We start from the raw sequence: 253,512 nt of genomic DNA, 5'->3' as shown, positions 1-253,512 counted from the left end.
TGCAATTAAATTGGGCAAAATCTAACACCGAATGTACTGTATTGCATCTAAATGCCCTATCTTCTCGGTGGGATTATCAGAGAGAAATTTTTAATTGTTTAACAAAAGTCGCGTCGCCTCTGTTGTTTTTAACAAGCACACATTTTGTCTTTTCCTGCCCCTCCTTTCATTTCTTGCACCCTTGCTTCTCAAGACTGTTCATAATATGTTCATACAGTACCCGGGGACAAGTCCGCAGTCGACATTTGAAGGAGTAAAGACTGCTCAATACTAAAACCGCCCAGGTGTGAACAGCTGTGGACCTCATTGTGCTGTATATCGTGAGGGGTGAAAGCAAACGTTATCTCAGCGCAAAACAAAATGAAAATAAAAGCATCTGAAGTCATCTAACTAGAAACGTTCCGAGCAGGCCTGTCGATGAAAGCCAAGGAATTTGAATTGATTCAGTAGTTGTTTTTTAAGTTAAAACAGCACGTCATACCATCTGTTAACCGTGTTCAGCAGAAAAATGATATCTTCTCTGTGGAATTATTTGCAAAATATGTTTTATTCAAAATTTCCATCGCTGCAATTGCTTATATGGAAATCGCACCAGTTACTAGACATTTGAATGTTTTTTCCCTCTCTTCTTAGGGTCTCGCTAAAACTAAAAGGCGCCTGTTGTGAGTGAACCGGCTTTGATCCCACTACATACTCTTTAATATCATGGGTAAAGCCAAAATTAATCTTAGGGTAAAACAAACTCTCAGTTCCGTGTTTTTGGTTCTCAAACACGCAAGGCTTCCTGTACATCATGAATTTTACCGTTCATGATAAACTGTGCGTGGGATGAAATGCGGCACCCGGATTATCGATCGGAGAAGCAGATATACACATGTACATCCAACTTGGCCCTGTCCGTGGCAAGGTTGAAAGTTTCCATCCGATCATTGAGTAGTAACGAAGCTGGCGTGGCTCCGTGGTAACTTTGCTGTCTCGTGATCAGACAGAAACCGGTACGCTAGTTCGAAACTCAGGAAATGTAGTAATTTTTTTTCTCCAGAATTAAATCTAAAAAATTCCGATTGGTTACTATAAGAGGAAACTCGTACGTAGGGAGGGTGGGCGGGTCTGTCACGGCGCAGTCGGTAGCGTGCTTGGATGCAAATGAGGTACCCAAAGCGCCATCAACCATGGCAACGCAAAGTCACGAGTTCGAATCCCGGATGAGGCACGTCAGTCAATCACGACAACGACCGGGCCCCTGAATCGGGATGTCACGAGAACCAATCTGGGCTCTCGTGGGTCCTAGCAAATTACCTTTTGCATAAAAACACGGTATACTTTAGAAAGTTTACATTAAGTGATCGATTTAAAACGAACATATTGCTGGTCATTAGAATAAAGTATCCGTCGTCAATAACATTTCCTTTCTCTTCAGTTAAAAGTACTTAGATTGGTGCCACAGATATTGCAATTAAATTGGGCAAAATCTAACACCGAATGTACTGTATTGCATCTAAATGCCCTATCTTCTCGGTGGGATTATCAGAGAGAAACTACTGAATCAATTCAAATTCCTTGGCTTTCATCGACAGGCCTGCTCGGAACGTTTCTAGTTAGATGACTTCAGATGCTTTTATTTTCATTTTGTTTTGCGCTGAGATAACGTTTGCTTTCACCCCTGACGATATACAGCACAATGAGGTCCACAGCTGTTCACACCTGGGCGGTTTTAGTATTGAGCAGTCTTTACTCCTTCAAATGTCGACTGTGGACTTGCCCCCGGGTACTGTATGAACATATTATGAACAGTCTTGAGAAGCAAGGGTGCAAGAAATGAAAGGAGGGGCAGGAAAAGACAAAATGTGTGCTTGTTAAAAACAACAGAGGCGACGCGACTTTTGTCAAACAATAAAAAATTTCTCTCTGATAATCCCACCGAGAACTCATGGGCATTTAGATGCAATACAGTACATTCGGTGTTAGATTTTGCCCAATTTAATTGCAATATCTGTGGCACCAATCTAAGTACTTTTAACTGAAGAGAAAGGAAATGTTATTGACGACGGATACTTTATTCTAATGACCAGCAATATGTTCGTTTTAAATCGATCACTTAATGTAAACTTTCTAAAGTATACCGTGTTTTTATGCAAAAGGTAATTTGCTAGGACCCACGAGAGCCCAGATTGGTTCTCGTGACATCCCGATTCAGGGGCCCGGTCGTTGTCGTGATTGACTGACGTGCCTCATCCGGGATTCGAACTCGTGACTTTGCGTTGCCATGGTTGATGGCGCTTTGGGTACCTCATTTGCATCCAAGCACGCTACCGACTGCGCCGTGACAGACCCGCCCACCCTCCCTACGTACGAGTTTCCTCTTATAGTAACCAATCGGAATTTTTTAGATTTAATTCTGGAGAAAAAAAATTACTACATTTCCTGAGTCTCGAACTAGCGTACCGGTTTCTGTCTGATCACGAGACAGCAAAGTTACCACGGAGCCACGCCAGCTTCGTTACTACTCAATGATCGGACGGAAACTTTCAACCTTGCCACGGACAGGGCCAAGTTGAATGTACATGTGTATATCTGCTTCTCCGATCGATAATCCGGGTGCCGCATTTCATCCCACGCACAGTTTATCATGAACGGTAAAGTTCATGATGTACAGGAAGCCTTGCGTGTTTGAGAACCAAAAACACGGAACTGAGAGTTTGTTTTACCCTAAGATTAATTTTGGCTTTACCCATGATATTAAAGAGTATGTAGTGGGATCAAAGCCGGTTCACTCACAACAGGCGTCTTTTAGTTTTAGCGAGACCCTAAGAAGAGAGGGAAAAAACATTCAAATGTCTAGTAACTGGTGCGATTTCCATATAAGCAATTGCAGCGATGGAAATTTTGAATAAAACATATTTTGCAAATAATTCCACAGAGAAGATATCATTTTTCTGCTGAACACGGTTAACAGATGGTATGTCGTGCTGTTTTAACTTAAAAAAAAACTACTGAATCAATTCAAATTCCTTGGCTTTCATCGACAGGCCTGCTCGGAACGTTTCTAGTTAGATGACTTCAGATGCTTTTATTTTCATTTTGTTTTGCGCTGAGATAACGTTTGCTTTCACCCCTGACGATATACAGCACAATGAGGTCCACAGCTGTTCACACCTGGGCGGTTTTAGTATTGAGCAGTCTTTACTCCTTCAAATGTCGACTGCGGACTTGTCCCCGGGTACTGTATGAACATATTATGAACAGTCTTGAGAAGCAAGGGTGCAAGAAATGAAAGGAGGGGCAGGAAAAGACAAAATGTGTGCTTGTTAAAAACAACAGAGGCGACGCGACTTTTGTCAAACAATAAAAAATTTCTCTCTGATAATCCCACCGAGAAGATAGGGCATTTAGATGCAATACAGTACATTCGGTGTTAGATTTTGCCCAATTTAATTGCAATATCTGTGGCACCAATCTAAGTACTTTTAACTGAAGAGAAAGGAAATGTTATTGACGACGGATACTTTATTCTAATGACCAGCAATATGTTCGTTTTAAATCGATCACTTAATGTAAACTTTCTAAAGTATACCGTGTTTTTATGCAAAAGGTAATTTGCTAGGACCCACGAGAGCCCAGATTGGTTCTCGTGACATCCCGATTCAGGGGCCCGGTCGTTGTCGTGATTGACTGACGTGCCTCATCCGGGATTCGAACTCGTGACTTTGCGTTGCCATGGTTGAGGGCGCTTTGGGTACCTCATTTGCATCCAAGCACGCTACCGACTGTGCCGTGACAGACCCGCCCACCCTCTCTACGTACGAGTTTCCTCTTATAGTAACCAATCGGAATTTTTTAGATTTAATTCTGGAGAAAAAAAATTACTACATTTCCTGAGTCTCGAACCAGCGTACCGGTTTCTGTCTTATCACGAGACAGCAAAGTTACCACGGAGCCACGCCAGCTTCGTTACTACTCAATGATCGGACGGAAACTTTCAAACTTGCCACGGACAGGGCCAAGTTGGATGTACATGTGTATATCTGCTTCTCCGATCGATAATCCGGGTGTCGCATTTCATCCCACGCACAGTGACTGTTCATGAACGGTAAAATTCATGATGTACAGGAAGCCATGCGTGTTTGAGAACCAAAAACACGGAACTGAGAGTTTGTTTTACCCTAAGATTAATTTTGGCTTTACCCATGATATTAAAGAGTATGTAGTGGGATCAAAGCCGGTTCACTCACAACAGGCGTCTTTTAGTTTTAGCGAGACCCTAAGAAGAGAGGGAAAAAACATTCAAATGTCTAGTAACTGGTGCGATTTCCATATAAGCAATTGCAGCGATGGAAATTTTGAATAAAACACATTTTGCAAATAATTCCACAGAGAAGATATCATTTTTCTGCTGAACACGGTTAACAGATGGTATGACGTGCTGTTTTAACTTTAAAAAAAACTACTGAATCAATTCAAATTCCTTGGCTTTCATCGACAGGCCTGCTCGGAACGTTTCTAGTTAGATGACTTCAGATGCTTTTATTTTCATTTTGTTTTGCGCTGAGATAACGTTTGCTTTCACCCCTGACGATATACAGCACAATGAGGTCCACAGCTGTTCACACCTGGGCGGTTTTAGTATTGAGCAGTCTTTACTCCTTCAAATGTCGACTGCGGACTTGCCCCCGGGTACTGTATGAACATATTATGAACAGTCTTGAGAAGCAAGGGTGCAAGAAATGAAAGGAGGGGCAGGAAAAGACAAAATGTGTGCTTGTTAAAAACAACAGAGGCGACGCGACTTTTGTTAAACAATTAAAAATTTCTCTCTGATAATCCCACCGAGAAGATAGGGCATTTAGATGCAATACAGTACATTCGGTGTTAGATTTTGCCCAATTTAATTGCAATATCTGTGGCACCAATCTAAGTACTTTTAACTGAAGAGAAAGGAAATGTTATTGACGACGGATACTTTATTCTAATGACCAGCAATATGTTCGTTTTAAATCGATCACTTAATGTAAACTTTCTAAAGTATACCGTGTTTTTATGCAAAAGGTAATTTGCTAGGACCCACGAGAGCCCAGATTGGTTCTCGTGACATCCCGATTCAGGGGCCCGGTCGTTGTCGTGATTGACTGACGTGCCTCATCCGGGATTCGAACTCGTGACTTTGCGTTGCCATGGTTGATGGCGCTTTGGGTACCTCATTTGCATCCAAGCACGCTACCGTCTGGCTAAAACGTATATTGTTAACTTATACTATTGTTTTCATATTGGAACTGTTCGAAATTTATTTCCTCAATGCCTACACCAAGTTTTTTAATAGAAAATGAGAATATTTTTCGTGTAGTTATCCCGTATTTATGGCGTAACGCCCTTTGGTAGTGAAATGTACATCGTCGCTGTCAAGACGCGCCCTCACTTTGTGACGTCACAGTAGCTACGGTACCATAATGCACTTTTCTCGCACAGCGGAAAAGTATTCACTGACTTAGCGCTGCAAAGTTGTTTTAATTTAGAGGAATACGATGGGATGCACTCAATCTAGTAAGTATGAAATTGTGGTTTCCTTGAACGTTTTGAAAGTGTTTAAATTTTGTTGGCGTTTTTCATCCGTAATTTTATTTGATTTTTATTTTGACTTGTAAAAGAAATCACGGTAACTGGATCAAAAGCGCCAAGTAATTTTTGGTACATGTATTCGGCATTTCCCCCGAATATAGGATGTGTTGTAATAAACATCATTATTTTAATTACAGCTGTTGTCTCTAACAGCCATCTTGGAGCATGGGAGGAGCCGAACAATGGTAAAAATGAAAAAGAAACTATGATTTTGATCACGACTGCTTAATTAACGACTTTTCAATGGTCGAAATGGCAGTAACATTAGTTTGCAATTAGGCTCTACCGAATAATATCTTGTAATAATGTATTTTCTTTTGATTTATTTATGCGCAATTCGTAAAGATTCATTTCAGAGAAAAAACAGAAGTTTGGACTCCGTCAAAGGATAACAAATTTGTTCAGAGGAGGAGGGAATAAAGGTTACCGTTAACTGTCTTTATAAATAAAACCTTTTCGTCAGTATCTCAGTATTCTTGTCAACCTAATGTGAAGTAAACATTTATCTCAACCCAACTTTAAGAAAGTGATATATTATAAAATACAAAATCAGATTTTATGTCAACATTTATGTCATATTACGGATCATTCAGGCTCTAAACTTTTCACTGTAATTTCAGTTGTCCCCAGTCTATCTGAGGGACGCGTGGAGGACCGGGACGATCTATTGGTCATTGGTGTGTCCTTGCAGGTCCAGAGAAGCCCTCGGACTTCTGGCGATATCTTCACTGCTATCGGTGGTCATCAGACAGAGAGGTCATTTTTGCCACTTGTTAGGTCCAGCGAATAAAAACGATGTCGTTTAATTTAACCATGGAAGTTTATCTTTAATAGGCCCTATCAATGGTTTGAACGCCATTTGCTGTAGGCTAATACTAAAGCTAAATAAAGCTTCTGATCACATATACGTAAATAATCATCATTTTTAAGGCTCATCTGCTATCTATTTTTTCTTCTTTTTTTTAAGAAATCTGACAGACCCACGTGATGACTCTGACGAATTGGACATGTCCAAACTGTCTCGTAAAGACCTGAATGACGTAGTGGAGGATTTGATGGAGGAGATCGATGAAGCATAATTAGCCGAAGGTGAGGTAAAAGGGAAAAGATGCGAATTACTAGTGTCAGAACAAAGCGAGTTTTATGCTATATATATTAACACTAGACCTACAGGATGTGAGAATATTTAAAGAGCACAAGTCCTAATGCCCCTATTTCACACAGACCACGAATCGCCAGGAACTGACAAATTTTAGGATTCGTGGTTGAATCGTAATCAGTTCGTGAAGTTCTTAAAGGGATAATAACTCTTCGTATGAGATCTATATTTCACAATAAAAACATTGTGAACAACTCATAGAAATATAATATATTCTGTTGTACAAGAAAAACGGCAGTTATAGCTATTATTCTGATATCTGAGCCTGTCTTCAAACCGCGTGACCTCCATTGATGGCTATACTCTGTTATAATCTCTTAAGATATTTTAACAAAAAAACAAACTTTTTAGAAAAAAAACAGGGACTAACTTTGAATGTAAAAATGGATTCATTAATCATTGGTAAGTATGGGAAAATTGTGGTTTACTCCAGGAAAATTCATTTTTTGGCCAAAACGAAGAGTTATTATCCCTTTAACAGATTCGTATATAATCGTAGTCAGTTCTTGCAATTCTTGATCAATCGGGAATTCGTGGCATAAATTTTGAACTGTTCAAAATTTTGGCCACGAACTCCCGATTCCAAAAAAAAAAAAATGGTAGTGAATTCTTGACAATATTCGTGCGATTCCAGCTGAATCCGACGAATATTCGTAACACTATTGCACCTGTATCTTAACTGAATCGTAGAGCGTGTCGAATTAGGCCGTAATGGAACACCAATATAACTCGAGTACACCCACGGACACCCCAAGCGTGCAGTATGTGCTATATTCAAAAACTGACAGATTAAAAGTTAAAGATGCATTTATTAGGTTAATTCGAATGAGGTTTGGATGGAGCATTATTTACTATTTAATCTGTAATCTTTAACAAACGTTTTGTGTAATTAATTTTGGAATAAAACGACTAATAAAAATATTGCTTCCTAAATAAATATTGATTTGTCTCAATGAAAGTAAATAATCTAAATAATTTGGGTGGTGTAAAATGATTTACTGAACAGTGTCAGTAGACAAAGAAGTTAACGGAATTATAATGTTCTTCTAAAGTCCTGTCAACTTTTATATAGCGGGTCATTTCTTCTGTATTTCAGGATGGGCCAGCTATATTCTCTGCGTTGGCGCATACCAAAAACAGCAGCAGAGAACAAGACAAAATCTCTAACGGATGAGATAGAACTTTGGATGAAAGGGGTAAATTAGGTGATAAAAGAAGCAGAAAGAGCCTCACATGTAGGCCCTACCAGGGGCATAGCGGGTAGAGACAGAAAGGCTGTTCGGATTTCCAAGACTTGACAACCACTTGGTACTCGAGTCTAAGAATGATATAACACAATCAAAAAAAAAAAAAAAAAAAAAAAAAAAAAAAAAACGGTTCGTGTTACGGTGGCCTTCTTGTGCTGAACCTGAAGTGCCTGTATGTGTCCTAATGATATGGAATTGAACTGGGGCTTATCCGATGGGCGGCTGGATGGACAGGCCTGTTGCAAAAAAGCAATAGGCCAATGGCAAGAGGACTGGTCGCCTCTTTTTTAAACACACATGTAAAATTGTTGTAATTACTATTATATTTCATCTTTTCCTTTGAGTCTAAAATATTTCAATGTTAATTTAAAATGAAATATGAAGAAATAGGTTTGAGACTCATCAAGTGTATCAAATCACCCTGGCTCATCTTTGTTTTCAAGTAATGTAGGCCAACCGGGGTGGTGTTAAATCGTATCCCGACCGTGAAATTGCTACATAAGCGTTGTATACATGTACATGTACGTGTGAAATCATTAGGTAGGCCTACTAGTAGGCCTACTTCAAAAATTAATTTTCCTAAACATCATCAGTCACAAGTCACAGTAAATAAAACTTTGTTCATATCTCACTGATAATGCGAATCAAAAATCCTTAAAAATTATCGGGCATAATGATTGCGTTTCACGAAGGGTGAATTTTACACGGTAAGAGGCCGCTGTCACAAGTCACTGGAAGGGGTGCTTTACGAATCACGCTAAATAATATGAACGTGTCTCGGGAAATGTATAAAAAGGTAACGAAAATATACCTAATGGGTCCCTCGTACGTGTGTGTAGCTTATGCTCCCCCCCCCCCCCCAGGGACAAGGGCTCTAAATAAGGGGGTGGGGTGGGTGGTGAGCGCAGTTACAATTTTTTTTTAGATGGACATAGATTGACTTGAGATCTAGGCCTTCCCGCGACATAATGCACCAATAATCTACTGATGGACAGAAGTATAGGCCTGCATTTGGCTCTTTGATAGCCCCCTCCCCTAAGGTTCTTGCGCTTATTTTATTTAAAGTAGGTCAGAAGTGCTTGAAAACGAGGGAAGGGGTCATAAGTGCCCACCTTCCGACGCCTGTATTTGCAAACTTCTGTAACTATTCAATCCAGTGTAAAACGGGTTTTTAACTGATCGATAGGCTCATCTTGTAAGCGCGCCACCTACAGTCTTGTTAATTGCCTATTGAGCCGACTGCTGAAAGGCTGTAAAATGTGAGGTAAAGTTTTTCGTTGAAATATTTGTTCGTGAAAGGATTTACCTGTTATGAGTCTTCTTCACTGTGTGATATTGAGTTGTCATATTCTGGAAAGCTCAATTTCTGTTGACATAAATTTCTTTTGCGTTACTAGCTGTTCACAATAACTTGGGTGTGTGTGTGTGTGTGGAGGGGGGGGGGGGGGGTCTAAAATCTTACAGGCAAGTTATCCAATACCAAGTGACTTGCATTTGGCTTAAATTCATGTTGGAATACCACAAAAATTACTGGCGCTGCGGTCCTGTACAAGGTAGAAATGGATAAAAATCGACCGATATAGCCCTCTAGGTACCCATTGCAAACCTATCTGAGATCGCATTTGGGCTCTTTGTCGTAAAAATAAACTTACTTTTACACCAGATAATGTTCATGAGTGTGACAAATGATGTAGAATAAGAAACACATTCATGAGTCACTAGAATGGGGTTCTTCCTGGATCATGCTAAATGATAAGAACATTTCACACATTTGAGGAGACAGAAAGTGGCTTTTTCTTTCCGGTTAATGAAGATGCGCTTTGAATGGGACCCTCTACTTCTTCTACTACTACTACTGCTACTGGTGCTACTACTACCGTATGTCTGAAAAGTAACACTTAATAGCAGGACATGCCATAAAGTTTCTACTATAACCAATTTTTTCATGTTCGACAAAAACTGGTTCAACAATATTTTGGGTACCACCAGTCATTGCCTGTATCCAGCAATTTCAAAATTTCACTTTTTCTGAAAAAGTACACCTACCGTGAAACCTTGGTGTACTAAAATAAAATTTAACCCAGGCGACCCCCCCTGCTACCCCCCTGCTACCCCCCCCACCCCCACCCCCGGCTACAGGCCTGACTAGTGCATATATATTTCCTAAGGTATCATTGCATTAATTGTAGTACTTTTACATGTATGTGCTGTAACCTATGATCCTATCCTTACAGCAATGACAGATGGTTCAGACCAAGAAGAAGAAACCATAGAAGCAAGTTTGAGACCTTTGAGAGGCAGAACTTTATATAGTATTACAGGCTTAATTGTGAGAGGTGGAATCCATCACCACATGTCCCAGCCACTGCTGTCGAGGATGAGTGAGAGTGGCACCACGACAGGGACACCAAATCAACACGTGTCCATAGGTGACAGAGCAGGAACATCTGGAGGGACGTCTAGACTCTCTTCTGCATTGGTTATGGCAGGGGGGTTAGGTCAGACCCGTAGAGGTGGTGGCGACACCCAGAGCCCCCTATTGGGGGATGATAGAACTAATAATGAAGGTGGATTCCATGGTTCAGTTGCTAGAATCTCAGAGAGACAGGCAGAGTTTTTTCGCTGTATGAACGGGATGAGGCAAAGAGAAGAGATGACAGATGTTATTCTGATAGTGGAGGGACATGAGTTTAAAGCACACAGGGTAGTGCTGGCAGCTTGCAGCAGCTTTTTTCATGCCATGTTCACGTCCAATATGACAGAGGCCCAAACATCGAGGGTCGAGCTGCAGGATATTTATCATGGAACAGTTGAGGCGATAATAGATTTTGCATACACTGCAGATATTCAGTTGAATGATTCCAATGTTCAAGAGCTCCTCTCAGCTGGAAATCGTTACCAGATTCAGCCAATCAAAGACGCATGTTGCCATTACCTAACACAGCAGCTGAGTGCAGCAAACTGCCTTGGGATTAAAGACTTTGCAGATTTTCATAACTGCCCTGAGCTGTGTGAAGCTGCCAGTAACTTTGCATATCTGCATTTTAGGTAAATGTTGTATATGTGTATATGCTGTTTAGATAAAACTGTCAGTCTCTTACTTTCAATACAGTGATTAAGTTAAATGTTTTAATACTATTTTTGTGAATCATTATTTTGGCCCAAACTTTAACTTGGTCTTCATTGATTAACAAAAAGTCTTCATAGTTTAAATTCTAGTTCAAATGTATGTAAGTATAGTGAAGAAAAAAATGTAAAAAAATGTCCCAATTTTATTATTTAGGGTTTTTGGTTTTTGTAACAGGCTAGGGCAGTGGTCAGGAAAATGGAATTTGGTATTGTAGCTCATTGCATTATTCACACATTGTGAAATGTCAGTCAGATTTCAATTCCAAATTTTTATTTCAGTTTGAGTAAGTGTTGCTATGATTTTACCTATTTTAAAGTTCCTTGATTATATGCTTTATCTTTATCAAGATTTGTGATGTCTGTACACGTACCAGCCTTGTTGTCTAATTTAGAGCCTCATTTTCAGAGAGGTATGCCAGGGAGAGGAGTTTCTGAAACAGAGGCCAGAATCTGTGACTGACTTGTTGTCTAAGGATGAATTGACTGTGAAATGCGAAGATGAGGTAAGCTTTTATATTGGACCTGAGGCCAATTTCACCAAAGCCTGCTAAAAGGTGAAAGCCATCAATAAGTCTGTTATGACCTTGGTAAATAAACTGTTTTAAGATTAATTTCATTGGAATTCATTTCATTCAGTGGAAAGATATTAAAGGCCTTATGAAATAAATGCCATAGCCAAATGCAGAAGAAAAGTCATATTAGTCACATGGGCTTAGAAAATCTTGCGAGAATGGCAATGAGTATTGACATGCAATTGAAAATTTTGAATTTTTACAAAGATTGTAGGTAAGAGATCACTTGGGTATTAGCTTGTTCTTATGTAAAAGATGTCTGGTTATTGTACCTTATATCAGACTATATTTTTCTGATTATTCTTTTTCTTCTTCCTACAGGTGTATGATGCTGCCATACGCTGGTTAAAGCATGATTTGCCAGCAAGGTTCGAGCATAAGGAGAGCATTCTGGGAAGGATTCGTTTCCCGCTGATAACACGTCACTACTTGACTACTCATGTCCAGCATGAGGACCTGTTACAAGATAACTGTGACTGCTTGAAGATGATCATTGGTAGGTTGTGTGGAACAGATCTGGCCAAAATATGTATAAACATTATCCAGTAACTTCATAAATGAAAAAAAAAACAAAAAACTCTCAGCTTCAGTTTGACTGACATTATGCAAGAGACCAATGTTAATACTGTAGACTAAAATAGGGACTAATCCATGAGCAATATAAGTACCCTCTTTATATCGTTAAAGTTATTAATTATAATTTTATAAATATTGTATTTTTATTAAATAATGTTTAGATTTATTATTTTATAGGTTAAAAGGCATACAGTGGGAATTGGCCCTTTATACCCCAGTATAGCCCCCCCCCCAAAAAAAAAAAAAGTATTTTGGCAATTTCCTCTTTTCACCAACATATCCAAAACCACTCACAAAATTTTTTATCATCACTACATGAGTTTAAACCTGCCTGTGGACCCCTTATCTCTGTGTGTTTCAGGAGGAATGCAGTATCACTTACTTGGGGAGGAGGAGAGACGTGCAGCAGAGACGGTCTCCACTGTGACACCACGCAGGAAGAAGTACGACTTCCAGATCGCTTGTTTTGGAGGCTCAGAAACTGGTACTTGTCAGTACTTTAATCCCAAGGGTAAGATATATACAAATTTGAAAATGTTTCCAAAAGAAAGATTCTCTGCTTGAAAGGATTTCCCGCATTGACTTATTGCAAACTGCAATTACTGATAAAACATAGTCACTTTTTTCCATCAACAAACTATGTGAAATGTTACTGTAAGTAACTGTATCTTTGCTAGGCTTTTAAAAATTGCATGGAGTATTTCTTTGAAACTCTTAATCATATTACTACATTTATTTTCTTTCTTTTCAATTCCCTCACACTTTATATATGGTGATGGCTCAAGTTTCAATATGTGCTCACATAACACTGTCCAGCATGTTTCATATTCACAGGACAGTGTTGGTCCAACTTTCCACCCATGCCCGAAAAAAGGAACGGTCACTCAGCGGTCAACGTGGGCAGTTGTGTGTACATCATTGGTGGATCGTACCATTTCCCCATGACAAGGATACACAGGTACAGCATTGCTACTCAGAGATGGGATTCTGTTAATGCCAGGTAAGAATGGCTTTACTTACTGTGTTTTTTTGTATATGATTTTGTGTGCCTCTGCATGTTAATACGAGTAAGATGAGCTTTTGCACAGATAAAGTTTTTCACTCAGAAATTTAATTTTATAAATTATAAGTCCACGTATTTTTATCTTTAATTCATCGTATATTTTAAGAAAAAAATGTCTTTACTGAGGAGGGTTCATACTTAAATATGTCATAGAAGAGTTTCGACAGGCAGATATTTTATGTGGTCTTATATAAATGTTTTATTCTGTATTACAACCTTATTTAGATTGCTTTAGAACCCTGTTTCATCATCCCTATAGTTTGTTAACAGTGACATATCCTGAGCTTTTTCTGTCTATTTATTTTCTCTGTGTTTCTCCTCAGACTTGAGGACGGCCGGGAGAACCTTGCAGCCTGTGAGCTGGATGGGAAAGTGTACATCTGTGGAGGGACATCAACACATGGTAGGCTTTTTACTGGTTCTTCAGTTGTGTTGTGTTCATATCTAGCTTCTTCTCTATAGGATTTCATTATTATTATTATTAATATTATTATTATAGAATATGATTTATACTACCTAAAATTGATTTATTATAAAGGAGTAGGAGATCAGTTGCAATTTGGAAAGGAAGTGATTCAAGGAAAATGTATGTCATAACATCACAGTAACACAGAGCTCTGTCAGTTGCATTTTTTACTTGCTAACGCAGGTACCTGTCAGCATTGGAGTGAGATATTTTCCTATGCGATAATACTAATCATTGTTATAAATCAGAGGATTGGGAGAGAAGTCTCCCATCTGGGAGATTCCCTAAGGAATTAAGAATGTTGACAGGTCTGGCCTAGTAGCCCTTACGAAAAAGTCCTATAGGATCCTATAAGATCTTACAGGATCCTATAGGACTTTTTCGTTAGGGAGGTTAGTATGAAATACTACTCCTTAAACTTTCACTGAAAGAATGATTGATTAATTAATTGATTATTGATTGATTGGTTTATGTAAAATCACCAGGAAGCACTTCTCATAGGACGACAGAGCTATTTGACCCATTCAGAGATCACCTGTCTTTCCTGAAACCTCTGATCCACCCGCGCTTTGAGCACGGCCTGGTGGTCTGTAAAGGCTTCCTCTACGCCTGTGGGGGCGCCATGAGCAACAACAGGCCCCTTAAACTGTGCGAGAGATTTTCTACTACTTTGAACAAGTAAGTTTGTGTGCATGTTTTTATTTTTTATTTATTTTTTGAGAAACGCATTCTTTAATTTAATCAGTATCTGTCTCAAATATTGCACACCTTTTCATTATTATGAATTCATTACAACAAAAACTAGTAAGTTAGATGAAAGGGTAATTACTGTTTTCCTACTTCAAAAAAGATAATGGTTTTGCCGAATAGACAATTTCTTTGGTGTTTAGCTTTATGTCCGTTTTTCCATTCATATTTCAACAACAAGTGCATGTGTGTGAACAGTACCAATACATGTCCCCCAAGTTTTTTTTAACCTTCCAGCTTACGTAGTTAAGTTAGCTTTCTAAATAATGTTGATTTCTATGACCCAGGTGGATAGAGATTCCTCCCATGCACTTTGCCAGGAAAGGTTTGGGGCTGGCAGCAGTGGATGGAAAAATATACGCATTTGGCGGCCAAGATGAATTGAGTAAGTAGCTCTGATTGGTCAGGGTGCAGGGTCACGTTGTGATATGGAGGCTGTTGCGTTCTTGTAGCGCTGTTTGAGATGGACACTTTTAGACGCTTTAATCAAAAATTTTGCAAAATTCTCACTGTCTCTTTCACTCTCTCTCTGTCACGCACACACACACTAAAATTGTTTTGAATTTATAACAATTTGCTCTCTACTCAAATGTCATCACTGTCTTCATTTGAATCTGTGGGGTTTTGTTTTTATATCAAATGAATACCCTAACGTTTATCAATTATTCATTAAAAATATTCAATCCTTTTCAGCTGTGCTTGACACCGTGGAATGCTACGACCCTGTTTACAACTTGTGGACATTCTGTGCCAAGATGCCCTACCGTCTTTGCCAAGTGAAGTCCGTTGTCATTGGTGGATCCATCTGGATCCTTTCAGGAATGAGAGACTCCAGCCGATTGGGCAATGCGCTGGAATACAAACCAGCCGAGGATCGCTGGGTGTTTCATTACAATACCAGATCTACCATCATGAATTCTGTTGCTACAGTGACTGTGGACACGTGTGTTGTATAATTATTATTTTTTCTTTTATGTTGACTTTGGAAATTATGAAAATATATAGTTATCAATAACACTTAGATCTCAGATGAAATAATATTGAAGTTGCAGGTTCAAAAGTCAAAACATTGGTTGAAAAACTAGGGACTGGTTTTCCCAAAGTTAGGTTCTTTATGTTTGTAGCATTTCAGTTGCAGCTTCAGTTGTAAATTCTTAACAACAGGAGTGACAGGAATGGTAGGAACCGTAGCCCATTCCCCATTACTTTGTACAGGTGACATGCCTCCCATATACATATACTAACCCCAATACTCCGACTAAACCTAACCTGTACTAAGCACATGGGACCCCGGACTTCCATTCCTAGAACTACCATTCCTGGCAAACCGGCCTGAACTAACCGATCATTATTGCCACCAATCAGCATGTGTCACATCAGTGGGCTAGATATATATATGTACACAGGCACGGTAATAGATCAATTAACTTTAAGTTGAAAATATTTTAAGTAGAAAATGAAAAAAAGTATGTGCAAACTTCTCATCAACGATATTTATTTATTTTTTATTTTGGAGGTAAACGAATCCTGTTTGATGTAAATATAAATTTGCTAAAGCTGCCTCTGAGTCTGTCTGCTGCGAAACGTTGCCTTTATTATGGTTTTGGAATAAATATTGTAAAGCAAATGTTTTGTCAGAGTTTCACATCAGCTTCATCAACGCACCTACATTTATTACCCGAGCTATTGTTTTAATTTGAATGCCAACATTTGGTCTTTTTCAATCCAAAATTTATTTGCAGTTGTCCTCTAGGACAAATTCTCTTATTAAACAATTGCATCATAATGCCTGTTTAGGGACAAAAGAAAATCGAGAAAAACATGGTAAAAAAAACGTGTCAGTAAGCACCTTTTAAAGTTTCTGAAAAGTTTTAACTGTATTATAAGTATACCATGTGAAATTAACTTGGATGAATAAACATTTCCATTTTGGATTCCTAGAAGTTAGTTTTTAATTTTCCATAGAATGTATTTTTTTTTCTTTTGTCCTTCCCAAGCTTTTTGTATGATATTACTCTTAACCATAGGTCACCCGGCGATGAGCTCAAGTGTGTGCAAAAAATCTCAAACGAGAAAGTGTATGTAATAAACCAGACAAATATCTGTGAATAGTTTATCTAGTGAAAAATCAATATGTGGCCCCGGTAGAGGGTAGACTAATATCAGTGTGTGGTTTTACGCCTCAAAAATGGACATACACTGATTGAAACAAGTCCTACTGCTTTGCGTCCTTTGTTCCCTTAATAAGAATAATATTGATGAAAACAAGAGTTTTTGACTCCACTGATTTTGGTTGAATTTCTGAAATCTCTTCATCCATATGTATTTGCAAATCAAGATTTGTCGAACTTGTACAGTACATTGCTATGGCATTTTTTTTTTTTTTTTGACATTTGATACAGATGATACTTCATGGCACAGCGTCGGAAATATTGGTTGCTGAGGTTGTTCTTGATTTATTTTGATAGTATCTATCTCTCTCTCTCTCTCTCTCTCTCAAAATTATACATACATCACAGTCCACTCACTCAATATTTATAACGATCGCGTCAATAACATTCGGTATTCTTAAATAATTGATTGTTCGCCTTTAAATGTCACTTATGGGTGTTTGATTCTGGGAATCGATGTCACCAGTAGCGCAAAGAATAGCGCAACTGCCGCGTTAAATATGACTGAAGTGATGCGGAAAAAATATTATATAACCGCAGTGCTACTCGAGCCCAGGCTATCATACAGAACAATCAAAGACCTCAATCCTGGGAAAACAACACATATTCCACTTCCGAAAGGTCCAATCAGGTGTGAGATAACAATTAGTTAATTACCTTAATTGATGTCTAAAAGCTACGTAACATTTTAAATTCACAGTATTGGCACCGTGAGTCATCCGCGGTTGAATCGTTCGTCCATGAATATTTCATATTCTGTCGTATAGTACCATCAGTCAGCAAAGGGGCGCGCTATTGTTCCTGCTCACGTAACTGGCCGAGTGACATATCCAGCGAGTTCGTTACTTTGACAGATCTTGCGGGAGAGGACTTGCAGCGACACTGTGCCTTGAAGGACCGTCATTGAAACTGTTACAGTTAGTAAGTGAGCACCTGTTTTTATTTTAATCTTCTTCGTTTTTTATTTCTTCGGTTAACGTATTTTAGCATGTTCTTAATATTTTTTCAAAGCCACATTATTCGGTGAATACTCTTGTCAGCTTTTTTTCTGTAATGTTAAAAACATTTTTCTTACGTTTTTCTTCTTATTGGTTTTTTCATCGGCATATCTTTTTATTGAAATTGTGACTTGTTTGCTATCCGTGCATGTGTGTTTGCTGGTCCATTAATAGGCGAGAACTATATTTTATATTCCCCGTACTGGCATAGTTGTAGGCTTTCCTCAAGTACTTACCTGTACTTATATCTGTTCTCCATGATCTCCGCAAAACGTTCTCGTTTTCACAAACATTCCATCCTTCCGGATCTCAATCTAAGCAACAATCACCATACAAACAATTCTCTTAAATTTCAGATCATAAACCATGAGTTGCTGCTGTGCGCCAAAGGCGTCAGAAAGCGACGACCGCGAGGACGATGATGCAACGTTCGGCCACTTCGCCTCGTCCACATCCGCTCACGGATTCGCACGGGTGGTCAGCAGCCGTTACCTGATTTTCAAGATTTTCTGGGTGTTGTTAATCCTTGCTGGGTTTTCTATAGCCAGCATCAATATTCGAGACCGCTTTTTGTCTTTTCTCAGACACGACACGACCACCAAGATGAGCACGATTTTCCCGAAAAAGCTGCAATTTCCAGCGGTTACTATTTGTAATGCGAACAAGTGAGTACATTTAAATAACGTAACCCATCAGATAATATTTGAAGATTAAAATCATCTAGATCTCGCTAGACCTTTTAAAAGCATTTGTATCGATTTTTCTTTTGATGTAAAGAATCCCCCCTTAATCAGCAATGCAATTTAAACGGAAATCTCACCCAAAACTAATGAGACAATTACAATCTACCAGTTTTTAAACCGTCTTCGAGGGAAATGGGAATATAAGAGCTTGAAAGAAATCCGAAATAATTATATTTTATATCTCAATTTCTATAGTTTTAAAATATTCATTTCTCCAATAGTGATATATGGAACATTCAAACAAAATTGACATAAGGAGATATATGACTGAATATAGGGGGGCCGCAAACCTCTCAATTATATTAAAAAAGAGAGTCAATGCGTTTCAGCCGAAAGGTGCAATGGGCTAGATATGAGCTCCATTGTAATTCAGCCAACGAACCAGTGGTGCGTAAACTGGGTGGGTAAAGATGGCGTCGTGGTGAATATCACAGGCGCGCATGCGACCTTGTACAATATAAACACTGACTGTGACATTTAGACGAACTTTGTCTGAAACAACTAAGCAACGGCCTCGTTCCACACAAATTAAGCCTTATACTATTTTGCCACAGGTACAAAAAAGAGCTGCTAACCGAAAACGACGAAAAATTCCTGAATTCTACAGCAAACATTCTATTCAGTCTTGAATACGGAGATGACTATGGCTATGAATATGACTATGCAGAATACGGCGACGAAGACTATAGTGGCGCCAGTTACCCGTACAGTGATCAGATATATGCAGACGGCGCCAGAACCCTGGAACAGGACCTGAATGCCTTGATACACGACCTAAACCAGTGGTACCCTGAAGGTTTCGACCTGGAGAAGTTTACAAAAGATAAAGGATGGACTTTAAATGATGAAAACTTGATGTGTTCCTTCAGAGGATTTCCGTGTAATGCGTCAAAGGTCAGTAGAATTAGTTACCATATTCACAAGGGGCAGTGTATACCTTTTCATCTTATTTTTGACGTGAAAAAAGTGTTGAGCAACGTTGCTGCAAACTCACAAACGTTGTCATTCGGGGTGTTTTGATTCACTTGTTTCTAATTTATGTCATGATTCATTTTCTGCATATTAGAGACTGACGAATTTCACTTCTTACGACAGAAATAAAATTTTAGAACTGGGAGCAGACTTAGCACACACATACCTGGTACATTGTGCGATATACGCAGCTACTCAGCCACTGACATTTGCATCAAGGGTCACTTTACTCGTATTTACGATTGGGTCTTTATTTAATTCGCACGCGGTTTTCGTCGAAATGAAACAGTTGTTTAAATAAAAGTGACTCTGCTTTTTTATGTTCACAAAGATCTCTGTGACATTTTGACAGTACTTGGGATCGCTCGTTGGATCACATCGTTTTGTAGGGCCTACTCCCGCGCTTTTGGATGGCCTTCACTAAAGGACACGTAATGACCAGTTTAACGGTTTATTTGATGACGCTCGCTAACTATATGATCTACGTGAGGCATGTGGCATCATGTCAAATAATAGTAATAATAATAATGATAATAATAATACTCACAAATTTAACGCACAATGTGGGCGTCATTGACGTGACTTAAATGACAACATTTTCTATAATTGACGGTCAATGAGCGGATTGAGGCCGTCTTCTGGGTCTTCTGGAAGACGGTCAGATTTTCAAGTTTACATTAACGGGTATCTAATTTTTTCTGTCAGAAGACGGTCAAAAATAGAGGATGGATCAACAAAGAAAATTTGGAAGACGGTCAGAAAATATTCTGGATCCGCGATCCGTGCATTACACATGGGTCCCTTTGGGAGGAGGAAGTTTTCACGGTACAAGGGAAATAAAATGACAAATCGCAGTAATATATCTTTATCGAATCACTTAGTATAATGACCACAGCTCACAAAGGACGAGGAATAAAATGCCGCATTCACGAATCATTGGAAAGGGGTGCTTTACGGATCATCGGGGAAAAAAGGTGGCCTTCACGGAAACGAAAACAAATACCTAAGGGGACTCTTATACTAAGAGAACACTTGAAAATCAGCTCATTTTTTACTTGTTTTTTTTTTCTTTCTCTATTAAGGATTTCACCCACGTGTTCACCCAGTTTGGCAACTGTTACACCTTCAACGGTAACGGTGCACTGCACAGATATCAGGACCAGGCTGGCGCCGGCCGCGGTCTCACCTTGCATATAGACATCGAACAGGTAAGGGACAAAGCTTGTGTTTTTTAAAATTTATTTATTTATTTATTCATCATTTTGCCTTTCAGGCCTTTAAACCTCAACCTCTAGATTATGAATATTTTCCAGTGCCTTGGACCCAGCTGTGACAATCTTTCATCTTTTGAACTCGGGACGGAAATCAATTTCTCATGTATATTTTATGTGTGCAATAGCTGAATAGACTACCATTAATTTATTTAGTCGGTATTAACCTCAGTTCCATCATTAGCGTGTTTGGGCTACTTCAGGTAGGACGAGCTCTAGGCAGCAGTTACAGCGGGTACCCTCTACCAGGGTCACAGATTGATTATTCACTATATATTCACGGGTGTTTCTGGAAAACTCAGCACAGAAGAGAATCGTGGGATTAATTAACCAGAGACATATCCGCGAATATCTAATGAAAAATTAATCTGTGGCCATGGTAGAGGGTGTGCAAAGGGAGACTTTTCAAAATATGGGCGTTGAATGTTTAGACAAGAGTGTAGTTTTAGTCAATGCCACTGCCGCTATTTTCCGCAGATATGCTTTTAAAACCGGGTTTGTCTGTTTGCTAACGAACTGGCAGCCATCTTGAAATATACTCTCAGCCAAATTAATATCGCTGCGCTTGCCACAAGAAAGGCATTTATGTAAAAAAAAAGTTAGCATGTAAAGACATTCCAGGGTTAGCATATTGGCAATTCGATTAGTACTTTAAGCATGCCCCGATGTCTAGATAGCAATAAAACGACTTCATGAAAGTGAAAGTGAAATTAATGCCAGTCAGTGTGCATGTAACGGGTTTCTTCGAATTCTCGTCAATTGTACAATGCATCCCTTCATATAACATGGGCACTTACCAACCGGTATCTCTCGTGAAAAGGGGAAAGTTTACTACTTCATAGTACTGATTTTGGTTAAAAGTACCAAGAATCAAAGGATCTGTGGGGCATAATAAATATGTATTTGGAAATTTGAAGGCGAAGAAAGAATCTGAATCTTATGCTAGCGAAAGCTAAACTCTGCAGTTTTTTCGATGGCGTTCAATGAAACGGGTTCATGGTTTCACACCCATACAGCTGTAAGAAATAAATATACAGCTAATCTAATATTTCCCAACCCTGCACGGATTGCCAAATGGCATAATTTGCATCGTGGCCATATCAGATTAAATTACTAATAATTAACTATAAGGATATCGATGGATATTAAGTAACAAGATAATGTTCCATTATACAAATAAGAACAATTTTTAAGAAAAAAAAAGTAAAATCACCCATTTGGTATTGGTTTAAGGTCTTTTAAAAGACTCAGTTTTCCATGGTGAATGTTTGCTAGTTTGTCTATAGATTCTAGAAGGTAGTATAGTCTGTGATCAGAGTCATCAGTTATGTGAACATTTTTGCATGTATTGAACAGTCTTTCACTCAGTAATTCAAGTTCACTTTGTTTACAAACGGTTTTCAAGTTCCAGATAAATTATCTAAAGCGCTCTTTCCTGAGATTGCTTTATTAAATCAGACAATTCGTTAGTTACATCAAAGTGCCAAACAGATGAAGCATATTAAAGGACTGACCTTATGACTGTCTATTATAAATATAACTGAAATCCGTACATTTAATTAACATTGTGTTACCTTTTGTCTCTTCTCATCCAGGATTCCTACTCTAACAAGTTGTCCCGTGGCGACCGCATGGATGCCGGGATATTCTTCCAAGTTCACAGCCAGTTTGAACCGCCATCAGTGGAGGCGTATGGACGCGCCGTACCCCCGGGATTCCACGCCTATGCCGGCCTTATCAGGAAAGATGTGGGTAGCCTCTTCAGTCTTATTACACAGTATTCCGTTTCAACTGATGTTCACGAATAGAAATTGCGAAAGCTGTTCCAGTTAAACCATGTTTTGATATTACAAAGTAGGTTTAGATATTAAGTGCGCTTTGCTGAAATTCAACTAGGTAAAAAAATGTTTTAACTGCTTCAGTGGTTTTACTTTGGTTTTGCTTTGTGATGAAATTTTGTACATCGCAACGGCTTAGGTACTTCTGTATAAATTGATTCGCCTGTTATCCTAATTCCAACTAGCCCTCGTCTCCCCTACACTCATGTGGGCAAAGAAAAATGTTCAAAAAAGCGTGTATATGTTATCTAAATTGTATGTTGATAACCTTCAAAAGGCTGTTTCTTTTTTTTTTCGCACTGACTCCCAAATTGCCAAGGTCGCGTGAATAAACCGCAAGCTTAGCTATCTTTTCAGACTTATCATATGTGAACCAATTTCGTAAATGATAAGTTCTTTTTTAATTGAATGCGGTGCAGAAATACGCAGACAACATACAATATTGTACACCAGAGACCACATACTTGGATTGAATTAAAAAAAAATGATAAGAATTTTAGACAAATAAATTAGATATACAATATACAGTAACCTTGTAAAAGGGACGCTGTGTTAAAAGCTTTTAAAAGTACAATTTAAAAATAGGTTAAAGACTAGGGGAGAGCGGGGTTGGTTGGAACAGTTTTCACCTTTTTTGCGATATCTCAGCAGTCAAAGCTTTGGGGACAAAAAATAAAAAATCTGATAGGGGAAAATTATATGCCGCACTTATCTATGAAATAAAACATCAAGTAGGTCTTTTTATTTTAGAGTAATAAATGCTCAAAGTTGGCTCCTAAAACGTTCCATCTCACCCCACCCGCGGGGTCAGTTGGAACAGGCAGTGGGGTGAGTTGGAACAAGAGGGCGAGTTGGAACGCTTGCATATAAATTCAAAGTATAATTGTACCACCAGCGTTAGCGCTGGCGGTACACATGGTTTCGGTCCCGTCCGGATCGTTCCGCCGGCTCCGCGGGCTCCGTTGGCTCCGCCGGCTCCGCCGGACGGCTACCGTTACCGCTTCTCCTCCTAGACGGTAAGGGCCCCCGTACCCATCTCATGGATTTAGGTCACCTATAATCTCAACTCGTTCCACGTAAAATTTGGGCTTTGTCGGTATTGGGGTCTGGGTGTGGCACTCATTGCAATGCACCCTTGTCTAAAAATGGCAAAATTAAATGCTAATTATCTACCCTACAGAAGGAGTTATGGGAAAAATTTCTATAGACGGCTTTCCAAAAGTCATATGTGTAGATTTCAAATATACCCTTGGATTTGACCTTTGACCTTTACTTCAAGGTCAAATGGGCCAAAATTTTCAAAAAAATGAAATTTTTTACGAAAAAAATTTTTTTTGCCCTGTTATTCAGACACCACACAGACTTAACCAATAATATTATTGGAAGGTGTTACCCTTCAGGTCATCTTTCATCTCCATGAATTTGGGGTCAATCGGTGCATTTTCACGGGAGTAACGGCCATAAGATACCGAAACTGAAAACTGTCTCTAATTCGGGAACCGTTAATGCTAGAGACCCATTCTTTTTTGCATTTTGTAGAGCATGTAAAGCCCAACACTGGAGGTGGTCTCGGTTTTTTTGTATTCCATACGGTTTTCGAGTTACGCTGTATCAAAAAGTACATATTGGTGGTAAAAGCAAAATGTGCAGTACGGTAATGGATAATAAATTTTGAACTCTGGAAAAATAAAACATAAGGCTTGGCAAAGCAGACAACTTGTGTTCAAAAATGACATTATTTCATCAAATTTGAACTTCTGAAACTTCAGAGCACCTCCTATTTCAAGAATTTTGACCAAAATGACATTTTTTTTATTTTAATTAATTTTTTCTGTACGAAATTTAAGGCACATTATGGTAACTCCAAAATTATAACATTTAGTCCCTTATATCTCCAAAACTGGCAGAGATAGGTCCATAGTTACTATTGAACTTGAATAGGAAGTCATATACTGGCAATCTTACTATGACCTTGAAAGTGACCTTTGACCTACTTTTCACCATGAACTGAACTTTGCAAATTTTGCTTCCCTTTTATCTCCAAAACTGGCAGAGATAGGTCCATAGTTACTATTGAACTTGAATAGGAAGTCATATACTGGCAATCTTACTATGACCTTGAAAGTGACCTTTGACCTACTTTTCACCATGAACTGAACTTTGCAAATTTTTCTTCCCTTTTATCTCCAAAACTGGCAGAGATAGGTCCATAGTTACTATTGAACTTGAATAGGAAGTCATATACTGGCAATCTAAATGTGACCTTAAAATTGACCTTTGACCTACTTTTCACCATAAACTGAACTTTGCAAAATTTGCTTCCCTTTTATCTCCAAAACTGGCAGAGATAGGTCCATAGTTACTATTGAAGTTGAATAGGAAGTCATATACTGGCAATCTAAATGTGACCTTAAAATTGACCTTTGACCTACTTTACACCATGAACTGAATTTTGCAAATTTTGCTTTCCTTTTATCTCCAAAACTGGCTGAGATAGGTCCATAGTTACTATTGAACTTGAATAGGAAGTCATATACTGGCAATCTAAATGTGACCTTAAAATTGACCTTTGACCTACTTTACACCATGAACTGAATTTTGCAAATTTTGCTTTCCTTTTATCTCCAAAACTGGCTGAGATAGGTCCGTAGTTACTATTGAACTTGAATAGGAAGTCATATACTGGCAATCTAAATGTGACCTCAAAATTGACCTTTGACCTACTTTTCACCATAAACTGAACTTTGCAAATTTTGCTTCCCTTTTATCTCCAAAACTGGCAGAGATAGGTCCATAGTTACTATTGAACTTGAATAGGAAGTCATATACTGGCAATCTAAATGTGACCTTGAAATTGACCTTTGACCTACTTTTCACCATGAACTGAATTTTGCAAATTTTGCTTCCCTTTTATCTCCAAAACTGGCTGAGATAGGTCCATAGTTACTATTGAACTTGAATAGGAAGTCATATACTGGCAATCTAAATGTGACCTTGAAATTGACCTTTGACCTACTTTTCACCATGAACTGAACTTTGCAAATTTTGCTTTCCTTTTATCTCCAAAACTGGCTGAGATAGGTCCATAGTTACTATTGAAGTTGAATAGGAAGTCATATACTGGCAATCTAAATGTGACCTTAAAATTGACCTTTGACCTACTTTACACCATGAACTGAATTTTGCAAATTTTGCTTTCCTTTTATCTCCAAAACTGGCTGAGATAGGTCCATAGTTACTATTGAATTTGAATAGAAAGTCATATACTGGCAATCTAAATGTGACCTTGAAATTGACCTTTGACCTACTTTTTATCATGAACTGAACTCTGCTAATTTCTTTCTCTTTTAACTTCAAACTTGACAGAGATAGGTCCATAGTTACTCTTGAACTTGAATAGGAAGTCATATACTGGCAATTTACTGTGACCTTGAAATTGACCCTTGACCTACCTTACGAAGAACTTAAATTTGATTGTACCATATATATTTTTTGCAATAGTTTAAAAATTCTTGTTGATTGCATTTTTACAGCTTGTCAAGCACAAAACTGGTGGCTATGTCCCTTATTTTGTGTATGTGGGGGTCTATACGAATGCGCTTGCTCCAGCTGGTGGTACAATATTCGGAGGCGGTATCGCCTCTCTGATCCTCTAGTTCATTTTAAGAGTAGGTTTATCTATATTAATTTCCCAACAAGTACGTGTTACTTTGTATTCGTATCTCCATAGTTTGTAAGCATTTTTTACTTTTACAATTTGCTTTCAAATAGTCTTTTCGATGTATAAACCATATCCAGTTACACTTCATTTCATAATGATAACAAAAGTGGTGTAGTTTAAGAGAAAAGAAATTGAACTCATATAACTCAACCTATTAACAACAGTATGTTAGACCTACAAATGAAAACTGTATCTCTTTCAACTCAACAACTCAGAATCAAAATCGCAGTTCTGACATATGTAGGCCCTACACTTGGTCAACCTTTGTACAGTCTTCATGTGACCACTTTAGACAAACAATGCATTTAACCCATTGCTCTTTTGGTCGGCTGTTAATGAACGGCTCCCCACAAACCAGACATGGCCACTCTTCTTCTGACTCAGAATCGCTGGTCATCTTTAATTTCCCTTTTCTTGATTTTCTCTATCGACTAGAAATCTTAAACTGTTTTTTATTTTTGTTGCGCTTGTCCTTTTTAATTTTGTTGGGCTTGGCCTTTTCTTTTTCGAGTAGCTCATTTTCAGGTGTGTCAGTTAGTACTGCACTGCATCGTTTTCTTCTTTTAATCTTTGGAATGCGACGGTGAGCCTTTGGAAAGGGTCTAATTATTGCTGGACTTGAGCTGTTTGGGGTTTTTCTTAAGTGAGCTTTAGCGTGCTGTAGCACCTCTTCCGGTGAGGGCAACTGAGATTTCAACTGAATCTTTGTCTAAGTTACGAGGTGAATGTTTGTCTTTTCTGGCGGATTTTGTACCGTCGTTCACTAAACATTAACAGCAACCCCCAATCCATTACACAAAACATTTAAAAACTACATCGGCAGAATTGGTGTTGTATAGTTTATCCATAACATAGGCTCTCAGCTAGAATATTTTCATTTTGCCGCGAAAAGCAGAGTAATAATCAACATTTCCTTCCACATCTAAAAGCAATTTATCGCAAAAAGCAACAGTGGGCATGCAGACCCCTTTAGACCAAACAGCTAGGAACTGCATTTAACCAAGGAGTTATAACTCCTTGATTTAACAAGCAATGACCCCCCCCCCCCCCCCCTTGTATCTTCTACACGCATGTACATTCCGGCATCTTGGAGATGTTCTATCAGCTAGATTCCGTCTCCAGTTGGAGTTGTACTGGGTTACTACGTTACTACTCTCTTCAAAGTTGAAATTAAAACATTTAGAGAGGTTTAAAAAATGAAAAACACCGTGCGGGGTGGGTTGGAACACCCCTGACAGTGTTCCAACTGGCCCCATGTCAAATGTTCCGACCAGCCCCCATGACGTCATGGCCTACTTATGACACTGTATTTCTTTAACACGTGGGAAGTGATTAAAAAAACAACAGCCTTTTGAACATCAAGGTGGTCCTAAACGCTATGCACAATTTCAGTGATATAATCCTTATACTTTAGTTTACAGTACGATGAATGTCAAAAATATGAAAACTTACTTCGAGTAGCGAAAATAAGTTTTTTTCGCATAAAACTTTTACTGCATTTTCGAAACTTCCACAAGTTTACCGGATGAATGACCATGCCACGTGACATTTTTATGCTGAAGGAGCACATGATCGGTCTTGTGATTTAAGAAATAAAGCCAATGTTCCAACTTACCCGCGTTCCAACCCACCCCGCTCTCCCCTATGCAATAAGGAGTAAAGGAAAGGAATGCAGCTAACGGACGAAAGCTACAGAAATGTCGTTAACGATAGGCCTACCCTTAAAATCTAAAAACCTAGAGTTGCTTGCTAAAAAAATAAAATGATATATAGTGTTGCACATGACAGAAACTGTTTTATTTAACACCCTCTAAAGATAAAAACATGCATAGTGAGTAGAGGTTAAGCTGCCATTCAGTCTTCACAAACCTACTTCTGTTGCGTACTTCCAGTCGTCCACAATGGAGCCTCCATATGGAGACTGCAATGCCTCTTCCACGTTAGACTACCACTCTGTGTACACCATGTCTGGCTGCGTGGCCGAGTGTAAGCTGGGTCATATGATGAACAGATGTGGATGTAAACTGATGCATTTGCCAGGTATAGAAATAACCCGTGTGTGTGTGTGTGTGTGTGTGTGTGTGAGAGAGAGAGAGAGAGAGAGGTGGATCTTAACTGATGCATTTGCCAAGTAGAAATAGCTCATGTTTATGTGTGTGTGTGTGTGGGTGTGTGTGTGTGTGTGTGTGTGTGTGAGAGAGAGAGAGAGAGAGTGTGTGTGTGAGAGATAATACCTTGAATAACACTTTTAGTTATAATAGAAATTCCCTTGTTTTTTTTTTCGTAGGTCCAGGAGCCACGTGCTCTCCGGAGGTGATGTTGACATGCATCCGGCCACTCATGGGTAAGAACGCGTGATATCACAAATGTCAAGGTACAACATTTTTCAATATCTGTAGGGTCCTTAGCTTAAGCTTGGTATTAACAACAAGACCATATGTTAAGCATTTTTCTTTGAGATGAATGACCCAGTGTAAATAAAAACGAGAGCCATTTTTGTCAAGCTCATTTTCACGCCAATGATGTTATCTTATTGATTTTTCCAGGGGAAATCAAGCGATCCTTTTCCGAAATGTGCGAATGCGAGGTGCCGTGCTCCAGCGTTTTATTTGAAACCTCATTGTCCTACGCTGCCATTCCCAGTGAAAGCACAAGGGCAGAATTAGCATTAGAACTTGGCACAACAGTGGAAAATGCCAGGTAAGGGAAATGACTTGCGTGGGATTGTGCGACAAATATAGTGACGTGTACGGAAATGTGGTTGAAAGCTGATGACGTGTACGGAAATGTGGTTAAAAGCTGATGGCGTGTACGAAAATGTGGTTAAAAGCTGATGGCGTGTACGAAAATGTGGTTAAAAGTAGAAGCGTGCATCAGGTGAAGTGAATGTATTAAATGGCGGGTGTTTTGTAATGTTACAACTTTTAATAAGATAACAATTACTCCTTTAACCAAGGAGAAGCAAATTAATTTAGCAGTGAGTCTTTGAAAGGTTTTATTAGCTGCATGTTATTTTAATTAGAAACTTCTACCTGCGAAAGCAATAGTGCATTTCTGTTGTAGTATGGAGGATGGTAGATTTATATTAAAGAGATGTGATGGGGGGAGGGGGGGGGGGGGGGGGGGGGACAACTTACCCCGGGATCCAACTAGCCCCGGTCTCCCCTACATTCCAAAATCTTTAATTTTTACTTCTTAAACTTAAATTTCAGGAAGAACTACGTCATCATTGACGTGTATTTCGAAAGTTTGAACTACGTTGAAAGTGTTCAAATGCAGGCTGTAGAAGTAACAGGGATCATCAGTAAGTCCTTCACATTAATTGTTAAAATTAAAACGATATTAAGCATCACTTGGTAAATTTGACTCACCACTGTAAAGGTGAAAAGTTATATCGAACATTAAAACGGATTTACAGGTAGGCATTTTCCTGAACGTGCTTACCTCAAAATTCTGTACCTTTTTACGTTTATTTATTAAATTTTCTAGTTTATCTATTTATTCATTCATAGGATAATTGGTTGGTTTTACGTTTGTTCAGTTAATTTTCTAGTTCATCTATTTATTGTTCTAGTTTATTTATATATTTATTTATTGATTGATTGACTGAGGTGGTGTACAAGACCCCCTCCTCCCAATGCTGATTTCCCTGTCGTCTGGGATATTAGCCTACTTTCACCACTTTCAGGTGACATCGGTGGTCAGTTTGGGCTGTTTATGGGCTTCAGTCTTCTCACGATTGTGGAGTTCCTGGAGTTTGGAGTACTTCGCATTATCTCTCTTCTGTCAAAAAAACCGAACAAGAAGGTGAATGTCCTAAAAATCAACACGAACAAAAATCCGTGATCTCTAATGGGGCAGCAACAAATGAATGCCATTTAATACAAACTGTACAGTTTTATGTTTAATATAATAAATGTAAGAAGACTTAAGAAAATTTAATTCTTAGATAAGCTAAATTATACCTTTTAAAGGATCGCCAGTACATGCACTCCATTCATGGATTTTTATAAGTATGGACGCTTGTGTTTCATAGTCCTTTTTTGTGTTGAAATGAAATCGGGGACGTGATCGAGTCGGACCAAGAACTTCTGAGTCAGACATAACAGAGCCCGTTATAACTTAACGTAAGAATTACACCGCAGAATGTTTTTTTAAACCCAGTTTAAAACACGCATATCAATGCCAAAGTTTAATGAATCTCATAAGTCGGTACTTTTAATATAGAGGCACGTTATATCCGAGACAATAGTCAATAGATGCCCAACTTCAAGTATATTTGTCGTTATTTGTCGTGAGGCCTATTCCCCCACCTCGGTGGTGATCTGTTGATTTCGCTTTTTTAAAATCATACGCTTTGTCACTTAACTTGTATTTATAGCACAATGAATTGATATCTATTTTTATATACAGTGTTTCTTGTGAAGCACGTTAAGGTTCAAACTTGTATGTATATGTGATAAATCAATAAAGGTGTCCATTTAGATCAACACTCCTGTAGTTTAATACTTGTACCTACTGTTTGTGCATTATTGTGACGGATAAATCGATAAATATAATATAATGAATATTAATTTAGCTAATAACGTTTACAGCAGAAATTGGCTTCTGTTGGAGCTGTTAAAAGTGGAATATAAGAACATCAAACAGAAAGAGGTGAACCTATAGTCTACTATCAATTTCATTGCACTCGGTTTTTGTTTAAAGATGCCTACAAGTATATCAAAGGGATGGATTTACTGGACAATGATCTTGTTTTTATTTTCTACAGTAACAATACTTTTCTGCGGCTGTCCATTGTACAGTAACAGTTGCTGTCGTAGAAGACATATAACAGCGCATACTAGTGAGTTCTCTGGGGAGACAGAGGTCGGCCGACGTTTCACGTTTCGCTCTGTCTAAATAATAACATGACTAAATAAATGTCTAAATAAATGACTTGACGAGTTTTGGTAGAAATTATGTCAATGATTAATCTTTGAAATATACAGAACATCACACTCGGATGTCACATTGATGAAAATGACGTTTGTTCAGTGGCCGTTTGGGGGGTGGTGGTGTCAGGGGATCCCTGACCCCCCCTTCAATTTTTGGTTTCTTGAAATTAGAATTTTGACTAGCTGAATCATAGTTCTAAACCGTACCAAATGGCACCGTTTGCCCTCTAAAATACCAAAAGTTTTGGGGGCCCTTCACCGCTAAGAAGTGTGTCAAACAAATTATAAAAAGAAAGATTATCATTATATACTGCGCGGCTCTAAATGGTGGGATGATGTACTACAGCATAATAACTCATTAGGCCTATAGCATAATAACTCAAACGAATGGCGGAATTATCGCAATGCACAGTGTCTTCACCTTTGAGAGAATACACATTCTACTTAGTTCAATTCTGATATAACCCAGTGTCTCCTACTATAAAATGAATCATAGGGACTCGTAAAAATATTAAGTCAAGTTCTGCGATCACCAAGCACATTTTTATGTACAGACACATCACGTCAATAATTTTCATTTTGTAATTTTGCGTTTTGTTTTGTGATTTAATGTCACGTTCTTAAGCATTTTCCATATGTACATTTTCAACGGTACCTGCTGGTACATAAAATACAATTAATATTGTATTCTATATGAGGTGCCTATAATACAGCTGCGACATTCTCCACTGAATTATTTCTCTGAAGGCAATTCAATCAATCGAGACGGCGTGGATGTGACAATCTGACAAGCTTAGGTAAGTTATTTTTATTTTATTTTATTATTCTTTTTTGCAAAGGTGCTTCAATTGTTACAGTATGTTATGTGTAGGGAAGGTGTTAACAAGGGTAGGAGTGATTTCAAGTCTTACATAATTCAGTTGTCCACAATCAATACTACCGGGCACTGGAACCAGAAAACCAAGTTAAGGAGACTGAATTCCACGCTGACACCATTGCACGGCCTGAGTACCCGAAGTGGTACTGGGGGTAGGTAATTGTTGACATTGTGACCTCTACATGAAAAGAATAGGAAGACGCTCAAAATATTACGCTGAAAGAATCACTACATATCTTTTTTCGATTAAAATGAGCCCATCAAATATGGTACAGGTGCCAAGCTGTAAATGTTACATTAACTGCATTGGATAATATTTGTAACAGTGCTCTAGCCATCAAATAGTATTCCAGATGCGATCGATGGAAGAAATTTATAGGGTTTCTGTTATGCGAAACCAGACATATAATTTACCTTTGATAAGTCCGTTTCCATGTTGTGCTTCACAAAGATTATTATTTATACATATTTATATAAACTGAGACAACCCGCTGCACAAAGTATTGATGGACACATATAGTTCTTGAGTCAGGCCTTATTTTGTGTCAAAATTTTATTTTCTCTTCAATTGGAATTAAGGAGGTATCTCGAACCGAAATGGTCCATTCATCTTGTGAGACCGTATCCAGGAGTATAAGGATGCGATGTTTGCTACTAGTTTGTTTATATATTTATTTGCTTTATATTTGTAGGTTGTGATCCTAGGTTATTTGCAGCTGTGCGATATTTGGATATGAGGCGAACATTAGGAATACATCTGTTCTCACTCTTTGCAACCACTCTAATCATACTACTGCTGGTTGTGAACTACGACTTGAAGCAAAAATGCGCTGTATCAGTCAAGAAACACCTGGTAGGCCTACTTTATTCATAATGCTGACAACATGAAGTTAAATATTGTTTTATGACTATTTGAACTATGCATCTTATATTATAACAATATTCGATGAAAAAGATTTTGTGTAAAAGTAAAAATACGCTTATTGATCTTGCTAAAACAAACAATATCACTTATATTATTATTCAAAAGGACGTAACAGGTCGTACAGGCATTCAAAATAACATTATCATACAACTAACTTATAAAGAAGAATAGAACTGAGAAGAATTGTTTTGAGGATATGTCTTACGCTATACTTAAAATGTTATGTAACCGTGGGGATATACGCCTTATCCGGTTTTATTGATATTTTTCGGTGGATCTTTCGTACGTATGAATGTATGTATGTACAGGTATGTATGTCAAATAATACCCTGCCACACTCTCGCGAAAAATGCCTCGAACACCGGTAACCCTCGAGGTGCTATGGCACATATCTCGGGTGAAAGTGTATTATCTCACATGTAATACATGAGATACAACGATGTTTAGGTGGTTGTCACAATTAAATGGAACTATTATATAATTTATATGATAGCAAAAAATCGTAAATTTTGTTTTGTCCTTGGTTTTATGGTTTTACGAGTCACCCATCTCCATTCCTCCGCCAGTCTTAACTCTGACTGTGGCAGGCTGTGACTGGGAGTGATGAAGTAGTCTGTATACCCAGCACATCCCAGGCATGCTCAATGAGAGACATGACTGGTATTACTAAGAAGAGTCTAGATGGCCATCTTGACAGTATGGGGAACGGGCGTTGTCCTACTGGAGTTGGCATAGGGTTGGTGGTGATGCATGAATGGCATAATCACCACGATTCCTGTTTGGAAATTACCACTTATGCCCACCCAATCCATAGCCCTGTTTCAAAGGCAATGGCTAATGGCACGCCCCCTGTCCAGACCGGACAGCCGTGCCATGATGTCGGCATGGAATTCAGTCTCCTTAACTTGGTTTTCTGGTTCCAGTGCCCAATAGTATTGATTGTGGACAACTGAATCATGTAAGACTTTCGAGTCATGTGTTCAAAAAAACTCAGGCTAGCCCGGAATAACTCAAACGTATCAGTTCCCTTGGCCTACTGAAGGACTGAGACAGTGACAATACTAACGTGCTTATTTGGTCATTTTAAGGACTATGATGGAGACAAAAACTTGCTTTTCTTTCTTTATTTCTTTCTTTTTCTAGTATTATACAGTATAATTGTGGTTATTTTGTATTCTATTTCCTTCAGGTACCGCAAAACAGCCAAAGCAAACAGGCTCAATTAACCGAAGGTATGTCAGTTTTACTTTTGTAACAAATTGTAATCCCAGTCTGATTACAATAAGCATAGATTCGTGTCATGTCCATAATATAAACAGATACGTGGCAGAACACTCTCATAACATAATATCAATCAACTTACCCTGCTGCTAGAAAAAATAATATTTGCTTATTTTGATGTTTTAAGAGAAAATCCTCATTACAATATTAACTTTAAAGAAATGCAGACCTGACATTTAGTATAGAATCAAGTTTAAGAGATAAGGCTAGGTATTAAACTACTTCATTAAAATATCTCTCTTATGAGATATTTGAATAGAGTGATGTGTGCTCAGGTGAGTCAGTACCCATTAATTTCCTACCTTGTCTTTAGCTCTTTAAAAGTCGTTTCTAAAAGTTCTTTTCATAATTTTAAAAAAGATTCCCTTAAAGAGTCGGCATAATGTTGCAAATTTGCTGATAATACTTGTGGCCCCTTTAAAAAAAACATGGAGGCTTTCTTACCTAATAAAGTGTCCAAGATTTTTTTCTTTTGCAAGATAAGTGTTGACTCCACTTTCACCTATCTTGATACTGAGGCTTTCAGTCCATTTTGCTTTCGAATACCAATAGTTTGTTGCCTTACCGTCCAGATCCTGAAATTGGAAATACACCTTTTACATTTTCGTTAAGGAAATTTCAGGATTCATGATGATACAGGGAGAATACAGATGAGTATTGTTTAAGTCAATTCCAAGGAAGTATGTGAATTCATAAAGGCGAAGTGTATCGATACAAAACTGGAGAGGACACAGGGCACTTCCTCAGGGAACGCTACCAAATCTGCTTCAAATTGTCAAGAAGGAATTGTAGATTGCAGCAGGCCTGATATTTTGCTAAGGGTTTGCCTGTGGTCCCTTTGTTCTCCTCTAAAAATAAGAAACAGTTGATGGCTTACCGTATAAAAAGCTGCTGACATATCAAAAAGGTCAAGATCATTCTCGATTCGAATCAGTGCCGTTTCTGTGTTGTGGCCATTCTCATATGCTTATTGCATTTTCTACAGGAGATCGATATAATGGAGATGATCAGACAATCTTTCAGAGATGATATGATCGACCACCTTGAAAGAAAACACAGATTAAACACTGGTGTATAATATTGTGAGAGAGTGGAGTCAAAATTGACAGAATTATAGGGGAAATCGAAGAAAATGACTTGGAAAAATATAACGTAAAATGTTATGTCTGTATATAACTCTATGAATGTACAGTAAGTTACAAGATGCAGTAAGTCTTCCCAGCATAGAATATATAATATATATTAAGTAACGTATATTACCGTTTCAGGACAGAGCAAGATGGGTTATATACGGGATGATACAGACAGCACCCATTCATTCCCACTTTGTGGCCAAATTTGCAATTTTTCCTTGCATAAGAAAAAAGAAGACCTTTTCCTAAGAAAAGACTTCAACTGTAAGAATATATTTCTCAGAATAAAGAATCCGTCTGGGAAAGTTTTCAAACCGCCCCTGAGAGAGCCGCCACCAGAGCTGTATCTTGATTTCACACAGAATGGCAGTTTGAAGTTAACTCGTAGGTATATAGATGGCTCAAGAAAGGGTCGGAAGGGAACTTTCACATCGCAACATATCAAAAATCTCTTAGCTAATGATAAAGTGAAACACATCGCCAATTATGGGTCACAGGGCATTGGCTACAAGCAGGTTCTCTCCAAATACCAAGATCAACTGAAAGGCAAGTCCGGAATAGTTATCGGAAGTCAAAGTCCTTGGGTTGAGGTCATTTTATTAAATCTTGGTGTAAATCACGTGACAACTGTTGATTACAACCCTGTTTTCTTTGACCACCCACAGCTGTCTTTCGAGTTTATGTCAGATTTAGCGGATAAAATCACCAAGAACCAATCGCTCCTAATGGATTTTGCTGCTTCGTTTTCTTCTTTGGAACACTCTGGTCTTGGTCGCTACGGGGACCCCATCAATCCAAATGGCGACCTGGAGGCAGCAGCTCAAATATGGTGCATGCTTAAGCCTGGTGCGTTGTTTTATCTAGGTATACCAGTCAACTTTGGCACTCCGGAGGGCTGGTTGGTATTTAATGCGCATCGTATATATGGAGAAGCTAGGATTGAACAGATCACTGCAAATTATGAGATACTCGAACGCACGACGGTTGGCGAGCATGGTGTCTTAGTCTTAAGAAAAGCGCTCCGTTAAAAACGATCAATTTTCATTTATATAATGAACTTCCTAATCAAGAAATAAACCAAAGCGTTGGGGGCCCTTAGCAGTATCATTGGCAGTATTCTCTTGCAAAATAAACGGGAATAACGTAGGTAATATCTAAATGACTGTAAAATGTATGATAAGAAAAAGGATGTAGAACACAGCTCGTATGTGGTAATGCTGGTACTTTCGTTTATAATCAATGGTAAAACAATGAAGCATTTATAAACATATGGGAAAGGGAAACAAGGTTTCAAAGATAACAACTGTACAATCAAAAAACAGAAAATAAAGATGCACAAAATACCTGTAGATTATTTTGTCAATTTTGAAGTAATAACAAATAATCCTTAACAGCGCTGGCAATCAACACTAAATTTTAATCATGCACAATAAGTAACCTGCACTATAAGAATATAGATCCAGGCCCATGGGAGTTCAAATTCATACACAAAAAAAAACCCCAATATGTCAATAATGATGACAGTGCAGAGAATAATTTTATATTATGTTTAAAAGCATCTTCACCAATGCTATTGCTTAAGTGGAAATACAAAAATGTTACTGGCACAAGACGTTATATCTTGAAAATGACAGTGTATGAAAAATGAAAATTTAAAAAGGCAGAAAAATCCAGTAAAGCTGCCATTCAAACATTTGATTTAGCTGTAGTCACATACCATTAATCACCCTAGTGAGTTTGAGAATAATAAGGCGCAATGTTATTCATCAATAGCATTAATGTGTACAACACACAAACTTTTAGAAAATGTATCTGGAACATTGGTAAAACTAAGGGAGTTCAAAGTCACAGTTCGAAAATTCCAATGTGAGTGTTTTATGTTAAGTCATATAACGGCGGCTTGGGAGTAAATCTATATTATAAAAGCAGATCAGCCGAAGTCTCCTTTTCACGTTTTCCTCCCAAACTACAACGACCTGCTGACAACTGACAAGTGTTAGCAATACCTGAGGACAGACAGAAGATAGTGGCCATAGTTTGAATTTGATAATAACTTTTAAAATTATATTTTGAAGGCGTTTTCTACCCTTTGACGATTTCCGTAAAGCTTCGGCATGTGTGACAGGTATAAAATATTGCCAATAATACCACATCAGATAGCAGGATTTGCTGGCCCCTGGGCTGCCAAACACGGAAACCAGTCACTACAACTACCCATCTTAGTGACTATATACTAAAAGCCAGCTACGCGAGGACATTAGAGGAATAACAATTGTCCCTTGTAGCCAAAAATCGGATTTCCCTGGGGTAAAAGACCGATATTTCCATACTTACCAATAAAATCTGTTCCTGCATTCAAAGTTAGTCCATGTTTTTTCAGCAGTATTTCCGTATTATCCACTTAAATGTCAAAAAGGATGCATAGAGGAATTTTTAGACATACAATACATAATCAGAATTACGGCTGAGAACTAAGAAAAATTTTATTTTAAAAAAGTATATATTACTTCCTTCAGCTAATCTATAATTTCCCAGATTTACATAGGAGAGTATTGTATAGTTCTTAGCTTTGTGCATTATAATGGTTTTTAATTTACCAAAAAGCTTCTGTTGTATAAGAACACACAAAAAAATCGGTATTACATTGATATTGCCCCGGATGTGGTAATCGACCCCAGTAGGAATATGTTGCGAAATGTGCCGGATATGTTAAGGGATAGCTATAATAACTGTGGTTCTATGTTCTTTGTGGTTCTAGTCTCAATCTATTAATTTATTCTCATGCCCATGAATCTGGGCCAGGTGCCAATTACTTGATACAGAGAAAATATATGTCCATGTATCAGGATGAATATTTAACATTTTATATTACGCAGTGTAAACTTATTTTTTACGCTTCAGTTATCCCACTATCAAACTGAACCACTGCTGACAGTTGTAGTTTTTACAAACCAGCATGGTCACCACTCTCTTCGTTTACTCTCTGGCAATTCTAAAGTACAAAAATGACTTGTATGGCTTGCAATGTTGATAAGATCATCTTGGGTGGGAGGGTTGTGAGATTCTCTCTCATCCTGTGACCATTGTTTTTTTCTCTTTCGCCAACTTTTTGTATGTGTGATAACATTATTTGACGTCGTTTTGATACCGCCCTCCCCCACTGTTTTGTAACGTTTCCTCATATTAAAGAATTACAATTTTCAGATACCATTTACTTTGGAGAAAAAGCAGAGCTTCGTTGTGTTTGTGAAGATATGCCTACATAAAACGATTCAAACTAACACACCGGGCTGCACTATCCAGTACTTATTGAGACATCTACTGAAAGCGTTTGTATATGAAGTTAATTTTTTGCAACAGAAGCCGGCCAAATGCTACCGTATAGTTTCAAACAGTATATCTTACATATTTACCAAAGGATATCGTTTCACACTTCCCCAAATATTGTTATTTGAACGAATATTTTCTGCGTACAATATGTGTTTATGTACAGCCGGGGCAGATAACTACTTGAATTAACGACGAAAAAAATAAATTGAAGAATGTGCAGTTTTATAGTTTTTTCATGGTTTCTGAAGTGAGTAAATCGGTTTATCCCTGTCAACGTAATTTGAGTGGTTTATATGCGTTATTGTGAATCTCCGGTTACTTCGAGTGTATCTTTCAACTAGCACTGTTTATCATACAACAACTACTGTACATATACTTTACATTTAAGATATACAAATTTTATAGATTTAATTTTTTTTTTAATTTAAATACTATCAGTTTTATTAACTTATATTTACATGGTAGTTAGAAAGCATTTAAATGTAAAAAAACAAAACATGTCTGTGCTCTGTAAATTATTATTATTATTATTATTATTATTGTTGTTGTTGTTAATCCCGATGAATTACACCTTAACACAAGAAACGTCATTATAAATAAATGACTCATCACGGAATGTCCATCCTCGGGAAGACGACGCTTAAATTTCTGATTATCCATTGCCACGTTGATATTGATAATCTTCCAGACCAATATTCCCATAATCAGAGACAAAGTGTGTCTTATCCAACAGGTCTAGCTATATCTTATTCTATCTGAAAAACCAATTTGCATGGTTTGTTACATGAAAATGCTATATCATCCTTTCCGCCTTGCCGAATATGAACGGATAAACGAAAAAAGTGTGTGTGTGTGTGTGTGTGTGTGTGTGTGTGTGTGTGTGAATTTACTAAACATTTAATAGTAATTTAAAATAAAATACATTTTAAATTATACAGTTAAAATTATATCAGCCATCTGACACATAAAAACTGAACCAATTTTCTCAACATTAGTTTCAATTTATATACCTGTATCTGAATCAACGCCTTGATATTCTAAATCAACTTTCTAAAGATTAAATCATTCATATCAGTCTTTTAAGAATTTAAAAATCGTGTCCAATTCTCACGAACTCTATGATAGTAATGGCATCCACCACAAGAGGAGTCACTTAATTTTACTCCTAGGCTGGTAGTCCATGTCTGCCAACTTTACTTTCAGCCACTGATATCTGTCGTCTACATTTGAGCGGTGTAAAATGGGTAATATATGGCAGACTGGAGGGACGGTCATGGAACGGATCCAGTCTCTTCACAGTCGTGTTTGTACATGTTTGTCGGCTTCTATCAAGTATCTTGAATTTTACAGAAGCTTTTTTTTACTTTTTAAAAATAGAATATAAGGTCTGTATGTGTCAGAACGCAGCCATGCAGTCACAGACTATTTGATGTAGGCCTAACCCTAGCAGACATATGCTGGCGAAAGAAAAAAAAAAATCAGGTTAAAAATATTTACTGATAGAAAATGCAAGAAGAACTGTTACTACCCACACCGTCCTCAATTTGAGGCCGAAATACCTTTCAGTGACTGGTGTTAAAAATGAATTTTGATTAAAAAAAACACTTCCTGCTATATTACTTAACTTCGTCGGAGGGTAAATTACAGGTATAGAGCACACGCCTGAAAATGTCCGCAAATCATTTTGTCTGACTATCAACTTACTGCGGGCAAAATATTTTATGTACACAGCGGTCTATAACATACTGTAATCTTATTCTTCCTTAACCTTTTCATTCGCAATTTCACAGTTAGGCCAATATATATGACATGTATTGCATAACAAGGCCTTTTCTTGCTCTCTACAGTTATCTGTGGTGAATAGTCTCGTGAACTAGATTTTGCAGGCATGCACTTCTATAGGCGTTTCCTGATGGGGCAACATACCTAGGTTAACTGTGGCGTTTCAGGGCAACCGCCTGTTCTCAGGAAGTTGTTCACCCGTGAGTTGGTCAGGAGGCCTCGTTATAATTTTAAATTTATGCTCGGATGTCGGTTTATCCGACGCAAATTGCTTTGTAAAAGAATAATTGGAGGCATTAACATAACGGAATTCTAATAACACTTACATTACAAACTATCTGCAATTTTTGCGATTATAATCTCTTTTGACGCTCGACTGCCATATTGATTGGTTTATACGACTTTAGAATATTTCACTAGGTTACCATAATGCAATGAATACATAAAGATGGATAGATTTTATGTAAATGAACTGACCTCTGCCAAAGCATCTCAATTCTCATTATAATTGATAACCGCTTATTAAAACGATATTTAAATAATTAATTCGGATTTAATCACTATTACTTATGAATAAACTCATTAAACCGATTTAATAACAAACCAATTTATTTATTAATCACCAAGAGCCCATTTCTTTAACAATTATTTTATGATAAACAATTAGTCAATAATTAACCAATTGACTACTTAATCACCAAATTCTAACCCATTTCCTTCTTACACGGTATACTAAAAATTCAAGAAAATCCCTCCATAACTCGTTGTTGCTGACACTTTTTGCAAAATGTTGCTAACAGGCAAATAAAGACTAATAATAAACCACCGATAAAGTTCCTTATACAATAGTAAATTTTTAATTTTGTTCATTTTTATCAAAGCACTTTTCTTAAGACAAAGACACCATGCAATCTACCAACCGGCGAGCGTTCGAGTATCTCATAATTTGCAGTGATCTGTTCAATCCTAGCTTCCCCATATATACGATGTGCATTAAATACCAACCAGCCCTCCGGAGTGCCAAAGTTGACTGGTATACCTAGATAAAACAACGCACCAGGCTTAAGCATGCACCATATTTGAGCTGCTGCCTCCAGGTCGCCATTTGGATTGATGGGGTCCCCGTAGCGACCAAGACCAGAGTGTTCCAAAGAAGAAAACGAAGCAGCAAAGTCCATTAGGAGCGATTGGTTCTTGGTGATTTCATCCGCTAAATCTGACATAAACTCGAAAGACAGCTGTGGGTGGTCAAAGAAAACAGGGTTGTAATCAACAGTTGTCACGTGTTTCACACCAAGATTTAATAAAATGACTTCAACCCAAGGATTTATACTTCCAATAACCATTCCTGACTTGCCTTTCAATTGATCTTGGTATTTGGAGAGAACCTGCTTGTAGCCAACGCCCTGTAGGTCATATTTGGCGATATTTTTCACTTTATCATCAGCCAGGAGAGTTTTGATTTCTTCCAATTTACGGTGTACTTTCCGGTCCGTACGTGTGCCATCCTTGTACTTAGGACTCAACACCAAACTGCCATTCTGTGTGAAATCCAGAAGCAGCTCTGGTGGTGGCTGTCTCAAGGGCGGTATGTAAACTTTCCCGGGCGGATTCTTTAATCTGAGAAAAATATTCTTACAGTTGAATTCTTTTCTTAGGAAAAGGTCTTCTTTTTTCTTATGCATGGAAAAATTGCAAATTTGGCCACAAGGTGGGAAGGAATGGGTGCTGTCTGTATCATCCCATATATAACCAATCTTGCTCTGTCCTGAAACGGTAACACAATTACTAAATGTTTATCATATACTCTATGCTAGGATGATTTAATGCCTCTTGTAGTTTCCTGTATATTGAAAGAATTATCTACATAAATAAATATTGAATACTTTTTCAAATAATTTTTTCTTCGGTTCGCCCTTTTATTATGACTGATAAATGAAAGCAAGAATGAATTTAATTATCTCCGTAGTGTCACTGTGGTACCAGTTCTTAATTCGATCTACCTTAATTAAACAGACATAATACATGACTGATTTTTAGTCGAGCAACAACCATTTAAATCCAAAATATTTATTAAAATAGTAATTATTATTATTTTTTGGCTGCTACCAGGGCTCTTAAGCGTTTCCTGAAATTAAAGCAAGGATAACATTCCAGGCATCGGTCAGAGCTTTTTCAATTTGATTCAGTTTTGTTGTAGGACCAGATGCCTTTGTTTCAGGAAGTAACGGCTTCCCTCAAAATGTCAATTTGGTTCAAATCTGGGGTTTTGATGGACGCGGTAGCTACCCATTCTCTTGGTTCTGCAAGTAATTTGCGAATACAAGTGCTCTGTGTGGACAGACGTCAGCATCTTGAAAAATAAAATGGTTCATAAGGTACCCTCTTACAAATGGTAGTGTGTAGCACAGTCAGGTGTTTGTCGTGGCTCAGATTTTTTATCGTTAACTTAAACATTAGTGCTTTGGTCCCTATGTGAATGCCACTCCAAATACTGATGCTGTCACCGACCCCAGTCACTAGGAGAGACACACACTCGTCGTCTTAGGCCTATTCAGGATATCTGTGATTTCTTGTTTCACCACCTTGGCGAAACTTCTTCATCTTCATCGCAAAAACCACATGGCTCCAATGGACATGACTCCAATGGACTGGAACTGGAACCGTTGATGGTTCAAAACTCAATCAGAGATATAGACGACGATACTGTGCTGTTCACGGTGGCTTCCTCAGAAGTTGTCTGGTAAAGTCACCTGCTTTTACCGTGCTCTGTCGAAGATGTCTTTTCCGATTGAAGCTATTGGTCTTTGAAGATCAACCCTACTGAATGCAATCAGTTGCCAGATGAACACCCCCCTTCTGGTCGTCGAGTAGAATACAGAAAATTGGTTATTATAAGAGTACTTTGGAAACAATAGGAGGCGTGTTCCCCGACGGGGATGAGCCCGTGCAACCATAAACCAACCCAAGAGTAACATCCAATAAAATAACCGCATAGAACGTAATGCAGGAGTGCTAATGACAAGGTAGGCATTTAATTAGTACTGACAAATCTGAGTACACAATTCTCTATTCAAATATCTCATAAGAGAGAAAAGATCTTTTTATAAACAATATGTTTTATACACAGACTTACCTCTTAAACTGAATTCTATATTAAATGTCAAGTCTGTATTTCTTTAAAGTAAATTAATGCATGATCATTTTTTTTCGAAATAATCAAATATAAAACTTGATGTATGAATTTTGTTCTGACAGGAGGGTAAGTTGATTTTATAATATGAGAATGCTTTGATACCTGTTTGTATTATGGACATGACACGAATCTACATATTAAAGGGATAATAACTCTTCGTTTTGGTCAAAAAATGAATTTTCCTGGAGTAAACAACAATTTTCCCATATTTACCAATGGTTAATGAATCCATTTTTACATTCAAACTTAGTCCCTGTTTTTCTTTCTAAAAAGTTTGTTTTTGTGTTATAATCTCTTAAGAGATTACAACAAAGTACAGCCATCAATGGAGGTCACGTGGTCTAAAGACAAGCTCAGATATCAGAATAATAGCTATAACTGCCGTATTTGTGGTATATCATATTTCTAGGAGTTGTTTACAATTGTTTTTATTGTGAAATATTGATCTCATACGAAGAGTTATTATCCCTTTAATATGCTCATTGGAATCACATTGGAATTACAATTTTTGTACAAAATTAAAATTGACATACCTTCGGTCAATTGAACCTGCCCGCTGTTGCTGTTTTGAGGGACCTGAAAAAAATACAAATGTAAAATAATCCCAATTATATAATACTAGCAAAAAAGAAAATAAAATTCAAGTTTTTGTCTCCTCCACAGTGCTTCAAATGCTTAAATATGAACGTTAGTATTGTCATTGTATTCAGTGACAGAATAGCATCTCCGTCCTGCAGTAGGCCTACAGCACTGACACGTTTGGGTTGTTCTAGACAATGTCTAGCCCGAGAGTTTAATACTTCCTATCCGGACACAAATGAGTCAAAAGTCGTACGTACATCATTCAGTTGTCCACAGTCAATACTATTGGACACTGAAATCAGAAAAACAAGTTTAGGAAACTGAATCCATGCTGACATCATGGCACGGCTGTCGACTCTGGACAGGGGTCGTGCCATTGGCCATTGCCGTTCAGGGGCAGATCCAGAGATATTTTCTGACAGTCTTCTTATTATCTTTGTTGATCCATCTTCAATTTTTGACAAAAAAATAATAATAAAACCCGTCAATGTTAACTTGAAAATCTGACTGTCTTCCGGAAGACCCAGAAGATGGCCCCAATCCGCCCCTGCCGTTGACACAGTGTTATGGTTCGGGAAGGCATAATTGATAATTCCCATACAGAACTCGTACTTATTGCATCATTCATGCATCAGAATCAAACTCTATGCCAGCTCTAGCAGGACAAGGCCTCTGTCGCCATGCTGGCAGACTGGCACAGGCAGACTTGCAGTAAAAGCACATCGAGACTCTTCTTATTGAAACCGTTAATGTCTTTCATTGAGCATACCGACAGGTATAATGCATTGGGCAGACTACTGCATAACTGCCAGCACCTGCCTGCCACAGTCAGAGTTAAGAGCTGAACTGTTGAAAGAATCGAGAAGGGTGACTAGTTAAACCAAAAAACTTGAGTTTTATTTTATTATATTTTATTTTATTTATTAATTTTTTGCTAGTATATAAAAGCTCAATTTATTCTGACAACCACCTAAACATCATTGTACCTAATGTATTACGTGCAAGATAATACACGTGCTTTTACCTTGAAACAAAAGCAAGAATTTTAATCAAATATAGTTATTATATACATTGTTCAAATAGTCAAAGAAGAGTATTTAACTTCATGCTGTCAGCTTTATAAATAAAGTAGGCCTACCAGGTGTTTCTTGACTGATGCAGCGTATCTTTGCTTCCAGGTATAGTTCACAACCAGCAGTAACATGATTATACTGATTGTAAAGAGTGAGAACAGGTTTCGTCCTAATGTTCGTCTCATATTCAAATGTCGCACCACGGCAAATAACCTCGGATCACAACCTAAAATTTTAAAACAATAAATACGTAAACAACTAGAAGCAAGCAGCCATTTACTCCCGAGCACTGTTTCACAAGATGATTGGACCATTGGTCAATTTCGGTTCGGAATAAAAAAGAAATATTTGACTTAAGATAAGGCCAGCCTCAAGAACAATATATGTCCATCTATGCTTTGTGCAGCGGGTTGTCTCAGATTGTATAAATACACATGATGAATAATCTTTGTGAAGCACAATGTGAAAATGGCCCTCACCAACGATACATATTCTGTCTAATTTCGCGTAACAGAAACTGTTTCCCTACAAATTTCTTTAATTTCTTTCATCGATCGCATCTAGATTGCTACTTGATGACTGGAGTCCTGCTACACGACTAACAGAATGCAATTTATGTTATAATTACCCATAGCATACAATATATGCACACAGGTTGATATAGGTGGAGCAATTTTCACCGTATGACAGATTTCAATATTTCACTATGTCGAAGAAAGCATTTCGTTTAGAAGCAAAAATTGTATTCCCATTGAACAAGGACAAGGTGTGTAACTGCTTGTTGTGGTCTTGGTCTTCTTCGGCCCATTAAACAGGTCAGGAGCTCAGCTATTGACTCCCTGGTTTTAGAGACAGTTTGTATGCCTTCCGATGGACAATATAATTTAATACCGGTACATTTAGCTTGGCATCTGCACCACATTTGATGGGTTCAATTTAATCAAGGAAAATACATGGAGTCATTCTGTGTTCGTATTATTTTGTTCCTTGTCTTTATACAACATTGGTAAAAAAGGTTGTCCCACCCCCATTACCATGTACTTTTATTTACAAATGATCACTTCACAGCTGTAAATTGTTAGAAATAATGCTTTTTATTTCAGATACCGTGTCTAACATGATTAATGGGTAACAAAAATACAAAATAGTGGTGAAAATATACACATTTTATACCATTTAGTAAAATTTATAAGAGGTACCCCCTCAAATCCACTGTTTCACTGTGACTTCTACAGATTTAAAGAAATGTTTATTAAATTAAAAAGACGCCATCAAATGTCACCAAATTCACACACAATTAGCATTAGGTTGTGCTCGTTAAAGGTCAGCTGCCTAACAGCGTGTGCGTCTACCGTGTACCGCGATTATCTCCTGTAGACGGCGCGAAAAGTCTTCAACACGGGTAACAATTCTGTTATGTTCGATATTGTCCCATTCATCCTAAAGAGCGTGGCGGAATTGGTGAAGATTATTTAAGAATTGGTTCTCCTCTGCAATGCACATTCCAATTACTGCCACAGGTGCTCAGTAGGATTAATATCCACTGAGTAAGACGAAAACGTAATGTCCTATTTCGAGCCCACACTTGAATTAAGCGTACTAAAAAATTATATGTATACACGTTTAGGACATTCCTTCCATATGCATGAAAAATGTACATTTCAATACTGTTATTAACTTTAAACATCAACATATGAGATACATTTGCTCAAAACCTTACCTTAGCTAGTCAGATTGTTACAGCAAATCCACGTCGTCTCGATAGGTTGAATTAACATCAGAGAAATGATTCAATGAAACCTGCCGCATCTGTATTATAAGCACCCTCAGATACAGTAAAACACATGTACAAATTTATGTAGCCAAATGTTAACAAGCACAACGAAGCTCTGTTTTTGCTCCAAAGTAAATAAGAAAAGTACATATGATTGATAATTGTCATTTATTAATGACGAAGCAAATAAAATACGTAGTTACAAAACTGGGGAGATAATATAACATCTCCCCAACTATATAAGTGCCATAATATAAAATTAATAAAGTGTGTAATAAGTGTAACCAAATTAATGAAGAAAATTATAAGTAATAACAACAGGGTTTTCAAGTAACTAATGCCAACTAGGAAGATGCATTGCCCACTATGTAACTAATTTTGTTTCTTATTACACAAATAATATATTTGTGGTGAGTAACTAACCTTTATTCACAGGCAATTCGAGAAAAATCCAAGATGGCCCCCATATCAAAGGAATACTAGTATACACATAGGGCTTCTTCTGCCATGGAGATATAATATTAATTGATAAATTAGGTTTGTTTCTGAGTATTTTCCACATCTTTTTAATTCACATAATACATATGTGATGAGAATGTTATGTGAATCCTTTTTGAAAACAAAACCAAATGGCTGCCATTAGCCATATAAGGTGGGGTTCAGTTAATACCTGCGAGAGATAGGCTTACAAATAAAATGAAGCTGAATTCAGTTTTTTTTTTTTTTTTTTTTTTTTTTTTTTTTTTTTTGGTATTGTTATCCCATGATACATATCTGTTAGGTAATTAATGTCCATATTTTATCATTTTGGGGAAATCCTAGATTGCCTTCTTTTCCCCATAGGAAAACTGGTGCATTAGATTTTATAGGCACTTCTACGGCAAATGAGGGTAATCATGATATTTTTTCAAAATACTTAAGGGTATACACTTGTTACCCACCAGATAGATATCTTAAAGTCCAAAAAGAATGTGGGAAATACCGAGAAACAAAATTCATTTTATATTGAACCCAATGTCTCTCTGGCAGTAGTTGACTGTACTATTCCTATTGTGAATTGCAGCAATCTTGAATTTTCTCAAATACGCAAGATGCACACTTGCTACACACCAGATTTATAAAGAGTAAGGTTAATGAGGATGTCAACATGTTTAAACATCAAAGGCTTTATTTCATGTTGGAATTGATACATGTAGAAGTATTCCTATTACATGTGACGGCCATCTTGGATTTTTTCAAAATGCCCAAGAATACTGTTAGTTACTCACCACATACATATTGTGTGGGTAGAAAGGATGTGGAAAACACTCAGAAACCAGCTTAATTTGATAGTAAAAAACTAATCTTTCCAGTTGCCATTAGTTGAATCCCCCGTATACTAGAATTCCTGTGGCACATGGCAGCCATCTTGGATTTTCCAAAATGCCCAAGAACACTTCGTAGTTACTCACCACAAAAATATTATGTGGGTAACAAAGATCCGAGAAACAGACTTAATTTGATAGTGGACAACGTATCGTTCTAGCTGGTAATAGTTGTGCACTAGTATTCATATGGCTGTTTCTATGGCAAATGACAGCCATCTTGGATTTTTTCAAAAAATCCAAGGGAACTTGTTTGCTATCTGACATATATGAATAAAATGGGTAATAAGGGTGTGGAAAACTCTGAGAAAATAATTTATTTGATAAAAATCAACATAGGTATGTACATATTTCTAAATAATTCAATAAATTGGCGGCCATTTTGGAATTTTTTGGCCAAACGGTAATTTTTTTCCGTGGGCTACGGCTCTAATTGATTTAGAATGTCAAAAGGTACCCACATGCAAAATTTGGTGCTTTTATCCGCCGTGTCACGATTTTTTCCTTAAGCCACCGGACTACAAGTACTATTTCAATACACAGCATCTGTAAACCACACTATAAGGTTGCGAGCTCATCTTATACCCACAAATAGACCTGGGCTCCGTATCTCGAAAGGTTCGCTATGTTGCGCATGCGTGTTAGTGTCTCGATTCCATAACCGATTCTATTTCGAGATACGGGGCCATGAAATCGAGACACTTGCGTACGTGCAAGTGAGTCTCGATTTCATGGCCCCGTATCTCGAAATAGAATCGGTTATGGCATCGAGACACTAACACGCGTGCGCAACATAGCGAACCTTTCGAGATTCCGAGCCCAGTCCTGTTTGTTTGACTGATTGAATGACATTGGTTGAGTTGGTTATTGCGCTTGCAGCTGGGCCAAGGTACAGCTAACACATCTCATCCCAGTGATAGCACATGAACATGAGTAGAAGAAGGTTGCCTTACTAGTCGGTCTATTACCTGTACAGCATGAAAGACCCCATTTCCATAGATACTTTACAAAAATATAAGAGTAAGACTAAAGAAAAAAAGTGGAACTTTAGATAATTGGTTGTACGTCATATTGGTTAGTTAAAGTCGTATTGATGACAGTGAGAGTTGATGCTAAAGAAACAAATATTTGGCAAAATAAAAATCGCTTGGATGAAACACAGTCATTACAATGTGATCTAGAAAATGTGATCTAGAAGGTAAATTGAAAAGCGGTTCACTGAGTAAATCAATGTGTTAGAGAAAGGCCTAGTGTTTTTATACCTCACTTCATCAAAAATGTATTTTGTAAGTAACATACTTCCTGTCACCTACATTGTCGATAAGGCCTATAAGTCAAACTACGTGTAAAGATATCCGTATTTATACCCTTTATTCAAATTAAGAACATGGATCCCCTCATTCATGCATATGCTTCCCCACAGTGATTTCAATAAAAGTAAAAAACAAAAATGCCACATATTAAAAGAAACGACACGGCATGTCTTTTAATTTATAGAATCAGCATCAGAATTCGCTCTGTACAGTCACATGTCTGTTTTGTAGTTTTTGTTCATCTTTATTAAAGCACTTTTCTTAAGACAAAGACACCATGCAATCTACCAACCGGTGTGCGTTCGAGTATCTCATAATTTGCAGTGATCTGTTCAATCCGAGCTTCGCCATATATACGATGTGCATTAAATACCAACCAGCCCTCCGGAGTGCCAAAGTTGACTGGTATACCTAGATAAAACAAAGCACCAGGCTTAAGCATGCACCATATTTGAGCTGCTGCCTCCAGGTCGCCATATGGATTGATGGGGTCCCCGTAGCGACCAAGGCCAGAGTGTTCCAAAGAAGAAAACGAAGCAGCAAAATCCATTAGAAGCTTTTGGTTCTTGGTGATTTTATCCGCTAAATCTGACATAAACTCGAAAGACAGCTGTGGGTGGTCAAAGAGAACAGGGTTGTAATCTACAGTTGTCACGTGTTTTACACCAAGGTTTAATAAAATGACTTCAACCCAAGGACTTATACTTCCAATGACCATTCCTGACTTGCCTTTCAATTGATCTTGGTATTTGGAGAGAAGCTGCTTGTAGCCAACGCCCTGAATGTCATATTTGGCGATGCTCTTCACCTTATCATCAGCCAGGAGAGTTCTGATTTCGTCCGATTTACGGTGTACCTTTCGACCTTTACGTGTGCCATCCCTGTAATCAGAACTCCACATCAAACTACCATTCTGTGTGAAATCCAGAAGCAGCTCTGGTGGCGGCTCTCTCAGGGGCGGTATGAAAACTTTCCCGGGTGGATTCTTTAATCTGAGAAATATATTCTTACAGTTGAAGTCTTTTCTTAGGAAAAGGTCTTCTTTTTTCTTATGCATGGAAAAATTGCAGATTTGACCACAAGGTGGGAAGGAATGGGTGCTGTCTGTATCATCCCGTAAGTAACCCATTTTGCTGTTCCCTGAAACGATGACAAAATTACTTAATGTTTATCATGTATCTTATGCTGCGAAGATTTAATGCATCTTGTTATTTACTGTATATTCAAAGAGTTATATATATATATATATATATATATATATATATATATATATATAGTATTTAATATTGAATATTTTTCTAAATCATTTATCTTCGGTTTGTCCTTTAATTATGACTGATAAATGAAAACAAGGATTCAAATCCTGTTTTAATTTTTTTTAATCATCTCTCTAGTGTCAATGTGAAACTAGATCTTCAATTGAACAGCCTTAATTAAGCAAATATAATAAATAACTGATTTTCAGTCATGCAACAACCCTTTAAACCCACATATGTATTAAAATAGTAATTAATAGTATTTTCTGGCTGCTACCAGGGCTCTTAAACGGCACTCCTTTTTTAGGATTCCTGAAGTTAAAGCATTTAAGCATGGATAACACTCCAGGCATCGGTCACAGCTTGTTCAATTTGATTCAGTTTTGTTCAGAGGTCTTTGATTCAGCGAGTAATGACTACCTGAGTACATATTTCTCTTTTTAAATATGTCATAAGAGTTATTTATAAACAATAAGCTTTATACCTAGACTTACTTTTGAAAATTGAATTCTATATTAAATGTCAAGTCTGTATTTCTTTAAGTTAATTATTTCATGAGCCTTGTGTCTTAAAACATCAAAATAAGCAAATTTAAAACTTTGTATAAACTTTCTATTATGAGAATTGTCGGCTACCTGATTGTACATTGTAGTATAGACATTGCTCATTGTAATCGGACTTGGTTTAACAATTGTAACAAAAGTAAGATTGACATACCTTTGGCCAATTGAGCCTGTCTGTTTTTCCTGTTTTGTGCTACCTGAAAGAAATAAAAATGCGAAACAATCCCAGTTATATAATAATAGCAAAAACTAAAAGTAACCCAAGCTTTTGTCTCCACCACAGTGCTTCAAATTCCCAAATATGCACGTTAGTATTGTCACTGTATCCAGTGACAGAAGACCATGTCAGTCCTGCTGTAGGCCTAGAGCACTGACACGTTTGGGTTGTTCTAGACAATGGCTAGCCCGAGATTTGAATACTTCTTATCCGGACACAAATCAGTCAAAAGTCGTAGGTACATCAGTCAGTTGCCCACAGTCAATACTATTGGACGCTGGAATCAAACCAGAAAAACCAAGTTTAGGAAACTGAATGCCACGCTTACATCATGGCATTATTGCTCTGGGCAAGGGTCGTGTCATTGATTATTGCAGTTGACACAGTGTTATGGTTTGGGTGGGCATAAGTGGCAATTTCTAAGTACAGCGGAAGAAATATACCTAAAACAAATTTTCTCATGCAGTAGTATTCTTCGTTTTATGATAATCATATTTTGTATGCCTGTACGGCCTGTTACGTCCTTTTAAATAATATAATAACTGAAATTGCGTGTTTCAACTAGATCAATAAGCGTATTTTACCTTGAAACAAAAGCAAAGGTTCTCATCAAATATACTTATAAGAAGGAAATATAACTTCATGTTGTCAACATTATAAACAAAGTAGGCCTACCAGCTGTTTCTCCACTGATACCGTGCATCTTTGCTTCAAGCTATAGTTCACAACCAGCAGTAGTATGATTATACTTATTGCAAAGAGTGTGAACGGGTTTCTTCTTAATGTTCGTTTCATATTCAAATGTCGCACCACTGCAAATAACCTAGGATCACAACCTACAAATTTAAAACAAATAAATATGTAAACGAACGTAGCAAGTATGCATATACTCCTGGATACGGTTTCACAAGATAAATGGACCATTGGTCAATTTCGGTTCAAGATACCTCCTAAACTCCATTTGAATGAAAATAAATATTTAACTTCAGATAGAGACTGACTCAAGAACTGTATTTGTATGTCTATGCTTTTTGCAGCGCATTGTCTCATTTTATATAAATATATAAATACATTTTGTGAAGTACAATATGGAAACGGCACTGAGAGATGAATTTTCTGTCTACTTTTACATAACAGAAACGTTTTGTTCCCCTACACATTCTTCCATCTATATCGCATCTACATTGCTATTCGATGGATAAAGCAATTCTAAACATCTAATCAAATGCAGTTTAATGTTACATCGACCACAGCACAGTGTACGTAGGCTGAGATCGGAGATCGGCGAATAAGGCAATTGTCACCGAATGACAGAGGCCGAGGAAAGCAGTTTGGCAAGAAGGGAAATTGTATTCCCACTGGACAAGGACGCGGTCTGAGTCTGTTTGTTATGTCATCTTGATCCTACATGCACCCATAAATTATGGTCAGGATCTGAGCTATTGAAGCCCTGGTTTTAGAGACAGTTATTGAGCCTTCCGATTGCACAATAAATTTTAACACCGGTGCGTTTAACTAGGCACCTATGTCATTTTAATGGGCTCGTTTTAGTCGATATAGATATGCAGTTATTGCGTGTTAATATTATTTTGAGCGTCTTCCTTGTCTTTTCATTTTAAAAAGTTCACAATGTCTACACTCACCTACTCCCAGTACCACCTCCGTCCCCCCTCAAGTTGTTAAAGCCCTACCTGCACATATCATACTGTTATTAACTTAACATTGGAGATACATTAGCTCATAACATTACCTGGTTACAGCACATTCACGTCCTCTCAACTAATTGAAGTTGCATCAGAGAAATAATTCAATGGAGCTTGGCGCATCTGCATTATCATAGAATATGAGATCAAATGAATACCACGCACCAGTAGGTGCCGTTGAAAATGCACATATGGATGTGAATGTACAGACTTGACATTTAATATGTACTTTTTCTTGCAAGCCGTTTTTCATTTTTTTTTTATTTTTCTAACTGATGAATGAAATTAAAAGGATTAAAATCTTGTTTTGATGGTCACGGTAGCTGCCCATTCCCTTGGTTCTGTAAATTATCTGCAATTACATGTAGACTGTACGAACCGGCATTTGCATCATGCAACCAGAAATTGTTCCTAAATTGCCCTCTATGAAATGGTAGTAAATTATATTTGGAGTGGATATCACATTAGTGCCAAAACACAATTGGTGGTCATCGATGGAACCTGAACAAGAATAATCTGGGGACCAGAGCTAGAGAGGGCAAGTGATTATGATCAACATGAAGAACATCACGAACGGCACTGACATCCTGTAACCAAAAGGGGAGAACTTTGTCAGATATGACTAGTAAGTCACTGCAAGGAAGAGGCTGTTTGGTGGTGGTGGGGGGGGGGGGGGGGGGGGGGGGGGCAGAGGGCGTGGACAGGATATAATGAATTGCCTGAGTCGGTAAGTCACAATGTATCAAATGCAAGTCCAGGCCGATGATCCACTTACAGCTTAGAGCAACTAAATGGTAAATTTGTAGTTTGGAGTCAAGTCCACCAAGTACAGAGATGAAACCAACACAATATTTTCTGAGCCTTGCTGTCTGCTCCAACAGCCTCTCATCATCACTGAGCAACATTTTCGTCAGATTCTGCCATGATATGGTGCCATCTTTATGACTGCCTTTGAGACAAAAAGCCAGTCACTACAACTCCCCTCTGAGTGACTGCTATTTACTATAGGTCAGCCACGTGACAGCAATTGTTCGTTTTGACAAAAAAACGGATTGTCCCGAGGTAAACGACAATTTTCTTATACGGTACTAACCAATGGTTCATGAAACCATTCCTACATTTAGAGTTAGGCCCCTTTTTTTGCAATTAGTTTTTCATAATCTAATAAGAGATTATGGCGGAGGTATAGCCATCTATGAAGGTCCATGTTGTCTGATGTCAAGCACAAATTCCTGAATAATTGCGATAACAGCGGTTTTGGTGCAATTTATTATATATTTTTTAGCTGTTTATAATTTATTCATTTATGAAATATGAATTTCATACTAAGAGTTGCAATCCCTTTAATTTGGTACAAAACATTAACTCTTTCGACTCTCAACTCTCATTAGATTGGTTAATGAATTAGAAACAATACAACTTATAATGTCAATATATACGCAGTAGTAAAATTTAAAAAACAATGGAATTACTAAGTATAGGCCGTAATCTTACTATTATAAAATCGTTTTACTAGTTTTTGAAACAAATGTAGCTGGTGGTAAATGCAGTGCCAGGTGAACTGTCAATTTCATTGCACTCGGATTTTTTTAATGTCCGTTAGGGATGGCTTTTCTGCGCATTGGTTTTGTTGTCATTTTACAGTGACAATACTTATTCATACTATTGTCTTCGGTGCAGCAACAGTTGCTGTCGTAGAGACTGAGTCGTATGACTGGGGTGATAACAAAGTATGGGCTCTCTGTGGAGACAGAAGCCGTTGCCGTCGTTTCACGCACGGAAGCTTCAAATATTCCCCTCCCTGGTACTGTCTTAATAATTACACTATAAGTAAAACAGGGTCTCTTGTCAGATATCATGGCGATATAGATAATCTTTGAAATGTGTAGGAAGTCGCACTCAGATGTCGCATTGATGATGTCATTTATTCTGGTCAATACGGTGCTGGCAATTAAGTGTGCTTTCTGAGAATTGACATCTAGAAAAGTTGGTTCCAGTGGTGTACATAAAGTGCAGGTGTCTTCTGGTATACCTGCTGAGGCACACGTCCTTCTGCTGGGGAGATTTCGGAACAAACTTAATCCTTTCCCTGATCCGCCTTTATGTTTTTTGCCATCGGTACTCTCTGTGACAGTTGGTAAATGCGAGTGAAGGATATCCAACAACGTGGCGTGGATATCGTATGGAGTAACCAGTCGGTCTGCATTCGAGTTCACAGCTGTTGCTATGTGCGGATACTGCTGCCTGAGCCATGGTGGCAGAACCATTATTAGCATAGGGTTTCTGGCTTCTAGGTGACCAATAGGGGTTGAGCGTATCCTCCCAAACCTTGAATAACAAAAAAACTTGGAGTATTAATAGAGTGCAAAAAAGTGCCCTGTCTTAATTGGGACTCAAAACATGACTTTTTGCTAACAAATGCGTAAATGCGTGTGTGCAAGTGTGCGACTGTGTAGGTATGAGCGCGCGCACGCGTGTGTTTGAGAGAGAGAGAGAGAGAGAGAGAGAAAGTACCTTGAACCATGATCACTCATAAATAGCATTATCGTGTTGTTAAGATAGCCTCTTCCCTTTTGGTCTATTAAAAAGTGTCGATAATCCTCATCTCCCAACTGAATAACCGTGTCTGAATGATGACTTATTGCATTAAGAAAATAAAGAGCAAAATATGACTGGTATCGGTGTTTTTCCACGTAATTGGCCAAATATTGAATTGCAATGCGATGTATAGGCATATCACCAAGACAGAAAGTCTGCGAGTCCCAATACAAGGACGAATTTTCCATTGCCACCCAGAATGGATGTGTGTAGTAGTCTGCTGGTGGTTTAGCGAATCCGTCGCCTATATAACTGATCGTGGCTGTTATTGTGTCTTCCAAGTAAAACGTCTTGTAACCCTGCTCTGAGAAATGTTTCCATATGAACGGAGCATCGATACTGGCCTCAGAATGGGGTAATCCTGTCAGAACCGGAAATATATTAGGCAACGAATTCTCACCCAGTGCATGAAACCCGGTAAAGATGGTCCCGTTCATTTCATTGGACAGATATTGAAGCGTTTTTGGAATATATCGAGCGGCGCTAGATAACGACACTCCGTCGTTGACCATAATTAACACATTCAGCCTCGGTTGTTTTCCCGTTGTTTCAGAGTATTTTTTGGAAATAAGCTCATCTCTTTTTACCATGTGGAGATGGAAATTTTCATAGACTTTGTATCTGGCTCTGTTAATGCAAGAAACATACACGAAATCTTCCTGAAGTTTTACTCTGTTTTCTGGGGGTAAATAAATCCTTTTACTTAAAACAAATGCCTCGTCCTCTTTGTAAGGATTTGTCGGGTGTCGTATGTATTGAAAATAGCACTGCACGCTGTCGGTTAGCCTGGAATTGTGTTTGATGATAAGCGTCAAATATCCTTCTCTGTCAACTTTACTTTCAGCCACCGATGCCTGTCGTCTACATTTGAGCGGCGGAAAATGGGTAATATATGGCAGAACGGAGGGATGGAACGGATCTAGTCTCTTCACTGTCGTGTTTGTGCACGTTATTGACTGTATATCTTGTACATGGAACTTGGACTTCGTGTGATTTCTTCTCAACTTGAAATAGAATCTAAAGCTCGGTATGAGTCTCAGGAATCCGTTGTAGCGCAGCCATGTTATTCCAGACAGTAGCTGGTATAGTCCTAGAAGACATATACTGGTAGCAACCAGCGTCACCGTCACACTGCCTATTTTCATCTGAAAGAAAGCAAAAACTAATCCGACCAAAAACTGAAATATGCAAGTATAACTGTACCCCCCATTTTCAACGTGGCTTACCGCCCAGCAACTGCTAGATGAATATCATTTTTCACTACACAGGATATATGTGACCTAGTTGTTACGACCATTTCATACTACCGCTTTGGTTTGCCGATGGGTATGAGACAAGCGAACTTAACACCTCCTACATGTATAATGTCCCAAGGTCATTTTTGTGGTCTAATTAAATACCATACAAAACTACTAAATTGACCTATTTAGACGTAAAACACGTTTTCCAATATCCCCTCTAAAATGAAAATATCTCCTGAAATGTTAGGTATAAATGAATCAACTCATTCATAATTCAAAACAGTACAAAACACCAAACACCAAGTACATAGGCAAATCAAGCAATGATTCGTGGGTAGAGCAATTCAGAAAAAAATTAGGACCGAAATTATCTATAAGTGTACCATCAAGCAGACTTCAAGCACTGTAAAGTGAATGCTAAATAAAGGCACTGCGGTTCAAACTTAATTAGCCTACCTTCGTTTTTATTCAAGTCGATTGCCAAATGGAAGTATTCCCTTACATTATACACTGTAGAAATACGTCACGCTTTTACTTCGCTTCTACTTGATCAGGCCAGGAGACCTTGAGCCAATGGATATACATAAGGTTCAGACACTTAACAATTTCAGTGAATTCAAATGTAAACATTAGTCATTACAGCAGTTTTATCTATACTAATATGACATCTTCGTCACTTGAATACTTACTACATGTACAAGAGAGATTGAATGTTTATATAACCAACAGATTCAAAACACTACGTTAGTTTTATTTATATATAGGTTAGCAGATAAGCCAATTGAAGGATGGTTACTGAAAATTGCCTCAGTTGTTGACCTTACACACCGGTATATGTAATACTATTGGGTCCCTAGGCCGAAAACTGAGGCAAAGATTAATTCAACTTTTTCTCTCAGACACATTGGATTTAAATACTTTCATATAAAAGTGTTCATTGAAATAAATTTTTACTACGATGGACAAACCTTAGTGACTATCTGTGTTGGCCCAGAACAGCAATATAGACTTTCCGCTGCCAGCAATGGTTATAGGGGTCAAATTATCTATTACACAATTTACCTAGAGAATCATTGTCAACTTTTCTGCAGGTACATGTAACCAGCTCTATATTTACAAGTGAGGCCTGTCATACTATCCCTGTGCTTATTATGCGCCATTTCACAACTAGGTCACGTAGCCTTAACAGTATGTAATTTTACAAAGCCCCCTTTACATTGAACGGCATCCTGTCTGCGTCCCTTCTAAGATCAGAAATATGGTCAGGACGCTCAACTGTTGCAAAGCAATTAAATAGTGTCTCAGAGTCAAGGCTTCTGCGTCTCTTATGCCTCCTTTGAACGACCGACTTTAGATTTTAAGGTCCCTTTACAATGGACAGTGGCCTTTTTCGTCCTTTACGTCCTTTTTAAGATCAAAAATGTGGCCACGACGCTCAACGGTCGCTAAAGCAATTAAATCATGCCTCAGCGTAAAGGCGCCTGCGTCCGTTGTGCGCCCTTTGAACGAGCTAATCTTAATTTTACCTGTAAACAAACCTACGAGCGACCTGTGCGTCCGCTGAGGGACCTGCCTGCCTGCCGCCCCTGTGCGTCCCCTGTACAACCCACGGCGTCCATTGCGATGCACATGAGCGACCGTTGAACAGTCTCGTTGCGTTCTCTGTACCTTCATCGGCTATCAGTGGCGACCATTCTACTCCTCCTGCTAGACCGATGGGCATTGTTAGGGCGTCCCTCGATATATTTGGACTCTTTGATATTTTTCATCAATATATATATATATATAACCCGGTCGCCCTTTTCAGAGCATTTCCAGAAAAGTATAATTAGGAATAAACTTATTTTTAATGAACTGATAATATGCCCGATGACCATTATTGGATGTTGGAAAGGCGCCGAGGCAAGGCAAAAAAAAAAAAAAAAAAAAAAAAAAAAAAAAAAAAAAAAAAAAACGCCGACTGACAGAATATAGAATGTTTGAATCCGTCTTCAAAAGTCGCATTCTTCAAGAACTGTGACTAGAACTGCATCTTGAAAAAAGCAAAATAGAATGCGATGGATGATGGACGCTGCCAGATGTAACTCAAGGGACGCAGAGAGGATGCTCAAGCATCACTGAGGCCTAAAAAAAGAGGGACAAGCATCGCTTTGACTGCAGATTGAAGGCTTAGTGATCTGCCAGTTGTCGGCACGTAAAGTGTTAGTTTTTTTCTTTTAAACGGGGCCGTACTACGGGACGCAGAAAGTGGGGTTAAATTGCCGTGAACAAAAATAAGACGGGAGGCTTTGCTGCTGCCACAGTCTTATTTGGGCTTTACCTGATGGTGTTAATATATACAGGGTATAATTTTTCGTATTAAGGCCACCGTACCGCCACTTTCAAGGACTATTCCAATTCACAGCAACTGTAATTCACACTATAAGGCAGCGGGCTCATCTTATTCCCACAAATTCACCCATCCTTTTTGTTTGACTGATTGAATGACATTGGTTGAGTTGGTGATTGCGCATGCAGCTGGGCCAAGGTACAGCTAGCACATCTCATCCCAGTGATAGCACATGAACATCAGTAGAGTAAGGTTGCCTCACTTTTCGTTCTATTACGTGTACAGCATGCAGGACCCATTTCCAAGGACACCTTACATGATATAGTAGATTAAGATTAAAGAGAAAAATGAGGAAATGTAGATAATTGGTTGTACGTCATATTTGTCATTCAAAACGTAATAATGGCAGTGAGAGTTGATGCTAAAGAATAAAACCATATTTTGTAATATAAAAATTGCTTGCATGAAACACAGTCATTACAATGTGGGGTAAATTGAAAAGTAGCCCACTCAGGATTTTCTTTTTACTTCTATAGTAAACCAATGTTTCAATGTAAGACCTAATGTTTTTTATGTTCACTTCATCAATCTATTTTTAAGTAACATACTTCGTGTCACTTACCCTGTCGATAAGGGCTATAAGTCAAAATACCGGTGAAGATATCCATATTTATACCCTTTATTCAAATTAAGAACATGGATCCCCTCACATATGTATATGCTTCCCCACAGTGATTTCAGTAAAAGTAAAAATTGACACAGATAAAAACGAAATGTCTTTTAATTTATACACAATCAGAATCAAATTGCGCTCTTTGTAATCCATGTATCTGCCATGGGTGCGCAATTACGGTGTACTGCAGTCATCTCCTGTAGGTGGCGCGGCATGCCTACGACAAGGGATACAGGTCTGTTTTGTGGAGTATTGTCCCATTCTACCTGTAGAAGTTGAATTGTTGTCCATTCTTCTATGCATCGCGCCCTCAAAAAAAATTACTCAGGTGCTCTGTAGGGTTAGTAGCCAGGTTCAGAGATGGTTGATCCATTCTCAACTCTGTGTTTCTACAAAAAATGAATCAACAGACGAGAATTGTCAGCAAGTGCGTTGTCACCATTAATCCTGAAGTCATCAATGAAGACGCCTCCCAGTGGCCAATTCTGCTCCTATGACCAGGCGCATATCCACTCTTCCTTAATGGCCTATTGCCTCCCACAAACACCTTCCCCTCGTGTCCTGTTCCTAACTCACCTCAAATGTCAAAAATTTAATGTCCTTTATGTCTTCGTTACTCTTCTTTTCTTTGAACATTTATTATTATTATTATTATTATTATTATTATTTTAAATCTAATTTTATAACTTGATATTTTAAGGGTGAGCGTATAATGCTTCTTCGACCTGCCACCTTTAATTAAACTATAACTTATATTTAACCTTTTATGGGAATAAAGATGTTTTAAAATAACGCATCGGGCAAATGGAGAGGATACTGCACAATGATACTGTTCATGAACCAAAAGACGGTTGATTTCTGTAGTTGGAAGACCACTTAAAGGTTCATTGTACGAAAGCAAATTTGTTGTTTTTGTTAATCTTTATCAAAGCACTTTTCTTAAGACTAAGACACCATGCATTCCATCCGGCGTGCGTTCTAGTATCTCATAATTTGCAGTGATCTGTTCAATCCGAGCTTCGCCGTATATACGATGCGCGTTAAATAGCAACCAGCCCTCCGGAGTGCCAAAGTTGACTGGTATTCCTAGATAAAACAACGCACCAGGCTTGAGCATGCACCATATTTGAGCTGCTGCCTCCAGGTCGCCTTGTGGATTGATGGGGTCCCCGTAGCGACCAAGGCCAGAGTGTTCCAAAGAGGAAAAGGAAGCAGCAAAATCCATTCGGAGCGATTGGTTCTTGGTGATTCTATCCGCTAAATCTGACATAAACTCAAAAGACAGCTGTGGGTGGTCGAAGAAAACAGGGTTGTAATCAACAGTTGTCACGTGTTTTACACCAAGGTTTAATAAAATGACTTCAACCCAAGGACTTTTACTTCCAATAACCATTCCTGACTTGCCTTTCAGTTGACCTTGGTATTTGGAGAGGACCTCCTTGTAGCCAACGCCCTGTCGGCCATATTTGGCAATGCTTTTCACTTTATCATCAGCTAGGAGACCTTTAATTCGTTCCGATTTAAACTCTGCCGTTCGACCCTCGCGTGTGTCATCTATGTACCTTGGACTCAACACCAAACTGCCATTCTGTGTGAAATCCAGAAGCAGCTCTGGTGGCGGCTCTTTCAGGGGCGGTATGAAAACTTTCCCGGGTGGATTCTTTAATCTGAGAAATATATTCTTACAGTTGAAGTCTTTTCTTAGAAAGATGTCTTCTTTTTTCTTATGCATGGAGAAATTGCAAACTTGGCCACAGGGTGGGAGGGAATGGACGCTTGCTGTATCAGCTCTTATGTAACCCATCTTGTTCCCTGCTGAAAAACCAGTAACAAAGTTACAGTGTTTCACATATGTTCTATGCTTTGAAGAATTAATGCGCACTTTGATACACGATGCATATTCTTCGATTTACCTATATCTCTTAACTGAATTATTTTATTAACATTTTTTCACTCTAATACATCAAAAAGAACATCATTAAAACCTTGTATGAATTTCATTGTGTTCTGACGGCAGTGCACATGTACATGTTAGTTGATGATTAATATGAGAATGTTCCGCGACTTGTTTACTTCATTAACATGAGGCAAATCCAGTTTGTTACAAAAAATATTTGTTGTAGGCTACCTTTGGTCAATTGAACATCATTGCTTTTGCTTTTTTCCGGTACCTAAAGGAAATAGAAAGGCAAGAGTATATCATTCGTACTATGTTAGTTCAATCTTTACGTGCAGGAAAATAAACTGTCACCCGATATATATATATATATATATATATATATATATATATATATATATATATATATATATCGCAATGGTCACATAACATCTCTAGATTGGTATATTTGAAGAACAACAATCAAACCAAATCATACATTTTATCGTGTTTTTTATTTCATTTCTGTACTTCTTAAATTCTACGGTTATGTAATAACTCTTCTTTATTGCTTCGTGCGTCCCTTCGAAAAATGTAAAGCTTGAAAAACCTGTCTTAATCTTGAAACCAATTCAAAAGTTCTATTGAAATATAGCATTAAGATATATCATTCGAAAAGTCAAAGAAGGAAATATACATGCTTTCAGCATTATAAACAAAGTAGGCCTACCAGCTGTTTCTCCACTGACGCCGTGCATTTTTGCTTTAAATCGTAGTTCACAATCAGCAGTAGTATGATTACACTGATTGTAAAGATTGTAAACAGGTTTCTTCCTAATGTTCGTCCCATGTTCAAATGTTGGTCTGCTGCAAATAGCCTACAAATTTAAAGCAAATGAATACATAAATGAACAGGTAGAAATCATCCATATACAAACATATTCCTGGATTCGGTTTCATACGATAAAAGGGTCACAGATAGTGTGCAGCCCTGCCTGACACCGATTTTAGTCTGAAAAACATTCCCCCAGATTGTTGTTCCAGAGCACTGCACTGCTTCAGTTTTCGTACAGAGCCTGGGTAACTTGGAAATAAATAAGTTCGGATACCCTGGGCGTGGCCTCTGTGTAGGTACACCAGTCTGGGCATACTTTTGTATGACTGTGCGGACCGTTCCTTGGATACAACGATCTGTTTTGGCAATGCCTGTCTGTATGTTGTCATTCTGGCGCTGAGCAACAATTAATACTGTAACACGCGTTGCCGAAATATTGAGACTTTTGGACTAAATTATGTTGGGCCACAGTCATACTTGGACCAGCCCAAAAAGTATCACCCAAAGAAATCACCACGCATTACGAAATGCAGCAGTACTTCAGAATTTGGCAGTCACTTAATTGTTACTGTCACAGCTGACTACATATTTGTCTATTCTCATGAAATACACGTTTAAGAAATAAATCATACATTTTATACCTACTCATACCTGTGAAACTAAAATGGTCAAGTCTGTAGTTATCCCGTGTGCGTATTATTTTGAGTGCCTTCCCTGTCTTTACAATAAAAAAAGTCACAATGTTAAGACCCACCTGCCCCCCTTGTACTTCCGTCCCCCCTCCCGCCCCATCCCTTGTTAAAACCCTACCTGCACATAGCATACTCTCATTAACTTAAAACGATAACAGTTGAGATATCATTTCTCAAAATCTTACCTAAGCTTGTCAGATTGTAAAAGCAAATCCACGTCGCCTCGACTGATTTGAATTACATCATCAAATAACAAGCACCTTCGCATACAATACAATATTTATTTATCTCATGCTCCAATTGGTTAAAATGCACGTATGAATCTAAATTATATAAGGATATAACATTAAATCACGATACAAAACGTTCAATTACAACATGTATTAATGATGTTGATGGCGCCTGGTTTAACTTCAGATGAGAAAAGCCATCGTGTATTAGAGGTATTTTGTATAAATGCGGCCAGTGTAATGATAGTGGACACCCTTTTACATGTCATAAGCTTACTAATTTTTTCTTTGTTGCAGTGTCAAACCTTTGCTAACTATCCACATTTACTGGCACTGCCTCCTTAAATACACTTTTCTTTATTTCACAGCTTCTTTAATATAGGGAATCACTGGAAGATCACCTCCAAAAGAACCTGAGTTCAACTTTCGCAAAAGATAATACCCGAGTTAGATTATCTATTCGACATCCATTAAAATAGACATTTTGGATCTCCATATTTTCCAAATTATCGTCTGTGAAAGAGTTACACACTCCACAAAGGACCCTCATGTCAGTGTGTAGTCATAGTAACGGTCGCTGTTACGCCTGGCCTCTTCTGGCTGTAACCAGCGCTCTCAAGCGGCAAAGCATTACCTGGGATAGGTTTTTAGAGTTCAATCTGGAATAACATTCCAGGCATCGGTAAAAAATTGTCCATTTTGGCCCAGTTTTGTTGTAGGACATGTGGGCCGTTGATTCAGCGAGTAATGGTCTACCCACATATTGTGTATGGGGTTCAAATGTGGCGATTTTGATGACCAGGATAGCCGGCCATTCCCTTGGTTCTGTAAGTTAACTGCTTTTAAAAGTGCTCTGTGTGAACCGGTAATCTCACCGTGCAACCTAAATTTGTTCCTTAGGTGCCCCCTATCAAATGATAGCCAAGTGATTCCCAGAATATTCCTTTATTTGATCTGATTCAGGTTTTCGTCGATGACTACCATTGGTGTTTTGGCACCAGTGTGGTATCCACTCCAAATACTGACGCTGTTAATGACCCGTGTCACTTTAGATGCGGCACATGCTTCGTCGTAGGCCTCTTCTGGATGTCTGTAAACTCTGTTTTGACTAGTTGGGCGGTACAGGTGAAATCTGACCTCAATAAAGAAAGCCATGCGGTTTCAGTGTTCTACCCAGAAACGGCCATGGCCCCCAATTCATTAGAGAAACAGAGGACGATGTTTTGCTGTTTACAGTGGGTACCTTGGAGGTCGTCTGGTATTCTAACCTGCTAAAACCACTTTGGTGTTCACTAAGGGCCTTGAAAAACGCATTTTTGTGGCAATTTACCCCTCGTTCTGCACGGACTGGTTGGTTTTTGTTTAGTTGCAGCAGCATATCCCGACAGACAGTGGGTCCTGTACCCTAGAGGTAAGATTTCGATGCATTGGGTGTGACCTCTGTGTACGTACATCAGTCTGGGCATTGCTCAATAAAACTGTGCGGACCATTCCGTTTGGCGCTATAATGTGCCTGGTAATGTCTGTGTTTTTTCGCGCCATTCTGCCACATATTAACAAATTTGTAAAGCACTACTAGCTCATTTTACGCACTGCAAAACTGACCACTTGCATGCAAAATTTAAAATTCTTCTATGCAGTAGTTGCCGACATATGGATACTTTTTTGACAGAACCAACCTTTGCCTAAGCCAAGCTTTGACCAGCCCAAAGGAACACTATCCAATTAAATCACTGCATATTACATAATGTAGCAGCGCAACAGACATGGAAGTCATTTAATTGGTAGCAGCAAACCTGACTTCACAATTCTCCATTCACAAATTTTATGTGAGATCGGTGTTTTTTTAAAAAAGAACTCATTTTACCTAGGCATACCTTCGAAACTGAAATATTCCATATTAAATGTCAAGTCTCTATATATATATATATATATATATATATATATATATATATATATATATATATATATATATACTTCGTGTCACTTACCACCCCCTGTCGATAAGGCCTTTAAGTCAAAATAACGGTGAAGATATCCGTATTTATACCCTTTATTCAAATTAAGAACATGGATCCCCCCATACATGTACAGTATATGCTTCCCCACAGTGATTTCAATTAAAGTAAAAAATGCCACAGATTAAAAGAAACGACACGGAATATCTTTTAATTTAAATAATCAGCATCAGAATGCGATCTGTAAAGTCACGTGTCTGTCTTGACGTTTTTGTTCATCTTTATTAAAGCCCTTTTCTTAAGACAAAGACACCATGCAATCTACCAACCGGGGTACGTTCGAGTACCTCATAATTTGCAGTGATCTGTTTAATCCGAGCTTCCCCATATATACGATGTGCTTTAAATACCAACCAGCCCTCCGGAGTGCCAAAGTTGACTGGTATACCTAGATAAAACAAAGCACCTGGCTTAAGCATGCACCATATTTGAGCTGCTGCCTCCAGGTCGCCATGTGGATTGATGGGGTCCCCGTAGCGACCAAGACCAGAGTCTTCCAAAGAAGAAAACGAAGCAGCAAATTCCATTAACAGCGATTGTTTCTTGGTGATTTTATCCGCTAGATCTGGCATAAACTCGAAAGACAGCTGTGGGTGGTCGAAGAAAACAGGGTTGTAATCAACAGTTGTCACGTGTTTTACACCAAGATTTAATAAAATAACTTCAACCCAAGGATTTATACTTCCAATGACCATTCCTGACTTGCCTTTCAGTTGATCTTGGTATTTGGAGAGAACCTGCTTGTAGCCAACGCCCTGAATGTCATATTGTTCTTCACCTTATCATCAGCCAGGAGAGTTCTGATTTCTTCCGATTTACGGTGTACCTATCGACCTTTACGTGTGCCATCCCTGTAATTAGAACTCCACATCAAACTGCCATTCTCTGTGAAATCCAGAAGCAGCTCTGGTGGCGGCTCTCTCAGGGGCGGTATGAAAACTTTCCCGGGTGGATTCTTTAATCTGAGAAATAAATCCTTACAGTTGAAGTCTTTTCTTAGGAAAAGGTCTTCTTTTTTCTTATGCATGGAAAAATTGCAGATTTGACCACAAGGTGGGAAGGAATGGGTGCTGTCTGTATCATCCCGTAAGTAACCCATTTTGCTGTTCCCTGAAACGATGACAAAATTACTTAATGTTTATCATGTATTCTATGCTGCGAAGATTTAATGCATCTTGTTGTTTACTGTAAATTCAAAGAGTATATATATATATATATATATATATATATATATATATATATATATATATATATATATATATATATATATATATATATATATATATATATATAAAATTTAATATTGAATATTTTTTTAAATCATTTTTCTTCGGTTTGTCCGTTAATTATGACTGATAAATGAAAACAAGGATTCAAATCCTGTTTTAACTTTTTTAATCATCTCTCTAGTTTCACTGTGAAACTAGATCTTCAATTGAACAACCTTAATTAAACAAACATAATAAATAACTGATATTTAGTCATGCAACAACCCTTTAAACCCAAATATGTATTCAAATAGTAATTATTATTATTTTCTGGCTGCTACCAGTGTTCTTAAACGGCACTCCTTTTTTAGGATTCCTGAAGTTTAAGCATGGCATCGGCCACAGCTTGTTCAATTTGAGAGCTAGCCCGAGATTTGAATACTTCTTATCCGGACACAAATGAGTCAAAAGTCGTAGGTACATCAGTCAGTTGTCCACAGTCAATACTATTGGACGCTGGAATCAAACCAGAAAAACCAAGCTTAGGAAACTGAATGCCACGCTGACATCATGGAATTATTGCTCTGGGCAGGGTTCGTGTCATTGATCATTGCAGTTGACACAGTGTTATGGTTTGGGTGGGCATAAGTGGCAATTTCAATACAGAACTCGTGCTGATTGTGCCATTCATGCATCAGAACCCAAAGCTACGGTCACATAACATTACTAAGTACAGCGGAAGAAATATACCTAAAACAAATTTCCTCATGCAGTTGTATTCTTCGTAATAAGTTAGTTTTATGATAATCGTATTTTGTATGCCTGTACGGCCTGTTACGTCCTTTTAAATAATATAATAACTGAAATTGCGTGTTTCAGCTAGATCAATAAGCGTATTTTACCTTGAAACAAAAGCAAAGGTTCTCATCAAATATAGTTATAAGAAGGAAATATAATCCATGTTGTCAACATTATAAACAAAGTAGGCCTACCAGCTGTTTCTCCACTGATACCGTGCATCTTTGCTTCAAGCTATAGTTCACAACCAGCAGTAGTATGATTATACTTATAGCAAAGAGTGTGAACGGGTTTCTTCTTAATGTTCGTTTCATATTCAAATGTCGCACCACTGCAAATAACCAAGGATCACAACCTACAAATTTAAAACAAACAAACATGTAAACTAACTAGAAGCAAGCATCCATATACATATACTCCTGGATACGGTTTCACAAGATGAATGGACCATTGGTCAATTTCGGTTCAAGATACCTCCTAAACTCCATTTGAATGAAAAGAAATATTGAACTTAAGATACAGTCTGACCTGACCCTGTGAAGCACAATATGGAAACGGCACTGAGAGATAAATTTTGTCTACTTTAACATAACAGAAACATTTTGTTCCCCTACACATTTCTTCCATCTATATCGCATCTACGTTGCTATTCGATGGATAAAGCAATTCTACACATCTAATCAAATGCAGTTTAATGTTAAATCAACCACAGCACAGTGTACGTAGGCAATTACCATCGAATGACAGAGGCCGAGGAAAGCAGTTTGGTAAAAAAAGAAAGTGTATTCCCACTGGACAAGGGCGCGGTCTGAGTCTGTTTGTTATGTCTTCTTGGTCCCACATGACCCCATAAATTATGGCCAGGATCTGAGCTATTGAAACCCTGATTTTAGAGACAGCCTTCCGATGCACAATAAAATTTAACACCGGTGCGTTCAACTAGGCACCTGTGCCATTTTTGATAGGCTCATTTTAGTCGAGATAGATATGTAGTAATTGCGTGTTTATATTATTTTGAGCGTCTTCCTTGTCTTTTTTAAAAAAGTTCACAATGTCTACACTCACCTACCTCCAGTACCACCTCCATTCACCCCCCCCCCATGTTGTTAAAACCCTACCTGAACATATCATACTGTTATTAACTTAACATTGGAGATACCTTAGCTCATAACATTACCTTGTGTTACAGCACATTCACGTCCTCTCGACTAATTGAAGTTGCATCATAGAATATGATATCAAATGAAGACCACGCACCAGTAGGTGCCGTTGAAAATGTACATATGGATGTGAATGTACAGACTTGACATTTAAAATGTATTTTTTTTCTTGCAAGCCGTTTTTAATTTTTTTCTTACTGATAAATGAATAAAGGATTAAAATCGTGTTTTGATGGTCACGGTAGCTGCCCATTTCCTTGGTTCTGTAAGTTATCTTCGATTAGGTGTGCACTGTACGAACCGGCATTTGCATCAGGCAACCAGAAATTGTTCCTAAATTGTCCCCTATGAAATGGTAGTCAATTATATTCGGAGTGGATATCACATTATAATGCCAAAACACAATTAGTGGTCATCGATGGAAACCTGAACAAGAATAATCTGGGGACCAGAGCTAGAGGGCAAGTGATTATGATCACGAGGAAGAACATCACGAAAGGCACTAACATCCTGTAACCAAAAAGGGGAGAACTTTTGTCAGATATGACTGGTAAGCCACTGCAAGGATGCTGGAAGAGGCTGTTTCGGGGGAGGAGGGGCAGAGGGCGTGGGCAGGATGTAATGAATTGCCTCAGTCGATAAGTCACAATGTATCAAATACAAGTTCAGGCCGATGATCCAGTTACAGCTTAGTGCAATTAAATGATAAAATTAAAGCTTGGAGTCAACTCCACCAAGTACAGAGATGAAACCAACGCAATATTTTATGAGGCTTGTTGTCTGCTCCAACAGCCTCTCATCATCACTGAGCAACATTTTCGTCAGATTCTGCCATGATATGGTGCCATCTTTATGACTGCCTTTGAGACAAAAAGGCAGTCACTACAACTACCCCTCTGAGTGACTGCTATTTACTATAGGTCAGCCACGTGACAGCAATTGTTCGTTTTGACAAAAAAACGGATTGTCCCGAGGTAAACGACAATTTTCTTATACGGTACTAACCAATGGTTCATGAAACCATTCCTACATTTAGAGTTAGGCCCCTTTTTTTGCAATTAGTTTTTCATAATCTAATAAGAGATTATGGCGGAGGTATAGCCATCTATGAAGGTCCATGTTGTCTGATGTCAAGCACAAATTCCTGAATAATTGCGATAACAGCGGTTTTGGTGCAATTTATTATATATTTTTTAGCTGTTTATAATTTATTCATTTATGAAATATGAATTTCATACTAAGAGTTGCAATCCCTTTAATTTGGTACAAAACATTAACTCTTTCGACTCTCAACTCTCATTTAGATTGGTTAATGAATTAGAAACAATACAACTTATAATGTCAATATATACGCAGTAGTAAAATTTAAAAAAACAATGGAATTACTAAGTATAGGCCGTAATCTTACTATTATAAAATCGTTTTACTAGTTTTTGAAACAAATGTAGCTGGTGGTAAATGCAGTGCCAGGTGAACTGTCAATTTCATTGCACTCGGATTTTTTTTTAATGTCCGTTAGGGATGGCTTTTCTGCGCATTGGTTTTGTTGTCATTTTACAGTGACAATACTTATTCATACTATTGTCTTCGGTGCAGCAACAGTTGCTGTCGTAGAGACTGAGTCGTATGACTGGGGTGATAACAAAGTATGGGCTCTCTATGGAGACAGAAGCCGTTGCCGTCGTTTCACGCACGGAAGCTTCAAATATTCCCCTCCCTGGTACTGTCTTAATAATTACACTATAAGTAAAACAGGGTCTCTTGTCAGATATCATGGCGATATAGATAATCTTTGAAATGTGTAGGAAGTCGCACTCAGATGTCGCATTGATGATGTCATTTATTCTGGTCAATACGGTGCTGGCAATTAAGTGTGCTTTCTGAGAATTGACATCTAGAAAAGTTGGTTCCAGTGGTGTACATAAAGTGCAGGTGTCTTCTGGTATACCTGCTGAGGCACACGTCCTTCTGATGGGGAGATTTCGGAACAAACTTAATCCTTTCCCTGATCCGCCTTCATGTTTTTTGCCATCGGTACTCTCTGTGACAGTTGGTAAACGCGAGTGAAGGATATCCAGCAGCGTGGCGTGGATATCGTATGGAGTAACCAGTCGATCTGCATTCGAGTTCACAGCTGCTGCTATGTGCGGATACTGCTGCCTGAGCCATGGTGGCAGAACCATTATTAGCATAGGGTTTCTGGCTTCCAGGTGACCAATAGGGGTGGAGCGTATCCTCCCAAACCTTGAATAACAAAAAATTGGAGTATTCATAGAGTGCAAAAAAGTTGCCTGTCTTAATTGGGACTCAAAACATGATTTTTTGCTAGCAAATGTGTAAGTGCGTGATTGCAAGTGTGCGACTGTGTAGGTATGAGCGCGCGCACGCGTGTGTTTGAGAGTGAGAGAGAAAGAGAGGGAGAGAGAGAGAGAGAAAGTACCTTGAACCATGGTCACTCATAAATAGCATTATCGTGTTGTTAAAATGGCCTATTCTCTTTTGGTCTATTAAAAAGTCTCGATAATCCTCATCTCCCAACTGAATAACCGTGTCTGAATGATGACTTATTGCATTAAGAAAATAAAGAGCAAAATATGACTGGTATCGGTGTTTTTCCACGTAATTGGCCAAATATTTAATTGCAATGCGATGTATAGGCATATCACCAAGACAGAAAGTCTGTGAGTCCCAATACAAGGACGAATTTTCCATTGCCACCCAGAATGGATGTGTGTAGTAGTCTGTTGGTGGTTTAGCGAACCCATCTCCTATATAACTGATCGTGGCTGTTATTGTGTCTTCCAAGTAAAACGTCTTGTAACCCTGCTCTGAGAAATGTTTCCATATGAACGGAGCATCGATACTGGCCTCAGAATGGGGTAATCCTGTCAGAACCGGAAATATATTAGGCAACGAATTCTCACCCAGTGCATGAAACCCGGTAAAGATGGTCCCGTTCATTTCATTGGACAGATATTGAAGCGTTTTTGGAATATATCGAGCGGCGCTAGATAACGACACTCCGTCGTTGACCATAATTAACACATTCAGCCTCGGTTGTTTTCCCGTTGTTTCAGAGTATTTTTTGGAAATAGGCTCATCTCTTTTTACCATGTGGAGATGGAAATTTTCATAGACTTTGTATCCGGCTCTGTTAATGCAAGAAACATACACGAAATCTTCCTGAAGTTTTACTCTGTTTTCTGGGGGTAAAGAAATCCTTTTACTTAAAACAAATGCCTCGTCCTCTTTGTAAGGTTTTGTCGGGTGTCGTATGTATTGAAAATAGCACTGCACGCTGTCGGTTAGCCTGGAATTGTTTTTGATTATAATTAGCGTCAAATATCCTTCTCTGTCAACTTTACTTTCAACCACCGATGCCTGTCGTCTACATTTGAGCGGCGGAAAATGGGGAATATATGGCAGAACGGAGGGATGCGACGGATCTAGTCTCCTCACTGTCGTGTTTTTGCACGTTATTGACTGTGAATCTTGCACATGACACTTGGACTTCATGTGATCTCTTCTCAACTTGAAATAGAATCTAAAGCTCGGTACGAGTCTCAGGAATCCATTGTAGCGCAGCCATGTTATCCCAGACAGTAGCTGGTATAGTCCTAGAAGACATATACTGGTAGCAACCAGCGTCACCGTCACACTGCCTATTTTCATCTGAAAGACAGCAAAAACTAATCCGATCAAAAACTGAAAAAAAATATGCAAGTATAACTATGTAACGCAGTTGGTAGCAAGATGAACCTTTACGTAATATTTAGCAATTAAACCTTTTGTGTAATAGGCCAATGCCACACCTGGCTTCTTGGGAATATATTAGTCACACCGCTGTCATCTCTATCTCTATCTCAGATTTTCTACAAGAGCAATTCTAAGTGATTATCCTTTAATCTCTCAAAGGTACAGAGAAATCTTAAGCTATCTTGAAAGTCGGTGTTGGACGGTGCTACCTTAACTGGAGATGCAAATGTGACCATCGAGCCTTATAAGATTATACATTCGAAGGGCCGCACATATATTATATTAAGCGCCCAGTATTATGTTTATTAATCATCAATTAAGGGTGAAAGTATTGTTTTATCAACGAGCATAATATAGAATAGAAGTTTAAGGCCAAGTAGCCAGTATAACTAGTAACCATTTATATAAGGATAATTATCCTGTGACCATCAGGCACGGTAAACAGTGACCTCACCCTCAAAATTCAGTATAAAGGAGCGTCCTGATTTCTACACCAGAGAACTAACGCTAAAAATACTTCCAAAATATACCGGACAGAGAAATCCATTTTACGGTAAATGATCAGCTATTTTTTGAAACTCTTTTGATGGAAATTAGGGGTAAGACAATTTCGTATGCGTCTTACCAAAAAAAGAAAAAGTCAGAAATAGAAAAGAAGTTAGTTAAGGAAATTGAACTTTTAGAAAATATAACTTGCGAGGCCAATATTCAGACTTTAAGACAAAAGCAAAAAGAATTGGAGGAAGTACGAAAAGAAAAATTACAAGGCGCATTTATAAGATCTAGAGCTAAGTGGGTGGAGGAAGGCGAAAAACCAACTAAATATTTTTGTGGTCTAGAATCGAGAAATTTTACCAATAAACTGATTCCAAGAATTCAGCTAGACGATGGCACAATTATTGTTAACCAGGGGAAGATACTAGAAAATACCAAACAATTTTATGAAAATCTGTATGCATGCCGGGAGCATAACATAGAAGATGTTAACCTAGATAATGAGGTAACCCTTAACGATGTTTATAAACTCGGCAATCTGGAAGCCGCAGAATTGGAAGGGCCCATTACGGAGGAAGAAGCAGCACAAACATTATCTAAAATGAAATCGAACAAATCCCCGGGAACTGACGGCTTTTCAGTTGAATTTTATAAGGTATTTTGGAGACAACTAAGCTCTTTTGTTGTCAGGTCAATTAATTTTGCTTACGAAACTGGCCAGTTATCGGTGACGCAAAAACAAGGTATAATCACTTGCCTCCCGAAGGGAGATAAACCACGCCACTTTCTTAAAAACTGGCGCCCCATATCACTTCTCAATACTATATACAAGATCGCCTCGGGTTCGACAGCTGCTAGGGTAAAACTAGTGTTAGATAAATTAATATATCCGGAACAAACCGGATTCATGGCTGGCAGATATATCGGAGAGAACACGCGACTTATATACGATATAATGCAGTATACTGAGGAAGAAAATATTCTTGGGTTACTGTTATTAATTGACTTTGAAAAGGCATTCGATTCCTTGTCTTGGTCATTCATTCAAAAGGTTCTGACCTTTTTTAACTTTGGTGATTCAGTCAGGAGATGGGTATCATTGTTCTACAATGACATCTCTGCTACAGTAAATCAAGGGGGGAATATGTCGGAATTCTTTAAAATTAATAGAGGATGCCGTCAGGGGGATCCCCTCTCACCCTCTCTCTTTATTCTATGCGCCGAAATATTGGCAGCGCTTATACGAAACAATGACAATATATAGGGTATTAATATAGGTGCAAAAGAATTAAAATTTTCATTATATGCAGATGACACTACTCTTATACTTGACGGGAGTGAAAAGTCACTGAATGAATGTATGTTTGTCTTGGATAAATTTTCGAAGATCTCCGGTCTGCATATTAATCTCTCTAAAACTGAAGTTATATGGATTGGGTCAAAGCGATACTCTAAAGATATCCTCTGCCCAAAATATAGATTAGATTGGGGAAAAACTAGTTTCAAAATGCTAGGGATAGAATTTGACGTAGATTTAGGTAAGATAACGAAGCAAAATATGGAGACCAAATTAACTTCCATGAAAAAAATATTTAATCAGTGGAGAGTAAGAAATATAACACCAATTGGTAAAATAACAGTAATAAAGGTATTGAATCATATATTTATATCGCTCCCAAACCCAGAGGAAAAACAGATTAAAGAATTAGAAAAGTGTCTTTTTTCTTTTCTTTGGAATAATAAACCTGATAAAATTAAAAGAAATATCATTATAAGAGATTATAAAGCTGGGGGCTTGAGGATGGTAAGCGTGAGGCATTTTATAAAATCTTTAAAAATTCCGTGGGTAAGAAGACTTATGTTCGAAAATAAAGAATGGAAAAATATTATATCTAAATATGTAGACACTGAAAAACTAATCACATGTGGTACAGAATATATCTCAAAAATCTTGAAAAACATAAAAAATAGATTCTGGATTGATGCCTTAGCAGCCTGGAAAGAACTCTGTGGTATAATAATGGCCAATAAAATCAAGGATTTTGGTAACATTCCACTCTTTCTAAATGAAAATATACTTATTGGAAATAAACCTGTCTTCTATACATCGTGGTATGACAAAAACATTAGATTTGTTAATGATCTACTCCTGGACTCTGGAGAGTTCTATGACTTCACTGCGTTCAGGGATATCCACGGTATTGACACAAATTTTGTCGAATACAATGGAATTATCTCAGCCATAAAAGAATGGCTTGGTGGTATTCCTGAAAAATTAAGTAAAATTGCCACTCCTTTAATTCCTGATCATATATTGTTGCTGTCAGGTTGTTCAAAAGGCTCAAAGATTTATTATAAAACTTTAAGTAAAGTAGGTGTTCTTGAGATGTCAAAAGGTATGAATAAATGGAAGGAGTTGTTAAATTTGGAGGAAAATGAATGCCCGAAGATTTTCGAACTTCCTTTCACAATAACAAAAGATTCAAAGCTTCACTGGTTCCAATTTCGAATTAATCATAATATCCTTACCACAAATTCACTGCTTTTCAAATATAAAATGGTCGACAGCAGTATATGTTCCCTTTGCAAAGGAGCTGAAGAAACAACTGAGCATTTATTCTGGAATTGTGCGGTTACCCAAAAATTATTGACCGACTTGGTAGAATATATATTATCTAATACTCAAGTTACTCTACCTGTCTCAAAAAGGAATTGCTTAGTCGGCTCTTTGAGCCTCTCTCCAATTATTAATCTCATTATGTTGCAATTTAAATTTTATATTTATTTAAGAAGATGTTCACAGGGTAAACCAACATTAGGAGGTTTGTTTTCATCGCTTAGATATATGGTGAAAACAGATAAGTCAATCTGCCAGTACAATTCAAATATAATTAAGTTATTTTCAATTTGAAGATTTAGCGTACGACGATGTAATTAACTAAAAAGTGTTATATAGTATAACATCTCTTATGTGTGAGTGTGTGAGCGAGTGTCTGTTTGTTTGTATTGTCATGTTTTCTTGATGTATTGTGTCAATAAAAAAAAAAAAAAAATATATATATATATATATATATATATATATATATATTAAGCACCCAGTATTATGTTTATTAATCATTAATTACGGGTGAAAGTATTGTTTTATCAACGAGCATAATATAGAATAGAAGTTTAAGGCCAAGTAGCCAGTATAACTAGTAACCATTTATATAAGGAGAATTATCCTGTGACCATCAGGCACGGTAAACAGTGACCTCACCCTCAAAATTCAGTATAAAGGAGCGTCCTGATTTCTACACCAGAGAACTAACGCTAGACCGATCCCAGGGACGTCAGAGTAACCAGCAACGCCGAGAGCACGAGAGGGAGACTGAGGACTGAGGACGGCCGGGTCAATCAGAGCCTAGATCGAGGGAACGATTGGGTCACTGTCTTACCGTAGCGCTGTGCCTACCTGAGCTAGATGACCCTGTATATGTAACGGGTTAAAGTAATAAACTGTATTAATAGGGAAACCTATCCTAGACTGTTGTGTCATTATTACGAACCTCGCGCACACGCCAAACAACCGCACCGGCCCCGTTACAACTATACCCCCATTTACAATGCGGCTTACCGCCCAGCAACTGCTAGATGAAAATCAATTTTCACTATACAGGATATATATGGCCTGTTACGACCATTTTATACTACCTCGCTCTTGTTTACCTATGGGTATGGGACAAGCGTACTGACAACACTTCCTATAATGTCCCAAAGTCATATTTGTAGTCTAATTAAATACCATATAAACCACTTATTTGACCTATTTAGACGTAAAACACGTTTTCAAATATCCCCTCTAAAATGAAAATATCTCCTGAAATGTTAGGTATAAATGAATCAAGTCATAATTCATAATTCGAAACAGTGCAAAACACCGAACCCCAAGTACAGAGACAAATCAACAATGGGTAACGCAATTCGTTTTTTTTTTTTTTTCTCAGAAAAAAAATTAGGACCGAAATTTTCTTTAAGTGTACCTTCAAGCAGACTTCAAGCACTGTAAAGTGCTATATAAAGGCGCTGTGGTTTAAACTTCATAAGCGTACCTTCGTTTTTATTCAAGTCGATTGCCAAATGGATGTATTCACTTACATTATACACTGTAGAAATACGTCACGCTTGTACGTCGCTTTTACATGTATGATGTACTTGCTCAGGCCAGGAGAATTTCACCTGGGTCAAGACCTTGAGCCAGTGGATTTACATGAGGTTCAGACACTAAACAATTTCAGTGAATTCAAATGTCAAACATTGAGTTATTAAAGCAGTTTTATCTATACGAATGTGATATTATGATGAATTCGTCATTTGAATACCCACTACAAGAGCCATTGAATATTTATATAACCAATAGGTTCAAAACACTACGCTAGTATTATATATATGTATAGGTTAGCAGATAAGCCAATTGATGGTTATTGAAAATTGCCTCAGTTGTTGACCTTACATACCGGTATATGTAATACCATTGGGTCCCTAGGCCGAAAACTGAGGCAAAGATTAATTCAACCTTTTCTATCAGAGACATTGGATTTAAATACTTTCATATAAAAGTGTTCATTGAAATAAATTTTACCACGATGGACAAACCTTAGTGACTATCTGTGTTGGCCCAGAACAGCAATATAGACTTTCCGCTGCCAGCAATGGTTATAGGGGTTAAATTACCTATTACACAACTTACCTAGAGAATCACTGTCAACTTTTCTGGTGGTACATGTAACCCGCTCTATATTTACAACTCAGGCCTATCATACTATTCCTGTGCTTATTATGCGCCATTTCACAACTAGGTCACGTAGCCTTAACAGCATGTAATTTTACAACGCCCCCTTTACATTGAACGGCGTCCTGTCTGCGTCCCTTCTAAGATCAGAAATATGGTCAGGACGATCAACTGTTGCAAAAGCAATTAAATAGTGTCTCAGAGTCAAGGTTTCTGCGTCTCTTATGCGTCCTTTGAACGACCGAATTAAGATTTTAAGGTCCCTTTACACTGGACAGTGGCCTTTTTCGTCTTTTACGTCCCTTTCAAGATCAAAAATGTGGCCACGATGCTCAACGGTCGCTAAAGCAATTACATCGTGTCTCAGTGTAAAGGCGCCTGCGTCCGTTGTGCGCCTTTGAACGACCTACTCTTGATTTTACCTGTAAACCTACAAGCGACCTGTGCGTCCGATGAGCGACCTGCCTGCCAGCCGCCCCTGTGCGTCCCCTGTTCAACCCACGGCCTCCATTGCGATGCATGAGCGACCGTTGAACAGTCTCGTTGCGTTCTCTATGTCTTCATCGGCGATCAGTGGCGACCATTCTACGATCTTTCTGCCTCCTGATAGACCGATGGGCATTTTTAGGGCGTCCCTCGATATAATTTGACTCTTTAATATTTTTTCATCAATATATAACCCGGTCACCCTTTTAAGAGCATTTCCAGAAAACAAAACGTATAATTAGGGACAAACTTCTGTTTTAAACTACAGTAATGCAAGGTTTGCATGAATTGATAATAAGCCCGATGATCATTATTGTCCTTATAAGAATGTTGGACAGGCGCCGAGGCAAAAAAAAGGCCGACTGACAGAATATAGAAAGTTTGAATCCGTCTTCAAAAGTCTTCAAAAGTCGCATTCTTCAGAAAGGACGCTGCCCGTGTAAATGGGGGGGGGGGGGGGGGGGGGCCGTGAACAAAAATAAGACGGGAGGCTTTGCTGCTGCCACAGTCTTATTTGGGCTTTACCTGATGATGTAAATATATACATGGTATAATTTTTCGTTTTAAGGCCACCGCCACTTTCAAGGACTATTCCAATTCACAGCAACTGTAAATCACACTATAAGGCAGCGGGCTCATCTTATTCCCACAAATTCACCCATCCTTTTTGTTTGACTGATTGAATGACATTGGTTGAGTTGGTGATTGCGCATGCAGCAGGGCCAATGTACAGCTAAAACATCCGATCCCAGTGAACATTAGTAGAGTAAGGTTGCCTTACTTGTCGGTCCATTACGGGGACAGCATGCAAGACCCCATTTCCATAGACACATTACATGATAAAGTAGAGTAAGATTAAAGAGAAAATTTAGGAAATGTAGATAATTGGTTGTACGTCATATTTGTCATGTAATACGTATTAATGGCAGTGAGAGTTGATGCTAAAGAATAAAGCCATATTTTGTAAAATAAAAATTGCTTGGATGAAAAAGTCATTACAATGTGGGGTAAATTGAAAAGTAGTCCACTTAGGATTTTCTTTTTACTTCTATAGTAAACCAATGTTTCAATGTAAGACCTACTGTTTTTTATGTTCACTTCATCAATCTATTTTGTAAGTAACATACTTCGTGTCACTTACCCTGTCGATAAGGGCTATAAGGCAAAATACCGGTGAAGATATCCATATTTATACCGTTTATTCAAATTAAGAGCATGAATCCCCTCACATATGTATATGCTTCCCGACAGTGATTTAAGTAAAAGTAAAAATTGCCACAGATAAAAACGAAATGTCTTTTAATTTATACACAATCAGCACTTTGAAATCCACGCATCTGTCATGGGTGCGCATCTACGGTGTACTGCAGTAATCTCCTGTAGGCGGCGTGGCATGCCTACGACAAGGGACACAGGTCTGTTTTGTGGAGTATTGTCCCATTCTACCTGCAGAGGTATATTGTTGTCCATTCGTCTATGCATCGCGCCCAACTAAACATCCCTCAGGTGCTCTGTAGGGTTAGTAGCCAGGTTCAGAGATGGTTGATCCATTCTCAACACGGTGTTTGTACAAAAATGAATCAACAGACGAGAATTGTTAGCAAGTGCGTTGTCACCATTAAGCCTGAAGTCATCCATGACGACGCCTCCCAGTGGCCAATTCCGCTCTTATGACCAGGCGCCTATCCACTCTTTCTTGATGGCCTATTGCCTCCCACAAACACCTTCCCCTCATGCCCTGTTCCTAATTCGCCTCAAATGTCAAAAATTTAATGTCCTTTATGTCTTCGTTACTCTTCTTTTCTTTGAATATTTATTATTATTATTATTATTATTATTATTATTATTTTAAATCTAATTTTATAACTTTATATTTTTAAGGTGAGCGTATAATGCTTCGGCGACCTGCCGCTTTAATTATATTATAACTTATATTTAACCTTTTATGAGAATAAAGATATCTTAAAATAACGCATCGCGGAAATGGAGAGAATACTGCACAATGATACTGCTCATGACCTAAAAGACGGTTGTTTTCTGTAGTTGGAAGACCACTTAAAGGTTCATTGTACGAAAGCAAATTTGTTGTTTTGTTAATCTTTATCAAAGCACTTTTCTTAAGACTAAGATACCATGCACTCCATCCGGCGTGCGTTCGAGTATCTCATAATTTGCAGTGATCTGTTCAATCCGAGCTTCGCCGTATATGCGATGCGCGTTAAATAGCAACCAGCCCTCCGGAGTGCCAAACTTGACTGGTATACCCAGATAAAACAAAGCACCAGGCTTCAGCATGCACCATATTTGAGCTGCTGCTTCCAGGTCACCGTGTGGATTGATGGGGTCTCCATAGCGACCAAGGCCAGAGTGTTCCAAAGAGGAAAAGGAAGCAGCAAAATCCATTTGGAGCGATTGGCCCTTGGTGATTCTATCCGCTAAATCTGACATAAACTCAAAAGACAGCTGTGGGTGGTCGAAGAAAACAGGGTTGTAATCAACAGTTGTCACGTGTTTTACACCAAGATTTAATAAAATGACTTCAACCCAAGGACTTTTACTTCCAATAACCATTCCTGACTTGCCTTTCAGTTGATCTTGGTATTTGGAGAGGACCTTCTTGTAGACAGCGCCCCGTAGGCCATATTTGCCAATGATTTTCACTTTATCATCAGCTAGGAGTTCTTTGATTCGGTCCGATTTGAACTCTACTGTTCGACCCTTGCGTGTGCCATCTATGTACTTAGGACTCAACACCAAACTGCCATTCTGAGTGAAATCCAGAAGTAGCTCTGGAGGCGGCTCTTTCAGGGGCGGTTTGAAAACTTTCCCGGGCGGGTTCTTTAATCTGAGAAATATATTCTTACAGTTAAAGTCTTTTCTTAGAAAGAGGTCTTCTTTTTTCTTATGCATGGAGAAATTGCAAACTTGGCCGCAGGGTGGGAAGGAATGGACGCTTTCTGTATCAGCTCTTATGTAACCCATCTTGTTCCCTGCTAAAAAAAACAGTAACAAAGTTACAGTGTGTATCATATGTTCTATGCTGTGAAGAATTAATGCGCACTTTGATACTCGATGCATATTCTTCGATTTACCTATATCTCTTAACTTAATTATTTTATTAACATTTTCTTTTCACTCTAATACATCAAAAAGAACATCATTAAAACCTTGTATGAATTTCATTGTGTTCTGACGGCAGTGCATATGAACATGTAAGTTGATGATTAATATGAGAATGTTCCGCGACTTGTTTACTTCATTAACATGAGACAAATCCAATTTGTTACAAAAAAATATTTGATGTAGGCTACCTTTGGTCAATTGAACATCATTGCTTTTGCTGTTTTGCGGTACCTAAAGGAAATAGAAAGGCAAAAGTGTCCCATCCGTACTATGTTAGTTCAATGTTTCCAGCATAATTACACATGCCATACAAATAAACGAGCAGTTCACCTGTAAATTACCATATATATACGCTGAAACTTTAGTTGTTCTGATATATATATACGGTCACATAACATCTCTAGATTGGTATATTTGAAGAACAACAATCAAACCAAATCATGCATTTTATCGTCTTTTTTATATCATTTCTGTACTTCTTTAATTCTACGGTTATGTAATGACACCTCTTTATTGCTTCGTGCGTCCCTTCGAAAAATGTAAAGCTTTAAAAGCCTGATTTAATCTTGAAACCAAAGCAAAAGTTCTAATGAAATATAGCATTAAGATATATCATTCGAAAAGTCAAAGAAGGAAATATAACTTCATGTTTTCAGCATTATAAACAAAGTAGGCCTACCTGCTGTTTCTCCACTGACGCCGTGCATTTTTGCTTCAAATCGTAGTTCACAATCAGCAGTAGTATGATTACACTGATTGTTAGGATTGTAAACAGGTTTCTTCCTAATGTTCGTCCCATGTTCAAATGTTGGTCTGCTGCAAATAGCCTACAAATTTAAAGCAAATGAATACATAAATGAACAGGTAGCAAGCATCCATATACAAACATATTCCTGAATTCGGTTTCCTACGATAAATGGATCATTGTTCACGAAAATATGGTCAATTTTTGGTTCAAGATTCCTCCAGAATTCACCTGAATTAAGAAAAATGACCTGAGATAGGGCCTGACACAAGTTCTGTACGTGCACACACACACACACACACACACGTGGGATTGACAACCCTACCGGGCCTCATCAGGGTTTATTTGGGTATGGATGTGATTATGAATTGTCACTTTTTTCCTGTCCACTCCTTTACAATGTCAAACCAGCTTTTGGGTTGTCGTCCACGTTTTCGTCCTCCGACGGCACCTTGCGTGATGGTTTTGCATCACTTCGAGTGACATTCCCAAACCAGTCTGTTTCTCAGAGTTTGCAACTCTGCATTGCTGTCTGCCTTGAGATCTATGTTACCTGCAGAGCGGAGATTGCACACTGGTCTGCTACCAATAGAAATGGAACTGTGGTGGTTATATCAAGTGTGGTCTGCATGGTCCTTTCAAAAAAGATAATAAAAGGATCAGAGAGAGTGTGCAGCCCTGCCTGACACCGATGGTAGTCTGAAAAACAATCCCCCAGATTGCTGTTCCGGAGCACTGCACTGCTTGAGTTTTCGTACAGAGCCTGGGTGACTTGGAAATAAATACGTTCTGGATACCTTGGGCTTGGCCTCTGTGTAGGTACACCAGTCTGGACATACTTCTGTATGACTGCGCGAACCGTTCCTTGGACACAACGATCTGTTTTGGCAATGCCTGTCTGTATGTTGTCATTCTGGCGCTGAGCAACAATTAATACTGTAGCACGCGTTGCCGACTTTTTGACTAAACTATGTTCGGCCATAGCCATACTTGAACCAGCCCAAAAAGTACTACCCAAAGAAATCATCACGCATTACGAAATGCAGCAGTACTTCAGAATTTAACAGTCAGTTAATTGTTACTGTCACACCCGACTACATATTTGTCTATTCTCATAATTTACATGAAATACACGTTTAAGAAATTAACCAAACATTTTGTCCCTACACATACCTTTGAAACTAAAATGGTCAACTCTGTAGTTATTCCGTGTGCGCATTATTTTGAGTGCCTTCCTTGTCTTAACATGTTAGAAAATTAATCTCAGCACTGACCTACCCCCTGTACCACCTTCTGTTCACATCCCCTACCACCTGTTAAAACCCTACCTGCACATATCATACTGTCATTAACTTAAAACGATAACAGTTGAGATATATTTGCTTAAAACCTTACCTAAGCTTGTCAGATTGTTACAGCAACTCCGCGTCGCTTCGATTGATTTCGGTTACATCATCGAAATAATTAAACGTAATATGAACCATCTGTATAATAAGCACCTTACAATAAATTGTTTATTTATCTAATGCTCCAACTGGTGAAAATGCACGTATGAATATAAATTATATAAGAATGTGACATTAAATCACGATAGAAAACATTCAATTACAACATGTGTTAATAAAGTTGATGGCGCCTGGTTTAAGTTCAGAGAAGCCATTTTGTACTAGAGGTATTTTGTATAAATGTGGCCAGTGTAATGATAGTGGACACCCTTTTACATGTCATAAGCTTACTAATTTTTTGTTTGCTGCAGGAAGTGTCAAACCTTCGCTAACTATCCACATTTACTGGCACTGCCTCCTTAAATACACTTAGAATAGTTTACCTTCATTTTTTCAGGCATATTCATTTGTTGTGATAAAGTGGCATTCTATTCTCCTAATTTATCACCTAAACTGAAGAAACCTTAGAACAATCGACATTTAAAGCGGTTGCTGGTGCGGATATCGCATGTGTGGAAGTGGTTTTCTAAATCATAGTCAATTGTTTAAATACAACAATAAATAAATAAATGAGGAAATATTGATATCAAAAACACAAAGAGAGCCTTTTCACACTTTTCTTTATTTCACATCATCTTTAATATAGAGAATCACTGGAAGATCACCTCCAAAAGAACCTGAGTTCAAATTTCGCAAAAGATTATACCCGAGTTAGATCCTCTATTCCAATTCTTATTTAACTGTAATGATCTTATATATATATATATATATATATATATGGTGATGATACTCAAACAACCACGTAAGTTGGTTAAGCAAACAATCCCTGCAAACACCATGCCATTCCTAAAAACTGAAATTCATTTGCAATTTAAACGGATAAAGAGGAATGCTGCAGGTGTAACTAAAGACCTCTGCTAAAATAGGGTCACGGTACAGCTAACACAACTGTTCCCAGTGAAAGTACATGAGTATGAGTAGAGGAAGGTTGCCTAACTTTTCGGTATATTACGTGTACAGCATGCAAGACCCCCATTTCGATGGACACATTACAAAATATATGACAGAAAGATTAAAGAGCAAAAAAATAAGGAACTGTAGATAATTGGTTCTATGTTATATTGGTTAGTTAAAATCGTATTGATAACTGAGAGTTGATGCAAAAGAAAAAAATATATGCATATTTTGCAAAATAAAAATCGTTTGGATAAAACACAGTCATTAAAATGTGGGCTACAGGTAAATTGAGAAGCGCTTGAGTCAGGACTTTTATATTTTCATAATAAATCAATGTCAGTGAAAGACCTAAAGTTTTTATGAACTTACTTCATCGAAAATTTATTTTGTAAGTAACAAATAAACCTGTAGAGAAAGCCTATAAGTCAAAATACCGGTGGAGATATCCGTATTTATACCCTTTATTCAAATTAAGAACATGGATCCCCTCAAATATGCTTTTCCACAATGATTTCAAAAAAATTTAAAAAAATGCCACATATAAAAAGAAACGACAAAGAATGTCTTTTAATTTATAGAATCAGCATCAGAATGCGATCTGTAAAGTCACGTATTTCTTGTAATTTTGTTCATCTTTATTAAAGCACTTTTCTTAAGACAAAGACACCATGCAATCTACCAACCGGCGTGCGTTCGAGTATCTCATAATTTGCAGTGATCTGTTCAATCCGAGCTTCGCCATATATACGATGCGCATTAAATACCAACCAGCCCTCCGGAGTGCCAAAGTTGACTGGTATTCCTAGATAAAACAAAGCACCAGGCTTAAGCATGCACCATATTTGAGCTGCTGCCTCCAGGTCACCGTGTGGATTGATGGGGTCTCCATAGCGACCAAGGCCAGAGTGTTCCAAAGAAGAAAACGAAGCAGCAAAATCCATTAGGAGCGATTGGTTTTTGGTGATTTTATCGGCTATATCTGACATAAACTCGAAAGACAGCTGTGGGTGGTCGAAGAAAACAGGGTTGTAATCAACAGTTGTCACGTGTTTTACACCAAGGTTTAATAAAATGACTTCAACCCAAGGACTTATACTTCCAATAACCATTCCCGACTTGCCTTTCAGCTGACCTTGGTATTTGGAGAGAACCTGCTTGTAGCCAACGCCCTGTAGGTCATATTTGGCGATGTTTTTCACTTTATCATCGTCCAGGAGAGTTTTTATTTCTTCCAATTTACGATGCACCTTTCGACCCTTACGTGTGCCATCTAAGTACTTAGGACTCAACACCAAACTGCCATTCTGTGTGAAATCCAGAAGTAGCTCTGGAGGCGGCTCTTTCAGGGGCGGTATGTAAACTTTCCCGGGCGGATTCTTTAATCTGAGAAATATATTCTTACAGTTGAAGTCTTTTCTAAGAAAGAGGTCTTCTTTTTTCTTATGCATGGAGAAATTGCAAACTTGGCCGCAGGGTGGGAAGGAAGGGACGCTTTCTGTATCAGCTGTTATGTAACCCATCTTGTTCCCTGAAACATTAACGAAGTAACTGAATGTTTATGATATGTTCTATGCTTTGAAGAATTAATATGTATTTTGGTACTTAAGGGATATTATTCAAGGGATATTATTCGATTTACCGATATCTCTTAATTATTTTATTGTCATTTTCTTTGCAATCTAATACATCAAAATGAACATTGATAAAACCTTGTATGAATTCCATTGTGTTCTGACGGCAGTGTAAGTTGATTCTTTAATATGAGAATGTTCCGCGACTTGTTTACTTCATTAACATGAGGCAAATTTATACTCATTGAAATCCAGTTTGTTAAAAGTATTTGATATAGGCTACCTTTGGTCGCTTGAACAACATTGCTTTTGCTGTATTGCGGTACCTAAAGGAAATAGAAAGGCGAAATTATCCCATCCGTACTATTTTAGTTCGATCTTGTGACATTTAACTATTCAGATCTATTACGTGTTGGAATATAAACTGCCACTATATATATCCCAAATGGGTCTCTGCTTGGGTCTTGATAACAGCATAAAGAACATGTTAATTGGTCAAGTAATTTGCAGGGGAACGGCCAGTTGTTTTTTATAGCAATTGTAACTAGAGGATCAGAGAGGCGATACCTCCTCCAGTTTTTGTACCACCAGCTGGAGTAAGCGCATTCGTATGGAAAACCACCACCAGTCTTGTGCTTGACTAGCTCTGTAAAATGCAATCAACAAGAGTTCTCAAAATATGGAAAAAATTTAACTAAAAATGGCACAATCAAGCAGATTTTCAAATTGACCTGTATTTTTCTAACATTGATCACTCCTGTGATTCTCTATACAATAGGCCTATTGGTTTTCCTTGAAATGTGTTGTCAGTGTTGCATATATGCTGACAAAAGAAAAAACCTAGGGGAAACACTGGGCATATCTCTGCTAGTTTTGAAGATATGAAGGGCAAGAATATATGCAAAGCTCAGTTCATGGTGAAAAAGTAGGTCAAAGGTTAATTCCAATGTCACAGTATATGACTTCCTATTCAAGTTCAATAGTAACCCTGGGCATTTCTTTGCCAATTTTGGAGATTTTAGGGCCAGAAATCATGTAAAAAAGCTGTTCATGATAAAAAGTAGGTCACAGTAAAATAACCTCTAATGACTTCCTATTCAAATTCAAAAGTAACTTTGGGTATATCTTTGCCAATTTTGAAAGTATAAACATTAAAAAAGTCACAAAGTTCAGTTTATGGTAAAAAGTAGGTCAAAAGACAATTTTAAGGTCACAATTAGATTGCCAGTATATGACTTCCTATTCAAGTTTAATAGTAACTATGGGCGTATCTTTGCCAGTTTTGGAGATATAAGGGACCAAAAAAAGTTGCAAAGTTCAGTTCACAATGAAAAGTAGGTCAAAGGTCAATTTAAAGGTCACACTTAGATTGCCAGTATATAACTTCCTATACAAGTTTAAAAGTAACTATAAAATTCTTGCAATGGGAGGTGCCCAGAAGTTCCAGATGTTCAAATTTCATGAAATAATGTCATTTTTGACCAGAAGTTGTCTGCCTTGCCAAGCCTTCTGTTTTATTTTCCAGAGGTCAAAAATGTATTATAACTGTATTGCACATTTTGCTTTCACCACCACAATGTACTTTTAGATACAGCATAACTCGAAAACTGTATGGAAATAAAAAAAAAAACGGAGACCACTTCCAGTGTTGGGCTTGACATGCTCTACAAAATGCAAAAAAAGAAAAGTCTCTAGCATTAACGGTTCCCCGATTTAGAGACAGTTTTCAGTTTCGGTATCTTATGGCCGCTACTCCCGTGAAAATGCACCGATTGACCCCAAACTCACGGAGATGAAAGATGATCTAAAGGGTAACATCTGACAATAATATTATAGGTTAGGTCAGTGTAGTTTCTGAATATTAGCGCAAATAGTTTTTTTTCGTAAAAAAATCATTTTTTGAAAATTTTGGCCCTTTTGACCTTGAAATAAAGTTCAAAGGTCAAAAGGGCATATTTGAAATCTCCACATATGACTTTCGGTCAGCCGTCTATAGAAATTGTTCCCATAATTCCTTCGGTATGGTAGATAATACGCATTTAATTTGGCCAATTTTGGACAAGGGTGCATTGCAATGAGCGCCACACCTAGACCCCAGCACCAACGAAGCCCAAATTTTACGTGGAGCGAGTTGAGATTATAGGTGACCTAAATCCAACAGATGGGTATGCAGGCCCTTGTAGTCTAGGAGGAGAAGCGGTAACGGTAACATGGCGGCGTAGCTGGCGGAACGGACCGGACGGGACTAAAACCATGTGTACTGCCAGCGCCAACGCTGGTGGTACAGCTAAAACCCATCTGCATGAAATCTTGAGAGAAACTGACTTTTCTGATATTTATACTGAAATACTGACAGAACAAACATAACAACCTTTATCAAAAAAAAAAAAAAAAAAAAAATTAAACAAAGTGAAGAACAAGGTAAACTACCCTATCTCCTACGTTCTCTCACCTTGTAGTCATCCATGATCTTGCGGACCTGACGTCCCTTCTGTTCTATGATCCGAGAATGCAAGCGATGATCCAGGTTGACTTCTTCGGTTATCATGTTGTCCTATAAATAGGTAAACAAACAAACAAATAAATAAATGAATAATATCTTAACTAGAGGGTCAGAGAGGCGATACTGCCTCCGGATATTGTACCACCAGCTGGAGTAAGCGCATTCGAATGGAAAACCCCCCTAAAAAGGGACACCACCACTAGTCTTGTGCTTGACAAGCTCTATAAAATGCAATCAAAAAATTATCAAAATATGTAAAAAAATATAATTAAATAATACAATCAAGCAGATTTTCGAATTGATCTGTATTTTCCTAACACTGATCACTCCTGTGATTCTCTAGACAATAGACCTATTGGTTTTCCTTGAAATGTGTTGTCAGTGTTGCATATATGCTGACAAAAGAAAAAACCTAGAGGCAACACTGGGTTGCTAGTTTCGAAGATATGGAGTCAAGAAAATATGCAAAGCTCAATTCATGGTGAAAATTAGGTCACAGGTCAATTTCAATGTCACAGTATACGACTTCCTATTCAAGTTCAATAGTAACCCTGGGCATTTCTTTGCCAATTTAGGAGATTTAAAGGTCAGAAAACATGCAAAAAAGAGTTTATCATCAAAAGTAGTTCAAAGGTCAATTTCAAGGCCACAGTTAGATAGCCAGTGTAGGACTTCCTATTCAAGTTCAACAGCAACTTTGGGTGTATCTCTGCCAGTTTTTGAGATATCAGGGATATTTGCAAAGATAAGTTCATGGTGAAAATTAAGTCAAAGGTTAATTTCAGGGTCACAGTAAGATTACCAGTATATGACTTCCTATTCATGTTCAATAGTAACTATGGGTGTATCTTTACCAGTTTTTGAGATATAAAGATCAGAAAATTTGCAAAGTGCAGTTTATGAGGAAAAGTAGGTCAGAAGCCAATTTTAAGGTCACAGTTAAAATGCCAGTATATGATCTCCTATTTAACTTTAATAGTAACTATGGGTGTATCTCTGCCAGGTTAGGGATATAAGGGATAGAAAATTTGCAAAGATCAGTTTATGATGAAAATAAGGTCAAAGGTTAATTTTAGGGTCACAGTTAGATTTCCAGTATATGACTTCCTATTAATGTTCAGTAGTAACTGTGGGTGTATCTTTGCCAGTTTTTTGAGAAATAAAGATCAGAAAATTTGCAAAGTGCAACGGTAACATGGCGGCGGAGCCCGCGTAACGATCCGGACGGGACTAAAACCATGTGTACCGCCAGCGCCTACTCTGGTGTAATCAAAGCTTTAATCAAAGGTGTAGCCGGGAATGCTAGCAATGTTTCATTTGAATAAATTTTATGAAAACTTATTCATTTTTCCAAGACTAAAATGGTCATTTAAATAACCAAAAAAAAGTGGATTTTATGTTGTTTACAATGCAAACCCAATTTGGATGTGGTCTTGGCCACTAAGGAAGTGGACCAGATTGGGATCTGACCTGTAACACACACACACACACACACACATTCCAGAACAACTAAAGCGTCAGCGAAGCACGTGATCAACGCCCATAACACGAGGGGGTGGCAGTGAATTATTTGACATATATACCAAAAGTTCACCGAAAACACCCCTACAATATCGCCACGGCCACATAACATCTCAAGGTTGGTAAATGTGAAGAACAACAATCAAACCAAATCATGCATTTCATCGTCTATTTATCTCATTTCCCAACTTTTTTAATTCTATGGTTATGTACTAACACCTCTTAATGGCTTCGTGCGTCCTTTTGAATAATGTAAAGCTCGAAACACGTGTCAATCTTGAAACCAAAGCAAACGTTCTAATGAAATATAGCACTTAGATATATCATTCGAATGGTTAAAGGAGGGAATAGAACTTTATGTTGTCAGCATTATTAACAAAGTAGGCCTACCAGCTGTTTCTCCACTGACGCCTTGTATTTTTGCTTCAAATCGTAGTTCACAATCAGCAGTAGTATGATTACATTGACTGTGAAGAGTGTAAACAGGTTTCTTCTTAATGTCCGTCCCATGTTCAAATGTTGGTCTGCTGTAAATTACATATAAATTAAAAGCAAATTAATACATAAATGAACAGGTAACAAGCATCCATATACAAACGTATTCCTGAATTCGATACGATAAATGGATCGTTGTTCAAGAAAAGTTGGCCAATTGTGGTTCAAGATTCCTCCATAAATCCACCTGAATAAAGAAAAATGACCTGAAATAGGGCCTGACACCACAAGAAATGTGCGTTTACACACACACACGCACGTGGGATTTTCAACCCTACCGGGCCTCTTCAGGGTTTATTTGGCTATGGATGTGATTATGAATTGTCACTTTATTCCCGTCCATTCCTTTACAATGTCGAACCAACTTGCATGCTGGTTTTCCATAGGATGGCATCGAGTGACATTCCCAAACCAGTCTGTTTCTCAGAGTCTGCTACCCTGCATTGCTGTCTGCCCTGAGGTCTATGTCTACGTCAGTCAATTGTTACTGTCACACCTGACTACATATTTGTCTATTCTCGTGATTTACATGAAATACACGTTTTAGATATAAATAATACATTTTACCAAGACATACCATTGAAACTAAAATGGTCAAGTCTGTAGTTATCCCGTGTGCGTATTATTTTGAGCGCCTTTCCTGTCTTTACATGTTAAAAAAGTCACAATGTTAAGACCCACATGCCCCCAGTACCAGTTCGGGTAATTACCCCCCCCCCCCCCCGCCCCATCCCTTGTTAAAACCCTACCTGCACATAGCATACTCTCATCAACTTAAAACGATAACATTTGAAATACCATTTCTCAAAACCTTACCTAAGCTTGTCAGATTGTAAAAGCAAATCCACGTCGCCTCAACTGATTTGAGTTACATCATCAAATAACAAGCACCTTCATATACAATACAATATTTATTTATCTCGCCAATTGGTGAAAATGCACGTATGAATATAATTTATATAAGAGTGTGACATTAAATCACGATACAGAACGTTCAATTACAATATGTATTAATAATTGTGATTACGCCTTGGTTTAAGTTTAGATTAGAGAAGCCAATTTTATCAGAGGTATTTGGTATGAATGTAATCAGTGCGATGATAGTGGACACCCTTCTACATGTGCATGTCATAAGCTTACTCATTTCTTCTTTGTTGCAGGAAGTATAAAACCTTTGCAAACTATCCACATTTACTGGCACTGCCTCCTTAAATACACTTAAAAGAGTTTACCTTATTTTTTTTCACGCATATTCAGTTGTTGTGATAAGGTGGCATTCTATTCTCCTAATGTATTACCTAAACTGAAGAAACCTTAGAACAATCGACATTTAAAGTGGTTGTTGGTGCGGATATCGCATGAATGGAAGTGGTTTTCTAAACCATAGTCAATTGTTTGTATACAACAATAAATAAATAAATAAGGAAATATTGATATCAAAAACACAAAGAGAGCCTTTTCACACTATTCTTTATTTCATTTCTTCTTTAATATAGGGAATCACTGGAAGATCACCTTCAAAAGAACCTGAGTTCAACTTTCGCAAAAGATTCTACCCGAGTTAGATCCTCCATTCCAATTGTTCTTTAACTGTAATGATCTTATATATATATATATATATATATATATATATATATATATATATATATATATATATATATATCAGTCATTCTTTGCTAGTGGTGCACTGCGGGGGGACCATAACAAGAATGTTATTTAAATTTAGATAGCCGACCAAATTCTCATGACATCGTTGTGTATGTTTCAATAACAAATCAAAGAAGCTGCATGAGCAAGGAGGATATTGTTATAAAAGCAAAAGAAGAGAAAAAGCAGAAAATATATCGAAATTACCCTCAAAATGGCGTCTTTTTTTGTGGAATTTCGACCCTACCTCTATTTAGGAACAGTTTGTTTAGGGTTTGAATGAATTATTGAAGCAGGGAATACACCTACTGCAAGAAGATATAATAAACAGAATGTGCAAATGGTTATTTAAAAAAAAATTTATTTGAAGTCACTGAAAAATGATCACAAAATTAGCTTAACTTACGATACATGCGGTGTCCCACCCCGATGAAAATTTCATCTAATCCTATCTTTCCGTATTAAAACTGTTCAATCGTCCAAAGTAGTATGTCGGTTAGTTTGTGTCACGAAGTCCATGATAATATCAGTTTTCTTAAGAATTTCACATTTATTGCTCAGCAAGGTCGATTTTTCTTCACCGCGTCCCAATATAACGTTCGCAACGCTGAAACTTCAGAGATCGATTTTTATCAGACGACTTTAAAATGCCGCGTGAAAATTATACATTGATAGCGATCTTCTTCCATACTCACTAACTGATGACGTCTTACACACGAATGTCTTCTTTTGCACACTAAAAAAACCAGCTCAAACTGGCGGGTGGCCCATTCTGATAACATGTTACGCAATGACGCTGTCGAAGTAGAATGCAGGGCACAGGTGTAATTCCCTCGATTTAACCGTCACAGGATTGTTTATTGGGATCTTCTTTGTATGAAGGTGAGAAATAATGAGTTTCGTTTCATTTTTCTTCAATTGTTTCAACATATTTGTGTACCGATTGATTTTTACCATTCTATAAGTAGGGTGACTTCGTCTGAACTTTCGTTTTGCGTCTGTTTCACATGGGGGACTAAAGGTCATATTGAACATGGTGACGCGGTGATACCGTATTCATGTTCTCTTGTTCTCGAAAACTCAATCATCGAAATTGAATTACTTTTTTTTAGTTTTGTCTTAAATTAAGCTGCTACACTGTATTCCGTGCGTTTAAAATTTAACCGTCTGTAAAAACAGCAATAATGGATTACTAGCAACACTTACGTTACGCAATGAAGCACCAAAAATGGGTGAAGAAAATGTGTCTCAGTAATGCGTGTTTGTCACTCATAATGCACTGTACTTTGTTTGAATAAGCAATAAACTATTTGTGATCTTAGGTTATCCATTGTTCGTTATCAGAGTTAACAGATTCTTTGTGTGATTTTTTTTTCAGAATCCCAAGAGTGGATGCCTTAGTGAGCACAGAACAGATATCACCATTGGTCTACATATGTCAGGAAGAATGTTATAATTATGAACTTTGTGTTACACTGAACTTCATTTTGTTAAATTTTGTATTTAACTGAACTTTATTGTGTTAAAATAATAATAAAAAAATAATATTTCTGATAAAAAACTACAATCTGGAACATTCTTTAGATCAACTTTGTTCAGTGTGTGTCCCATATGACAGAGTTACAGTAAATAAAATATGTGCATTATTCCTCTGTGTTTGTCAATTCCATTTTAAAAGCATGTGAAAGTGGTGTGCCCCTCATGAATGAAGTGTGTATGGATAATAGCAAAAATATTGTTATTATTTACATGATTATAAAAAGTTTTTGTACCCGCGTCAATAACATTACCGTGACCCACATATTCACCATTTTTATTAATTATGAAATGTGGATTAAATTCTTCAAAACCAGTTTTGAAGCATTGAGACAACACCCCCTTATGATTTAAACTAAAACTGAAAACATTCCATTAGACTTTCATTAGTTTGTGCAAAATATATTACCCAGGGTAACGCGTCTTGGATTTGGTGGGTATAGCTGTTCAACTCTCCTGTGTGCCCTAAAAAGGGCAGCTGCTGTTTCCCTTTTTATGAAATGATAAACTGTGATGGTGTAGCTATCACATCGCAAAATTACAGCTTCCCAGAGAAAGTTTGAAATTTTCGGTCAAATTCAACATTTTGTAACCACTAGCAAAGAATGACAGATATATATATTTATTCTCCATTAGAAGCGGCCGGGGTAGTCTCAATCGAGGTACATATCGCTATTTATATCAGGGGTCTTCACTGCCTGACCCCATTGTGTGCTTAATTCATTCTTTTAGCGCGCACGATATGAGTAAACAGAAAGTTTTCTCCAGCCTTCAACTTAAACGTTCAGTTCAACAAATTTCATCGTTTTTTTTCTTTAATGAGAATTTATTAGCAGTTCATCCAATCTGTTGAAACGTTACAACACGTTAACAACATTTTACAACAGTGAAACATTTTGTTCCACTTCAAACGGGTTATCAGTGTCATGTACATGCATATTGTAATAAGAGTAAAAAAGTCAAGTTGGTCGAGATAAACAAAATAAAATAATCGATAAACACATGGCGAGATAATTAAAATAATATAGTCTGTAAACGTATGGACCATCATATAGCGTATCATAAAAGCAGCGACGTTGTAGTTGCAATTAAATTGTATAAGGCAACAGAAGCTGTAGTTGTCACAGAAGAGCTGTAGCCAAATAATTCTCGCTCTTGTGCTACATTGTGTGATCAACAGTAAGCGAATTAATGAATTAATTGAAGTCTACTAGCCTCTTCTTCTTGGATTCTGTGGTGAATAGTTCTGTAAAGAGTATTATAGGCAGTCGCAGAATTTAATATTCTATCCAGTAATCGTCGTATTGAAGCGTATGCTAATTTGTAAACAAAAGCGTAATATATACCATGAAAATGCTTGTTCTCAAATAAATGAGCTAATCATTGTGGAAATCCCGTATAAATGCACGGTCCAGTTTGTGGTCATGCATTCTTTACATTTTTTTAATATGATAGTTCGTATCAGGCTCAGCTGATCCACAGATACAAACACAGGTACAAAAACAGTATATATGCATCATGTTATGGTTGTCGCGCTTAAGACACCACTTCAAGTGTCGGTGGGGCATTCTCACTTGAATTCTTGTTGATGCTCCTCTCTCTCCTGAAATGAATATATCCGTTTTAAACATCAATGTTAAATTATTCTGCTGCTTAAGTCTACTTACCATACTGTATGAGAAGTAGCTATAGCACTTTGAATATTGAGCGAAATTCTCCTATTATATGTACAGTTTTGTTTTGAAGTCTCTATAAAGTAAATGTGTGGTCGTATACATGCGTGCGAGCGTGTATGTATGCATGAGTATAGCAAAGAGAGAGAGAGAGAGAGGAAGAAAGAGATAGACCGATGAAGCGAGAGAGAGAGACAGGGAGAGAGTAACAAGTTGGTATCGATACAAACCGTTTTACTCCAAAGTTCTCGGCATCCTCCAAAGTCTCCGGTAGGTGTTTATGGGCTGTTTCGGGAAGATACAGACCGCTCAATGAAGAAACCAATGTCATACATCCAAACAGCATCATTGGCATAGTGTTACCGAGGTAAGGGTGCTCTCTAAGCTGGTCCTGCCAAGAGTTCAAGGTTTCAATTAACGCTAGTATAAGATGATCGGTTTCAATGTAGGCAACATTCAACATAGGAATTGTATCAAACCAAATACTACAATGCAAAACTAGTGACTATAACAGAAAAAACAGATGGCGACAGGTGCTTCTCCATACTTTTATTTGAAAAAAAAAACTGTTTTTGCAAGCTTAACAATATCTGATTTTGTTCATTTACAATAAATAAATAAATAAATAAATAAATAAAATAGAGGAAAGAGAAGAAAAGAAAAAGCAATGTTACTTGGTTAACTTGCAATACGACCAAAATACCCGTTGCCATAAGCCTTTAATGGGACATTACTATTAAAAAGATTAACAAATTGGGGTGGGGGTTTGCCGGGTCGAGACAGTGTTAAAGGGGAGAAAATTTATGAAGTCACTGCCTGTTCGTGGTTGAAAAAGTTATCTGTGATTTAGCTTTGGTGTGTCAGGGTCATTGAATCATAAAAACGTCTAGCGTTTCTAACATAAACCGTTATAACTGTGAAACAGCTCACACTGCATGGGGTTTCTGTAGGATAAAACTGGAAAAGTAACAAGTAATAAACACCATACCATCACAATCGGGGAAACCACAGCCCCTAGACTACCAAATGCATATCCTATACCAAGCCCGAAGTTTCGCAAGGCTGTTGGATAGAACTCTCCATTCCACATGAAAAGAAGGGTGTAGCAACAACTAACGCCAAGTTTTCCAATTGTGTACAAAGCTGTAAAGGTGGCACTGGTAGCTGAACTCTCTGGAACGCAAGTGGCAAAGTTAACACTTGCATTCATGCACACAAATGTTGTTACTTTTGGTATATGTCAATTACCGCCTATTGTGTATTGAAAAACTGCCTAATCGTGTAGACAAAGTTACATGTACCACATTTTAATTAAACTGGGCTGTGACGTGCAACAAATTAACAATGAGTTACACTGTAAATACAGTCAAATGACAGGTTTGGCATGGCTGAAGCAGTACAAAAAGAAGGTGTCAGAGACAATTAACATTAATGTTGTAACAAGAGATAAATGACCAATTAATCGATATGGGCTGAAATATTACAAATGCATTTAAAACAATATTGAATTCAGATAGAAATTAGTAAAATAGACATGTAATATTGCAAGAATTAACCAAGTGGAACAGGAAAAAACAGTTTCACGGGTGAATTTGTGAGAATTAAGATATTTGGTCCCCTTACTTTAATACTCAACACAATTTGTATCTTATGGATTCCATTTTCTCTACATTTTCTAACTGTACATCTCCAGATCAGACGTCAAACATACCTTTGTTTGCAAAGAAATGCATCAGTATAGTCGACAACATAGCCAATGCAGATAGCATCATGGCTACACAGTACGTCGTTTTCCTTCCAATTCTATTGATGATCAGCAATGCGAAGGCGGATATAAAATCGATAAGAGCCAAAACGAAAGCATTGATAAAGATGTCACCGTCTAAGGAACCTTGATTCAACGTGAGGCCGTACCATGACACACCAACTGTTAGCCTAAAAGAGAACATGCAATAGGAACGAAGTAAACGCTATACATTGCTTGTCCACGGTAAGTTTAATAATCGTTAAAACGAAGCTTAAGTTGGTTAAACATTTTAGGGAGATTTAATAGCTGTAATGTTTTTCATCGTGGTTTGTTATTAGCCTATATCATGGACACTATGTTTGTTTATTTCAAAGTTATTTATTTGACCTTGTTTTTCTTATACAGCTACACGCTACCCTTGCCCTGGGATAGGTTTGACAACTTAAAGCTCTAATGCACGAATGTTGTTCATTTAATAGAGCCATTGCACGCCATGAAGATGACGTAAAAGAGTTCACATTGGATAGCTACGTGAGAAGTCACAGTGAGGAGATAGGAAAGGGCCATAGGGAGCATGGGCTTGTAAATACTCTAAAACCCTCTAAAAACCATATCATCTGACTCAACACCAACGGCACAAACTTGAAAATAAGGTTTAATGAACAGTGAAAATTATATATGATTGAATTTCATGAAGATATAAATATGTCAAACGAATTATTGACGATAACACCACAAACTAGCAACGTAGGCCTACCAGCCAAATGATATAACCACCGTCCTCGCGATAAGTCTTGGTGCGTTACGGAGTTGTCGAGGACTAATAGTTGGTGTGCTTCGCAAAGAATGATCGTCAAACAGCCGTCCCTCGGGCAGCGAGGTATTATTTACTTTAGCCACCCATCGCATCACGCTTTCGGCTTCCGCGTATTTACCCCTTGAGATGAGCCAGCGAGGGGATTCCGGGGTTATCCTGTAAAAAAATTAATTATATATATATATATATATATATATATATATATATATATATATATATATATATACTGAATATCTGTCTCTCGCTGTATGTTTGTATGTTTTAATGTCCAGGGGCGAAACCAGGATGCGAAGCCGCCCCCCCCCCTTTGGCGTTGGGTTTCGGGCCCACTGAAGGGCCCCTAAAACTTTTGGTATTTTACAGGGCTAACGGTGCCATTTGGTATGGTTTAGAACTATGATTTAGCTAGTCAAAATTCTAATTTCAAGAGGGGACCATTGGTGTTTTTTTCTTTTTTTTTTTTTTTATAAATCGATGGGTTTTTCTGAGAGAGAGAGAGAGAGAGAGAGAGAGAGAGAGACTTTCCTCTGCTTGCCGAATATTTAAGAATTCTTAGTAAATTACATATACACTGTAAAGGAAGACCTACCACCAGAATAGTAGGTAAAGAACTGATGGCAAGGCAACAGCTAACTGCAAATATCTCCAGTCCCGTATAAGATAAGCTTCCAGAGTTCCCAGGAGAATACCTGTCCCCCATGAAAAAGCTGCCGTGCATAGGGATATTATACGTTTTCTTGGCGACACAAACTCCATACCTGCGAATAAGGAAAATATTTGATTAAATATCATTTTATGTAATAAAAAAGTCCTAGTCAATAGTAAAAATCAGCCAGTTTTAGGACAAATGTGCTTTAACTAATATCTGTCGTAAATTGGACGTCGACGAGATTTTGCAGATGGCTCTGCTTTGGTAGACGTTTTTCTCGGTCAAACAAGCTTTTAGAGATGCGTGTGAAAAATTTGCCACTTTCTTCTTACTTAAGTTACACGCATAATTTATGTTTTCAAAAATATGCATAGATAAACTGATTGATCCACAGTAGTGTGTGTGTGTGTGTGTGTGTGTGTGTGTGTGTGTGTTCGGAGGAGGGTGCGATTAAAGCCCAACTCTTTCCCAACTGAAAATGGCGGATCTGCTCTGCCCTCCACCATGACACAACTTGAGTCTCACTGATTCATGTTTTACATGATTTACTTCAAAATGGCCCATGTTGAACCATTGAGCATTTAATTCTTTGGCAAGTTTTATTAGAAAATAACTCCCAACTGAGGTTGCCAAGATGCGGGAAAATAGAGCAGACTCAAAGGAGACTACAGGTAACATATTCCAAAAGTTCCACCGGGAAGTCGCGCGTTAACCAATGTCTGCCTTTACTGGTTGTTATCAACAATGATAACATCGAATAAAACGCCAAAATTAAAAAAAAAACACCGACTGGCACAACATTGCACCTTTGTTAACCACAAAAGGGATATGACCAGTACGGAATTAGCGGAGGTGTTTCGAACAATAACTTACAAAGGACAATGACAGTATTGTTCAAGACGCCGTGGCAGATGCCAACAAAGCACCGGAATGCGACATAAGCCCCGTAGTTAGGTGAAAATGCAGCCCCTATCCCTGCTATCCCGTGGATAAAGCAGGCGATAAATGAAACCAACTTACGACCAGTGCTGAAAAAAAATTAGCTAAATTTTACAGAGAAATCGCATTTAAACCCCCAAAAACTTAATCTAGGTAAAGCTATGTTTAGCCATACAAAGACAATCAGCAATTTAATGTAAGTAAGTCAGCGGAAGAAATGCATAACATAGATCATAGCAAGAACAATTTAAGTCTTCAGGGTAGCTTGCCTATATCCTTTGTATCCACTGAAATCACATAGGCGCTAAAATAGTATACAGACTTCGAGAACAGTCTGATAAAATAATTTTGTCACAGATTACCAGCGGGCCCTGTGGCGAATTTTAATAATTTCTTTTCAAACAACAGATATATTTATTTCGTGTTGTTGCAAAAACATGCGTGTGTGGAACATATTACTAGTTTAGATTTTAAATGACGTCTACAGACCGATATTTTTACAAGCGACACGCCCTTACTAGTCTGCTACCAGGCCCCCGCCAGCTGCCCCCACAGCCACTCCTACTAGATAAACCACGTTCGCCATGTTAATAAGCAAGGAACTGTCACAAAGTAGATCAAACTGAAATAAAAATGTTTAAATCATTCTATGCATCTATAGTCTCCAGAGAAGCTTCGGAATAATAAAAGAGAACAACACAATAGGCTTATTATACTTGCAAAAGGACTTTAATTTAAAATAGGCGTGCGGATTTGTGAGGGTTTGTTATAATAAATCATAAAGATAAAGAAGAAATATAGCACAGATTATGCTGTAAGAAAGCCAGACTTGTATCCATGTCGAAATTAAAGCGCTACGGATGACATACTGCCTCAATAAGTAAAATATCAATATCACATTGTACAAAGACTCACTTCCGTAGGAAACGTTCTCGGGAATACAGATGTATCATAAACCCAGTCTTTGCACGGCCACACACTTTCATTTTTGGAGTAATTTCCACTACGCCACAGACATCCCTCATACTCCCCATTCTCGTCTACAGGAATGGTTTGGTTGATAAGACATTGGTGCCAGGGACCCTGGATTTCGAAGGTGTCATTTACCAGGCCTGGAATGGCACACCTGAAACATAAATCAGTTAAAATTTCGACAAGCGCCATATATAAACGATAAAATATTCATCTTAATGAATTTGAACTTGAATTTCAAACGGCACGAATGCCTATAATTAAATCAGCTTGGCACTGCGTACTAATCTAAGAAAGAAACTGATTTGCCTTTCGCACTTTTCAAAATGTTTGCTGGCTATTGAAAATAATAAATGAATACACAGATAACATAAAAAGGGTTTCATATTTTGCTTTAAAACTTGCAGGACTGATTTATAGGATCAATATATAGGTCAAGTTCGAAAATTATCTTGATCGGTTTAGTTTTGATGAATTTACTTGAGACGATTCATAGGAATAAAATGCAGCTTGAGTTGGAAAACAAGTCTGATTGTATTCTCTTCTGAAAGCAATATATATTAATGCAGTTCTTTATGAAATTTTCATTTACTACATATTGGCATTTTCAATGTGGGACTTAGAATTCCCACGGGCATAAAGCTGAATGGTAATCAAATTTTCAAGATGTCCATGTGATGTATAGTAGATAATTAATGATTGGTGGTGGTTGTGCTATTAATCATTGTGTAATATCACAAACGTTATGGAAAGAAAGTTTATTACTTTGTAACTTTTAAGAATGATTCTTAGGATAGGCATATAGCTCAAATTGGCCACCAGTTTGATTGAATTGCCATATTTCATGAATTTAGCAATTTTTTGAGAAATTTTCATTTTTCTCAGTTTGGCATTTTCACAATGTGAACTAGACCTTTAAAGGACCCAAAGCCTTATGCTAGTTACACATTTCACTTACATCCGTATTGTTGGGCATATTTAAAATTAGGTAATGATTTTGCTGTTAAGCATAATGTATTATTGAGTCGGAATTGACAGTAGCCTATTTTTGCATCATTATTTTATGCTTTATGTCTGTACATTTGACAGTGTTGCTGCCTTGTTTTCTGATATACCTCAAAGCTGCCTCAGTGGAACAGTGTGTGAGCATTCCTATATTTCTGATATACATCAAAACTGCCTCGATGGTATACAGTTGAAGTATTCTACAGACTTGACATTTAATATGGAATATTTTTTTCGAAATCATTTTTCATCAGTTTTTTCCTATTTTACTGACTGATAAATGAAAATAAGGATTAAAATCATGTTTTAATAACTTTTAATTATCTCTTTGATGTCATTGTGACATCAGTTTATTGATGGAATTCGCCAGAGAAGCAAACAAAAACACATTGCCTATTCTATGTTATACGACAACCATAAATAGAGATATTTTGGATCTTCAAATTTTCCAAATTATTGTCTGTAAAAGAGTTACACGCTCCACAAAGGACCCTCATGTCAGTGTCTAGTCACAGTAACGGATGCTGTTACGCCTGACCTCTTCTGGCTGCTACCAGCGTTCTCAAGTGGCAAAGCATTCCTTGGGTTATGTTTTTAGAGTTCAATCTGGAATAACATTCCAGGCATCGGTCAAAATCTGTCCAATTAGGTCCAGTTTTGTTGTAGGACATGTAGGCCATTGATTCGGCGAGTAATGGCCTACCCACATATTGTCTATGTGGTTCAAATATGGCGATTTTGATTACCAAGGTAGCTGCTGATTCCCTTGCTTCTGTAAGTAATCTGCTATTAAAAGTGCTGTGTGTTAACCGGCAATCTCATCGTGCAACCTTAAATCGTTCCTAAGTTCCCCCCTATCAAATGATAGTCAAGTGGTTCCCAGATTATTCCTTTATTTGATCTGGTTCAGGTTTTGGTCGATGACTACCATTGGTGTTTTGGCACCAATATGGTATCCACCCCAAGTACTTACGCTGTTAATGGCCTTAGTCACTTTAGATGCGGCACACGCTCCGTCGTTGGCCTCTTCTGGATGTCTGTAAACTCTGTTTTGACTAATTGAGCGGTACAGGTGAAATCTGACCTCAATAAAGAAAGCCATGAGGTTTCAGTGTTCAACCCAGAAACGGTCAAGGTCCCCAATTCATTAGAGAAACATACAACGATGTTGTGCTGTTTACGGTGGGTTCTTCGGAGGACATCTGGTATTTTAACCTGCTAAAACCAGTTTGGTGTTCGTTAAGTGCCTTGAAAAATGCGTTTTGGTGGCAATTTACGCCTCGTTCTGAACGGACTGGGTTGTTTTTGTTTAGTTGCAACAGCATATCCCGAAAGACAGTGGGTCCTGTACCCTGGTGGTACGATTTCAGTATATTGGGTGTGGTCTCTGTGTAGGTACATCAGTCTGGGCAATACTCTATAAGACTGTGCGGACAGTTTCGTTTGGCGCAATTATCTGGTTGGCAATGTCTGTCTTTTTTGCGCCATTCTGCCACCGATTAACAAATTTGTAAAGCACTGCATAGCTCATTTTACACACTGCAAAACCGACCACTTGCATGCCAAATTTCTAATTCTTCTATGCAGTAGTTGCCGACGTATGGATATTTATTTGACAGAACCATCCTTTGCCAAAGCCAAGCTTTGACCTGCCCAAAGGAGCACTACCCAATTAAATCACTGCATATTACATAATGCAGCAGCTCAACAAACCTGGTAATCAGTTAATTGGTAGCGACACACCTGACTACACACTTCTCCATTCACATATCTTATATAAGATAGGAGTTTTTTTGAAAAAAGAACGCATTTTTACCTAGGCATACCTTAGAAACTGAAATATTCCATATTAAATGTCAAGTCTGTATTTTAACAGTGATGCTTTCAATGCGAGCCAGAGCAGCGCAGCAGAGGCATAATGCTTTTTATTGTCTACCTCCCCGCAGTAACACGCGAACAAAACGTCGTGCATCGATATAGAAACCTGGATCCCGTAACTCGAAAGCATCGCGCATTGCGACCGAGAGCAAGCGTCTCGATTCCATAACTCGCCCATACTCGCCCCATATAATACCCTCGAAATAAAAGGTGATATCCCTATCCGCAATTCGCGATGCTTTCGGGCCAGGTCAACAAGACGATATCTGGGTTTTTTACCCCCTTATTTCTATAAAATATCAATTTAGCTAATAAATAGCTTACGCATAAGAACTTATTATATCGTATGCTTTATAGCACAGGAAGTAAACTTCATGCTTCGAAATGAGAACCAGGTCAAAAGACGATATTTGGCGTTTTTTAGCCTCTAATTCCACAAAATATCAATGAAGCTAATGAATAGGCCGAGCTTGACAGTTTTCTATGATATGAGAATGTGCTTATTATTAAAGTATCCAATAATAACCAAGAAATATTTTAACTTTGCCGAAATGAGATCTTTATAACAAACTTAATTTTTTTCAAGGCTATAAATCGTTTCCTGTAGACTAGTGTCATTGATTCGCTTTTGAGATATTAAATCTGTTGGTCGTATCGCGGAAGTTCAAGGTTTATATATTACACATGTATGTCGGTTTATTTCTCCCGTGGACATGTTTTTTTATATGAATTACCTAAAATAAACTTTCCTACGTTTTCGCATGCATTTTGTGGTAACATTCGCAACAACAATAATGTTATAACAGTGTAAGATTGTTTACGGACTGAGATTAGCTATGTAACGAAATATTGAAAATGAATGCGTATACACATATACAGCCAGGAAGAAACACCTTGTAGGGTCCATGTTCCACCCTACCCAGGTTCTTCTAATATTTTACCTGTCACTGATGCATGGGAGAGGGAATATAACCACAGGACTCACATATTCAGTTCCAAGTCTAAAAGTCCTTTATTAGGTCCAAACATTCATCCTTTATACCCATTATCTCCAGGGAATCTATCCGCATGCCACAGTGGCAGCAACTCATTTAAATACTAATTGCAATGCAAAAGATTACAAGTGAATGAAAGTTATATCAGTTCTACTTATCAGGTATACCTATACAGAGGATGATAAATATTCATTCAAGACTGAAGCAAGGTGAATGATAATATGCCAACTGGTTATATAAACATAATATGTAAATGAGTGAGTTCATCACATGCATTGAGTGGACCTTAACAACCTGCTTCACGTGTCTACTCCATGCACCGTGAGCAGTAAAGGCCCCTGTGATTACTTTACCTGTGTTCTGGTGTTTGTTGCATGAATACTGTCACGATCATTTGTAGGGCTACCGATGCTGTAGTGAGTCCAAAAAATATTGTCATTATTAACTGAATCCTCCCGAACTCCCCAACGTTTTTGACAACATAATCGAATTCCATCGTTGCTCGCTTGTTTGGAGAAAAATCATCTTGTGAGGGAAGTCGTGAATTGACATTCAATTTATGTATACAGAGTCACCCTTTGAACTACCACAGTTTTTCACGTAATATATGTTAAATGACTATAAAGCAGCATAACAGGTGGAGCTTGTCTTTCAGGCTGTCATGTACATTTGTTATGCTATCTTATGTTTTATTGACACGATATGTGTTCTAGTAGTACATGTTCTTAAAGTTTGTTTATAGCGAAACATATTATATTTTACTTCCCCGTGAAACTCACATTGATTGTACTGAGCATATGTTAATATTAAAAAAAATCTTTATCAAGATTTGTCCAAAACTGGGCGAAAAGAAGCCTACTGCAGTACTAGTGTAGTTCAGGGCTCCGTATCTCGAAAGGTTCGCTATGTTGCGCACGTGCGTTAGTGTCTCGATTCCATGGCCCCGTATCTCGAAATAGAATCGGTTATAAAATTGAGACACTAACGCACGTGCGCAACATAGCGAACCTTTCGAGATGCTGAGCCCAGTTCAATAAACACAACAAGGAAGACTAGTGTAACAGGATATTTCTAGACTGTTATTTCATGCTGTTGTCGATATGTCATCGTTAGCAATATGTAGCCTACTTGACATCGAATGTAAATTTGAATTCAAGTTTTGCTATCATGTTTTAGAAGGAAAGGAGGAAGTATTTACCAAAAATATAAGCCGTTACATTAAGGTTTTTAAATGATGGGATAAAAACAGTTTTCAGACTTTATACGGGATTATACGTCTGACCCAGAGACTGAATCCTATGAATCTACGGAGAAGCTGATAAACGAAAACGGTTGCTTTTGTAGGTTTGTATTTTATATTATGCCAATTTTTTTTGCATGGCACGAGAATTTGGGGTATTTAATTATACGATCTCTTATCTCAGCTCTTTTGGACTCATTTACACAGGTACAGTTGTATGCTACGATCGAACAACACTTCTACACTGACTTATTATTCTTTATTTGTACAACCGCAGCCAAAATGCAAGGCTGAGAGATAAAACTCAGTTAAAGTCCGTGTAATCTCATGAAGACTTGATTGCAATCTTTCTGCTATTTCTATCCAGCACAGTGCTCCATGGGGAGAATTTCGGTTTGTCCTCCAAAGCGGGTCCTAAACAAATTTTTGTTTATAAGGACCGACTAGAACATTCCATATATAAGAATAGTTTCAGTAGATTAAATATTATGCGTATATTCGATAAAAATGCAATTTGCTGTCTCACGAACAGGTGATCAAAGTTGTTCACTTTTAATTTGAACGCAAATGACCTGTTATTATATATACTATGTATCCATATGTGTGTGTGTGTGTGTGTGTGTGTGTGTGTGTGTGTATACGTGTGTGTGTGTGTTCCTGGAACACACATTTATACACAAAGGATGATAATTGATAATGCACTCGTACCTGAAATTTACAACTGCAATTAAAACAAATGCAAGTATGATATAGGCCCCCAAGAAACAAAGACCCTTAATGCAATTAAATCTCAATTTATCCACCATTAAACAAATTATGTAAATCGACAATAGAAATGTACCTGCAAACTGTGCGTTGCTCACTGGATGAATGATCTACAGTATTATTGCATTATTCATTACCCTCGTACTGTTCATACGAATAGCACTTGTTGCGCAATTTACACCGTCTCCTTGCTAGAAGCAAACAATAAATCTGGACGTCTTTTCCAGAATATCGTTTGTCGTTACAAGCGTGGAATCCCTCGTAAATTCCGAACACAGGTTTCGTTTATTTTCAACTGAACTAAGACATGATTACCATGAAGTGGCGTAGCGTGTTTTCTGGGTCTATTCTACATGTATGTCTAGATTATGGTTGTCAGCTGGACCCATTACCTCACACCATTGGGATTCGTACCGATATATGCATGGCAAGATTTAGTTTTCCTTTTAGTTTCAGTTGTTTAAAATAACTTGCTCCTCATTTGAGTTTTTGTCTTTCAGTTTTTTTTGTTTTTTTTTTTTTTTTGTTAGCGAATAGGTTTAAAGTCTTTGCTCGTAGAATCGTATCGCGTCGTAAAGGTGTAACTAAAATTTTCCTCTAGTGCTTCCCTGTACACTACTCCTCTACCGTTCGCATGCCTCTGGCGTTTCAAGAAACTTCAATAAAAGTAAGAGGCATGGTTACACAGTTAATATACAGTAGTATAGAGGCAATATTAAGGTGAAGTGAACCATGAGAATTTGAAGTTAAGTTTACACTTAAAAGTATAATTTTAGTTAACCACCAACGCTTTCAGTTATAAGTCTAGACCATGTGGACCTTGGCATAATTTAAGGAAGTCCTGATGTAAAACTAAATTAATGGTTTTGTAAATTGTCCGAGGTACACCATTGTAAAATGTTTTCGCCTTTCAAATCAGTTTCAAGTTCTCCACCCCCCCCCCCCCCCCCCCCCCCCCCAATGCGCACTATCAGTTATATCCATGTGGTATGTTTAGAAGCATGCATCGATCTCATTTGACCTCGCCGTTTTATCACTTTGTAAACTCTAAGCATATATAGATACAATTCTGGCCCATAGGTAACAGAAGTACGACGAGGGTTTGGTAACTTGTGTTGTGTAGGGGAGACATCTGAATATTGATACGAGTTCTGTGTCATGCTGCATTTGATTGAAAATCCTTTTTTCTTCTAGGAAAAATGGTCAGAATCCAAGTGCCTATGATATCAATCACACCAGTAAAGTGGCACAGTTTCGATTAAGCATTTTTCATTGATTGTAAAACTTGATAAAAAACGTGTAACTCTTCTTTCTCAGGGTATCAGTCCCTTCATACGCAGGCCCGTAGCCGGGGGGGGGGGGGGGGGGGGAGGGGGAGGGGGGTTCGAAAGGAAAAGGTCCACTTTTTCAGAAAAAAAAAACCTTTTTAAATTGCTGGGTACGGGCCTGATACGAACCCACAACCATTTCCATCCCCAACTAACCCCAACCCCAACCGCTTCCAACCTGATATGTATGTATGTATTACCCGCTCTCTCCCGCCTGATAACTTCGCGCATGTCTTAGATTAATATCAACCAATAATTGTGATGTCTTCCGTCTTGGTTATAATTTACGTTACTGGTTTTTAGTATAAGCACTTAAGCACTGCGTACTTAAGTCTCATAACAGATAACAGAATAAATTAAATAAGAAAATATTCAAGCCAAAGACGGTTACTTAGTTAAGGAAGTCAGGTTGTTCAACATCTGATTACAGTTAATCAGTAACCCGCCGGCGTACTACCGGCCACTTCAGCAAACATATTACGTGCTGAGGACGGCGTTATCACTACACGCGTCGGTCACAGGTTGCCCATTTCTATACTAATAATCCAGCTAGTCCTCCCCGACATTGTACTTTAACCGGGTACCACTATTTCACGAGAGATGCAGTCATGGGCATGTGACACGAGAGACGCGTTGAGAAGAAAAATGGCGAACAGTGCCAAACCGGCGTCTCGGACGACGTTTAGAGGCTGTGTGTTTCTCTGTGTGGTATGGCTGACTGTGGGCGCCGCCAAGGGACAGACACCTCAGAAATTGGACTGCAAGAAGGCGGGGCCGTGCACCTGTAACAGCGCCAACGGAGTGATCGACTTGACGCCTCTAGCTAACTCGGACAACACACCGCGGTAAGACTTGGACATGGACTTTTTAACGTGATAACTTGCCTAATCTTACAAACATCTGATTTACTTTTATATGTGTATTCTTAACATGTATTGCCGAGCTGTCAATGTTAATAAGTTTTGGATATAGCATTTTTCCATTTAACGTTCAAAGAAAGACGATTTCGATGGCCGGCTGGGGGGTGGAAAGGATGGGGGGGGGGGGGGGTGGGGTGTTGAATGTTACCTGACATGAAATTGGCCTGCCTATACTGGTTTATCGAAACATCACGAGGCAGCTGTCAACATGCCTAACAATTTATTGCGAAAAAGGACAAAAATCCTTATTAATATCTGTGAGTGATAAGTAAGACCAATGTTATAAGTATTGATTAAATAATTATCTTAAACAAAGAGTGATAGTTGAATTGATCAATCATACTCATGAGATAATACAAATAACTTTGACATTAATATGTTTCCCGCACGGTTAAATAAAAGCACTGTCTCTAATACAATGGAAAGCGCTGGTGGTTAACTAAAATTATATTGCTTCAGTAAGAATTATACAGTCTCTATCAGTCATATCAAAACCTGTCATATCTACTTGACCTTCATGTAACTTGTCTTATTTACCAAGGGTATGTGCCTGTTTTCGACAAACCTAGTTTTATGTTTTATTTAGAATGGCCCCAGACGAGTTTTCTCTCGAACAATCATCTCATAGAAACTGATTTATATCTCCACCATATTTGACATGTACCATTTTCCTGGGGGAGGGTGGGGTGGGGTGGGGTGGGGGGTTACATGTAAGTACCCGACACACTGGACCAAAACATTATTGGCCATTTGATAAAAACATCTTACGGACCTAAAAGTTAACTGCATTTATATAGTATCAATTATAAACAGCGGGACCCAAAGAAATACTTTCCTTTGAATATCTTTCCATGGACCGATCATACGCTTGCATGATTAAAAAACTACCATTTGGCATTAATATAATAAAATAAAATAATAAAACTTAACAAAACGGGACAACACTACTAAAGTCACTGTATGAACGGTTAGGAGTAATTTCATAAATGTTCAGTTGTTTCCTTGTTGCGATTGATTGTGATGTATGAGGGCAAACAAATGCCTGTTATCTCAAAGAGAAAGGATTTGAATTCACACTAGGATTTTTTTAGACTGGAAATTGACCTAACTTGGGTCGCCGGACAACAGGACCTCCCCGTATTCTAATCGAATTTTAATTTTACGCGGGTACAGGAAACAATAAATGCATTTGGAACACCCAAACCCAGTAAAGAGGTGCAAATGAAGCCATAATTAAACAAATGAAGTTATAATTAAGCATGACTGAATCGCTATATAAATTGGAACACGATACAAAATACATAAATAAATAAAAAATTATATTCCGTTACACAACCGTGATAACCGGAACAACCTATCTACTTAGATACAGATATAGACATTGTAAAAGGTTACAAACAAATATAAATTTGAGATAGTCGTAGATTTTTGTTCTATACACAGACTGTATGTGTTTTCAAAAATAGAATAAAACCTCGAATTCAATTAATTTTGTTTTTGATACCCCAGCATGTGCAATACCTCTATATTGGGTTTGGGTGGGAAGCTGTGAGACACATCAAACGTTACCCGTTTTTCTTTCAGTTTCAAGGATGTACCTGGAGGCGGGGATTCATTTTCCTGGAATCCGTGCAATCCGTTTGACGAAGGAAGTGGGTGTGCCAAAGTCTCGGTAATTGATGTGCTCATTGGTATGGGTGAAGACCTGTGAATAACACGTTTTGTATTACCTCACATGTTCTTCTTCTTTTCCAATTTTGTATTCTGTCTCTCTTTCTCCTCATCTCTCTCTCTCTCTCTCTCATCTCTCTCTCTCTCTGTCTGTGTGTGTGTGTGTGTGTGTGTGTGTGTGTGTGTGAGAGAGAGAGAGAGAGAGAGAGAGAGAGAGAGAGAGAGTATGGAGAAAGCATTACAAATCAGGTAAAGAGATACTTCACAGAATAACAATATAATATTCAGCAGACTTTATCATGCTAGGCGTGCCAGAATCACGAGGGTTCTGCTCAGTATGCAATTGGGACGCAGGATTCTGCTGAGTTCATACTCGACCAGACACGTGGCCTAGAGCTCCACTACAAAGCAACGACCGACGTCACCCGGTAGTAGACAATGCAATACAGAACACTCTTCCCACAGGGTCCTCGTTTTGGTTTTACTGAAAACGAGTTCTTTGTGAGGATGGCGATTCTCTTGCATGGCTTTCATTATATATTAAACCTTTATATGCTTCTGCCTGTGGACATCCAGCTATGAAATAAGCCCTCTGCAGAAATATACGCCATGTGCTTCTTTTGTCAAAGGACAAGGGGAAGAATAAATTGAAAACAATTTCTATTATGAAAATAATTTAAAAAACGTTACTTTTGAAGCCTCAGCATATTTCAGCTTGCCATTTTAATTCCAACTGCAAATTGAGCTGAACGCATCGACTCCGTTTCTTGACTGAAATGGCGAAATGTTCAAATATCTTAGTACATTTCTGTCAACATTGGCATATTTTCCAGGCATGTCAGAATCATGCTGGCACGGACGACTACCCAATAGGGTTGCAAGAGTCAGCGGAATTTATAAACGATCCCACACGAGGCCTTGAAATCCATTATACTGCAACAACGGGTTTCACCCAAAGGTAGCCTCTCCTGCTCCAAATGTTTCAGTGAAATTTCGTGAATTATCCAGAAAAAATTATCAGTGTCATACACCAAACGTAAATGTGCAACAGATATATACATGCTTCGTGATGCAGGAAGGCTTGTTTTATTTCAAATTTAACTTTTTGGACAGGTTTGCGTTTGATTATTGAATTTTAACGCACTCACGCTACGAGAATACCCCTATTTATATTTATTTTTAATGCCAGAAAAATTAATGAGAAAATTGATATTTTCAATGTTTAAAACAAGCATTATGATTTCGACTTTAATTTGTAATTATCTTTGTTTAAATCAAAAATTAAATGCTTATTTTTTTCTTATGATCAAAACACGGATTCACAAATTTTTAGCGCAATGGATGATGAAACACACACAGTCGCACCATTCATAACAGAAGGTAAAATTGCTTAAAATGATCCCATCGATATCATGATGAATCCAAATGCAATCAAGTGATTGAAATCACGACACGTGCACCATTTTTGTTCTAAAGATTTCTTGGATTTTGTAGGCCAGAGAATATTAAGTACTCTAGTGCTCGTGTACCTGCTCCCTGCACTTAAGTACCCCGTTCCGTTTAGTACACCATTCTAAGAAACATCCTACAATCAAATTGCAATCATAGTTATACAATGTATGCACGCATGATAACAGTTCTTGATCCGGTTTTACAAAAACACACCGAAAGCTCCAAAATTGGTCTTCAGTTGCACACCTTATGTCCAAACTAATTTAGTTCAAGATGAACCCATAATAGTCCAGTAAGTACGGTAAATTCTCAATCTTTTCAATGGGAAAATTTGTGAATTTTACAGATACTGTATTAAAAGCCATAATAATTTTGAAATTAGAACATTCCTATTGTGTGGTAACAAAAATGAGAATTAAGCAGGCTTTCTTATAGTTTTATTCTGTACAGAAAAAGCAAGCACCACAAATGCTTCACAGAAATATATTTTAATGATTCCAAAATTATGTATCTGAAAAAAAAAAGATCATTTTCCCCATGTAAAAGATCGAGTCATTACATGAAACACAAAGCACGTCTCTGTTGTTATAAAACAGACGCAATACAATGGGGTTACAACTGTTTTACCTTGGGTAAAAACAGATCTTTTTTTTTCTAATAGAAGTTGAGACCAGTTTTGGAATAAAATGTGCCTTTGAAACAGGCCCCTCGAGCTAGAAATGCTTCAAAATCACGCGATTTTCCGTGCACACCTGCTGCAATGCTTCCAATCAGGGGCCCGTAGCTCTGAAGCATCGTGTATTGGAAAAGCGATATCACATAGAGGCTACAGTGTATTATATGGGGCAAGTATGAGCATGGAATGGAATCGGTCGCAATGCGCGATGCTTTCGAGTTACGGGGCCCTGCTCTCGGTAAATGCCAATGGCACTGTTAAAGCAATCCAGGCCAGGGTTTTGAACACCTATTAAGTGCACGAATTGCTACTTGTTAAACGTATCTGCGGGACTTTAAAAACATATATTGACAGGTAAATGGTCTTCATCGATAAAGCAAAAAAAAAAAAAAAACATTAAATTTAAGTTTTGGTGGGAAAATACTGGCTTGGAATGCTTTAATCACTACTGTTAAGTAGTAAAAGATCGTTTTTATTGTATAATGGTCTCAGCACCATCAGCATCAAAACGTTATACAATGGAATCAGCACCATAAGTGTTATGCAACTTCTCAATAACCTAGCACCGTAATTGTAATATATACATGTACCAATACATATTCTCGTCACCAGGTGCACCGTAAGTGTTGTACAATTTCTCAGCAGCATCAGCACCAAAAGTCGTGCACTGAACACAATTAGCAAACTTAAATATTTTATACGTAATGTAAAAGATTTGTTGATAAATCAATAATTATTTAACAAATTACCAAAACATTAATTTCGAACGGAATGCTGTGTTTTCCAGGGAGTCATTCGTTCAGCTTATTTGTGATATGGGCACTGAAGGCTCGCTGACTGCCAAAGGAGAAGATCCTGCTGGTTCGGCACAGTATGTAAGTCTCTCTCCTTCTCTCTCTCTCTCTCTCTCTCTCTCTCTGACCAAACACGCTGGCAAACCGAATTATGATAATCTGCCACAGTATATTTGTTAAAGTAATTAGAAGTAAATGATATCATTTATCTATTATAGTTAAATGACCAACTCGTGTCGTGCCTCGGTGTCTAAATTTAAAACTTATCATCTTTGTTATAATATTGCGTATTTCATTTTAATCACTATCTTGTGTTATTCATTTTATTCTCCCCCTAATTATCATCCAGTACATGACGTTAACGAGCAAGTACGCATGCCCAGGAGTGTCCGGCGGTGGTATTAGTGCAGGCAGTGTACTGCTCATCGTGTAAGTAAGGAGACATTCAGAACATGTTGATCCGCGAATTAAAAAGATCCGCAGATCACATATGGCTGACCCAGTTGAAGGCTTGCTGCATAATCCCCTGATAGACTCCTACCGGGCATTACGTGGTTAGCTTTCAAGTGGGTCGGCCATATTTAATCCGCGGATCTGTTAGTCCGCGGATCAACTTCTGTTGTGAATGCATCCTAAGACTGACAACGCGGCGGGCTCTGATGGACGGCCGCATTTGGTCTAAATGACGTCACAGATATTTATTGTAAGCAAGCATGCACCCGCAAAGAATAATGCCATGCAGTTAACTTTTGCGTCGTGGTCAGGCGTTGTGGTTACTATACCGCTTTGATTCCAATGCACTCTGATGGAGACGTCGGTTTAACTGAAGCGGCGCTAACGGGGATAGAAAGAGTTTTAGTAATGCTAAATAATTGTTGTAAATTTAATAATGGACAATTTAAGACAGATTCTGAAATTAGAACAGAGCTACATGTACATTCACACGCACCAGCCGACCGAGCGCTTTACTATGAATTTACAGAAATTGTCGATTGCAAAGATGTAGATCCATATATGTAATGTTGCTCCCAATTTTTGACCACCTTCTGTCTAGTAAGATGTTGTCTTTCTCTTTCAGTTTCTTCAGTTTAGTAGTCGTATACATTTTAGCTGGCATGGCCGTTATGAAGTTCGGCAAAGGTGCAGCAGGGAGAGAACTCATTCCCAATTATAGCTTTTGGAAAGGTCTCCCGTTTTTGATACGGGTAAGAGAGCGAGGGGGCGTGCGAGGCTGACTCAAGGGTACTGTTAGGGTTAGCCTAAAATCCTTATATTTACTGCCTTACACATTATTTTGGATATGAGATAAATCATCAGTTTTCCCTGACTAAATTCCTGAGCATTTACACAAATGTCATCTTAGGGGTGACGTCATAATTGCGATTTGGGGGTAAAAAATCGGTTGCTCAAATTTCTGTTTTACCTGCGCACTCACGAACACCGGTTGAACACCAATTTTATGACACTATTGAGTACTTCAAAAAGCTGCCAGCTACTTTTTTTAAAGCCTTAGTTCAGATATTATTGTGTCATCATTTGGGCCAATTTTCGTGATAAGATATTGTTCAGGGATGGAGTTAAAACCCACACTAATAACGTTGGTTTTATTCACCTCCAAATATGAAAGTGTTAAACTGACGAAAAACGTTTTGAAATGCCTAGCAACAAGCCGTAGCAACAAGAAATATAAAAGTCGATGTTTTATATTTTCGAAGGTTTTTTTTATTGATTTTAATCAGCACAAAATTAGATGCATAATTCAATAATTTGATGCGCGGGAAAAAAACCGATTTTCGGTATCTGGATGATTATAAACCCTTACAGTACCCTTCACGTTAGTAATGAAAAAGCTATAGTGAAATGAAAATGAGCCAGCCAAATTGAATTATCCCATTTTAACCAATTTCCACTCCTTGGATAGAATTATTATTTAAAATCTTTACTTTTCCAGTTTCTTTCTACTATTAAAACGTACAAGTAGATTATAACCACACTGTGTAATGGCACATAATCTCCATACCTTTCTCTTTTTTACACAGGATGGCATTATGTTTGTAGTAGGAGGATGCAAGCCAAAGAAAGGGTACGACTCCATATAGAATCTGAACATTTTGGACAAAATTGATGAAAAATTATAGCAATAAGTGAAAAAGGAGCCAGAATTGTCTACATCAGTCTGTAAGTGCAAGCAAATATAAGGAAATGATCACTGAAGATCACAAGAAACAGCAACAATGTATGGAACTGTCTCAGTTGTTGCCATGGAAGCATACGTTGCCATGGGAATCTTGAACGGAGAAGACAATGTAGTAGACGGTTTTGTTATTATATCTGATATCAGGGACTATCGTGAACGTTTTGACATTAGGATACAATACAATCAATACACTTTATTGTGAAATTTTACAGATTTCTGCAGGCCTTTTTGTACATAGGGTTCAAAGGGAGTTTCCACTTTTTGGCAATTCCTAGTAAATCCCACATTGCTTTCTTTTGAATGCCCATCAGTATCAGTACAAATCACTTTAGTACAGGAGGATAAAACTCAACTGTGGTGTATTTTCTCTTAATATTTCAAAAGGGGCTCCAGAAAATGTCTATTGTAATAAAATGTCTCAGTACCCAAGTGAAAAAATCTAATAACTTAGACTAGGAAAACAGTATGAGCTCAGTGACGCCTTAAAATGGTTTTCTTTGTGACAAATCTACATTCTAGTGACAGAATAAACATGTTTTTATAACAATCATTTATTTTATCATGTGCTTGCATCTGATCATCTGGAAATTGTACACAGACATAAGACAATGTAACAATATAATACTTCATATTTTGAAGAGAAATAAGAAGAGATGTTGGATTATCACTGCTTTTATCTCCGGCATACTTATATTAATAAGTTAATGATTTTAGTTGGGGCAATGTGCAAAAAGCATTTTTCCTTCTTTACAATCAAACTGCAGATATACAGAAAGAAAGAAAATATTAATTCTCTTTTATATTTATACAGCTTCAATTAAATGCTGAAAGAGGAAAAATTCTTCTACATCTTACTAACACATGAGTTTTTCTTCACACTCACATATTCCACTCTTCTTTTTCAGTATGTTTTCACAATCCCACCACAAAAGCTTAAAGTGCATTAAAGGGAATGCACAAGGGATTATGACGGATAAGTACTTTGGACCTATCTTTCCTTGGGTCATCCAAAATTTCCGAACTCCAAACTCAAAATTGCCTTTCAACCATATTTGAGAGCCACCATTTTCCTTCACTCTGCTAAAAGAAAGAGTAATTGTTACAGGCTGCAGTAAATTCAACACTATAAAATGAAAATGATGTCATCAGGCATTTGTGTATGTCATCTAAAACAAACAATAAAGCTTCAAGACAATGACGTTTTCATATAAAATGCTTTAAGGTACCATGCACAAAAGCAGTATTGTCAGACTTCTATGTCAACTCTTGATACACATGACACATTTGATGTCATAGTATTTAACACTTTAAGAGTTTCTAGAAAGTCATTTGCATTTTTAAAAATTCTCACTATTGCACATGATCCAAACCATGCCTCCGTAACACAGCACGTGTACGAGCACATACTGTAGATTCTGGCAGGAACACTTTTAAGAGTGACTTCTCCTGTTGCTTACACCTTTAATATCATCATGACAATTTTAGTGTATATAGCACTCTATCCCTCAACACCCTGCTGTCATTAGGAATTAACAAATGAATTTTCAAACAAGTTAAAATTGAGATATTACACACACACACACATATATATATATATATATATATATATAAATGCCGGGTATAACTGAAGGTTTGTGAATGATACACCCATCACTAGCAATACTCGTTTTATCCTGTGCTATTTCCCAGTAATCATTTCATATGTATTTTGTATTTATGTAGATGTTATAAAACTTAAAGTAGAGAGTAGAGAGCCTGTAAAATGTAACCTGTACACATTTTAGTGCTCAAAGATTATTATTAAATCTGTCAAACAGATATCCCTAACACAATCATAATGAAAGTCAGGTTACTTCACAATGCAATCTGTTTGATAGCTGTATATAAATATGTATAGATTTGATTATCACAGTATTCCTCTTGGTTTAACAATATCCTACTAAGCTAAAGAACCTAAATATAAAATGAATTTTAAATTAAGAATCAGATTCAGTATTCTCAATACTGGAAAAATATCAACTTTCAACATGCAGATAAGTATTTATTTTCCTCTAAAACACAAGAAGCACCTATAAATATTTTCTATGGCAAATGTATGTAATGCAGCACCTGCATTATCAATATATTCTTGATTTTTCCTTTCAATAGAAGAGGTAAGTGGACAAATTGCACACTAAATGCTACTAGAACGTTGCAAATCTCTGCATAGTCAGCTAAACTGTGACTATTTGTATTATGCCTTCTTGTCTCGATTTTGATCCACGGCTACTTGCAGTTGACTGAAAACTGCACATTTTTTTGTATTTTTGCTGAACACATATCTCATCACTGTGCTTTGCTTGTCTCATTTCTCCAGTGCTTTTTTCATTTCTACATTCCTATCCACATTCAGTCAGGGTTCTCTCTGTAAGGTAAAATGTTCCAAGATCCTTGTCTAAAAAAAAAACAGCAGCTTTGAGATTTCTGCAGCCATTACAGTAACTAAAGTCTTCCTCTGCATATGAGTTTAAAAAAGACCAGAGGACCCAGGTCCAGCAAATTATCTGGACATCATAGGAATTATAACTGGCACTTTTGTCAAAACACATTTTCTTACTGAGCACTTTGTATTCGATTCTAAGGGTACCATTATAACTGGCTAGTCCATACTTCATGGTACCATTATACCAGACAAGGCAAAACTTCACTGTACCATTACAGCAGGCTAGTCCATGCGTCATGCAGGCCCGTAGCCGGGGGAGGGGGGGGGTTCGAAAGAACCGCCCCTTTTGCTGGAAAAGGTCAAATCTTGGTAAAATTTGATCTAGGTACATAAAGTTTTTATGGGAAAAGGTTTTTTCAGCAAAAGAACCCCCCTTTTGAAATTGCTGGCTACGGGCCTGTCATGTTTCATTAACAGAACGCTGTTCCATGCTTCGTAGTATCGTTATACTTCCCTGCACATGGTTTCACTATGGTTGCTTCCAACCCAAACACCTTCTACAAAAGTATCAAGTCTACCAGTATACAGCTCCACTAATGTACATCTTTGGTCAAAATCAGGACTTGATGTAAACTGTATCTGACTCCACTTCTGCAACTGAAAGCTTGGAAGCAGCACTTATTCAATGCCAAATGTGCTTGTCTCCTCTACCGCAATGGTGAGCTTCTCCAGCAGCATTTCAAACGAGGTGTAGGAAGGAAGGTCCAGCCTGTTGAAGCAGGTGTGAGCCCTGGATAGTAAAAGACAACATATTAAAGGCATTCTAATGACTTATATTCATCTTTCCATAAAATAAAACCCAGTGATTCCTGTGGCATCTCAAATTCTAAATTTATGAATACGGTTGCTCCTGACAACTAAACTTCAGATTCAATAAATTTATACTAATCACAATAAATTTGATATATAATCACATGCCTTGGGATCCATTTCCTTATTCAGGATGATAAATAAATAAATAAAATAAATAAATTAATTAATTAAACAACCCTTACAACTGTAAAATAATTTAAAAACATTCAGTCACCTTACCTAGGTAGATTATTTGACTTTCCCCATTTCTCTATACAGAACTTCCTGGGTCCATTGCTCCCTCTTAGTGCTGAGAACCCTTCATAAGGAATACTGGATGTCCCCGTCACAAACTGCAGAATGAAAGAAAATATTGTCATCATGGTGCTTGCCTTATCAGAAATGATACCAGACCTTTGAAAAAATCCAGAAATTCCAAGCACTGAAGGCAAGCTATGACAGCTCTGTATGGGGCCTTGAAGGTCACAAAATACAACTGTGTTACACTAATTTTTTTTTTTTTGAATAAATATGGCAGACTTATGGGTAAAATAGCATTTGATAAAGTTGGTTTTATCTAAAAATTTTCTAAAAGATAATGCAATATAACACTGAAGTTGAACTTAAATACTAAAATAATTCTTATTTAAAATCAACCAATATCAAGGAATTTTCTTATCAAGGATATTCTTATCACCATTCAGCAGTGAAAGAATACAACAGTACTATACTCACGTCAAAATTCCACATGAAAGAAAAAATATTAAATATGAAGTTGTGCTAACACTTATTGGGAAAACATGCACCTCACCTGTAATAGTCTGAGTCTCCTTTCATTGTCAAACCTCTCTACTGCCATCCAGAACCAGCGGATTACTTGATGATTGTCATGGTAACCTGAAATAATAAGTGACATTTAGGTTATTCACAACCATTATTTTAACTTCACATCTTCAATGATGCAACATACAGTCACACCAAACACAGTAGCATGTAATGAACAGTCACACCAAACACAGTAGCATGTAATGAACAGTCACACCAAACACACTATCACAGCTAACACACTGTAACCCCAGTCACACCAATAAACAGTCCTACATAACATATTCTCACAGCCAACAACACAGCTTCACACATAAAATACTGTCCTACAAAACACATAACACACACTGGCTGTGTATTAAGGCAAGCAGACTGTACCTCCTCTATATTCAGAATTCTTCCTCCAGTCTATCACATCTATCTCCACTGTGCCTGCCATCACCAGTTCCAGCTCCCTGGCATCAAACACTGAGATGAACCTGGAGTCCAACACCTGAAATATACCATACAGTGATAACATAGACACCTAGTAAAGGGAAGATTAACTGTTATCTACCCTTTGAAGAATAAAAATGCTTTTGAAAATCTTGACTGACTCAGAAGTGGTCATAACTTAAAGTCACTCTGTATTCAGTTCTACCTCATAGAAACCTCTGTAGTGAAGATATGAGGAGATAGACTGTATGTACCTTTTGAAGTTCTTGACTGATTCAAAGTACTGGTAACTTACGCCCACTCTGTATTCAGTCCCTCACCTCATAGAAACCTCGGAGGAGGTACTCAGTCTGCTCCTTCACACATCTCTCCACTCTCCACTGCACCATGCGGTCTATGTAGTCCTTCTTGTTCTTCTCCGTCACTGGAATGTTCTTGCCATTGGGCTTCAACTCACGTTCTGTCAACTGGAAATGAAAAATTGGTAGTTTAAAAGTCATATGCAAGGAGTTATAAGGGAATTACTACACAACAAGGCTTGCAAAAATGCAGACATAAAAGAACAAAAAAGCACAACGATATTTAAAAAAAATTTTTTTTAAGTACTATAATCATGCTTACTTTCAAAAAGAACCTGCCTTATTTATACACAAAGTCACTCAGCAAATTTGAAGTAAAACATTAGCAGATTATGACATAAATGGGTCGAACATTAAAAAAAATGTGTAATAACACAAAATATGTAAATGTTTGAAAAAAAAAAGAAAAACTTTTACAAACCTGTCCAAACATCTCCTCGTCTACAGAGAAGGTCAGGTCAAGGCCGAGGTCTGTGATGTCGTTATCTTTGGTCCACAGCAGACTTTGGTGAAACTCTGGATCCAATGTCTCCAGGTCACTCAGGGATGGCGGACTGGAAGGTGGAATAATAAGTTTACATTTAAACTAGTGGGTAAAACAATATACTTTATCATTTTCTTGTCTCTTTAGAAATAAATAATCTTTAAGTTTTGAGTGAAAATGTTCCTTAACTTGGTGGTTGGATCAGGTTGGCTGTAAACTAGATGATGGTCTGAAAGTGCAATTTAAGATCACAGATTGTCTTACATGATCTTAAACCATGAGTAAGACTATTTCTGGTCTAACAGCCAATTAAGTTGTCTCCCCTTACACTTTCTCCTATTGTGAGCAGAGGTGTCCTCTATTGTGAGGGGAGGAAACTGCTTGACCACTTAAGTAGATGTTAGATCATTTTTGAACTTAAAAGCAGATTCAGTCCATTTTAATACTACTGCTGTAATGATTAAGATCGTGTAAGATCACTAGTTATCTTAAATTGCACTTTAACATCAAATCCAGCCCACTAGTGTAATGGTTTAAAAACATTTCACCTTGTGTTTTACAATTACTAGCACATAACATCTTTAAGACCCCATTTCCAGAGATTAGATCGATCTACTTTAGATCGACCTAACTCCCTGGGGGTTCATGCTAAATAGCTGTCAGCCGAGCGGACACGAAAGTTAATTACCCCCTTACAGCTTGTAGTAGGCGGGACAGACATTTAAGCCAGATTATCTGACAGTAATCTAGTGAGACTCCCCGCGGGGATAGATTGATCTAAAAGCTCTGGGAATACAGCCTTAGTCCTTGAAGAAATATCTAATTACCTCATAAATTTAAAGAAATAACCTACAACACATTTTGCTTCCTATTGCACCTGGTGAAGATACATTTGCTCCAAAATTCAATGTAGGAAGACACTACATAGTTCTGTGTGGGGGTAATATTGCACTTACAGTTTTAACAATGCCTTGTAAAATGGCCGTGTGAAGAAAGCATCCATCAGGTACTGGTGGACCACAGCCAGAGCTAGGCAGCGACCAGCAAATCTGAACCTGGGAAACAATGAGCCCCTTTACTATCAACATTTTCTTAACCCTGAGTGAGAAATTCATATTATTGTTATACAAATGACCGAGGACTCGTAATAATTTCACTATTTAATCCTCTATAAATACTGTTAGGAAATATTATTAGGTAAATAAGCAATTAAGACGTCTGACTTCAGTGATCTTTTTTCTTACTGTACAATTTATATTAGACATAAAAAATTCAATATTAATCAAATCTGATAATTTTTATTGTTTTTCTATTTTGTAACTACAATGCTTAGAATGCTCGCAATTAACATTAGTAAAAGATATATTTTCTAAAACACAGCCCAGCTCAGCAGCATGTAAATTGGCATGTGCAATGCTATGTTGAACATAACTCCTTGAATGCCATATAGATGGCACCACTTACCAGTTCTTATAGTTCTCTACAAATGTTGACATGGGGCTCACTTGCACTGTATAGGTATCATTGGCAGAGTATTCAAACAGTCCGTAGTATGGGTTAAACAACTCTCTGGACAGAAGGAAGAAAAACTCTCTAGAAGGTCCTCCATAGTCCAGCCTGGTGAGAGAAAATAAATAAATAAATAAATAAATAAATAAATAAATAAATCAGGGAAATGACTAAATATGTTACAGATAACAATAAAATATTAATAGAATTGGTATACTGTCTACTACGAACAACAGCATTTTATAACCAACCCCTAACAGACTATAGTAATTAAAAGCAGTTTTCTGGATGTCAACACTTAAGTTCTCAACAGGCACAGATACATTACTCCTTACATCATTTACAAAACAACAACTGAGACTGACACAAAATACCCCTAATATCGTCTTTTTCCAAAAGTGCTTTCCAAATAATTTCATAGACACGTCGTTACGCACATCTTAAACATCATGATGGAGATAATATGCCTTTCACATACATGTCATCTTGCAAAAATAAATAAATAAATAAATAAATAAATAAATAAATAAATAAATAAACTATTCTAAGTGTCCCTCCTTACCCCTCTTCCCCGTGGAATGCTATATACAACTTGTTAGTCCTTAAATCTTTCTTAGGGATGGACATGATCTTATTAAAGGAGTCCTCCAGCACATGGTCTCGGCGTACTGTCATCCTGGGGAGTGACAGAGGGAAAATACAATAACTAAATGTTTAAAAGTAGAAGAAGAAATTATATCTCCAGTCAATGCAATTTAAAAATAAAAAAAGCTGTTATTACTAATGTTTTCTGAGAAATACACAGGTAATTTGCTATATGATTATAGCAAGAATACTTAGTCAGTGATGTGTACATTTTGTATAATATACTGGTACACAAAACATTTTTGATTTCAAATTATTATTCAATTGTTTTCTTTCCACATTTGAGGGTTCTAAAGTATATGACAGAAAAAATTATGAGGCAAGACTAAATTATGCAGATGTTACACAAAATGGCACTCAAAACTCACTTTTTTCCAGAATGACCCCCTTTATGATAGAATAATTGTTTTCAACATTCATCATTTTATTTGATGTTAAAAGTTCACATAATTTAGAATAAAATATGGTGCTCATGCCTCCATAACTCTACTTACTTAATCTTGCCCGGTCCCATGCCTACTCCTTTGGACTCCAATTTGCGATAGAATGCCCTCAGTTTTGCATGAAAATCTCTTTTGTATGGTGCTGGGACCCTAACATTGGACCTTTGTGCAGCTGAGATCATGGAAAAACATACAAAAATCAAATAATTATATCTCCACAGCAATACAGAAGGTGCCAAAAACTTTCAAACCTACTGGCCCTTTGTTTTGGGACACCAGGCAGGGTTAAAATCAGAATATACAGGCTTTAAAGGAACCTAAATATATTTAGAAAAGTTCACTAGCCCTCCCCCACCCCCTCTTTAAAGCCATTTGGTATTGGAAAGTGCAACTAATTATTTAAATTAATGGAAAGGAATTACACAATTCACACTACATGCTACGTTAATGGCTAACCTGGAACTTTAGGGAACAGACCATTTCTCTTTCTAGCAAGATGCTCTATAATTCTTAAGCTAACATAATAAGTTAACCACTGATTTAAGTGCCCCTTAAGAGCCCCTTATTAACTACAAACTCCTTTATTACCTGGTGACGCTTGTGGAGAGCCCCCTGGGGAGCCCCGGGGTGATCGTCCCGCGGACGACGTGAAGGCAACACTGGGTGGGACAAAGGACTCTATCTCCTGCTCAAACAGGCTGAAAATCAGAAATATTGATTTTAGTATCAATAATAGCAAATAGGGAAGTTTGTAATACCTGTGTGATACACATATCTAAAAGTGAGACTTAAAATGGGATCATTTAACTTGTTAACAAAGTAGTGCAAGTCTCAACTGTGTAGTACTTATTAATGATAATAATAAGAACAATTACAATGATGAAAGTTAAAACATATATAAGATAACAATACCTATCAAATGTGTAAAATCCATCCCTAATGTTCATTTAACTGTTCATTTCAATGGTGATTACACTTATGCACCTAAGGCATTCCTAAACTGCATAAGAAAACCCATGTTTCACCTTTGATGCACCTATCTCACAGAAAACACCAATTTTCCCTGAAATACACCTAGGGAAGACCTGTCTCACCCAAGATGTACTCATCTATCCCAGCTGCAGCTCATCTCACCTGAGATGCATTTCTCTCACCTAAACACCTGTCTCTCACCTGGTGAACACCTATCTCACCTGAGTAGCAGAATGAGTTCCATGTCATTGGACAGTCTATCCAGAGTCTCAATGCCGTCTGCTCGGATCTGGGCCACCTTGTTCTTGAGCCGCGTGTTCTGGTCAAAACTGGAGTATCTCTCCTGTAGGATCTCACTGATGTTCTGCTGCCTGAGGAAAGCCACCACCTTCTCATTGTAAGCTGGAGGAAAGACAACACAACATCTGTCATTGGGAAATGGCAAATCTTCTATGAAGTATCTTTCTGTAAATGTTATTCCTGGGCAAGGAGATTTAAAGAGTGTTTGAAGGAGTTTAGTACTGTCAGCAATTTCAAGTTTGAATTTAAACATTTATCAGGCATTCGGTATGTATTTATATCTTGAAACCTACAGATACACTGGCCATACCAGAGAATTTGATACAGGGTTTCATGACAAACTGATAGTTATACCACCATTTCAAGTACAGACTTAAACTCCTTGCTTAAATGAACTGGAATTGCTTCAGATATATCACAAAATTTACCACTCTTTATATATAAATGTATAAAGATTCATTCAGACACTGTCTGTTGTATAAACATGCCACTACCTGTGGGAACTTCTTGGGTTCTTGGATTGGGAGACTCAGTACTGGCTGGCCTTGGGGGGACAGGTGGCTGAAATACAGACAAAGGGCGCCATCTATTGTCTTCTCTCATTATTACTTTACTGTGCTGAATGCAATAGGAATCTTTTTAACGTGCTGATAAAATTGCAAAAGACCAAACAATTCAGAATTTTTATGCCGTTTCCCTAAATTTGCCACATTTTTGATATCATTTCCTAGAATAATTTCCTACCAAAATATCATAAATAATGATTCAAAACAATTGGGAGGCACATAGACTTGCCTATGTGAATGGTACAAAAATAACATATCTTGAAAACAAAAATAGAAATTAAATTGTGTATTTGTCCATAATCCATTTAGATGAGCATAATTAAAATACAATTCTGGTAAAAATCAATGGAGAGAGAGAGAGAGAGAGAGAGAGAGAGAGAGAGAGAGAGAGAGAGAGAGAGAAGAGAGAGAGATGGTGTTGAACTCACAGCACTGGTGACCTCCCTATTCCTCCCAAGTGCTCCTCTCAGATGATCTGCGGGCATCAAATCTGCCTCCAGGGGGAGCCTCGGGTCGATGAATGTCGTTGTCTTGGATGTGTGATCGATGAAGAATGCCTGGAAAAATAATAAGACTTGTCTGGTACCTCTCATGATACAACGCTAAATGTTTCAGGAGACTTACCCCCATCTTCTGTATGATCTTTCACTTTTGGACTCATTCCATTCATTCTGTATGATGAATTAAACAGAGAATTCAAATATTAAAGAATAATCACTAAAATCAACTTAAACCCAATATGGGAACATTTTGCTTATATTGAATCAGCTTTTGACACTAATCTGTCAGTGACAAACCTCTATACCCCCTCCACCCCCTAAAATGCATATACCCTCCCCCTCCCAGACAGATGACTTACCTTTCCTGTCTTATCAAACTTCTGCTCCCATCCTCTTGGCAGCTCTAGACTAGGACAAGCAAACATATTCAGCATTGCCACTAAGTCCCTGTTGTGTTGATACCTATGTAGGGATAAAATAAGTATTGATTTCACCTTCACCAAGGATAGACAAAAGGCATGACTTCTATTTAGATTAAGAACCAGAAACTGTTTTACCAGAGAACTTTGGACAAGAAGTTGGTCTTAAACTTTAGACAAATACTTTGACTCTATTTCAGCCTCAGATTAATCCACAGTCCACCTTTGTCTGAAACATTTATTGTCTTTAGAGATTTCTTGTTGTAGGACAAAAAGTCAAATGAACTACTAAAGTGACTTACTTCTCAAAGTTATGTGGATCTCTCCTAATCCTGGTGACCATATGTTTCAGTGTACCGTTCCTATTGTATTCTGCTATAGCTGCCTAAAATAAAGCATAACACATGGCATAAGTGCTCAACAAATTGTGATTCTAATATGGTTACAGAAGATGTAAAATATGGTACCCCCTTTTTTTAATGTGCATCAATCTGCAGTTGACACATGCTGAGACATTCTTCTTCTTTTTCTCACCACCCTCACCTCATTAGCTTGGAGGATTGTAAAGAAATCTGTTCTTGTTAAGAACTTCACAGCTGGCATGTACATCAGCGCGCGTCCCAATGTGCGAACATGTGGTCGCACAGGCTGCTGTTGCCCAGTCTGGTTGGACTGCAAGGAGGCTGTACTACTGGAGGCTAAGAACAGGAAGAGAACCAGTGATGTTAGGTAAAACAATGCTAATCAAGAAAGAAAAACCAAGACCTCCTACATCATTAACTGAAACTCACTCTAAATTGACAAAACCAAACGTAAATTCTGATATTTAAAAAAAATATTCCAACATAAATCCAGATTTATTATTTTTTTACTGAACTGCCCAATTTTTCTCTAACTTTCAACTATAAGATAGTAGATGTACCAAATGAAAAACTGCCAAATTTTTCTCTTTCATGCATAAAACAGTAGATGTTCTATAAAATAGCAGCTATACCAAACGGAAGAGGGAAAGATACCATCACTATGGGAGTCCTTCTCACCTGTTGATCCTGCTGCTGTCGTTGAGGTTGTTGCCACTCCTACTGTAGGAGTCGTTGATGTTGCTGGTGGAACTGTTCTTGTAATTCCCGATACTGGTACAACTGTAGGAGAGGCTGAGGCAGCCATGGCCTCGTCATTGTCTACCTGGGACATGGTACGACGTACGCTCTGGTACCTAGAGTGCAGAAATACAGCTGTTCATTCTCTCTCTCTCTTTTAGTCTCAATTATTGTTAAATGATCCAAATCAAGTCTGAGTTTTTGTAAAGATGAAACATACTCCCGAATGGGAACAAATAGTGTAAATTAAGGAGGACAACACCCACTACTCCCTATACCTCTACTAAATTCCTTGATTTTCAAAACTATATAAAATAAAATAGCATTAATATACAAACTTTAAGGTTCAAGTTACTTTGTAAAAATAACCCCTTGTTTACCTTCTATCCAGCTGCTCTCTCTGCTCATCACTAATGGAGTTCAGTCTCTGAACAGGAGGCGGTACATTGGTGGCTGCGGCGGGAGAGGGGCGTTGCCACGTGGTTGTGCGTGTGTTGTGATCGATGTAGAATATTCTGCCATGACTGTCTACGCGAGCCTCCCAGCCTGCAAAATAGTGACCAGTTTTATATTGATCAGATTACAGAAATGAAATCTAACACCAGGATGTTTGACAGCAAATGAAACAGTCAGTGGTAATTATATACATATGCCCAGACCTGATCACTTTCTGTTCTCTGTCACTTAACAAAACAAACCCCTTGCAGTCAGATTTCATCAGCCCTCAACCAACACCAGGAACAGACAGGGCATTGTATAACATCAACAACCATAGAAGACATAAAAATCTTGGAAAGAGAGCCACAGCAGAGGGGATGACAGATTGTCACACCTGTCACAACCTCATTCCCTGATGAAATCTGACTGCAAGCAGATGAAATATTGGATGGTAAGATCAAACTAATATAAATAGCTATAGACAAAAGAATCTTCATAAGTCTACTAACACATCCTGTAATGTCACACCTAACACATCCTGTAATGTCACACCTAACACATCCTACTATCACACCTAACACATCCTGTAATGTCACACCTAACACATCCTGCTATCACACCTAACACATCCTGTAATGTCACACCTAACACATCCTGTAATGTCACAATGTACCTGGAGGTAAGCTGGGTTCTCCTGGCTGCTGGTCTATCCTCTGGAATGTCAACCTGTGTTCATCTACTGATGGCAGCCTAGATACTCTGGGACGATCTGGAATTCATTCATTGGTAAACTTTATCTAAAAAATTTATATCTCAGGAACAACCTCATGCTTCATTTGGCAAAAATTTTTTGTTTGTTTGTTTGTTTCTTCCTTTTGTTCCTGGATGTAAATAAACAAAATATGGGACTTCTACATTAAGTCAACACATAAGTTCCTTGTAATGATTTTTTTAAAATCCAATTTAAATAAAAAACTGCAATTTGGGCATTTTTTTGTATTGCCACGCCTTCAGGTAATTGAATAATTAAAGATAATGTACATTCCAAATTTCAATTCTTTAAAGGTTAATGTGTTAGGTACCAAATGTTGTGACCAATAAAACACAGAGCATATAACTGAGACGCAATAAAAAATATCACATTCCTTGTATAGACAAATCCATAATTGCTGCAAAATCAATTTTACATTATTAATAATAAATTAAGTTTTTTATATCCATTAGCTTAATCAGTTAATGCACAGTTTCAAAGAGCTACAACATAATAAAGAATAAATTAAATTCACACACTATTTTCCTCTTTTAAGTCATTTCAAATTTGGAGAAAACAATACCATCAAAGCATCTCTTACTTCTATGGCTTCTCCCCTGGTGCCTATGTCTGTGTTGATGGTGGCGCTCTTCACTCTGCAGAGGCTGGTTCTCTGGCTGTGCTTGAGGCTGTGCCTCTGTTTGTTCTGACTGCTCTGATTGGTCCTGTTCCTGATTGGCTGACCTTGACCCTGTTTCTGTCTCTGTCTCTTCCTCCTGTGCCCTCCTCTCCCATACTTGCCCTCTGTTGGATGTGGACTCTCTGGCTGTGGCACTACTGCCAGCATCAGTGCTGGAGGAAGTACTTGCAGACTCTTGTACTTCCATCTCTACACCTTCTCCAGTATGGTCTGTAGATGGCACTGTAGCATGGCTCGACCTGGAAGAGGAAAGTACAAGTGCATGCTTTGTTCTTCACTCTTTTCAGCTATGGTTAAGCCAAGTGGCTCTATTGGTCTTCAATTAAATTTTCTGACATTTTATGAACTGCAATAATTTCTACTATAAGTTTTATTCAGTCAAGCTTTATCTTATAACCACAAGTAAATCTGCACCAGTGAAAAGGTTTTAACAATTAGTTCTCTCTCTTCCTCAACACACACACACACACACACACACACACACACACACACACACACACACACACACACACACACACACACACACACACATAACCAAATGACATGCTTAAATAGATCACTTTACAAAAAACTAAAACTTTAACTTACCTAGAAGGTGTAGAGTTGCTGGCGGCCTCACCCTCTTGTATAGTTTGCTGCCAGTTTCTGAGCTGTTGCTGGATGTGCATACGATTCCTCTCCCTCTCCTGAGCTGCCACCAGGTTATATCTCCCACTGCGGCCATCAGGAGTGTCCTCCCCCTCAGCAGAATCTCTCTCAGACAAAGACCTCGGTGATGTAACTGATGCTGTCTTCCGTGTCCTTGGCTTAACTGTACTGGGTGAATTGTCAGATGCTGACCTTGCCCTTACTTTGTTTGACCTTGAACTTATTTCAGACCCTGAGGGACTTTGACTTCCACTCGCACCAGTCACATTTTGCTGGGAACTGCTACTACTACTGCTGCCATCTACAGCTGAGTTACTTAATTCATTTCTTTCAGAGGCCACTTGCCTTTGTCTAGTTTTAAGATTGGACACAGTGATAGTGCCATCTGCTGGAAAAGCCTGAGATTGAATTGAGGGTATCCTGGCTAGCTGAGCTGATAAGGTGCTGACACCTGGAGTTGAGTTGCTGTTGTCCACGGTTACAGTTGCAGCAGGTGCCACCCTGCTGACTGATGTATCACTGTTACTGCTGCTGTAACTGCTGGAACTGGACAAACTGCTACTGCTGCTCTGTCTAGGATTTCTGTCCCTCTGATGGCTACCCTCATCCTGGCCTAACTGGTCATCTTGATCAGCGGCAAGAGTGTCCTCAGACTCCTCAAGCTCATTTTGCTCATTAATCGACCCTAGCCCCTCATGTTGTGCTTCTTCAACCATGATGTCATCATCGTCACTCTCTGGCGTGGCATCTACCGACTGTAGCTGCTGTCTAAAGCGTATCTCGTATAAATCGGGGACCTGCTCGCCCCCTCCCTCCTCTCCAACACTACTGGTACTGCTCACACGAACGCCACGATGCCGGGGAGGGTTTCCTTCCAAGTTAAACATCACTGGACTGCTGGAAGCTTCAGGATCTCGTAATGATCCATCTGCAATGTCACCATCACCACCAGGGGGCAGAGCTGTTGCCCCATCACCGGTTGCACCACTGGTATCACACACTGCTGAATCACCACTGGTGCTAGAGGTTCTGAGCTCAGTTGTATTGTTACTGGCAGTTCCAGTTAATGCTGTATTGTTCCCTGTGGCCGGGGTCTCAATGGCATTATCACTGACTCCTGGCACCACAGTGTATTCGTTCTCACAGCGCACTCTGTCAACGGCTGCTGCCTCTAAATGCACAAGTCTTTTTGTGGACATTGGAGCCCCAGTGGCTTGTCTTGTGGCAGCAGGACTGCCCTCTGTTGAGGAACTGTGACTGGACGCACACTCGATATTTGGAACTGTGTGAAGACTGGTGGTTTGTGGAATTTCAAAGGAGTCTGGGATACGTCCACGTGACAGCGCGCTTAAGGATATCCCAGCTGAAGCAGAAGACAAAATCAAAATATCATTTTTAGAAAATCTTTTTTTTTTTGTCTTAAAGAAAAAAGAAACATTAATTTCAATTTTTAAAAGTTTTCTGACAGAGGTACCAAATCTCCATGGTACGTACTTCATAAAAAATGTAAAATAATTGATATTTAATTATCTGATTTGAAATTAATGTGTCAGGCCCAAAGTTAGCATTTTAAAGTCTCAGCTTTTAACACCCTTAAATGGACCAACCTGAGAAATGACATAGAGTCAAGATCAATATTTTATAAATTAAGAAGCCACCCCACCCCCCACCCCCCACACACACAGGCCTGACACCTCTGCTGTTTTACCTGCTGCACTACTCTGATCACTGCTGTTACTTTCTATACTCTCCTGTGAAAGCACGCGAGGTCGCTCACTGGCACCGCTGTTGATGGAACTGCAACAGTTGAGCTGGTGGGCACCATGTTTCCTGCGCCTGTACGTGCCTGAAGGTCAAACAAGATCAAGGTCATATAAGGTCAAGGTCATTGTCTAGCCCAGTCAATATCTGCATGCAAATCTACAGTTATTACCTATTAAACAAAATTGTAATGATAGTGAAACTAAAAATGTTTATTTCAAAGTTTTAAAACCTAAGTTGACCTGGTATTGAAAGGAAATTTTCATGAGTAACTGAAAATGATGTAATATGAGAAAGTAGGACAACAGACTAAGAGAGCTTTTAGGAAATCTAAATTATTAATTTATGTACTGATCCTGTTTAGACTCACAAAAAAAAAAAAAAAAAAAAAAAAAACGCTGTAGCAGTTGTAAGCAAGCATATCATCAGTAATATTTACATATTGCTTCAAGAGCATCATCAAGGTGTCATATCTGACTGATAACTGAAGAAGGCTTCTGTTGCTCATAAAAATGTTCCAATGTGTAAAAGTTAATGTCAAATTCTGTGAAAAGAAGAAAAGAAGAAAAAGATCATTAAAAACTAACCTGGTTCGGATGATACAGTTACGGTGAACTCCAGAAGACCACTAACACTGTCAGAGGGCGTCCTACTCATCAAGTTCAATGTCAAGGTCGCAGGACTGAAACAAGAGGGAAAAAATTCATAAAATGTTACTATATTAATTTAACATCCACGTTCAATAACAACAACCATTTTTCTATAAGTTAAACAGGATTTTTTACTTGTTTCACAAACAATTCTTATTTTCATCAATCTAAAGATATTTGCACTTTCTACTCCATCTTTAAAATACTAGTAGTATTATTTCTATATAATACCAATTCATATGTTTTCATACAATGTCATTGATAATGACCTTTTTACCTTTAAGTTCCATGAAATTTTAGCGATACTTGCTCAATTCAGCTCCATCTTTAAAATCATTCGCATATCATGGTTATTCAAGTTTGCACAAAAAAATAAAAATCCCCTTACCCTTGCTCTGCCCTGTCAACCAGCCGTTGGACTGGCACCGTCAACTTGCCCAGGAAGCGGCTCAGAGTGGGGCGACTCTTGGCAAACTTGTCCTTCACCTTGAACTCCAACACATCACTCGGTAGTGCATCAAATGCAAAGTTCTGTAAAGTAAAACAGAAAGACTGAGGAGCTGGCAAAAGAAAATGTCATCCAAGAAAAAAAGGACAGCATAAGCAATTAAGGTAATGTTAAGACATTCACCTAAACATTTCTTCACAATGTGGAACTTAACTTGCCATTCCATAAACACTTTTGCCAGCATTTCTGAATGGATGTCTTTAAGTAAATTGGTTTGCTTAATTATTAATAATTGGGCTGATGCGTACATACTTGTAATATTGTTAGTTGAAATCTTACAAACTTCCCATGTATCATGAAAATAAATAAACGCATGATAGTAGTTACATAACTGACAAAAATTTATCAATATATTGCCTTCCTGGTAGAGGGCTTGTCCCTGACTCAACGTAGATAGTTTATTATTATCTTCATTACACTTCATTCACTCTGTTCTCAAACCTACCTAATTGCACCTTACAAACCTTAATAATTCCTTCTTTCATTTTTTAATTATATCTGATTGTTGCTTAGACCTTACCATCCATCTGGTTTCAAAGGCATTAGTTATGCCACACTGCTAAAGCCAGCAAACAGAACTTCAGCCACATGGCAAAAAAAAAACAAGTTCATATTTTCAGCTTTTGTTAAATATGCCCACTGTGAGATTTTCCCAAGAAAAAAACAAATTTTTCTTGGGATTAGAAAATTTTTTCTCCAAACAACCACCCCTTGCCCTGCCTTTCCTGGTATTTCCCATGAACTGTAACAATCAGAGAAAATTAAAAGGTCCTTAATTCTTACGCATGGGATTTTCACGGAAAGACTTCCGGTTTGCACTTGATTCAAAACAATGTTGACAGCTGAGGAAGTTCATCAGTAAATGGTAAATTTTGTTTTTTTTTGGTAATATTATTTCATGGTATTTATCCATTAGAAATGATCAAATGGTATAACTTGTCTTTTCATTATTCCAATAAGAATTGGACTGTGTACTTATAATTAAAAATTTTAAAATGTCCGTTAAAAAATTATTTTCTTCATATCCTAAGGCTATTTCTATTAGTGTCTTCATAGTAATTAAACCACAAATTGAGATATGCTTCATCTAAAACTGCAGTATCTGTTCCTTAAACAGTGAATACGTATATATCAATATTCTTTACCTAATATTCTTCAATGCTATGATCCACAAACATGTTTTTATGACTCCATACTCTACCTTTGGTGTATAATCCAACTTTAGCAGCAAAACTCACTCATTTCCTGTTCTTCCGAAGAAAAATTCAATGATTTAGTTTTACCAGAGTTAAATCAACATTGTTATTTGTAGTACTTTGGTAAATTGAAAGTTGTCAATATCATTAAAAAATGGATGCTTCTATCATTAAAACCTATAAACTCCAACTACATATGTATAAAATATCTGTGGTATAAGTATATGAGAATATCCTGTTAGACTGCGTTGCTATGGAAACAACACAGCCAATGGCAAAAATATTATTGTGTGTATCTCATTATCTATGCCACAGAGTTGCTGGTTGTTACATTCTCGTAATCAAGGGAACAAATATGCCATGTTCACTGGATGATCTTATTAAGCATGAATTTAACTTTACTGACGTAATTTGTTTCTTTGTACATTCCTGTAAATATATTTTTGATGGGAAAGAACAGTGGGTATAATCTGAGACAGCTGGAAGTCTTGCAATTAGCATAAAATGAGTCAGAAATAAAAGCAGATAACATAATGCAAGGCACTAACAAGCGTAAAGACAAAACAAAAATCAATTACATGTATTGGGATCATGTTGATTTTCTAGTCTGTTTTGTGTCATTTTAAATTTATATGTAGCATTTTATTGCTTTCTAAGATGAAATTGCCATGGCAGTGTATCACACTTGCTGCTGAAAGTAAAGTCTACTTCACAGAAATTCTAGTAATTTTCTCAAGTCTCATATAATGCCAAAAACTGCCATCAGTGTTTCTTTAAGGTATCATGGATAATTGCAACTGGTAACCTAAAATAAATTGTAGCAGGGATTTTCCAAATAAACCAGATCTTCACTTACTCATAAAGCATTGCTCGGATTGAAGAAACATGAAGCCACGAAATAGCTAGTAAGATTTTTTTTAAAAACCAGCAATGCCCCTAAAACTCCGCCCATTCCTCATTTACTCATGGACATCATACTGCCTGATGGTTAAAGTAAAATTCGAAGCAAGCATGGATTCCCTTGGTTCATAAAAGTCTACTAAATTGACATAGTAACAGATAGTGCATTATTGCTATAAGGAAAAACAATAATCAGTCATTCAAAAAAGTTGCAAAAAAAAAAACAAAAAACTGTGGATAACATATAGGCTAAGCACAGAAAGAAAGCAGAAAATATCCCTTCAAATATCATTTTTATGGAAATATTAAAGAATACCCTTTGGCATTTCTTAAATTTATAATACTTGAAACTGTATGGTGGTATTTGGTCCAGTTTTGTGGAAAAATATTGCCTTCAAATGCACCTTTAAGCTAACCTTTCTCTCTGTCTACAATCAAGTCACAGAGTGTAACATAGCCCTTTCCAAAATTTGATCTCTTTGCCTTTGGTACCATGTTTGCAGGTAATCAGCAGTCTCCCCCCCCCCCCAAAAAAAAGTCCCCTCAATGAAATTTACATTCTTACACAAATTAATGAGGTAAAAACATGCTGCTCATTTTCATAACAAAAATAAATAAATAAATAAATAAATAAATAAATAAATAAATAAAATTCAAACTAATCAAATGGATAAATTTTATCTACCTGCAAGAATCACCCCACCACGCCTTTCCCTGCTGTAGCCATGTTTCACTACCCAATACAATACACCAGAAACAGATCATATGCCTAGATAAGACAGAACTGGTGAATGTGACTGAATTGCCAAGAGCTAGATCTGACATTTCAGCAAGTTAGATGTGATAAATGTAATCGTTCCAGTGTCAGTCTCAGGTGCATCTACACTAAATGAACCATAATATTATCATGTTGTGAGGCAGTGGGACTGCGATTCTGCGTGAGGTGATCTACTTCCATACAGACAAGATGAGCAGTCTGGCATGACAGGAAGAGCAGAGACAATGTAAGCAAATGCAGAAGAATTGTACGAGATTTAAAAAAAATAGTAAAAAAATTAATAATAATAAAAAAGATGAAAGGAGAGAGCAGTGCAAAATGAGACAGTTCTACAGCAACTTTGGTGAAGTTACCAGTGCATAATAATAATAATAATAATACAGTTGCCTTCAAACCATGTTCCACATTCGTATAAGTGCTAAGTATAATGTAAATCTTCTTCTATAAGTGTGCAGGCATCTGTCCACCGTTTATCTTTATTTTCAGTTGATTGGATGAGCTCGTTGTTGGACATCCATTGATTTGCTACAAAGGCATTAAGGCTGTCAATGTATAAGATTCAATGTCTTCCTCTACTTCTACTTCTTTCAATTTTCTCACAGAGAACAAGATTTTGTATTCAGTCTTTTCAGACGGTATGGCCCAGAGATTCCATTTGTCTTTTTCTGATTATTTTCATCAGTGATCGTTGTATTCCTTCAAGCTGTTACACTTCTTCATTGGTCTTTCTTTCTGTCCAGGATATTCTCAAATATTTTCGTAGGTGCCATATTTCATTAGCTCCCAGTTTCTCCTCAGTGTTGTTAGATATTCCAGCATTCACAACCATACAAGAGGACTGACCAAACTTAAAATTCCAAAATGGATCTAAAATTACAGACTTACGCATCAAGTCTGATGGTACTTACCTTGGAGAAAACATTTCAGTATTCAAAGAGTGTAGATTAATTGCTTCACACATTACCAACAAAAGAATAACATGGGCATAAAAATGGAAATTCAGCCTATATTGTGTTTAAGAAATTCTTTAAGTTAGTGTAGAGATGGCAATGAAAATAAGCTTCTAAACACAAGATACCTGGCCTTACTAAATTGTCCAAGGTTCTATACCCACTTTCTGCTTAACATGATGGCAATCATTTCCAATAAAGAATGTATTTTAGATCAATTCAGTAAGAACCAATATGCAAGAAAACTAGTTTTCCAGAGAAGAAAATCAGTTTTCCAGAGAAAGAATTTAAAAAAAAAAAATCCAATATCTGTCACATAAAAACTTGCCGGTCTGCAATTCCTTTCAAGGTACAAACACACACAAATTTACGAAAAAAAAAAACTATATATAATAACATACCTTCTCCTATACAGCACAAAATAAAATCCTTGTTTTTATAAACCTTGAAGCAAAAGAGGAAAGATAATGAACAACTTTGATGGTTGCAGACTCTACATAATACTTCTACTCAGAACAGCAAGAATAATTACCACTGTGACAAATCTGCTCACGGCTTAAAGTTACAAAAACATGTCAGGTTTCCTTGGTGACATGAGGTCACTTTTTAAAATTAGCATAGCTGGGGTTCATATTGATAGTGAACTTCCTTTTCAAAGCAATGTACTGGCAAATCAAAACTCCATTAGTTTACACTAGTCTGTGCCAAAAACTGTTCAGCCCACTGGCCTTATGGGATATCATCATCATCATCATTCAGAGCTTAAATTGTTCCACTGTTGGACAAAGGCCTCAGCATGCTTCTGCCAGTGTATTATCTTGAATGTTCTTGTGTTTCGTAAATGCTGCCCATGCATCCTGTATTTATTCTTCTCTGAACTTCTTTCTCGCGTGTTCTGCAAATGAGGCAGAATCTTTGCCCAAGATATCCATACCTTTCTACTACTTCAACATGTATCTCCTTGTTGTTGACCTTTGTTTGAACGAAGGATGGTTAGTGGTCCAAACATTACTTTTGTCTTACTGGTGTTCATTTTTAACCCACATCAGGGGGTTTTATCTGCTAGGGCCTGTAGTATTACCTGCGGGTCATTTGCATCATCTCCTACCACTAAGACCCCATTCCCAGAGATAAGATCGTTCTACTTTAGATCGACCTAACTCCCTGGGGATTCACGCTAAATAGCTGTCAGCCGAGTGGGCACGAAAGTTAATTACCCCCTTACAGCTTGTATTAGGCGGGACGGACATTTAACTGGATTATCCGACAGTAATCTAGTGAGACTCCCCGCGGGGATAGATCGATCTAAAATCTCTGGGAATACGCCCTAAGATGTCATTCGCAAACCTGAGGTAGTTGAGTTTGGTACCATCTATGTTTATGCCTTTGTCATGCCCTTTCCAAGGATGCTGTGAACAGTATAGGATATATTCATCTCCTTGCTGAACACCCTGAGGCTTTTTTATCTTGATTTCCATTGAAAATGTGTGTAGTTTCACTGTCACAGAGCTATTAGTGTACTAGTACTAGTATATATCTTTGAGGATCTCAATGTATCCATCATCAATCCCTTGGTCTTTTAGTTCTTAGAACATTTAGGCCTACAGCCGATACAATGGCCAGTTACTGGGTAAATTTACACATTTTTTTCAGACCAAGCTTCAATTTAAATTACATACTAGTCATGGGGTCAGTGTTCCCACCATAGATTGTAGTAATAATAGCATTATTTTTTAATAATTGCATCAGTGAAATATCCTTACCTAATATCAATAAACTTGTAAGTAAATATTAAGGTCCCTCAAATTTGATCCTGCACAGTAAAATCCTGCAGACCAGTGGTTTAATTTTACAGTAATTTGCAATAAATTTATTATATATTAATGCACAGGAATTATAATTATCATAAGAATAAAAAAAAACTTCAAACCCACCTCTGTGTGACTGGTTTGTTTTTTTCCTACTTAATCCTGCTTACAAAACAAGTTAAAACAACCTTCAACTTGTTGGCTCTTTGAATGAATGCTTTCTACTTGCTATTACCTTGCTGATACCATTTCTTCTTCATCATCCTGACAACTTCACACACACAAAGTTATAGCAGTTTTCAAACTCACAGTTACATGATTATCCTGTCCAACCTAAGATCAAGACAACTGTGACAATTTAGGAATTCCTAGGAATTCTTTGTACTAACATCAAAAATGTATCAAAATTCCTTTCAAATCAAAACCCATCCCAAATTTCCTCAAATGTCAAAATATTTGAATATTTCCAAAAAGACTAAATCAATATATTCAATTTCCGCAAAGACCAAAATTCCTTGAATTTGCAATATGACGCAAATCCTAAAATTTCCTAGAGTACAAATATCCTCAAATCTCTTACAGTACCAAAATCCTTGAATCTCCCCAAAGGTAAAATCCCTTTTCCTTCTGTAAAGATCTTCCAATCATAAACAGTATTCATCACAACACTGTGCAACACTTTCTCTCATACATTCTCTGCCAGCTGTGCTCTTGTTATCCGTATTTAGCAAAACCAACATGGTTTCCCTAATAAGGGACAGCATTCTAATTGGGGCTAGCTTAGACTGAGGTTAAACTAATTGGCATCTCAACAAGACCGTTGTGGCTAAAAAGGGGATTTGTGAAATGAGAGACCTGGGAGGGGGGATTCTAACTTGATTTGGAGATTTAATGATGTCCAATTAGCTTATTTCTGCTTCTTAGTTAATCTTTGTGTGAAAATATCTGAAACTGCAAAAAAAAAAAAAAAAAAAAAAAAAAAATCCAAGTACCTATAATTATTCACTATAATGTAACACATGTTAACCCTCATTAGCTGCATCATCTGTCTGATGTCTACTATGTAATGTAGCATGTATACAGGAGATGTAGTGTTGAGAGATGGAAGGTTAATGATGAGATTGGGATATGTGGACTACATTAGCTGTAGAATATTACATGTCATAGATGTTCAGATGATTGGAAGTATTTTCTAAATATCACCAACTTTTTAATGTAAGTTTCACATCGATGATTAGAGTTGCTTTTTTTTAAAATATGTACTCAACTGGTGACTTGTCTTAAATAAAAACAAGCCTTAATTTTGTATTTTTGCCTTGACTAGAGTTAAAACATTTAATTAGAGAAACCCATGCAACGATGTTTATCAAAAGTACCTTAAATACTGTAATTACATCTATTCTCTTCCATCTGCCAACAAGCTATATCTATGGCATTAAAAAGACTAATAAGAAAATGTCACTTCAACTGATATGACGCAGCATGACCAGTTCCAATTTTAATGTGAAAAGGTCGCATTTAATACCATATGGACTGTATTTTTATATATCACATTTGACCTGTATATATCAGGCCTTACTACCTAAATCACTGCTAGTGCATGTTTTCCACATATGACTCATAAATAGCTTCTGAATCATGTAACATAACATGCTTAGGGCCACAAGTTAAGTAATTCAATAACAAATGTGCATAGTATGTGCTGCCTAAAAACAACTACATTATGTAATATGCTACTTATTAACCAACCACCACCTAGTCAACCAAAGTAACTGAACGTATACTGCAATTGTAAAATCTGATCACAGTTATTGTATAAACAATATTGTAATTTACTATTGTAATTTTAGTTATATGATTATATTATGTATACTGTTAGGTCATAGTCATTGTGAAAAATGTACTTGAACCGCAATAAATAATAAAAAAAAAAATTAAAAAAAAAAAATATTAATGGTGAATGAATAGACTCTGATATCTGATATGAGAAGCAACTATACACACCTAATTAAGTTAGGTGGTACCCAAAGGGGCTTTAGCCAAAAACTGGTCTAAACATTTATACCAAATTTTTGGATCAGTTTGACACAAGATAAGGTGTGTGTGTGTGTGTGTGTGTGTGTATGTGTGTGTGCGTGTGTGTGTGTGTATGTGTGTGTGTGTGTTTGTGTGTGTGTGTGTGTGTGTGCATGTCTACTTCCCTGTAAGTTTCTCAAATATCTAGAATATTTAGTGAGAAATGTTAAATGACCACTTTTCCACCAAAGAGTTCATATTTGGATGGCTGCGCTCACCCACTTCCCAGAGGTGTAAATCATATTCCTTGAGGAGAGGGGGGGGGGAGATGAGGGGGAGGGCAGAGGGTGGAAGGGAGTGTAAAATTTCCAATCTCTGACCACGCCTACCTGATCCCTCCACACTGGGTTAGTAGTATTAGGAATGATGGTGGTTCGGCTGTGTTGACCATGGTGGATAAGATGGCGGCAGTTGGAGTGACCTCCTGGCGCCAGGGTGACCTTCACATAGGGGTCGGGGTTGAAGAACATTCCCTTCTTCAGGTACTTGGCTTGTAAATCTGGAATATTTAGTGAAAATATTGGAATAGAATGGGGAAAATTTTTTGACTTGATGAGTAAAACAGTAAACCAGGAGGAAAAGTAATGGATTTTTAGCATTTCCTCATTTGTGGCATTATGACCTTTAAAAAAGGATGAAAGAAAGCTGAAACATACCTGATATGGTAAATCTTACAAGGTCTTGAGGGTTGGGCTCTTCTTGGGTATCTGTCCCTTGGGACTGGCATGCCCCCTATAGGAGAAGCATAACACTCCGTATATTATTTCATTGGCAATGAAATGAAGACTCAGACATAACACATAAATAAATCAAACTTCTCCAGAAATCTTTCTGTTTATGAATATGACAGTTATTTGAAGTTTTCTGAAATGATCAATACCAAAATATCAATGTGCAATATCAAAAACCAACAAAGTATTAGCAGGAGTCCCCCATACAATGAAAAGAATTTACAATACCTTTCCTGCACAAGAGAAAAAAAAATGTTTCAAGCCTAAACCATCGATTTTAGTCTACCTGTTTGGATGATGTGGTAGCACTAATGAGCTACCTGAAGAAGAGAGAGGTATAAACCCCCCCCCCCCCAAAAAAAAAAAAAATAAATAAATAATAAATAAATAATAATAATAATAAAAAAATTAAAAAAAAAAAAAAAAAAAAAAAAAACAGCTGAATACTGAAAAAGACAGTTATTTCAAAAAGTCAGTCTAGAAGACTCATGTAAGAAAATTATAAAAGCCCTATCTCTGCATCTTTGTACAAGATTCATATCTAATTACAACACTAGTATAATCTAAATACACAAGGGAATTTGGTGACCTGCTAAACCAACTTCATTAGATCTCATCTGATCCAAATATCTTTTGAAATTACTGAAAAAATATCACAACATTCTGATTGTAATTAAGCAATGGTAAATAGTTTTTTTTACTGCAGCCATAACAAAAACACCTCAAGCATAATTAGGCAACAGCACAAATTCCTTCTTAACTTCAGCTGCAACACAAGCATCTCCAGGCAAGTGTAATTAGGCAGCATAACCTTAAAAACACCTTACATTTTTCCTATCGACATTCACTTGGAGACGTTGGACTGGTGTGAACCTGACACGTAGCCCTCCTCTGGGTGCGGATTTCATAATCTGTGCGTCAGTCCCAAGGTGATTCTCCACTAAGAACACTGTGCTAAGCTGATTGGATATTGGTAGCCTACACAACACATAGAACCAATTTCCATAATATGATCGTAATCTGATAGCTTGCTGTTTAACATGCTGTTTCTTTGCATGCTATGATTGCAACACTGTCCCTATTCCTCGTTTTTTTCTGCTTATCAAGACAACCACATATTCCTGAAAATACGTCATTACCACTGTTAAAAATGCTTTTCTTTAAAGTCCTTTTCAAAAGAAAAATAGGTTAACCACTGACAATGTTCTGACAGGAAGGCTTCACTTCTATTATACACAGTGGGAATTCAGCCTTTGTATGCTGGGAATACAGCATTGCTTCAGAGTCTAAAAAGAAGCCATTTAAAAAACATACGGGCTTTAGAAAACTCTGAAAAAATTTAAAGGGATAATAACTCTTTGTATGAGATCTATATTTGACAATAAAAACATTGTGAACAACTCAAAGAAATATAATATATTCTGTTGTACCACAAAAACGGCAGTTATAGCTATTATTCTGATACCCGAGCTTGTCTTTAGACCATGTGACCTCCATTGATGGATATACTCTGTAATAATCTCTTAAGAGATCAAAAAAAAAAAAAAAAACTGCTAGTACCTGTCTGTCTGTCTGTGCCCTGAGTTTCACAGGTCACTGAAAACTTTCCATCTTTCATCAGCACATTTCAGGCGGGGGGGGAGGGGGGGGGGTTTACAGGCTAAAGATACAATAACATGTCTGTCTCTGTTGACATATATATATATATATATATATATATATAAATCACTACTGGCACAATGTAACTCAGGGTTTTTATTCTCCAGTCCATATCTAACAAAGTTACAATTACAAACTAACTCAGTGGTTTAATACTGTTCAAGACTGTCTGCTATGCTATTGGTGGTGTATGTCACTCCTGGCACCATGAAACTCAGGGTGGTTCACATATTCATATCTAACAAAGTTACAATTACGAACTGACTCAGTAGTTTTAAAGTGTTCCCAAATGTCTGGAACATCCTCCTATCTGCACAGCTATCAATACTGTACTATATTTATACCAGCATTTTCTATAATACACAGTTATCTCCATGGAACAATGGCAGAGCAATCTCTGAGGTTGCTAGGGCGCAAGATGAGAAGTTTTACAAAGGCACTTATGATAATTACTTGCTATACTCAACCAAAACTGATTCCATATGGACTCTCACTGAATGGAGTCTGTTTAACAGATAAATACCCCTTTCATTTCCAACTACTTTAATCCCCAGTTTTTCTATATTTTACTCAACACCAGGAGGTGGTGTGTTAATCTGTTAAACTGATTGCAATCAGTGAGACTCCCCACAAAGGTGGATAGATCTACATAGACTGATAGCATCAATGGGAATGAGCCCAAAGACATCTAATCAAAAATTCTGGATCAACATCTATAATTTAGTACTAATAAAACATCTTTGGGGAAATGTTATCAGTCTATGTTGTTGGAATATATATTAAGAAATTACCATATACTCACTCCTAAGCAAAAGCATTAATGGGAACATACAAGCCATCTACTTCTTAAAGAAAGCCTAAAAACAATATGAAGTAAAATGCTGCTGGGCACAGCTGAATGCATAAAACCTTTATTCAACAGACAGCACATGTCATTTAACATCAGACTTAGGTCTGTTTATCAAGCAGTCATGCAATGTAGGTCCTCAGGATTCAGAGAATGTTGCCTGTACTTATTAGCACACAAAAGTATAGATGGCAGCACATGTGGTCAACTGGATTCAAAGACTGTGGTTCATACTTAATTCTCTACAATGCTTGCTTTTTCTGTTCACTGCAACAGAAATCTATGTAAACCTGCCAAAATACAGGCACTACAATCCATCATAATTTTTGTATGAAGAAATAATATCTTATAAATACATCTTAGAAGTAAATTTATAAAAGGACTCTTAATAACTAATAACAGCATATAAACTATGTTAAACTCTTAGTGGACCTACCCACAATCTTGTCAATCATTCAGCAGACATTTTGTTTTAATCATATGTCTGTACATATGGTGTCTAAATGGCATTGTTTTCCACAGAATACACCAACAACTTCATCACATAGTAACTGGTAATCTCACCCCTCCCCTTTCTTGTTTATAATACTCTCCCTATTTCTACAAGCAACTATACACTTTTTCCCATTAACTATTGTAACTGTCAATATCCTACACAATAACATCTATATTTATGCTACCTCTCCCAAGATAGATTTTAATGTCATTTAGTTAGAGGCCAAATTCAATACCGCAGTCTGCAATGCTGTTTGTAGCTTTAACTCTTTCTCTCTCTCTTCCCCCCCCCCCTCCTCGCCTCCCCTACACCCCCTTTCATCTACTCACCATATTCCAACACAGACATAACTCTCCTCAGGGCACTAGATCTGTACTCCACCCTTCTCTGGTGGGTTACATCTCTTCCAGTCTTTTCCTAGCCATAAGTCTTCAAATATTCCATTCTGGTGATATGTGCATAGAACAACCACAGATGTGATTCCAAGCAGCAGATGTATACAGTCAATACAGGGAAATCTAAGGTCAGTTTACACACACTGACAAGTTGAACTAGGCTCGTTGAAATTAGTAAGTGCAGCAGATCATGAGATGTATACAATCCATACTGGGAAATATATGCCCAGTTTACACTTAAGTTGTACCAAGCTCATTGCAAATGGTTCACGCACCAGCTATACACAATATAGGAAATTAAGCTAGTTTGCACCTATGTTCACACTGGTTCTCCCCAACATGTAAAACAACCACTCTGGTTCACATCAATCTATCCTAAACTGTGCACAGGTAACAGATGGACAGTAGTTTAGAGTAAAATGTTACTTCTGTTCACATACATCCAGAGTGGGATATATTTCCCTGCTTACCTCCATTGGGTATATGTACTGGTGGCCAACAAGAAGTTTTTTTGAACTCTGGCTTGGACATTGAGGATAGAGCCAGGTGCTGGCTTCACAAAAGATCGGGAGGTAAAACCTGGTTTTCACTATTCTGACATGTACACTAGTTTTAGTACAGGCTTACATATACTTTATAGTTGATTGCTTTTTGTCTTGTCAACAGCACGTAGCCATGCAAGGGATCTAAAAGAAAGTCTGGATACAAATTAAAAAGACAGACAGACACAATGATGGGCTGTATTTACTAGTAGGCAAATATATGCTGTCTACGGGACCATTCCCAGAGATATTTGGATGGATCCATCTTCCTGGGGAGTCTCACTAAATTGCTGTCAGCTTAACTGGCTTAAATGTCTATCATGCCTACTAAAAGCTGTTAGGGGGTAATTAACTTTCGTGCATGCTCGTCTCCCTCTTGAGCCGATAGCAATTTAGCGTGAACCCCCATGGAGTTAGGTCGATCCAGGTGGATCGATCTAAGTATGGGAACCCAGTCTACAACATATCCTGATTAGAAAAGCTTACCAGTATGTTTAAGAAAAACAAGTGGGAAGGGATTTGAAAATCAGACGTAAGCAAAACCCTGATGAGCTGCCTATCAATAATAAGTCTATCAATATATAACAAGCTTATGTAAGCAATATGTCGATAATCAGAATAAGAAAACAGTTTACATCTTCTTTACCATATGTCTTATTAAGATATTACATATAAAGAGACTATCTGTGTCTCTCGTGTGTGTGTGTGTGTGTGTGTGTGTGTGTGTATGAGTGTGTGTAGTAAATTTATAAACACGAGTAGAGCATGCCAAATAAATGACACGCATATTCATATGCAGAGCAGTACAACAAATTCTGCCTAGTAGCACCAGTCTATGCTGAATATTCATTTGCCTACTGGTCTTTTCAAGCCACCAGGGTCTAAGAATCTACTGGTCCAACACAGAGACAGTCCAGTAACTGAATTAATTTACAAAACTTCTGAATCACTGAACCTGGCTCTAAGTTCACTTGCATTTGGTACAAGACCAGTGTTAACCTTGCAGATTACAGTACAGTTATAATGTAACAGACAGAGCTGTGTAGTAACACTATAGCATCTGATAATGATATCGTCAGATAATGATCAATAATCCACCAGACTATAAACATGCATATTTTAACTCCATTTGATTGGTAATGCTTTGTGTCACTCCTAACCTCTTTCAAATGAGGTTAGTTTCTGTAAAATGAACATCTCGGTTAATTCACATTATTCAGTTTTGTTGATCAATTTCACTGCGCCATCTAATACTGATAACTGATAACATCCGCAGGGAGTTTTTTTTTTTTTTTATTTCAAAATGATATGCTGAAAGGAACAGAGAAAGGGTGTTCTGTACTCAAGGTGAAGCTTGTTTTATAATAACAACTATAACAAAGCAGTCAGGGATGAAAGAGGCTTATGAAAAATGTGGGCTGCGGTATTCAAATACTTCAAACAGAGTCAAAAAATGATGATGATGATCTTTACACATACCTTTTAATAGACATACAAGAATACATACACACACAATTAGTTAACACAACATGCACGTATACATTGTGTACACCCTCTCTCTCTCTCTCTCTCTCTCTCACAGTGACACACACACACACACACACACACACACACACACACACACAGAGAGAGAGAGAGGGAGTCGAATTTCTATGGCAAACGTGTGTGGTCTGGCTAAATGTACTTGATCAATAAAAAAAAAAAAAAAAAAACAGAATGATGCAATATTATCAATTTCACTCAATAGTTCAGTATCGCATCACAGGCTGGTATAGATTGTGACAGAAGCACCTGGCACAACTACCACAATCCAAGGGTCTCTGCTCTCAACAAACACACTCTTGGGTGGTCTTAGTTATATTTCATTCTTTCCCAAGATTTATAAAATTATTACTCATAAAAATGTACTTTCTGACATCTGACTGTTGAACTTTTCAGAACTTTTGGATCAACAGTTATTAAATCAAACAATAATTTAGGCAAAACAATTAAATTTGCTTGAATTTAGTAAGCACTTACCACAGATGTCAATGTGAAATTGGTCATATTATTGAAACCTTTGTTTTCTAAAGAACAACATGCTCTTGCCGATTCAGCCACATAAAGAAATTATCATTTATTCTTGAATGATGTCTTTTTGCAAAAAGAAAAAATTTAATGACTATGTCAACTTTCTCTGTACTACTGATAGAGTAGAGTATTATATAATTTTACCTCCCCCTCCCCCATCCCCCATGATCTCCACAATCTATACATCTCTCCTTTGTTTTTTTAATCTCTCTACGTAAGATATATAAGAGATCCAAAATGACCAAAGATGCTATGGGGCAACATTTGAGGCACAAATATCCATAGATCACAACTCTGTGACAATAAATCTCATCTTAATGACCTCAAGTGATCTTAAGAACCATATTTCACAGTGTAAAGTACCACAGGCCACCTATAATTGCTATCTTAACCACTGAAATGCAATGTGAAGTCCACCTCACATTGATGTATAAGGCCCGTTAGACTGCTTAAGACCAGAAATAGCTGACTTTGCGAATTTGATTATGCTATACTGGTCCAAGATCCCACCAATTAATGGAATAAGACCCTTTCAATTCTGTACACTCACTCAACTATATGTCACCACAGTTTGGTCCTTAGTGTGATCCTTAAAGGGGTTGTGAAACAAATGTTCATACACTTTTGAGTCTACTGGCAATTCTGAAGCCAAGACATTACTAAAAACCAACTAGCCTAATACAGAAATAATGGCCTGGAACTAAACAAACTCAAACATATCAGGCCCGTAGCCAGCAATGGGAAAAGGGGGTTACTTTTCTGAATATGTGGACCTTTTGTCATGAAACCTTAGTTTACCTAGATCAAATTTACCCAGAGTGGAGCTTTTCCCAGCAAAAAGGAGGGTTCTTTTGAACACCCTCCCCCCCTTGCTACAGGCCTGCATATGCCATAATTTTGCTGGCTATTGGTGTGGAGTAAGTGTTTAATGTCACAGAGTGTTTTTGATGAAAAATGTTTTCAGTCAGCAAACAAATCAAATATAGACAATACAACTGATATAATAAGAAGAAGAAGAAGAAGAAGAAAAAGAAGAGCAAGAAATCAAAGAAGAAGAAGAAGAAGAAAATGAAGACTATCATTTCCCCACTGACCTGTGCTGCAGCAGCAGGGTTGTGAACAGTGATGGTGGGTGTGGCAGCTCTCAGTGTACAGCTAGGACCATGGTAATACTTCAGACATACTTTGGTCTCCACTGAAATAACAATTCATACCCTGTTACATACAATAATTATATATACAAGTGTGTGTATGTGTGTGTGTGTGCGCACACACAAGAGAGTATGTGCCAAAATCAACATCAAAACTCTATTTACAGTTATATCTATCTTAGTATTTAATAAAGTAATTAATCAAACAAAAATAAATTGATTACAACTACTTCAGTGCAAAGCAGAAATACACACTTCAACAATCCTCTGGCAATGAACATCTTATAATTATCATCAAACAGCTATTAGCCAGGAAGATAACCTAGGCATGATGGTAAGAAGTACTAACATGAGACAGAGAACTATTATCATTCAATGGGCAACCTTAATAGCTATGTGGCCATTATCTATATAAGAGAACATGTCATCCAGTATGGAGATGAAGATCTTTGTAGGGAATGTACAGAAGAAAGCCTTTAACTGAAGACTGTGTACATACACACCTACACACCATTTAATGTTTCATACACACCTACACACCATTTAATGTTTCATACACAACTACGCTCGGTGCACTCTAACAGAATAAGTTTCTGCCAGATACACTAAATGCCTATTCTAATCAATCTATTGGAAATGTGAAATATTATTTTATACTTTGCCAAATGTGTGAATGATCAAGTTGTATATTAAATAAGGCTCAAACTGTATATTAAATTAGGCTCAAATAATCTGGTTAGTTGTTGAAAGATGTGGGAGTTTGGAGTGAGGTTGGGTGTACAGTAGGGAAGAAGCTCAGCCCAACACACTTTAACAATTTAAGTCAGGGAGCAAATTGGCCCAGGGGAATAAACACAGACACACACACTCACATACATATGCACACACACACACACACACACACACACACACCATTTTTCTCACTCATTTAATGGCAAACTCATTCTAGAGTGAATCAAATTTTCTACAAGTATTAATGTTTTGGTTACTGTCAAGTGAGAGCAAAATCTGTACTAGTAGGTGTTTACCCAGACTCCCAATCCCATTAGAACACACCATCACATAGACATCTGTACAAAGTAAGCAGCAATTAAATAAATATGCCTTATTGTTTTTCTGCCTATACTGGCGCTGTGTTATTAAGATGTGCATGCAATGACAGCAAAGAGTCTGACTTAAGATCCTATTCACATCTGATGAGAGATGCTTGCAGTAGCTAAATATGTGTGGACCAGTTCAATTTGGGAGATTGACAACTCAATATATATATATATATATATATAGTTTCAAATTGTTCATCACATAAGAGATTCAACCGCAATAAACGTGCTCATGTGTGTGTGTGTGTGTGTGTGTGTGTGTGCATATGTGTACCTGTGTGTGCGTCCATGTGCAGATGCAGCATGCATGCTTTGGTCTATTTGCTAAGCAGAATTATCTGTATCATTTTCTATCAAGAAACTTTTACACTTTATAAAATGGTATGGAAGATATACTTGCACCTTCTAGTAGAGAATTGTATTTATTTACAAATTATACATCTGCTTTAAAAGTTCACACAGACTAAAAACAAGGCAGCAAAGCTGTCAAATGTACAGACAAAAAACAGAAAAAAAAAAGATGCAAAATAGGTCATTATGTCAATTTTGATGCAATAATAAATGCTTATAATAGCACAGTCAGTCAACACTGATTTTTAATCATGCACAACAGGTAACATGGTCAATAACAGGAGCAGATTCAGAGATATTTTCTGACAGTATTCCAAAGTATCTTTGTTGATCCATCCTCCATTTTGATAGTCTTCCAACAGAAACCCGTTAATATAAACTGTAAAATCTGACTGTCTTCCAGGAGACCCAGAAGATGGTCTTAATCCACCCTTTCAATAAGATTACAATGTCAGGACCATGAGAGTTAAAATTCACATGATGAAAGTCCCTATATATGAAAAATGATGACAGTGCATAAAATAATATTACATCGTGTTTAAAGACATAAATACCAATACAGCTGCTTATGTGGAAATACTGAAAATGTGCACAGCCTCAGGTGGATGGGAGTTAAAAATCACATCTTAAAAATGCCAGTGTTGGAGAAAAAATTAAATAGAAACAACAAAAATATAATTCTAATGAAGCTGTTATTCACTGCTTCCTTATTATGGACACTATGTTATCTAGCAGAGAGCTTAACAGGGAAATATCAACAAGTGTGCTTTATGAAATTTCAATTAATGGCTACTTAATTAGGTAAATGAGTTTAAAGCACTGAAATTAGCCTTGTGAATACCCAAGGGGAATTAACAGACTGACCACACAAATTTGTCTATCAAAGGTCTTCAGGCCCATAAGTCACACCTTAAGAAAAGCAGAAAACAATAATGCACAAAAACAGGAGACTGCCCAATTCTGATGCAATAATACATTATGTTTAACTGCACAGTCAACATAAAATTTTAATTATGCACAACAGGTAACACTGATGAAAGTAAAAGCATAAGGCTCCAGGCCCATCAGAGTTCAAGTTTTCAATTAGAAAGTGCCAGAATGAGAAAAATGAAAATTTCACAAAAAATGCATAAATTTAATAAAAATGATGACCCAATTGACCTGGCTTTCTAATTTGAACTGCATGCCAATCCTAAAAATCGTTCTTATAAGTTAAATATAATAATAAGTAACAGTTTTCTTTTCATAATGTTTGCAGTAGCAGTGCAAAAAGATTATTGTCAATTTTGATGTAACATTACATAATAAATTATAGAATAATTATCACCAATTTTTGATTATTGACTATAAATAGCATGGACATGTAGAAAATTTGATTACCATTAGGCTTCATGTCCATAGGAGCTCTGAGTCCCACAATGAATATGCCAAAAAGATAATGAATATTTCACTAAGTGTATAACTTCCAGAAAAAGAAGCCAATTAGACTGCTTTTCCAACTCGGGCTGCATTTTAGTCCTGTGTTTCTTTTTTGAAAGTTTGACAGTAATAAGTAACACCGTTTTCCCATAATGGTCATCATGGCAGCAGCACCAAATATTGTGTTTTCTTCTATTTTGATGCAACATTACATAATGCTTAACAGCATAATGACCATCAATTTTAAATGATAAAATATACGTGTCATGGATTTTCAGAAAATGTGACTAGCAAGGGTCTTCAAGCCCGTGGAGGTTCTAAGTCGCACCTTGAAAATGTCAATAAGTGAAAAATTAAATTTTCACAAAAAAACTGTTAAATTGCCAGAAAAATTTACCAAACAGACTGCATTGCCTACTGAGGCTGTATGTTAGACCCATGTTTCTTTCTTGTAAGTTTGAGAACAGCAAGTGACATGTTTTCCCTTAAATGGTCATCATGGAAGCAGTGCCCAAAATGGGGTTTCTTCAAATTTTGATGCAATATTACATAATGTTTAACAGCTTAATGACCATCAATTTTTAATTATAAAATATTTGTATCACAGATATTCAGAAAATGTGACTAGCAAAGGTCTTCAGGCACATGGAACTTCAAAGTCACGCCTTGATAATGCCAAAATGTAAACAAGATAGCACTGTTCTGAAATGGGTTTATTTCCATTTTTAACACTTTTTTTTAACAAAAAACAAAATAAGCATTTTACTGCCATTTTTATATGTCCAACTAAGAAAATTGATGAGATGGGAAAAGTATCAATAGAACAGTGTTAAATGTCCAATTTCCTCCATTCTGAGATTCTGAACATAGTGGATGATTGAATCTGACAAACTGCAATGATATGAGTTTATTTCCATTTTTGACACTTTATTACACAATACATGATAACAAGTTTACCATGTTTTTTTACATAATCAACTAACAATGTTGTAAAGATGCAGGAAATATCAAACAAACACTTTTACGCATCTAATTAGTTCAATAATGAGACTGTTAACATGCCTAATAATTGAATCTGAGGAAATGTGAAAAAACAGTATAACTTCTAAAATAATGGCCCGATTATGCTGATTTTCGAACTCAACCTGCATTTTAGTAAGATTGACCACTCCTGTGAATATAATGCCAATTGGCCAATCCGTTTTTCTTATATTGTGTTATCAGTGTTGCATTTATTTTGAAAAGTGAAAAAACAGCATAAATTCCCTAAAAATGGCCCAATCATGCTGATTTTCGAACTTGACCTGCGTATTAAGAATTTTCATCAGTTCTGTAAGTTTCAAGCCAAAAGGTAAAATGGTTTTCCACTTACTGTGTTATCGGTGCTGCATATATGCTGAAAAAGTGAAAAAACAGCATAAATTCCCTAAAAATGGCCCAATCATGCCGATTTTCGAACTTGACCTGCATATTATGAATATTCATCAGTTCTGTAAGTTTCAAGTCAAAAGGTACAATGGTTTTCCACTTATCGTGTTATCGGTGCTGCATATATGTTGAAAAAAGTGAAAAAACAGCATAAATTCCCTAAGAGTGACCCGATCATGCTGATTTTCGAACTTGACCTGCGTATTATGAATATTCATCAGTTCTGCAAGTTTCAAAGCAAAAGGCAAAATGGTTTTCCACTTATCGTGTTATCGGTAAAAGTGCACGACGGCGACGACGGCGACGACGGCGACGACGGCGACGACAGACGCAGATGATGGCTATATGTACAGACACATCTGTGTCTGTACATAAAAAACCCTAGCGTAGAAGTAATTCTGAATCAGACCAGCTCTAAAAATATCCACCTCGGGACATTCCATGCAAATGGTTTACACAACATTAGGCGTAAAAGAAATATTTGTAGCAAAAAGACGTAACTCTGTTACTCAGATTGAGATCACATAAACCATAGAGAGGAAATTCACCACGTACACACTAACTTGTTAGATTTCTACAGTGAGCTGTTAGTCTGATGGGAAAGAGAAACATACTAGATTTCAGATTCTAAATCCATGTCTTATTATCTCTTTGGGGGGACACAACATTGTTACAATTGTATTTGTCATGGACATCACGTGTTCTGACACCATGCATGCTACTTGCCTAGGTTTAAAATTTCCACACTGGTTAAGAAATAAACAGTTGCTTTTGTACTGGTAATTATAAATATAATGTCTAATGAATATCACTACATAATTTGATCATGGGGCATAAGTTGATCAAACGGAATCCTTTTTATGCCATCTTTTAATTAAAATGCTACTTTCCACGCAAAGAATAATTCTAAGAAATTATTTAGCTTTCTACCAAAAGAGGACGGAGTCATCAAGAACCAAGAATTATGTCATTTCCTGAGAAAGGATCAGCTTTATCCCTTCAAATTCCCAGAATCTCTCACTGTTGAGAATGCAAAAATTTAATAACACATACAAAAAAGGTGACAAACGACTGGCTTTATACAGGACTCTATCCAACTTGACTTGCATATTACCAGTAAGGATACACTGATTTAATTTTATGGACGATATCCTCTGGACACCCAAAACTAATGCGATTATCAATATTAAATTATTAATAAAGAAATAGCATGATTTTAACACTTAAAGAAAAATATTTATGCTTAAATTTAATGTATTTTGTAAGATTTTATTGACAGTATGATATGGTTTTCTGCATAGAAAACATGAGAGAGCCAGCAAAAATGATTATTTTCTATTTAGAATGAAAATAAAATTATCATTATTATTATTAATATTATTATTATTATTGTTGTTGTTGTTTTGTTGTTGTCATCATGATCATCACCATTACTATATGAACCACAGGCCATGCTTAGTACACTGTGACACCTGAGGTTCACAGGTAGTACTTTGTTAACAAGGACAATGAAAGAGGTGCTATAGAGGAGGCAGGTCATCAGCAGCCAGTTATCTCTATATTTACCTGTATCAGGGTATAGAGCAAAGATACAGAGGAACAGTTCTGTTTTTATTTATTTATTTATTTATCCTTCTACTTATTGTGTGTGTGTCGTCATAATTCATGTGTCAAGCTTTTTTTTGCCATTATTTTTTTAACTTTTGGTTGATCTTGACCACATTGTACCCCCCCTCCCTCAAGACACCATCTTTACTGTTTCACTCAACCTCTCCAGTAAATAGCAGTATGGAAACATACTACTGAAATGCCTCAATCATTTTAACCAGGAAATATTATCAAGTTTTCAGACACATAATTATTCAATCATAAATAAAACATTTCTATGCAGCATTTTGATGCTTTTACTTTATAGAATAGAGCTATTAGGCAGGTTGCTTTTTAATTGTGCTGCAATCACTCGACTGGAATGTTCTAATTGCCTGCAAAGCATTTTTGCAGGCTAATTCTTTGTTTGCCTGATCTTTGAAGTCGATGGTTGTGTGGGTAGGGTGGCCTGTTATATGACTTGTGTGCCCGTAAGATGCATGGTTAAAACGGAAGAGGCAGTTGAACGGCAGCCATTACTTTCCCAATCTAACTCGCAAATTCGACGTTTTTGACGTGAAAATCATTTTTTTAAATTTATTACCTTAAAAATACAGTCAGTATCTGTAAAATTCACTATTTCCTGGTTGAAATGATCAAGTCATTACTGTACTGTGCCTCTCGTCTTCTGGATTCCTCTTTCTACTTACACTGAGTGAACTCACTCTCTTGCTCATCAATGGACCAGTAGATTTCTCCGTTACTGCTCCCGCCGACCCCTCTCTTCCTGTAGTCATAGAATGCCTGGGGATCTTCTGTGTCTGAAGTCACAGAATGACACAGGGTTCTTATTTGTTCTCATTAGTAAGTTCAAATTTGGGACAAGTTTCGAGACTGAAAATTTTGATTGCTCTGATGCATGTATAACAAATTTGTACTAGTAGTAGACCATGTTAATGTAAGTAGAATGAATGGGGAAAAATATCTACACTTATATCACACTTTCAAAGGTTTACTGGATACACTAACTGTTACACAGGATAAAATAATACAGTATGCATTATCACTGGTATTTTAGCTTGATAATTACTCAGTATTTGCATTCTGCATAAAAAAATGAACAAGAGGTTACTGCGGAACAAGTCCATTAACTATTGCATTTCAGACCACTAATAGCTTTTGTCACTTTTTCTTTTATCAAGAGTTTTCAGTACAATTCAATATTAACCAGGCAATATCGCCTGATATTTCCTAGAAGGTATGATGTATCAACCCTTTAGCTAAAAATGTGTTCACTCTCTTCAGAATAACATTTTCCTTTTCTTTTCACTATATTCACGTCAAGACTGTGAAAAACCTATTTCACCATTTATCAATACTGAACATCCGCTTTTCATTCCTGCAACATATCCTCAGTAATCCATATACTTACCCACAGAGTACAGCCCTATCCAGTCCTCAGCGTCAGTCTCCTCAGTAATCCATACACTTACCCACAGAGTACAGCCCTACCTAGTCCTCAGCATCAGTCTCCTCAGTAATCCATACACTTACCCACAGAGTACAGCCCTACCTAGTCCTCAGCGTCAGTCTCCTCAGTAATCCATACACTTACCCACAGAGTACAGTCCTATCCAATCCTCGGCATCAGTCTCCTCAGTAATCCATACACTTACCCACAGAGTACAGCCCTACCTAGTCCTCAGCGTCAGTCACCTCAGTAATCCATACACTTACCCACAGAGTACAGCCCTATCTAGTCCTCAGCGTCAGTCTCCTCAGTAATCCATACACTTACCCACAGAGTACAGCCCTATCTAGTCCTCAGCGTCAGTCTCCTCAGTAATCCATACACTTACCCACAGAGTACAGCCCTACCTAGTCCTCAGCGTCAGTCACCTCAGTAATCCATACACTTACCCACAGAGTACAGCCCTATCTAGTCCTCAGCGTCAGTCTCCTCAGTAATCCATACACTTACCCACAGAGTACAGTCCTATCCAATCCTCGGCATCAGTCTCCTCAGTAATGTGCCACCTGACTGTGAGCAGCTCCCCTAAACCCAACGTGTACTCCCTCCGATTTACTTCCAACCGAGAGTAATCCTGAATTACGTTAATGTTTGTGTCACTGTTGGCACGTGATTGGTTAGTCAGTCCACCCTGTTGCCTCCCATTGGACAGTTTGTGATTTGCGTGAATTCGTTGTATGATTCGGACATCCTCCTGTGCACTGTCGGTGTTGGAGCGTTTTCTCGCTCTAGTGAAAGAATTGGCTGCCATTTTGATTATTATGATGTACGCATGTGGCACCAGCTATTTCTCTTCTTAGTGTGGAGGTTCTGAAATTGGCAATTTTTGTATTTAATAAATATATGGACATTACAGAATGATGAAATCATAGTCAGATTTAATCTGCTAGACAACTTCATTTTTTTTTTTTTTGTATAAATTTGCTACAGTTTTTGTTGTGTATCAAATAACATGTTATACAGCACTTCTACACAACTATGATATCTCTAATGTAAGAGACAATACTTGTTAACTGACTCTTTGCCTCACACTTGTAAACTGCCTCTTTGTCTCTGAAATCATCATGTTAACACAAAATTCCAAGAAACCAACTCTCCAATTTTTTGCTTTTAAATCAATAGTCGACATCGCAGAAAGTGTCACAAACTTTAAAGCCAATTGCTCCTACAGAACATCAGGTTCTGAGAATCTTCTGGTCCAAAGCAGAAACAGTGGCCAGTAACTATAAACATGGTTCCATATTTTCAATGGGAAAAATTATAAATTTTACAGACACTTTTTTTGTAAATCTCAAAATTTAGAAAATTCTTATTAAAGCAATAATAACTCTTCGTTTCGGCCAAAAAATGAATTTTCCTGGAGTAAACAACAATTTTTCCATACTTATCAATGGTTAATGAATCCATTTTTACATTCAAAGTTAGTCCCTGGTTTTTTTCTAAAAAGTTTGGTTTTTTGTTAAAATCTCTTAAGAGATTTTAACAAAGTATAGACATCAATGGAGGTCACGTGGTCTAAAGACAAGTTCAAATATCAGAATAAAAGCTATAACTGCTGTTTTTGTGGTAAAACAGAATATATTATATTTCTATGAGTTATTCACAAGGTTTTTATTGTGAAATATAGGTCTCATACAAAGAGTTATTATGCCTTTAAGTGGTAGCAATAAAACTGAAAAGCAGGCTACCTTATAGTTCGATTCCATATAATGTTACAGTAAAAGCAGCACTAGGTATTGGTTTGATAAGTGGGAGAAATTAACAACTGAACCCAGGAAAATTAAATCCTTAATTCTTTTTTTTTTCTCCTAAGATTGCCCACATTGTGGATCTGAAATTTCCATCCCTTTAATTAAAATAAAAAACAACATCTGATCTTACAATTAAGCTGCTTAGCTCATTGTACACACAAATTGATTTTAAATAATAGCAATATTATTATAATAACTTCTGTCTGCCATGTTTACACAGAGTTGCCACTCCTCAACTAGTGATGTCTGGCTAAGGCCTAACCGTCTTTCGACATATTCTAGACAGGTTTGTCAGTCATACAAGAATCCAGAGTCCATGTCACTGTCTGCTGCACCAATGATTTCTCACAGACAGTAACACATTACAACAGGATACTTGGCAATCAGCTGGGGGTAATTTACACCTACTCACTAATCACCTCTGTACTCAGTCTTAACAGTGCAGCACATGAATGTTAACATCTTCAGTGTAAAAATAATAATCAATATATATATATATATATATATATATATATATATATATATATATATATATATATATATATATATATATATATATATAATATTAAAATTATGCATCATAACATCCAATATCAACTTTTCAGAAAATGTTCCTTCATTTGAACCACTATAATATTTATGCCTACTCATTTTCTAGATGTTGTTGCCAGTCCTTTATATACAAGCACTGACAAATGACCTCAGATGTGCTTTATTTCACTTGTTTGTTTTAAACAGAGTTCTAGTACACAAATCAAATAATGCTATTTGATGCAACATGCCCCAGGATTTTTTTCAGTTGAGCTACAAACACCAACTCTGAAAACGAGCAGGCACACTCTTGCTCTCTTGTTTTGCAAACTTAGAACATGTTGATGTGTGGGTTCTCCTGTCTCCAGGTTATCAACATCACCTGTCTTGGCAGGTAAATCACTACCTATGTTTATTATATTTCTATATCTGTAACTGGCGAGTATAACCCAAGGTAATCACCCCCATCAGGCTCATTGTACCCACATATATCCTATTATCAACTGAAAAAACACGTTACGGCCCATACCCACTGAGCTACTGATCTACATACAGTAGATTGATCCAATATGGTGGGGACTCTTGCTGAATGCAATCTGTTTAACAGATTATCACAGTTCCTCTTGGATGCAACATAAACACTAACTTTTACATATTCTACTCAACATCAGGAGGAGGCATGTTAATCTATTAAACTGATTGCATTCAGCGAGAGTCCCTGTGGAGATGGGTCAATAAAGGTACTAGGAGACCAATAGCTTCAATGGGAATGAGCCCTTAGAGGTTTTTTAAGGAGGTTTAAAGATAGATTACTATTTTAGTATGAGATTCAGGGTGCCTGTTGTGTTAGGTAAGAAGACACCAACCATATGGCTATAATGTTACACTGTAACAGACCAACATGAGTGAAAACTTCCTGTACTCTGAATCTCTCTCTCATTCTAACACACTGTCACACACATATATATACACAAATACATTTATTCATTTTCAGTAGTTTAAAAATTGTAAGCATTTGCATGAACTTCATAGACCCATGGGAAAAATCAGAAAATTGCAGTGAAATTGAGAAAAATAAACAATTGAGTTTTAAATTATCCTATTAATTAGATTTCATCAAATTATGACAGTAATTATTGTCATAAATCTGTTACTGAGTAACATTTTATTATTATCCTGGTGTTTTTTTACAGAGTAGTATATATATTTTAATTAACATCATGAAGGCTGTGTGAAAGATAAACTTTATTTTATTTCTCACACTTTTACTCTTAAAAGAAATGTTTACTAAGTCTAAAGAAATACCAGTAAAAGTTCATGCAGGGACATCTCACAGTTTGTTGATGTAGATGACAAGACACATCTATTTCCTGGTCCAGTACATATACACAATACACTGTATATATGCCATCTCATGCTCTTCCTTTGTTACTATGACACATGCAATGGTGCATGTCAGGCTTACGGCATTGGACAGTGCATTTATGTTAATATATATATTAGACATGTAATATAATTGTAATTTGAAACCTGGTGTGAGCAACTTGGTGGTGAGCAACTAATTTCATGGTGACCTCATGCTATTATGTCATTCTGAAATTAATTATGTAAAAATTTAACTATTAGTATATATGGCTACTGAACACTAACCCTGGACAGGGAGAAATCATGTCACTGCTTGATGACAAACAACCCTACAACTTGATTTTGAGAGTAACAGTGCTGTTTCAATACCTAATTATTTCTCTCACTGTATTGTTTTAAAATAATTTTTGAAGTAAGGGGAAAAAACAATCTACTAGTAGCTTCCTGATAAATGAAAAAAAAAAAAAAAAAAACCTATAGTATATATATATATATATATATTACCAGCTGTATATTGGCCACAATCTATTCTTGCTCTTAACAGCATTCTCAAGCCACCCCCTGTGTAAACCCCCCTGCTCTTTTTCTAACCAGTTACTGTAATTTCAAAATTCATCTTTTTGTATATTATCAATTTGATATGTAATGAAATCTCACCTAACTGACCCATGACATCAAAACTTTCTGAATTCTATTTACTAGTAAGCAACAGACACACAGTACCCATATTGATACATACCCAATTTGGCTTAAGTGGCAAGTGCAATGTACTTTGGCATGACAAAGTGACATGTAGGAAGACCAGTGACCTTAATGGTACATCTTGCCCTCACAGACACTGGGCATCACACGGGGATCAATGGCGAGGGAGTTTTTGCAGATGAAATATTAGCACAAGCCTTGATAAGGTTAGCAGGTTGAGGGCAGATTTCATTTTCAATACAATCTTTTATCAAACTGCTACCTGTGCTCTTTAAATTAGTTTATAAGGGCTCATTCCCATTGATACTTCTGGTCTACACTGATCAATCCAACTCCACACAGACTCTCACTGATATAGTCAGAATTTTATTTTATTACATTGCATTCAGCAAGGTGTCCCCCCCCCAGTGATGGATTCATGTTACTATGGAGACTGACAGCTTCATTGGGAATGAGACGCAAGTTTCCATTAAAAATCCAACTTGTCTCATTTTAAGATAAGTATACTAGTTATTTTTATCTTACTTTTTATTTATTTATTTTTTATATGAAAAGGCTACATGACACATGCTAATCTATTATGAAAATCTTCACATACAAAGTAGAGCTTGTTCTACTCTTTGAACATTGAAGACTGCAAGACATCAAATATTTATAAATTATTTCAAGGTGTAAATAAACCCTGTAAAGACACATACTGGCCCTTGAGTATGCTATCTCAGGTTGTGCAGATCTTATACTTTTTTTACTCAACATGTCCTGTGGTATTTAGTAGAACACTGTACTTCTTTATCTAAAAGACATCATTATGTATCCAATCTAGCAAGACTAAGTGCTTTTCTTGTGTGATTTGTCTATAACGTACTATTATTGTTATGGATGATTTTTAAAATGGTAATAGTATTAACGGTACAACAGCATCCCTCTTGGTATCCTATATATTATGGACATAACATAACATGGACACCTAAAGAGGAATTGTGTTTCATCCTAAATCCCATCATTATCTTATATATACACATTATTCTCTCAGAGGGAGGCATTGAGAGTGGACTGGTTTTCTGTATTTCCTCTCTGCATTTTTAACTCACAAGCTTCTCATGAGCTAAAAAATCCCAACTTACTCATTGCAGCCCCACACTTAAATATTGGGGACTTCTTTAGAATATCGATTGAATAAACGTCCAAAGTCTTGGCAGTACTGCTTGTGTAAAAAGCAGACAAGGGAGTCACAAGTGACGTGAACTATCCCAGCCCCTCTGTATTTGCCTTGGCTTATAACCGATGGCGCTTTACTAACCAACCTGGCATTTCTTTAAGCACCAGCTTAGCTCTGTTGCGTACCTACCTATTTCGCATATACTTCCAGCTTCATAAACTATAGTTCAGTTGCTACGTTTCTTGTGTCATGCTTTAAGGGGGAATTTTCCGTAATCAACAAACACTATTGACCGGAAATTGGGTCATCTCGGGATTTTGAAGAGACAGGTATAAAAATAATTAACTTGAAAAAATTCAACGCTAAATTGTTTGATAAAAAGGGCAAATGCATAAACTCAGAGATATGCTATGAGAATATCTATATAATCTACTAAACAAGACTAAGCTTAGAACTAACTTGGTCTGCGAAAAGCTTTGAAAATAGTCTCTACACTTTGCGTTTTGCCAGGTTGGTCTCCTCACGCATTGCATTGTGGGACATCTACAGGTCAAGGTCAATTTGAAACTTGGCGCGGGTGATAAGCGCTCAATTTACTTAAAACCCTTGCTTCTGGTAACTCGCCGTTACTTAAAGCAATGTGCGATTGGGGAAAATGTGACACAGCAATAGGGCAGCTGGAAACCCTCCTGTCTTGTGATATTTGGTGAGTAACTAAACTGCTGTCTAAAGTGGACAACTACTGAGAACGCCTAGGCAGCTTGACTACGGCGTCTACACATTGCGTTTCAGTGTGACAATTGTATGGTACTGAAATTCTCAAACACCATTAAATGAAGTTTTTATGCTAGAAGTCTAGAAACAAAGTTTTTACCCACCCCTTAGTTTTTTAGGATATTTTTTAGGTTTTCAATGAGATTAAGAAATCAGATTTTTAAAAAAATATTTTCTAAATTCTAACTCCAGTACTTGAAAATGGCCACATTCCACCTGTTGCAAGGCCTCAAATCCATTTCTCCCCAGTATTTCCTTACAACCCAAAATCATGTCAGAGTTTCAGTAACTATATACTACAATCAGCTGTAATTACACATGCACATTAAATCAATCAAATGATAGTTGACACAAACTCCTTACTCCCCCAATAGATGGCACTACAACAAGGGATCAATTTGATTTGAACACCACCCATGTTTATGACTTAATATGTTATTTGCCATGTTACATTTTGTGTTGCAGTCATCATCTAGTTGACAACCCATGTATGCTGGGAGGGTGTGAGCACTGCTTCTGCAGGTAAGTTACTGTATGCCTTTCAATAACATAGTGCGATCTTGTGATTTTTTGAATTTTTATTTATTTATTTTTGTCTAAAAATAATATTTTTAGGCACAAAATTTATATTTGAGAATAATTGAATATATGTTTTTCAAATCTTTGTTCACTGTATCAAAATTTGGCCACTTGACAAATTTTAAGTTGGTTAAAAAGAAATAATTTTTTTTTTCTTTTTTTTTTCTTTCAAAACTTGATTTGGCTCAACATTCGCCTTGGCAAATATTTATTTAAATAAAGTCTAGTTTCAGAATCTGGAATTTATCATGTTTATCACTATAGTCTGCTCATGTTGCCTATTTCAAGGAGCTGTATATCTGACCAGTTAGGTGAAAACTGCCCTGTGTGCGACATTCCATCCCACGCGAGAGACGTCCAGAGTAACCGTCAGCTGGCCAACGTGGTGCTCATGTGTAAGAGATTCAAGAGGCTGCTGGCCCAGAACACAGCCACACAACACGAGGGTCAGTTGACAAGTCATATAGATAACTATCACATATAACACATTCTTGACACTTATGAGTTAGCAGAATGCTTCCTGATCATGATAAACAATATTATTACATGTTGGTACCTTTTCACTGGCTTCTTTTTTTCAAAGTTTTTATTTTTCATAGAGAACAATGCCAAACAAATGGATACTCTCACTTATCTTTAACAATGATAGTAACTTGATGTACCCATATTGGACTCCCTGTAAATCTGTGATGAGATTACAGATTAAGATTTTGAACTCCCTGTACCCCAAATCCTGGGAAAACCCTCAGTGTCAAAACAATCTGATTTTGATTTTAGGAGGAGGTGAATTAAATTCTCCTAAAGAGACAAAGAAGAAGAATAAAAGCCATGACCTTGAGGAGTCCAGCCATCAACCAGCCTGTGTTCAGAAAGAAAACCTAGTCCCACCTGTCAATAAAGATCCATATGCTGTGTATGATTTTGAGTCTTCACCTATGACAACAACTTCTAAGCCAGCAGGGAGAAGAACGCGGAGTGTCACTGCTAAGAATGTGAAAAAGAAAGCACTGGCTGCTGTAAATAAGAGGTGGGTAATATGTATATATTCTCTCTAATTACAGTCTATTGCTGCGCAACAGTGTAAACTCACCAGGTTCTTGAGTCCCCTTTGTTTTTGTTTTTTTTATTTTTATTAACTACTTGCTGAAATGTTAACACACCTCATTCCCATGCAGATTCTAAGACGTTTTCCAGTCTTGCATGATATAAAAGTTCCAAGATTAATTTCAGGTGGGGAATTAAACAGTCGCCTTCAGAAGCTTCCTTTAATGACCCTTGCACCAGCTGTAAGAAAACAAAGGAGGGAAGAGAGGAACGGAAGAGAAGAGTGCAGATCATTACTCCTACCAGCTCCATTAAGTCCAAAGGTCACGTCTCCAACATCAATGACACATCAATACAAGGTGTCAATTATTGTTACAATGCTGCAACAGACATTGCAGGGGGAGATGTGACTGGTGACGATGACAAGAACAAGGATGCAGTTGATAAATGCAGTGTCAGTAACAGTGCCATTAGCAGTGAAAAAACTGCTACTGCAGCTACTAAGGCAAATGTTCATGATGAGCAAATTAGCATGGACAATGATGCTTCTGTGACAATTCAGACTGAGAATGATGACCATATTAACCACATCCAGTCTGGAAAATATCCTGGCAAGTCTGGAGAAGATAAAAACAGGTCTCATGGTGGGTGTGGTGCTGACAGCAAACACCACAAGCCTGAATGTGATGAGCAGGATTCTGAGCAAGGAGCTGTCACTGTGGAGGAATTGGGGCTGTGTGCCACACCCACTTTAGCTGTGCACAGGTCACGGCGACCTAGGACACTACACCATGGTGAGGTGAGTATTGGACAGGGTGGTGGGATGGAAGGGGATAGGAGGGGGGGGGGGCATTGTGGTCAGATTAGTTTGCATGATGTGCTTGTAAAAATTTTTTTTTTTACTGTATGATAAATGCTGTTGCAATCTTTGTCCCTGATGCACTAAATATGACACAATTTATAATATTTCAGTTATATATCTATTAAGTAAAAAAAAAATAATGTTAATAGGTTATCATTTGGGAACTTTTCAGTACAGCTGTAATTTCTTTAGTATCATGATCATCTTGTTGCTGTTTCAGAATCATAGACCTAAGTCTGGAGACAGAGTCCACAATAGAAAGCTGCCCACAGACACAGTGCTATCTCCTTCACCAGTGACCTTTAGAAAGACCAGAAGATCGGCTGAGACAAATCTCTCTCCAGCTCCAACAAGAAAGTCCAGACGATCGTCTGAGACTCCACCAGCTTCAGTTGACTCCCCAGGTCACACAAAAACAACCAGGCAATCTGAGGAAAAGCAGAACATCCCTGCAGCACAAGGTAGGTACATGTGAATAGGATTCACTCAGACAAAAAAATTGCTGCAAATTACTGTAATTATTTTTCCCAAATCTAAATTTGATGTCAAGATGCTGATAGATGAATGAAATTATTTTGGATACTTTCTTTTGCTTTGCCAAAGTAATTTTTCGGCATTTAGTGGTAGTTTTAACAGAGAAATGACCCTACTAGTAGGTAAAGTACCATGTTGTGACATACCAATTACTTCTGTTTTCCCTATCCAGGAGTCTGCAACTTAATCTAATGTCATTCCATAGTGCAGTCTAAGATTAACAAGAACGTAAGAACATTTGTAATATCTGTATATTTATTGGTTCATTGTAGTCCAATAGTTTGTGAGCAGAGGATTAGTATAGTTTTTTTATTACTTTTACAATTCCCGCACTTACCATCCTCAGTCTCTGGATTTGTTAATAAATAATGCTGTTGGGAAATAAAATGCTGATTATACCACACTGATTAACTACCACAACAGCCTCAATGACTTTATCATCTCCACCAGCAAAGGAGGGTGTGTTTTCATAGTGTTGTGTCTGTATGTCAGTGAACAGGATATCTCCAATAGTTCCTCACAAATATTGATGTAAAAATTTAGGATAGCCAGGAATTCGTGAGATATAAAAGAAATAATAATTTCAATACAACCTAGGTTTTCTAACATTTTTAAAAGAACACCGTAATTTTCTTTTCCATAGTTAGGTGTCTGTGCAAGTTTTAGAGTCTTGTGTGGACATGTGCACTGCCTTTTTTTATTTTACTGAATAAAATATCCATGTTCTGCTTAAAATAAAGTGTCTTGGTCACCTGACAGTCACGTGAAGTGGTGACCTCTGTCATTCAATCCACTGGTCAACTTATCAAGTGTTACCATAGCGACACTGATCAACTTAAAAATATAGCCTTAGTGGCCTCTTGCCAACTTAACAAGTGTTGCCGTAGAGACCACTGGCCAATTTTAATGAATTTTGTCATAGTGACCACTAGCAAATTTTACAAGTGACCACTGACCAGCTACTGTAAACAAGCATTTTTATAGACCAGCTTAACAAGTGTTGCCATAGTGACCAACAGGAGCCACAGTGGGGAATCTGTACTCGGGATTGGTCAGCAGATGATAGAGTTGAGGTAGCTTGGTCTTGAGTAGTAGTTTGTTGTACAGTTCCCACTCATTACTGATGTACGCTGCTCTGACAGGCTTCTTTTGTATCCCCAGGATAGAGGTCAGTCCCCAGTAGATCAACTCTGAAGTCAGGCAGTTCATCTTGCAGGTGGGGTCCTTATAGTGGTACACACCCTTACAATAGGGCCATCTGAAGTTGCAGAAAGAACCATCTTAAGATGTCATCTCAGAGCATATTCAGAACAGCAGGCTAACAGATCCACAGATCAAATATGGCCGACCCACTTGAATGCTTGTTGAATGTGTAATCTCCTCTGGGAATCGTCTAATCAGGAATTCAGTGGAAAACTTTAAAATGGGTTGCCATATTTGATCTGCAGATCTGTTAGTTCACTGTTCTGAATACGCTCTTAATCTCAGCAGTGAAATACTAGCAACCTATATAAGGCAGTTGACCACCTTACACCCCATTTCCATAGATTAGATCGACCTACTTTAGATCGACCTAACTCCCTGGGGGTTCACGCTAAATAGCTGTCAGCCGGGCGGACACGAAAGCTAATTACCTCCTTACAGCTTGTAGTAGGCGGGATGGACATTTAAGTTGGATTATCTGAAAGTAATCTAGTGAGACTCCCTGCGGGGATAGATCGATCTAAAACCTATGGAAATAGAGCCTAAAGGTACACTGGGCTAGTGAAAAGGTTAAAGTTTTACACAATGCTAGCACACTTACAAACACTAATTGCTTCAAATGCAAGTAAAAGTTTTTGGAACACACTATTATCTTGTTGGCATCCAGCATCTGTTTCACAAAAGACCTTTAATCAAAAAGTTGGACTAAACTTAGTGACTTAAATTTTAGTCTGCCTTGATTCAGGAATAATTGGCAATTATAGTCCAATTAAATGAAATACAGTAATAGGGTCTGTTTTATAACATGAAATAGATTGTGTTTCAGACTTAGTCTACTGATACTTTTATTTTATTGCACAACTTAATTTTAGTTTGTTTTAAAGTAAAGTAGACCAAATGTTTTGTCTTAATTATGGACCAATTTTAGGTCTAATTTCTTTTGTAAAACTGGCCCCATGTCCTCATTAAGTATTTGAATGTATAGTATTTGTGCTTTTAAGATAATATTTACAAAAAATTTTTCATTGTGCTGCTCACTTGTATGTATGTTTGTATGCCAGTCCGCAATCCGCAATGGCCTCCAGTGTAATTTTCCCCAAGGTGGAGCCACTGTTTTCGCCAAACACAGCAGGAAAGGCAAAGGCGAAGCCGAAACCTGTAATAAGATGGAGTGTCTCCTCCAGTGTGAAGTCAATGTCTGATTCATTGAGATATTCGTCATTTTTGAACAGGTGGAATTCCATTTTGTAGGCCCTGAAAGAAAGAAGATAAAAAAAAAATGCCTGTGAGACTCCGCTTGTGAATTCATCATTAGGGATACACTGATGAACGAGATTGTCCATGTACCCCCCACCTTCACCCGGAGATATACTTTGACCAGATTTTTAATAAAAGTTTCTGTACTTCTATTTCTAATTTTTCTGTATTTGTACTGCATGGAAATGAAATTGGGATAAAACAATTTGTTTGATGATATTAATATTCTCTATCCAGGGGTTGCATATTAGCATGTGTGTGTGTATATATATATATATATATATATATATATATATATATATATATATATATATATATATATATATATATATATATATATATATATATTTTTTTTTTTTTTTTTTTTTGTGGGGGGGGGGGGGATTGTCCTGATATTCAGAGCTTGATGTTAATGGAGTAAAAAGAAGAATAATTTACTTGAAGGTTGCCATGCTTTTCTTGGATTTGTACTGCATAGTATTCATTTGACTTGTGGATCTGCAAAAGAATGTTTTTTAAATTTTTTTTAGATGTGATAAATTCATTCTGTATGATAATTTTGATATGTTGAAATGTATAAGATGATGTTTCCAATGAAAAGTTAATCTTCAGACAAGGTTAAATCTTACTGAAACACCAAAAGATAAACAGTAGAATTTGGTACTCTGGTCAAGTACTTACACTACAGTAGACCTCCATAACTCTTGGACCTTTTTTCTGATAATTCAAAGATGTTAGGCAATTTATATACGATATACAACTTCTACCAAAAATTAAAAGCCAATCCCCAAGATTTATTTTAACTAAGCAATAACAAAGTTAAACTGATGAGTTATGTTGAGTCTGCTGTATATATACTGTGGTCATATAATACACTCGCTCAAAAAAGTTGGGAAACTTTGTTATTTTGAATAATTATAAAATTACTATATGAGCCAACTTAAAGGTAAATATTTTAACCAAATATTGATGGATAATACATCCACCATTCTTTTAACTTCTCACTACATAACATAGTTTTTCAATTATGATGTTTCCAAACTTTTTTGGTAGAGTTTAGTTCCCAGTCAAAATATTTTAGGGTTTGTCAATTTTTAAGCTGTTAATTTTTCCCCCTAGCCTTACCTGAACAACGAAAACAGAGCCTTATTTTCTATCAGTTTACTGACAATGGCTTTGTTATCCACCTTTCCATCGCCATCATTGTCCAAGTACTCCGCCATGATATTTGCAGTGTGGCGCACCTTGGTGTCAGGTATGTCCTCAACTGCCACAATATGGACGCCAAATACGTTTAGGTACTTTGTGAAGTAGGGCTTAAGGTCAGCTATACAGGGAGGGATAGCAGATATCGTCATGTTTATGCACCTGGAACTGGCTCTGCAAAGAGTCGAGTGCTTTGTGGTCTTTTGCTGAAAGAGATTTTACGTTATGTCCTGATTTGTAATACCATGGTATTTACTCAAAGAAGCTTGATAATATGAATATCCCTTCTCTGTCCCCTCTCCAAAAGTGTTTGGCCCGGATATATTAAAAATATTTAAAAACGTTTCAAAAATGAGTTAGCCCTGTGTCAGAGGGCTAATTAAATTGTGAGTGTCTGGAAAAGTTGGGTTTTGAAATATTGGATTAAAGTGTTAAAAGAAAATGATGAATAATTTTATGAAATGACAGATTTAAATTAAGTACTTACAAAATAATCATAAATGATTGTATGAAATATAAAACTGGTCTGCACAGAAAGACTGAAATCAAACAACCTCAAAAATGGGCTCAAAAAAGATAGACTTGATGTTATTTAAAACTGCTTTGAGCTGCTTCTGTCAATATATATTTGAAGTTTCTTGGATTTTGTTCTGATTTCAATTTAACTAGGAAGATTTCAGCATTCTTTAATGCCTTAGATATGGACTAACTTTAAAAATGATCTTGTGCAGTACATTATGAAATTTTGACCAACACAGGATATATATAATGCTCTGACAGTGTTCGCGTTTACGCCGTCCGAGTATATAATTTACGCATCGTTTCATAAACGGACGCAAATTTCAGCAGGGCAGTGCGTCCCGGGGGACGCAAGTTTTTTTTTTTTTTTTTTTTTAAGAATGCATAATAAATTACACAAAGGAATTTCAACAAATTGGGCTTGTGAGTTTGAAAGTGATCTGGTAGTACGAACCAATAAAACTAGGGACAAATCATCGATGGTTTCATTTTGTCACTCCAAAAGTAGACTCGCTTTAGGTTCGCTTTAGTGAACTCCTCTACGCGTAATCGAGGTCGATCGTCACGTGGTTTATATAGTCATGGCGGCGGGTCCAAGTGCACCGAAGAATCATTCATCCCGGCGTGGTGTAATGAATTTAGCTGGTTAATATATGAAAACCAAACAATGTTTTGTGCCGTCTGCCGTGCAGGCAACTCTAAAAACTGTTTTACAAGCGGTTGCTGTGATTTTCAGCGAAGTAGTCTCACACGGCACGAGGCCTCTCAGCAACATAGGAATTGCGCACAACAGCGAACTTCCGCCGCCGCATTTAAAAAAGCATTATCCAATGCTGAAAAAGCTACAAGTGATAATTTGAGCGTACAACTGCGAACCATCTATTGGCTAATCAAAGAAGATATGCCCTTAAGCAAGTTTGACTCATTAATGGAGTTACAGGAAAGTAACGGTATGCGGATTGGGTCTGCACGCTACCGTCACCATGAAACTTTAAGTATTGTAACAATGCATATATAAAAAAAGACAAAAAAATAAAAGTAAAAAGTAGCGCGTCATTCGAAGCGATTCAAAATGGCATCCCACAAAAAAATAAAATTGATGCCGGTCCTGTTAAAATTTGATAAAGCAATTTCTGAATTAAATTTTATTATGCAATCCGTTTGTTGCGAATGATAAACATGTCCTAGTACTGGTCATTTTAAGGACGAGTTTAAATTATTGTTCATTTTTGAAGAATGCTCAAATATAGGCCCTACTACTATTAGGATATTTTAATTTTATTGCAGGGTCCTTGATATAGGCCTACTTCAACTATCTTTATTTAAAAAATAAGATATCACAGTCAACAGTCATTCAGATTTTTCTTGCTGACAACTGATCCAAATACTAGATTCTCTTTTTTTTTTAATGGTTTAATTTGAACTGGTCCTACTTTGAAATTTCACAGGTTGAGGAAATGATCACATCTGCAGATATGGTTTTAAGAAGAGATTTCAATGAGAGGATGGAGGCAGCTAACTTTATATCAATTAATAGTTGCAGATGAGAGTATAGATATTGCTGTCTTCAAGAAGCTCCTGAAGCTTCAGAATTTTCGTGCTTTGAGGCACCGTAAAAAGTAATTTAAGTTATCACATTTTAAAGAACTATTTTTCACATGGATTGTTTGTGAAATTGGTCTATGATACGCACCACCTATCCATACACATTTTAAGGTTGATGGTAATATAAAATAAAGAAATCAAGTTATAAAAATGAAAGCTGTTGTGTTATGAGTTTCAGATGTCAAGAGCTGTTTTCAAAGCACTTGTTTTGTCGTGTCTGTCAAAAATTTGTTTCATCAATTTTTGTGGGAACAACATGTTGCACCTTAGTGCTTACTGGTGAGTTGAGAAGAAAAAGGATTACAATTTTACAAAATTTATTGATAGTTTTTATTATTAAATAAGAAAAAAAATTATTTTTCCGAAGGACCCCATTTTTTTCTAAAGGACCCCATTTTACAATGCTAGTGGGGTCCCAAGGACTCCACTTACAAACTGCCCAGCGCAAACACTGCTCTGACTTAGCACTAGCAGCATGTGTGAGGCCTATTAATCTGCCATTTTACCTTGCTGGCGCCTAGCTGATTATGGGATTTCCTGTCATAATCAGTTCTTTCTTCTATGAAATTGATTGATTCTGTGCGCTGACGAATCCAGCGCCTTAAGAGTGAGATTATCTTGTCTGTTTCTGCCAGTTTGTGATGGTCTCTAGTGGCGTCTGCGACTGTATATATTCCACCAAACATGAGTAGTATCCATAGGAGGCAAAACTTGTTCCAACCAAGTCGTGTTTTCCATGGTGGTAGTTTAATGGCAGCAATATCCATGTTATAAGTGATTGCCATACTGTCTGTGAGATACACTCACTCAATATTCTAGATGTTATGATTGTCAGAGTATTATTCCTTGCACGAGAGCTGCAATCTTCTTCTCTTCTAGAAATGTGTACATTTGAAATGAGGGCCTATCTGCAAAGTAAAATCATTAATATTGAGATCAGTCTGTTAGAAGTGAAACAAAACCTGTTTTGGATTTTTTTAACGTATCTTGGATTTTTTGTCTAAATGGTCAAATTTATTTATTTATTTATTTATTTTAGAGGGCTTCTCTGATTTGATTTAGTATTAGCTGTGTCAAGATTTTTTTTCGTTTAGCCATTCCACTATTATGTCTCAACCACTTCACTAGGTTGCCAAGTTTTGCTTTCTAGAGATCAGCATTCAGTGTCCTCTCTAAATACTATTTACTTACCCCACCTTCAATAATTACCAACCTCGCTCAAGTATCTATCTCAGTATTTTACCATTTTACGCGCCGCTCGGTTGTCAAGGTGTTCCTGCTCAAGCAACACAGGGTGACTCCCGCTCTCACCACCAACACCAACCAATTATTGAACCGAGCAAATAATTTCTTCCTCTCCTTTCATATAACAACTATGAATACAGACTACTGACCCCTTCATTTATTTCTGTCATTTTATATCTTCACCTATACAATTATATTATATTGGCTTCCCAGCCAGGTGGGCTGCCCGAATGGTCACTTTAATTCAATTACACTTGACAGAGAAGACTTCCAGACTGATTACTTTATCTGATTGAACAAGGTGAATGATATAGTTTCAAGGACGAGGACAATTTCAAAACACCTTTGAGACAGATGTACTTCTAAACCAAAGATACTGCTTCTCATTTAATCGCGTAACCTTTAGTGACTGTGTACAAACCAACCTCCTTAACTTGACCTGTAAACTATTTATATAATAAGTATTTATATAATAACACATGTAATATATTTATATAATAAGTATTTATATAATAACACATGTAATATATTTATATAATAAGTATTTATATAATAACACATGTAATATATTTATATAATAAGTATTTATATAATAACACATTTGACCAATGCAGCTATAATAATACAAATAATATTCATGACACATAAAATTACATAAGATCCTTATAAACTTTTGGAAATTAAATCGAGTGAAATGGAATGAAATAGTTACATAGTTGCTAATCCAGTCAAAGGTCTTGGAAAACCAAAACTTTATATAAGGCATTAAATGTATGTCAGATGAAATACATTTTTCGTCTATAATTCTTGCCTAAAAATCTATAAAATTGTTGGTCTATAAAAATGTTTTTTTTTAAACATGATTGTTAAGTTAAAACTGTCCTCTTTCAATAATAATTATTTGTTGTCTTAGATTGATGTACATTTACAAGAGTTGTGTCTTACATTTATGACAGACTTAATATAATTTTCATCTATAAAAATGTTTTTTTCTAAAACATGTCAAGTTAAAACTATCCTCTTTTAATAATCCGTTATCTTAGACTTATGTATAAGAGTTGTGTCTTACCAAGTGTAAGGAGCCACATATTTCCACCAGACTGACACCCCATTTCCATAGATTAGATCGACCTACTTTAGATCGACCTAACTCCCTGGGGGTTCACGCTAAATAGCTGTCAGCCGGGCGGACACGAAAGTTAATTATCCCCTTACAGCTTGTAGTAGGCGGGACGGACATTTAAGTCGGATTATCTGAAAGTAATCTAGTGAGACTCCCCGCGGGGATAGATCGATCTAAAATCTATGGGAATAGAGCCTGAGACTCTGGTATTACACCAGAGTAAATTAATACGTGAAGAAAAACCTTACATGTGGGAATGTAGATGAATCGAATGGGTATTAAAAGTCTTGGCATGGAATTTTAATGATGCTTCACCAGTGTCTTGAATAGATGCAACAAACCATAAACAATGTTCTGCAGAAACTGTAGGATGATGGTAAAGTAGGAGGCGCTGAGCTTTACGAGAAATAGAGCAGATAATTGGCAAGGCGAAGCCGAGACAATTATCTGCTCTATTTCTCGTAAAGCTCAGCGCCGAGTGCTTTATCTGGCTTAAAGCACGAGTAATTAACCCTGTGCACTGGTGCGTGGAACGCATTCTTGGATGACGTGACTTTACACGAAATAAAGCACGGCGCGACCTATTGTCTTTTGACAGGAGAGTGCTTTAAGGTATGTTATAGTTGAAGAGATTTCTAATGAGGTGCTTGTTGTGAAAGCAGTATTGTGGTGGACAGTTTAAAAGCTTGGATTGGACCATGCCATCTGTAGGTTTCTGTAGATTTTTAGTTATTTGCAGTCATTTTTGAATTGCTGTCTACATGGGCTAACTGTAACCTTTTATCTCATTTAGCCTTTTGGTATTTTTTTTTTCTTTATTTTTAGCAGAAAAAATTGTACTTTAGCCAAATTTTCTTTAAGTCAAATGCTTACTAGTAATGTATGTGCCACCTAATAAAGTTTGTTTGTACACTTAAAATGGCTTGCTGTTGAAGGTGTATTGTGGAAAATTTTGAAGCTTTCACCATATTGGCAAAAGCAGTCATTTTTATTGTTGCTAAATTAAAATATATAATAAGCCACTGGTGAGTTAAGGAGGGAAGCATGGGTATTGATGACACTGTTGTATACATGTAGCAAGCTGGGATTAAATATTTTTTCACAGAAGATAATTTGGCATTTAATTTACTAAGTGACAATAGTATAGTAAGAGATAGAAAAAATATGTAGTTTCTAGCGAAACCCAGTAATTTCAACAATCTCAAGGATAAAGGTTGGTAAATAATTAAATGTAAATAGTGATAAGAAATTGAATCACATTATTGTGTATTAGTTTTCCTGAATGATGGCATTTGTGAGTTTTATATGCCCAATAATAGTACAGAAAAGATTGCAAATTGTTTGTTCCATGTATATATCACTGGCTAGGAGATATCTTGAAGGGTATTGCAGCACAAATATCCGTGTATTGTACTGTTGAATGGAAATTGTCCACTAAATTGTGTAGGAGATTACTGAATTAATAAATACATGAAGGGTGGATGGCAGCACAGGTGCTCCAGGGCTAACAATGTGTCCCATTTCATGTACCAGTTTGTTAAGTGAATGGACCAGGACTTATCCATGCATCACATATATAATTAAAGGGTGTTTTGTGTTTTAATTATTAAATGATGTCAAATACAATACCATATTCAAGTTTATTTTGCTTGTACTTAAGTTTTGCTTTTGAAGCTGCAAATTATAATTTGATGATGCAAGTGTTCACAGAGTGCATCCATGATGTCTTTCAGCCTGTGACTGAGTATGTTGTGTAAGGAAACAAATTCGACAGATTACTAGTAACTATCTGGAGACAAGATGTTAGTTACCATTCTTGATTCTTTGATTGATAATGTTTTTGAAGATTAAAGTGGCATTCTTAAAGAAAATAGATTGATTAGATATAGCAGAAAAAAGTTGGAATTATAGTACTTACAAGTTTGAAATGTAATGAGCAATAGAGAAGGTACTACTGCATACATCATGTGTATATGAAGTGTAACCTTTGGAAAATTTATTGTCATCTGGATCTAAGGCCCCATTCAGAATGAGAAGAGCCGAGTGCTAGCTAGGCCATGACCTAAATGTGGTTGATCTACATGAAAAGGAGATCGCTTAATCCTGTAATGGTCTCTACTGTTGAGAAATAAAATGCTGAATATACCAGACTGATTAATCACTATCAGTGAACAGGATATCTCAGTGTATCTTCACAAAATTTGATGAAAAAATTCAGGATAGCCAGGAATTTGTAAGATATAAAAGAAATAATAATTTCAATACAACCTAGGTTTTCTAACATTTTTAAAAGAACGCCGTAATTTTCTTTCCCATAGTTCGGTGTCTGTGCAAGTTTTAGAGTCTTGTGTGGACATGTGCACTGCCTTTTTTATTTTACTGAATAAAATATCCATGTTCTGTTTAAAATAAAATGTCTTGGTCACCTGACAGTCACGTGAAGTGGTGACCTCTGTCATTCAATCCACTGGTCAACTTATCAAGTATTACCATAGCGACACTGGTCAACTTAAAAATGTAGCCTTAGTGGCCTCTTGCCAATTTAACAAATGTTGTCATAGAGACCCCGGCCAATTTTAATGACTGTTGTCATAGTGACCACTAGCCAATTTTACACGTACTGCCATAGTGACCACTGACAAGTTAAACAAGCATTTTCACCGACCAGCTTAACAAGCGTTGCCATAGTGACCAACAGGAGCCACAGAAGGGAGCCTGTACTTGGGATCGGTGAGCAAATGATAGAGTTGAGGTAGCTTGGTCCTGAGTAGTAGTTTGTTGTACAGTTCCCACTCATTACTGATGTACGCTGCTCTGACAGGCTTCTTCTGTATCCCCAGGATAGAGGTCAGGCCCCAGTAGATCAACTCTGAAGTCAGGCAGTTCATCTTGCAGGTGGGGTCCTTATAGTGGTACACACCCTTACAGTAGGGCCATCTGAAGTCACAGAAAGAAACATCTTAAGACGTCATCTCAGAGCATATTCAGAACAGCAGACTAACAGGTCCACAGATCAAATATGGCCGACCCACTTGAATGCTTGTTGTTTAATCCCCGCTGGGAGTCTATTCAGTGGCTAATCAGGAATTAAGTGGCAAACTTTTAAATGGGTCGCCGCCTTTGATCTGTGTTTCAGACGTAGTCTACTAATACCTTTATTTTATTAGACAACTATTTTGTTTTGAAATAAAGTAGAACAAATGTTTTGTCTTAAGTTTCTACCAATTTTAGGTCTAAATTTTTTTTTAAGTTTAATGAAACCAGCCCCATGTCTTCATTAAGTATTTGAGTGTATTGTTTTTGTACTTTTAAGAGAATATGTTTGATTTTGCCACTCACTTGTATGTATGTTTGTATGCCAGTCCGCAATCCGCAATGGCCTCCAGTGTAATTTTCCCCAAGGTGGAGCCACTGTTTTCGCCAAACACAGCAGGAAAAGCAAAGGCGAGGCCGATACTTGTAATAAGATGGAGTGTCTCCTCCAGTGTGAAGTCAATGTCTGATTCATTGAGGTATTCGTCATTTTTGAACAGGTTGAACCCCAGTTTGTACGCACTAGAAAAAAAGAAGATAAAAAAATGCCTGTGAGACTCCGATCATGAATTCATTATAGGGTTACACTGATGAGCAAGATTGTCCATGTACCCCATCTTCACCCAGAGATATACTTTGACCAGATTTTTAATAAAAGTTTCTGTACTTCTATTTCTACATTTTTTTTTTTTTTTTTTTTTTGGGGGGGGGTCCTGATACCCGGAGTTACATGATAATGAAGTAAGAAACAGAATAATTTACTTGAATGTTACCATGCTTTTCTTAGAGTTGTACTGCATAGTCTTCATTTGACTTGTGGATCTGCAAAAGAATGTTTTTAAAACTTTTTTAGTGTAATAAAATCCATTCTGTATGGTATGTTGAAATGCATAAGATGTTTCCAATGAAAAGTTAATCTTCAGACAAGGTAAATTCTTACTGAAAAACCAAAAGATAATCGGTAGAATTTGGTAGGCCTACTCTTATCAAGTACGTACACTACAGTAGACCTGCATAACTCTTGAAACAGTTTCTTTTTCTGATTATTTAAAGATGTTAGGCAATTTATATATAATATTTATCTTATACCAAAAATTAAAAGCCCATCCCCAAGATTCATTTTCAATAAGCAATAACAAAGTTATAAACTGAGGAGTGATGTTGAGTCTGCTGTATATATACCATGGTCACACAATACACACACAAAATTTGGGAAACTTATTTTGAATAATTATGAAATAACTATATGAACTAAAGTGAATATTTTGACCAAATTTCAATGGATAATGCACCCATCATTCTTTAAACTTTTTTCCCACTACATTTCATAGATTTTCTATTATTGAAAAACAAATTTTTAGTTTCCAAACTTTTTTGGAAGAGTTTAGTTCCCAGTCAAAAACTTTTAGGGTTTGTTTATCAATTTTTTAAGCCATTGGTTTTTTTTCCCCCTAGCCTTACCTAAACAAGGAAAACGTAGCCTTATTTTCTATCAGTTTATGGACAACGGCTTTGTTATCCACCATCCCATCACCATCATTGTCCAAGTACTCCGCCATGATATTTGCAGCGTGGCGCACCCTGGTGTCAGGTACATCCTCAACTGCCACAATATGGACGCCAAATACGTTTAGGTACTTTGTGAAGTAGGGCTGTAGGTCAGCTATACAGGGAGGGATAGAAGATATCGTCATGTTAACGCACCAGGAATTGGCTCTGCAATGAGTCAAGTGGTTTGTGGCCTTTCGCTGGAAGAGATTTTACGTTACGTCCTGATTTGTAATATCACACAAATTGCTCAAAGAAGCTTGATAATAGGAAAAACCCCACCCTACCCCACCCCCACCCCCACACCACCCTACCTCTTCAAAATTGTTTGGTCTGGAAAAATTAGAAATGTTGTTTCAGAAATGAGTTGGCATGGTGTCAGAGGGCTAATTTTTGCAAGTGTCTGGAAAAGGTGAGTCTTGAAATATTAGATTAAAGTTTTCAAAGAAAATGATGAATAATTTAAAGAAAGTTTTAAATTAAGTAATTACAAAATAACCATGAATGAATGTATGAAATATAGAAGATTGGTCTGCACAGATAGTCTGAAATCAAAGCAACCTCAGAAATGGTCTCAAAAGGATAGACATGCTGTTATTTAAAACTGCTTTGAGCTGCTTCTGTCAATATATATTTGAAGTTTCTTGGATTTTGTTCTGATATCAATTTCACTAGGAAGATTTCAGCATTCTTTAATGCCTTAGGTATGGACAAATTTTAAAATGAACTTGCACAGTACATTTTGAAATTTTGACCAACACAAGATGTTTAACACTCTGAATTAGCACTAGCACCACATTTGAGGCCTTCTTAACAGCCATTTTACCTTGCTGGTGCCTAGCTGTTTATGGGATTTCCTGTCGAGATCAGTTCTTTCTTCTACGAAATTGATTGATTCTGTGTGCTGATGACTCCAGCGACTTAGGCTTGGGATCATCTTGTCTGTCTCTGCCAGTTTTTGATGGTCTCTAGTGGCATCAGCAACTACATACATTCCTCCAAACATCAGTAGTATCCATAGGATGCAAAACTTGTTCCAACCAAGTCGTGTTTGCCATGGTGGTAGTTTAATGGCAGCAATATCCATGTTATAACCAATTGCCATACTGTCTGTGAGATACACTCACTCAATATTCTAGATGTTATGATTGTCAGAGTAGTCCATGCACGAGAGCTGCAATCTTCTTCTCTTCTAGAAATGTGTACATTTGAGACGAGGGCCTACCTGCAAAGTGAAATCATTCATATTGAGATCAGTCTGTTAGAAGTGAAACAAGACCTGTTTTGGATTTTTTTACGTATCTTGGATTTTTTGTCCAAATGGTCAATTATTTATTTATTTATTTACTAGTATTTATTTATTTTTTTAGAGGGCTTCTCTGATTTGATTTAGTATCAGCTGTGTCAAGATTTTTTTCTTTTAGCCACTCCACTATTATATCTCAACCACTTCACTAGGATGCCGTTTTGCTTTCTAGAGATCAGCATTCAGTGTCCTCTCTAAATACTATTTTCTGACCCCACGTTCAATAATTATCTCGCTCAAGTATCCATCTCAGTATTTTACCATTTTACGCACCGCTCAGTCGTCAAGGTGTTCCTGCTCGAGCAACACAGGGTGACTCCCGCTCTCGCTACCAACACCAACCATTATTGAGCTGAGCAAATAATTTCTTCCTCTCCTTTCATCTACTATTAATACAGACTACTGACCCCTACATTTATTTGTGTCATTTTATATCTTCACCTTTACAATTATATTACTATATATTACTAGTAATGCATGTGCCACCTAATATCCTCCTTTAATAATCCATTATCTTAGACTTATGTATAAGAGTTGTGTCTTACCAAGTGTAAGGAGCCACAAATTTCCACCAGACTGAGACTGGTATTACACCAGAGTAAATTAATACGTGAAGAAAAAACCTTAAATGTGTGAACACATATTAATGGAATGGGTATTTAAAGTCTTGACATAGAATCTTAATGATGCTTCACCAGTGTCTTGAATAGATGCAACAACCCATAAACAATGTTCTGCAGACACTGTGCCAGCAGTGGGATGATGGTTGTTAAGGCACATTCAGAACAAGTTGATCCACGAACTAATAGATCCAGAGGATCAAATATGGTGCCACCCACTTGAAAGCATGCCGAGCTTTGATTGCTCTTCCCCTGAAGGGAGGTAGGAATCCATCGTCAAGTGGCACCATATTTGATATGGAGATTAGGTAGTCCACGGATCAACTTTGTCGTGAATGCTCTCTTACAGTATGTTCTGGTTGAAGAGATTTCTTAATGAGGTGCTTGTTGTGATGGCATTTGTGAGTATAATATGCCCAAAAATAGTGCAGTAAAGATTGCAAATTGTTTGTTCCATGTATATATCACTGGTTAGGAGATATCGTGAAGGGTATTGCAGCACAAATTTAAGGCATGTATTGTACTGTAGAATGGAAATTGTCCACTAAATTGTGTAGGAGATTACTGAATTAATAAATACTTGAGTGGTGGATGGCAGCACAGGTGCTACAGGGCTAACAACATGTCCCATTAAATGTACCAGTTTGTTAAGTGAATGGACCAGGACTTATCCATGCATCACATATATATAATTATAGGGTGTTTTGTGTTTTAATTATTAAATGATGTCAAATACAATACCATATTCAAGTTTATTTTGCTTGTACTTAAGTTTTGCTTTTGAAGCTGCAAATTATAATTTGATGATGCAAATGTTCACAGAGTGCATCCATGATGTCTTTCAGCCTGTGACTGAGTATGTTGTGTAATAAAACAAATTCGACAGATTAACCAACTGGAGACAAGATGTTAGGTACCATTCTTGATTCTTTGATTGATAATGTCATTGAAGATTAGAGTGGCATTCTTAAAGAAGAAAGATAAATCAGATATAGCAGAGAAAATTTGGAATTATAGTACTTACAAGTTTGATATATAATGAGCAATAGAGAAGGTACTACTGCATACATTATATGTATATGAAGTGTAACCTTTGGAAAATTTATTGTCATCCGGATCTATGACCCCATTCAGAATGAGAAGAGCCAAGTGCTAGCTAGGCCATGACCTAAATATGGTAGACCTACATGAAAAGAAGATCACTTAATCCTGTAATGGTCTCTACTGTTGGGAAATAAAATGCTGAATATACCAGACTGATTAATCACTATCAGTGAACAGGATATCTCAGTGTTTCTTCACAAAATTTGATGAAACTTTCAGGATAGCCAGGAATTCATGAGATATAAAAGAAATAATAAATTCAATACAACCTAGGTTTTCTAAATTTTTTAAAAGATCGCTGTTATTTTCTTTTCCATTGATAGGTGTCTATGCAGGTTTTAGAGTGCCCTCACTGTTCCTAAGCCAGTCTTGTGTGGACGTGTGCACTGCTTTTTTTATTTTACTGAATAAAATATCCTTGTTCTGCTTAAAATAAAGTGCCTTGGTCACCTGACAGTCACATGAAGTGATGATCTCTCTCATTCAGTCCACTGGTCAACTTATCAAGTTTTACCATAGGGACACTGGTCAACTTAAAGATATAGCCTTGGTGGCCTCTTGCCAACTTAACAAGTGTTGTCGTAGAGACCACTGGTCAATTTTAATTAATGTTGTCATAGTGACCACTAGCCAATTTTTCACGTGCTGCCATAGTGACCACTGACAAGCTAAACAAGCATTTTCACCGACCAGCTTAACAAGCATTGCCATAGTGACCAACAGGAGCCACAGAAGGGAGCCTATACTTAGGATCGGTGAGCAAATGATAGAGTTGAGGTAGCTTGGTCCTGAGTAGTAGTTTGTTGTACAGTTCCCACTCATTACTGATGTACGCTGCTCTGACAGGCTTCTTCTGTATCCCCAGGATAGAGGTCAGTCCCCAGTAGATCAACTCTGAAGTCAGGCAGTTCATCTTGCAGGTGGGGTCCTTATAGTGGTACACACCCTTACAATAGGGCCATCTGAAGTCACAGAAAGAACCATTTTAAAAAGTTATCCTAGAGCACATTTACAACAGCAGACTAACAGATCCACAGATTAATTATGACAGACCCACTTGAATGTTTGTTGTTTAATTCCCGCTGGGAGTCTATTCAGGGGCTAATCAGGAATTAAGTGACGAACTTTTAAATGGGTCGCCGCCTGTGATCTGTGTTTCAGACGTAGTCTACTAATACCTTTATTTTATAGACAACTTTTATTTTGTTTTGAAATAAAGTAGAACAAATGTTTTGTCTTAAGTTTCTACCAATTTTAGGTCTAAATTTTTTTAAAGTTTAATGAAACCAGCCCCATGTCTTCATTAAGTATTTGAATGTATTGTATTTGTACTTTTAAGAGAATATAATTGATTTTGCCACTCACTTGTATGTATGTTTGTATGCCAGTCCGCAATCCGCAATGGCCTCAAGTGTAATTTTCCCCAAGGTGGAGCCACTGTTTTCGCCAAACACAGCAGGAAAAGCAAAGGCGAGGCCGATACTTGTAATAAGATGGAGTGTCTCCTCCAGTGTGAAGTCAATGTCTGATTCATTGAGGTATTCGTCATTTTTGAACAGGTTGAACCCCAGTTTGTACGCACTATAAAAATAGAAGATAAAAAATCTCTGTGAGACTCCGCTCGTGAATTCATCATTAGGGTTACACTGATGAGCAAGATTGTCCATGTACCCCACCTTCACCCAGAGATATACTTTGACCAGATTTTTAATAAAAGTTTCTGTACTTCTATTTCTACATTTTTTTTTTTTTTTTTTTTTTTTTTTTTTTTTTTTTTTTGTATTTATATTTGTACTCTATGGGAATGAAATTGGGATAAAATAATTTGTTTGATGATATTAATACTCTCTGTCCTGGAGCTGCATTATCAAACTAAAAATATTGAAACACATATATTTATATACATTTTTTTTTTTTTTTTTGTGTGTGTGTGTGTGTGGGGGGGGGGGGGGGGGGGGTCCTGATACCCAGAGCTTCATGTTAATGAAGTAAAAAGAAGAATAATTTACTTGAAGGTTGCCATTATAGGGTTACACTGATAAGCAAGATTGTCCATGTACCCCACCTTCACCCAGAGATATACTTTGACAAGATTTTTAATAAAAGTTTCTGTACTTCTATTTCTACATTTTTTTTTTTTTTTTTTTTTTTGGGGGGGGGGTCCTGATACCCGGAGTTTCATTATAATAAAGTAAGAAACAGAATAATTTACTTGAATGTTACCATGCTTTTCTTAGATTTGTACTGCATAGTCTTCATTTGACTTGTGGATCTGCAAAAGAATGTTTTTTTAATTTTTTAAAATGTGATAAAATCCATTCTGTATGATATGTTGAAATGCATAAGATAATGTTTCCAATGAAAAGTATTAATTAATCTCCAGACAAGGTAAATTCTTACTGAAAAACCAAAAGATAATCGGTAGAATTTGGTACTCTAATCAAGTACTTATACTACAGTAGACCTGTATAACTCTTGAAACAGTTTTTTCTGTCTGATTATTTAAAGATGTTAGGCAATTTATATATAATATTTATCTTATACCAAAAATTAAAGGCCCATCCCCAAGATTAATTTTCAATAAGCAATAACAAAGTTATAAACTGAGGAGTGATGTCGAGTCTGCTGTATATAAACCATGGTCACACAATACACTCACAAAATTTGGGAAACTTATTTTGAATAATTATGAAATAACTATATGAACTAAAGGGAATATTTTGACCAAATTTCAATGGATAATGCACCCATCATTCTTTAAACTTTTTTCCCACTACATTACATAGATTTTCTATTATTGAAAAACAAATTTTTAGTTTCCAAACCTTTTTGGAAGAGTTAGTTCCCAATCAGAAACTTTTAGGGTTTGTTTATCAATTTTTTAAGCCATTGATTTTTTTCCCTTAGCCTTACATAAACAAGGAAAACGTAGCCTTATTTTCTATCAGTTTACAGACAACGGCTTTGTTATCCACCATCCCATCGCCATCATTGTCCAAGTACTCCGCCATGATATTTGCAGCGTGGAGCACCCTGGTGTCAGGTACATCTTCGACTGCCACAATATGGACGCCAAATACGTTTAGGTACTTTGTGAAGTAGGGCTTAAGGTCAGCTATACAAGGAGGGATAGGAGATATCGTCATGTTTATGCACCTGGAACTGGCTCTGCAAGGAGTCAAGTGGTTTGTGGCCTTTCGCTGGAAGAGATTTTACGTTACGTCCTGATTTGTAATATCACACAAATTGCTCAAAGAAGCTTGATAATATGAAAACCCCCCACCCCCACCCCACCCCACCCCACCTCTTCAAAATTGTTTGGTTTGGAAAAATTAGAAATGTTGTTTCAGAAATGAGTTGGCCTGGTGTCAGGGGGCTAATTTTTGTGAGTGTCTGGAAAAGGTGAGTCTTGAAATATTAGATTAAAGTTTTCAAAGAAAATGATGAATAATTTAAAGAAAGTTTTAAATTAAGTAATTACAAAATAACCATAAATGATTGTATGAAATATAGAAGATTGGTCTCCACAGATAGTCTAAAATCAAAGCAACCTCAGGAATGGTCTCAAAAAGGATAGACATGATGTTATTTAAAACTGCTTTGAGCTGCTTCTGTCAATATATATTTGAAGTTTCTTGGATTTTGTTCTGATTTCAATTTAACTAGGAAGATTTCAGCATTCTTTAATGCTTTAGGTATGGACAAATTTTAAAATGAACTTGCACAGTACATTTTGAAATTTTGACCAACACAAGATGTTTAACACTCTGAATTAGCACTAGCACCACATTTGAGGCCTTCTTAACAGCCATTTTACCTTGCTGGTGCCTAGCTGTTTATGGGATTTCCTGTCGAGATCAGATCTTTCTTCTACGAAATTGATTGATTCTGTGTGCTGATGACTCCAGCGACTTAGGCTTGGGATCATCTTGTCTGTCTCTGCCAGTTTTTGATTGTCTCTAGTGGCGTTAGCAACTACATACATTCCTCCAAACATCAGTAGTAGTATCCGTAGGATGCAAAACTTGTTCCAGCCAAGTCGTGTTTGCCATGGTGGTAGTTTAATGGCAGCAATATCCATGTTATAACCGATTGCCATACTGTCTGTGAGATACACTCACTCAATATTCTAGATGTTATGATTGTCAGAGTATTCCATGCACGAGAGCTGCAATCTTCTTCTCTTCTAGAAATGTGTACATTTGAGACGAGGGCCTATCTGCAAAGTGAAATCATTCATATCGAGATCAGTCTGTTAGAAATGAAACAAGACCTTTTTTGGATTTTTTTACCTATTTTGGATTTTTTGTCCAAATGGTCAATTTTTTATTTATTTATTTATTATTATTTTTTTAGAGGGCTTCTCTGATTTGATTTAGTATCCACCGTGTCAAGATTTTTTCGTTTAGCCACTCCACTAGGATGCCATGTTTTGCTTTCTAGAGATTAGCATTCAGTGTCCTCTCTAAATACTATTTTCTGACCCCACCTTCAATAATTACCAACCTCGCTCAAGTATCTAGCTCAGTATTTTACCATTTTACGTGCCGCTCGGTCGTCAAGGTGTTCCTACTCGAGCAACAGGGTGACTCCCGCTCTCGCTACCAACACCAACCGTTAATGAGCTGAGCAAATAATTTCTTCCTCTCCTTTCATCTACTATTAATACAGACTACTGACCCCTACATTTATTTATGTCATTTTATATCTTCACCTTTACAATTATATTACTATATATTACTAGTAATGTATGTGCCACCTAATATCCTCTTTTAATAATCCGTTATCTTAGACTTATGTATAAGAGTTGTGTCTTACCAAGTGTAAGGAGCCACAAATTTCCACCAGACTGAGACTCTGGTATTACACCGGAGTAAATTAATACGTGAAGAAAAAACCTTAAATGTGTGAACACATATTAATGGAATGGGTATTTTAAGTCTTGGCATAGAATCTTAATGATGCTTCACCAGTGTCTTGAATAGATGCAACAACCCATAAACAATGTTCTGCAGACACTGTGCCAGCAGTGGGGTGATGGTTGTTAAGGCACATTCAGAACAAGTTGATCCACGAACTAATAGATCCAGAGGATCAAATATGGTGCCACCCACTTGAAAGCATGCCGAGATTTGATTGCTCTTCCCCTGCAGGGAGGTAGGAATCCATCGTCAAGCGGCTCCATATTTGATCTGCAGCTTAGTTAGTCCACGGATCAACTTTGTTGTGAATGCTGTCTTACAGTATGTTGTGGTTGAAAAGATTTCTTAATGAGGTGCTTGTTGTGAAAGGAGGATTGTGGTGGGCAGTTAAAAAGCTGGGATTAGACCGTGCCATCTGTAGGTTTCTGTAGATTTCTAGTTATTTGTTGTCATCTTTTAATTGCTGTCTGCTGGGGTTAACTGCATTTTTTTTTTTTTTTTTTTTTTTAGAATAAATTTTACTGTAGCCAACATTTTCTAAAAGAGCAAATTTTCTCTAAGTCAAATGCTTGCTAGTAATGTATGTGCCACCTAATAAAGTTTGTGTGCACACTTAAAATGGCTTAATGTTAAAGGTGTATTGTGGAAAATTTTGAAGCTTTTGCCATATTGGCAAAAGCAGTCATTTTTATTTTTGCTAAATTAAAATATATAATAAGCCAATGGTGAGTTAAGGAGGGAAGCAGGGGTATTGATGACACTGGTGTATACATGTAGCAAGCTGGGATTAAATATTTCTTCACAGGAGATAATTTGGCATTTAATTTACTAAGTGGCAATAGTATAGTAAGAGGTAGAAAAAATATGTAGTTTCTAGCGAAACCCTGTAATTTCAACAATCTCAAGGATAAAGGTTGGTAAATAATTAAATGTAAATAGTGATAAGGAATTGAATGTCATTATTGTGTATTAGTTTTCCTGAATGATGGCATTTGTGAGTATACTATGCCCAATAATGGTGCAGTAAAGATTGCAAATTGTTTGTTCCATGTATACATCACTGGCTAGGAGATATCTTGATGGGTATTGCAGCACAAAACTTAGGCATGTATTGTACTGTAGAATGGAAATTGTCTAAGACTAAGGCTTCGTTCACATGCAATGCCTATTTTCTATTTTCTATTTTCGGTATGTCTTATGATCACGGTCTGTGCACTGAATATCCCGCGGCGTAATTACTGGCAGCGCGAGCCAGTTACTATAAGTTACTATAAGTAACTGGCTCGCGCTGCCAGTAATTACGCGGCGGGATATTCAGTGCACAGACCGTGATCATAAGATAGCGCGAATAGAAAATAGAATTTAGAAAATAGACATTGCATGTGAACGAAGCCTAACCCCCATTTCCATAGATTAGATCAACCTACTTTAGATCGACCTAACTCCCTGGGGGTTCACGCTAAATAGCTGTCATCCGGGTGGACACGAAAGTTAATTATCCCCTTACAGCTTGTAGTAGGCAGGACGGAGATTTAAGTCGGATTATCTGAAAGTAATCTAGTGAGACTCCCCGCGGGGATAGATCGATCTAAAATCTATGGGAATAGAGCCTTTGTGTAGGAGATTACTAATACTTGAATGGTGGATGGCAGCACAGGTGCTCCAGGGCTAACAATGTGTCCCATTTTATGAACCAGTTTGTTAAGTGAATGGACCAGGACTTATCCATGCATCACATATATATAATTATAGGGTGTTTTGTGTTTTAATTATTAAATGATGTCAAATACAATACCATATTCAAGTTTATTTTGCTTGTACTTAAGTTTTGCTTTTGAAGCTGCAAATTATAATTTGATGATGCAAATGTTCACAGAGTGCATCCATGATGTCTTTCAGCCTGTGACTGAGTATGTTGTGTAATAAAACAAATTAGACAGATTAACCAACTGGAGACAAGATGTTAGTTACCATTCTTGAATCTTTGATTGATGATGTCATTGAAGATTAAAGTGGCATTCTTAAAGAAGATAGATAAAGGTAGATTCAGATGTGGCAGAAAAAAATGGAATTTTAGTACTTACAAGTTTGAAATATAATGAGCAATAGAGAAGGTACAAGTGCAGTACATGTATATGAAATGTAACCTTTGGAAACAATACTGTCCTTTGAAAATGGCTTACTAGTTCTGTACATTGACTAGAAATGGTAAATTGTTGTAATTTCTAGGGAATTCCTTTAGTTTACTATTTATTTAGGACTAATGCACATTCATTGTTTTATTACCTTGAACTATTCACTCCAGTGACTATGAGATTGAAAAACCAACCACAAAAGTTTTTGTTCAGGATCTGCTCCCTCTTTCTGTTTTGGACCAGTAGATTCTTAGATCCTCTCTTTCATATATTAAGTAGACTTAGGCATATTTATTCACTTACAAGTGAAACTTAAAAGGAATCATTTAAGCTTTAATCATCCCTGAAGTTCAGGTTTATCCTTTTAAGTGAAACTTTCCTTAGGAAAGTGAAAAGCTTGATGCAAATTTGTTGCGAACGTTAACTAAAAAGCTCGCAAGAAACTTTTTGAGGTTGTTGCAAGAAAAAATAGTTGCTGTGAATTTCCTCTAGCAAATTTGGTGCAAATATATGCAGCAACAGTTTGCAAGAAGTCTAAATTTTAGGTAAGGTTAGGATATTTATATATATGTTGCGAGAAGATGAAGAAAGGACATTTGAATTTATTTGCTTATATTAATAACATTCTCTTCTTATGTCACTGATTATATGTAGAAATGTCTACATTACAAATTGCAAGCACAAAACTAAATTGTCTGTGCAATTTTTGCTTGACTTACCTTTTAAAATTGAATTTCTCTCTGTCGTTTAATAGTCAGGCAAGTTACCAGAAGGTCACTATCGCCCCCTAGTGCCAAAAGTAAACAGCAGCCAACCAAGAGGAGCTCTTTACAAGCCTCAGATTTCAAATCTACACCAAGACAAACCACAAATAGGAAATCACTGTCGCCATTTGGTGTTAAAGTTACACCGAGACAGACCAGCAGCAGAAGGTCATTTTCGCCATCTGGTGTAAAGTTACGAGGAAGTCCATCTGCTCTTTGTGGTGAAAGCAGTGTGGCAAGTCCAGCGAGTAAGAAGAGGAATGCTAAGGGAGAGACACCACTTCACATAGCTGCTATTAAAGTAAAATACCATAGTTTTCTTAGACCAAATATTAGATTTCTCTGTCTCTCTTTACATATATATATAAAAGATAGATAGATAGATATGATTATAAATCTACCTTGATCTGCAATCAGGAGTGACTGATATGTGTAAACTTTTTTGCTGTCCATTATGTTAATTAATTATTGTTGTGATTGTTATTTATTTTAATAACCTGATTATCAGATTAATATCTTAAACTTGATAAAAACTGTGGAAAATATCTTGGATATGTTGCTTTACTCTTTTTACTCTTGAATTTTTTTTTTAATTAAATTAACATTTTAAAGTAAACCATCAGATATTGATTTTGTTGAAGGTTCATTTTCATTATTTCAATGTTTATTTCAGGGTGACAGTGTGCTAGTGGACAGCTTGTTGTCTGAGGGAGCTGACCCTAACACCAAGGACAATGCAGGGTGGACACCACTGGTGAGGATTTATGGGTGCCAAGGGGGGGGGGGGGGGGGGGGGGGGTTGAACAACTGACCTGACACCTTTGTTCTCAAGCATTACCCTTTTTTAAAAGTTTTGGTGAAACGGGTTAAATATCCTCATTTAATTGTATTTATCTTAAAAGGATAATGACTGTTCATCTTAGCCAAAAAGTGAATTTTCCTGGGGTAAATGGCAATTTTCTCATACTTACCAATGGTTAATGCATCCATTTCTCCATTCAGAGTTGGGCCCTGTATATTTCAATGAGTTGTAACAATGTATTTATTATTAAATATAGATCTCACGTGAAGAGTTGTTATCCCTTTAACTTATCCCTGGTAAAAGTTTCCATAATAAGAAAAAACTAATAACCCACTTACTTTCTTTCATGTTATCAGCTTTATATGTTCCATTCCAGCATGAAGCCTGTAACCATGGTTACACAGAGATAGCAGAGAAGTTGTTGAAGGCGGGTGCATACATTGATATGCCGGGTTTAGACAACGACACACCTCTGCACGATGCTGTCCAGAATAACAGGGTCAAGGTGGTCAAGCTGCTAGTCAGCTATGGGGCTTCACTGAACACAAGGTGACTGGACTGTCTGTCTGTCTGTCCCTCTGTCCGTCTGTTTGTCTGTCTGTCTGTCTGTCTGTCCGTGTGAAATCAATGTCACAGTTTCCAGTCCTGAAACTCTGCTGTTACATGTACATCAGCTCAAGTACATCATCACCCTTAGATATTTTTAATGAGACAGCATTATCTCATACCATGACAGCTAGAAAATATTTATTTTGGCATTATCTGAGCAGATTCTCACATACTGAACTCTCTTAAAAATGCTTTTCCTCCAAACAAAAATATCTTGGCCACTGCTGAAGAAAAATCATGTCAGTAAGAATTTGATGAATGTGCTACATATTTGATTTTGTAATTGACTTCTACAGAATGTTTTCAGAAATGTCCATGGTCTTACTCCCAGAGATTGTATTACTACAGAAGCTGTCAGGAAAGCCTTGGAAACCTCCAAACCCGAGAAAACTGCACCGTCTTCACCACAGGTAGATTGTTTGTAGGAATTTATTTCAGTAATTTAGGTCTACGGGCTGTATCGCATTCTGTAATTTATGAATCTAGTAATGTATATAGATCAAAAGTGTTCTTTTGATACAGTCTAAATGTTCTTTTATTAAAGGCTTATGATTTTAATACTCACAGGTGTTTTGATGTCAGTTGACATCTTAGTCTGCGCTGATGTCTAGAGATGATGTTAATGACCATGTAATATATCCGGGAATATTTTTTAAAAACTCTTGAAGTAAAACCATAATGTAGGACACATATATCCCTTCACCTGACATAAAAACAACTAAAACTTCCATGAATGGCAAAAAATAAATTCATGTGCAGTCATATTTGCGTTAAAAACAATAAAATGAAACAAGGATTGCTCAACAGCAATTTATTGAAGATGACAAAACGGCAAAAGATCACGTGTTGAGACCATCAGTACTGTAGGACCTCCTGGGTTTTTGCAGGTCATGGCGCAGGTGCCCCGTTACAACCGTCTAGTACTGCTCCCTACTGGGCTAACGAGAGATCAGAAGAGACAGCTGGAGAAGTGTGCCAAGCTTCTGAATGCAGGTCTTGCCACAGACTTCAGTCTTGAAGGTGAGAGTTAATGATGTATTCTGAACAGGTATATCTCACTGAGACTCTCAGAACTTGGTCTTCAGCTGCACATCCTCTTTAATTGTATTTTTTATTTAAAGAAGAATTCTAAAAAAAATATATAATTAAGTACCTTAACCTTACATAAACAATAGCAGTATCTACCTAATTGTTGATTTTTCAGATATTTATTCTTTGTTGTAATAATATAAGAGTGTGGTATTTTAGTGACCCATGTGGTGACAACAGTGAATGCTGAAGGCATGTGTCCCAGAACTATGAAATATTTACAGGCAGTGCTCACTGGAAAGTGGGTGGTGAACTTTGAGTGTGAGTCAGTCTCTATCTCTCTCTCTCTCTCTCTCTGTCTCTCTCTCTCACTCACACACACATATCTCATTATTACCAGCATATTTCCCATAACAAAGTATTTTCCTACCTGTAACATTATATATTTCCTATTACAGGGGTTTCCCTAAATCTTAACTATATTATTTATTTATTTATTTATTTATTTATTTTTCCTTTTTTTTTTTGGGGGGGGGGGGTTATTAAAATTGTTTACAGGGAGTTTCCTGTGTGTAGGACATTTTTATTTAATACAACAGGGGTTCTCATGTATTGTGGACATTATATATTTCGTGTTATTAATTTACAAGTATTTATATTAATCTGGAACATGATATATACTTATAATATATAATTGGGTGTCCTTATTTCTTAAACACTTTTTTTTTTTTTGCTGTAACAGGGGTTTCTCTGTGTCTGGAGTACAAACACCATGTGTGTGAGGAAGCCTTTGAAGTACCAGGGAGCAGCACCAACCCTGACTCTCAGGCTCCAAGGCTGAGCAGGTTAAATGCAGAAAGACTGGTAAATCTCACACAGACTCTCAGGGTGCTCGTAATTTTTTTAGCAGAATAAGATTCTTAGCTTAGCTTCTAAAGATAACTAGTCTATTTTAAGTGTGGTTATTCACAGCAAAAGTTAAGGTAAGTTTCATGTAAATGACGATTGTTTAACTATCATTGAATATACATGTCAGGCCCGTAGCCAGCAATTTCAAAAGGGGGGGTTCTTTTTCTGAAAAAGTGGACCTTTTTCTATAAAAACTTCTTGTACCTAGATCAAATTTTACCCAGAGTGGACCCCCCCCTCCCCCCAGGCTACTGGCCTGCATGTAGCCATCATAAAACTATAATGATTAAACCATAGGAAAAGACATAGTAGAAAGAATATTGTGTTCAAGTCTGATTCATAGAACAAGAAAAATTGGGGGAAAAAAGGAGGAAAGAAAATATACAATTTCATGTAATTTTACTTATCTTTTTCAGCTTCCTGGCTTATTCAATGGCTGCCATTTCTTCTTCCATGGCACATTCACCTATCCCAATCCCTCCAAGGATGACCTTGTCCAGTTGGTCAAATACGGTGGGGGTGTTGTCTTGGCCAGAGAGCCCAAACTAGACAACCTGGACAATACTGTCCCTTACCACGCCAAACTGGACACTGACCTGGCCAACTGCGGTCACTACATTGTCCAGGATAAGGTAGCAGAGGATGCTGGGAAGAGTTCCGAGGGTAGCAGCTCACGGCTGCGTAGAGTCAGTGCTGCCTGGGTGATGGATTGCGCAGCGCGTTTCTGCTTGTTGGACACAGAGGGATAAAGCTAGGGTGGAAATGACACAAGTACTTCAGAGGGAAAGTTGGTCTTGATTTTTACGCAAAACTTTGCTCTACTTACATTTTGAGAAATCCACAGCTTATGATAGCCCACTAGAATAGAAAAACAGATAGTCTATAGAAATTAAAGCCTTCTGGATTTATTTAGAAATCCTGGTGTTTGGGTGTTAGATTTAGGGTGCATTCCCATAGATTTTAGAACGATCTATCCCCGTGGGGAGTCTCACTAGATTACTGTCAGATAATCCAGCTTAAATGTCCGTTTCGCCTACTACAAGCTGTGAGGGGGTAATTAACTTTCGTGCCCACTCGGCTGACAGCTATTTAGCATGAACCCCCAGGGAGTTAGGTCAATCAAGTTGGATTGATCTGATCTCTGGAAATGGGGTCTTATTCCCCCAGGAACCTCATATAGAGTTGTGTGCCCTATGGGCTTGCAGTTATGATAATTTTTTTTTTAAGGGAGTTTATCTCTGGATCTTAAATACAAGTCATTTCTTTTTTGTTACAGAACAAACAAATATTTCATTTCGTTTGACTGCTCCAGTTTATCTTGGTTCAAAGTAGACTAATTTTTCTTTTTAAGTTAAGACCAGAGTTGAATCTAGAGTTATTTGGTGTAATACATATATGTCCCTTGAACTTGTTGTAAAGACAGATTACCAGAAATTTCATTTATCCTAAGTCATTTTATTCTTTTATAGAAACTTAGTTCTATGTAGAAATAAGCACAAGTAGCAGAGAACTTGTAGAAAGTTCTCTTATTCATAGTCCAAATTCTGTTTTATTCGGCATCAGCTTAAGGTGCGATCATACTAGGTAGTTCAAACTAAGTGCATGGGGACTCTGGCTGAATGCAATCAGATTGAAAGATTAACACGCCTCCTCCTGGCATTGAGTTGCATACAGAAAAGAAACGAGTACGATGGAAACAGATGTGGCTTATCTGATTGCATTCAGCAAGAGTCCCCACAGATTTAGTTTGAACTGCCTTGTACGATAGTTTCATTGTGAAACTGAATTGGTGTTTTTTTTTTGTTTTTTTTTTTACGATAAACAATCAAGACAAATATTTTGTTTTAATTAAGATATTATTTTTAGTTAAAGGTAACCTGAAAATGCTATAATCTAGCAGATGATTGTAATGCACAAAAATTCACTATTAAACTATACAACTGATGAAAAATTATATGATTCTTGCAGTTACTCATTCCTTTAATGCATCTATCGGTGTCAAGGCAAGTTTGTTGAGTCAAATAAGAAGTAAAAATGAACTAATTTGAGATTTGCTCTCTTGTTCCTTCTATTGTGTACGTACCAAGTACACCAGTCAACCTGTAGTAGAGATACATTTCTCGTGCTAGATAAAATGCCTTGCCAAAAAATTGTTTTAAACTTTGTTGAAGACAAAATGGTATCGTGTTAATAAAAACTTGTTATGCTTGCTACATTCTATGTGTTCTGCCGTGGTGGTGGTTTGATCAAATGTGGCGGTGTGAAAAGTAAACATTGGATCGATGTGCATAAATTCCAAGGTTGGCCACTGTGTTAGTTGTGAAATGGCTGCAAAATTTGATTTGCTCGGATGTGCTAATACGCACTGATGTGGTCCTGATTTTTTATTTGTTTATTTATTTTATTTATCTTTGTGTGTGTGTGTGTGTGTCACTAAAACTCATAATGGAGGTGGGGGCTATTAAATTCCACGGAAAGTAACGGAAAGTATTATAGATAAAAGACTCATAATAAAACGATAATTATAGCCCTTTTCGGTGGGAACTCCATTGTAAAAAGGCCTGAAAGAAGCCTCAGTGATAAACTTCAAGTCATAGTATGGTGTATTTCCTTAAAATTTAATATGCATAGAAACTCGATGTTGTCAATGATTGTCTTATTTAAGAAATGCTTTTTTTTTTCAAGGTTTTGGCAAGAAGACGGCCATTGAAAGATGAACGATTTAGCATTTTTTTGATTTTTTTTTATTTAAAATAACACATCCCCCTCTCTCCACTTCCAACGCTCCAATTGTCATTTTCAAACAATATTATCTTTAACAAAATTTGCATTATTTTATAATGCAAAAAAAAAAAAAAAAAAAAAAAGATAAGCATGGATGAATAAAAATCATCGACCGTCTCTTAATCCTTATGACATAAATATAGGCCTTAGATTATATGATTGATAGATCATCCAATATTTTCATCAGTAACGCCTCAGAAGACGGACAAAAACCGTGTCATACGCCATTAGTTACATAGAAGTAAATCCCGACATAACGGTCGTATACCTTAAGGTTGTACCGTACCTATTATGTGACACAACCTATTTTTATTCTTCTCACTTCGTATTACCCTCACGGTTTATACTTCTTTGCTGCATATATACACGCTATCGTGGTCGACAGGTTTTTATATGTATGAATATTAATTTGATCTTGAAAGTTTCTTTTGGGACTCCGATCAGTAACATGTGTTACGTGAAACTGATTGTCCCTAAGGTCATCCGTATTCCTGCGTCTTTCAAGATGGTATTTTTCTGAGGAAGAGGAGAAATGTTTACCTTGGCGTTTTATTTCGCTCTGATTGCCATGTTGACGAGCTGTGACATGCGGCCAGAAAATTAAGGTTTTGTCCTTTGGTCGTACTAAGGTTTTAATATAACAGACTGAGCTTGCCAGACACGAGATGCTGTCAGCAATAATGTTTGCGCGAGGCTGGGGGTGGGGGTGGGGTGGGTGGGAGTGGGTGGGGGGTTAAACTTCCCTTCCCTGTCCATTTATTTCAGGCATGTTAAGCGGAAATAGAGGGATAATAGACCCGTTCTGCTACTTGTGTTAATATATTCTAGTTTTACGTTTCATATTTTTCTCTTTTAAACCCTTTGCATAGCTGTTAGAGAAGGTATGATATACACAGAGCGTAGAGGAACAATGAGAAAACTACTGTGCTCGCTGACAACATGGTTGTATGACAGGTGCTTTTATTTCATTTCCCTATATAAGCCCACCTTTCTCCAAGGGATAACTGCAGGGGCTCAAATTTTGATGACAAGTAAATATATCAGAGTATCAAGAGAGGAGATGGGAAGAAACGGGAACAATTTTTTGCGGCTTATAATATACAAATATCATGCGATGTGCGCATACACCAGTATCGTTAACGTCGGTGTTTAAAACTAATGGAAAATTACATTGATAAATTATTTGGTTAACACTGGGGGGAAATACATTTTGCTACATTCTTTCGGGAAATCACCGTACATATCCGCATTTTATCACAACTAAGCATGACATTAAATAAAAAATCCTTCCCACTATTTCATTAAATTTCACATATTTACATTGTGCTTGAATAAATGAATGAGCTAATGAATGATTTTTTTTAGCCATCTTCTGAAGGTAAATAAATAGATAAATGAAGGGTGCATAGGTCTATATAGTCGTAAGGAATCAATCAATGACATAGAAACTTTTATGTTCATGGTAAAAGATAAACTGAATCTTCTGTAAAATAACAAAAAAGAAACAATATCATTCTAGGGTGTTAGAATGAACGCAGACCTATTTATCTATTTCTTGCTCACAAACGACGACAACGGCCATATGCTTATGAAGTATTACCTAGCCATGGACGGTAGGACTTCTGCGGTTTGAGTCGTACGCATGCTGATATGACAGAAATAAGTCGTTCAAGACCAGAGCATTATACTGGTAGTAATTTAGAAAGTATACCTCCTTTGGCTCAAGGCGGAGGGAAATTTATGCTGAACTGAACGAAGGCAGTTAATAAGTAAAGAAGTTCCGCTTGCCTACATGCCAAGGTACCTTTAGCCCGGGGATAAATACCACAGCGCATTGAGGACACGCAAGGGTCACTATATCCAACGTATATATATACATACATAACAAACATCACGGGCTCGAGTAGTAAGTTTTGAAAGAGCGAAACGATCGTTATGTTCGGCCTGTACGTTTTACAAGCCTGCATGGTTGGTGTCCTGACAAAAGATGTCTACATAGGCGGTATCTGGGACGAGGTACCCGGAGACCCCAACTCCTATATGTATGGGCCAGCTGCCATGGCGCTGGAGGATATTAACAACAAACCGGATATACTGCCCGGATACAACCTGCGGATAGTTTACAAGAACACTACAGTAAGTTAAGCCACATAATGGGCTTCACGGTGAAGTGGGCATTTAAGGCACATCGTTAAGTTTTAAATTTACAAAGATATCCAACACCACATTCCCGAGTCACTTTCTCCGAATAAAAAAACTTTATTGGTTCATTTTTATGAAAATGTGATTAACAATAATATGAACAACAGTCATATTATTACTTGGAATCTGGACATTTTGTGAATGATGCTCTTTCCCTTCCCCCATTTTTACGCATTTGAACTGAATCCTTCTGTAGTCTATTATCAGTTATACATGTAAAATCTCACCCACGGTACAATAAATTTCCAATACACCATTAAATCCTTGTGTAGATGGGCTTTACCAAACATACCATGAAGAAACATATTTCAAGCTCAAATTGTTTGAACAGATATTTTTTTCCTGAAGATGCCTCAAATTTAACTCCATTTGACGTTTGAGCCAATCTTACTTAGACATGATTCAGGTTACAGTTCAGCTACACAATGGCATTTAAATTATTGTTGCATCTTATTTAAATTACAAATTATGAACCACTCCCTGTTTTAATGCGCCCATTTAAGCCAAAGGTGTCGCATAACATTGAAATGAACCAAATGAGACAATTTTTGCTCTGGGAACACCAACAAATTAAAACTTAAGACTTCAAGGATTAAGGAAATATATATTCTCATTGGTTGTAACGAGGTTGCATGTGAAGCCCTTCTTCCCACCAGATAATACAGTATACGATAATCGAACGCAATTACGTCCCATTGGTGCAATGGGACGCCGTGCGTTGCTATATAGGGCAGTCACATCTGAGCAGTTTCACGCTCTGTTGGTGCAATCGGGCCCTGTTGTGCACAGGGTGATTAAAAATCTGGTCGTATTTTCAGACTACCCTCTACCAGGACCACAGGTTAATTTTTCTTCAGTGCAAGCGGAGAGCTGGTATAGTGTCACGAACTAGCACATTTAGTAAAAAATCAATCTGTGACCCATGTAGAGGATATTATCAGACTATGTCGTACGACTTGTGTAGCTTAAAACGCAACCGGGCCTGTAAGTTGCTCTTGCTTTGTTCTGTTTTATTTCATTCCATTCTGTTCCGTTTTATAATAACGTTGCCATTACTTGTGACCCCTTCCTTTTATTCATGTCATAAAGATTTCAGAACATATATCAGAACCGCTTGCGCCCGATGGTAAACAGTAACGACACTAAAAGAATGTAAATTGCCTCCGTCTGTCGATTTATAGACACGAAAATATGTCATCGTCATCATTTATCTGTCATCTGATGAGCACTTTTGGCCAAAGTCTGGTTGTATGCTAATTAATGACTTATACATGTACTGCGGATAGCCACGGGAATAAAACGCTTTATTCGTTCAAAGATTGACAAGAAGACCTCGCAAAAATTTTGCAAAATCTCATAATATTGTTTTTAAACAGAACCCATTTTCTTGGTATGAAACAGCCATAATATGCTAATGACATATGGAACACTACGGGTTCAAAGTTGACTACAATTTTGTATATAAGTTTCTAACAACTATCAGTTTACAGCTCTTTTTAAAAATTGTATAAAAAGGGTCCCCTGGGATCTTCCAGGCACCAATAATGGTGTTTTTGTGTGGAGTAGCTGGCCTGTAACTTGTAAAATTAGGCCTACACAATGCATATTAGACCTTTACATGTACATTGGTCCCAGTACAGCAATTCTTTAAATGATGCTGTCACACAGAATCCAATGTCATAACATTTTCTTTTCTTAAGCTCCCCAAAAATGTGTCTTTGTATCACGTGGGCACAGCGCTGGAGAAGCTGGAAGAGCTTCTGAACGCAAAAAACGACCCGCCGGTCATGCTGCTACTGCATCATGGGAGCTTCACGGAGACGGAAGTTTTGGCGGAAATTACCGGAAGTAGGAAGATGATTCAGGTAGAAAACGATAAATGTTGATAAATAATTCGGTATTGCTAATATATTTTTCAAGTTTACAACTTTTACAAGTATCAGCAGGATTTCAGGCAATATGTGCGCGAAAATAATCTTCTTTTTATCGCCATTGCTATTTAAAATAAGCTTATCTTATAAAATGTCACGCTTGTTTGCAGTTATTTCTAATGAAGACCTATTAATTTTTTTAAATCAAAGTAGTAAAAATCTACTATTTAGAAAATAATTGAAATCAAACTCCAACTTCTTTAAAAAAAGCTACCTACTCCATCACATCTGTGTAAAACATAAAATACAATACACAAAACTCAAACATTTAACAAAGACCAATGACACCACGTTTGTTTTTATTCCCCAGATCTCGACTTTCAGCTTCTCCGCCTCCCTCTCCGACCGGATAAAGTATCCGTATTTCTATCGTACCATAGGATCTTTGGTGGATACTGTGCAGGAAGAGGAAGCGTTTGTCAGCCATTTTGGCTGGAACAGAGTCGGCATTCTTAGCTCAACGGGAGGGTCGCATAAAGCGGTAAATACCAATGTTTTATTTAGATTTCGTATGATAGAACTGGGTAATAATGTGGTTAAAATAAGATATGCATACTTGTTCAATAAAAGTTAAAATTTAGGTCAATCATAAATTAATGGATATGTGACTGAATGAATAAAGTAACAAACGAAAAAATAAATGGCTGGATTATTAATCAAAGGGTGAGCAACTTCATGGTCGGTTAATTAAATCTTATATCGGGCAGACAGGAAGAAAAAGGAAAAACAAATCATCATGTATACATTTATGTGGTACAATCGCGTGTATCCTTTCAGATGACTAGTGAACTGGACATCATTCTCCGAGAGAAGAACATCGACGTGTATACAGTGTTCTTCACACCTGACACGATTCCCCAGGCAGTGGCTAAGTTGAAGGTTAGCACAGCTAGCCGTCATATGTGTAACCTGAGAGCAGCACGTTGACCCCGTTAACTTTATTTGGGGTTTTCTTAAATTATAGCACACACGGAGACTACGAATAAATGCAATGACGGGGACTTTTAACCCTACTACATGTTGTAACTCCGTAGACTGTGCCCTAAAACGTTTCGAATCTACTCTCTGACCACTATTAGTATATGTTGCAAAATTTTTGTATATTGTATACTGTTTCAGATGCTCCTGATGTATCAGAGGGTAGGCTACTGGTAGGCCTATGTCGAAAACCCATCTATGCCTGAAACCGTTTTTTTTCAATGCAGACAATATTAGCGTAGTTTATAAAACGTTATGTGTTTGCCGGGTATCTACTGAAATAGTGCCCGTGTCTGAATAAAGCCGTTACCATAACGTGGCCATAACGGCCATGACGTTTTTTTTTTTTTTTTGTTTTTTTTTTTTTTTTTTATTTTTTTTTTTGTAAAATTATAGTAATGTTATAATTACGTTATGTGTTTGCTGGGGTATCAAATGCTCCTTTTGATATTTAATATTCCATGTTCCTTTTTTCAGAAGAAGACAGACCTACGCATATTTTTGATTCACAGTCCGTCCCCTAGAAAACAAGACATAATGGAAATATTTTGTGAGGTGCAATAATCGTTTGACAAAACGTGCCATATCTTATTATACAATTACGCGTGCTACCCCTACACTTCATTCGAAGATCTTCTTAGAGAAAAAAAATGAATAAATACAGATATGTTGATTTATGATACTACTAAAATAACTATTTAAAGTTTCAATGATTATCAACGTCAATGCCAGCAATTTTAATAATATTTAAATTGTTGTGTATTGAAATACTTGATTTGATTTTATTCATTTTATTTCAAACATTAGGTCTACAAACAGGATCTATACGGAAAAAATTACGTGTGGTTGGCCCACATACAGCGCTACAATAACGTGTGGAGCGAGGTAACGGAGGCCATCACGAGCCGGAAGTTGACGTGCACTCCGCAGCAGATTGTGACATCAATGGAGGGAACATTTAAAACGTACCGCATGAATGCACAACAAGCTTTTGCTGCACAGAGGGTATTCAAAACCGGGATTTCGGGAGAGGTGAGACGATATTTGTGATCTACATTCAAGTTTTCGGGAAAAAGTGGGAATGTTTAGTATCAGTGCCAAACAAAGTTTGTTACATTGTCACGAATTTTGATGCTTACTGATTGGTTGAGAGGCAGTCACGTGAGGCAAGTCACTTTTATGAGTTGGCCTCCTTGTCAACTCACTCCCGCTTCTCGGATGCAAATGGCCACTGCATCAGCTTGATATGTCATCATTAAGTTGTTCATTATTCTTTTAAGACAGTTTGAGATTATCTTTTTTTATATAATTAGATTCCGTGAATATGTAACAAAGCCGTTTAGGACTAGTGTTTTGGCATTGAACCTTACTAAGACCCCATTCCCATAGATTTTAGATCGATTTATTTCTGTGGGGAGTCTCACTGTCCCGCCTACTAAGGGTGCATTCCCAGAGATTTAGATCGATCCAGAGATTTAGATTTAGATTCGACCTAACTCCCTGGGGGTTCACGCTAAATTGCAGTCAGCCGAACGAGCACCATAGTTATTTACCCCCTTACAGCTTTTAGTAGGCGGGGCAGACGATTAAGCCGGCTAAGCTGACAGTAATATAGTGAGACTCCCCAAAGGGATAGATCAATCTAAAATCTATGGGAATGCGCCCTAAGAGAAAACATCAGCGGAAGTAAATAATTGTTCATTTCTCTTAAAGTACCTGGTAATAGTGGGGCAGATTTACTTCGGATCCTGAAATGTTTGAGCAACCCAGTAGAGTTTTGCAATCATGTTTCGCTGCTCCATCTCCCTTTGACAATCTTGGGCGTGCGCAAATTGAAATAAATAGGCCTACATTATTAAAAGGTGATTCAGATTCTATCAGTAGGAAAATCGTCCTTCTCTTGTTCTGCCCTTCAGCAAAACTGCAGAATAGCCTACCTTGTCGCATAATTTTTATTCTTTCCATGAAGGTAAATTAACAAAAACTATTTTTGCGAGAAAGCCCCTATTAAGTTCCTCGTTTGTATGAAGTGGGTGAAACTAAATCTATAGCACAAGTTTTTTTTTTTTCAATGGGTAGTTAACGTTGAAAAGGTGAATAAGCGGTTTGCTTGGCTACTCTTGTGAAATGTGTCAAAGGGACTATGTTGTATATTATGTCGCCTAGCATCAGTTACAGCTTTGGGGTCATATCTTTGGGTCGTGTGATTGTTTGCGCATTCTTGTCAAAAATAATACATTTAACTTCGCCCTTTGGTGCATTGTATCTTGAATAGAATTTCTTTACTATGAGTATTTTGTAAAAAAAAAACTTTTCGATGAAATAGCATTTCTCCTCGTAATAATACTATTCTTATTTGGAAGAATTATAACTATAGAAGCAAAATTGTGTTTTCCCATGTATGTCAAAATGCAGATAAAAACTCACAAATCTCTTTTTTTTGTTTTGTTTCAGGAGCCCCATACAACCTGGCAGAGAATGGTCGCCAAGCCATGGTTTTTACCCAACGTCCCCCAAATCTTTTACCAGTTATCGTACGACACAGTGTGGGCGGCGGCTCTGGCTATACACAACACCATATCCAGGCTGCCGAGGTCCGCGGTGGATGGGGTTTCCTACTCGGAGCTTGAGACAGTCACAAACATACTTGACGCTGAACTGGCTAATATGACTTTCTTCGGTGCATCGGTGGGTGGATGTTGTTGTCCTTGAAACCATTTTGTACTCGAACCAAGGGATTATAATTCCTTGCTTCATACCAAGCAGGTTCAAGGGGTGTGTGTGTGTGTGTGTGTGTGGGGGGGGGGGGGGGGCAATGAAATAAGACCAAATGTGTATTTACTCGGTGCACATAACGGGTATTATTGTACCCTCTACCAGGGCGACAGATTGATTTTTCACAAGATATTCACAGATATGTCTCCAGATAAATAGACAGTTATTTGGCTCTCTGTCGTTTTCTCTGGTGTTTTCAAGATTTCCCTGTAATATCTGCCGCCCTGGTAGAAGGTAGTGTTATTTCAGTGCTCTGTGAGTTAAAGAGATACTATAGGCCTATAATGCCAGACTTATCTCTACTCAACGTACTTTTTGCTGGGAGTTTAAAGCCCTTAGATTTAATCCTTTCTCACATATGCAAACCGGGGCCATTTCCGCTGGAGTTTCTGTGGCATTAGGTCCAGGCCTTTAAACTTTAAACGTTGTTATCCAGTTTTAACTTTGTGCCAATGTTTTGCTTCCAGCTATAGAAACTCTTTAGAATTTTATGCCCTACACCTCAAGATAAAAGTTGCATAAAATTTCTTGTTTTAACTGTTTTCAGGGCCCTGTTTCCTTTTATCAGCATGGTAGTCGCTCCAGTTACTTAACCATTGAACAAGTTGACAGTAAGTTGCTTGTAGTTGCTATACTGATTACCATTTCTCGTTCATCAACGCCTTTATCTCTATGGCATTCAATAAGTTTATCACAACCGTGGTTACCAGCGTTAATGACGTCAACATATACATCCGCTGTGTCATTTTCTAGGTGCACGTCATCACAAACACTGGTCATTATTCTTCCCCTAGGCAGCGCATATACCAACTGATACAGAATGTAATTTATAGTTTGAATTAGTAATTTGGATGATGTTGAAAGGGAAACCGAACAACTGACACTAATGGCTTTCAAAAACACGGAACACATGCTACATGTCACCACCAAAGTAACATTCCAACCAGATGTGGGCTGTAAAGTGGCTCTAGTCTTATTAGGCTAATTTCACTCATAAGTTTCACTCAGTTTTATCAGCATCATAATCTATACTCGTTACTTTTGTTGTAAAATTGGGCGTTTGACAAAACAATGGATCACCAACAGATATTTTCACCAACCCGTGTTATGCACTCAAGCTAATAGATTTTTTTCAAATAACGGTTTTAGTTTTGAGCTTTGGGTTATAACCACTATGAAATTCCGTTGTTTTCCTGGACAGTGACAGGACACCTTAGTTGCAGGGTAACATGTTTCTATGTTTTGCAGATGGAACAGTCAAAGACCTCGGTTACTATGAGGAAAAGACAAGAAAGATCACGTGGTTTGCGAACTCCAAAAAAGCAATATGGAGCAAGCATGGTGAGTGTCGTGCGTTCTTAATTAATTTATTTTTTTTATGAAGAGGGGAATCTCTCTCTCTCTTTCTCTCTCTCTTACTCTCTCTCACACACACACACACACATACTCAGACAGAGAGACAGACGGACACGCGGGGGAGGAAGGGAAAGGGGCACAAATAGTAGACGAAGACAGGTTTACGGTAATTTGTAAGACACATGAATTGGAAACGCGCTTGGTTTTGTCTTGTTTAAAATTTGTAATTCTATTTTTGTTTGTTTGTTTTGGTGGAGTAGGGATTATCCGAACGACCCACTGTGCCCCTCTCCCCTCGAGCGTGTCTCAGTGACCAAGGTTTGGTTAATAACCTCATTTCGACCTCAAATAGCTACAATTTCCTGCATGCAGCTTAAAGGGACGAGGGGAGAACAAAAAGCCTCCCCATCATGCTATCGTAGGTCAAATAATGATATCCTACCTGGATAAGCTGAACCTGATTTTACCTGTCAAAATGCACCTTTAGATGTACTGTCAGTCGAAATTGTATCGGCAGGCTGCCAACTGCAATGACTTTGCGTGTTGGTGCATATAGCCCACCATCATACGATTTCACATGGCTTGTGTAGAAAATGCACCTGAGTCATCTTGCACTTATTTTAATAAAAACATATAACTACTGTCATATTGTGCCCTCGGGGGAAAGGACGAGAAAAATTGTGACAAAAATCGCCTTAGGATTTTAATTTAAAATAGCACTGCATGCCATCTATGATATATCTGAACATATCGTACACAAAGCAGGTTGAACAGGTTCAACATTTAAGCTAATTTAAACCACAGCATGGGAACGGCATGTTACAATACTGGTTGGAGCGCGCGATTTGGCCATTGCGCCGTGTTGGAAACGTGTCAAAAAGATTTAGGAAATATTAGCGGTTTGCGTGTATCCTCTTATTTCTTACCCAAAGATCTTAACTAAAGAATAAGAACGTATTATATTATATTATATTATATTATATTATATTATATTATATTATATTATATTTACCCCACAGCTTTCCAAAAAAACGAGAAAAGACGCTTTGGGGCCAAAAACCATGTTCACATTTTTTTTCAGTTCTTCTTGGGGCGTTGGGGTGGACTTTTCTTAATCTCCTTTCATTACAAGCCAATGGCTGGTATGCAAATCATCAATAATGACTTGTATTCTATTTACCAAAGGTGGGGCTCCACCGAAAGCGGGCTTTACCGTGAAAGTTGAACGTAGAAGCGTGTCACGTGCTCTGAGACTGGTGTACTCAGTGATTGGTGCAATTGCAATTATACTAGCACTCATCTTGTTCATTTTTACCTTGCTAAAGTGGAAAACACAGTAAGTAAACTTATACGCCATCTAGCGATGATAACTTCAGTAAATAAAGATAAGCGTTATCGAATGCCGCCATAATTTTTGTAAAAGGTCATGCTACAGTTTGCCTCAGGATTTCAGTAATGCATGCGGTTTTTATGTGATTTTTTATTTTTCATACACACATGGCCGTTCGTAATTGAATAATGTAACTGTTATATACCATATTACAGATTAATACAAAATTCCTGGCCGTTGTTGAACGTCTCCATAACCTTTGGCTGTATCATCCTGATTGTGTCAATCATTCTGAACGGATATGACGTCACCGATACTTTGTGCCACGCCTCCTTATGGTTGTTCATCCTGGGCTTTACGGTGTCCTACGGGTCAATGCTGGTCAAAATGTGGGGGGTGTTAAAATTCCACCGTGGAAAGAGACAGCTGGTATGAACCTTTTTATATTGTATTGCGGGGCTAAGTTTCTTAAGACTGGATATATATATACAGTATAATGCTATCTAGTGGTCCCGTCCTAGATTTTGATACATTTGCGTCACGGTCAGCCTTATTTGTGTGAACCTAACTGAGGGCTGAATCTCTGTTACATGCCCCCCCCCCCCCCCCCCCCCCCCCCCAAAGTTTTGTCGCACTAAAATTCGTTATGGTACCTAATTATTGCGTCAATTTCAGGCCTTGGCTGAACAGCTGTACTTGTTGATTGCGGTAGCGGCTCTCGTATTTCTGGACATTGTGCTCCTGGCAGTGTGGCAGGCCACGGATCCTCAACGCGCCACGTGGTTAAAGGTAGAGGAGAAGGTAGGACAAGGAAACCATAGTGGCTTACTAAATGGCTGGTGTAAACCAACAGCAAAGGCTAATTTATGTAGAAAACCTAGTTTCACTGACTGTGAAAGAAGGAATTTGTTTGACATGCATCGTGCTGAAAACGAGTATTATGCTTTATTTTGATTATTTTATTTTATTTCTATTTTATTAATTATTATTTTTTTGTCTCGTTAAATATGTAATAGGCCCCCTTTCTTCATCAGACTGATCGGATTGGCTATAACTCACTTTTAAATAGGGAGAACTTTCTTTTACTTACTCACACACACACGCGTGTTAAAATTAAAAAACTATCACTTTACTTTTATAGATTTAACTATGTACTGACTATATTTCCAGGTGAATTTGTTGTCCTTGGTTCGCCAGCAGGTATACGTGGCAACCTGCGCGTCTGACAGCACCATAGGCTGGAGCATCGCGTTCTTCGCCTACAAGGGGCTCATGTTGCTGATGACCGTCTTCTTTGTATGGCCTGCCTGGTAGGAATCTTTTCAGCACAAATTTTTGTTGAAACTAGTTACACCTACTGTTTATATATAAGTTTTAACAGGGGAAGTAAACAGTCTTTATTTCATTATGCCCTAGCGTATTTTTAACTTAAAGAACTTCACATTTATCACTTTACATCTACCCATTATTATTATTAAATTCAATCCTAAACACAGGATTGCATCGCTAAGAACCACCACTGGAGACAGCAGTCATGTGGGCGTTGCTATGGTGATTGTCGTCCTGGTTTCCATCGTGGGTATCCCAGTGTCCATTCTGGTTGGCAATCAGCCGGATATCCGGTATGGTGTCATTGGTGCGCTTACTTTGGCGTCCACCATCGCCACCGTGCTCTTACTCTTAATTCCAAAGGTAAGAACTATTTATTTAATAGCCAGTTTATTGCTTTTTGCGAGATAGATGGAATTAATTGTTTTACCCCTCCTGAAATTTTTGGTGGGTCGTTGATTCAGGGGTGCCATCTGTACATTAAATACATACCATCTGTACATACATGTACTGTACAATGCGCGCGCATTACACTTTCGTGGACACTTTCGTACGTATTTTTCGGCCCTTTCAACCCTTTGCTCACCTTTTTACCAATACGTTGGTCCGACCAGTGAAATCACCCCTTAATTTATCCGAGCGTGTTCTTTTACAGCTGATAGGGTACCAGAGGGGCGATGTCGAGCCGACGTTGCTCTCACCTATGCGCTCCTATGTGGACGACCTGTTCAGTGGCTGGGGCGAAGACCCCAAGGCAGAGGGGAGAGGAGACGATCAAGGAAAGAAGATGGGGGAGACCCAGAGGGAAAATGGAGTAAAAGATGCCACGCTTTAAGGGCATAAATTGAGCCACATACATACATACACGTGCTAGTACGCCCATACAAAGATACAATTACAGTACACACATACACACACACACGCACACATACACAGGCCTATGTAATAAAAGGTAGTTTGTGTAATGAATATCATGTCACAAAATGGGATCAAAAGGCGCCATGAAAGGTTTTATCGAGCTAGCGGCTGCTAAAAGGCCGGGCACTTGCCATCTCTTCAAACATGGAACTTTGGCAATTTCTCTTTCACATTTTGTAAGAGTTGTTCAACATGATTCTCCCAAGCTATCGAAAGCCAGTGCAAAGAAAGTCTTTAGATATATATGTATTACAAATATTCTGAATTATCTCTACCACCTAAGGACGATTTGGTCGGACTGTGGAACATCGTGGCTGTGAGGATACTGTTGGATCAAGATAGGTCTATATCAGAAGCTTTTTAACGTTTAATTTAATAACCGTTTATTCATCCGAAGCATCAGTGCTGTATGATTTATTTATTTCGGTGTAATTTTTTCTTCTCAGTTTTATTTCCATGCATTTCCGTCATCCAGGTACTACTAGTCTCTTTTAAGCTAGTAAAATGTGTGTTATATCTGAAACCAAGTATAAACTAATAATACATAAACGTAGATAGCAACAAAAATGAAATCCATCAAACATTTGATAAAGTGAATCAGATGTGACGAATGATTTATTTTCAGAATATATTTAAACGGCGTGGATTAAATTCCACACTCCGTAAACATTTTTCATTTCTTTCAATTCTATTCGTATAAATAGGCGGTATTTATTAAAAGAATAGGTGCAGTTAATACATGTATGTGCGTAAAGATTTCCAAACAACCAAAGCGACGGTAGTTTTTAAGGGATTTTATTATCACTGTCTGATCATGTACACTTGTGTAGGGATATTTTGACATGTTTTGTGTTTCAAATATCCACTCGTTATAGGATCGGAAGACGCTTAATATCAGTTAAGGTGGGATGATGATTTGGTTACCGGATGCGCTTGCTTCAATCCCGTGTTCCTCAACAATATAGCTAACGACAGGTTGAAGGTCGCTTAGACCTTCCACTCCTAAAATCCCTGGACTCTGAAAGGAATGTCAAAAAAGACAGTGTGAGGTATAGATGACAGGTGGCAGTGTAATGGCACAGTAATTGAATAACAATTGATATGCAATGACACGTTAATGTATTTAATGTACGTTTTTTTTTAAGTAATACCACTCAATTCTTGGACGCATAAAACTGAAACAAGCTATTAAAAAATTAACTCTAGTGACAGTATTTAGTTAAAAAGAAAACTAATTAACATCCATATTTCAAGATACAAATGGATATGTTTCAAGATACAAAAAGACAAATGGAACGATCGAATCGTCCAAGATTTACTTGACAAGAGAAACGGAAATCAAAATATGCGGCATGGGAACTTATTATCGAGCCTATAAACTCTTTTAAGTAAGCCCACATATAGCAAAAATCGATTTAACGACCACAAAATGATAACAAGAGTAATGAGATTAAAGGAATGAATAAAGGCAAACGATAAATATGACGAATGAAAAATAAAACATTAATCAAAGTTTAATGTAAAAGCGATGAATTAAATCAATAAATTCAATAATAAAACTAGATGTAAAATTGTACAACCTAGTCTCTCCTTTGTGAGGATGACCGTAGAGTAGCACCATCATTGCTTACAATAACGTGCATAAATCAAGTACCACTGGCGTATGCATTGTCAATATAAAAAAGGCGGGGGTGCAGTGCTGACGCTGATGCATGGTATGAAATAACGTTATTTAAGCTTGTGTACCTCATGTTGGATAATGGTCACAGGTACGGAGAACTGATTTTGTATGTCAGCTCTAAGTGCCTCCATATTCGGTGTAGAATACACAGTTCTGCCTGTAAGGTAAATAACAGTGACAGTAAACCAACAATTAGGTGTAGAATACACAGTTCTGCCTGTAAGGTAAATAACAGTGTCAGTAAACCAACAATTAGACAATGATTCGTTTATCGATAACCGCACAATGGCCGTCAAACGATGTCCCTTCCAGTTTAATTTTTCAAGGCATACTACCCGCCTAATTTTTTCAGTGTTTATGTCTGCATATTCTCCAAAGCTACTAATTTTTCTTAAAAAGATATAGCCTCTTAAACAAAAGTACTTGATGTCCAACAAACAGATGAAAAAATCTCTTACCAAGTGAACAGAAAACTACAAGGACAAGAAAAACATACACCGCCTTCATTTTGGAATATCTGTAAAATAATAATAATAAAAATAATATTTTGGGCCATTACTTTGGGAAGTAGTAAGAATATTACTAATCCTTTGATACTTCAAGTATTTCTGTATTCAGTAGTGCTTGAAAAAATCTCTTAAACTTAACCTGAAGTCAGTTTTGTTAAAAATATCAGAAGATTCCCATCAAGCAGTGTAATTATTTTTTTGTGTTATAGTGTGTGGATGCATGTCTGTATGAGTGCGTTATATATATTATGTTATACCTAATACTATATCATATTTTCATTAATTTTGTTGTATTTTCTATATGATGAGGAATAAAAATTACTGTATAAAAAAGATCACATAAAGATAGATACTTTAACACAATTACATTCATTTATAACAAGTCAGTAACAAGTTTTTTTTAACCATGGTATTTCTACTAAACAATGCTGGCGAGAAGGTCACGATCTTAAAGCCAATTACCAATTATTTTTGTTTTTTTAATCTACCTCAATTTGAGGCCTGCCTGCGTTACGTATGATAAAGCTCGCAAGATCTTGCAATGAGGCAACAAACTAGACGGAACCTTAAATATGACAATTTCACATACTTACCGTCGTTCCTTATCTCTTTGGAAGTGAACAGCGCGCTTCGACAAGTGTCACTGACAAAAAACTTAGATGCATACTTATTTATGGATTGCGTCTCTTGAAGTGGAAATAAATTATAATGAAAAAACTATAAACATCAGACTAATTTTTGCCGCTGTCTGGACCATCAAGGTATTATATATGAATTACATGTACTAGTACCAGGTACCTATTGTAAACTCACAGAACCACTTTAAAAGCTCAATGCATTTAAACAAATAAAGTTTCATTTATCAATAGATATAGAAAGATCGACTCAGTTTTACCATCCAATATTTCGTCTGCTGACAGTCAGATTTCGTTAGGGAAGTGAGAACTGTGATGATAATTACCACCCATCACCCCTCAGATGTGCTGGTTCAGTCAGGTCCCCCCCCCCCTTCTGCTCTCACCCCAATCCTGGTGAGTGGAAGATAGAGTAATATATATTAACTGTTAATTGACGGAACTATTTGCAATTGCAAAATTTACCCCTTACTATTTCTAAGATTCATCGTACTAGTACTCGTACTCGGTCCAACTCTGAGGGGGATTGTCGCCAAAGTGCAATCAGTGGAATCGGCTTAGTTGTATGACACGTCTCTTCGAGCAGCTAGCGGGTAATTAAATGTTGTGTGTTGATTAAGCTTATTCCATTGATTGCACTATAAATAGCGAGAATCCCCGCCCCCCGAAAAGTTGGACCGACCCAGCTGGTACGATGTGTAAATCTGAATGTGCCCAGAGCCCTAACTCGCAACATCAAGGGTCAGCTCAGGCGGGACAAGTAGCGCGTGGATCCGCCCCTGAATAAGTCACGTACTCCCCTTAATACCCAGCTGCTTAATTTCAATTTCTATTTAGGAATTCAGGACCAGTAGGTGAGTTAAATAATTGATAGTTTCAGGTCATTAAATTCATCTCTTACTTGGGAGGCGTTTTTGCCTACAGCTATTTACAAACGTTTAAAATGTTTAATGTTTATAAAATCAGATAGAAAAAACTACCTCAATGTAGAGATCACGTCGGCCTTAAACAAAATACGTATGTCTCTTACATTAGTCATAAATAACTTTTGATGCAATGTTTTTTTTTTTCTCCTTGTGAACACGTGGATATTATGAGTGGTTTTCAAATCTGCATCTCCTGGATGGTGTTCTAGCACCTGTAGCTCGTAATTTTTAAGAAAATCGAAAACTTTTATCAGGAGGTTGTCCATATTAACGAACTTATACAGGTGTATAATAGCAAGTATTTTTACTAATGCGTTAACTGTACTGGTGTGGGCAAGCACGTGTAGAGGAAAATAAACAAACTGGAAAAGTTACGTCAGCAAGTGGCGCAATTGGGACGTATCTTACTCCTGTTGAATTTAGTATTTTGAGAGGGTAGCAACTAAAACTGTTTCTATCATGTGTAACATTTTACATTGTGGTCAAAACCATTTTAATTTTTATACAAACAACTATAATCTTTTAGTTTTGAAGGGTAGTAAACAGTTTTTATGAGGCTTTGATCCTTCAGTCGTATCCCTTTTTAATACAGTTTAAACTTGTTTTTTTTTATGCAACATTAACGTTTTTTAATACGCTTTTACGGTCAATTTATCCCCGGTATTGTATTTTTCATATATTTATTGGCTAAATTAACCTTAATATTATCTTAGCTCGTCCACACCCCCCCCCCCCCAGCCCCCAAGGCCACTGTCAAAACGATTAATGTACGCTCAACCTGTGTAATGATTAACTTGGAAATATGGCATGCTAGGCAGAATGTGCCTAGTTCTAATGCTTAAACCTAGATCTCTGTTTTTTTTATTTTTTAGTATTATTTTATTTTATTTTTTGTTTGTTTGTTTGACAAAACAGCGAACATATGGGTCAAAAACGAACTTCACGCAGACTGCTCTTTTGAAAGCATCCAATACTTCAGACTGACAATTTCGTTTTATTATCAACTAATAAGAGTTGTTTAATGTACCCAGGGGCGAATTTAGGCCGTCTTCTGGGTCTTCCAGAAGACGGTCAGATTTTCAAGTTTACATTGACGGGTATCGATTTTTTCTGTCGGAAGACGGTCAAAAATGGAGGAGGGATCAACAAAGTTACTTTGGAAGACCGTCAGAAAATATATCTGAATCCGCCCCTGGTACCCATTGCTGCTTAACGTTCCGGGACGACGACAACGGAAAACATTGATGTTACTTAACATTATACACTGAAATGTCTATTATTTCAACACAAATTACTAATATTACCCTAGTCGGGTAAGGAAACCCCAGCATCAACATTTTCTGGAGAGCAATTAAGTGCACCATTTACTCACCTCCGCAAAAATTTATGTAACGTGAAACCATAAAAGTTGGAAAAAAAGACTTCTCAATGGATGTACATGGCGTGGCTCACATTAAAATCTTTCATGACTGTGCAGTAAAAAAGTTCTTAAAGGCGTACTTTTAAGAAAAAAAATGTGCAATTTGGTTAAATAAGGAAATTCAAATTTTAAATACTAAGAATTAAGAAAACAGAGAGAAGGGGGCTATTTTTAACATCTTGCTGTACTAAATGAATCTTTGCTCCCATTTTTAAAGATCACCAGTCTTCAGTGTTTGGTGATTGATCATTTTAACAAACGGCATTCCGAGGTCGTACACCTCCGCCGAGACAGCTCAATTTTCCCATCGTCGCAACACACGACAACAGTGGGTAATCTGGATCTCCATTATTATCCCGACAGTTATTGACAATTTTATCAAAATCTGTCCACAATTTTGTGCATAATGTCGCCATAGGATGAACAGATTAGTTAAGTAATGTTTAGAATATAATCACCAAAATCTATTTGGTTCTAATTAATTCCATCTCTGATCTATCCTGAAAATTTGTGCTGATAGACACGCAAATTGATAAATTAATTTATTAGTCAAATATCCGTGGAATAGAAAATTTAGCGTTACCATATCGCACAAATTCACAGATAGAAATCGAGAGAGAGTGAGAGAGTGATTTACTTCATATATGTTACAGTTATTGGAAAATAGAGGTGAACCAAATATCGCTTGTGGAAATATTGAGTCTTGCCAAATATGACTGAAACATGCCTTACTCAACAACAATTTTAATTAAAATCCCGGAATGCGAAGGGCGAATGTTCGCCTGCGTTTAGTACTTTACAGCGATATTATTTTAAATCCAAGTGTTTTAGTTTTAAATAATGTTTATTTATTTATTTATTTATTTATTTGTGACTAAGGTGTATCTACTTCACAGTAGCTAAAGGTACAATGTTATAAAATCAGTCAGGTAAAACTGACAAAGATATTTTTTTATTTATTTGTGACTAAGGTGTATCTACTTCACAGTAGCTGAAGGTACAATGTAATAAAATCAGTCAAATAAAACTGACAAAGACAATAAAAAACACATCACCATAAATGCGTATTCAAATTGCAAGTTTGTTTGGCGTCATGCAGATTTAAATACTTGAAATATACATTCACAAATATTTTTAAGCCATTTCGTTTCCCTAATATTCTAAACCAACTTGTTAAGTTGGTACCGAAGCACAGGCGTTGAACGTTTGAGCATAGGCAAAAAAAGCTTTTTGAAATAAACAAAATGGCGAAATTGACAAAGCCTGCCACTTCTTACCGTCTGGTTGATATGATTAAATTTGCTTTCTGGTGTTGTTTGGAGAAATATATTGGTCATGTTTTGTTGAATGTATGTATTAAAACGTAAACAATCCGATTTCGCGAAAAAAAAACAAAACAAAAAAAAAAAAACGCAAGGTGGGATGGGAACATCTTTATAAGCTCGTAAAAATTGGAATGTTTGAATAAAATTCATAGCGTGGAAAATACCAAAGAAAACATTAAAAACGATAAATATAAAAACATACTGGAGGCGGGGAGACCATCGGCAGATTAGTTAGCTTTTTTTCTGTCATGTAGGGTCCAACATATTTGATCCGCAGATCAGTAGATCCGAGGATCATCTGTTGTGAATGCCCCTATTGTGTGTGTGACCACGTTCTCATAACGAGGCTTGACGTTAAGTTTCTGTGCTGGTTACCGACAAGAACACAGTCGATCTTATCTTATTTTCCGCTCCATTTTCAAACATGGTAAAAACTTCTCAGATAATGGAATGCAATAGGCAATATTTGGATACTCAGTGACCTACATAATATCTTTTTAAGCCAGGTTTACTTTGGGTCTGGGGATAATTTTCTTCCGAAATATTTGAATAGTAATGCGTCTTGTGTATTAATAAGTAAACCGTAAAAATTGTTCGAAAACGTTTTACCCGTCAGATATAATGGTAATGCCTTGTAAAAACACTTCACTTCACCCTGATTCACCCTGTTTTACCCCACAAACCTTATTGAACCCATTTTCTAGTAAGAGACGTTCCTTTTTCATCTCGGTGTGGGCATGAATTGGATGAAGGGCGGCATAGATACTACGTTTGCGGATATCTCACTTTCAGCAAATTCAATATAAAAATTTAATTTGTTAATATTAGGCATATGGCGATGACTTATTTGCCCTTCAATTTTGAAAAGTATACTCACGCATGCATGCCACTTTTGTCACAACGTTACATAACATTTGAAAGGTTTTACCTGTCAAGTTTTGTTATTTTTTCACATCAGGAATATCTTCTTCTTATATGTACATGTGTATTCATGTGCTAACACCGGGAACGAATGTTCTAGCTACTCTACTTGTACTAGCACTAAAATCACTGGTACGTTCACCCACTCCTAGGCAATGTGTCCTAATGCTCCTTTCATTCTTAGTTTTCTGGCCCTGTATTTACCTAAGTTAGAAGCTGCAAACATTTCCAACCTAGTTAAACCAATAATTTATACTACATCGAGTGGTAGAGGACAAATATTTACTGAGATGACAGTAAAAATTATGAAGTCCATTGGGCATCTGAATACATGAATCAAATCTCATAAAAAAGATTCGGGATGAATCTAAAAGAAGTGGGGGTTCAATTTCAGAGCCAGGTAAAAGCATCAATACTTCAAAATAACCTCGCCTGAATAGACACCATTGAAAGATAAGCGCAGTAAATGCATGGATGTGCTGAAAGTGATTTTAACAAACAAGTTAATGGAAGTTCTCAGTAATTTTATTCAAGGCCCAGTCGCCTACTGACATTTTTACGTGTTTAAAATATTCAATCGTCAGTTGATATTAAAACACTTCATATCTAAATGGGTGAGATGATGATCGTAGAACCGGTTGCACTAGAGCTTATCCCTGGTTTGTCTGCAAGGAAGGCCATGACAGACTGTGCGACTTGTTGGCTTGCTGCCTGAACAACCGCATCGTTCTGAAAGGAATGTTCAGCAAAGACCTGGTTTTAGATGCTGATGACGTCATAATAGGTATTGAAGGACATTTCTTTTAATAAATTAATTTATTAATTCTTTGGGGATTCTGCGTATTTGAATAATGACTTTTGGGATTGACCATTAATGTACTGACGCGCGCTTGCAAGTGTCTGTGACTTTAATTATTGCACGCATAAAAATGTAAAGGGTGATAAGCTGTAAACATTTGTCTCATAAGATAGAATGCAGTTTTAATTGAATCAGTTTAATTGAAAAAATGACTTTAATAAAGGGTCATATTTCTAAATACATAAAATTATCAAGGGCCTTGATTATAATGTATATTAGAAAAGTTCAAAATAGCAATATACAATCATATTATGATATTTTTCTACATTTATAAATAATGATGCATAAATTAATAGAATATCTAAGTGGGAGAACGACCGAGAATTTTTTTCATCATCACTACCAATAACAAACATAAATCATCGCCAATGTCATTGTAACACGTGAGATCAATACAAAAAAATATATTTTTAAAAATAGTTTTGTTGGTATATAAGATTATTTTCTATCATGTAAGTTTGCTTACCCCCTGTTCCGTAATGGAAACCTGACCTTGGTAATTGGCTTCTACATCATGAACTGCTTGCAGTACTGAAGGGTCAGGAAGGGAGTATCTGGTTCTGCCTGCAAGACGCATGTATAACACTTACAGTTAACCAAGAATTAGGCACCTATACAATGACTCGTGAATCGATAGACGTAAAAATTTAAGGCTTAAACGATTTCCCTTCCAATTTAATTGTTAAAAAATGTTTAAGATACGCTGAATACGAGACGTTTATTACTTAATTTCTTTGCTGACGCCGCAGAGTTTTTTTTTCACGAAGTGCAATATTAAACGATATTATTTCAAATCACAAGGCTGAAAGAAACTGTTGACAGCAATTGGGTGTCCTAAAGGCAAACAGTGCGAGTGAGACCTTTGTAAAGCAAAATACATTTTTCTGAAAATTTCAACAACTTTTTATTTATCATCAATTCTATATTTCGATTAATAGTCTGGTTATTTAGGCCAATGATGAGTTGAATTTAGTCTCGTGACTTGGATCTGGAATTTTCTATTGGTCATAAACTCGGTGTTAGGAGATTTACCGAACTCTTGGTATGTACCACAAATGAAAATACAAATTAATCGCAGTGGATATAGTAGCGAGAGATGGGGGAGATACTTGAACTTGGCGTACTCTATGCTAATTAAAGTAAGTCAAAAGATGTTTTAACATAATTTTTTTAACAAAATTATAGGGCTTGTTCAAACAGATTAAAAGCTCTCCTACCAAGTGAATCTTCCCAAGCAAGACAGAAAACTGCCAGGGCAAGTAGGACATACACCGCCTTCATATTGGAATATCTGTAAGATAATAATAATAATAATAATAATAATAATAATAATAATAAAGAGGAAGCAAATAATTTAATCAACGTTTCTTGGTCATACATGTAACTAGTTGATATTTTTCCAACACCGATACAACATCAGTGAGATTCGTTGTCGTTCTGTGACTAATGACCCTTAATTGAGGAAATTTCTTTGTATAACCGAATGGCTGACAAAAGTGATCATAAAATGTTTTAATATATTCGCTACTTGCAATATGGATAACGTAGGCCTAATTATGATAAACGGCTTTAAAGGTTGAATGAAAGATGCACACTATACTCCCTACTAGAGGCCGTTCTAGCTGTAACAAAAGTTTAGAAAGATCTTGCCTTTAATTATTCTAAAACAGGCCGTTCTAGCACTTACAAAATTAAACGAAACACGTTCTTTTGTAAAATTGTGTAACAACCTGGGGTGGATTGAGGCCGTCTACTGGAAGACGGTCAGATTTTCAAGTTTACACTGACGAGTGTTTAATTTTTGCTGTTGGAAGAGGGTCAAAAATGGGGGATGGATAAACAAAGATAATTTGGAAGACTGTCAAAAATAGCTCTGGTTCCGCCCCTGATGTCAACTAAAAGGAACTCTGGTGGTAAATACTGCAATTGCGGGTCGAGTGCAGTCTGTCGCGCTCAACGGTTACATACACGGTTATTTATTTGTTAAACGAGTTTTTGGGTCTATTTGGCATTTCTGTGAACTCAAAAAAGCTGTTAAAATCCTCGAATTGTTAATAACAGATATTTGGACGTCCTAATTTCATTTTTTGTTAGTGATACTGTCAATAAGTGCATTTTTATGACTTGCCGTAATGATGGTTTGTCTGCTTTGCTTTTGATGACGGGAAATTCCGTATGGCCTCTCATTTTACTGTTAAAACGGAGTGTGATTGTCCGTTCTCGATTTTTATTTGCATTTTAAAATTTTCTAAACTCTTTTTTTAGTTTTTTAAAAGCCATGCTATTCGCACTAGTCCTTTGCATGTTGTTAACCATGGATTTTCCCTTTCAAACTGTAGAGAAAGTTACGATTTTGAGAGTCGATTATCCCTTCTACAGCCGCTTTTTTTCATCTAACTTAATTAGAGACCTGCCTGCGGTAAATGTGGTACAGTGTTAGACCTCACAATAAGGCAACAATTAGACGCTTCTGAAATATGACATCAAAAAACTTACCGCCGTTCCTTGTCTCTTTGAAACTGAACTCTGTGCTGCCACACGTGCTTCAAAGACGACAAAACAAGATGCACACTTATATGTACCTTGCATCTCTTGAAGTTGAAATAAATAATAATGAAAACTCCATAAAACCCAGCCTCGTCCAATTTTCACGGCTGCCAGAGCCGTCGAAATGTTATGCCTATATCAATTAGCTATTTAGCTTTAGGGACTTAATTAAATTGCGCTATGGATCCTGAAAACTTTTTGAAACTCTTAAAACTCTTCACAGTAAAGAAAGTAATTGTCCATGTGAAGCACTCCGGTACTTTAATACCCCTTTCAGTGTCAGTACTCCTGTTCTTTGATTTTCCTCACTTCAGTTTTTGACTTTTCCCCGCGACTGGTACATTTGGTGTTTTGGGAGTCATTGGGTGCTAATATTAACTTCACGGGCATCCACATCCTATCTCAATGAAAAATAGAAAGAACCGAAATAATATGTAATTATATCTCAGCCGGTAATTGACATAACATTCAGAACGACGTACTTTTAATATGTGTATATACTTTGTAATTTCGACTCAAGTCCACCTATACTTCTAAAATCCACATTTTATCAAGTTCTTTATAAATATTAAGAAAAATGCGTTTCTAACACACACTAGTCCGAACAGAGTGTTGTCATTTAAAAACTCAATTTTATTTTTTTTTAGGTATAGGTATAGATGGGTGGCATATATTAAGGAATCTTTCTACGACTATAGCTTTGAATGTGTTGGAGTGAGCTGTGACATAACATATTGACAGTATGGCATTCCAATCCACCACTTTCCACAGAACTGCAGGTTATTTCTCGGCACATCAGCTGGGTTTGGATTCTAGACACGATCATTGTCTGGAAGACGGTCAGATTTTCAAGTTTGCAATGACTGGTATCTGATTTTTTCTGTCGGAAGACGGTCAAAAATGGAGGACGGATCATAAAGATAATTTGAAAGACGCCCCTGAATTTCTTAACTTTTTCCGGCTACACCAGACCAACAGTCTGTTTAAACAAATCGCTATTGGATTCAGCTATTTAAGATTTAATGTTTATTAAATCGGATTAAAATATCCCAAAGTAGATTTCAAGCACACCTGAAACAAATTTCATATCGTACATGTCTTGAACCAAAATGACAAATAAAGTTCAGTGATATTCTTTATTTTGCTCATAAAAACATGATAATTCATCTGTGGAGTCTATTGATAATGTTCTTAAGTTATAACTGTCACACTGTACGGCGCAGAATTTTTACTGATACATTGGTGAATAGCGCTCAGTCTCATAATAATAATAAACACTGAGAAGGTGAAACTGTAGAAAGTGAAACGTTTAAACTTGTCATCAATACGAATACCATGATAATCATGGGAAATTTTCAAATATGCATTTATTCTCTTCGAATGCTCTTACAGCGATTTTCGTCTCTTAAGGTAGTACTGTTTAAAGAAGCGGGTTATTAATGGGATGAGTTGGTCGCACTAATATACATTCTTACAATTTCAATGGAAAGGATTATCATAAAGAGATGATAAGAGTTGTCCTTGGTGATCTTGTTACGCACCATCATAATCAGCTCCCCACTACCCTTCCCTCCCCCTTCCCACAATCAGTTGCCAAATGAGGAATTTATTGAAGGTGTAAAAGAACGCCTAAAAATGACATACAGAGTTTTAATAGTTCTAAAATTTTGTAATGAAGTTGGTATGCCATAACAACGAACATATCGGGCAAAAATGTGTTTTATGTGACCGCTGTCTGGAAAACAGCCGATACTTCAGACTGACAATTTCGTTTTGATATCATCTATTGTTTAATGTGCCGTTTAATGTTACGTCTCCCGGGCTATAAAGGTTGAAGACACTGATGTTCTTTCCAAATATTATGTCTATTATTTCGACACAAAAACTTAACATTATGTCGAGCGGTTGAAGAAACCTTGGCACTAAGGTTTCTGGAGAGCAATTAGCCGAACCATTTGCATTTAGAAGCTGCAAAGTCTATTAACTTTGAAACGCTGTCCATGTTCTTCGCATATTCTCACGGTTAAGTTACTTAAACGCTTTTAATTGAACTCAATTTAATTAATTTCTGTACAGGTATATATAGATGATCATGACTTTGTACATAAGAATACAATAACAGCAATACAATTGGTGTATTACCATTCTCTAATTGGTAATTATGTTGCCAGTATGCGACTAAACAAATATATATATTACTGGCATCACTCACATAGATAGTAAATGTCCTTTACCCTCCCCCATATTATGCCGCTTTTCCTAAGATAAATTAATTCCCAATTAATTGATTTTAAGTCGGGCAACACGATAGGGTGTGAGTGACCCCTTTTACGCATGCACACTTAGTTTCTTCCTGGCGCGCTTAAAATGTACTGTATGGAAAAAGTCGTGAGCAAATCAGCTTTTTTTAGAATCTGCACATATCGACTAAAGAATAATACGCTTGTTTTGATGATTATGTGATTTTGGTATGGCGTAAGCGGGAGTTGTCATATTCTAGATGCGATTTTGATGGTGCGAAAACACATGATAATTGATGGTGGGGAAAGTAAAGCGCACGTTGGATTATAAACTAATTTAGCCCATGGCAACGATAAATTTGTTCAAGTCCACAGTAAACAATTGTGCTAGCTGTACTTTTGCTCTTCCCTTCTCTTCATGTTCTAGCACAAGAAACAACTGTGCTAGCTGTACGTGCCTTTACTCTACCCTGATATTCTTTTCATGTTCTAGCACAAGAAACAACTGTGCTAGCTGCACGTGCCTTTACTCTACCCTTCTATTCTCTTCATGGTCTCACACAAGAAACAACTGTGCTAGCTGTACCTTAACTCTACCCTTCTCTACAACGCCCCCACTAAAATACTATACAAAATCACATTATACAGACTACTGGCACCCCTGTGGTTAGTGAGTAACTCTACATGGTCTAACGTTTGTGCTGGATGTGCTGGATGTATCCTTGCCCTACCTAATTCTTTATGTTCATAAGCTGGAAATAAAATGTGCTATGGCGGCAGTGTCATACTGATACAAATGTCACTGACTGCCCTATGGAGAGGAAGCGTTGTGTACAAATCTAGAAGACTGATTCTGAATGGCCGACCTTGTTGACATATCACAAGGACAAAGCTAGGTCAACCATACAGTAGGCCTACTTTTCGAGGTCATAGCCATCGACTTCAAAACACGCATAGAAACCTTTGGTTAAAATGCACTTTGATGACACTTATCAGTGTTGGCAACACTGCCTCTCCTGGCCAATCATAGACTGCACTAACAGCATTCTCCACCTGGTAACAGGCGAACCAAGGCTATAAACTCCAGCAAAACAAAGGAAATAAGGTTGAATTTTTCATCCGGTCATCAACGACAACCAATCACAATAGATGGAATGCGGAGTTGGATCGATCTACGTAGACCGATAGTTTCATTGGGAATGACCTCCTGTAATTACCGTGAGTAAGGTATAAATATAAGCACATGTATAAATACTAGAGTAGATCAATACCGTGCTGCATAAAGCTACTGCACCTCATTATTTATTTGACTGCTGACAACCTTTGCTGACATGCTAGTTGGTCGCTTTGGGCCCTATACTGAATAAAAACAAAGGTTTGTTTGTCAACATTTATATTGACTTGTGCTCTGACTATACCCAATTATATGATGTGGCTGATTAATTGTTGTAGTACATTTGAAGTTGTAAAAACAAAGGCCCTTTTCTCGAGATAGTCTGTTTATAATAGGGGGCAGCTTGGGTCTTAGGTCAGGATAACCCTAACCATTATAACCATATGGAGGACGGACTTTCTGTCACAAGGACCTTCAGTTTCGTTACCAATTTCATTACCGTTCCTACTAGGCCTACACCGGGCCTATCACGCATCTAAGGGGCTCAGTACCCTTTACCAGGGCCCCAAATTAATAATGCAGGCTTACTCTTCTCTAACGCGTAGTAGTGAAACAAGGCATGAACCAGACACAGATCTGTGAATATCTAGTAAGAAATCAATTTGTATTATAAAGCTGAAGAAAATGTTACCATTTTTCGGACCCATGAACCTTCGGACCAGTGAACCTTCGGACTATCGAGACGCCCCAAAACGTGAAACATGCACATTTGGACTTACATTTAAACGTGTTTGTGAGATCTTGTGTCTTTTGATCTTATAGTCGAGCTTAGGAAGCCATGACGAAGAAGTAAGTGACAAAATAGACATGGCCATGTAGATATGGTGTTTTATAACATAGTCAATTTGGGCTCTAAACACCGCAGTAAAAGACAAACGCGACGTGGATCGTGACAATTTTGCATATATGAGACCCAATATATTGCAAAATCGACATGTTTTTGCATGTTTGGGGGCCTTCTGAAAGACACGCAGAGGCTTCTTTGATGGTACAAAACGTATGGTATGCCTACATTTCGGATGCATGATGCATGAACTGTACTAATAGTCAATGTCTACAGATTTCTGTCAATTTCTGGCTTACATATCCCATAACATACATTTCATATAACCGCACATATGTAGTGGTGGTAGGCGACTGAATTGAATTAATTCCATTTTTGTTGCCCTAATCTCATCTTGGAGCCCCACTTGCATTAAACTACATGACATCTGTAACCACGTTTTACTCAATAACCACACAAAGCGGAGAGATGCACGCTAGGTGAAACGGTAGAGTTATGTCCACGTAAAAATTATAATAGTCCGTGGTCCCCCTCCCTCAGCCGTCAGAATGTGTTTTTTACCACTGAACTGGCGGTGGATGTGAGTGGCAGAGCTTTTGCCAGGGAAACGCAAGGGGTAAGAATTTAAATTTCGGAGACTCAGGAAAAATAGAAAGAGAGAAAGACCAACTCCAGTGCTGTGCTTGGCAGGCTTTACAAAATACAGTGAACAAGAGTTCTCATTTTTTGTATGAAATTACAGTTTATTATAAAAGCGCGGGGAAAAGTGAAAGTTCATATCCAAGCTTGCAGTAAGATTATAGGTTTTCCCATTTAAGTTCAATAGTTAGTATAAGAGATAGACAATTTGGGAAGTGTGGTTTATGGTGAAAAGTCTGTCAAAGGTCAAATTCACGGTCAAAGGAAACTGTTAATATACGAGTTCCTATACAAGTACAGTAGTAACTAAGGGTAAATTTCCGCCAGTTTCGGATATGTAAGGGACGGAAAATTTGCAGTTCAGTTCATGGCGAAAAGTAGGTCAAAGGTCAATTTCAATTAAGGTCTCAGTTAGATTGCCAGTATATGACTTCTTATTGAAGATCAATAATAACTATGGGCACATCTTTGCCAGTTTTGGGGATATATGGCTGCTTCTCCAGTGATTATGCACCGACTGATCCCAGACTCACGAAGGTGAAAGATGATCCCAAGTGTAACACCTGTCAGTAATATTATGGGATAGGTGTGTGTAGTTTCTGAACGTCGGCAAAAAATCCTATTTTTAGAAACTTTTGGCCCTTTTGACCCTGAAATAAAGGTCAAAGGTTAAATGCAAGGGCATATTTGAAATCTCCACACATGAATTTCGGACAGATAGCTGTAGTAACTCGTTCCATAATTCCTTCGGTTTGGGAGATATTCAGCATTTAATTTTGCAAATTTTGGACAAGGGTGCATTCTGACGAGCGCCACACCTTGACCCAAGCACCGACAAAGCCCAAATTTCACATGGATCGAGTTGAGATTATATGTGGCCTACATACAAGAGGTTGATACAGGGGCTCTTGTAGTTTAGGGGGAGAAGCGGTGCAGGCGATATGGCGGTGGATACTGCAAAGCCGGCGGATACGGCGGACGAGACGGGTCGAGACTGAAACCATATGCACCGCCAGCGCTGCTCTGGTAATACAACCATCTCATATGTGTAACCTACAATAATTTTAGGTTCTTTACCGTAGTTCAAACTAGGCTGACATCATATCGCTTGGGATTTTTCTCAAAGACCATTTTTATTTATGGTAAAAAGTTTTTTTCCGTATTTCAGATGAAATTTGGCTCGATAACGTTGACGGTGGTCGCCTCTGCTATATGTGTTCTGGGACTATATTAACTGTTGTCAGCTGTGACATGGCTTCGTTACATGGACAGCGGTTACTTACATGGGCAATCCCACTTTACACAGCATTTCACGGCGAGAAAAGGAGACATAAAGTCGAAAATCCATATACAAGATACGCGGTCAATTTCATGCAAGAACACGACATTGAAGAAACTGGATCCGTTCCATCCCTCCGCTCTGCCATATATTCCCCATTCCCCGCCGCTCAAATGTAGAAGACAGGCATCGGTGGCTGAAAGTAAAGTTGACGGAGACGGATACTTGACGCTTATCATCAAAAACTATTCAAGGGTAACCGATAACATACACTGTTATTATCAATACATACGACACCCGACAAAACCTTACAAAGAGGATGAGGCATTTGTTTTTAGTAAAAGGATTGATTTATCTCCAGCAAATAGAGTAAAACTTCAGGACGATTTTGTGTATGTTTTCTGCATTAACGAAACTGGATACAAAGTTTATGAGAATTTCCATCTCCACATGGTAAAAAGAGAAGAGCTTATTTCCAAAAAATACTCTGAAATAACAGGAAATCAACCAAGGTTGAATGTGTTAATTGTGATCAACGACGGAGTGTCGATGTCTGGTGCCGTTCGTTATCTTCCAAAAACAACAGAATACTTAAGAAAAGCAATGAACGGTACCATATTTCCAGGATGCCATGCAGTTGGTGAGAATTCTCTACCGAATTTGTTCCCGCTTCTGACGGGATTGCCCCATACTGAGGCCAGTATTGATGCCCCGTTTGTATGGAAACACTTCTCGGAGAAAGGCTATAAAACGTTTTACTTGGAGGACAAAGTATGGGCCACCTTCACGTATGTAGATCCTGAGGCTACCCGGCCGCCAGCAGACTACTACACACATCCATTCTGGGTGGCAATGGAAAATTCGTCCTTGTATTGGGACTCACAGACTTTCTGCCTGGGCAATGATCCTATACATCGAATTGCACTTCAGTATCTGGGATATTACGTTGAAAATTACCAACGTCAATCGTATTTTCGTCTTTATTTTTTAAATGAATTAAGCCACGATTATGGAAGTGCTATCCAGTTAGCAGACGCTGATTACAGAGACTTCCTGAAAGAGCACAATGAAAGAGGACATTTTAACAATACGATAATGTTATTTATGAGCGATTACCGTTCACGGTACGTATATATAGAGCTACATCTTCATCCTCTCTCTCTCTCTCTCTCTCACACACACACACACACACACACACACACACACACTCAGCGCGCATAACTTTTAACTTCTTACCTTCTTACCCCCTTCTTTCGCGCAAAACTCTCTCTTTCTTTGTCATTAAAAGCTAATAGATACAAAGTAACTTCTTTTTGTTCATTACGAAGAGTCCTCTCTCTCTGTATGTCACACTCTCATACTCTCACACTCTTATACACTCTCTGCATTCTTATTTTTACTTTTAACGAAGGCCAGTCTGTCTGTTTATATTCACGTCTTGTCTGTTTATATTCACTTATATCTGTCGTTTCTTCAAGGTTTTTCGGGCTCCGTTCCACCCCTATTGGTCACCTAGAAGCCAGCAACCCTCTGCTAACAATGGTTCTGCCACCATGGCTCAAGCAGCAGTACCCGCACATAGCAAAAGCTGTAAACTCGAACGCAGAGCGATTGGTTACTCCGTACGAAATCCACGGTACGTTAGTCGATATACTTCACTCTGATTTGCCAATTACCAAAAAAAAGTACCAATGGCAAGAAACGTAGAGAAAGACTTGCGAAAGGAATAAGTTTGTTCCAAAATCTTCCCAGCAGGACGTGTGCCTCAGCAGGTATACCAGAAGACACCTGCACTTTATGTACACCAATGGAACCAACTTTTCTGGATATTAATTCACAGGAAGCACGCTCCATTGCAAACGCCGTATTGACCAAAATAAATAACGTTCTCGTCAATGCGACATCAGAGTGTGACGTTTTACTGATTTCAGATATTACCTATATTGCCGTAACCTCTGACAACAGGTTTTCTGTTACTTACATTGTAGTTATTAAGACGGTACCAGGGAGCGGGATATTTGAGGCGTCTGTACTTGAGACATGGGCCATGGCTTCTGACTCCACAGAGAGCCAATATACTGTTATCACACCAGTAATACGAATCAGTCTCTATGACAAGAACTGTTGCTGTGCAGAGGACAGTCGCAAAATGACAAATACTGTCATTGCAAGGTGACACGTAGGCAAAGCCGCAGTAAGGTCTTCCCGTAATATTATTAACAAAATTTAGGGGTACTTACATTTATACTTCACACTATATGCTGGTTGTTAAGGGGGGTGGGGGGGGGGGAGGAGTGGGCAGGTGACAAGAGCCTAAATGTTGAAATGTATTCAGTTCAAGGTTGTAATCAAAGCTGGCCTGTACAACCCGTGGATTACACGTTTTTACATTTAAAAAAATACACGCAAACTGCAGTACCCCATCATGCAGACAGAAAGATTCAAATATCAGCACTGTAGGAAGAACAGCATTATTTCCATATTTGATATGGCAAACTTGTCATTCTGTCTTTATTTCCTTAATGATTTCGCTTCGGGTATGCCTATGGTATTAATGAGAAATTTGGCAACATATCAAGGATTTTTTTAATGTGATAGAAAGAATTCCCCTGAAATGGTGATGTACACACTTTTGAAAAATGGCAAAGTTGCCGAGACCCCCTTTAGCAAATCATAGGCAAAGCTTTTTAAAAGTGGTGGCCAATCTATAAACATTTCATTTACTCATTCTAAGAATTTTTAAAGAATACTTACATAAAAATCAGAATGGACATATTAACTAGTAGAGTAATAACTAAAAATGTAACACACACTTTTTTGACATATTTGAATGTTTTTATCATAAACAAATTATGCAATATGCGCTAATACTTATATATATATATATATATATATATATATATATATATATATATATATATATATATATATATATATATATTATTCAGAGAGCTGTACTATGCGGAGCATTTGTACACAATTAAAAAAAATAAATAAACCGGAGACCTGTCTTAACCTCAACTCTGACTTTCACGCACAAACCCACAGGGTTTGTCCGATCGCCAGGAAATGTTTATTTAAATGGTATTGCAACCGGTTACAACGGGGTAACGTCACTTGCGTCACATACCGTGCCAGCTACATTAGAAACAGCGTTTAGCTCCTAAACACATTTCTTAGCGCCTGTTTTGTTACACGCATTAAGGCTGAATGTTTGGCAATGTGACTCGTTTCGGAAGATATGAAATTTATTGAAACAGACCAAATATATGCATATCATAAATACAATATAATAAAAAGAAGAGTTCACTTCTTATATACTGACGTTCACTTCCACTATACTGACGCGTCTCAGCGTAGATTACAGACGCCAAGTCTCTTTTCGCCCTGATACAATCTGGGTGTTGACTCTATGGGGAGGTTATAGGCTATAGCCCAACATGCCGTACAAAGCTCTGAAAGCAAGCAAACGAGAATATCTTTCTCTCCCAGACCAGGAAGTTTATCCCTGCTTCAATCCCAGAGTGCCAAACACAGTATGCGCCGTATATGATTATAAACATGATGATCTTTATCAGCTCTAGCACATTTTTATAAAGGTTCGTGACCGAACACATGCATAAGTAGCATAAAAATCAATTTACATACATGAAAGCTGAGATATATGAAACATTGGCTTTGCTATTAATGTTAATATCTGGATTATTACACTCATCTGACACATTTCTCTCATTTACTAAATAAATATTTTCCCCCCTTTTTCAAGATCGTCAGTCTTCAGTTCTCGTTGAATGGTTTGCCATATAACTAGACAACACTCGTTAAACTTCGCCGAGGCAGCTCAATTTCATCATATTCGCAACTCATGACAACAAAAGGGTAATCTGGACCTCCACCATAATCCAAACTGAAATTTTTATCAAAATCTTTTCATAATTTTTGCATACTGTCTCTAACAGATTAGTAAATTAGTGTTTTTAAGATCACCACCAAAATCTAATCTACTCTTATCTATCCGATCCATTACTGATCTATGGAATCTTGAAAATTTTATCGACATCCGCCCATACATTTACTGACACACAAATCAATTATTTCATTCATTATTCAAGCATTCAGGGACAAAAACTCAAAGGCACATCACCAAACACACACACACACACACACACACACACACACACACACACACACACACAGAATGAGATAAAGGTCCACTTAAAGGCTTCTTTAAGGATCTTAAAGTTATTGGAAAGGGTGGACCAAATAACGGTAGCGGCGCTATTATGTTGTGAGACATATCATACAGTAAGATTAAGCCGGGAATTCAAGAGGCGAGGGTAAGCCTGCTTTTTTGTCCGACTAATGTAATGTAATTGAAGAAAATTTATTCACTCATGACATGGGCACCGCACCCTTTTAAAATTGATGGCCATTTTGAATGTTTTTTAACTTAGGACACTTAATGCATCTTTGGTTATCTTTCATGTACCAAATATCATATTATAATTTATTTAAGTTTTAAGTAATCACCATCTAAATTTATTTATTGCATTATTATTATTATTATTATTATTATTATTATTAGTTTCACCATGTCATTTATTACTTTGTGACTAAGGTGTACATGTATCTCGATCCTTTACAGTAAACTTAACCATCAACGTACTCCATTATTTTGTGAGATAAAATTGCATACATGAGTGTTTATTTGGCATTATGCAGATTTAGAGGGTTAAAACATTTAAACACAAATAATTGTTAGGCCATTTTGTTTTGCTTAAATGTTAAACGACAAAACCTTACAAAGAGGATGAGGCATTTGTTTTAAGTAAGAGGATTGATTTACCTCCAGCAAATAGAGTAAAACTTCAGGAGGATTTTGTGTATGTTTCCTGCATGAACAAATCCGGATACAAAGTTTATGAGAATTTTCATCTCCACATGGTAAAAAGAGCTGAGTTTATTTCCGAAAAATACACTGAAATAACAGGATATCAACCAAGGCTGAATGTGTTAATTGTGATCAACGACGGAGTGTCGATGTCTAGTGCCGTTCGTTATCTTCCAAAAACAACAGAATACTTAAGAAAAGCAATGAACGGCATCATTTTTTCCGGGTACCATACAGTTGGTGAAAATTCTCTGCCAAACCTTTTTCCGCTTCTGACGGGATTACCACAGTCTGAGGCCAGTATTGATTCCCCGTTTATATGGAATCATTTCTCAGAACAGGGCTATAAGACATTTTATTTGGAGGACAAAATATACGCAACCTTCACGTATATAGATCCCGAGCCTACCCGGCCCCCGACAGACTTCTATACACATCCTTTCTGGGTGGCAATGGAGAACTCTTCCTTGTATTGGGACTCACAGACTTTCTGCCTGGGCAATGATCCTATACATCGAATTGCACTTCAGTATCTGGAATATTATATTAAAAATTATCAACGTCATCCATATTTTGGACTTTATTTTTTTAATGAACTAACTCATGATGTTGACAGCCCTATCCAGTTAGCAGACGTTGATTACAGAAACTTTTTGAAAGAACACAACGAAAGAGGGTATTTTAACAATACAATAATATTTTTCATGAGTGACCATGGTGCAAGGTACGAAGAACTCTCCCCTCCATTCTCTCTCTCTCTCATGTCACACATACATTAATAGTAGATGATAACTTTCACCGTTTCTCCGTACACCATTCAAATGAAGTTCGTCCCCGTATATTAGCTCTCTCTCTCTCTCTCATAGACAACCTTTAACATCTCGTAATAACTTATTGCCCCTTTATAAACCCTTTACGCTTTATTTCTTCAAGGTTTGGCAGGCTCCGCTCCACCCCTATTGGCCGCCTAGAAGCCAGTAATCCTCTCCTGATAATGGTTCTGCCCAAATGGCTCAGGCAGCAGTATCCACACATAGCAGCAGCTGTAAACTCGAACACAGAGCGATTGGTTACTTCATACGATATCCACTCCACGTTAGTCGATATTCTTCACTCTGATATACCAACTTATACCGAAAGCATCAATGGCAAGAAACGTAGAGAAGGAATAGCTAAAGGAATAAGTTTGTTCCGAAATCTCCCCAGCAGGAGGACGTGTGCCTCAGCAGGTATACCAGAAGACACCTGCACTTTATGTACACCACTGGAACCAATTTTTCTGGATATTAATTCACGGAAAGCACGCTTCATTGCGAATGCCGTATTGACCAAAATAAATAACGTTCTCGTCAATGCGACATCAGAGTGTGACATTTTACGTATTTCAGATATAACCTACATAGCCGTAACCTCTTACAGCAGGTTTTTTGTTACTTATATTGTAGTTATTAAGACGGTGCCAGGGAGCGGGATATTTGAGGCGTCTGTACGTGAGACGAGGGACATGGTTTCTGTCTCAACAGAGAGCCAATATACTGTTATGACACCAGTAATACGACTCAGTCTCTATGACAACAACTGTTGCTGTACAGAGGACAGTCGCATAAAGAAATACTGTCATTGCAAAGTGACGCGAAGACAACTTCGCAGAAAGGCTGCCCCGAAAGATTGTTACCAAAATTAATGGGCTGTTACATTTATACTTTACAATGTATGTACAGATTGTTAAGGGTGGAGGGGGGGGGGGGGGGGAGTCAGGCGACATGAGCCAGCTGAAACAAATTGAAAATATGCTGTAATGTAAGACAGAAAGCTGACCTGCACCACCTTTGAATTACACTTTTTAACATTTAAAAAGTACCTGCTGGCTGGAGTATCCCATCATCCAGACAGAAAGCTTCAATATCAGCTTCAGGACTGGAGGAAGAACAGCGTGATCTCGCAAAATTATCATTCTGTCTTTATTTTCTAAATAGATTCGTATCAAGTAAGCCTGTGGTAATTATTAGAAGTTCGGCAACATTTCAGGAATTTTTTTAAAGATATGACATAAAGAATTTCCATGAAATGGTGATGTAGACACCCAAAAAGTATCAATGTCGCCGAGACCCCCTTTAACAACTCATATATATATATGAGAAACCGTATAAACTTACCACAAAGTAATATTAATGCTGGTATTAGGCAATTGCTAGTCACCAGAAAGAAACCAGTAGTCAACAAGTTGGTTCTGTACAGAGCGGGTTAGTAAGCACCATGTCAGGACTGAAATGGAAGCCTGCGATCTTTATGATAGTGTGCATATTTACAGGCAGTATTTTATTTTATTTCCTGGCTGTTACAAGGAAACCCTCCATAGACCTCAGAGGTGGAAATCCACGTATTTCTTACGGAGGAGACCCTACCATTAAACCGTAAGTTGTAAAATCTTCATACGTTTATGAAAGTTCTTGTGTAATAAACCAACAGTTTTCTGAATATATAGGCCTACCTTTACTTTAGAGCAATACAAGCGCCTTACACGTAAAATAATTCAAGTCATTATATTAATAATTATAGAATCGGCCTCGTTTATCGTTTAGTACCCACGTCAATTGCATAAGTCTATCTTAGCAATAATTAAAAAGAAACACATTATTTATTCATTGACTTCTCCGTACAGAAAGGATTGCAATTCTAGGTGGCTTCAAAGTCACAATCGTGTATGGGAAAATTTGAAACAAATTCATTACCTTTCGCATTGGAAGTGATGGTCAAACAATATTAGGACAAAATTCTGGAACTGATATTGACAACAAAATCACCCAGGGTTCATTTTAATTTCGTCGAACTAATTAAATGTATAAAATTCCTTTCAAGGTCTAAGCCAGAATGCTTAATCGGGGACTTGAAGAACTCCTTAGTGTATTGGTCTGGTCTAAATGTTGATCCAGAATTAAGTCTAACCACTAAAAATGGGTCATATCGAAACCACTATCCACAGACGACATGTATGCCCACAAAACACATCGTCTTCGTGAAAATACCAAAAACCGGTTCGACCACAGTAGCCAACGTGTTTCTTCGCTATGGTTTTCGTAATGATTTGAAAGTTGCCCTCCCTGCTTCTACAAACGCACTTAAACTGAAGCAATCGGAATATGACATCATGAGGGATAAACTGGACAGAAATCCGCAGTATGATATAATGGCGCACCATAGTAAATATGATCGAAAGGCAGTGGAGAAACTGATGCCTTCGGATTCAGTCTATGCTGTTATGCTGAGAGAACCAGTAAGTCGTTTCAAGTCTGCTTTTGGTTACTCAAATGTCAGTAGAAAGTTTGGTCTTCGGGGAAAAAATCAGTTAAAAACATATCTCAGTACCCCTGCATTCTATAACTCCAAAGTATCTAATATGTTATTCAACGTCATGATTAATTATTTGGGATATTCTGCTGCAACAAACTCAGTGCAAAACTTCATCAACAATATAGAAAGGGAGTTTGATCATGTTTTGATAATGGAATACATAGACGAGGGTTTGGTGATGCTGAAACGAAGATTTTGCTGGGATATTGGAGATGTCATATACCTCAAAATACACGAAATCAAGGACAAAAACTACAAAGACTGGATCAAAGGAAACACCGACCCAGAAATACATGAAAAGGTGCACAAATTCAGTGAAAAAGATTTTTTGTTGTATGACTATTTCAGAAGAAAATTTGAAAATGATCTTCACAAGCAGAATGCCGATTTCTTCGAAGAAGTTCAGTATTTGAGAAACGTCAACAGAAATATTGTAGCCTTTTGTAGCTCTAAGTCTAACACAACCTTAGATGTTGTGCCATGTCGTTGGACCCGTGGATTTACCATTCACAAACCGTACTGCAAATTGATGAAGATGCAAAACATCCAATTTTCAGTTTTATTGAGGAGTAGTTATTACAAAGATATATTTAATAATATTATGCTTCACGCATTTTGATTTAGCCGAGACTACTTACAATATAATACAAAAAATATTAAAGGAATTAGAGGGAGAAAATGCACCTTTTGGCTAACATTTTCCTCAACGCTTATACCAATCGTATTATGTTGTGTAATTTTTAGATTGTTTAGCTAACATCACATCTTAGACTCAAAATTGAATTGTTTATTATTTTCTTTTATAAAATTTTAATTCTAACAAAGTGTTAAATTCTAACCCCTTAACGAGAGCCGTGTTGGAGATAAGTGCACACTAGACATGTTCGATCCTATAAAGTTAACATTTTATCTATCAGTTTATCGTGTTATATTAATAGGAATATAAATATAACAACTAAAATGTTTATTTCTGTATGAATAAACGCCTGATTAATGGGCTATCTGACAATGACAGTATTTTAAAACGTGTTTAAATGCCGTTATAATTGGAGCTACTGGACATCAGATTGTCGTGACGATGGTGGTCAGGATTGTGCTCAGTAAGAGAGCACGGTTACCGACATTCCCGCTGCAGTATGTAGCGTTTTTAGGTACAGGCATTAGGATTCTTTAACACTGTGGCACATAGAGTATGTATGGCCTTATTATAAAGGCCCGTATAGTATTATTCATATAAGCTTCTCTCAGATAAAAAAGATGCTCCTCGAAGTTACGAGCTTGCATTGCTAAATACTGTATGATAAGGGCGGTAGATATATAGAAAAGAACATCTGGACGTCTCAAACAAAATCGACGTATTAGATCTGTTTTTGTCGTATGTTTACTGATGTTGATGAAACTCGTGGTGGACTTTTTGAAAATTGTCATTTTGCCGACGTAAATAATTGTTGTAGAAATAAATGGTTGTCAGATTTGTGTTCAGCATCAAATTTCACCTCACAAAACACCTGTTATGGAAAATATGTGGGATTTACGCTACTCTGTTACAACGATCACTTAATCATTTCGTTTGCATACATGTATACATCACAAAAGAAAGGCACTTTTTGCGCTCACGTTTTAACAGTTAAAACTGTTAAATGATAGCTCCAAATGTGTCGTTTCAGCTATGGATTGAGAACTGATGGGTACCAACTGCCGACCCAAGTGAATAAACTAATTGTAATAACACATACAACATTGGTCAAAAAGGTTGTTCCACTCCCATTTCCATGTACTTTTATTTACAAATGATCTGCACACAGGTGTAAAGTGTTATAACTAGTGCTTTTTATTCCAGATACCATGTCTAACATGATAACTGGTTAAAAAAATACAAAATAGTGGTGAAAATATACACATTTTATACCATTTAGACAAATTTATAAAAGGTACCCCCTCAAATCCAATGTTTCACTGTGATTTTTACAGATGTAAAGAAATGTCTATAAAATTGAAAACACGTCATCAAATGTCACCAAATTTACATACAATTAGCATTAAGGTGTACTCGTTAAACATTACGTGCCAAATAGCGTGTGTGTCTACCGCATACTGCAATTATCTCCTGTAGATGTCGCGACAAGCCTTCAACAAGGGTAATAATTCTGTTTCGTGGGATATTATCCCATTCTTCCTCAACAGCTTGGGGAGGTTGGTCCACGTTTTTATGGGGTTGGTTCTCCTCTGCATTGCACACTCCAATTCATGTCACAGGTGATTAGTAAGGTTAATATCAGGGCTCAAAGAGGGTGGTTCCATCCTTAGAACATTGTGTTTCTACAACAAATCACTTGCCAGGCGAGAAGTGTGAGCAAGTGTGCTGTTATGATGAAGCCTGGAGTTAACCCCAAAGTCAGTTCTTGAAGATGGAGTGAGAAACCGGCTGAGTATGCTACGTTCAGTGATCCCACAAGGACCAGAACCTGGCCATCCATCAATGGAAGGAAGTCGGTTTTGCTGCAGAATCAAACTATTTCTTGTATCTCATTGATGGTCAAAGGAGGGTCCGTAGACATGTAGAAAAATGCCTCTTGGAAGGGTGTGCGCATGATAATATGGTGTTAGATCACTCGGCATTTGGGGAACATTCCAAGCCCGTGGTATTAGTACATTGTTCCTTCTGTAACAAAACGTAACTGGGACATTTTACGGTAACATTCTCAACAGATAGTTCATTCCATTTGCAAGAGGTGACTTCAGGGATGCTACCGGCTTCATTGTGACAACGCACTTGCTCACAGCTCTCGTCTGGCAAGTGATTTGTTGTAGAAACACAATGCTCTAAGGATGGAACCACCGTCTTTGAGCCCTTATATGAATTCTACTGAGCACCTGTGGCATTAATTAGAATGTGCATTGCAGAGGAGAACCAATTACGAAATAATCTGGAGCAATTCCGCCACGCCCTATAAGATGGATGGGGCAATATCCCACGAAACAGAATTATTACCCTTGTTGAAGGCTTGTCGCGACATCTACAGGAGATAATTGCAGTACGCGGTATACGCACACGCTATTAGGCACGTGACCTTTAACAAGCACATCCTAATGCTAATTGTGTAAATTTGGTGACATTTGATGGCGTCTTTTCAATTTTATAGACACTTCTTTACATCTGTGGAGATCACAGTGAAACATTGGATTTGAGGGGTTGCCTGTTATAAATGTGACTAAATGGTATAAAATGTGCATATTCACACCACTATTTTGTATTTTTTTAAAAATTAATCATGTTAGACATGGTATCTAGCATAAAAAGCACCGTTTATAACAATATACACCTGTAAGGTGATCATTTGTAAAGAAAAGTACATGGAAATGGGGGTGGGACATTTTTGACCAATGTTGTATACTGCATAGAAAAAGTACTGCACAACGACTCAGTAACATATGTGCATGTACAATATCAAACTACTCCATTTGTTAAACTTTTTCATTTCATTTCTGATCAGAAGTTTCGTGCATAATGTACTCGTTGCGTTCTACTTTTTAGTTAATACACGTCTTGAAGTAAAATATAAGAACCAAACCAATAGCTGCATTCAAACTAAACATCAACCCTGCAAATTAAATAGAAGACAAACGTCGGCAAACTAGACAATTTTGGCATGGGTGAGGTCGCTGCTAAACACGAATGATGTCTTTGGTTTAGGACACACCTGTTTTCCTCGAGTACGGTAGTGAAGTGTCGCGGCAAATTAACAAAACTTTACATTCACAAAACGATGGAAATGAGTTTGATTTCTAAATCAGTATATAACCGTTACAGCCATCCATATATATATATATATATATATATATATATATATATATATATATATATATATATATATATATATATATATATATATATATATATATGCCGGGTTACTACTTAATATGGAATATTTTTATCATTGTTATTTTTGAGGGCTGATGAAAAAAAATTTGGCTTGATTCATCAAAAAAGTATGTCATTGAATGATAAAAATATCCAGTCTTCTATTGTTAGATATTTTGGTTATAATATCAAATCTGACATAAGATGTAATTCAAAAGAAAAGAACACCCCCAGAAAACCATTTCAACAGTTTGATATCAGTATTAATTTTAAGCTAAGATATTAAAGAAAATGATAGCCTCCCGACAGTGATATGTTACACAGTCAAAGAACTCATTACAGTAAATCATGAAAAGTCATCAATAGCGGGTATGACCTCCAGCAGCCTCTTGCATCGCCCTCATCCTACATGGCATACCCTGTGAAAAGTTTTTTAGAGTCTGGATGGGGATATCATTCCACGCAGTGATATTTGCCTGTCGTAGTTCATCACTATTTACCGGTCGATGACCATAGCTATTAATTCTGTGAGTTACTTCCCCCCACAGACTTTCAATTGGGTTCATATCTTGGGAGTTTTCAGGCCAGGGCATTTGCTGAACCCATTGGTTTCGAAGAAAAACAGTGATTCTGCGAGCTCGATGTAGGGTTGCGCAGTCGTCTTGGTACACAAAGTTGTTCCTGAAGATGACTCTTACAAATCGAAGCATTGTTTGCTGTAGAATGTCTCTGTAGGAACCCTGGTTGAGGTTGCCTCCTAGAATAACCAACTGGTTCTGGGCACCGGCATGAAATGCTCCCCAGAGACGTTACCACCCCCTGCTTGTACCCTAGGCAGTACACAATCATCGTTTTATGCATCTCGGACACGTCGGCGGACACAGATTTGACCACCAATCCTAAAAACTCCATATCTGGCCTCATCACTGAAAACGGCGTGATTCCAGTGTTTTGGCTGCAAAGGCACCTGGTCCCCAGGACATTGCAGACGTCGCTGTATATGACCTGCTGTTAACAGTGGTTTCCCTACTGGTCTTCGTGCAAAATAACCAGCTTGCAGTAATCTCTTGTTCACGAGGGACCTTGAAATGGGCGTTTCAATTACATTCTGCCACTCTTTTCTGAAGACACTGGTTGTCTTTGTACGACCAGCGCGGCGCACTCTAAGGAGAAGGCGATCCTGTCTTCTTGGTAAGATACGCGGACACCCCGGTCGAGGTATTGGAGTAGATGCCCGTGTTGTAGCATTTCTTTGGAGGACTTAACTAACGGTTCCTGATAAATGTTGCATTGCCTGGCAATGGCTGTCCGTTTTTGGCCATTTTCTCAGAGAGCAAGAATCCTATAGTAAGCTGTGTTGCTTAGCTGTCGAACCATATCTTCTCTAAGGTACCTCTCAATTTTCAGAGCGATCTCTTTGTTGCTTCTCTAAATACACTCCAAAGATTGGCCAAACCCATGCGTTTTTATACAAGGGAAGAAATTGCCGAAAAGACCACCCCTCACATTTCTGACCACAGAACAAACAACTGCATGCATCAATTGTTTCGACAGTTGTGTGGTAATTAGGTAACACACCTGGCTACACATGGTGTGACACCTCAGATTTAAAGTAGTTAGAGTGAAAATAAATATTTTGTAGAAAATTTACTCGCCAAAAAATAATATTCCTATATTAAGTATTAACCCTGTATATATAAACAATGTCTCGTTTCGCTTGATATTACAATATGAATTTAAAACATTGCAAAGTTTACACATATGCATTTTTCGATATTTTATTTGTAATGCTAGTATATTCATTAAAACAGGCCCTACTCAAATTTATAGTTTTCTTTTAAGATTGGGATTTCGGGGTTGTGTTAGAGAAGACAACGGTTTTACAATGCCCATGAAAACACGCCACATCGTATATTTCATAGTTAAAGGCTTAATCTACATATAATGATAGCACGTGACACCGGTGTCGAGTCAAATTCATTTCACCTGAAGAAAGCCTTGTGATACTTTCCAAACGTCCAGGAGTCCGTTTAAACGTGAGATCCAGTATTACAACTATTTTCACTATCTTAAAATGCTTGACTGTTCCATTTGTTAAGACACAATGATATAAATGTCATGAATGACTTCCTCGCCCGCAGAAATCTGCGCCTGTTAAAAAAATAACAAAAAATCTGAAAGTGACTGCTGTCCCAGTCAGTACCCACGCGAAATGCCGTAAGAGCCTGGCTTTTTGCAAATATACTTCATGTGTCGTGACAGAGAGTCCCACCATTTTAGGGTCCGCTGGACCCTAATTTTTAAAACTCACAGTCCGCCGGGGTCTCAGGGTCTCAGGACAAAGTTTCAAAACTTGGGGTCTCAGGTCTGAGGTCAAGTTTTAAATCTCATGTTATTTTTTAAAGAACGGTTAAAAGGTTCAAATTTACATTTGAAGACAACATTAAAACTCACTCATTTTCTCTGTATAGCTTCAGTTGTGCAGCACCAACAGCTGTTTTTTAATTTTTGTCTGTTTAAATTTTCCAAGATATATGTTCCATTTGGCCTTTTCTTTACTATGAGGTAAGGGCCCAGGTATTTTGTAGCTGTTTTACCCCCTTTCGGTCCTCCCTCCTTAGACTTTTCTTCAACACCTTACAACCAATCTGAAATTCCTTCATGAAAAAATGAAAAAGAAAGTTTTTATTTGCATTTCATAATGGTAATTATATGTAAATATTAATTTTACACGTATTACCAGTTGCTAATCATAGGAAATTAGTAGGCCTACGCTTGTATTAGGTACACAGACGCCCAAACATTATCAACTTTTGAAAAATTATCTATTAATATATATTGCTTAAAAATGCTTTTCAACTTTTATATAACATTTTAAAAGTAGTATTTTATCAATATTAATTAAATATAGCATTTTACATTAGATGGATATACAAATAATACCTCATTTGCACGGATTTTGTCATAATTCCTCTTCTGCTTTGTTTGTGCAGCAGAAATGTTATCAATTACATTCTTTCTCACTACATAGTGCAGGTCGTGTACCATTTGTATTCTCTGGACAATATCTACATGTTCTTCAGTAAGTCCTTCCTGGGCGTTTTTTTACTCTATCTGTCGGTAGTACAGCTTCACTAAAAAAAATGCTACGTACATGACAGAGAGAGAGAGAGAGAGAGAGAGAGAGAGAGAATGAGAGAGTGAGGACAATAGTTTACTTGTTGTTAGTTTAAAATGGGGTCTACTTTATCATTTACTTACGTGCCAAATATTAAATAGAAAGGGCTGTGCTTTGTGCTTTCATGTTGGGAAGTGTTGTATGAAACTACGCAGCCTGCTACATGTAGCACCTAATACCCCCTTCGTGGGCCCTTAATAGATTTAGCAAACATATTCTTTACCGTTTGATTAAACCGTTCTGTAATATAAAATGAAACAGTCTAATCAGTGAAACATTTTACATACTGCTCTTCGTAAATATCGTTATTCAATGTTTACTTGTAAAAAGAAATTAAGTCTTAAAGGACAAAGATCATTCATCCTTTTTTGTCTACCTGACAGCGATTTTCGAAATCAGCATAAGGAGATATGTACTAATCTATAACGGCTACATATTTTGTATATCCGCCATAAACAATATGAAGTACGAACATGTATGCACCAGTAAGTCCATTAGACTGGGGGTGATATGGGCTTGTCACCCTCCTCTCACCAGTAAGTCCATTAGACTGGGGGTGATATGGGCTTGTCACCCTCCTCTCACCAGTAAGTCCATTAGACTGGGGGTGATATGGGCTTGTCACCCTCCTCTCACCAGTAAGTCCATTAGACTGGGGGTGATATGGGCTTGTCACCCTCCTCTCACCAGTAAGTCCATTAGACTGTGGGTGATATGGGCTTGTCACCCTCCTCTCACCAGTAAGTCCATTAGACTGGGGGTGATATGGGCTTGTCACCCTCCTCTCACCAGTAAGTCCATTAGACTGGGGGTGATATGGGCTTGTCACCCTCCTCTCACCAGTAAGTCCATTAGACTGGGGGTGATATGGGCTTGTCACCCTCCTCTCACTATTCGTTTTACTGCAGATTTCTTCCATGACCTTATTGCAGAATTCTCTCCCTTGATCAGATATTATTACAGAGGGAAATCCAAATCTAAAAAAAAAAAAAAAAAAAAAAAAACGATATGGCATTAATTTAAGTTTTCATGGACGATTTTTATAAGTAATGTGTGTAATGTACAAGTTCTTAACAAAACACTTATTATATAAAATAAAATGTAGGATAATATGACATTCGGGTATTATAATTCATCTGCTAATTCCAAACAAAAATAATATGCATTAGAAACCCAATAAAAATAATAAGTACATCTTGCACTGAATGACAAAACATCATCTTTAGCTCTAGCAGATAGGTAGCCACCTCAGTGGCACACTTTGTTTTCAGTGGCTTTGCATACGCATGTTTTGTCAAGTAACACAGTACATATGTATTTATTTCCATTATAAGACTCTTGCATTGAGACCAGGTCTATTCCAATCTGTAACATAAATTTTTATTTATTATTCATTTAAAATAATTTTTTCAATTTGTGGTATTGCACAAGTATACACGCTCTAGTAATATGATCAAAAGTGGATAATGTCCATTATTTTTAGAAAAATGACATAAATCCATAGTGCGGAAAGTAAATGTATCATTTTTAGCTATTTAAGATGTTTTAACGTCTTGGACAAAAACATTAAATTGATTTAGCCTCCTTACTTGGTACCAAGGTTTGTTACAATTTATTTCGACAGGATGTAGTGGGGCAGCAGTTGATTTCATTTTTTTATTATTAAGATGACACTGGTTGCAGCTGCTTATGAAACCCTTTTACGTCTTTCGAGATGGATAGCCAGAAGTATCTCTGTTCAATTTTCAAAAGAGTTTTAGTAACTCCTAAATGTCCACCTAAAAATTTTAGAAACCATATAAAATAAAATAGCACAATTTATAATGTACATTGTAAATATCAGTATATGCATATTACTAACACTCCATTCACAGTAATATAAATCCAAAGGTTGTACACTGTAAACACATTTCTAAGCGCCTGTTTTGTCTCATTTTTTCGACGCGTTTAGCCCTAAGCACGTTAAGCTCCTTAACATGTTACACGCTTTGACGCCTATAAATGTAGGGTGTACTTGCTTAACTTTTAGGTGGTAAGGGTTTCAACTGTTTTAGTCACACACACGCGCGCGCACATACACACACACACACACAAAGCTATCTCTATCTATAACAGGGTACCGTGAACTGTCAACATCGTTGACTTTACACCATCAACTTTACAGCGGGATTTATTCATACTTGTGTTAGCTGACCTTGCGAGGAAGTTTATTGGAATATATTTCTGAATACTAAAGACACGAAACAGCTATAAATTTTACTTTAAAACAGTTTTTTTTACATATTTTGATAAAATGCGTTACGGTATTGGTGTCTATTTATTTTTTCCGGAAGTAATGAACAATAGAACATCAGGATGATGGTGGGGTATTCACTATAATGATTTATTTAAGCTTTCATCGCATGCCGGTTATTTTGGTAACGATAGTCCAAATATTTAACAAATCGCAATGCTCTAGTCGCCTACTAACCCCAAGCCCAATTTGGAATTAACCGCTAACTGTAGTTCATACGGCACTAAGATCTAATAAACGGATATAGACCTATTAGATCTTAGTACAGCATAAGACGTGTTTTAATTATTTATAAAAAAAAGGTCTTCAAAACATTAAATAATGTTTTGCCAGAATGTTATAAAACGCTTATAAAACCGCAGGGCATCATTTTGCATAAAGTTAAAAACACCCATAACGTTACCATAACGTTATTCTATACCAACACCATCATGTAACCAGCTGATAACGTCGTGAATTTGTTATTTGGATTATTACTTAATAGGCCTATTTTAAATAATCACACGTTACTGCAAGGAAGGACACAACGCGTTCGAGCAGGCTGCTCCACGCCTCCAACAGCTCCATACGTTTACACGAGGAAATGCTAAGCCAAATTGTTGAGTCTTGTAATAAACTCGTTATGGGATCGTATACATGGGATTGTGAAGTTTTTTTTTTCTGTGACAAGCTTGAAAAGCTAAACGTGTTGTTCAGCAGCTCCACGCGTTTAGGAGTTCCACATCTATAGCAGCTCCATATGTTTAGAAGCCTCACGCGCTTAGCAGGGAAAGTGCTTAGCCAATGTGCTTAGCTTGCGATAGGCTTATTATAGAATCATGTGCTGGTGAAGCTAAACACATAGCTAAACGTGTAACACTGCCAACGTGTCTAGCTTTTTCTTCTGTGAAACGCTTGGAAAGCTATACGTGCTTAGCTTTTACACATATTTCTAAATGCGTATAGGTGCCTAACGTGTGTTGTATGTATTTAAACGCTAAACGCTGTTTTTACAGTGTATAAGAATAGAAATATCTGTAAATTTCACTCACTGTCCTGTGCATATGTTTGATACATGTGTTAAGATACTTCATGGTATATTACCACTTCATGGGATAAATGCTCTGATTTTACTGTCAAATCGACTTCATAGGATAAATTGCGACTTCATCTCCACATAAGATATTGCCTGCGACTTCATGGGATAATGGTTGAAAAAGTACCTGTTGTTGGCCCAACGCTATGAGAGAGAACGTTTTTGAAATATAATGTTTTTTGTACTGTAAATATTATCCAAAATAGGTAAACTGTACGTTTTAATTCACTTGTATGACTGAATAGGGTTTCTTTAGTGGTATTGGATGCATGTTTTGAGCAATTTTAAAATACACAGGCGTATGTAGGTGAGGATCCAGTATTTCTAAAAATCAGTACATTATGGGAGATTATGGTCAACGTTGAAGAAAAGGGGGTCCAGACCCCCTGGGCCCTCCCTTCCCAGATCTGCTTGATGCATAAAACTAATGGATCAGGTAAACCAGGCTATGAAAACATAATTTAGGCGTAGGTTACTGGATTATAAGATGGATGAATAAACAAATAGGAATCAATTATTAAAGATAAATAAATAGATAATAAAAAGAAGCAGAGAAGGTCGTGTATATAATTGTGCTCTACAATTATCTTGATCAAGTCGCGTCCCACTCTGAAAAGACTAATTTTTCCATGAGGAAAGACACGCGCAAGTGTAATGATTTACGTCTGTCCCTTGGTTTCGGAGATGCTCTGTTCTGGTCCTACACCTGTGAATGTCCATCATGATGTGATCAATGGCGTCCCCGAAATGTGCCCTTGGCTGGATCTCATTTGACCCGAAAGTATTATCTGCGGCACAGTCTGCATTTGGAAACCTGTTAATAAGGCGTTCGGAAGGGGGGGGGTATAAGGCCTACTTGTTGTTTAGCAGCCTAATTAACGTAGTTGATCTGCGAGATCAACAGCCTTGTAGATTGATATTTATTCAGAATTGTGGTTGATTGTAATTGTGGTTGATTGTAATTTTTACATCGTAATTTCTGCTATCTACCCGTAGACCTTTAGTAGTGGGACTTTGGGGGGGGGGGGGGTAAATAATTTTTATATCGTTGTTACTGGTATCCTCTATCCATTAAAGTGAGGAACATGAGACGTTGGAGATATTTAAACTTGCCATTAGGGATGTGCAAGTGTCCTTCGGATTTTTGGTGACTTTGGTGACCTAGGGGTGGTTGATTATTATCTTTAAATTGTATTTTCTGCTATATACCCATAGGTCTTTAGGTTGAGGAAACTAAAATGTCGGTGTGTGCATAGGCAGTTTTTTTTTTTTTTTTTTTTTTTTTTTTTTTTTTTATGACCTGGGGTGTGGCTGTCCCTGGGGATGGTACACATATTTATTACCGTAATTTATTTCATCTCCCCCTAGACCATTCGAATTAGGAACATGAGTCTTTGGTGCATGGGTGGGCTACATTAGTGTGACTTGGGGTGTGGCCGTCCCTAGGGGGTGGAGTGATTAGTGGTTTGTCAGGCAATGAAGCTGATTCCATAGACTGCACTTAAGATTCCTTGCAGAGTTGGACCGACCCAGCTAGTACTACATCCTATGTGTGAATCTGATGGCGGTCTTCGAGTTAGGAAGGAAGGGGAAATGTAGAGAAAGTAGCAGACAGTACTAAATAACAGACCTTCAGTCGTATTCTTGAATATAGGTCAAGTTAAATAAAACCCATTCAAGACCCCATACTCTCAGGAATCCTAGGGTCCAAGTTCCATTGTTCTTTAACATAAAACACACATGTTAATTACTGCTCTTGGGAAATAAACATTTTAGTTTTGTGTTAAGACACAACAGTAGTTAAACGCTATAGGATTCCTGATCGAGTGTGTGGGGCCTTGAATTAGTTTTTAATTGGATTCCCTGACCTATATTTATGCATATGGCTGGAAGTCCATTTAGTTCTGTATGTGCTTCTGCTGTTCTCAACATTTCTCAAGGACCCATGCACATTTATCAAAATGACAGGTTCATCAATCTCTGTTTTATGTTCCTTAAAATTTAAGGGTATAGATGGCAGAAATAAAGTTGTGAAAAATAGAATCAACCACCCCCCGGGATAGCCACACCTGAAATATCATACTAACATTCCCGGAAACCTATGCATATCCTCAATGGTAAGCTTATCAGCCCGGAAGGTTTCATGTTCCCAACTGTATTGGCGTAAGGGTAGGAGCACGAATAACGATGTAAAATTTAAAATCAACCTCCCCAGGGACGGCCACACCCAATGTCACAAAAACCCAGAAGGACCCATACACATCCCCAAAGACAGATTTTTCAATCCCCATAGCCTTACGTTCCCAGTTTTATTGGTCTAAGGATAGATATAGCAGGAATAACAATGTCAATTAGACTCAACCGCCCCCAGGACCCTCCCCCCCCCCCCAAAAAAAAAAAAAAAATCCAAAGTGCCCTTCCACATTCAAAATAGTATGTAGCCACGTTTCATGTTCCTAGCATAAAATACGATGTAAAAATTAGAATAGACCACCCCCAGGGTCGACCACACCCCAAGTCACAATTGAATTCCGAAGAGCCTTTGCAAATCCCTATAATGATAGGTTTATTAATCCCCGACGTATCAAGTTCATAACTATGATGGTTTAGGAAGTAACAATGTGAAATAGATTATGCATGTATATAATAAATTGTCCACCACAGGGAAAGCTTGACCAATGTAAGCGTACCTAGCCGAAACAACCCCGTCCCCATTCCAATTCTACCTCTATAGAACTTCACACTAGCTATTTATTGACTAAGAAAAAATTCTGGTTGCAAAATGCGTTCCGGTTGAAAAATTCGTTTTCACGATTTTCTTTGGTTAAAATGCGTTGCAGTTGCAAAATGCGGCTCTACACCAGTTTTATGAATCCCCAGCATTTCATTCTCCCCAACATCTATCTGGACAGTTGACCGTTTCAAATCATTCAGATTTCAGACTTTCCGACCTAAGCGTTTTCATTAAGTATATAGGCCAGGAGGTCAATCTTTTTAAACGACCGATATATTTTCGAAACATTTATGTTGCATATCAATAGAAAAGCCTATTTTTACAGCTTGTTATTGCAAGTCATAACATTTATGTCATAGTTACAAAAGAGATACTTCTATAACACGAATAATGGAATAGACGGTTTGTTAAAGATATTAATGTACACCTAGTGTGGAGCAAAACTAAAACCTCTCTGCCTAGTAGAGTTCTCTACCTACAGTGGAAAGACATACATTCTTGCTACTGTGTACTAGCCACATAGACCTGCGCCGTCAATCAAACCACACATGGTCAGCTTTATGCCCTAGTTTAAAGGCAGGCAATGTGTTTATTTATACACTTCGTTTGTCTTATACATCTCAGGGGCGGATCCAGAGATATTTTCTAACAGTCTTCCAAATTATCTTTGTTGATCCATCCTCCATTTTTGACCGTCTTCCGACAGAAAAAATTAGATACCTGTCAATGTAAACTTGAAAATCTGAACGTTTTCCGGAAGACCCAGAAGACGGCCTAAATCCGCCCCTGCATCTAGTGCCTTAGACCCGCCATGATTCAACGTCCAAATATTGTCAGTTTATAATCGTCCTGAAATCTGAAAAATCTCAAAACTAAATGGATAAAACAAAAAAACTAGCTTTATGCTTTCCGTCACTGGACCGGAGCTCTTGAAATAAAGTACATTATTTATAGAAGTTAATCTCACGGGTATCTACGAGAACATCTAAAAATAACAGCTTCATTAAACTCCAACGAGATAAAATACGCACTATCATGTGAGTGAGTAATGTTACTCTCCCCCCCCCCCCCCCCCCCCACACACACACACACACACACACCATTTCAAATACACGCGTCACTCTGGAAATCAAGGTCTAGAATGAAACATCATATCGACCTTTACGCCTAATTTCCACATCCAACCAGAACTGAAACATGTTTGGATACAATGTACCATGAAGTGGTAATATACTACGAAGTCTCCTAAGGGTCCTTATTTTTTAACCAATGAAGTCGCCTTCTATCATGAAGTAGTAATTCTTATCCTATGAAGTGGTAATATACCATGAAGTATCTTAACATACATGTCTGCCATTTTTCTTCATTTTCTACCACGGTGTACCATGGTCTGAAGGTGCAATGTCATTACCATTTTCTATGTTGTGCACTTTCATTTCTGATCCTCTAGAAAAGTGCCATCTTCTAACTGAAAACATTAAACATGTTTCACAGATGACTCTGCATAGGATTTTGGCCAAAAGAAGGTATTCGAAATGTTAATATAATTCCATTTGTGTGAGAATACGATGCACAAATGTTAAAAGATATTTCCACACAGTTACCTACCTTATAGTGTTTTGACGCGCTTCTGCGTATGCAGCGTTTTTTATTGATTGCTGTACCCGTTGCATACGTGTCATCGTTAAAATACCTCCGAATGCTAGATGGATCCATGGTGAAAGTGTTAAACTCAACGTTACACGGTGCATTATATACACGTGAGTTCCAGACATATGTTCATGAGAGGGTCATTTCATTTTGTGGTGGGTATTTTCTGGGAGCTTTTTTACGTTATACATTTAAACTGAATGTTTAAAGCACCTCACCTCTGCACCAATTGACTTTTCCAAATAAAACGTTTTTGTGAAAGAAAAATATTAAAATAATAAAAAAGCTAAAATCCTTATTATTAATAGAACACACACACACACACACATATCTTAATACAAAGAAGGAAAAGTAATTATGCATTAGACCTTATTTAGTTAGAGAATTCCGAGGTTTGGCGCAGCGACTTCATGGCCTCGTGTTACTGCGACCGACACCTGTCAAGGACATGGTAAGGACACTACTAAATGATTCTGTGTGTTCGATATCGAGAATAATATGGATTTTAGCTTTTTTATTTATTTTATTATTGATTTTTTTAATACACCCGGACAGCAGACTCTGGGTCCCGTCATACCGGTGTCACGTGTACGGTCCGTTCTGCGTGAACCATCCGTCCTGACCGATTGTACATGCAGCAGATGCGTGTATGAAACGTTCCATGGATGATCCGTTGTTATTCACCTATGCAATGATGTGTCTTGTTCGTTTCCCGCCTCATAATATATTTATTATAGTGGGTATGTTTCTAGGTAAAATCCATGTGTTAATACAGAATTTTAATTGATGATTTTAATAGAGAATCAGCGTCAAATTACAGTTCAACGCTTGGATGAACGGGCCGTCGTTATTCAGGTGTTGGCCTACTACATGTATTATTGTATTGATTTTACTTGGCCAGTGTGTTTATATGGCCACCTGAGAGAAATCGCAGTAGAGGTGAACAACTATAAGATATGAATATTTCTAAACATAATGTTTGAATATGCAGTATGTTCTCAACAGTGTAGGTTTATTAAAGTCGATAGAGATGGACCGTACACGCCGGAAGTCTCTCAGATTTGCCTGTGCTTTGTGCGCATGGGCAGAACGGATGGTTCACGCTCCGAACGATTCATGCCACACCGGCTAACGTGAATGCAAAGATGGCGGTCGCGTTGTTGCCATGATCAAAATACATAAAAATGAGAGTTAACAAGAAAACGGGGGGTGTGGGTGAGTTGTCGATTGGTATGCAATCGACTTTGGTGGGGAGGAGGGGGGACATAACATTTTTTCAACTATCCGAGAGACTGGTGGGGGCGGACGACTATCGTACAGACGGCTTCAAAGACGTCCAATCGCCTCATAAACGTTTCTTTTAAAACGACGAGAGTAATGTGAGGGAAATTAAGGTATCAATATATGGTGACCTTAAAATGCATCTATATTATCTACAGTTGCTTGTATGATACAGATATGAAGCAGAGATGAAGAGATGAGAAAGATTCTGTAATATTCTCTGCGCGAGGTATGACGTTTTGTTTGATACACTGAGTTGACTACCTTGGACTGCTGAATATTTAGGGTTTTCAGGGCGAATAGGATTAAGACGTTTTACTTGTTTGATATGTTCAATTTACATTTCCAGCTGTGTATTCGTGTATTTTGCTTGGCAACAATATCTTCCATGAAATGCATGTCTGTTTAAAATGTCATTGAAAAGAGCATTACAAAAGGATATATATGCTTCCCCGTGCCAAGTTACATGTACAACCATATTATTTAAGGGCCATGGATGTCGAAAACTACAAAAAGGATATATGCTTAAAGGGATAACGACTCTTTGTATGAGATCTATATTTCACAACGAATACATTGTAAATAACTCATAGAAATATAATAACACTCTATTTTACCACAAAAACGGCAAATAGTAATTATTCTGAAATCCATGCTTTTCATCGGATCACGTATAATGGCTGTCAAATGCTTTTTAATAACCTTCACTGTTCTAAAATGCAACTAAAACCTTCCATAATAAATAGATAAATAAATCTACTGGTATATATACAGTGCCCTCTTACTTACTCTGCGGGTCCCTGCGGGTTGTTCATACGGCCTGGCGTAACCATGGAAATAACATTGTCATCCATGCACTGTTTGGTTTCTGTTAACAATAGTACCATGTCCTGCCCCGTTGGTTAATTATATATATAATACACTAGGCACACATGCGCAAAAAGTTGCCTTTGAAGCAGTTGATAGAAACGGACGATTCTTGACGCTTGTCATCAAAAGACTCCATAGATAGCGCACGCTGTTATTATCAATAGGCTTACGTACGAAACCCGACAAACCTTATAAAGCGGAATTTGTTATGAGTAACAAGATAAAAATTCAGGTTATTATGTGTTTGTTTTCAGCATTAAAAACGTTACAGTTTGAGGTCAATTCCTGGCCTCCCATGACGTACCACCAAGTCGAGGATTGTGCAAGTTAAACGTTCATTTTTTCACTGCATGAGCTCTTATTGTCTAACAATTTGTAAAATACAATAGTCCTTGTGATAATTTCCAAACGCCCGGGCATCCGTATTAACGTAAGGTCCAGTATTACACCAATTTTCACTATCTTTTTCCTAGACAATAATCGACACTGCATAACATTAATAATAAAATAACACAAACAACATATAAAGTGCATATGGACGCAGTTAGCGCACGAGTTTTATTTCAAACCATCTTCAATCATTTACAAACAATAAAAATAAATAATTAGGTAAATAAATTATAAACACGAGGAGACTCTCTCCTCACCAAACCTCTGTATCATCTCTTTTATATATAAAAAGGATTCACCGGGATATCACATCCCAAACAGCTCTTCTGAGCCCATCTTTCCCTTACCTATGGAATCACCGGGATATCACATTCCAAACAGCTCTTCCGAGCTCAACTTTCCCTCTCATAGGGAATCACCGGGATATCACATCCCAAACAGCTCTTCCGAGCTCACCTTTCCCTTTTTAGGGAATCATAAGGATATAACATCCCAACAGCTCTCCCGAGCTCATCTTTCTCTTACATGGGGATTTAACAGAATATCACAACCCAAGCACTTCCTATCTCATTTCTCCCGTACATAGGAAATCACCAGAGACCACCTCCCAAACACCTTCTCCGAACTTATCTCTCCACTACACAAGTGCAAACTACCTCCCAAACAGCTCATATAAATCAATCATTAAATTAATATATGAATAAACATAAATCGCACCCCCAAACACGCACCCATGCACACTGTACGCCTACACTCTAACACAACATACACTATACTTCTTTTGATAACAAAACATTGAAAAAAATAAAAATAGCCACTGCAGCAATAACCAAGGTAATTATAAAACAAAAAGAATCACATGTACTAATAAAATTAAAACAACAAAACCATAAACAAAAATTGAAAATAAAAATTTACGTGTCAACTGGTCTGCGCTAACTGGTCGAATGAACAACTATCGTAACTGACTTACCCACAATTCTTACCAATATCACAACTAACACAATATATACAGTGTCGCCCCCTAGGAGAAAATAATTCCATTCTTATTCACTTCGCTCAACCGAATAGAATTATATTAAAATGCTTGACTGTTCCATTTGTTAAGGCCACAATGATATAAATGTCACGAATGACTTCCTCGCCCTAAAAAATCTGCACCTGTTAAAAAAAAATAATAACTCAATAAAAAATCCGAAACTGACTGCTTTCAAAGTCAGTACCCACGCAAAATACCGTAAGAACCTGGCTTTTTGCAAATCTAGTTCATAATCCACCGCAAATCCAGTTTCGGGGTCTCCAGAGGATGTCTGCCATAAATTTAAATCATTATGGCCTTGTAGGTCTTATTGAAATGCATGTCTGTTTACAATGACATTGAAAAGAGCATTAGAAAAAGATATATGCTTCCCCGTGCCAAGTTACATGTACAATCATATTATGTAAGGGCCATGGATGTCGAAAACAAGACAGGAGTGGCGTACGTATAATGTGTGTATAACTATCGCTACATGGAAATTAGAAAAGGATATATGCTTAAAGGGATAACGACTCTTTGTATGAGATCTATATTTCACAACGAATACATTGTAAATAACTCATAGAAATATAATATACTCTATTTTACCACAAAACGGCAAATAGTAATTATTCTGAAATCCCTGCTTTTCATCGGATCACGTGACCTCCATAGATGCCTATGCTCTGTAATAATCCCTTAAGAAATTATTAGAGAAAAAAACAATTATTTAAGAAAAAAAGGGACTAACTTTGAATGTAGAAATGGATTTATAAACCATTGGTAAGTGTGAGGAAATTGTCGTTTACCCCAGGATAATTAATTTTTGGTTAAAATAAACAGTTGTTATCTTTTTAAAGTTACATTTCTAACCGCATTGCGTGAGAATGACTGTAAAGTAGAAAAAAGAAGTGGCCCATATATAACTTCTGCTACATATACATGCAGGTTTTATAAAGTGTTCGGCTTTTCCATGCAGCCACAAGTTACCTGATCTAAATTTCGTAAACAAAGGCAGTACACATATGGCGGAGCACTATCAAATCAGATGAAAACTGCTTTTAAACTTCAAGGAAACGCTTGAATCGATCAAACGAAGGCTGCAAAGAAGCTGATACAAGCTTAAGAGAAATATATAGATAAGGTATGGGTGTTAAATGTTTTTTAATAACCTTCACTGTTCTTAAACGCAACTAAAACCTTCCACAATAAATAGATAAATAAATCTACTGGTATATATACAGTGCCCTCTTACTTACTCTGCGGGTCCCTGCGGGTTGTTCATACGGCCTGGCGCGGTAACCATGGAAATAACATTGTCATCCATGCGCTGCTAGGTATCTGCTAACAAAAATACCATGTCCTGCCCCGTTGGTTAATTATCGTGTCTTACTTTCTGCTAAAAAAGAGCCTAACCCTAGCTCGCTGACATAAAGATCGAAGGTTGGCATGGTCGCAAATAAGTGATCATCCGCGGTGGCTTCACTCTACTTTGATCACTCTACTCTGATACAGAGATCTTTAGTATAAAATCTTGCCAAACAATGAATTTTAAAAGTGACCTTACCGAAAAGATTCGGCGATGAAAGCAACTTTCGTATATATTTTATGTAAGTGACATTACAACCTTGTCAATTAAAAAATCTTATTTACAACGACCATGTTTAAACTATCTTTCTTGGATCCTAGCTATCTATGAGCGTTTTCCTCTATTATTTTTTTTCTTTCAGATGAAAATTGTTTCAGTGACGGCGACTCTGGTTTACAGCAGTCTGTGTCTTCTGGTATTATACCAGCTGATACCCCTCGTAGCATG

General features: G+C 37.4%; 20 protein-coding genes and 3 long non-coding RNA genes across 36 annotated transcripts; 10 read left to right on the top strand and 13 right to left on the bottom strand.

Annotated features, from left to right (window-relative positions):
* The first annotated feature begins 6,234 nt into the window (after positions 1 to 6,234).
* Positions 6,235 to 8,127, top strand: LOC147761496 (uncharacterized). Its single transcript, XR_015334878.1, has 3 exons — positions 6,235 to 6,369; positions 6,581 to 6,702; positions 7,869 to 8,127. It is a non-coding gene; the product is annotated as an uncharacterized LOC147761496 (long non-coding RNA).
* A 981-nt stretch (positions 8,128 to 9,108) lies between these two features.
* LOC106155947 (kelch-like protein 7) lies at positions 9,109 to 16,199 on the top strand. 2 transcript variants are annotated; one of them, XM_087013865.1, is made up of 10 exons: positions 9,109 to 9,283; positions 10,254 to 11,067; positions 11,555 to 11,651; positions 12,042 to 12,216; positions 12,658 to 12,807; positions 13,131 to 13,296; positions 13,683 to 13,762; positions 14,311 to 14,503; positions 14,860 to 14,957; positions 15,266 to 16,199. In XM_087013865.1, exons 2-10 carry the CDS (start codon positions 10,256 to 10,258, stop codon positions 15,526 to 15,528), a joined length of 2,034 nt encoding a protein of 677 aa, XP_086869991.1. In that variant the 5' UTR covers positions 9,109 to 9,283; positions 10,254 to 10,255; the 3' UTR covers positions 15,529 to 16,199. The 2 variants fall into 2 exon arrangements, with proteins under 2 accessions (XP_086869991.1, XP_086869992.1); XM_087013866.1 differs by having other exon boundaries at positions 9,194 to 9,278.
* A 1,151-nt stretch (positions 16,200 to 17,350) lies between these two features.
* Positions 17,351 to 30,778, top strand: LOC106155955 (bile acid-sensitive ion channel). Its single transcript, XM_087012399.1, has 10 exons — positions 17,351 to 17,664; positions 18,098 to 18,406; positions 19,039 to 19,378; positions 20,539 to 20,664; positions 22,323 to 22,475; positions 28,179 to 28,326; positions 28,574 to 28,630; positions 28,833 to 28,986; positions 29,499 to 29,590; positions 29,975 to 30,778. Exons 2-10 carry the CDS (start codon positions 18,108 to 18,110, stop codon positions 30,130 to 30,132), a joined length of 1,527 nt encoding a protein of 508 aa, XP_086868525.1. The 5' UTR covers positions 17,351 to 17,664; positions 18,098 to 18,107; the 3' UTR covers positions 30,133 to 30,778.
* A 10,648-nt stretch (positions 30,779 to 41,426) lies between these two features.
* LOC106159019 (uncharacterized) lies at positions 41,427 to 44,713 on the bottom strand. The gene is made up of 3 exons (XM_013535180.2): positions 44,666 to 44,713; positions 44,281 to 44,323; positions 41,427 to 42,319 (listed from the first exon to the last, which is right to left on the bottom strand). Exons 1-3 carry the CDS (start codon positions 44,711 to 44,713, stop codon positions 41,427 to 41,429), a joined length of 984 nt encoding a protein of 327 aa, XP_013390634.2.
* A 5,173-nt stretch (positions 44,714 to 49,886) lies between these two features.
* LOC106159024 (uncharacterized) lies at positions 49,887 to 53,704 on the bottom strand. 2 transcript variants are annotated; one of them, XM_013535186.3, is made up of 4 exons: positions 53,640 to 53,704; positions 52,565 to 52,725; positions 51,827 to 51,869; positions 49,887 to 50,993 (listed from the first exon to the last, which is right to left on the bottom strand). In XM_013535186.3, the coding sequence occupies exons 2-4, from the start codon at positions 52,682 to 52,684 to the stop codon at positions 50,101 to 50,103; spliced, it is 1,056 nt and encodes a 351-aa protein (XP_013390640.2). In that variant the 5' UTR covers positions 52,685 to 52,725; positions 53,640 to 53,704; the 3' UTR covers positions 49,887 to 50,100. The 2 variants fall into 2 exon arrangements, with proteins under 2 accessions (XP_013390640.2, XP_013390641.2); XM_013535187.3 differs by lacking the exon at positions 53,640 to 53,704 and adding an exon at positions 53,533 to 53,631.
* Positions 53,705 to 54,857: 1,153 nt separating this feature from the next.
* Positions 54,858 to 57,532, bottom strand: LOC106155742 (uncharacterized). Its single transcript, XM_013530760.2, has 2 exons — positions 56,107 to 57,532; positions 54,858 to 55,920 (listed from the first exon to the last, which is right to left on the bottom strand). Exons 1-2 carry the CDS (start codon positions 57,333 to 57,335, stop codon positions 55,182 to 55,184), a joined length of 1,968 nt encoding a protein of 655 aa, XP_013386214.2. The 5' UTR covers positions 57,336 to 57,532; the 3' UTR covers positions 54,858 to 55,181.
* A 3,656-nt stretch (positions 57,533 to 61,188) lies between these two features.
* Positions 61,189 to 62,600, bottom strand: LOC147761495 (uncharacterized). The gene is made up of 2 exons (XM_087012381.1): positions 62,562 to 62,600; positions 61,189 to 62,248 (listed from the first exon to the last, which is right to left on the bottom strand). The coding sequence occupies exon 2, from the start codon at positions 62,235 to 62,237 to the stop codon at positions 61,359 to 61,361; it is 879 nt and encodes a 292-aa protein (XP_086868507.1). The 5' UTR covers positions 62,238 to 62,248; positions 62,562 to 62,600; the 3' UTR covers positions 61,189 to 61,358.
* Positions 62,601 to 70,411: 7,811 nt separating this feature from the next.
* Positions 70,412 to 78,873, bottom strand: LOC106159022 (uncharacterized). Of its 2 annotated transcripts, none has more exons than XM_013535184.3 (3): positions 78,231 to 78,873; positions 71,691 to 72,922; positions 70,412 to 71,494 (listed from the first exon to the last, which is right to left on the bottom strand). In XM_013535184.3, the coding sequence occupies exons 2-3, from the start codon at positions 72,920 to 72,922 to the stop codon at positions 70,756 to 70,758; spliced, it is 1,971 nt and encodes a 656-aa protein (XP_013390638.3). In that variant the 5' UTR covers positions 78,231 to 78,873; the 3' UTR covers positions 70,412 to 70,755. The 2 variants fall into 2 exon arrangements, with proteins under 2 accessions (XP_013390638.3, XP_086869728.1); XM_087013602.1 differs by lacking the exon at positions 78,231 to 78,873 and adding an exon at positions 78,137 to 78,224.
* A 1,059-nt stretch (positions 78,874 to 79,932) lies between these two features.
* Positions 79,933 to 84,073, bottom strand: LOC147761494 (uncharacterized). Its single transcript, XM_087013603.1, has 4 exons — positions 84,022 to 84,073; positions 82,561 to 82,708; positions 82,070 to 82,112; positions 79,933 to 81,751 (listed from the first exon to the last, which is right to left on the bottom strand). The coding sequence occupies exons 2-4, from the start codon at positions 82,678 to 82,680 to the stop codon at positions 80,862 to 80,864; spliced, it is 1,053 nt and encodes a 350-aa protein (XP_086869729.1). The 5' UTR covers positions 82,681 to 82,708; positions 84,022 to 84,073; the 3' UTR covers positions 79,933 to 80,861.
* Positions 84,074 to 84,620: 547 nt separating this feature from the next.
* On the bottom strand, positions 84,621 to 91,604 carry LOC106159023 (uncharacterized). Its single transcript, XM_013535185.2, has 4 exons — positions 91,014 to 91,604; positions 89,052 to 89,153; positions 86,883 to 86,925; positions 84,621 to 86,556 (listed from the first exon to the last, which is right to left on the bottom strand). The coding sequence occupies exons 1-4, from the start codon at positions 91,131 to 91,133 to the stop codon at positions 85,667 to 85,669; spliced, it is 1,155 nt and encodes a 384-aa protein (XP_013390639.2). The 5' UTR covers positions 91,134 to 91,604; the 3' UTR covers positions 84,621 to 85,666.
* A 1,949-nt stretch (positions 91,605 to 93,553) lies between these two features.
* LOC147761493 (uncharacterized) lies at positions 93,554 to 94,411 on the top strand. The gene is made up of 2 exons (XR_015334627.1): positions 93,554 to 93,647; positions 94,144 to 94,411. It is a non-coding gene; the product is annotated as an uncharacterized LOC147761493 (long non-coding RNA).
* Positions 94,412 to 94,562: 151 nt separating this feature from the next.
* Positions 94,563 to 105,849, bottom strand: LOC106159020 (organic cation transporter protein). 2 transcript variants are annotated; one of them, XM_087013634.1, is made up of 10 exons: positions 105,330 to 105,846; positions 101,042 to 101,252; positions 100,645 to 100,748; positions 100,061 to 100,215; positions 99,128 to 99,296; positions 98,479 to 98,694; positions 97,686 to 97,909; positions 96,963 to 97,147; positions 96,205 to 96,365; positions 94,563 to 95,904 (listed from the first exon to the last, which is right to left on the bottom strand). In XM_087013634.1, the coding sequence occupies exons 1-10, from the start codon at positions 105,470 to 105,472 to the stop codon at positions 95,838 to 95,840; spliced, it is 1,635 nt and encodes a 544-aa protein (XP_086869760.1). In that variant the 5' UTR covers positions 105,473 to 105,846; the 3' UTR covers positions 94,563 to 95,837. The 2 variants fall into 2 exon arrangements, with proteins under 2 accessions (XP_086869760.1, XP_086869761.1); XM_087013635.1 differs by lacking the exon at positions 98,479 to 98,694 and having other exon boundaries at positions 105,330 to 105,849.
* Positions 105,850 to 108,526: 2,677 nt separating this feature from the next.
* Positions 108,527 to 116,569, top strand: LOC106159015 (cation-dependent mannose-6-phosphate receptor). Of its 2 annotated transcripts, none has more exons than XM_013535175.2 (7): positions 108,527 to 109,154; positions 110,814 to 110,901; positions 111,207 to 111,328; positions 113,816 to 113,903; positions 114,172 to 114,251; positions 114,901 to 115,027; positions 115,862 to 116,569. In XM_013535175.2, exons 1-7 carry the CDS (start codon positions 108,910 to 108,912, stop codon positions 115,919 to 115,921), a joined length of 810 nt encoding a protein of 269 aa, XP_013390629.2. In that variant the 5' UTR covers positions 108,527 to 108,909; the 3' UTR covers positions 115,922 to 116,569. The 2 variants fall into 2 exon arrangements, with proteins under 2 accessions (XP_013390629.2, XP_013390628.2); XM_013535174.2 differs by lacking the exon at positions 111,207 to 111,328 and adding an exon at positions 111,734 to 111,858 and having other exon boundaries at positions 108,538 to 109,154.
* On the bottom strand, positions 116,553 to 162,413 carry LOC106155973 (E3 ubiquitin-protein ligase HECW2). Of its 5 annotated transcripts, none has more exons than XM_087012359.1 (31): positions 162,289 to 162,413; positions 156,772 to 157,131; positions 155,501 to 155,611; positions 148,849 to 148,949; positions 141,671 to 141,746; positions 141,344 to 141,513; positions 133,187 to 133,329; positions 132,736 to 132,830; positions 132,096 to 132,233; positions 130,328 to 131,750; positions 129,641 to 129,978; positions 128,962 to 129,057; positions 128,231 to 128,396; positions 127,791 to 127,966; positions 127,294 to 127,448; positions 127,053 to 127,135; positions 126,691 to 126,793; positions 126,260 to 126,388; positions 125,760 to 125,826; positions 125,187 to 125,367; positions 124,582 to 124,691; positions 124,045 to 124,165; positions 123,468 to 123,581; positions 122,861 to 123,013; positions 122,353 to 122,451; positions 121,334 to 121,466; positions 120,874 to 121,020; positions 120,497 to 120,611; positions 120,105 to 120,190; positions 119,534 to 119,646; positions 116,553 to 119,231 (listed from the first exon to the last, which is right to left on the bottom strand). In XM_087012359.1, the coding sequence occupies exons 2-31, from the start codon at positions 157,070 to 157,072 to the stop codon at positions 119,120 to 119,122; spliced, it is 5,355 nt and encodes a 1,784-aa protein (XP_086868485.1). In that variant the 5' UTR covers positions 157,073 to 157,131; positions 162,289 to 162,413; the 3' UTR covers positions 116,553 to 119,119. The 5 variants fall into 5 exon arrangements, with proteins under 5 accessions (XP_086868485.1, XP_086868484.1, XP_086868486.1 ...); XM_087012358.1 differs by lacking the exon at positions 162,289 to 162,413 and adding an exon at positions 162,019 to 162,191; XM_087012360.1 differs by lacking the exon at positions 162,289 to 162,413 and adding an exon at positions 161,795 to 161,934.
* Positions 162,370 to 194,776, top strand: LOC106155661 (BRCA1-associated RING domain protein 1). The gene is made up of 14 exons (XM_087012363.1): positions 162,370 to 162,535; positions 163,069 to 163,125; positions 163,471 to 163,628; positions 163,960 to 164,209; positions 164,413 to 165,025; positions 165,309 to 165,549; positions 189,203 to 189,513; positions 189,886 to 189,966; positions 190,391 to 190,563; positions 190,931 to 191,033; positions 191,511 to 191,643; positions 191,872 to 191,973; positions 192,395 to 192,516; positions 192,978 to 194,776. Exons 1-14 carry the CDS (start codon positions 162,468 to 162,470, stop codon positions 193,308 to 193,310), a joined length of 2,745 nt encoding a protein of 914 aa, XP_086868489.1. The 5' UTR covers positions 162,370 to 162,467; the 3' UTR covers positions 193,311 to 194,776.
* On the bottom strand, positions 165,864 to 173,086 carry LOC106155430 (uncharacterized). Of its 3 annotated transcripts, none has more exons than XM_087012364.1 (6): positions 172,604 to 173,081; positions 171,919 to 172,320; positions 169,208 to 169,494; positions 168,521 to 168,580; positions 167,864 to 168,079; positions 165,864 to 166,880 (listed from the first exon to the last, which is right to left on the bottom strand). In XM_087012364.1, the coding sequence occupies exons 2-6, from the start codon at positions 172,195 to 172,197 to the stop codon at positions 166,613 to 166,615; spliced, it is 1,110 nt and encodes a 369-aa protein (XP_086868490.1). In that variant the 5' UTR covers positions 172,198 to 172,320; positions 172,604 to 173,081; the 3' UTR covers positions 165,864 to 166,612. The 3 variants fall into 3 exon arrangements, with proteins under 3 accessions (XP_086868490.1, XP_086868491.1, XP_086868493.1); XM_087012365.1 differs by having other exon boundaries at positions 172,626 to 173,081; XM_087012367.1 differs by lacking the exon at positions 168,521 to 168,580 and having other exon boundaries at positions 172,604 to 173,086.
* On the bottom strand, positions 175,407 to 179,536 carry LOC147761492 (uncharacterized). Its single transcript, XM_087012368.1, has 5 exons — positions 179,188 to 179,536; positions 178,275 to 178,561; positions 177,576 to 177,635; positions 177,120 to 177,335; positions 175,407 to 176,717 (listed from the first exon to the last, which is right to left on the bottom strand). The coding sequence occupies exons 1-5, from the start codon at positions 179,464 to 179,466 to the stop codon at positions 176,450 to 176,452; spliced, it is 1,110 nt and encodes a 369-aa protein (XP_086868494.1). The 5' UTR covers positions 179,467 to 179,536; the 3' UTR covers positions 175,407 to 176,449.
* On the bottom strand, positions 181,021 to 189,317 carry LOC106155520 (uncharacterized). The gene is made up of 5 exons (XM_087013104.1): positions 189,168 to 189,317; positions 185,209 to 185,610; positions 184,305 to 184,591; positions 182,757 to 182,972; positions 181,021 to 182,353 (listed from the first exon to the last, which is right to left on the bottom strand). The coding sequence occupies exons 2-5, from the start codon at positions 185,488 to 185,490 to the stop codon at positions 182,086 to 182,088; spliced, it is 1,053 nt and encodes a 350-aa protein (XP_086869230.1). The 5' UTR covers positions 185,491 to 185,610; positions 189,168 to 189,317; the 3' UTR covers positions 181,021 to 182,085.
* Positions 194,777 to 196,903: 2,127 nt separating the features above from the next.
* LOC106169397 (gamma-aminobutyric acid type B receptor subunit 1) lies at positions 196,904 to 210,689 on the top strand. 2 transcript variants are annotated; one of them, XR_015334739.1, is made up of 16 exons: positions 196,904 to 197,481; positions 199,248 to 199,412; positions 199,789 to 199,959; positions 200,256 to 200,357; positions 200,934 to 201,011; positions 201,264 to 201,488; positions 202,911 to 203,144; positions 203,779 to 203,842; positions 204,480 to 204,572; positions 205,773 to 205,923; positions 206,133 to 206,346; positions 206,593 to 206,718; positions 207,088 to 207,227; positions 207,414 to 207,609; positions 207,902 to 210,009; positions 210,070 to 210,689. XR_015334739.1 is itself a non-coding variant. In XM_087013751.1 (15 exons), exons 1-15 carry the CDS (start codon positions 197,281 to 197,283, stop codon positions 208,079 to 208,081), a joined length of 2,340 nt encoding a protein of 779 aa, XP_086869877.1. In that variant the 5' UTR covers positions 196,904 to 197,280; the 3' UTR covers positions 208,082 to 210,689. The 2 variants fall into 2 exon arrangements, 1 of the variants encoding a protein (XP_086869877.1); XM_087013751.1 differs by having other exon boundaries at positions 207,902 to 210,689.
* Positions 208,944 to 211,124, bottom strand: LOC147761491 (uncharacterized). The gene is made up of 4 exons (XR_015334740.1): positions 210,948 to 211,124; positions 210,304 to 210,362; positions 209,911 to 210,002; positions 208,944 to 209,182 (listed from the first exon to the last, which is right to left on the bottom strand). It is a non-coding gene; the product is annotated as an uncharacterized LOC147761491 (long non-coding RNA).
* Positions 211,125 to 221,990: 10,866 nt separating this feature from the next.
* Positions 221,991 to 227,372, top strand: LOC106163367 (uncharacterized). 2 transcript variants are annotated; one of them, XM_087012372.1, is made up of 3 exons: positions 221,991 to 222,445; positions 224,993 to 226,227; positions 226,582 to 227,372. In XM_087012372.1, exons 2-3 carry the CDS (start codon positions 225,089 to 225,091, stop codon positions 226,808 to 226,810), a joined length of 1,368 nt encoding a protein of 455 aa, XP_086868498.1. In that variant the 5' UTR covers positions 221,991 to 222,445; positions 224,993 to 225,088; the 3' UTR covers positions 226,811 to 227,372. The 2 variants fall into 2 exon arrangements, with proteins under 2 accessions (XP_086868498.1, XP_086868499.1); XM_087012373.1 differs by having other exon boundaries at positions 221,991 to 222,454.
* Positions 227,373 to 229,898: 2,526 nt separating this feature from the next.
* Positions 229,899 to 231,687, top strand: LOC106163384 (uncharacterized). Its single transcript, XM_087014182.1, has 2 exons — positions 229,899 to 230,718; positions 230,928 to 231,687. Exons 1-2 carry the CDS (start codon positions 230,000 to 230,002, stop codon positions 231,676 to 231,678), a joined length of 1,470 nt encoding a protein of 489 aa, XP_086870308.1. The 5' UTR covers positions 229,899 to 229,999; the 3' UTR covers positions 231,679 to 231,687.
* Positions 231,688 to 232,250: 563 nt separating this feature from the next.
* On the top strand, positions 232,251 to 234,821 carry LOC147761490 (galactose-3-O-sulfotransferase 2-like). Its single transcript, XM_087014183.1, has 2 exons — positions 232,251 to 232,408; positions 232,854 to 234,821. Exons 1-2 carry the CDS (start codon positions 232,251 to 232,253, stop codon positions 233,962 to 233,964), a joined length of 1,269 nt encoding a protein of 422 aa, XP_086870309.1. The 3' UTR covers positions 233,965 to 234,821.
* Positions 234,822 to 253,512: the final 18,691 nt, after the last annotated feature.

This window comes from Lingula anatina, chromosome 5 (assembly GCF_051362555.1).
Source record: "Lingula anatina isolate TDL-2025a chromosome 5, LinAna3.0, whole genome shotgun sequence".
In the NCBI taxonomy this organism is placed as follows: Eukaryota; Metazoa; Brachiopoda; class Lingulata; order Lingulida; family Lingulidae; genus Lingula; species Lingula anatina.
The sequence above is the reverse complement of the archived record's forward strand: the minus strand, read 5'-3'. Positions and strand labels throughout refer to the sequence as shown.

What these genes read in the sequence shown, in the direction of transcription:
- LOC106155947 (XM_087013865.1), top strand. Translation starts at nt 10,256, where the DNA reads ATGACAGATGGTTCAGACCAAGAAGAAGAAACCATAGAAGCAAGTTTG. An exon ending in TGGGATTCTGTTAATGCCAG is followed by an intron (nt 13,297 to 13,682) that starts GTAAGAATGGCT and finishes GTTTCTCCTCAG; the next exon opens with ACTTGAGGACGGCCGGGAGA. An exon ending in TGGCGGCCAAGATGAATTGA is followed by an intron (nt 14,958 to 15,265) that starts GTAAGTAGCTCT and finishes AATCCTTTTCAG; the next exon opens with CTGTGCTTGACACCGTGGAA.
- LOC106155955 (XM_087012399.1), top strand. Translation starts at nt 18,108, where the DNA reads ATGAGTTGCTGCTGTGCGCCAAAGGCGTCAGAAAGCGACGACCGCGAG. An exon ending in ACTATTTGTAATGCGAACAA is followed by an intron (nt 18,407 to 19,038) that starts GTGAGTACATTT and finishes ATTTTGCCACAG; the next exon opens with GTACAAAAAAGAGCTGCTAA. An exon ending in ACAACAGTGGAAAATGCCAG is followed by an intron (nt 28,987 to 29,498) that starts GTAAGGGAAATG and finishes CTTAAATTTCAG; the next exon opens with GAAGAACTACGTCATCATTG.
- LOC106159019 (XM_013535180.2), bottom strand. Translation starts at nt 44,713, where the DNA reads ATGGCCAATGGCACGACCCCTGTCCAGAGTCGACAGCCGTGCCATGAT. An exon ending in GTCGACAGCCGTGCCATGAT is followed by an intron (nt 44,324 to 44,665) that starts GTCAGCATGGAT and finishes TATTTTTTTCAG; the next exon opens with GTCCCTCAAAACAGCAACAG. An exon ending in GCAGGTTCAATTGACCGAAG is followed by an intron (nt 42,320 to 44,280) that starts GTATGTCAATTT and finishes TTACCGTTTCAG; the next exon opens with GACAGAGCAAGATTGGTTAT.
- LOC106159024 (XM_013535186.3), bottom strand. Translation starts at nt 52,684, where the DNA reads ATGAAACGAACATTAAGAAGAAACCCGTTCACACTCTTTGCAATAAGT. An exon ending in TATCAGTGGAGAAACAGCTG is followed by an intron (nt 51,870 to 52,564) that starts GTAGGCCTACTT and finishes TATTTCTTTCAG; the next exon opens with GTAGCACAAAACAGGAAAAA. An exon ending in ACAGGCTCAATTGGCCAAAG is followed by an intron (nt 50,994 to 51,826) that starts GTATGTCAATCT and finishes TCATCGTTTCAG; the next exon opens with GGAACAGCAAAATGGGTTAC.
- LOC106155742 (XM_013530760.2), bottom strand. Translation starts at nt 57,335, where the DNA reads ATGAAAATAGGCAGTGTGACGGTGACGCTGGTTGCTACCAGTATATGT. An exon ending in ATGAGTGATCATGGTTCAAG is followed by an intron (nt 55,921 to 56,106) that starts GTACTTTCTCTC and finishes TTGTTATTCAAG; the next exon opens with GTTTGGGAGGATACGCTCAA.
- LOC147761495 (XM_087012381.1), bottom strand. Translation starts at nt 62,237, where the DNA reads ATGGGTTACATAAGAGCTGATACAGCAAGCGTCCATTCCCTCCCACCC.
- LOC106159022 (XM_013535184.3), bottom strand. Translation starts at nt 72,922, where the DNA reads ATGAAAATAGGCAGTGTGACGGTGACGCTGGTTGCTACCAGTATATGT. An exon ending in ATGAGTGACCATGGTTCAAG is followed by an intron (nt 71,495 to 71,690) that starts GTACTTTCTCTC and finishes TTGTTATTCAAG; the next exon opens with GTTTGGGAGGATACGCTCCA.
- LOC147761494 (XM_087013603.1), bottom strand. Translation starts at nt 82,680, where the DNA reads ATGGGACGAACATTAGGAAGAAACCTGTTTACAATCCTAACAATCAGT. An exon ending in CGTCAGTGGAGAAACAGCAG is followed by an intron (nt 82,113 to 82,560) that starts GTAGGCCTACTT and finishes TATTTCCTTTAG; the next exon opens with GTACCGCAAAACAGCAAAAG. An exon ending in TGATGTTCAATTGACCAAAG is followed by an intron (nt 81,752 to 82,069) that starts GTAGCCTACATC and finishes TGTTTTTTTTAG; the next exon opens with CAGGGAACAAGATGGGTTAC.
- LOC106159023 (XM_013535185.2), bottom strand. Translation starts at nt 91,133, where the DNA reads ATGGGACGGACATTAAGAAGAAACCTGTTTACACTCTTCACAGTCAAT. An exon ending in AGATCATGGATGACTACAAG is followed by an intron (nt 86,926 to 89,051) that starts GTGAGAGAACGT and finishes TATTTCCTTTAG; the next exon opens with GTACCGCAATACAGCAAAAG. An exon ending in TGTTGTTCAAGCGACCAAAG is followed by an intron (nt 86,557 to 86,882) that starts GTAGCCTATATC and finishes TTAATGTTTCAG; the next exon opens with GGAACAAGATGGGTTACATA.
- LOC106159020 (XM_087013634.1), bottom strand. Translation starts at nt 105,472, where the DNA reads ATGGAATTCGATTATGTTGTCAAAAACGTTGGGGAGTTCGGGAGGATT. An exon ending in CAATACTGTCATTGTCCTTT is followed by an intron (nt 99,297 to 100,060) that starts GTAAGTTATTGT and finishes CCTTATTCGCAG; the next exon opens with GTATGGAGTTTGTGTCGCCA. An exon ending in TGGTTTCCCCGATTGTGATG is followed by an intron (nt 96,366 to 96,962) that starts GTATGGTGTTTA and finishes AACTCTTGGCAG; the next exon opens with GACCAGCTTAGAGAGCACCC.
- LOC106159015 (XM_013535174.2), top strand. Translation starts at nt 108,910, where the DNA reads ATGCAGTCATGGGCATGTGACACGAGAGACGCGTTGAGAAGAAAAATG. An exon ending in GTGGGTGTGCCAAAGTCTCG is followed by an intron (nt 110,902 to 111,733) that starts GTAATTGATGTG and finishes CATATTTTCCAG; the next exon opens with GCATGTCAGAATCATGCTGG. An exon ending in CTGCTGGTTCGGCACAGTAT is followed by an intron (nt 113,904 to 114,171) that starts GTAAGTCTCTCT and finishes ATTATCATCCAG; the next exon opens with TACATGACGTTAACGAGCAA.
- LOC106155973 (XM_087012359.1), bottom strand. Translation starts at nt 157,072, where the DNA reads ATGGCAGCCAATTCTTTCACTAGAGCGAGAAAACGCTCCAACACCGAC. An exon ending in AGAGAGTGAGTTCACTCAGT is followed by an intron (nt 148,950 to 155,500) that starts GTAAGTAGAAAG and finishes TTGTTATTTCAG; the next exon opens with TGGAGACCAAAGTATGTCTG. An exon ending in CCAGGGGAGAAGCCATAGAA is followed by an intron (nt 129,058 to 129,640) that starts GTAAGAGATGCT and finishes AATGAATTCCAG; the next exon opens with ATCGTCCCAGAGTATCTAGG.
- LOC106155661 (XM_087012363.1), top strand. Translation starts at nt 162,468, where the DNA reads ATGTGCGATTGGGGAAAATGTGACACAGCAATAGGGCAGCTGGAAACC. An exon ending in CTGGCTGCTGTAAATAAGAG is followed by an intron (nt 164,210 to 164,412) that starts GTGGGTAATATG and finishes GATTAATTTCAG; the next exon opens with GTGGGGAATTAAACAGTCGC. An exon ending in GGACACTACACCATGGTGAG is followed by an intron (nt 165,026 to 165,308) that starts GTGAGTATTGGA and finishes TTGCTGTTTCAG; the next exon opens with AATCATAGACCTAAGTCTGG.
- LOC106155430 (XM_087012364.1), bottom strand. Translation starts at nt 172,197, where the DNA reads ATGGCAATCACTTATAACATGGATATTGCTGCCATTAAACTACCACCA. An exon ending in ATCAGCTAGGCGCCAGCAAG is followed by an intron (nt 169,495 to 171,918) that starts GTAAAATGGCAG and finishes AATCTCTTTCAG; the next exon opens with CAAAAGACCACAAAGCACTC. An exon ending in GCATACAAACATACATACAA is followed by an intron (nt 166,881 to 167,863) that starts GTGAGCAGCACA and finishes CTGCAACTTCAG; the next exon opens with ATGGCCCTATTGTAAGGGTG.
- LOC147761492 (XM_087012368.1), bottom strand. Translation starts at nt 179,466, where the DNA reads ATGGCAATTGGTTATAACATGGATATTGCTGCCATTAAACTACCACCA. An exon ending in GCTACGTTTTCCTTGTTTAG is followed by an intron (nt 177,636 to 178,274) that starts GTAAGGCTAGGG and finishes ATTCTTTTGCAG; the next exon opens with ATCCACAAGTCAAATGAAGA. An exon ending in GCATACAAACATACATACAA is followed by an intron (nt 176,718 to 177,119) that starts GTGAGTGGCAAA and finishes CTGTGACTTCAG; the next exon opens with ATGGCCCTACTGTAAGGGTG.
- LOC106155520 (XM_087013104.1), bottom strand. Translation starts at nt 185,490, where the DNA reads ATGGCAATCGGTTATAACATGGATATTGCTGCCATTAAACTACCACCA. An exon ending in AACAGCTAGGCACCAGCAAG is followed by an intron (nt 184,592 to 185,208) that starts GTAAAATGGCTG and finishes AATCTCTTCCAG; the next exon opens with CGAAAGGCCACAAACCACTT. An exon ending in GCTACGTTTTCCTTGTTTAT is followed by an intron (nt 182,973 to 184,304) that starts GTAAGGCTAAGG and finishes CTATTTTTATAG; the next exon opens with TGCGTACAAACTGGGGTTCA.
- LOC106169397 (XM_087013751.1), top strand. Translation starts at nt 197,281, where the DNA reads ATGTTCGGCCTGTACGTTTTACAAGCCTGCATGGTTGGTGTCCTGACA. An exon ending in TTGCTAAAGTGGAAAACACA is followed by an intron (nt 205,924 to 206,132) that starts GTAAGTAAACTT and finishes ACCATATTACAG; the next exon opens with ATTAATACAAAATTCCTGGC. An exon ending in GGTTAAAGGTAGAGGAGAAG is followed by an intron (nt 206,719 to 207,087) that starts GTAGGACAAGGA and finishes CTATATTTCCAG; the next exon opens with GTGAATTTGTTGTCCTTGGT.
- LOC106163367 (XM_087012372.1), top strand. Translation starts at nt 225,089, where the DNA reads ATGGACAGCGGTTACTTACATGGGCAATCCCACTTTACACAGCATTTC. An exon ending in ATGAGCGATTACCGTTCACG is followed by an intron (nt 226,228 to 226,581) that starts GTACGTATATAT and finishes CGTTTCTTCAAG; the next exon opens with GTTTTTCGGGCTCCGTTCCA.
- LOC106163384 (XM_087014182.1), top strand. Translation starts at nt 230,000, where the DNA reads ATGAACAAATCCGGATACAAAGTTTATGAGAATTTTCATCTCCACATG. An exon ending in ATGAGTGACCATGGTGCAAG is followed by an intron (nt 230,719 to 230,927) that starts GTACGAAGAACT and finishes TATTTCTTCAAG; the next exon opens with GTTTGGCAGGCTCCGCTCCA.
- LOC147761490 (XM_087014183.1), top strand. Translation starts at nt 232,251, where the DNA reads ATGTCAGGACTGAAATGGAAGCCTGCGATCTTTATGATAGTGTGCATA. An exon ending in GGAGACCCTACCATTAAACC is followed by an intron (nt 232,409 to 232,853) that starts GTAAGTTGTAAA and finishes ATTCCTTTCAAG; the next exon opens with GTCTAAGCCAGAATGCTTAA.